Source organism: Oryx dammah, unplaced genomic scaffold (genome assembly GCF_014754425.2).
Source record: "Oryx dammah isolate SB20612 unplaced genomic scaffold, SCBI_Odam_1.1 HiC_scaffold_12, whole genome shotgun sequence".
Lineage (NCBI taxonomy): Eukaryota > Metazoa > Chordata > Mammalia > Artiodactyla > Bovidae > Oryx > Oryx dammah.
The window spans coordinates 55,177,082-55,462,249 of NW_024070196.1; the positions used below are offsets into that span (position 1 = coordinate 55,177,082).

At 45.0% G+C, this 285,168-nt stretch overlaps 1 protein-coding gene across 4 annotated transcripts; it reads right to left on the reverse strand.

The window, feature by feature from the left end:
- Positions 1 to 22,722: 22,722 nt before the first annotated feature.
- On the reverse strand, positions 22,723 to 196,579 carry CCDC60 (coiled-coil domain containing 60). Of its 4 annotated transcripts, none has more exons than XM_040250794.1 (14): positions 196,047 to 196,579; positions 111,670 to 111,749; positions 73,844 to 74,014; positions 64,450 to 64,557; positions 56,615 to 56,722; positions 47,775 to 47,865; positions 41,487 to 41,721; positions 35,623 to 35,707; positions 32,416 to 32,487; positions 29,685 to 29,747; positions 28,540 to 28,662; positions 27,263 to 27,394; positions 25,127 to 25,316; positions 22,723 to 23,164 (listed from the first exon to the last, which is right to left on the reverse strand). In XM_040250794.1, exons 1-14 carry the CDS (start codon positions 196,134 to 196,136, stop codon positions 23,063 to 23,065), a joined length of 1,650 nt encoding a protein of 549 aa, XP_040106728.1. In that variant the 5' UTR covers positions 196,137 to 196,579; the 3' UTR covers positions 22,723 to 23,062. The 4 variants fall into 4 exon arrangements, 2 of the variants coding, with proteins under 2 accessions (XP_040106728.1, XP_040106727.1); XM_040250793.1 differs by having other exon boundaries at positions 29,676 to 29,747; XR_005722957.1 differs by having other exon boundaries at positions 23,089 to 23,164; positions 24,806 to 25,316; positions 196,047 to 196,573.
- Between the last annotated feature and the right edge of the window lie 88,589 nt (positions 196,580 to 285,168).

The following is a 285,168-nucleotide window of genomic DNA, read 5'->3' on the forward strand; positions in this document are numbered from 1 at the left end:
TTTAATTGGTATATTCAGACCATTTAACATTTAAGACAGTAAGTCTCCCATTTACTATGTGGTTTGTTTGCTTCCCTGTTTCTCATTTCTTGCTTTCCTATATGTTATTTGAATACTTTTAAAGATTCCATCTTGATTTCTAGTGCTTTTAGATGTATCTCTTCATACAGCTTTTGTAGTGACTGCTCTGGAAAACTCCATTTATCTATCTACACACATATAAGTTATATGTGTTTATTATAAATTTTAGTATATAAAGGATATGTAACATTCAGTTTACAAATAATTAAAAACACAGTATTCTTTATTGTAAACTCCAAATACCCAATTAATTCTCACAGAATCCTTTTGTTGATTTTCATCAAACTCTTGTACTCTTAAGTCTACAACTGCACTGATGAATGAGTGTAGCTTTGACAATAATGTTAACTGACATTTTTGCTTAGGTTAATGAGAAAGGCAAAAACGAAAGGATCAAGACTTGTGAGAATTTCACTTTTTGTCAATGATATGAGCAACTTTTCGAACTGGAGAAGAGTTTCAAATATTGGAAAAATATTTCCTCTTTTTGTTATTCATAATGTGATGACTACTTTTAATTTTATTATTGCTTTTTTCCCAACTCTGTTGAGATATTGTTGACATGCTATGTTGCATCAGTTTAAGGTGTACAATGTGATGATTTAATATAAATATATATTGAGAAGTGGTTGCCATGATAAGGTTATTAACACATCCTTCACCTTGTAGAATTATATCATTTTTTGTTGTTATGGTGAGAACATTTAAGATTTATTTTCTCAGCAACTTCCAGGTGTTCAACACTGCTAACTACTGTCACCATGCTGTACATTAGATCCCCAGAACTTATACCTGGAAGTCCGTATTCTTTGACCATTATCTCATTTCCCCCACCCCCAGATCCTGCAATTATCAATATACTCTCTATTTCTGTGAGTTCAGTTCTTTGAGATTCCAAATAGAGGTGAGACTATACACAATTTGTCTTGCTTATTTCACACAGCATAATGTGCTCCAGCTTCATTCATATTGTCAAAAAATTCAAGTGGCAGGACTGCCATTTTTATGGCTGAGTTATATTCATACACACACTTATCTACACACACATACACACACATATATATATGAAAAATATATAAATGAAAAATATGCAAAGTTTGCATGTAATTTTAGAGTGGGTCTTCCATATCTGCAGTTCATCTGAGGATTCAACAAGCAGCAGATTGTGCTGTACTGTAGTATGTATTGAAAAAAAATCTGTCTGTAAATGAACCCGTACAGTTCAAAACCATGCTGTTCAAGGGTCAATGGAATATATATATGTGTATATATACCCTCATTTGTAAAGCCTTGGAAAGTGCTCACATTCCCATGACAATATTTTAAGTCTATTTTTATACCCCACAAGTATTACTATTATGTTCATTTTTATAGATATTTGTTTATATTTACCTATTTACCAATGTCTTTGGTATTATACCTTCTTATATTTCAGATTTTCCTTATGGGATTACTTTTCTGCTTTATGAAATATATTTTCAGGATCTTTATTAGTGGGATCTATTGGGAATAATGGCATAGGAAATGGCAACCTACTCCAGTACTCTTGCCTGGAGAACTCTGTGGAAAGAGCTCAGTGGGCTGTAGTCCATGGGGTCACAAAGGGCTGGACACGACTGAGTGAGCATTGGGAATAAACTATGACAGTTTTTGATTTTTGGAAAATGTCTGTATATAGTCCACATTCTTGGAAGACAGCTTTTTCAGAGAGCACAATACTAGTTTGACAGTTATTTCTGCTTTGTATTTTAAAGCTGTTATTTCACTCACAGCTGGCTTTCATTGTTACCGGTAAGATGCTTGCTGTCTGTTTACTTGCCTTTCCTTTACAAATGACCTTCTTTCCTTCTGGCTGCTTTTAAGGTTTTTGTTTTGCTATTTGTAATTGTACCATGATGTATAACATATAGTAAGTAAGACCTTTATCTGCTCTGGTTGGGATTTGCTGGGCTTCTTAATCTCTAGATCCACATTTTTTATTAATTTTGAAAAAGCACAACCATCCTATCTTCAAATGTCATGTTTTCTATTCTTTACATAAACTTTAATTAGATATTTGTTTGGCCCTCTTATCTATCTTCTATGTCACTTGATATTTATTTCATATATTTTATCTGTCTCCATGTGGCTTTCTGGGTAATTTCTTTAGAATTTTTTAGTTAGATCAATTTTCTACTTAGCTATGTTTAAACTGCCTTTTCGCCCATCCTCTGGGTTTTAAATTACCAGATTATAATAAAAAATTTCTAATAGTTCCATTTTCTTACTTTACAGAATTTCCTGATTATATAAGCAGGTTAGTATTTTTTGTCCACTCTTTTTCCCCCATTTTGTTAAAAAATTTTATTTTTTTTTAAATTAATACACAGAAAAATTGGCTTTGGGGACTGTTCTGCTGCTGCTGCTGCTGCTAAGTCGCTTCAGTCGTGTCCGACTCTGTGTGACCCCATAGACGGCAGCCCGCCAGGCTCCCCCATCCCTGGTATTCTCCAGGCAAGAACACTGGAGTGGATTGCCATTTCCTTCTCCATCTGGGGACTGTTCAGCTCTAGGAATTTTAACATATGCATAGATCTGTGTAATCACCATGACCATGAGTCTTATCACTCTGAAAAAATCCCTTGTGTTATCCATTTGTAGTCACATTCTTCCCCACTCTTTCCACTTACTCCCACACTCCCTGGAGTGCAAGATGAGCCTGAGAGGATTTCTTGGCTCATGTGACCAAAAACATCCCCAAACAGGTGCTATTTCTTTTGACAGCTGTCATCCTAATGGGTGTGAAGTGGTAACTCATTGTGTGGTCAATGTTTTTATCATGTGTCTGGCACTTTGCCTGGAGAAGGAAATGGCAATCCACTCCAGTATTCTTGCCTGGAGAATCCCATGGACTGGAGGCGGTCAGGCTCCTCTGTCCATGGGGTCGCAAAACTTGGACACAACTTAGCAACTAAACCACCACCTGGCACTTTGCTAGTATAGCACAGCGAACAGGTTTGGGCCTTGTGGGTATAAAACACATACAAGTGACTAACTACAGTTGTGCAAATTGCTCCAAAGAAGTTGAAGGGCCAGGTTGGAGTGCCTGACTAATTCCTGGAGAAGGAACATCTCTTAAAGACATGGTAGCTCCCTCCCATGCATTCTCTTTGGGAGTGGAACGTGTCACGTTGCTCCATTAACAGGCTTCTGGGGAGGTAGCCTTTTGGCTGCTCAGTTTTTAGAGGCCCACAGATTTTTTTCTCAGCACAATCAGAGTTCGGGACTGCGTTTTGCCAAACATCTTCAAAGGTCCCCAAAGAGCTCTTAATCTGGCAAACAGTTTTCCATCAATAAACAGGGCAGTGTTTCCTGCCTAGATACCTATTAAACTTGTATCTCCCCACCCAGAAAGAGTCACTCTTAGCCAGATGTTCCCTGGTTGGGTCAAGCTGCTCTGCTGACACAAGGCCACCTGGTTTTCTGTGATTCCCACTTGTCAACTTGTGACCAGAACCTGGGTGACCATTGAGGGGAAGGCAGTAGTAAATGGGGCCAGGAGACATGGGGCAGGACTGCTGTGTTTAGGTGCCTTTTCTGTAAGTCCCTCTAAGATTAAGATATTCTTTAATAAAGTGGAAGAATTGGACTTTATGATCCCTTCTTATGTGGCATTTGATGAGTTTTGAGAGGAGGTGATTAGGTCAGCTGTTTCAACACTTTCTCTAAAAAGAGATAGATGAAATGGATGATGTTCATAGGCTGACATCATCCATAGCCATGCTCAATTCTTGGAGAAGTAGCTGCAATGCCACTCTCTCCTTTACCACACAAAAAGTCCACTGGAAAGTTTAATTACTGGGTTGGCCAAAAAGTTTGTTCTGGTTTTCCTGTAATAGCTTATAGGGGGGAAAAAACCCAAATGAACTTTTAGTCCAACCCAATATAAGTATAATACTATTATAGTGAAACATATTTAACATAGCACCTGATACTCAGCAAATTCTCAAAACTAATTCTAAAATAACTTAAAGTAATATTTTAAATTATTATTACTTATATTTAAGATTAACTGACAACTTACAATAGCCAAGGGCTTCCCTGGTGACTCAGATGGTAAAGAGTCCACCTGTAATGCAGAAGACCCAAGTTTGATCCCTGGGTCAGGAAGATCCCTGAAGAAGAAAATGGTTACCCATTCCAGTATTCTTGCCTGGTGAATCTCATGGACAGAGGAACCCTGGTGTAAGACAGGAATGAGGAACTAACACATACAGGATAGTCACACTACATTCCAGAAGCCAAATCCAGCCTGGCACTTGCTCTTAGATAACCTGTGAGCTAAGAATAATTTCTGAAATTAGTTTAAAAGATAACATTCTGTGATACATGAAAACTGTATGCAATTCAAATTTCGGTGTCCGTAAATAAAGCTTTCCTGGAATTCAACAATGCCTAGTTTTGCTTATGCTTTGGCTGTGACTGCTTTCACACTACAATGGCAGAGTAGAGTACTTGTGACATACCATAGGACCCAAGACCTAAAATATGTACCATCTGGTCATTTATAGAAAAAAAGTTTGTTGACACTTTCTCAGATTCTTATCTCTATTGGAATCAACTTCATATTTGTATCCAGTTGTTGTATCTACACTTTGCACCATTTAGCCAATTAAGGATAGAAAAAGGCTCAAATACCACAAACTAGGGACATGACTTCACTTTCACTTTCCACGTTCATGCATTGGAGAAGGAAATGGCAACCCACTCCAGTGTTCTTGCCTGGAGAATCCCAGGGACGGGGGAACCTAGTGGGCTGCCGCCTATGGGGTCGCACAGAGTCAGACACGACTGAAGCGACTTAGCAGCAGCAGCAGGGTGAGCTACCTAGGGTTCCTTCTCACATCGGGTACATGACTACTGGAAAAATCACAGCTTTGACTATCTGGACCTTTGTTGGCAAAATGATGTCTCTCCTTTTTAATACACTGTCTAGGTTTGTCATACTTTGCTTCCAAGGAGCAAGTGTCTTAATTTCATGGCTGCATTCACTGTCTGCTGTGATCTTGGAGCCCAAGAAAATAAAATCTGTCACTGTTTCCTTTTTCCCTTTCTATTTGCCAGAAAATAATGGGCCTGGATGCCCCTGCTTAATTCTCTAAACAATTAGATCAAATCTGTAAGAGGTGGCCTGCCTCTGGGCAGTGGTAGCTGCTACAACCCTTCAAAAGGAGGTTGAACAGTTAACCCGTGATCAACCAATCGCTGTTTGACTCGACACCAGGTTCAGACTTTGGCAAGTTCTAAGGGAAGAGAATGGGTTTCCTACAGAAGGTCGATTTGAGCTCAGGTTATACATTCAGATGATGCAGCGGTTACCATAAAAATCTAAATACACTAAATCCTGCCCCCCACCACAGAAATGGGGGCCCTGGAGCATGATTATATGGAAACCACAGATATGATCTATTCCTGTCACTGTGACCCAGGAAGGGGAATGTCAAGGTGGAATGGTTCACAGACAGAAGAGGTTTTATGGGAAAAGGAAAAAGGCTGCTGGGATACACAGTGACCTCCTAAACCCAAGTCATGGAGGCATAAACCTATCTCCAGGGACTTCTGCCCCAAAAGCCAGGCTGAGAGCCTGCAACCCAAGACTTAGGGCTTGGAAGAGGGAAGATATTAAGTTTTCACACATTCCTGGTATGCATATACCATTCTACATGCGCATAGGGCTTTTGGGAAGAAACAGATACACTTACTGTGGAGAATAAACAGGAAAGTGTGGCTTCAGCATATGGAAGCTCTTAGAAGCCATGCAGATTCCAAAAGAAGCGGCAACGATTCACCATCGGGGTCACCAAGAGTGGGTGCAGAGGCGATAAAGGGAAACAAGATGGTTGCAACTGCCAAAACAGCAGGCCTAGAACCGGTAACTTGGCAACTAACCTCTCATACCTAAAAGTCCAGATCCATCCAATTATTCCCCAATCTATACAAAGGAAGAATGAGAAAAAGCCCTAGAATGCGCCTTCAACAGAGGTCTGGGAGGTCTTGGGTGGCCAGTTAATTAAAATGAGCAGTACTTCTTTCCCCCAAGTGCAGCTTGTCAAGCCATCGGGGAGGCTCATCCCGGAACTCAGTAGGTAAGCAAAGCCCCTCATAACTGGTTAGTTGAGATCAGGGTAACATCTGACATGAAACATACAATCAGTCTGGAGAGTTCAGACCAGCTCCATCTGCACACAAACAACCCAATACCAGACCCCACATAAGGAGGCCCCTATATAAGGCCCATTCAGACCAGAGAAACATGTTCTGGGGAAGACTAACGGATTTCACTGTCATGCCCAGAATACCTGGCAATTTCAGGCACCTCTTGGTGCTGGCAGACGCATTATCTGGGTGGGACAGGAAAGTGTATCCTGCTAGAAGTGAAACAGCAGCTCAAGTAGCTAAAGGCATTACCAAAAGAAATAATCCCACCCCCACCACCAACCCTGGTCTGGGGTTCCAGGATCCCTGGAAAGTGATAGTGGTCCAGCATTTATTTGTGTCTCAAGTGACTAAGTAAATGAGTGCCCTGGGCATAAAGTGGACCTTGCACTCAGCTTGGAGACTCCAATCTTTCGACAAAGTAGAGGGAGCCAATCAGACCTGAAAACGAACCTCAGCTGAGCTGTGCCAGGAGACTCGGGAAAATTAGATGCAGCTGCTTCCAACTGCCTGGCTCGAAAGCAGCCAGCCCCAAATGGTAAGGTAAAGTTCAGTGTGTTAGAGCTCACAGATAGTAAACCCATTCCTCAAGCTTGAGACAGGGACACCTGAGCCTGCCGAAATGGAACAAATCAAACGTGCCCTCCAGGCGGGACAAACTCCAAAAGCTTTCATGGAATGTGGAGACAAGGTGCTTCCCTGTATTGGGGCCTGGGTGTACCTAAAACCCTGGAAAACCAGGAGCCCAGCTCACTCCCAAGTGGACTGACCCCACTTTACATCCTACCCATCTGCCCTGAAGTTGCAGGGGTCACTCTGGGGGTGCAACACATTCGAGGGAAAAGGCCCCGAAACCCCAACCTCTAGCCAGGCAACCTGAGATCACAGCTCCCTCGACTACCTAGGCGAACCTCTGACTTCAAGCTTCTCAAAAAAAAAAAAAAAAAAAAACAACCAAAGCTTGACCAGGAAGATTCCACCCCGGCAGCAAGCTTCCACACCAGAGCAGACTTGCCTGCAGACCAAAGACCGAGAGAGCTTCACTTGCAGGAAAAACCTGAGACCATGTGCTGCTGCTAATCTTTGGGCCACTCACCATCAATTGTCAGGCGTCCTTTGTCTCCCAGCAGTTAGACAAACTGAGGCTGCTCAGGGGATAAACGGTCAGGGCCGAGGCCTACTGACCACCCTACAGGCCTGAAGGCAGCTAGGGCAATTCTAGGGGTGTTCAGGGAGAGCTCTGCGCCTCCACAGAAGACGCCCTAAGCCTTGAGGACCCCCTGACAGTGAGGAGCAGGACAACGAAAGACAAGCGGAGGCCTTTGTCACCAGCAAAGCCCGTGAATAATTCCAGGGAAATAAGTCTAACCTTTTTTCCTTAGACTTGGTCTGGTTTCACTTCCTCCAGGGAGGGAGCTGCAGGCGCCCGGCAGAGGCCTTACTCCAAGCACTTCAGGCCAGACCTCCTAGTGCAAAATGGCGGTGCGACTTGCAGAGATGTTGCCCACAAGGCACTGCGCGGGGGGAGCTGTGAACTGCGCATGTGCCTGACCTGCACGAGCTCCGCCCCTTCTGCTGACCTGGGCCCTATAAAGTGGCTCCCAACCACAGCCTGTCCTGAGTGCCTATCCTCTGGAGCTGGGGTTTACATGTCTTCATTCTGTGGACTAAAAAAGATGCACAACGTGAAAGTTGTAAGTTAAATTCTATTTGGGACAAAATGAGGATTGCAGCCAAGGAGACAGCACCTCAGATAGCTTTGAGAAACTGCTCCAAACAGTGAGAGAAGATCGATATGTATGATTTTGGCTAAGGGGGAGTTTGGTGCAATCAAGCACTTGTCTTACAAAAGGTTTTCTACTACTCACGAGGAGCTGATGTCACCATGAGATTGATTCTTTTCTAGATATGAGGAGATGCAAGGATTGGGATCAATTCCTGAAAATATCTATCTAAAGACATATTCCACTAGTTTCCTGGAGCATAAAGTATCTCATTCTCCACCCTGAACTCCCTCAGGGTGTATTGAAGGTCAACAGCTGCAGCAGCACAGGATTCAACTCCTACAGAGGCAAATGGCAAATGAATTGGTAGTTGACAATTCTTTGATCAAACAATTAAAGCTTTCATTTGTTTCTGAACCAAACTGGGCCTGCTTCTGTTGGCTGGAACAATACCGGGGAGTCAATCAGTTCAGTTCAGTTGCTCAGTCATGTTCGACTCTTTGCGACCCCATGAATCGCAGCACACCAGGCCTCCCTGTCATCACCATCTCCCGGAGTTCATTCAGACTCACGTCCAGCGAGTCCGTGATGCCATCCAGCCATCTCATCCTCAGTCTGTCCCCTTCTTCTCCTGCCCCCAATCTCTCCCAGGATCAGAGTCTTTTCCAATGAGTCAACTCTTCTCATGAGGTGTCCAAAGTACTGGAGCTTGAGCTTTAGCATCATTCCTTCCAAAGAAATCCCAGGGTTGATCTCCTTCAGAATGGACTGGTTGGATCTCCTTGCAGTCCAAGGGACTCCCAAGAGTCTTCTCCAACACCACAGTTCAAACGCATCAATTCTTCGGTGCTCAGCCCTCTTCACAGTCCAACTCTCACATCCATACATGACCACTGGAAAAACCATAGCCTTGACTAGACGGACCTTAGTCGGCAAAGTAATGTCTCTGCTTTTGAATATACTATCTAGGTTGGTCATAACTTTTCTTCCAAGGAGTAAGTACCTGACTTGAAAAGGACAGAACGAGTCATCTACTTTCCTTCATTCTTCCTTTTCCATGCCCACAGCCTGGGTTCCTTCCCCGACTCCAGCTCGCTCTGCTGTTTAATAATGATCTCCATTGTCCTCAGGATTGGGGGCAAAGGAGGTGAGGGGATGAGGACAGGACAGACGTGGGTACAGTTTGGTGACTTCCCCTTCCTGGAAATATTCTGAGTGCCTGCCTTAGTGATGGCAGGTTATTCTGGGCTCCTGAGTCTATGGGGGTGTAATGATGTTAATAATATCCTCTGTGCTAAGTGGGCACAGATGGACAAAGCAGGTACCCAGGAAGCAGGAAAGGGAGGCACTGCTGGGTTCACAGGCTGAGCAAAGCACTCTGATGTTGTGCTACTGGTGTCTGGAGTTAGCCTCTGACTATGAGGTCCTTCTGGGGACCACGGCCATGATCAAAGAACCAGTGGAGTTGGCAGCGGGTGGTGGTGATGGGTATTGCTGGTGGTGAGAATGGTGCCTTTTAATGTCTCGCTTCTTTGCCATTTTTTCTTATGGCAAAAGTCATAAAACCACTGCATATTTTTAAAAAAATAAGAAAAAAAAAGTTGGATCACATCATCGAGCAATTTCACTAAACAGTATCTATAGAGATTCTCCTATGATTTTTTCTAGATTCTAGGAATAGAGGGAGAATGAAGGACTCCTTCTTTCCTGGAATTTAAAAACAGATGAACAAATGGATAAGGCATTTTCAGAAAGCATTAAGGGCAGTGAAGAAAATAAAATAGAGCACAGAGAGTAACTTCTTGGGAGTTTAGAAGAGATGACCATTAATCACATTTTCATGTGTGTGCTTTTTCAGGGTCTCTTTCCCCTCAGTATCTGCCCTCCTGAGCTAACTATATATCATCTACCTGAGAATGGGATCATGATGTACATTCTGTATTGTAACCTTATTTTTTTCACTTGATATATTGTGAACATCTTTTGGTTTCATTACGTATTCATCTGCATCTTTCACTTTTTTTATGGATGTGGAGCAATTATTCAGAGAGGCTGTACCACACTTACATGACCCTGATGACTGTACATGGGTTGCTTCCAGTGTGCTGAAGGGAGGATGTCTCTGGGGTCTGTCTTTTCCTACCATCATCACTGTCAGCTCCCTGGCTCAGGCTCACACTGACCCTCACTTGGACCATTGAAATAGCCTTCTAACTGGTGCTCTGTCTCCACTGTACACTCTTCTGAGCAGACTTTATATTTCTGATAATGACACTTTTCTGCCTCCAAACTATCATTGGCTCCCTTTGTGTACACAAGACGCTTACTCCTTGGAAGAAAATTTATGACCAACCTAGATAGTATATTCAAAAGTAGAGACATTACTTTGCCGACTAAGGTCCGTCTAGTCAAGGCTATGGTTTTTCCAGTGGTCATGTATGGATGTGAGAGTTGGACTGTGAAGAAGGCTGAGCACCGAAGAATTGATGCTTTTGAACTGTGGTGATGGAGAAGACTCTTGAGAGTCCCTTGGACTGCAAGGAGATCCAACCAGTCCATTCTGAAGGAGATCAACCCTGGGATTTCTTTGGAAGGAATGATGCTAAAGCTGAAACTCCAATACTTTGGCCACCTCATGAGAAGAGTTGACTCATTGGAAAAGACTCTGATGCTGGGAGGGATTGGGGGCAGGAGGAGAAGGGGACGACTGAGGATGAGATGGCTGGATGGCATCACTGACTCCATGGACGTGAATCTGAGTGAACTCTGGGAGATGGTGATGAACAGGGAGGCCTGGCGTGCTGCATGCAATTCATGGGGTCGCAAAGAGTCGGACACGACTGAGCGACTGAACTGAACTGACCATAACTTTATCTCTCTTGGGTTGTGCACCAGTAAAACCAGATGGCTTGAGTAAACACATGAAAAGATGCATATGCATAGGGAAATGCAAACCAAACCACAATGAGGTACTACTTCACACTTACTAGGATGGATATAAATACGTGCTCCAGTATATGGGGCGATGTGTTGAAATGTAACAAGTATTGATAAGGATGCAGAGAAACTTGAACCCTTCTAACATTGTTGGTGGAAATATAAAGTCTTTGTGGGAAACATTTTTGCCATTCCTCAGACAGCTAAACGTAGAATTGCTGTGGTTCCTAGCAATTCCTCTTTTAGGTACATACCCCAAAGAACTTAAAACAGAGACTTGAACAGATACTTGTATGTTGGTGTTCACTGTAACACTATTCACACTAGATAAAAGGTGGAAATCCCTTCATGGATCACAGCCTTGTCATGGCAAATGGGCTTGTGTAACTCAATGAAGTTATGAGCCATGCCCTCCATGGCCAGCCAAGATGAACGGGTCAGAGTGGAGAGTTCTGACAAAACATGGACCACTGGAGGAAGAAATGGCAAACCACTCCAGTATTCTTGCTGTGAGAATCCAATGAATAGTATGAAAAGGCAAAAAGATATAACACTGAAAGATAAGCCCCCCAGGTCAGAAGGTATGACACTGGAAGATGAGCCCCCCAGGTTAGAAGGTATACAATATGCTAATAGGGAAGAGCAGAGGGCAATTACTAATAGCTCCAGAAAGAATAAAGTGGTTGGGTCAAAGCAGAAATGACACTCAGTTATGGATGTGTCTGGTGGTGAAAGTAAAGTCCGATGCTGTAAAGAACAATATTACATAAGAACTTGGAATGTTAGGTCCATGAATCAAAGCAAAGTGGACATGGTCAAAGAGGAGATGAAAATAGTGAACATCTTAGGAATCAATGAACTAAAATGGATTGGAATGGGTGAACTTAATTCAGATGAGCATTATATCAACTACTGTGGGCAATATTCCCTTAGAAGAAATGGAGTAGCCCTCAAAGTCAACAAAGTAGTCTGAAATGCAGTACCTGGGTACAATCTCAAAAATGACAGAATGATCTCAGTTGGTCTCCAAGGCAAACCATTCAACAACAGAGTAATCCAGATCTATGCCCCAACCACTGATGTCAAAGAAGCTGAAACTGAATGGTTCTATGAGGACCTACAAGAACTAGAGCCAGAAATAACACACACAGGCACAAAAGATGTCCTTTTCATCATAGGGGATTGGAATGCAAAACTAGGAAATCAAGAGATACCTGGAGCAACAGGCAAGTTTGGCCTTGGAGTACAGAATGAAGTAGGGCAAAGGCTAACAGAGTTTTGTCAAGAGAACATGCTAGTTATAGTAAACGCAACTTTTCAACAACCCAAGAGACGACTCTACACATGGACATCACCAGATGGTCAGTGTCAAAATCAGATTGATTATATTCTTTGCAGCCAAAGATGGAGAAGCTCTATACAGTCAGCAAGAACAAGACCTGGAAATGACTATGGCTCAGATCATCAGCTCCTTACTGCACAATTCAGGCTCAAATTGAAGAAAGTAGGGAAAAACACTAGGCCATTAAGGTATGACCTAAATCAAATCCCTTATGATTAGACAGTGGAGGTGATGAATAGATTCAGGAGGTTAGATCTGGTAAACAGAATGCCTTAAGAACTATGGATAGGAATTTGTTAACACTGCATGGGAAGCAGTGACCAAAACCATCCCCAAGAAAAGAAATGCAAGAATGCAAAGTGACTGTCTGCGGAGGCTTTACAAATAGCTGAGGAAAGAAGAGAAGCAAAAAGCAAGAAAAAAAGGGAAAGATATGCCCAACTGAATGCAGAGTTCCAGAGAATAGCAGAGAGATAAGAAGACCTTCTTAAGTGAACAATGTAAAGAAGTTGAGGAAAACAACAATGGGAAAGAATAGAGATTTCTTCAAGAAAACTGGACATATCAAGGGAACATTTCATGCAAGGATGGGCAGGATAAAGGACAGCAATGGTAAGGTCCTAAGAGAAGCAGAAGATATTAAGGAGAGGTAGCAAGAATACACAGAAGAACTATGCAAAATAGGTCTTAATGCCTTGCATAACCACAATGGTGTGGTCACTCACCTAGAGTCAGACATCCTGGAGTGTGAAGTCAAATGGGCCTTAGGAAGCCTTACTACAAACAAAACTAGTAGAGATGATGGAATTCCAGTTGAGCTATTTCAAGTCCTAAAAGTTGATGCTGTTAAAGTACTGCACTCAATATGCCAGCAAATTTGGAAAACTCAGCAGTGTCCTCAGAACTGGAACAAGTCACTTTTCATTCCAAACCAAAGAAGGACAATGCCAAAGAATGTTCAAACTACCACGCAATTGCACTCATCTCACATGCTAGCAAAGTAATGCTCAAAATTCTCCAAGCGAGGCTTCAACCGTACATGAGCTGAGAACTTCCAGATGTACAAACTGGGTTTAGAAAAGGCAGAGGAATAAGATATCAAATTGCCAAAATTCATTGGATCATAGAAAAAAACAAGAGAATTCCAGAAAAACATCTGCTTCATTGACTGTATGGATCACAACAAATGTGGAATTCTTAAAGAGATGGGAATACCAGACCACCTTGCCTGTCTCCTGAGAAACTTGTACTCTCAGTCAAGTCAGGAAGTAACAGAACATTACATGGAACAAGGGACTGGTTCAAAATTGGGATAGGAGTATGAGAAGGGTGTATATTGTCACCTTGCTTATTTAACTTATATGCACAGTACATCATGTGAGATGCTGGGCTGGATGAGCACAAGCTGGAATCAAGATTCCCAGGAGAAATACCAGCAAGCTCAGATATGCAGATGACACCTCTCTAATGGCAGAAAGTGAAGAGGAACTAAAGAGCCTCTTGATGAGGGTGAAAGAGGAGAGTGGAAAAACTGGCTTAAAATTTAACATTCAAAAAACAAAGATCATGGCATGTGGTCCCATCACTTCATGGCAAATAGATGGGGAAAAAGTGGAAGCACTGACAGATTTTATTTTCTTGGGTTCCAAAATCACTGGGGATGGTGACTGCAGCCATGAAATTAAAAGATGCTTGCTCCTTGGAAGGAAAGCTATGACAAACCTAGACAGCATATTAAAAAGCAGAGACATCACTTTGCCAACAAAGCTTTATATAGTCAAAGCTATGATTTTTCCAGTAGTCATGTATGGATGTGAGAGCTGGACCATAAAGAAGGCTGAACACCAAAGAACTGATGTCTTCGAGTTGTGATGCTGGAGAATACTCTTGAGAGTCTCTTGAACTGCAAAGAGATCAAACCAGTCAATTCTAAAGGAAATCAACCTGAACATTCTTCAGAAGGACTGATGCTGAAGCTGGAGCTCCAATACTTTGGCCACCTGATGTGAAGAACCGACTCATTGGAAAAGACCCTGATGCTCGGAAAGACTGAAGGCAAAAGGAAAAGAGGGCAACGGAGAAAGATGGTTAGATAGCATCACTGTCTCAATGGACATGAATTTGAGCAAACTCCAGGAGACAGTGAAAGCCAGGGAAGCCTGGTGTACCGTAGTCCATGGATCACAGAGAGTTGGACATGACTTAGTAACTGAACAACAAAAAAGGTGGGGAAAAACACAAGTGTTCCTAACAGATAAACAAAAAGTGATATATACACACAATGGAATATTATTCAGCCATACTTAAGAATATAGTTCAGGTTCATGCTACCACATGGATTAACCACGAAAAAATTGAGTATATAAATCACACACAAAAGGATGTTATATCATTTCACTTACGTGAAATATATAAAATAAGCAATTCATAGAAATGGAAGGTAGACTAGAAGTGACCATGTTCCAGAGATTGGAGAGTTGTTGTTTAATGGGTACAGAGTTTCCGTTGGGAGGATGAGAAGGTTTTCATGGTGGTGATGGCTGCACAGCAGTGTGGATGTGATTAATGTGAATGAATTATGTGCCTAAAAAGGGTAAGGTGGCCAATTTTATGCCATGTATACTTTGCCACACAGACATGCACACAACACTGGATGGCTTGTCCACCCCTGCCTCTGTGCTTTTAGTCACAAAGTTGGTTCTTCTTGGTGTACATTTTGTTTTCCCTAACATTTCTGCCTGTTGAAATCCCATTTCATTTTCAAGTCCTACCTTAAATGCTACCTCCTTCCTTGATGACTGTCCTAACTTATTGTCCCTCCAATCAAATCAATGTGATCTTTAGTTTGTTTGGGCTTTGGGAATTCTCTATACATTTCTTTTGGGCTGTTTTCTTAGGTACCTGTTAGACTATAATTGGGGCTTCTACCAATTGTTTATTTTATATATTTCATATAAGTGAAATGATATAACATTTATCCTTTTGTGTCTGATCTATAATGTTTTTGTGGTTAATCCATGTGGTAGCATGAGCTGGAACTACATTTGTATGTATGGCTAAATAATATTCCATTGTATGTATATATTACACTTTATTTATCTGTTAGGGACACGTGGGTTTTTCCTAACTTTTCTGTTGGTCACAGGGACCCCCCTGTTCATCTTTGCATAATTCATTCAACAAATATTTATTGAGCCCATACTGTGCACCAGCTTGGTACATAATGCCAATATATGGTAAAAGTTAAAATATTGGACTGAGTTGAAATGTCATAAGTGGTCTGAACCCCAAATCCTCAGAGGAATTTCATAGTGGTGTAACTTTAAGGAGGAGTCACTTTCCTCCATACTTAAAAGACTTGTGGCTTTCATTTCTGGAGGTAGTCAGCTATGAGCTTCCCTGGGGACTCAGATGGTAAAGAATCCACCTGCAATGTGGGAGACTTGGATTTGATCCCTGGGTCAGGAAGATCCCCTGGAGAAGGGCATGGCAACCCACTCCAGTATTATTGCCTGGAGAATCCCATGGACTGAGGAGCCTGGCAGGCTGTAGTCCACGAGGTTGCAAAGAGTCAGACATGACTGAGCACGCACACATATGGAAAACCCATTATGCCTTGCTGTTACCTCCATCATTCATCATTCAGCTATGACAGGCTGTTTTTCCTTTCTTCCAGGAAAATATATTACCCATCTTTGGGGAAATTGTTTTCCTTTTCCCGTCCTCCAACTCCAACCCATGTACTTGAGTGAGAGGCCATGTTCTTGTGCGATTTCACTCTCTTGGTCACTGTTGATTGGTCCAAGGTGGAGACTTAACCCAAGCTGGGCCAATTAAAGTTTTCCCTGGAATTTAAAAAACCAGAACAGAGGAGGAGAGCCTGGGGGAGACTAGAAGCCATACTGCCATCTATGTAAGAGGAAGGCTTGTAGCAGGACAGCGTATGGCTGAGGCACAGACAGAAAGGGCCCTGGCACCAGCTGAATCCAAAGATCCAGGCGTGTTTTTGTCCATCCTATTGCTGTTTCAATCCTTCATTGTATTCCAACAAATTTCTAAATTAGTCTAAAGTGGAATTCTGTTCCTTGTAACCTATTTGCTGCAAACTCTCTGAGCCTTGGTTTTCTCATTAAAAGGGATGGTAATCCCTTTTTCATAGAATTGTTATGAATATTTTAAAAAGATATTGCATATAAAGTGTTCAAGATAGCACCTGGCATATAATAAGTGACCAGTAATTGTTAACAATGATTATCATTTAAATCTGCCTGCAGACAATGTGGGTGCTCCCTCTAAGCCTACTGAATCAGAAGAGTTTTGATTCTTCTTTCAGCTCTGTCCATGAGAGAAGGGTCATTCTTTGTGACTTTAGTGCCTTCTGTCCTCATTTGGCCCAGCCACGCCTCCTTCTCTGATGACAACCTGAGTTCTGAAGGGCTCTCACCATTTTCAGCCAGTTCTGGCGGAAGTGTCTCCCACCATGGGAGCCTGAGACAGATGGGTTTATCCCACACTCCAAATGGAGCCTCACCTCATTCCATTTCCATTTGGCTCCAGCTGGTAGACACCTACTGCACAGCTCCAAGGCTTAATTGCATTCTGCTTGTATGTTGCCAGACACTAAAACCTTGTTGTTGGGAGTTAAGTGTTTTGGGAAATGGGCTGTATTTTTTTGCCAACCGAGGCTCTGGAAAGTTGGAACTGCTGAATGAGCCGCCAGACCTGACCTTGGTCTCCGACTGGTGCACCTGTACTCGCCAGGGAAGACATGTTGAATCGCTTGCTATGAGCTCTGTGAATCGACTTGGAAGATGCCCTGCTCCTGCAGGGACATTTAGTGGCACATAGTAGGCTCTCAATTGTTCTCATAATATAAATATATTGTGAATTACTCTGGCTGTTAAAGGTAAACCAACAGCAAATAACTAAATCATGGTTGGTGCCAGACAGGGTTTTAAGCCCTCTATGTGTACTAACTCGGTGGTTCACAAACTCTGCTGCACACTAGAATCACCTGGGTCATTTCTAAAGGTCCTGCTACTCAGGCCACACCCTGTGCCAATGACATCAGAATCGCTGGGTGGCAAGAGTTTTAAGAACTCCCTGGGTGATTCAAATGTGCAGTCAAGGATGAGATTCAGTGAAGGTCCTCATATAATCCTCCCAGCTAGCTAGTCTATGAAGTGGGTACTGTTACTCACACTGTATTATTGAGGAAAATGGCGCACAACAGACAGGTTAAGTGACTTTCCCAAGGTCACACAGCTGGGGTCAGAGTCAGGTTTGGGAGCAGGCTACCAGGTCCCAGAGCCCAGGCTTTTAATTCTAGAGTAAAACATTGCAACTCCATCACTATGCTACATCCTGCAACAGAAGCCTGAGTTTCTTCCCTTTTATACTCTCTCCCCACCCCACAGCCTGAGGATGCCTCACCCTCTCCCAATTTCTCCTCACTGGTCTTCTCATCTTCAGTCTCAAGCCCTCTAATTCAGTAGGATCATAATGCATGAAACACATGCAATTTTAAGTTTCCTATGAGTCACATTAAAAAGGTAAGACAAGTGAAATTAATACAACATTTTATTTAACCCAATATACTCCAGATATTATCGTTTTGACATGCAATCAATGTTAAAAAATGTTAATGAGATATCCCAAAGTGTTCAAAATCCCATGTATATTTTCAGTTATAGCACAGCTTGGTTTGCACCTGCCACATATCATGTGCTCAGTAGCTACAAGCAAGTAATGGCTACCATATTGGACAAAGTGACTAAGAATGTAGACCTTAGAAATTCTCATCACAAGAAAAAAAAGTAATTGTGTGAGTTGATGATGGATAACATCTAGCCTTGGTAATCCTTTTGCAATTTACATATATATATATATATATATATGTCATTATGCTGTATACCTAAAACCAATACAATGTTATATGTTAACTAAACATATATGTCAATTAAAAAAATTAAAAATAGAAAAAAAAGAAGTATCATAGTTTATTGGAAGACTGAGGGTGAGAAGACAATGATACCATGATTAACCATTTTATATTGTGGAACTCTCTCCTCTCCTCTTGGGTTTCCTGGCTTGACTGATACCAGACGCATGGGACCATTCTTAGTATAGACTAAGTGAAGGTTCCGGAGTTAAGCCACATCTAAATTACTGGTTTAGTTAAGATAACTCTAAATTCCAATATCATCTTTTCCCTAATGGATCCGTTTTGACAGGGCCACCCCTTCTACCTCCTCACCTCCCACTTTGGAGACCATGGAGCTGGAACGTCACCTATCCAGCACGTTCTGTCACATACAGGAAGGTTGGCTCTGATAATGACCCCCACCTTACACATATTTTATGCTCTTTTAAAGCAAAACGGACATTTTCAAAGCTACTGCAAAGCTGAGTGATAAAACATCTGTGTTCCTAGTCTTTCCTCTGTCTCGATTGATGCTTTGGCTTTAACTCTGATTTTTCTCTTTGCTTTACCTGCACAATGTATCTGAAGACAGTCTCTCCCACTACTGTGCCACTAGCCCTGTGAAAGGAAGGACATTTCCTCGGGGCTGTCTGGAATTTAGCCACACTTACACATGGATCCCTCTTCTCTAATTAGGAATCCTTTTGTTGCAAGTGAAGGAGACCAAACCAAATCTGGCTTATTGAGCAGGCTTTGTCCACATAACCAGTTCAAAGGTCCGACTTGATCCAGATATCCTCATGGTGTAACCGAGATTTGAGACTTCTCTTACTCCATTTCTCGACTTCATTTTCCTCTCCTGGTTGGCAGTGTCTGTGTGGTGGCTCTTGGAAGCTGTACTACTAAGTCGCTTCAGTCGTGTCCGACTCTGTGCGACCCCATAGACGGCAGCCCACCAGGCTCCCCCGTCCCTGGGATTCTCCAGGCAAGAACACTGGAGTGGGTTGCCATTTCCTTGGAAGCTGTAGACTTATTTTATCCTTATTGTCATTAATTCCAGCAGAAAGTTCCTTGCTCTCACCAGTTCCAACACAAGATCAGAGGTTGACTTTTATCGGATTACCTTACATGTCCATCCCTCTGTTCCACTCTGGTCCGTGCTCCAACTATGACCTGTGGTCTATTTTTATATGACCTGCAATCTCAGGTTTTTACATTTTTAAATGGCCATGTATATAAAAAGAATATGCAACAGATATTTGCTATACCTGCTCCTGCTCCTTCACAGAAAAAGCCTGTCCAGTGCACATGGGGTTTTAAATACTCTCATGATAACCATGCAGGTGGCTCAGTCAGAGCAGTGGGACAGGGCACCGCCTGACACGGGCTTAGCATGCAGTAGGCGCTCAATACTTCTCCTCGAGGTGCTTCTTTGAGCTTGGGAGCTGCGGGGTGACGTATTGCCTCCTTCTAGTCCCTAGTCTATTTTAGTCGTAAAAGATCTTCCTTTGAGTAAATACTCCTCGCCTAAGCTGTTAATGCCTGCCCAGTTCCTTTTTGGCAGGCTTTGAATATTTTACTGGAGAGCAAGATGGAAGGATGATACTAACAGACACCACTAGATGGAGCTACAGCTCTGAGAAATAGGCTGGGAAAGTGATGAGTAAGTCTCGCATCTCCCCTGCCCAAGATAGACAGACAGACACGTTCTAGACTTGGCTCTGCCACTTACCGGCTACGTGACTGTTGGCAAATGACCTCAAGTGCTGGCATCCTTACTTGTGAAATGGGGATTATAACAATGGTCACATCAGAGATATGCCGTGAGCATCAAGTAGGATGCAAACTGTGGAACAGAGTAAGTTAACGGGATGCTAGGAAGTCCCATCACTAGAGCTACTCCTGGGGGCATGGTTCCAAAAGCAAGGTAACTTTAGTGACCTCCTTGTCTCATATGATCAGGGCTGAGGGGCAGGGTCAGAGGGCAGCAGCAAAAGGGAGTGAAATGAAATGAATTCGCTCAGTCATGTCTGACTCTTTGCGACCCCATGGACTGTAGCCTACCAGGCTTCTCTGTCCACGGGATTCTCCAGGCAAGAATACTGGAGTGGGTTACCATTTCCTTCTCCAGGGGATCTTCCCGACCCAGGGATCAAACCCGGGTCTCCTGCATTGGAGGCAGATGCTTTAACCTCTGAGCCACCAGCAAAAGGGAGGAAATGCAGAGTTAGCTGAACATGGGTACAAAACACCTTTTGGAGGCTCCATTTCATCATCTGTAAGGCAGGGGAGCCCTGCCTTGCAGGATGATGATGAAGAAATGAGATAACACATAGCATTTTGCAGTGTCTGGAAGGAAGCAGTCCCTCCGTCAGTGCGAGGTTGTGAGTGGCTGCTTGACGCTTTTTGCAAACCCAGTCCTCAAGACCCTCTTTCCCCTCTCCTCTTCTGCCCTCTCCTCCCACTTCCTGCTTTAACTGTCATGACCCATAGGATGCTGAGGTCCTATGTCTGTCTCTACTGCCACCCACTCTCCTGAGTTTTAAATCCCTCCACTTGACTGCCCCACAAGCATCTCCCACTCAGTATGCTCAAAATAGAACTCCTTACCTTCTCATTCTGAATGTTCTTTTCTTCCTTTCCTTCTGCTACATTAAAGGTATCAACTTCCACCCAGTGGTCTGAGCTGGAAAATTGGACATGATTCCCGATGTTCTTGTCTTCTGTCCATTTGTCATACACCAAACCGACTTCTGCTGATTCCACCTTTTAAATATCCTTTTAATGGATCTCCCTGGCCCCACTGGCATGTGCTCCCTATAATCACTGCTACGGCAGCCGTATCTTAGCACCCTGTTCCCTGCCTTGCACTCACACAGTGGTTATTTGTTTTTCTTGAATGGAAATATGATTATTCCCCTGCTGAAAATCCTTCCCTGGCTCCCAATGGCCAGTAAGTTGGCCTAAACTTCCTAACATGGCCTGAAAGAAAGAAAACAGTTAGTCACTCAGCCACGTCTGACTCTTTGCGACTCTGTGGCTTGTAGCCTGTTTCTGTTCTTGAGATTCTCCAGGCAAGAATACTGGAGTGGGTTGCCATTCCCTTCCCCAGGGGATCTTCCTGACCTGGTGATCGAACCTGGGTCTCCTGCGCTGCAGGTAGATTCTTGATTGTCTGAGCCACCAGAGAAAATTAACATGGCCTAGAAGGCATCTAAAACTCTGGTTTCTACCTCCCTCCCCAGCCTCCGTCTCCTCTCCTTCCCTGTGATCACTACCAACCTGACCTTACAGTCCAGCCAGACATATGTTATTTCAGTTCCTCAGGTGACATTGAGTTTCTTTTTTGCCTCTAGGCCTTTGTCCTCCTTCTTTCTTCTCTACTCCCCCTCACCCCAATCCTGATTTAATACAGAAAAGTTTAGGGGCTTTCCTGGTGGCTCAGATGGTAAAGAATCTGCCTGCAATGCAGGAGACCCAGGTTCAGCCCCTGGGTCAGGAAGATCCCCTAGAGAAGGGAATGGCTACCCACTCCAGTATTTCTTGCCTGGAGAATCCTAAGGACAGAGGAGCCTGGCGGGCTCCAGTCCACAGGGCCGCAAAGAGTCGGACATGACTGAGTGACTGAACACACCCAGAGACGTTTAGAATCTCTTAACTGAGCAGCCTCCTTATAGACTGCATCTCACCTCTACACCCCAGTGGCTTGTCACGACATCACACTAAACAGAGAGTACTGCCGTGGATATCACGCAGTCTCTCTGCTTTCTCCACCGCCCTTTGCTGACCTGTGCCTCTAGGTAAATTATCTACGATCAGGGACCTTGTCTGCTTTGGTCATTGCTCTACCCTTGGAACCTAGAACTTGGTTGGTTGATGCATATTCAGTTCTTGATAAATATTCATTGACTAAAAAGAGCAAATAACTGAATAGGTGAGATGCTGCATAGACAGAAAAATAGTTTGACTCTCTTCTTTCCACGCCTTCTGGATCATGGGGAGATGCTGGGGTCCAGCCTATACGAGCATTCCGATAATCAAGTCCAGATGTTTAAATGTTAATTCAGTTTGGCTGTCAGTGAGAGAGTTAAAATGACTACAGGTCCTGTAACTTAGTAAGATGTATGGGGGAAGACCAAGATGGGAAAAGAAGACGAAGATGAGAGAAGAGGTTAAATGGCAATAAACCCACACAATTTTGAGATGACTGGAAGTTAAGCTTCCTTGTACAACCAAACCCAACACAAGATATTACAAGGACTCTTAAGGATGAGATTTTCTGGCACATCACTTGCCTTGTTGGGAAGTGCTCCATCCATTCAGCCACCAACCCACCTACTCATCTCTATCTAGGACAGTATACATAAAGTTGAGAACTACACTTTCACTCTAATGGTATGAAATGGGTATAACATCAGCACCTACTTAACTGTAGTTGTGAGATTATTAGGCAAGAACATCACTCAGCACTGGGCCTGCTGCATATCAATAAATGATAACTGTATGTTACTATTAGGATTTCAATACCACGCCCAGATCCCACAGCTCCAACTTTTCCCCAGTCAGACAGCAAACATTCAACTCAATTTTATTATCCAGAATTTGAGGAGAAGGCTAAGAGGGAAGGATCCTGGAGAGGGAGTAGGTAGAGTCAGGCTGGACCAAGGAGCACCGGAGGCCGGGAGCCTGAGGCTGGTATGTGAGGGAGAAGGGGGCTTCCACCTGGGAGCAGCTCCCCCTAGAATGTTTTCAGAATCTGGTCTCCAGATGACCCTACCAGATCATAATGAGTCTCCATGAGAGCAGGCACACGGTGTAGACAGCCCTCCTCCACTGGGGTCACTGGTTGACCCAGGCCCACTACGTCTGGGCACTCTGGGACCGGATGGGAATGTTGATTCGGCTCTGCAGCCAGCTGATGTAATCCTCTTGAGGCATATGGATGATGTGTTCTCGCACAAACTAAGGGGGCAGACACATGACAGCCTCAGATTTGGTCTGAAAGCTAGACTCTGTGCCCCTTACCCTTCCCAAGAAGATCCCAGATGATTTGTGATTGAGGCTGGTGGCCCCAGGATACCTCCAACCCCTCAGGCATTCATAATCAAGAAAAGGGCCTCTTTCCAGTTTCCCAGCTCAGCAGGCTAATTTTAAGTCCCTTTTTGTCACTATTGACCCAAAGAAATCTGGGGAGAGCAGAAAAACCCAGCTGTCTGCATCTTTTTCTCTTTTCTACTGCAGAATATCTTTTTAAAAAGTCATTTGTCCATAAACATTTTTGGGTTCACAGACTCCCTTGAGAATTGAGGACAGCCACAGGTTTGCTTCCAGGAAAGGGTTAAGATACAAAGCACAGAGTTTCACATAAATTTCAGGTTAAGAGACCCCCCACATCCAGGTTAACAGAAGTTCTGTGATGTTCTACTGGGAGAAGAGCATGCTAACTTTTATGAGCCAGGGCTAATAAAACTCAGCCCAGAGAAAGGGGAACATCCATATCCATAGTCCCCACCTTTCACCCACTCAGAAACGGCCTTTTCCATGAGCTGTCACTGAGTCGTGTCCCACTCTTTGCAACCCCATGGACTGCAGCAGGTCAGGCTTCCCTGTCCTTTACCGTCTCCTAGTGTTTGCTCAAACTCAGGTCCATTGAGTCGGTGATGCCATCCAACCATCTTGTCCTCTGTTGTCGCCTTCTCCTGCCTTCAATCTTTCTCTAAGTGGCAGGTGGAATGCACACCCCACAACTGGAAAGATGACCTAGAGACTTAGTTTCAGGCTAGCCTGCCAGATTCTCCCATGAAAGAGCTTCACGAGATGTGGGAAGTGGAATCTGACATTTGAGCTTGTCCACAAGGTATTTCTCCCTCCCCCAACTCCTGACTGTGTGCCCACATACACAAGCCAGGTCAGCCTGTGGAAGGGCCAGACCATCATGAAAACACTGAGAGGCCCAAGAAAGCCACCATTTGAGTCACTTCTTTGTCTTGAGACACTGAAAACCCTATTAAAATGTACATTTGCCATCACATAAAATTAAGGAAGTGACTCCACAGATATCTGTTAATACCTTAGTTGGAGGGCCCTTCCTCCTCCCCCCATCTACTGACACCTTTTGATGCCCTAAGGGAATAGGGCACCAGGAATTTCTAGGGGAGGTGGGGAAGGTAGGCTGCTACTGCAGACCCTTGTGAGGCTCCTCAGCACCATTCAGATAAAGACCTAAATCCTTAACTTGACCTTCAGAGATCTGCACATGCTGACCTTTCTGGTCCCCTGGGAACCATGCACCTTCCTGCTCTCTTCCTTCCAGAGCCACTGACTGCCGCTGAATCCCTCTAGCAGCTCAAGCTCTGTCCTGCTCTGGGGCCTGGGCACCTGCTCATTCCCTTTCTCTTCAGCTTGCTGCCTTTTCAGATCTCAGCTTAGAAGTCATCCTCCTCAGGGGGCTCTCGTTCAGAGAAGCCTCTTCTACATTTACGTTAAGTCAGGGCTGCTCAAACTGTATTGTGCTTTTCAGTCACCTGGCATCTCACTGAAACACAGACGCTGAGCTGGTCAGATACAGTTCAGAGCCTGGGATGCCGCATTTCTAACACGCACCCATGTGAGGTCCACAGGCCACGATTTTAGTTGCAAGCTTCACAGTGCTGCTCACTCTGTCAGTTATCGCACTCACACGTCCATTCATTTATGTTTCTCCAAAGACTCCAAGTTTCCCGGGGGCATCATTTACACAGAATATAATGTCCCCTGGAGTTGAACAACCAAGGTCACAGACAATGCCTCTTCTATTGGATGATGAGTTCCATGAAGGCTTTTATGCCTTTTAAAAAACCTTAAAAACTTCAACAGTGCTTGGATGTTGAGAGGCCAGAATGAGTGTGTCTGGGGTGTTATGAGGGGAAAGGAAATGCTCGTCACCTCGATGGCGACTGCGATGTCCGGGGAGCACAGTTCCCAGGCTCTCAGCTCCTGGAGCACCTTTAGGAGGACGTGCGGTCGGATCCTCAGGTCCAGATTTTCCCCAAACTTCTGCAGTTTTGCCAGGATCTTCCTCGCAGGGCGGAAATTCTTCAGATCCTCAGGGAGTTTGGACAGCAGATCAAAGTACCTTCAATTCCAAGAGGAGAGGATCGGTTAGGAAACTGCTGGCAGACAGTCTGGGCACCCAAAGGACCTCATCTCCACTCCTGGGATGTCTCTAGGGTAGCAACAGTCTTTATCTGGGGGACTTTCCTCCCTCCTCAATGTAAAGTATCCACAGATCAAGCAAGTCTTTGTTTTTAGGGATAGTAAAAACTGAGAGTCATGATTAGCACAGTGGCTCAGCAGTAAAGAACCCGCCTGTAATGCAGGAGACACAGATTTGATCCCTGGGTTGGGAAGATCCCCTGGAGAAGGGAATGCAACCCACTGCAGTGTTCTTGCCTGGGAAATCCCATGGACAGAGGAGCCCAGTGGGTTACAGTCCATGGGGTTGCAAACAGTCAGATATGTCTTAGAAACTAAACAACAACAAAAACAACGAAAATTAAGGGCATGCTTTAAAGACAGGCATTGATGATTTTTTCTGCCAAGCAGACAATGTGAAAAGTTATAAGGAAGGAAAAATACTGGTATTCTGAAGCTACTTTTGGAGAGTTAATCGAGCCAAGGAGGACATGGACACACTTGTGGGATACCTTCTAGGATGCAAGAGATTCTCACACACCAGCTGCTGAGGACGTGTGTCTGTGTGTGTGTGTATTTTCCATGTTCCTGAAAATGAACAATCAGGGGCCATGATTTTGGTGTTTCAGTGGGTTTTAAGAACCTACTTTGACCACTGGATACAAACAGCCTTTTCACTGGAAAAGACCCTGATGCTGGGAAAGATTGAAGGCAAGAGGAGAAGGGAGGGACAGAGGATGAGATGGTTGGATGGCATCATTGACTCAATGGACATGAGTTTGAGCAAACTCTGGGAGATGGTGAAGGACAGGGAAGCCTGGCATGCCTCAGTTCATGGGGTTGCAAAGGGTTGGACATGACTGACTGAACAAAAAAAATTAACATTATGACAGCATGTGAAGGTAGTTTGGGAATGCATCCTTGAGACAGCAGGAAAAAGGTAGGTTCTAACCTAGGGGTTCAGGTGTGGGTGAAGGTAGGGGTGTTATCTCATGGAAAACGGTTTTTTTCCCCGATTGTAGAAAAAGTTGAAGAAAAACTTGATCATCCATCATACATTTTGGCTGCTCATACTGCTTTATATTTGTTATGTCTGTTTATATATTTATTCTTTTTGTAAGCTCCCATTCTGCATTATTAAAATTGTTGAAGGGATTCTTGGTACATTTTTAGGCTTTCCTACCTTACTCTAAGATCTTGATTTACTCACCCTGACAGGATGGAGGTTTTGGAAATCAGACTCCAATTTTATATTGCAGATAAGCGTAGAGACAGGTCAGACAGGGGTTTAAATCCTAAAGTTTCCTGATTTGTAAAGTGGGGGGTAATATGTACCCTTCAGGATTTTTATGGGGAATAAAATAGATAATTCATGAAAAGTGCTTAGGAGGGGAGTGTCTACCGTCCAGTAATCACTCAATTTGCATTATTTTGTCTTGTATTTATTATCACCCCTGTGCTGGGGGCACAGTGTTCTTGAGGTATGCCTGTCTGGCGTTGTATCATTAAGAGTTAAATTATTTGGGGAATATAGTTCTTCCCCCACAGACCTCAGGATCTGTTGGTATTTTCAGATTGGTTTGCCTCTTCTGCTTCTCTTATAAGGGTTGGCAAGTGAGTCTATATTTGCAAGCTGAAGCAAACAGAAGGTAAATATGGAGAGTGCAGCTAGGTAGATTATCTGTGGCTCAGGAACTGTGGGGTTTCTTGCCTGATTATACTCTGGATATAGCCTGTTTTGGGAGAGGGGCCCTCCTGATGGCTGAGGACAGTTTTGGAGTGATGCCTCTCTGTCTTGAGGATAATGGGATTGAATGTAACTTTGTAACACCAGTAACCCATTCACCACTTCCAAGGACTGCCTTATCTGGCTCTCAGGATCTTTACCAGTGGTCTGCAATTTCTTCCGCATCGGCTTTTACCGTGGAGACTTGGTGTCTCATTTTGGCTATATCCTTTTGGAAATTTGAGACAAGGTTGAAAGAGTGGAACTTCTGGATACCTCTTTCTTCTTGGCGCCTGCATCACAGATGGTATGAGAAAGAGGAAGATGAATCAGATACTCTTTTTCTTTCACCTTCCTAGCTGCCCTCAGAGATCTGAGTTAAATACCTTTTCCTTCTTGAGGTCCTTCTTAACCCTCTCAGCTACCCTGTAAGATACCAGCGGGCTTTGGGCATAAGAGGCTACGGCTCTCTCCAAGGTCCTGAAATGCTCATTGTCTTACTAAACCCAGTCACTTTTTAATCAGCCCTCATTCTCTCTCTACTTTTGATTGTCTTTCCAGTTTTCTCATCGGTAAGATGGAGGATAGTCATTATTCCTAGATCCTAGTGGTGAGGAGTAAATGATAGTGTGTGTATAGTGCTGAGGTCAGTGCTGACTCACAACAGCAGGTGTTTAACTCATGTTGGTTCCTCTCCTCCTCATGCCCTTCATCATCTTGTGCATATATCTTCTCTCTCCAAAGAGACTATATTACAAATATAACCATGCCATCAACCATACACACATTTCGATGGCTTTTCCTTTACTCAGAATAAAATCCTTTGAGTGACTTACCCCCTAAGGCTCTGGATTACTCAGCCCCTACAACAACTTCCAGCCTTATCTCTACCCTTTCTACCCCTTTTCTCCCAGCATTTTAGGGATGGGTTCATGAGCTGGGTCAGGAAGATCCCCTGCAGAAGGGAATGGCACTCTACTCCAGTATTCTTGCCTGGAGAATTCCACAGGCAGAGGAAGAGGAAGCTAGTGGGCTACAGTCCAAAGGGCCACAAAGAGTCGAACATGACTCAGTTGACTGAGCACAAGTGAACAAAGTCTCTGAGATAAATCTCAGCTTGTCAGGGCTCAGCCTTAATGCCACCTCCTTAGAGAGGTCTTGCTGGATTACCAGTCTGCATTAGGTCCTCATGGTTTCACTCCTTCTCCTAGAACCCTTTTCCCTTACTGTGGAGCAGTGACTATAAATTGTACCCATAAATCTATCAGTTCAGTTGTTTTGTCTCTGCCCATATTTTCCAGGAGACCATAAGCTCCCTGAGAGCAGGGAACATGTCCTTCTCAATCCCTGTTATCGTCCCAATACCAAGCATCTGGTGGTTATATACTAAGTGCCAGATGAATAGCCTTTGAGTGAATGGATACACGTGTGCTCTTACTTCATGAGGATTTCCATCTTATCCTGTAGACAGAAGCCAGCCTCCTGGGCCACGCTGTAAAACTTGGCCCTCATGGTATTACACACCCCACTCTTGTACTGGATGATGTCACGGTTGGCGCGGCTGTGGACATAGATAAGATGGGCTTAGGGGACCAAGCCCAAGGGACAGACGCATCCCTGGGGCCCAAGGTGTTTTGCAATAATACACAGCCAGGTTCTCCATCCTCACCTGGGACCTCCCTCAACATTCCCCTGGATGTAGGGAATAACAGACCTTCCCAACAATGTTGGACTGGTGACTCAGGCCTTATTACACGAGCCCATGATGAGACATCTGGTCACTTTAGCCCAGCAAGTGCTAAGGACAGTGAGATGAAAATAGAACCTGGAGCTGGGAGGTAGGAGATTCAGGTTCAAACTCCCTACCACCACGTTTTAGCCATGTGGCCTCTGGTGAGACATTTCATCTGGCCAGGTTTCAGACTGTTTCCTTGTAGAATGGGACAGTACCCCTGCCTCACAGAATTAGTTTTGAGGAATAAGCAATAATGAATATAGCAGTTTTGAACTGTAGTGCTGGAGAAGACTCTTGAGAGTCCCTTGAACAGCAAGGGGATCAAACAAGTCAATCCTAAGGGAAATCAACCCTGAATATTCTTTGCAAGGACTGATGCTGAAGCTGAAGCTCTAACACTTTGGCCACCTGATGTGAAGAACTGACACATTGGAAAAGACCCTGATGATGGGAAAGGTTGAGGGCAGGGGGAGAAGAGGGGGCGACAGAGGATGAGATGGTTGGATGGTATCATTGACTCAATGGACATGAGTTTGAGCAAACTCTGGGAGACAGTGAAGGACAGGGCAGCCTGGCGTGCTGCAGTCCATGGGGTTGCAAAGAGTCAGACACGACTGAGTGACTGAACAACAATAGCACGGAGGAAGGCTCTGTTGCCACTGTCTGCACGGGTTGCTCCACATCTTGGCTATAAGGCCCTTGCCCTGGGAGTCCTTTGTCCTTCAGTTGTATCTATGGCTTCAGGGAGTCTGGTTGGCACTGGGTTATTTCTACATCCCTGGGAAGATGGAGGCTGCAGTTGCCACAGTCCCTTTTGCCTGGCACCTTCCGTTGCCCACCTGGCGTACCTTTTAAGCTTCTTCTGGAGCACCTGGGAGTGGCTGTCTCCGCTTGTACTGCTGGATCTGTCACTGAGACACAGAGAAATGGTTTCACGTTGCCTGGAGTCTGATTTCCCCCCAAAAGGTGACTTCAGGGCCCCCATGACATCCGCCAGCCTCAGGTGAGTGTGGCGGTTGTAATCAAGGCATTTGATAGAACTGCGTGTTTTCCCCGCACTTTGATCTTTGCTCCCACTGGACACTCTGCTTGCAGAGTCTTCCTTGTTTCTTCCCCAGCAGCTCAAATCCTGCCGGATCTCATGGCCTAGAGCAAGTGCTGCTCTGACTCTCCTAGTCCAGTGGTGGCCTACTGCCTCTGCATGTTGTTGGGATGACAAGTTTTCAGGAACCCAGCTTCTTCTGTATAAAATCGGTCTCCCCACCTGGAGGGTAGGTTCACTGTGGACACTCCCATCCTCCTCTCTGTCTGTACTTCTCCTGGGGTTGAGTGCAGATCTGGGGAGGGGCAAGTCCTCCTGGTCATGCTGTCTGGGGTGGTCCCAGCCCCAGGCTGCCTCTTCATTCAAGGATTCTCTTATCTTAACTGGACCCTGGTGCTGAACACCCAATTCACTCAATTTGGGAGACAGGCAGAGCTGGGTTCAGAGCCCAGCCCTGGCACTGTCTACTCCTGGGCTGTGGAGAAGCGCCTCTGCTCTGGAGTGTCAGTTTCCTCATCTGTGATCAGGTAACTCCTGGTACCATTTGACCCTTTCTAGGTTGGGAGGTGACTGAATTCCTTAAGTGGCTGCTCCCTCCTGTGACTGCCCGGCCGGGGTCCCTAGATGGGGTGAAGCTCTTTGCTCATCCCCGTCCCCCCATACGTTCTGCTAGGTCCTCCTCCAGTGACCTGGGCCTTCGGCACCCGTGTCCAGCATCTTCTCTCACACCCTGCCCCGCTTTGTTTCTTCCCAGCATTTGAGACACTCACTTGACTGCTTTATCTGTGTGATTCTAGAGAGTGAGACTATTTTCCTTATCCCTGTGATGTGTGGCAAATCCTCCCCTTCCTGCTCTGTGACATGTTGGACTTCTTCAGGGAGGCCAGCCATTTCTCAGACTCCTCCCCATAGGAAAGGGCCTGGCCTTTGCTGCTTTTCCCAGAGGCTCATGGGACTGGACCCAGAGGTCTCAGGTTTGGCAGGTGATGGAGCAAACCCTTATCCCATCTTGCTAGGGAGCAGAGCCCCGGTAATAATGCCCAGAAGGCATTGCATTTGGATTCCAACCAGCTGCCCCTGCCTCTGCTGATGAATTCTTTAGGGGAGCAAGTGGGCTTTGACCTTCCTCCTATAGATGGCTCTCTTCTAGAGCTGATAGTGTGACTCAGGGGGAGGCAGGAGGTGAAAGAAGTAGTGTTATTAGCTGTGATTTAAAACAAACAAACAACAAAGGACCCTTCTGCCTGTCTCAGTCAATCCTTTCCTTGACCCTCCTTGAATTTCAGCCCTACTGGTCTTTGCTCAGTGCCGCTAAGCTTCCTCCTACCTCAGACTCTCTGCGCATCTGTTCCCTCTGTTTGGAATGCTATTCCTTCTATTCCCTCCACAGCACGGATCCTAGGTTCTATGGGAAGGTACAGGAATCACCTGGAGAAACTGCTCAGAATGAATGCAGATTTCAGATCCTACTGTTTCCAGCCACAGGCTAGCTAATTCTTCTTTTTCCCTCAGGTCCTAGCTTAAATGTCAGACTCAGCCTTGGTTAGACTCCTGGTGCTCAACATTCACCTAATCCTCCATAATTCTCCTTCAGAATGCTATCTATGGTCATGATTACACAACTATCTCTGTGGGATTATTTGATAAATGCATGACTCTCCCATTAGAACAGTAGCTCTTAACCACTGGCAGGATTCAAGGAGTCCAAGAATGCAGATGGAAAACAAACAAACAAACAAAAAAAACCAACAGGTTGCATCTTTAGCCTTTCGCAGAAATGGAAATCACAGGTTTTTACACATCACGTTAAAATTATGGGAGATACTTTGAAAGATCATTTACATTTGACACTAATCCAAAATTATAGTAGTTATCAGAGCTGCTGCTATGTCTTGTTGTATAAGGCATTGCTGACGAAGCTCACAGATGACTATGTATCCCATATTTGGTTGTAATTTTATAATCAATATTACTAGATTTCTTTGTAAACTTCTGTAGTTTATAGTCTGCATTTGGAAGCATTTTGCTGAAAGGCATCCATAAGCTTTCTTGGATGGCCAAAGAGTCTATGACACAGGAGTTATGATGCCGGACCAGACAGTGAGCTCTACCCACAGGGCAGACTGCATCTGTCTTGTTTGCTGCTGAATCTCAAAAGAGCCGGGCACAGCTCCTGGGACATAGTGGGGACTGAGAAGTATTCTCTAGATGAACAAATAAACTGGGGGCAGACCTGCCCCTGCCCCATTACAAGTCACCTGAGTAAAGAGGGAAGGGGTAGTTCCAAAACACACCCTCTCCCCTTCATCTCTCCACTACCAGAGAGGACTAACTTTATGGCTCACGATCGTTGGGAAGTAACAGCTAAATACGCACCACCAAGCCCTGGGAGTCAAGTAACTTATTTCCAGTGAAGAAGGAAGACGATCCCCCTCCTTGCCCCGCTTCCCACAGTCTGGTGAGGGTGTCTCTGCAATGCCCCCTGCAACTGTGTGTTGCCTCCTTGACTTACCCGCTAGGGCCCCGGGCCTTCCTACCTTGATTTGCGGGTGGTCTGCATGTCCTTATACGCAGAATTGCTCTTGTTTTGTCTGAGCACTGACAAGATGCTGCAAAGCAAGATGAGTCACTTAATAAGGCTCTGAACATACGATGCTCTGAGGCAGTAAACATCCATGGGAGAACGAACGAAGGGTGCTCATCTACAGCGGGGATCCTAGGTTCTATAGGAGGGCACACGAGTCACCTGGAGGAACCACTCAGAATGCACGTGTAGACTCCTGAGCCACATTCCTAGAGATCTGGAAACATCAGCCCTGGAGTGGGACCCCAAAGCTGCATTTAAAACCACACACACACACACACACACACACACACACACACGCACACAGTCTTCTGACTCGGGTTCGCAGAGAACATACTTTGAAAACCTTAGAATTTCCTGACACACCACGAAACTATGCCTGCTCAGAGTGCTTGTTAAAGAATATGGTTTCCTCTAGGGATTTTGGTTCGGTGTGTCTGGGATGAAGACCATAGATCTGCAGTTTTCACAAGTGCCCCAGCTGATTCTGATCTTCAGGGATGCTTGGGAAAGACTGTTAGAGGATTTTAAGAAAAGGTCATCTTCCTGGACAATGTTATGATCTGAATGTTTATGGTCTACTACTACTGCCCCCCACCCGCCCGCCAAATTCATATGTTGAATCCTAACCTTTTAGAGGATGCTGTTGGGAGGTGGCGGCCTCTGGGAGCTGATTAGATCATGATGGGGGAGCCCTAATGATTGACACTGATGCCCGTGTAAAAGAGACCCTGGAGAACTAGCTTGTTCTTTCTACCACGTGAGGACGCGGTGAGGAGGGCAGCTGTCTATGAAGAAGAGCATCCCTGCTGGACACTGAATCTGCTGGCATCTGGATCCGGGACTTCCCAGCCTCCAGAACTGTGCAAAATAAATGCTGTTCACAAGCCACTCCGTTTATGGTATTTTTTGTTATATCAGCCTGAACACATGAAGACATGGGACCAGAGGGCAGTCTGGCCCTTGAGGCTAGGGGCTGGAAAGGCAGGCTTTCAGGGGTTTCTAAAAAGCCCAGAACTCTATGTCTGTCTTGATGGGAGCAGATTTGGTGTCTAAAGTGAAATAGGAATCTACATTTTTAAAGTGAGGCAGGCAAAAGAAAACCTGCAGCTTTCCCTAACTGTCTCTGTGAAGCTCTGCAGAGAAGCCTCCAATATTTGCTGTCTTTGTGAGAGATAGGGAGACTTTTCTCCTAGAGGAATGGAAGCAGATGGGAAATTTCAACAGGTTTTTGCACTGAAACCATGGTTATTTTATCATGAAAGTGAATGCAGGGGCCAGGTGAAGAGTTTTGTGAGAACCAGGTTCTCGTGTGGTTTAGTCTTTGAGTGCCTGAAGCGAGTCATCCTTCTCCATCTATGAGATAGGACAAAGGAATTGGGTACTGGTTAATCAATCTGTCTCAGCAAAGGGCTGCAAAGGTTCCACAGGACACTGCACATGAAATAAAAGTAACCACCGCCTCCACTGTCACCAATTTTTACATGCTTACAATATGCCAGGCACAGGCTAATATGTTAAATGCATCATCTCACTAAATGCTTAATGTGACTTGGTGACGTAGACATTATTTCCGTAATAATGAAAACATTTTACCAGGAAATTATCATTTAATTCTCATTGCAGCCCTTTGGGATAGGTTATTAATGAGCCTCATTTAACAGAACTGGAATCAGGCTCAGAGAGGTGAAGCAACTTGCTCAACAGCACACAGCCATTAACTCATGGAAATGGAGCTCAACCCTCCTCTGCTTGGTACCACTGCCAATACCTGGATGATACACAATCTCATTCTACAGATGAGAAAACTAAGGTTTAGAGACAGGCTGAGGGACTTGTTCAAAGGCACTAGGTCTTGAACCCACATCATTCTGATTCCAAAGCCAGTGTTCATGATGTGAATGCTCACACAGGAAAGGAGCTTCTTGGAGTTGATGCTTCATCACTGTCATCTGTCTTTAATGCTGATAAGCCAGGCAAAGAGGCTGGGGCCGTAAGGGCCAACACTGTCGCCGCATGCCTTCAGAGCCGCCCTTCAGGGCCCCGAAGCAAGTTGAAGCAGCAGCAGCTGCCAATTCATCATGAACAAGCAGAGGCGGGTGTGATGCATGTGAGCGTGCTTGGTGAACTGTAATTACGGTAATAACAATAACCAATAAGTCATAGCCAGCATCCTAGGAGGCTGAAGGCGGTGATGAACCTCTCTCGTGCCTCATTCATTCTCAGGAAGTAATTTGCTTACTTAGAGGGATCCACGCTTGGGAAGGGAGCTTCAGCTCTAGCCTGCATGGTCTCCGAGGCTTTTAGAGGGTCAGATGTCCAGTGCCTGGGGCTTTCCGCCGGAAGGAGGACACCTTGGGTTCAAGTTCTGACTCTCTGAGCCAATTACATTGGGTGCCTGTCAGCTCGAAACTGCAGAGGGATTCTTTTTGCTCCATGGATAGAAATCAGAATCCCAGAGGTGGCTTCCAAGGTCCCAGCAGACTTATTCCTCTCCCCACCCATCCCATTCTGGCAGCATTTTGGTCCGTTCTGAGCATGTTTGCACATACATGCCTGTAATGTTCACTCCCCTTGCCTGCTCTCCCTGCTTCTCTTGTAACTTTGGTTAGCTAGCTCTTCTTCATGCTTCATCCAAAATCTCAGCTTGAAGTTTCCTCCTTGGACAGAGCTTCTCTGATCCCCATCCCAGACGAGATCAGATGCTCCTATTACTTCCTCTTACAGGTCCGAGATTTCTTTCATAACACTTCCTGCAATAATGAGTACAGTTGGTCCATCCATATTCATAAATACTCACTAAAAGAATGAACGAATAACCTTTGGGTTCCTGGGAAGAAGGGCAGTGGAGTAGTTAAAGGAATAGTTTTTGAAATAAGAAAGTTACAGATTTGAGTTGTCACCTTACCATTCATTAGCTGGGCAACCTGAAACAAGTTCCTTACCCTCTCTGAACCTCATTTCCTTATTTGTAAAATATAGACAACAGTACCTACCTTGTGGGGTTGTTGGAAGGACTCAGGGAGGTGATATATGTGAACAAAGTACGTGGTTCAGCACTTGTCACAGAGAAAATGCTCAACCATGGGGCACTGCTGGCCTGAACGATATCACTCTGATGCTGACATCCTTTATTTGACCAGGTATCAAGAGAATATACCTGGGTGCCTGTCTTTGCGTCTCATTTTCCAGGGTGATTGTTCTCCGAGCATCTTCCCGAACCATCTCTAGGAGCTTCTGCAGACCTGATGGGAACACAAGAAGTCACTGCCTGCAGGGTGCCTGTGAGACAGGACTGTGCAGGTCAGGGCCCAGCCCCCATCCTGATATCATCTTTGCTTTGGAGCACTGTCTCCTGGTACCTCAGTTGGTAAAGAATCCACCTGCAATGCAGGAGACCCTGGTTTGATTCCTGGGTCTGGAAGATTCACTGGAGAAGGGATAGGCTACCCACTCCAGTATTCTTGGGCTTCCCTTGTGGCTCAGCTGGTAAAGAATCTGCCTGCAATCAGGGGACCTGGGTTCGATGCCTGGGTTGGGAAGATCCCCTGGAGAATGGAAAGGCTACCCACTCCAGTATTCTGGCCTGGAGAATTCCATGGACTGTATAGTCCATGGGGTTGCAAAGAGTTGGACACAAATGAACAACTTTCACTTCACTTAACTTTGGAGCACTTGGGGGCTGGAGAAGGATAAGACCAGGGTCTAGAAGTCTGACAGGTTGTAAATATGACTCCTCTGCCTCCTACCAGTGACCAGCCATCTCCTTTGGAATGCCATCTAGAGTCCTCCCTGTGGCCTGTGAGGCCTTATGGGTCTTAGCTGCTCTTTGTCCCTCCTGCCTCATGCCATTCTCTGCATCCTCTCCCCACTGGAACTCTACTGCAGCCTGAGAGCACTGCTTCTACTTCCAAGAAGAAATCAAGAAGTCACCTTGTGGGGGAAAACCTTCTCTTACTGCATAGGCCTGAGGTTCCCAAATGGTGACCCATACGCTGATTGGATCAGATTGGACTGGGGTGTCCAAACTTGTTAAAACTGGTGGATTTCTCATAAAAACACCCAGGCCTCCAGCTTCCCGGTAAAGACTCTGAGGTGCGGCTCATCACTGTTGTGTGCTGATGGGGCCTTCAGGCTTTCAGGGCATTCTCCAGCTCACCACTGCTCTCCCCACTCGTCATCACACTAGTTGACTTGTATTTCCATACTTGGTACTGTTGCTTTTTATACAATGTAGAGATATTTCTCTGTGTCTGACTATTGTGTGTTGACTTGAGTTCTCTCAAAAGATAATGTTCAAGCCCTAATCCTCAGTACCTCAGAATATAAATTATTCATGTTTTCATTTGGAAATATGGTGGCTGCAGGTGTAGTAACGATGAGGACACACTGGAATGGTATGTGTGCGTGCTAAGTCTCTTCAGTCGTGTCCGACTCTTTGCAACCCCATGGGCTATAGCTAGGCAGCTTCCTGTGTCCATGGGATTCTTCAGGCAAGAATACTGGAGTGGGTTGCCATGCTCTCCTCCAGGGGATCTTCCTGACCCAGAGATCAAACCCGTGTCTCTTACATCTCCTGCATGGGCAGGTGGGTTCGTCACCACTAGAACCACCTGGGAAGCTCCACATTGGGGTAGAGTGGGCCCTTAATCCAATATGGCTGGTGTCTTTGTAATAAGTGAAGAAGATGACCACGTGAGGACAGAGGCAGATTGGACTGTTGCTGCATCTACAAGCCAAACTGTCAAGGGTGCCAACAACCGCGAAAAGCTAAAAAAGGCAGGGAAGGGTTCTTCCACACAGATTTCAGAAGAAACAAAGCCCTGCTGACACCTTGCAGTCTAACCTCCAGAACTGTGAAACAATAAATTAATGCTGTTTTCACCCAGGACATGGTGTTTTGTTAAGGCAGCTCCAGGAATCTAGTACATGGACACTCTTAAAAGCTGGAAAATAACATATATCTGGAGTAAGCTACATGCTTCAGGGTGAGTAGGAGAGCAGAAGCTCTAAGTGCTTTATATGGATACAGATGGGTAAGGTAAGTAGCTGGCACTGTGCTTGTCATCCAGGCACTGTCAATATTTGCAGAATAAATAAGTAAATGACTAAGGAGAAAAAAAAAACAGGAAGGGTTTGGAAAGCTCTGAGCTAGATCTGGAATATTAATGAAGGAACACAATGCCAATGTAGACACTTTCCTTCAGTAGGTGTCTGTAGTCACCTCAGGGTTAAGTCCAAAAAGCCATACCTGGACAGGTGAGGCCAGTGCTTCCCACATCTGTTCATGTCCAGCCTGGTTTGTGAACGCAGTCACTGGTTGCTGGGAAGAGGGTGTTCCCCTCAGCGACCTCCCCTCAGCCATCCAGGCTGTGATAATCATCAACGTTTAGCCATTTTCTACCCCACCTTCCTCATTCTCAAGCAGTTCACCTTCCTAGTAACCTGTGGGCAGGGTTCCATTTGACCTGACTCTGACCTTCATTTTTGTCTTATCATGTCCACCTCCCCTCCTGCTATGCATCCCAGCATCCTTGTGGTGTGTCCAGAAGCCTGTTTGTGAGGGAGCTCTGGCTTTCTCCCCTTCTCTGCTCCCCCATTTCTGCCCCTACTTGTAAGCAAATCAGCCTAGTGGGTGGATCCCAGAGAATGCCCAAAGCGACCTGGCGCACTGGGCAGCTCTCCCAGAGAATCCCCTCTACGGCTCCATATGCCACTTAAGGCACTGAAGTTTGTTTGTTTTTTCCTGCTAGCCAGTAATGCCTCTGGGCAGGAATGGTGCCTGCCAACACTGAGGTCCATCCATCCCATAGCTGAGGCTGGATATGTATGAACTGGCACATAAGCCTTGGGCTGTGAGGCCCGCATTTACCCACAGAGGCTAACTGAAAGGAGAGACTTGTTTGCAAAAGGTACAGACGCCATGAGATAGAGTTTCCCTGAGGAAGACAGCCCTGTGATGCATGCCCACACTTGGAGGAACCTGCCTAGTTCTTAGTCCCCAGGGCTATGGACATGCCATTACCCAATGCTCAGAGACAACAGCATCCTCTGGTTCTGGATAACAAGCTACACCCCTAAAGAAAAAATTCTAGTTCCCTCCTCCATCGCCCACCCCCAGCCAGTCTAAGAACCTTACTTGAGAGCAACTATACCCTCTCTTTGGAGGAAAAGAGAGGGAGTCCTTTTGTTGTATGCGGTTGGTTCAAGGGCTTGGGGGGACAGTAGAAGCCACAGGACTCTTCTTTTTGAGTTACTACTTAAGTGAGTTTTTCCTCTAACAGTTCCAAGACCAGCAGCTTTAAGACTGGCAAGAGAAACTAAAGCCCGGGCTTTAGTTTCTCTGGGATCCCCTGATCACTGACTTGGGAGGAGACCAGTCCACACAGAGGCCACAGCCCACTGTCCCCAGTGATTTGTGTCTACAAAGACTTCATTATGCAGCCAGCCCTGGAAATTAAACCTTGGTCAGATGGTGTATCTCTCAGAATAGGATTCATGAATTCAGAATCAATTTGAGGAGGTTTTAGAAGGCAATGAAAGTCTGGGAAATTAATCTACTTTAGTGAAGGCTCTGACAAACGCAGTAGAGGTTAAGGGATGAATAGAGGAGAAGGGTGAGGAGCTGGAGGGAGAAGAACTCTCTCTCTGGATGTCAGTCTCTGGTGGGAATGCATCTCCCAGCCATTGCTGTGCACCTGCCGTGTGCCAGGCTGAAGGTAAGACATTGTTCCACGCCTGAAGGGAGCTCACACTCCTTTCCCCTTTCTTCCTTAGTAACAGAAATATATATATATGCATATGTACTCTGCGTGTGGTGGGGGGAGGGTGGGCATGGGAGGAAGCATTTATTACCCCAATTTCCCAACATCCTTTGCAGCTAAAGGACTAAATGCTGTGACTAAGTCCTGTGGCTAAATTCTGGGCCATGAGATTTTAGGAGAAATGTTGTATGAAGCTTCTGAGAAAACTGCTTAAACTCGGCTGGAAGTGAACACTTTTCTACTTCACCTACTTCCTTCTGCTTCCGTCCAAGGATGTGACTCTGATGACTGGCATTCCAGCAGCCACTTTGGACCATGAAGTGATCCATGGTGAAGAGGAAAGACAGAAGGAAGTAGGATCTCTAATGATATTTTGGAACCACCCTATCTCTAATCTGGGCCTCCCTGGTGGCTCAGCTAGTAAAGAATCTGCCTGCAGTACAGGAGACCTGGGTTTAATCCCTGGGCTGAAAAGATCCCCTGGAGAAGGAATGGCTCAGTATTCTGGCCTGGAGAATTCCGGGGACTGTATAGTCCATGGGTTGCAGAGAGTCACACACAACTGAGCAACTTTCACTATCTCTAACCTGCAAAAAAAAAAAAAAGTTAATAAATTTTTATCTTTTTTAAACGAGTATTTTTCAGGTCTCCACACCTAGCCAAAAGAAGTTCCTACCTGAAACAGGGAGACGTCATTGTATTAAATGAAAAGTAAGTACCTAATGGGACTTCCCAGGTGGCTCAGTGGTAAAGAATCCACCTGCCAATGTAGAAGACGCAGGAGAGTTGGGGGTTCAATCCCCAGGTCGGGAAGATGCCTTGAAGAAGAGAATGGCTACCCACTCCAGTATTCTTGCCTGGAGAGTCCCGTGGACAAAGGAGCCTGGGGGGTTGCAGTCCATGGGGTTGTACAGAGTCAGACACCACTGAGCATGCATGCACTTAACGACTTAATACAAGCAAGTAAAAATACGAAGAATTGAGAGGAAAGTCAGGGAAAACTTTGCAGTGAAGAGCATACGTCCCACTTAAGAAGGGCAGCTCCAGTTGAATATTTTCATACAGGTTGCTGGCCAACTGTTGCCACAAACAGTAACGTTTTTTAAAGCCAGGATTTTGATGTCCAAACTCCCAAGCTTAAAGTCACTCCTACTTTAAAAAAAAAAAAAAACTTCTGTGCTAAATAACACACAGATGGCAGGAACTAGCCTATATGCCCTAGCTTTCTATCTCTAAACTAAGACAAAAGATAGGAGTAAAGAGGGCAGGGTCCAAAAGAGTTTGGGGAGGCGCCACTGGCTGCAGTTAGACTTGCAGGAGGGAAGCCATGGGAAAGGGCAGAGGTGTCTTAGAAAGGGGGTCAAAGTGTGACACAACTTCCTATATCAAATATCCAGAAAAGGCACATTTCCAGAGACAGGAAGTAAGTTTGTGGTGGGAAAGGAGAAGGGCTGTCAACGGACATGAGCTTTCCTTTGGGGTTGATTGACATGTTCTACAATTAGATGGTGGCAATGGTTACACAACACTATAAATTTACAAAGAATCATTGAATTGTACACTTAAAACAAGTGAATTTTATGGTATGCAAGTTATATCTCATTAAAGTTTAAAAATTTTCAAAAATATAGTATGAAAACATAAAATACCTTATCAATATTTTTATATGATTATATGTTAAAATGACAATATTTTATAAATTGGGCTAAGTAAAATACAGTATTAAAATTTTTTAAAAAGAGCAATTGATGACCATGGGCTGCCTCCCAAGTGGAAATGGTCCAGAGTAACCCAGGTTAGAGTTTATTTCTGATTTCCACTGGGGGAAAGCAAAGGGGTCCTTGGAAATTGACCAGGGCTAGAGGACCTGTGTGGAGAAGGCAATGGCACCCCACTCCAGTGCTCTTGCCTGGAAAATTCCATGGACGGAGGAGCCTGGTAGGCTGCAGTCCACGGGGTCGCTAACAGTCAGACAGGACTGAGCGACTTCACTTTCACTTTTCACTTTCATGCACTGGAGAAGGAAATGGCAACCCACTCCAGTATTCTTGTCTAGAGAATCCCAGGGATCGGGGAGCCCGGTGGGCTGCCGTCTACGGGGTCGCACAGAGTCGGACACGACTGAAGCAACTTAGCAGCAGCAGAGGACCTGTGTGTCTTCTTTAACTGAGTGGGGGTCAAGGTGAAGCATGAGGGGCTCTTGATGCCTGGCTTCAAGGCAGAGTCAGCGCAGACTGGTCAGATCTAAGGCAGGACTTACTGATATGGAGAGGCTCTTCTTCAGGCTTGGTCGAAGACGATTCATTGTCCTCGATGTCCTTGCTGCCTGTCGCCTGGGTGATCACACTTGGAGGTTCATCCGAGCCCGGGTTCACGGAGATCATGCTGCTCTGGGGGGATGACCCTCCACTCGTCCGAGACAGACTGAGGGTGGAGCCTCGCCGGCTTGGTTTGCGGGTGGTGGGGCGTGCTACAGGGATTTTGAATTTCTTGGTCTGAAGAAAAGAAATAAGAAAGGAGAATTTTAGAAAGAATGAAGGAAGGAGGGGAGGGGGGAGGGAAGGAAGAAAAAAAGCAAAACCCTGGCTCTGAATGTAAATTCTTTTTGACTCTTTCCAAACACCATGAGATATATTTTGGCTCTGGGGAAACCTGCCACACAGTGATGTCATTTATACGTGTGTATTACCACAAGCAAATTTGATGGGACTTACTCTATTCAGTGAGTGCCATGATTGCCCAGTAGTCACCACAGGAAGCTGAACATGTAATCCAATGACGCTGCCATGAACCAGAACACATTTTGACTTTCCTTTTGTAACAACCATCAGAGTTGATTTTTAAACTAGGGGAGGATGGGTCTAATTTCTTTTAGCTGCATCTTGTTTTTCCTCCCCCAATTCTAGGAATCAACTTTGTGTTCACCAGATGACACCTGGGCCTCAAAGAATAAAGATTTATATTCGCTGGGGTTTTCTGAAGAATACAAAATGGAGAAAGCTCTAGCCTTTACATTCAGGAGGCGGAGTTGGGGAGGCAGATTTGACTGATGAGGAGAAGGGGAGGAGCCATGACGGAGGTGGGCAGGAAGACCGAGATGACAAGTCTTAGGAGGTAAAAGGCGGAAGGTGGGCAAAGTCCTGTGAGAAGAATGTGAATTTTTGAAAGGAGAGTGGGCAGGTTGCAGGTATGTGTGCGGGTGCGTGTGCATGTGTGTGTGTGCATGCACACCCTCTTGCATGACTGGCTGTCACTTTAGAATGTACTTTGTGTGGTTATGTCCTCATTTAATTCATGATTCAAGTCTTAGGTTTCCTAACCTGTCCCAATTTACTCAGCTGCTCCGGGTAAGAGCTCAATTGCAGGTCTGGGCTACAGTTTACACTCCATTAAAATAGAAACAATTTCACCTGAGAACATTTGAAATGAAAGCCCTTGGAGGGCAGTCTGAGATCTTCTTTGGCTGAAACTCATAGCTGAGATGCCCTAGGCAAGAAGATAAGGAGAGGCACATCTGAAGACACACAATGTCTGATCAACGTCTAACAGGGTGGCTGCTGCTGCTGCTGCTGCTAAGTTGCTTCAGTCGTGTCCGACTCTGTGCAACCCCATAGATGGCAGCCCATCAGGCTCCCCGTCCCTGGGATTCTCCAGGCCAAGAATACTGGAGTGGGTTGCCATTTCCTTCTCCAATGTATGAAAATGAAAAGTGAAAGTGAAGTCGCTCAGTCGTGCCCGACTCTTATCGACCCCTTGGACTGCAGCCCACCAGGCTCCTCCGTCCATGGGATTTTCCAGGCAAGAGTACTGGAGCGGGGTGCCATTGCCTTCTCCCCAACAGGGTGGAGAGGGTGGCTTTCAGCAGGCCTCATCTCAGGGAGTCCACAGTGTGTAATCAGAAGTTATTTTTTGACTGGCTACTAAGAGAGTCAAGTTGGCTTAAAGCTCAACATTCAGAAAAGATCATGGCATCTGGTCCCATCACTTCATGGGAAATAGATGGGGGAAGAGTAGAAACAGTGTCAGACTTTATTTCTTGGACTCCAAAATTACTGCAGATGGTGACTGCAGCCATGAAATTAAAAGATGCTTACTCCTTGGAAGGAAAGTTATGACCAACTTAGATAGCATATTCAAAAGCAGAGACATTACTTTTCCTACAAAGGTCCGTCTAGTCAAGGCTATGGTTTTTCCAGTGGTCATGTATGGATGTGAGAGTTGGACTGTGAAGAAAGCTGAGCGCCAAAGAATTGATGCTTTTGAACTGTGGTGTTGGAGAAGACTCTTGAGAGTCCCTTGGACTGCAAGGAGATCCAACCAGTCCATTCTGAAGGAGATCAGTCCTCGGTGTTCTTTGGAAGGAATGATGCTAAAGCTGAAACTCCGGTACTTTAGCCACCTCATGCGAAGAGTTGACTCATTGGAAAAGACTCTGATGCTGGGAGGGATTGGGGGCAGGAGGAGAAGGGAACAACAGAGGATGAAATGGCTGGATGGCATCACCAACTAGATGGATGTGAGTCTGCGTGAACTCCGGGAGTTGGTGATGGACAGGGAGGCCTGGCGTGCTGAAATTCATGGGGTTGCAAAGAGTCGGACACGACTGAGCAACTGAACTGAACTGAACTGGAGTCAATTTCTAGGGAGGTTGATAAGAAGTCTGGGGTCCCCAAGGAGGAGAATGGGGTCTGGGACTCTCAAAGCAAAGATAGGGGTCTGGAATTCTCAAGGAGGAGGAAAGGACAAACATCTTTTTTTTTTTTTCCCCCTCTACATTCCCTTAGTCTGTCACATAAAATGTTTTTTTCTTTAAGCCCAGAACTGATGATTACATAACAACTCAGTTTAAACTCTGTACTAAGGATTATATAACAACAATGTATCCTGCTTGAGGACAGTTTTTCCTTCCTGAAAACCTTCTGGCTAATCCTGTTATCTTAAAATGTAAATTATGGGAATGGGTCTAGTAAGATCTTCACAACCTTGAGACATTCTTTTGATTTATTGTAATAACTAATTTAAAAAGTATATAACTCCCTTGCTTAGATTAGCAAGGGGGGCACTCTCTGTTCCCCTTCTGATGTCTATATCAGAAGCTTTCTCTGTTCCTTTTTGTACTTTAATAAAACTCTGCTATACCAAATCTCTTGAGTGATCAATCCTGGTCCCTGGGCCTGAAGCTAAATCTTCTTCTTCACTGTTCACAGTAAGCTATCACTACTTCAGGGGCCCTGAGTGTAGGTGGAACTGTTAGGGGAAGCACACTGATTGAAAACGCCCACCTGGCCAGGCACCATAGTAACCATTTGCATGAGTTGTTTTATGACAGGAGATCCTGATAAGGAATATGGAACTAATAAGCCACCACCAACCGGAACAGTTCGGGAAAGGTTGAAAGGAGACACCCGTGTCCGTCCATTTCCTAGAATCCCTCTCGCTAGCATCCATCTTGGCTGAGCGATGCGTGCGCCCCCAGGAAAGACTCTGAATTGGAATGATTGTCCAAAGACCACCCGGAAACTAATCCCATCACCATAAAACCCAAGACTGCGAGCCACGCGGCAGAGCAGTTCTCCTGGGTTCCCTTACCCTACTGCTCTCCACCTGGGTGCCCTTTCCCAATAAAATCTCTTGCTTTGTCAGCACATGTGTCTCTTTGGACAATTCATTTCTGAGTGTTAGACAAGAGCCCAGTTTCTGGCCCTGGAAGGGGTCCCCCTTCCTGCAATAGAACCTCCCTGCTCCGGAAGAGGGAAGGGATTTCTCCATTACACAAGGCAAGGAGAAGGTCAGGGAAGAGAGACAGGAGGAGGCTGTGGGTCTTAAGATGTGATGTCTCCCTGTGAACACAACCTCCCCCAACAAACCTTCAGGGAAAAGCCACACAAGTGATGGAATGTTTCACAAAGTGATAGCCTGGGGACCTAGAGTTCGAACTGGGTTTAACCAGATCTCCAAGGGAGTAGATGAAGCTACAAAATGACTGAGATAAAGAAAAAGCAAATGTCCAAAGCTGACATGCTCTCCCCTTTGATAAATTAGCAGCCTGATGCAGCGTCCCCTTCGTCGTGGACAAGAGCTTGCCAGACCGTCAGAGGGCTCCTTCGCTCCCTGCCCCAGCTAGGGAGAGAGAATATCAGAGCTTTGTGATAATACCTGTAGAGGTCAGCTCTTCCTGACTCACCTGGCACAACATGAATTCTTGATTCGGGAAACCAGACTCTTTTACATCAATGTCATTTTTGAAGTCTGGACAGATTGTGTCACCAGGGCAGCCTGGAGTCTTGCAATGAGCATTGGACCCAGAGCTCGGGGACTTGCCTGGAGCAGGTCACTCCCCTACTTCTACTCCCTCATCTGTACAACAGAGAGGATGGGTTGGGATGATCACAGGAGAGCTTTCCACGCAGAGTTCTGTGCACATCTTCCTTGCATTAGGATTTCATTCTGTGCTCCTAAAGTTGCCATTAATTAAAATTCAATTAACAGTCACAGCCAGGAAATCCAAAGTGAAGGGCTGACACTTCTGATTAATTGAGAGTGGCAGAAGAATAAAATGTGTGTGGAGGGAGGTGTGATAGGCAGATTCGGCATCCTGCTTGCCCTTTATTGAACTGACTCTCCCTGAATTGACTTAAATCCCCAAATGCTTCTTCTCTGTGTCTGGTATTTCACTCAAGGAGTGGTGTTAATTGGCTGCTGTGCTTCCAACCAGGAAGGATGCTTTTTTTGCAAAACAAGGAAAAGGTTTCCTTATACTTTCTTAGAAGCAGGGGTTTCAAACTGGTGGCCCATGGGGAGACATGTTTAACTGCTCAGAATTCTACAAACTGGGGATATGTTCATATGAAGTACTGAGGTTACTGGTCTCTCTTGAAAATGATAAGCTCTGGATCCCATTTTCACATGGTGAAATGAGTAGAGCTAGGCAGAGGTTGTTTCCTTTAGCTGTGTAGGAGAATTCTTGTTTGCCATAGACCTCCCCACTCCCTACTATATTACCCAGCCTAATCTTTTCACTTAGGCAATTTCCCCAGCTTTTGAGGATCACTGCCCTGGCACTGATGAGCTCTACACATAAAGAAGAATATTGATTGCTGTAGAAGTTGACTGGAGCCTCTCTTTCAAAGTCCTTATTCTGCAGGTGGAGAAACTGAGGTCAATAGAGAGGAAAGGACTTCTTCAACGCCACACAGGGAACTGGGTCACAGTGGCTAAACTGGGTCTCATGACTCCCTGATTCAGTGCTTCCCCACCCTCAGGACAGACCACACTGCAGCCTAGAGTGTGACCCACAAACTGGCCCAGGAGGAATTTCAACTCGGAGTTCGAGGGCAGTGATTCACTCACCCCTCCTCCAACTATAGTTGTCGATAGTCCTGAAGGACTTTTTTTTTTAAAGGTTCGTGGCTTCTGCCTCTTTTTTCTGTGCATCTCTGGAGACAGATGCACATGGTATCTCCATAGCAACTTTCAGTGATAAAAACAAAGGCTCTACTTCTCAGATGTAGAGTGCTCTGATGAAAAAGCAAGAAAACGGTGAAACTTCCTGAGGGGCGAAGATAATCATGATGCCAGAGAAAACATGCTTTTGAAGAGCTTGGTGTTTAATAAATAGGGTTTAATAAATAGACCCAGGATTAGTTAACTCTTGGCTCTGCATGGCTTCATGCAAATTACTTAACCTCTCTGAGCCCCAACTTTATGATCTCCTACCTGGAAATAAGTATAGTGTTTATGGAGTAATCAGGAGGACAGGACTGGCTAATATACCTAAAGAGCTTCTTTAGCACAGAACCTGGCCCATTGTAATTCCGTTTATAGAGTGGCTTCTAAAAATGATATAACCACAATAATGCACAGCATTTTAACATTTTCAAAATGAGACTGTGTATTTTTTCCTGGGGTTCTTTGCTAATGTTGAGAAATGAGCAGAAACCAACATTATTTCCATTCTGTGGGCTGGGGCATGGGTTCGACAAAAATCTCATTGTGTGTTCTCTCAACAGCCTTAAGCGCTCTACTCCTGCCATTATTATTATTATGGGGCTTGTTTGCTAAGTGGATGAGTTTGGGAGTTAGGAATACTCTTGAGTGAAAAGAACAGAACTCTGGATTTTCTCTTAATAATAGACCCACGTTCTAGTTTGTAGCAAGCCCTGCCTGTTCAATCACTCATTTCTTGTTTTCTGAGTTAAAAGAGAGAGAGAGAAAGACAAATGACTGTTATTGATTAAAAATATAGAGCTAAAGAGCGAGGTGAATCCATTTCCTCCTGGTGACATCTTATTAGGCAGCTCCTCTGCTACTCCTCCCCTCCTCTGTGAAGTGGTATCTAGCCAAATGGCATTTCTTCTACAATCCCCAGATAACCATTTTAATTAAATTCACAAAAGCCATCCAACAGCATGAGGTTCTGATTTCCCTTCACTCAGAGCACCAACTAGAAAAAAAAAAAAATCCCATCAGAGAAAAGACTGGCAAAAAATGCCTCCCCCTCCAAGTTGGGGTTGGTAACCAGACGAGAGAGTGGTGAGCAAACGGTTACCTTCGGTGCTGTGACGAAGTGCTCCCATCTCTGTCCCATGGACTTGTCCTTATTGATTTTTTTTATTGTGCTTTTGCTTCCACCTGGGTCCCTGAGTGAGAAACAGCTTAATGAGTTTTCCGTTTCTAGAGCCTCAGTTTATTACAAGTACTTTTAAGAAAAGCAATAAATCGGTGATGGATGGTGGCACTTCTCTGCTGTGCTTTTCCCCACTCCTGTACTCTGGAAACAGTGGGAGGGGCAGTTCTCCATGGCCGGGGTCTTGTGAGTGGGAATCGAGGTTAGGAGAGACCGCAGCCTGCGGGGTAGGGCCTGAGGGAGGTGCAGCGTATTTGTCCACATTCTGCATCTATCTGCATCTTGGACTCGAGTCCTCTAGCAGACTCCAGAGCAGGTCTGTGGTTCCTCTTGGGGGTGAATCGAAAAGCATGTTTGTTTCTGAATCTCTGCCTACTCTAGTGCCTAAGGGTGTCACATCAGGGACAATTCTGAGTGACACAGAGAGAATTTCTGGGTGTGTTTGCTGTGGGGAGGGGTGCTAGGGGAAGCTTGTGGGATGAGTTGCACAATGAAAATCACAGGTTTGGAGTTTACTGAGTAAAAGCTCTATACAATCCTACACCCAAGACGCTTCTGTGCATTCTCGCTGAATCACCTCAATACCACCTTGTTTTGCAGATATTTATCATCTCATTTTACAGATGAGAAAACAAACTTAGGGTCTTCAGTCACTTGCCCAGATGCATATTTACAATGGATCTAATGACCATCCCTTGCGTGGGTCCCTCCAGGGCCCTGTACCTAATTTTTGTATTTTAACTTTGTATTCTTTTTCTTAAAGTGCCCCTCTCCCCAGCTGAATAAACTTCAGGTCCCACAAAACCTGGATCTTCCCTCGTGGGTTGTAACTTTCTGAGAAGGAGACTGAAGCCCCAGTAGGTCTGGAAAGTGACCTACCTAGAACCCTTTATCTGAAACCCATGGGACCAGATGTGCTGCCAAATTCAGAATGTTGGCATTTTGCAACGGAAATACGCTGTATGTATATAACATATTGGGGGCAGGAGGAGAACGGGACGAGGATGAGATGGCTAGATGGCATCACCGACTCGATGGACATGAGTTTGAGTAAACTCTGGGAGTTGGTGATGGACAGGGAGGCCTGGTGTGCTGCAATTCATGGGGTCGCAAAGAGTCGGACATAACTGAGTGTCTGAACTGAACTGAATACTACATATTAACATAATCTTGCCAGCGGGCTTTGAGGCACCATCTTTTAATCCAACATGTTAATATTTCTGCAGCAGTATATATGAATATTTACACTAGGTGGGATAATGACTACAAATAGCTTCAAGTTTTGCCACCAGATGAGTTTGGTTCATGTCAGACTTTGCTGCCAAACTGAGTTATGGAAAAAAACTGAATTTTCAGAGCCTTTTGGATTTTGGACTTGTGGCTACAGGGTGGTGGAGCCCTGCTGACAAGCAAGCTGGAAGACTCAGTAACGACCTCTACCTTTGTAACAACTGATTGACTGATCTCTTGATCTCTCCATCCATCCATCCATGCGTTTATCTCCTTTTTCCCTGCAGAAAGGCTTTTTAGATGTCTAGGAGCCTTTAAATCAGTTGGCTGGCTGTCACTCAGCATAGAGGAGGAGCTAGAAGGAACAGACAGCCAGACCAGTTTGACTGTGGGGAGGCACCAATAGGAATCTAGGCTCCTCAGGGGCTGCTGGTCAGGGGAGGTGCTCAGATAGGAGCCAGAGGTGACCCTTACTTACTGACTGGTTTCTGTGGCATGGGGGTCTGAGTAGCAGAATCAAAGGCTTTTACCAGCTCCAGTGGAGAGGGGGATGTGTGTGCTTTTTGTTGGCAGAGCCTTGCTGGGCATCTCCTAGCTCACAGCCTCGATGCTGGAGGAATGCATACAGGGTCAAAGTCGGGCTTCGGAGGGCGAGGTGAGAATGTGCCTTCAAGCTTTTTGTAAGACTCTATGTTTGATTACACAATAAAAAGCCCTCTGAATAATTAACAGTGAAGCTCATTTAACGTTGATTCTGCCTACCTCTCCCCTGAGTAATCAAATTAGGGAATATTCAAAATCCAGCCAGAGAAAGGAGCGATACTTCAGTCCAGTAAACAATATTTAAACTAGCGGCGCTTTTGAAGTCTGATTTAAGGCTCACCAACTGGAAGCTTTAGCGTTTCTGCTTTGGAGCATTTTCTTTCAAGACCACAGGGCTTTTCTCGCCTTTTCCCTTTGCTAACTCAGCCCCTGCTGTGCCTCCAGCCTTCTTCTTGAAGTTCAAAAGCAGCCCCTCTTTTCCCTTTAAAATTAAATCTGGTCCCGGCCAAGCTTTCAAAATCTTAAATATTCAGACCCAATTGGGAAAGATGGAGGTTTATCGTTCACGCAGACTTCCAAGACGACCCGAAATCTATTGCAACTTCAGGCAGCAGGTTAAATGAGCTAAAAATGCAGCAGGCTTCCCAGGGATCTTAAAAAGCCCTGAGCATCGCTCTTGCAAAGCCATTGATAAAGACAGGACCTGGTTAGACAGGATTGGTCTCTCTGATGTTTCATTTTCAGTAGCAAATAAACCAAACAGGAGGATCAATAGGGAGAGAAAAGGAAATAACCTGAGCATTGTTGTCCACAGTGGGCTGACTGCACACACCTCAAGCAAGGAGGGCAGGCAGGCTGGTGTTCCTTCCCAAGGCCTGGAGGCACAGTCAGAGCCCTTCACCCACTGGGGTCTCAGGTTTTCCTGGCTCTCTGAAGTCGGGTATAGCTCTGTGACTTGCTTTGTTAAAAACAAAACAAAACAAAACAAAACACATGAGTGCAAGTGACCAGTAGCTTGCAGGGAGGATGCTTTAAGGGCCAGTGCTCAAGTCAGACTCCCTTTTCTGCTGTGCTGATGGGGAAGCTTATGCTGAGATGGAATTCCTATCATCCTGGGCCCCCAGGTGACTGAGGTGAGGAGACTCCTGTGTGGATTACATGTACAGGGTGAGCAAGATGTGAGCTTGGGCTATGCTAAATGGCTGAAATTGGGGGGTTGATCGTCCCGGCAGCTTAATTTACCTGACCTAATTGATAGCTCTGATTTATTGTCTGTGTGATCTCAGGCCAGTCTCTCTGAGCATCAGAACCAGGAAAAGGGGTATATCTGGGTACTTAACTGTGGGTTTAAGAATCTGGTGGACCAGCTGTCTGAGTCTCTGCCTGCCCTGCTGCTTCTGAGATGTGCAACTTTTTTTATAATATTGACCGTCTCTGAGCCTCAGTGTCTTCAATTGTCAAATGGGGAAATAGTAGCTGAGTCAGAGGATGATTAGAGTGAAGATGCAAAGAAATGGGCTTGTTAGGAGCTTGGCAGGATGCCTTGTATGGAGAACTGAATACAGCTGAACTATGAACTACATGCGCTTTTTTTGACAGACATCTCAGTGTGGTATGGAGGAGGTGCTGTTGGTGGGTAGGAGACACTCAGGCACATCCGTGGGGGAGAAGCCGCTGCGATCTTCAGACCACAATCTCTCCCTGCTAAAGCTTTCCGGGGGATTCTATCGGCTAGACATCAAGGGAAGGGGTCGTTGAGCACTGTTGCGTCTCTTCTAACTCTGGCTGCTGCCACTTAAAGACATCTAACCACAGTGCAATCTGGGTCATTTTCTCAAACGCTTCACTTGCTCTTTCTGAATCCGCATTTGCTTCTGAGGGTAGAGGGTCTGCTGGCAGGTTTAGGACATGTTCACAAGTCCACGACTGGAGATGGAGGACGGAGGTACCTGCTGACTTTGCAGCAGAGAGAGGCCGGAAATCAGAGCTCCTGTGGCCATGGTGCCTGCCCCACCTCTGGAGTAATAGGCTCTCTGGCTGCCCAGCCATGTTCTCCCACTCCCGCAGAGATGTCTGCTTGAGTACAGGAGTGGGAGGATCAGTACAGGGGAAATCAGAAACTTCACTCAGACGTCACCTTCTGTGTGTCTTCCCCTGACGACTCAGCTTAAAAGTCACCCCACTACCCTGTCACTATCACATCACCCTGCCAATTTCTTCATGACTCCCACTGCTATCTCAAAGTATCTTGATGATTACGTGTTTATTATCTGCTGCTCCCCACCACCTCCCTTGGAATAGAAGCTCCAGAGGGCAGGGACAATGTCTGTTTTTCCCATGGGTGTATCCCCAAGAGTGCCTGAAAAAAGTAGGTTTGAGGAAAATGAGACTTTCCGGAGTAGGGGTGGTGGGGATGCATGATAAGGGAAAAACAACTTAGTTTAATAATTACTATTATGTGTGTTGTTCACAACAATGCTGCATTTTTTTTTTAAAGCGACAATCTGGCAAACACTTAAGATCTTGAGAGAATTGGTTAAGTATGTTGATAAACCCCAAAGGTATTAAAATAAGTTTTGACATGGAGAGATAATCCCCGTGTATTAAGGTAAACAACAAAAATTTAGTTGCAGAACAATAAATGTAGACTAGCTTTTTTTTCCTAAAGGAAAGTATATATTTGCATGTCATATGATCTTAGTAAGTTATAGTCCCTTTTTATATCCTGGCAAATAATACTTCGTAATGAGTTATCCTTTATTTTTTTGATACTGGATTATTTCCTAAATTAATTGAAGATTTTGGGGCTTTAGCTAGAAACAGAGGAAACAATCATTTAGTGGTTAAGTGCAGATGCCTTGCACCTGGGCTTTGTTGTTCTTTAGTCACTCAGTCGTGTCGAACTTTTTGCGACCCCATGGACAGCAGCACACCAGGCTTCCCTGTCCTTCACCACCTCCTGGAGCTTGCTCAAATGCATGTCCATTGAGTTAGTGATGCCATCTAACCATCTTGTCCTCTGTTGTCCCCTTCTCCTCCTGCCTTCAATCTTTCCAAGCATCAGGGTCTTTCCTAATAAGTCAGCTCTTCACATCAGGTGGCCTAAGTATTGGAGCTTCAGCATCAGTCTTTCTAATGTATATTCAGGATTGATTTCCTTTAGGATGGACTGGTTGGATCTCCTTACAGTCCAAGGGACTCTTTTTTTTTTTTTTTGACTAGTCAAGTGCAGTAGTGAGAAGCAAGGGACTCTTAAGAGTCTTCTCCAACACCACAGTTCAAAAGCATCAATTCTTTGGCACTCAGCTTTCTTTCTTGTCCAACTCAGACATCCATACATGACTAATGGGAAGACTATAGCTTTGACTAGATGGACCTTTGCAGTAGGCAAAGTAAAGTCTCTGCTTTTTAATATGCCGTCTAGGTTTGTTACAGCTTTTCTTCCAAGGAGCAAGTGTCTTTTAATTTCATGGCTGCAGTCACCATCTGTAGCGATTTTGGAGCTCAAGAAAACAAAGTCTGTGACGGTTTTCATTGTTTCCCCATCTATTTGCCATGAAGTGATGGGACCAGATGCCATGATCTTAATTTTTTGAATGTTGAGTTTTAAGCCAGCTTTTTCACTCTCTTCTTTCACCTTTATCAAGAGGCTCTTTATTTCCTCTTCACTTTCTGGGCTACCTGGGTTCAAATCCTGAATTTTACTAGCTGTGTAACTTATAGCAAGTTACTTAAATTCTCTTTGCTTCAGTTTCCTTATTTTTAAGTCAGAATGAGGCTCAAATGAGGTCACATCTCCTGACCAGTGCCTGACATAGAAACCACTCACATGACAGCTAGTTTCCTTATAACACAGTGGCTAGATTTAGGTACCTGTGTCATATTTGAAATGTTTTTTATGTAGAAATGCATCTCTCTTTTTCTAAAGGAGGTGGTGGGTTCTTTGGGCCTAGAAGCCCAGCCCTTGAGTGTTTGGACTCTCTTAATCAAAGTCAAAATTATTTGGAAGTCTCCAGTTGAGAGTGAGTCTAGGGCTTCCCTGGTGGTCCATGGTTTAGAATCCGCCTTGCAAGGCAAGGAACATGGGTTCGATCCCTGGTCTGGGAAGATCCCACATGCCATGGAGCAGCTAAGCCCATGAGCCACAACTACTGAGCCCGTGCTCTAGAGCCCTTGAGCCACAACTACTGTAGCCTGTGTGCCTAGAGCCTATATTCTACAGCAAGAGAAGGCACTGCAATGAGCAGCCCATGCACAGCAATGAAGAGTAGCCTCTGTCCACCACAACTAGAGAAAGCCTGCCTGCAGCAACGAAGAACTAAAGCCAAAAATGAAATAAGTAAATAAATCCTAAAAAAAAAAAAAAGAGTGGGTCCAGGAATTCCTTGGTGGCCTACTGGTCAGGATTCCAGGTTTTCACTGCTATAGCTGCATAATGCAGTCAAAAAAGGAAAAAGAAAAAAAAAGAGTAGCTTCAGTGGTGTCTCTGGGACAGCTGAGGCAATAAGACACACCCGACTGCGCTTTCTACGTAGCTCCAGGGCAGAGCACTGATTACCTGACTATGGAGGCTCAGGGAGGTTGGAGCAGCTCCTTCCCTCTGCCTGAAAGGTAAATCGGTAACTTCTCACTCCCCTCTTTGACCTGGGGTCTGCCCTGTTCTTTCTCACTGAGTGGGACTAAGAAGAGGTATCACTAAGGCTTGAAGTGCTTGCTTACACTGGGTCTTGTCTGCTTCTCTGTAAAGGTCCATTCGTTTCTAGTCAGTCCTTGGAAAGTGAGTCTCTAATAAGAATAAAACTGATATGAGTTCACAACCCTTTATTCAATTCCAAAATCCAAAGGGTCTTGAAAACAAACAAAACAAAAACTCATAATTTACTTGGCAGCAAAACATGATCTGAACTGATGGAAGACTATTGATGACCTTTGCTTACCTTGAGTATCCATTTAGTGTAAACATTCATTTTTTTTTCTGCAGAAATATGTTTGACAATAGGGTGCTGTCCTAGTTCCCTCTGGGAGTAAAATGCTCTATTGTCTCATATTTCCATTCTAAAATGCCGAAAAAGAAAAAAAAAAGCCACAATTTTGAAATGCAGCTGGCCCCAAAGGTTTGAATAAAAATCTGTGGCCCTTCATGTATAAAACAAGTCTTACTTTGCCTAAACAGAAGCTTCCATCTCTCAGAGGAGGGTAATTAGCACATTCATTATTGAAGGCTTTGTTTCTGCTCTCTTTGGAGCTGATCATCTTGTCAATTGAAATAAACTCTTGCTAGAAGTAGAATTAATGAGGATACTAGAAAATGATAAAGTGTTTCTATTTCCACGTGATGAAATCAGGAAGATCTTTTTGTTTTTTTTTTCCTTTCTAAATAAAGTGGAGACTCAGACACAACTCAGAAGGACATCCTAAAATCTGTCAGCTCTCCAATTTCCCGACCATCCACCCATCTACCCAAATATGGGATCTTCCTGCGATGAACAAAGATCATGTTTGTAGCACGCCTGCTGCCAGTTAGTAAAATTTTGCTGCCTGTAGAAAGCCCACTTTGAGGTACTTTGCAATGGGCTCCTGAGCTATGTTTTGGGCCCGTTTTTACAGGTGAGGGATCTGAGGCTCAGAGGTGAGGAGCTTGTGCAGGTCACTGGGCCAAGTGGCAGAACCATGATCAGACATGAGATCACCCCACTTTCTTTCTATAAAATCCATAAGGGGGCAGGGACTAGACCTACAGCCATCATTACGTCTAACAGCAATGAAACCTCTAGGAACCTATAGGTCCCAGAGGATGGATATTTCCTTTTGGAAAATGCATGGTGGGTGTCAGGACTCAGGGTTTATGTTTCAAGCACTTCAGTAACAGGAGATGCTTGCTGCTTGATAGTGGAAACTCAGAAAATCTCAGTCAGGAGAATTGAAGACTTGGTATTTTCCTCATGGGGTCATTCCCTGGATTGCCCATCTTCGCAACCAGTTTTGGGTTGAACTCATGTAGCTTCTCCACCCCTCCCTCCATCTCTTTGTATGTTTTTCCATTCACTCAGTGAACATAGCTCTCAGCCATTGGTAAAATTCTGCTCAGAGGTGTATTTCTTCCCTCACCCTAAGTCTCAGTGGTATTGACAGTCACATCCCTAACGGCTCTTTAAAATCAGGATTTTGATCTTGAATAGCTATCATTTAATGAGCACTCACTGTGTCCTCAGACATCATGCTGAATGTTCTACATACTTGATCTTGCTTAATCCTTACAAGAACTCTTCTGGTTCTGTTCTTGCAGACAACTTGACTCTCCTTAAAGAAACAACAGCTTACATGCCTGCCTGTTCCTCGCTCTGCCTTGTATGTGCCACGCAGTTCCTGCGACAGTGGCCTCAAGGCTGCTTAGGAGCCCTGCTCTCTGGTGGAGACGCATCTACCACTTTTCATGGCTTAGCTAACAGGTGCTGGAGCTTCTGCCTGAGCAAAGTCAGCTGCTCCTGGGACCTGAACACAGAATATTCCCTTGGGTCCAAGTGGAGAAACACTTTTCAATATATACTTAAAAAAAAGAGAGAGAAAACAATACTTTAAGAGAAAGGGGAAAAACATGGAGAATGGGAGGAGTAGATGGGAAGGGGACAGGAGGAAAATAGGAAGAGGATCAGATGATGAACAGTGTGGGGAGACAGGATCCAGGAAGAGGGCTGGAGAGAACCTAGCTGTGCTGAGTTGGGCTGGGATGGCTGGCCAGCCAGTTTTTGTGAATACTCTTGCCCTGGCTGACTGATTTTGAGCTTCTCATGTGATGTTACTGCATGTGGAATTGGGGAAGAGATGCTGGGAGGGCATGCACACGAGGGTTCTCACTGCTACAGTTTGGACCCAATAGGATAGAACTCCTATAAGCAATCTACCACCCCCCAAAAAAACAGGAGAACGACGGGGAAACCCACAGGAGCTTCTGCCCCACCAATCACCCAGGTAGAAGGGTTGAGACCTACTTGGGATTCCAGCAGGTGATCACAGGCTTCATGGTATGGTGGCTGTGGTCGATAGTTAGGGCCTCCAGCAGCCAGTGGAGGACGCAGAGCTGGCGGAAGATGGGCTCGCTGCAAAGACAGAGGGCAGGAGCCCAGGGGGATCCTGTTAGAGCAACATTCTTCACAATGGTAGCGACAGAGACAGGACTTGTGCTGGCTCCTGGCTGGAGAGCTGTTGCCAGGCTCTGGGTGTGTGGCACTATCTCTTGTGCACAGCGGTAAAGCTTTGCAGTGGGCTCCTGAGCTATGTTTTGGGCCCATTTTTATAGCTGAGGGATCTGAGGCTCAGAGGTGAGGAGCTTGTGCAGGTCACTGGGCCAGGTGGCAGAACCATGATCAGACATGAGATGACCCCACGCCAGTTGCTGGGAGTCGGCATGCATAGCAGGAAGGAACAAAGGAGGGGCCCGAAAGGCAGAGGTCTTGACTCAGGCAAACAAGAGGATTGAACAAAATGGACATCCAACTATTCATCCAATAAAAATACAATATCCTAGCATTGTCTAAAACGTCTGGAAACACAGGGAAATTAGTGTATTTATCGTACGTCTTCCCTTCCCCCTACTCCAATTAACAACTGGACTCATTGCTTTAAATTTATAAATCCTTTGCCCCCAGATGTAGCTGGATGTTGAGGAAAACCACACTGAATGCATTATTTGAAAGTGTAACTAAGACACTGTTTAAAAATAGGTTTAACCTATATTTTGTGACTTGGGGGCAATTTGTATTATGATGAGCCAGATACTGAGAAGGACACTTGACAGACAGTGTTTGTTGTTGTTCAGCTGCTCAGTTGTGTCCGACTCTTTGTGACGCCATGGACTGCAGCACGCCAGGCTTCCCTGTCCTTCACTACCTCCCAGAGTTTGCTCAGATTCATGACCATTGGGTTGGTGATGCTACCTAACCATCTAACACGGTATTTAATTCTCCCTAAACCCTGCTGGGTATAAATCATATATGAATATTAGAGAAGAGGAAACGGAGGCTTAGAGAGGGGCAATCAGTGTGCTCTGGGTCACACAGCTTGCTGCTGACAGACATGGGATGAATATCCTATTTAACGCCACCAACAGTCCTATAAAAGGGCACTTCTACACCATCCTTTCTGCAGAGAAGGGACTTGGGGAAGGAAAGTGAGCCACCGGAGGTCACACTAGGATTGGTGAGGGTTTGAACTTACATCTGTTTAATCCCAGAGACTGTTCTTTTGTGGACCTGAGCTCTGTTTGCGGTGCTGGTTTGGGCCCAGTGCAGTGGCCACCCTGAGCAAGGTTGGCACAGGGTTAACTCACTGCCTGCATTCTTCCTGGAAATGAGGGGGAGGCCTAACTAGCCGCCCCTCCTTGCCTGGTTCCTCCTCTTACACTAATGCGCCAGATGCCTCCATTAGAACCTGTGTAAGTGCTCTTCTCTGAAACTGCTCCTGGCTTGATCGATGCTCCCCAGGGTTCCTGAGCCTCATGCTCAGAGGGGCATGCAGGCATCCACCCTCTAGCTTCCAGGAAGGCCTGGCTCCCAAGGTGGAACCTGAGCCCTGGGGCTCAAGTGTGGAGCTGGCCCAGGGGTATCCCAGAGAGTCCCTCAGCTTGCAGGGGAGCTGCTTCCAGGCACCCCACTCACAGCCCCCATGTTCTGGGGTGGACGTGTCCACTAGGTATTAGGAAAACTAGAGTCAGCAACTCTCTCTCTCTCTCTTTTTCTGCTAAGCCCCTTCCTTCCTTTGTTTCTCTTCTGCTTTAAAGAAACTACAAGTCCACGGTCCTCCTCCCCTTCCTCTTCCTCCCTATACCATCTTGATCCACACAGGGAAAGTGCATGTTGGCAGCTCTGGGTGCCAACAGTAGCAGTGGCTATGCCATGTGCCTGACCCTGTGCAGACACCCCCTTTCTGTTGCATCACAGGGGGACAAGGGACAGGTGAGCCTCGGATTCATTTCTGCAAGGGACAGGAACAGGCACAAACCTGGCCCTTTCCTTTCCCTGCTGAAAGTCTTCAAACTCCCTAAACCATCTGAATGAATGATGTTCCTCTCCAGTCACAAGCTGAAGTCCTAATCCCTAGCATCTTGGACTGTGACTGTACCTTTAAAGAGGTGACGAAGTTAAAATGAGGCTGTTAAGGTGGGTCCTAATCCAATCTGCCTGGTGTCCTTATGAGAAGAGGAAGTGTGACACACAAATACTAGAGCACATGCTCACAGAGGAAAGACTGTGTGAGGCCAAGGAGAAAGGACCCAGGAGAAACCAATATGTGGGCACCTTGATCTTGAGCTTCCAGCCTCCAGAACTGGGAAAGCGTATATTTCTGTTTGGGAATGTCTGGGCCACCTGGTCTGTGGTGTTTTGTTATGATGGCCCTGGCAAACCAACACCCCTTCACATGGGAGAGACTGTCCCCCTCCTCAGCCCCGAGTCTCCCTGCCCCACTGTGCTGCCATCTGCAGCCTGATGCAGTTCTGCTCAGAGGCACAAGCTTGCCGTACTCTCTCTGCACTGTGTTGAAACCCTAGCTGTGCCATCTGCTAGCTATGTGGTCTTGGCCAAAGTACTTAATTTTCCTGAGTCTCAGTTTTCTCATCTGTATGATGGTGGTAATCATTCCAGTGAAGGTGAGGTGAGGCGTTCAGCACTGCTCTGTGCTCCTGATACACACTCCCTTTCCTCCTCCTCCTCTGCCTCTCAGTGACTGGGTCTCAGGTCAGATGCCACCTCCAGCAGGAAGCCTTCCTTGATTTCTCTAGCCTCCTCTCTCTGAGGAGGTTCTGAAGCCTCCCTACTCTTACAATGTGTCCCTTTGTCCATACACATTGTGTCCCTGCTGTCTTGTTACCTGTCTCCCCAGCCCACAAGCCAGGGAGCTTCAGCGTATTGTCTGCCACAGGCAATTCTGTGCCAGGCACAGAGTAGGCTCAGTACATTTCTGGTTACTAATTGGGATATGGTGGGAATAAACTGGTTTGGATCTGACATTTTCTGGAGCTGAAAATCTGGGCACAATTCTTATATGTACAACCATAGAGGTAACAAAGGAGAGTGGCAACAACAGCAAAATGACAATAATAGTAAACACGCCCCAGAGAGCACTTACGCGGTGCCAGACACTGTTTTAACTGCTCTACATCCATTAATTAAAGTCATTCTTGTAACAACACTTTGAGGAAGGTACTATCAGTATCCCCATTTTTCAGATGAAGAAACTGAGGTCCTGGAAATTACCCAAGGTCAAAAAGGCAGCAAATGGCAAAGCTGGAACCTGAGCCCAGAGAGCTTGGTTACTGAATCTGTGTTCTAACCATCAACACAAAGTTGATGTCTCTTGTTACAGGATAGAGCCCTCCTTCCCTTTTCAGCAGAACAGGGTTTCATCCAATGGGTCTGGACCTTTTTTTTCCATTTATAAAAAGTGCCTTAAAAAATGTGTGCACAAATGTTTACAGCAGTTTTGTTCATAATTGCTCAAAATTGGAAGTAACCTTTAGAGACGTATGGATAAATAAACTGTGGTACATCCAGACAATGGACTGTTATTCGGTGTTAAAAAGAAATGGGCTATTAAGCCATGAAAAGCCAAGGAGAAATCTCAAAAGCGTATCACTAAGTGAAAGAAGTCAATCTGAAAAGGCTACATACTGCATGGTTCCCACAATATGACGTCTGGAAAGCACAAAACTATGGACAAAGTAAAAGGATCAGTGGTTGCCAGGGGCTGGGGATGGGGAGAGGGAAGAATAGGCAGAGTAAACAGAGGATTTTTAGGGCAGCGAAAATACTCTGAATAATAATGAACGGATGGATACATGTTGTTATACATTTGTCTAAACCCATAGGATGTATACCACCAAGAGCAAACCCTAATGTAAACCAGGGGCTGTGGGTGATTGTGAGGTGTCACTGCCGGTTCATCGATTCTACCACATAGCCCACTCTGGTGGGGAATGGACGCACTGGGGAGGCTGGGCAGAGGGAGGAGGTAAGTGGGAAACCTCTACACTTTCCACTCAGTTTTACTCTAAACCTGAAACTGTTCTAAAAAGAATAAGGTCTTACTGAAAAAATAAAGTGTCTCAAACCCAAAGATCTCTCATCTCACATGCAGCAAAATAGAGAGACAGAAAGAAAGGGTCCCCAGAAACATCCTTGATAGAAATTGTTCCTTTTTCATAGTGACTGTCTGTCAGGTCAAAGCACAATATCTTGACTGTTATCAAATTAAAAGAGAAAGCATTTATTTTCTTAAATATGGGGCATAATAGATGGAAACACTAACCAGGGTGCACAAATCCTGCTTCTAAAATCCTAGTGGTCAGAACTCTGGGAGAGCTCCCAGGGGTCCGTGTACCTGAATAAGCAGCCCACTCTGTTGAAACAGCCACACCAACCAGAATACAAGTGGGCATCTACATCCCTGACAAGAAAACAATGTTTTGTCCTTTTACTAAGAGAAATCAGAAAATGCATATAAGGTACCCCATGCTGACTGTCGAGGGCAAGCCAGGATAGTAGCTGTAGGCACAGTTGCTTAGGAAGGGTTGTAAGGACAGTCCAGTCAGCTCTGAGAGGAAAGGACAGGCTGCCCTCTTTCCTGCAGACAGCACCTCACCTCTCTCTCTCTCTCTATCTCTCTCCCTATATATATATATATATATATATATATGTATCCAGTCTTCCTTGGCATCATTGAACTGATCTCCATATAGTCATTTGAGGATTTTCAGCCGGTTCTAGGATCACTCCTATTGGGACTGAAATCCACCTCGGCTGGTGTGAAGACTCGGAATTTGAGAACTGACCCGGCAGGCTCTGCCCGGTGCTTTGTGGTAGAATGATGATAAAACTGCCTGGATTCTCCACCTCTCCCTGCAAACATGTACTTTGCAGTGTGATCTGCCATCTCTTGCATCAGGAGGTGGAATTTTCATTTCCCCCATCCCTTGTATCTCGGCATGCCTGATATCTTGTTTGGCCAGTCGGACACAGTAGAAAGGTCCTTGGGTCCATTCTGAGCCTAAGCCTTAAGAGGCTTTGAGTGCTCAGGCTCTTGTCCTTGGAGCCCTTCCTGAGAGCCATGGAACAAGTCCAGCTAGCATGCTGCATGATGACAGTGATGGTCCCTCTTGTCACCCTATCCACCAACCAACCAACCAACAGACCTGGGTGTAAGGTCCTGCCCTGGACGGGCCTGCCGCCAGCTTCCCACACACATGCAAGCCCAGCCTGGACCAGCGGAACTGATCCGGACAAGCAGACCCACCCAGCTGACCTGCAGACTTTGAACAATAAACGGTTGCTCTTTCAAGCTACTCTACTTTGAGATGCTCTGTCATACAGCAACATATTACTGTTACAGTCTTCAAATGCAGCCAGAGCCTTTTAATAGCCAAGGAAGAGAAGGGTCAGCCTTCAATCTACTGCAGGAGTGTGTGCCTGTGTTTGCAAATAAAACTTTATTGGAACACAGCCACATCATCCATTCACTGTTACTTTCACGCTGCAACGACAGAGTACAGCTGATGCAGAGGGCTGACTATACTACTCCCATTTATATGTATAAAAGACATGAGCATCACAGATTTTGGTATCTGCGGAAGGTCCTGGAACAAATCCCCCACAGATACCTGTCTGCAGGTGCCAGAGAGATCATCTGGTCTACAAAGCCTGAAATATTTACTGCCTGTCCCTTTTCCCTCTAGGAAAGAGGTTGCTGATCCCTGTTCTAGGCCATAACAAATAACAGACACCACTGTGATCATCACCACTACCATCCTCATCATGCAACAAACTTGACACAAAGGTCTGATTTTAAAGTCAGGAGAATTTTGTGAGAATGTTGTGAGAATTTTGGCAGGTTCTGCCTTCTCTCTGGGCTTCAGTTTCCCCAGCTAGCACTGATGGAAGATGAGCAAAAAACTCCAGTCACTTCTGCAATTGATGTAAACCTCTATTTGCTCAGATCAAAGGAAATGGGTTTTGGGACCTAGGAATATGTGTTTTTCCAGGCATTTCCTTACCTTGCCATTCCCCTCACCCAAGTCCTGATCCCCAAATGATTCAGATCCAAGTAAAAGCCTAAGAACCACTTGTTTACACCATTTGGGTTCAGAAGGCTTGTCCATGGAGAGACATATGGAAGTGTAAGTGTTTCCAAGGGTCATTATGAGAAACTGCAAAACTTACTTTTGTAAAGAGATGTTTTAAGAACATCCAATTGAGGCAGCCAGTTGGAATGTCCCTAAACAAATAAGTCTGTGATGAAACCAGTCATAATATCCGTCAAAGGGAGATAGGAGAAAAGTGGGGAGTGGGGCTCATGAAAAGTGGAAATACTAGTAAGGGAGAGGAATGTGTCCAAATACATGGTGTTGATGGTGATAATGATGGTGATGAGGAAGACGGTGATATGGTCAATGGTGCTGCTGATGATGATGGTGATGATGCTGTCAACAGTGTTGATAATGGTGGCATTATCCACCCACAAAATAAGTGCTCTTATTAATGACTTGACATATTGTCCTAGGATTTCAGTCCATTACTTTACGCTTTAAGTACGTGAGACCTGGTAGTCCAAATACATCATGAGCTCCTCAGAGGTAAAACCTTGGGATATACCTTCTGTGTAGTATGTGGTGGTGATAGATCAGGCTTCTGAAGTTAGACACACTTGGCTTAACACCCCAGTGCAGTGACATGCTGAGCTCTGTGATCTTAGGCAGGCTACTATACCTCTCCGAGCTTCTGTTCTCTCATCTGCAGAGACAGGCTAATAAGACACCTGTACAAAAGCGCTGCTGAGAGGACTGAGTGAAACAGGGCCCACCAGAGCAGTCAGTAGTGTCATTTTTACTGTGCATGCCTTTGGGACCTAACAAATATTTGACAAATGAGCAGAAAGAGAAGTCTAGAATCCACTGCCCCATGCCCATTGCCCTAAAGCTGTGGTTCTTACAGGAGGGGGCTGGGGTACCTGTGTGTGTGTGTGTGTGTGTGTGTGTCTGTGTGTGTGTGTGTGTGTGTGTGATTGTGCCCCCAGGGGATTTGGCAATGCCTGGGGACATTCTAGTTGTCAGAGCTGGGGAGGGGATTGGCTACTAGCATCTGGTGGGTGCGGGCCATGGATGCTGCCCAGTATCCTACATCCTACAGCGCACAGGACAGTCTTTCTCAAAGAAGAATTATTTGTCCTTGAATGTCAATAGCGCTGAGGTTGAGCAGTCTTGCCTTAATCTCTGTCCCTGAAATCTCCCAGTTGAAAAGGGCTAACTAGTGAGAAAGGAAAAGCTGGGCTGAGAATTCTCTGGAATAGATAGGAGGGGAATGAGATGTCAAGGTTCCGGAAAGCCTGAGTATTCCTTGGAGGGTTGCTGAGCCCCTGTTACACCATGCATTGATGAGTTTGTACCTGGGGTTGGCTCAGAAGGCAGTGGGGGCTTCTCTGGGAAATAACTCCCTGAGTCTTGGGGAAAACGTGCCCCTAGAGGCTCAGGTGAGACATCTGCCAGGCTTGTGTTGCAGATAGATTTTATCAGGCTTTGCAAACTATTTGATATTAGAGCGTCTGGCTTGGTAAGGAATGGAATGACTCGGTCCCAGCTGGATTGCCGTTTAGCTCTAAGGCACCATGTCTGCTTTCTGTTATTTTTATACGCCACACAGTTTTGCTGGCCCCAGGCTCCCTGTCCCTTTCAAGAGGACAAAGGAATAGCTCCCAATGACCGTTAGCTGGTTGAGTCATTTGACCTTGGCTGCGAATGATAAAGCAGTGAAGCAAACAAGCCCGAGGTGGGACTACTTACACGTGGGCCTCGGGGAGCGAGGGCGAAATAATGCAGCTGTGCATGGGGGTGAACGGTCGCAGGATGACTTCAGCCACTGCCTTCTTTGTCTTCTCATCCCCGTATGTGCTGAAGCAGAAGCAGAAGCAGAGCGATTGACGAGGAGCAGTTTTAACTGCCCACATCTCTAGCGAGGGGTTATCTGGCAAATATCACTAGGCACCGACTATGGACCAGCCAGTAATTTCAGCTGGAAAGGTGAAGGTCCCAGAAGCAGCCAGTAATCAGAGCATGTAAGACCCCCTTCTCTCATGGAGCATCTATTCTTGTGAACGAGCAGAGAGAACACATAAGATCAGTCAGGCAGCTGTGTGGTGCACTGATATACTAGATGAGGGGTTGGATAGGTTTTCTTATCCCACTAGACAAACAGTTATGCTATTGTGGGACATTCAGTCCACATCTTGACTACCTAGTAGCATGAAAGCCATTGATGATGTAAACAGTAAGTTAATGGCAGGGTTTAAATAAAACTTTATTTACCAAACCATTACCACACCTTTACCAAGCTTGGGGGCCCAGGGGCTGGAGTTTGCTGACCCGTTCCCCACCCCCTCACTCCTACTAGTAAGTGATACATGCTATGGGGAGAATAAAAGAGAAGAGAGTTCAGTAGGGCTGGGAGAGCTAGGGGCTGCAATCTTAAACAGAATGATTGGGGCAGGCATGACTGAGAAGGTGACATTTGATAAGAATTTGCAGTGGAAGGGAGTGAACCATTCATCCGTCTGGGGGCAGAGCCTTCTGGAGAGAGGCAGTGACAGGTGCAAATGTCCTGAGGTGGGAGTATGTTTTAGAGACGGCAAGGAGGCACGTTTGTCTGGAGTGGAGTGAGCAACAGAAAGAGGAGAGAGGGAGGGATACAGAGAGAACAGGAGCTTTGCAGACCAGTGCGAGGACCCTGGCCTTTTCTGTGAATGACAGTAAAGGATTCTGAACTGAAACAAGACACGATGTGACCTCTTACAAAGGAGCCCTCTGGTTGCTGTTTTGAGAATGGCCGATGGCAGGGGAAGAGGGCCAGGAGACAGATGAGAAGTGCTGTGATAATTTCAGCTGGAGACAGCATGCTAGCTTGTGCCGGGGTTCTAGCAATGCGGATGGTGAGAAGTGAAAACAACAGGATGGACACAGGGAAGGAGCTGCCTGGAGTCAGTGGTTCTCAGTTGCAGTCCTTCCCTTAAAGAGACTTCTCCCAACCCTCCAGACTGCTGACTCACCAGCTGGATGAATCGGCCCTGAGATCCCCGCATCTCGAACTTCAGAAGTGGGCACAAGTGTGCCCCCAAAGATCAGCCACGACCAGGCATACCTCTTCCAAAGCCCATTCCCTGCCCCACAGGGAACACAGGGGCTTCCTCTGAAGCCAAAACCATCACAGGAAGGGAGGGGACATGATGCTTACAGAGATGTGAATCAGCCCAGACAGACACTTGTCTGAAAAAGACTGCTTCAAAAAGTGAAAAATACTAAGCTACGTTTAATAACATAGGTAAGTTTTTTGTTTTTTCAGCACCATCATGGAGCAAGTCATTTCAGTCAGAGAAAACAGTCCTTTTCCCCCCTTAATTTTGGCATGCCTGAGTCGTAGGGCAAATATTTTTTGCCCATGACCAAATCGAGCCCACAGACACATCTGAATAAGCCTACTGTGTGCATAATGGAATAAGTTGTCTGTATTTTAAAACTGGGAGATGTCACACAAAGATGGAGACTGTAAAGTTCTTGCCACTCTGGGTAAGAGGTGGGCGGGGTCCAAGATCAAGACCATTGCCCACCTGTGCAGGAGGTGGGTGCCCCTTGGGTTGCTTGAGACTTAAGAGCCCCTGGCATCTCACTCCCAGCCTGCCCTGTGTATTCAGGCTACCTGCGTGCTCCTTTAAAGCCGTGTAGTTTTCTCAGCCTGAGCACTTAAACATTGACTGAATCATTGACAGGTTCCCTGATTCATTCATGTCTACCCACATTTATCAAACATCTCTGTGCTGGGGGCTGTGGGTGCAGTGATGCAGGAGACAGAACCAGCCCTGCCCTCTGGAGCTTAGAGCCTCATGGGGGAGATGAGCTTCACACAAACACAGTTGTGACAAGACTCAGTGGGAGCATGAATGGTGCTCGGACAGCCCCAAAGTGAGAAGTTGGCTGAAATTGAGTCTGGGAATACTGTCCGGAGGGAGCTGTATCAATTTAGAAATATATGCCCCAAGTCTCTTTCAGTGGGAAGGTGGCTTTATAATATATAGTCCCATTTCCCTGAAATCTTGGCTCTGTGAATGGCTGGGCCGACAGGACATGTCAGAAGCAGCATGATGCCCATTTCTGGGCCCGGCCTCCAGGAACTGGCAGCTTTTCTGTTCTATGTCTTGGGAGGCTCATTGTTAATTCCTAGCCACCAGCATGCTGGCGGCGGGGGTGGGGGTGGGGGTGCGGGGATGTGGGAAGGCTGTGAAGAGCCTCCTGGGAGCAGAGAACCCAGGCTGCTGGGCTCAATCCTGGCCGAGCTCAGAGCGACAGCAGCCCCAAGGTGCCACTCACATGGATGAGCCCTCTCGGAAACAGACACTCACTCCGAGCCACCCCAGCTGGTTCTGTAGATGATCCTTCTGCCCTGAACCCCACTCAAATGGCAGATGTGTGAGTGAAATAGATGTTTGTTGTCTTGAGTTAATGGGTTTTGGAGTGGTTGCTCACAGCAACAGTAACTGGAACAAAAGTAAATATTGAGCGGAGATCTGCAGGTTGAATGGGAATTAAGTAGGCAGAGGGTGGGGCAAGAAGCTCTGTGAAAGAGGGAAGGTGGGGAAAAGTGTGGCTGGAGGGGAAGACAAGGGCCAGGCTGTCCAGAGCCTCGCAACCCCGGCTCAGACTTTTCCAGTCCTCATCTTATAAAGAATGGTGGCCGTTGAGGATTTTAAACCGGCAGCAGTTTACGTTTGGAAAGATCACTCTGGCTTAGCATAGGGAAAGGAGACGGAGGGAGGCAGAAGAGGTGAAGTGGGGGCACCCACTAGGAATTTACCTTCCTCCTGGGACTTTGAGGACAATCCTTGGGTCATAGAGTTAACTAAAAAGTCGGACCAGAATATGGGGACTTTCCCAGTGGTCCAGTGGTTAAAGCTCTTCACTCCAAATGCAGGGGGCAGGAGTTCAATCCCTTGGCAGGGAACTAAGATCTTGCAAGCCGCAAGGCATGCCAAAAAAATAAATAGGAGCAGAATCTAGGTCCCCAGATTTCCATTTCCATAGGCTCTTAATTCAGCCCTAGAGCTGAGGAAACCACAAGCCAATATGTTGGTGCTCGCAGTCTTACTGGCTCCACCAAGTCCCCCAGTAGTTTGGAATATGTGGAAATTAACCCAGCTTTTACACTCCTTAATTTCTTGTTTTAGGTTTCCTCTCAACTGCAATAATAAGACAAATTCTACCCGTTTTTTTTTTTTTTCACCTTTTTCAGCTGAATTTGCAGCTGAGAAATGAGGTCACTGAACACAGTGAGAAAGACTGCTTGCAGGCAGGAATCTTTGGGGACATACTTGATTTTCTTTCTTCCCTACATAGCTTGTCAGATTTAAAACTTTGGTCTGAAAGAACTTACCCTATGGTCTTAGATCGGGGGGTGGGGTGGTGGGGAGGGGGGGGATAATTCCTTTTAATCCCTTTTACTTTTATAATGCACAGGATCAAACACTGTGTTAAAAAAGCAGTTCTAAATGAACACTTGTATTTTTGATAATTCTGTGATTGGAATTATATTTATAGAACATAGCTCTTAGATGTGAGATACTTTCTAGCCTGCCTGGAAATTGAGATTTTTAGCCATAGATCTGAGGGTTGTAGGTAATTGAGGCCCAGGGAGATCAAATTCATTTCACTGTGTAATGACAGCTAGCAATTACTAGGCATGTCTCATATGTCAGGCTCTATATTAAGCATTATTTTATTTAATCCTCACAACAAATTTGAGAGCTTGGTGAGGTTCATAAGGGTGTAGAGAGAGGAGCCTCAGAGTGGCACAGTGACTTGCCCAAAGTTAAACAGCTGTTATGTGCAAAGTTGGGACTTGAACCTCAGTCCTGTGCTCTTACCCACTACTTCGTACTGGTATGGATCATCTCCCAGTGCTATTTTATAACACCTGCCTCCCCACCTGCATCTGATGGCTATGTGCAATAATGGCCTCCAGTTTTATTTTAATAACCAGCATTGCACAGCTTATAGAATCCACTGGGTAAGACATAACCAGACCAATGTCTATGAGAGGCATGATCTCATGCATATTTAAACTTATTAAACTTTAAATAAACCATGTCATGCACACTGAAACATGGATTGGAGAGGGAAGGATTGTGTTCTGCAATCATGGATTAATGACCATGTGCAAACGTTATAACTGAACTATTGAAATGGTCACAGAAGGGTCCTTAACAGAGGCTATCTTCCCCAGCACCTGTCTGTGTGCTTGTTAATCCGAGAAAAAAGCTCTTCCAGAAGAGAGCCACGAGTTCAGTCCTTCTCTTTATTCTAGAGAAAGGCTGCCAGCTGGCTAGTGTCACTGGAAGTACTAGACTCAAAGAGTGTCACTGGGCTCTTAGGTGACACTGTGAGCAAGATTTGCTCTGAGCTCTTGGGACCTTTACAGAAAGGGTGAGACTCCTTCAATTCATTGAGTGGCTTTGTCTATCCTGTGCCCCTTCAAGGTCCTGGAAGGACACTTTACTAGGGTCCCCTAAGTGGCTGGATGGTGGTGGCTCAGGCCATGGATTGCTTGCTTTTCTTTTTTCACTCTGAAAATCACATTTCTGATTTTTGGCAAAAGATAAACACCATCACAGCTTCCTCCTCCAGCCCTGGCCTTTCTAAGCAGGCATGCTGGCTGTAGGATTTCTGGTGGACTGAAACAGCAGGGTGTAACCACACCTCTTTTGTGTCACCCAACAAACTCCCACTGAGCACTGAAGGTCTGCTCAAAAGCCACATTTTGGGGAATTCTTTCCAGATTTCCTTTCCACCTCCAAAACTGAAGGGGCTGGACACTGTGAAATAATGGAAATCCATCTATCTATATCTATATATCAGTCTCTGCCCCCAGTTCCTGGCACAGAGCTCCTAAAACTCTTGGAATTTCCTAAGTGATACAAGAGCACCAGGAGCAGCTCTTGTTCTAATGTTTGGTGTTATACCCTGGATCATGTCACAGAGTTCCCAAATCTCTTGGGATTTCCTGGGTGACCAGGGTGTCTTTTTATTCAAATGTGGTGACTCTTAGTGGGCTCCTGGATAGCTTCAGGATAGGGACTTGTTACCAGAAAGACTGAGCCATTAGAAGCTGGGAACTCCCTGGGAAGGGGAGAGGGGCTAGAGGCTGAATTAACGACAGTTCGTGCCCGTGTGATGAAGCCTCCATAAAAATCCCAGAAGTACGGGGTTTGGAGAGCTTCTGGGTTGATAACCACATCCAGGTAACAGGAGGATGGCAAGCCCTCCAACTCCACGGAGACAGAAGCTCCTGTGCTTGGGACCCTCCCAGATCTCACCCTATGTACTTTATCTTGGTGCTCATCTGTACTCTTTATTATATAATAAATGGGCCTGGCATGCTGCAGGTCATGGGGTCGCAAAGAGTCGGAGAAGACTGAGCCACTGAACTGAACTGAACTAGGAAAATGTAAGTCGGTGTATCCCTGAGTTCTGTGAGCCACTCTAGAAAATGATCAGACTCAAAGAGGAGGTCATGAGAACCCTGATTTATAGCTGGCTGATCAGCAGTACAGCTGACAACCTGGGACTAGTGATTGGCGTCTGATGTGGGGGGATCACCTTGTGGGAGTGAACCCTTAACCTGTGGGCTCTGATGCTAACTCCATGTGGAAAGCATCAGAACTGAATAGGATGGTAGGAGACCCCACTGGTGTTGCAGACATTTGCTTGGTGTGGGGGAAACCCCCACACACCTGGTGTCAGAAGTGTGAGTGTGATCGTGGCATGAGAGCCAAGGAGAAACACACGGGAGGAGTGTCCTTCTTTCGCAGGCACACTTCTGGGAACTTTGGGTGCACGCCATGGTGCCGTGTTGTGGCTTCACGTGTGGTAGGAGCTGTTCCTCCACCCTTTTCACATCTTCGTGCCGTCAGAAGGCCGGCTTGCAGTAGGCCTTCAGTACATGAATGGTTGGCTATACAATGAGACTGGGCCAGGGTCGAGACTGTCCCCCTTTCTCATCCCTACACTCACTGGGAAGCCAAGATAAAGGTCTAAGACCATAATGCACTAAGGGGCCATGAATATTTCCGTGAAGATCTTGTGGGGAAACCAAGAAATAGCTTTACATTTCTCATGCACGTGTGCTCAGTCATTTCAGTCGTGTCCAGCTGTTTGTGATCCTATGGACTGTAGCCCACTGGGCTCCTCTGTCTATGGGCTTCTCCAGGCAAGAAGACTGGAGTGAATGGTCATGCTCACCTCCAGGAGATCTTCCTGACTCAGGGATTGAACCCATATCTCCTGAATCTCCTGCAGTGCAGGTGGATTCTTTACCGCTGAGCCACCAGGGAAGGCCTTACATCTCACACTCTGAGGCAAAACCGTATAAAAACCCTTATTAGATGTCTCTGTTCTCACCCAGTGATAGCTGCCCTTTCGCTCTTCTCTCTTCCAAAGGGTCCCTTCTCCTCACACCCTTAGCCTGTCTGTTGAATGTCCCCATTCTATCTATCCGGGAAGCCTTTGTGCTCTTCCTCTGTATCTGCTTGTTCACCTGAATACCTTTTGCTCGCCAAAGGCAGCTTCTCCTTGGGAAGCTCACTCCCTGGAAGGTATGGGGGCGGGGGCTGCAAGTCACAGAGTTTTCTCTCCTCTTAAATAAATGCACAAATGGTGGGCTAGTTTATTTAGACCAACCCTTTAGACATAAATAACCAAAAATGTTGGACAAAATATTCTTTTTAAAAAAGTGTCAAAGAGCCGACAACAAAGTGGGATTCTCTTAGCCAAAACTGGAGTGAGACTGGAGACCACTAGAAAGGTGAGGCAGCCTGAGTGCTGCTTTGGTCCTAAGGACGTCTGTCAAGCTATAAAAGGTTAACTTTCCCTCTGACAGCTTCACAGGGCAAGGGGGGTGGAAAACAAAGTCTGCACAAATGAGGAATCAAAGAGGAGAGAGGCCTTCCTTACAATAAGTGTGGTTGCCAAGGGCCACACCTTGGGGGGAGATGACTACAACTATGCCTGTCCCTCGTGGTCCTCACTCAGGGTTCCCAACAGTCCCAGGGGACCTTGAGCTTTAAGAGGACTTGGCGACCACTAGTGTCCAGCCTGACCTCCACCCCACTCCAGGGCCTCCCAGAGGAGAATTCCCTTCATTCCCTCTTCAGCTGAAATTTACATAACATAAAATTAACTGTTTCAAAGGTTGTAATTCAATGGCATTTGAACCAATGGTTGTACAACCATCACCTGACTCTTGTGCCAAAATGTTTTCGTCAGCCCCAAAGGAGACACTGCGCCCATTAAGCAGTCACTCTCTTATCTGCCCCACTTCCTCAGCCCTTGGTAACCTCCAGTCTACTTTCTGTTTGGGATGAACCTCAAAACGTTATGGTAAGTGAAAGAAGCCAGACACAGAAAGGTCCCATACTGTGCGATTCCACTGACAGGACTATTGCTTTTAAGATGCACACATTCCTACTTCTTTTGTTAACAAGAGGGCTTTCCGGTGGAGTGGTAAAGAATCCATGTGCCAGTGCAGGAGACATAAGAGATGCAGGTTCGATCTTTGCGTTGGAAGGATTGTGAGGAACAGAATTTGGGAAGCGGTGCAGAAGAGAGGGACTGTCTGCTGGGGATCCCACTTCCTCCTTAGGCACCAACATGGCAACTTGGGTTCCTAAAGTCAACTCTAGCACAGTAGCTCTCAACCTTGGCTCCACATGGGAATTCTCGAGGGGAGCTTTGAAAAAGGCTATGTCCAGGTAACATCCCCAGAAAGTCCGATGTTGTAATGGGTCTGAGAAGCACCCAGGTGACTCTGATGTGGAGCCAGGGCTGAGCCCATTGCTTTAATAGGACAGTGGCTATGGTGGCAGGCCATTTCTACCACATATATTGGGTTAGTCAAAAGTTCATTCAGGTTTTTCCCATAACATCTTATGGAAAACTGGGGCCAACCCAACACTTCCTCTCTTCCTGCTGTAGCATTTCCTTCCCATCTCTGATTTATGCCTTGTTCGCTCTGCCCAAGAGAAGTATCCCCAGAGCTTGTTTCTGCAGAATGGCACAATCCATGAAAGTTGGTGTCACTCAGTTTGGGACTTAGGGGACGCTTTCCATAATTCAATAATGGGAATTATGTGAGGATCTCTAAGCCTCATTCCTAATCTCTAAAAGTGAAAAGAAAGTGAAGTCGCTCAGTTGTGTCTGACTTTTTGCGATCCCATGGGCTGTAACCTACCAGGCTCCTCTGTCCATGGGATTTTCCAGACAACAGTACTGGAGTGGGTTGCCATTTCCTAATCTCTAAAATGGGGCTAATCATAGCATCTATCTCATAGGAACATTTTGAAAATTTGACAGAAAGATGTGCACAAAGCACATGGTAGACAGACACCCATTATCAATTGTGATTATTAGCATGATTGTTATTGTTATATGATTGGGTATTTCATAATGTTCCAGTCTGTTGATGGTCCTTTCCTAACCAGAGGAGAGACCTTTATAAAAAGAGGGAGGCTACTGTATTCAACAAACCACAACAATTTTTTTTTTTTTTGGTTCACTTGCTTTGGGTGGACACTGAACTAGGATCTCAGGTTTCAGGAGAAGGTCTAGAACAGGGATATTGATCTGTAATGAAACAAAGTAGCACACAAACACCATATGGGAACTCAAAAGAGTCCAGAATGGATTTTGGAGGTGGTGGGCTGAATTCCAGGAAGCTGCAAGAGAGGGTGGCATTTAAGCTGAGCTTGTAAGGATAAGGGATAAGTAGCACTTTAGTTGGGAGAGGATGTAGTAGTAGGGAACAGCATTTAAGGCCCAGGGAACAGCACAAGAAAATACCTAGAGGTAGGGATAAACCTTGGAAGAAGAGGGAAAGAAGCACATCTGGGGACCTGCAAGATTTCCTGGTTAGCTCTTGGCTCTGGATATGAGAACGGACACGTGTAGTAGAAGATCACTGAATATCTGAAGGTGAGGCTGGCGAAGTAGGTTGAGTCAGATTGAAAGAAGTCATCAGACATCAGCCTAAGAAGGGGCTTCCCATGCGAGACAGCTGCCACCCCTCAACCCAACCAGCCAGTGTTCCTTCTCAATGGTCCTTCCCAAGGCTACGGGGCTGCAGCGACAGAGCTCTACTTACGGCAGAACCAAATCCCCATACTGGATATCTGACAGCATTTTGGCTGGTTGGAATTTATTTCTTTCTTCCTCTTTTAGTTTCTCCAGTTGTTGCTGCTTCTTTTTCAAGGCACTCTCCTCCTTCAGGATGGTGAAGTATCCACGGCCAATCTTCACCCACTGAATTAAGGTGCTGAAGAAAAGAAAGAGGGAGAAAGATGGCTGGCTATCAAGGCAATGTCTTACTATCTTGGGACCGACAAATAAATGAAGGACACTCTCAGCCCCAGTAGCAGGAGACTTCCTGTCTTTAGAATTCCAAAGTCAGAGCTACTTACCCTAAGCTTGAATTCTACCAAAGACCACCTCCTACCAAAGACCTTGAACAAATTATCTAACCTCTCCAGGTTTTGGTTCCACCACTCAACAAATACTTATTGAGTGCCTGCTGTGTGCTAGGCACTCTGCTAGGTACTATGAAATGAGAATAACAATTCACATCCTGGAGGACTGATTTAATTGGCAGTATTTTTATTTGTTTTGTTTGTCATGGTTTGTCTTAGATTCCACGACATGTGGTATTTGAGTTCCATACACATATGTCACTGGAAGGTCACTGGCAATCTTTTCCTAAGTGTAGACCTTGCTTCTCAGCTCGTAAACTTTTCTGAATTTCTACACTACATGCCACATTCTTAATCTCTAAAATAGGGTTAATCACAGCTTCTATCTCATAGGAACAATTTGAAATTTTCACAAAAATTTGGCAGGCAAGGATCAGGTGTCACCTGTCCGGCCATGTTCTTGTCACAGCAAAATAATCTCTCAGGTTCCTCACGCATAAAACTGGGCAAAATCAAATGACTGTGTACCGGGTGGAACACAGTGAAGCCAGATTATACATAACTGGCCCTGAATTGTCCATTTGGGCTTTTAAGTTTAGGGATGCAAGCAGTTGATGTGAGGTGGAATTTGTATTTGAAACAAAAATGCTCCTCTGTTTCACTTTCAAGCTTCTGAACCCACTCATCAAAGAACACCCTGAGACTGCCAGATAAGCTGATAGAAAAACCGGAACCATGTGCAACCCTTCAATTCCACAAAAGAGGATTTTCTTGATGTGGCGCAAACAAAGCAAATGCAGAGCTAATCTGGGAGCTGGGGCTGGCCTGACAGCAAACGCTAGTTCATGATTATGTTACTTCATGGAGCCTCTTTGCTCAGAGTTTGGTTCAGAGGTCAAGACTGTCATCATATACACAGCACAAAGGTATAAAATGACACAACTCACATTGTGAGGCTTTCTGGGCAGAGCAGGGGTGGCTTAGGGTTTTGTGGGAGTAGGGCTGGGGCGAGGGGTCCTTTGTTTGTGTGGGGACTGAGCTCTGCAGCAACAAACAAGGAGCACCTTGGATTTCTTCTTATAACGCTCCCCCTGATGTGGGCAGAGGGAAGGCGGGTTGGGCAGCTCAGAAGCGTCAACGGTCACACAATGAAGTCAGAAGGATGGAAGAAGACGGGGAAGAGTAAGATGGGGAGATCACCTGCCTTCCCACAAACTCATCAGAATATGGAACAACTCCTACAGCACCACTTCTAAATGACAGCTGAAGACCCCAGACCTCCAAAAAGGCAAGCCAATCTCCTTAGCACGAGAAAGCAAAGCAATATTGTAAAGCAATTATCCTTCAACTGGAAATAAATTTTAAAACAGACTGGTCATAGCATTGATTCACAGCCAGTTCCAAACGTGAGTGTTTGCCTAAACAGCTGCATCTTTATTAACCAGTCAACAAAGACATTCTGAATACCCACTGTGTGCCAGGAGCTGCTCTAGGTGCTGAGATTCAGCAGTAAACAAAACAGCTCACAGCATCCTGGTCCTCACGAAGCTCCTGTTCCAGGGGGTGGAGACAGACATGGAACAAAGCAGTGAACTGTAGGTGACACGCTAAGTACTGGGAGGAGCATGAAGCAGGGACACGGGAGAGTGAGAGACAGGGCTGGCGGAAGGGTTAGTGCCATTTCGAACTCATGGTCAGTGAAGGCCTGGATGCTTCTGCAGGCCAAGGAGTGCCAAAGATGGCCAGCAAGCCACCAGAAGCTAGGAGAGCAGCATGGTACAGAGTTTCTCCCTCAGGAGTCAGAAGAAACCCACCCTGCTGATACCTTGATCTTGTACTTCTAGCCTCCAGAACTGAGACAACACATTTCTGCTGTGTAAGCCACCCAGTTTGTAGTACTTTGTTACTGTAGCCCTAGAAAACTAAGTATAGTATGATCACATCTTTAAACCTACACGTAGAACAGCCCAACTCTTTGTTTTCTTTGACTGTGAAGGTTAACAAAATTCTTATGAATTTTATAATAAGTGACAGGCTGATGGTCCACGCCACAGCAAATAAAAGGGGCTTGAGTATTATGTGCCAAGCCCTGAGCTGACACCTATTTTGCCTCAGAGTCTGTGCTAGGCAGTTACAATATGTCAAGTTCTGTTCAAGCACTGTCATTACAAGGAAGGACGTATCTTCAAAGAATTCACAGACTCCACCTCTACATCTAAGTCACCTTATTTCTACAAAAGTAGAGATTAAGAGTTTGGCAAGAAATTTACTTGACTTGGTTATGCCCTTATTCCAAAAAGGATTCAGTTCAGTTCAGTTCAGTTGCTCAGTCGTGTCTGACTCTTTGCAACCCCATGAATCGCAGCACGCCAGGCCTCCTGTCTGTCCATCACCATCTCCTGGAGTTCACTCAAACTCACGTCCATTGAATCAGTGATGCCATCCAGCCATCTCTTCCTCTGTTGTCCCCTTCTCCTCCTGCCCCCAATCCCTCCCAGCATCAGAGTCTTTTCCAATGAGTCAGCTCTTCGCATGAGGTGGCCAAAGTATTGCAGTTTCAGCTTTAGCATCATTCCTTCCAAAGAACACCCAGGGCTGATCTCCTTTAGAATGGACTGGTTGGATCTCCTTGCAGTCCAAGGGACTCTCAAGAGCCTTCTCCAACACCACAGTTCAAAAGCATCTATTCTTCGGCGCTCAGCTTTCTTCACAGTCCAACTCTCACATCCATACATGACCACTGGAAAAACCATAGCCTTGACTAAATGGACCTTTGTTGGCAAAGTAATGTCTCTGCTTAGGGGCAGACAATTTAAAAAGTGAGAAAGGCAGGAGACGAGACAAATAAGAAAACAAGATCAGGTAAGACAAGTATCAAATCTCATGACACACGAGCTAATACACAGATTTGGCCCTGAGCATCCTAGAAGCCAATGCAAAGAGGGAAACATAATCCCTCATGTGATTTCCAATGACCAAGAGACATCGAAAAGCTGTTTGGGTAATGGCTAGCCAATCCAGGTGGAAGAGGAAGAGATTTCTTTCAAGGATCTGAATAAGGAGGACACGGTGAAAAGCCAAGTCTGCAACACACCTCTGGATGTGGGTATTGATGAATGCCTGTCTTACTGGTGAACTCACAGAAGAGACTAGGGGAGACGGTGGTTGCTAGTTTGAGGAATCTAGCAAGTTTTCTGGTAGAATTGCAGCTTCTGTCAAGCAAGGCAGCCAGACTCCCAGCTGTTAGATCCTCTGGAAAGAACTGGTTGAGAGATGAACAGAGGTGGCCAGGGGCTGTGTGTGTGTGTGTGTGTGTGTGTGTGTGTGTGTGTGTGTGTGTCTGTGTGTGTGTCTGTGGTGGTGGGGGTGGGGGGTGGGTGGTAAATGTCCAGGCCCTCAGGTCAGACCCACCAGCCTATTCTGGGAACTTCAGGACTGCGGGGTGTTCATTCCACGTACTGTGAAGCGCACCCCTGCTACTGCAGAAGTCCATTTAAAACTGCTTAATATTTTATCAAATTCTTGTTTAATTCCCTTGCATGTTCCCTCTATTTTCTTCATCATTATTGCTGTTACCAGGCTATCTGCGGGAAGGGAGGTATTTGCAGGGAAGAGCAGTTTCCGCCTTTAAGTCCACTCACCCAGCGCCTCCTGCTCACTGCTTCCCACAATGTAAAACTCCCCTCCTGCTCACTGCTTCCCACAATGTAAAACTCCCCCAGCTAACATTGCAAGAGGAGCGATGGGGAGGCAAATAATTAACTGCATCAGGCAAGCAGAGGAAGAAGCAGATTATAGAATGGAAAGTTTCCTCCACCCAAAGCCACTTCCTCTTCACTGATGCAGTGGAGAAGGTTTTTACATTTAAGGGACAAACGTTCTCTCTACGGGAGTCTGTGTGAGCTGATGAATGAAAACTGTGCAGTATGACATTACAAATAGTCTCCTGGGGCTCAGTTGAGTCAGACTGAAGGGGTGGGTTTCCCTCCAAGCACCTCCTGATCTGAGAGCCAGTGGATGTGGTGCTGAGGCTTGGAGGGGCAGCCTCTGGATGGGGTAGGTCTCTGCTACCTGCTTAGGCAGATTTTAAAGTTCTCTGAACCATAGTCTCTCCACCCCAAAATGAGGAAAAAAGTCATTCCTGCCTCCAAGGGCTGCTGGGAGGGTTAAATGAGACAGCGGATGTAAAGAGCTTAGCGTAGTATCTCAATGATTGGGTACTATGATTACTACTGTCAACTCATTGAGCAGTTGTGATCTGCAGTTAAGAAAACAGAAGGAAGAGGTTAAGTGAATGACGAAGGTCATAGTGGCTGCAAAGTAGCAAGCAAGGGTTGGGAGCCCCCAGGGCTGATTCTGGGATTTCTCTCTCTGCCTGCATATGCTGCAAACACCAGACTATTCAGTAGAGAGCTTTAAAGCTTCAAGTTTATGTATCTCTGGGCTGTTCTTATTGCACAGGGTTCACCTCTAGGCCCTCAGAAGAGAAACTGGTGGTGTACATGTTCCTTCTTTAGGCCATGTTTAATCCAATCCAAGTCACCACCTGCGGCAGATTAGGTCATCGTTCACCGGATACTCCCTCCATCCCCCCTTCCCCGCTTCCCTACATTCAGGGGTGGAATGTACACCCAGCATCTTGATTTTGAGCTTCACCATGTGACTTCTTTGGCCAATGGGATGTTAGCAGGTATGACCTGAACAGAAGCTTGAAATAAGCTTGCTCAGTTGGGTCCATGACAAGAACCAAACCCACTATTTTGTTGACCCCAGAAGAATAAAAAAGTCAGGGAACAGATCTGAACCAGCTGATCTCAACCTAAGTCAGCCAAATTCGTTACCCCACAGATGTATAAGCAAGGAAGAAATACTTACTGAAAATCACTGAGTTTCAGGGTAGCTTGTTACACAGCATTGTGGTGAAAATAGCTGACAGATACATCATTTGTTATAAGACATGACATTATTTTACTAACCACAAAGAAGGAAAAACCCATGAAAAGTCAATTAAGACATGACTGTATGTTGTATTTCCAGTACAGAGATGCCAAAATGTGAAAAATGTGCCTATTAGATATGACAAAATATGGCACTGAGAAAATAATGCCTCAGACCTGAGAAGAGATGATATGGCACAGAACTTGGGGCATAAGGTAATTAAGAGGCCCCTCAGAGAAGTAGCTATTGACAGCATATCTGATAAGCTGCGTAATTTTCTGGTATTCTCTGTGAGATCAAGAGTCCTTTCTGATTGTGAGATTTACCCACACATCTACTGTTAATCTTTACCAAGCCATTCCACCCTTGAGTGATGCTATCTAGCTTCTTGCTACTCAAAGTATGGTCCCTGAACCATCAGCATCAGCAACACCCAGGAGCTTGTTAAAAAGGCAGAATCTTGGGTGTCCCCCTCAGACCTCTTGAATGAGGGTCTGCATTTTCATAGGACCCCTGGATGACTCATATACACATAGAAGTTTAAGGCGCACTGGTTTAGCTATTCTATTCCTTTTATTAAAAAAAAAACAACAAAACTCTTGCAGAAAGAAATCTTCAAACTGGCTTTATTAGAAGCCTGATTCCCTTGGTGAAGTGAAGTGAAGTGAAGTGAAGTTGCTCAGTCGTGTCCGACTCTTTGCGATCCCATGGACTGTAGCCCACCAGGCTCCTCCATCCATGGGATTCTCCAGGCAAGAATACTGGAGTGGGTAGCCATTTCCTTCTCCAGGGGATCTTCCCAACCCAGGGATCGAACCCAGGTCTCCCTCATCGTAGGCAGATGCTTTAACCTCTGAGCCACCAGGGAAGCCAAGTTTGAAATAAAACTTTGACCCACACTAGCAGTCGATTCATCTCAGTAAGTTCTTCGAGCATAGCTGTGGCAGCCATTTCTCACTCTTGGAGGGCACTCTGCTCTTCTGAGTCTCCCATTACCTGAATCAGCCTCCATCCCCAGAGCCTTGAAGAAACTGATGGTCATCTAAAACAGACAGCCTCTGTTCTTTTCATAGGGGCCTGGCAGGAAGCTGTGGAGTACTGGAGAGTTAGGAGGCAGGGAGAGAAACTCACGTTCAACCTTTCTATTATGGGGAGCATGGGATTAACCACTGCAAATTGTTTTGTTAAAAATCAGCAGGCCAGATGTACTTAAAAAAAACAACAACCACAACTTTTAATGGTATTATGGCTCTGCATCCAGCTGGTTTTCACTCACATTTTCTGTCTCTGCCTGCAAGAAATATGGGGCTATAAAGCCAGGAGAGCTTTGACGGGGAAGGTGGAATGACATTAAGATGAACAAACACTCTTGGCAATCTGATTTCAGGAATGTCCTGCTCTCCCAGAAGGGAATTGCCTACGTGGGAAATTTTCACTTAACAAATTTTACTGTTTTCAAATAATAGCAAATAAATCAGTTTCTTCCCAGCTTGTGGAGGCTGAAAGCTTAGAGAGCCCACTTCATCTGGCTGGCTCACATCTCGCTTTGTCAGCCCACCCAGACAGATCGATTTCAGAGGAGGACAGGGCAAACGTGATGGAACGGAGGGACGTGAAACACGGTCCTTAAAGTTTTGAATTTTGAGGCAACCCCTGCAGACGAATTAATAAAGCAGCCCCAGTTCAAATGTGGCCGAGCAAATATTTTGCATTTAAATTCCCGCATTAGAATGCCCTGTTTATACAATAACTTAATAAATCTAGCCTGGCTGCCAAATTGACAAGAAGGTGAGAATCATTCATTAAAATGCAAATGCAATTGAGATGAAATTTGGAATACATTTATTACAGTAATTGAACTTCAGTCAACTGTAGTCACAACACAGATTTTGAACTACCTTTCAGACAAAAGGACGTGTTGTATTATCAACACCCACCCCCCTCAAGTTAATATCTTTTTCAGCATGCAAATTAGAGCCAATTCCTGAGTGCCAGTGATTTGCAATGGAGGATTTCACTCTTCTTTACAGGACAAGATTGCCAGAAAAAAGGTCAACTGCATACACAAAAGATTGCTCTGGTAGCATATTGTGTATACAGCAAATTGATTGCAAACATATTCTGAGTGCTTACTGCAACCACGCTCTTATTAAATCACATCTGAACATCTCTTTACCGGCCCTGGGTCATTTGCTAATTGCAATGCCTAACAATGGGAGATTTGCCAAGTTAGGATTTCATCTCTGAGATCAGAAGTTTCAGATGGATTTCTCTCCTTTCTGAATGACTCAGCCCAAAAAGGAGAGCTGGTTCAAGGGTTCCTTTTAATCAGATGGCAGAAAGATGCTACTGAGGCTGTGATAAAGACATAGAATAACTGACTCATAATTAGAGAAGTAGCTTTATCTGCTTCAGGTTTTGTTCTCTCTGGCTCCTTTGTGAAATTTACGTGGCATTTCTGAGGTCTGGGCAAAGAGCTCACACGCACCTAGCAGATGTTTGAGCTGGAAGAAGACACAGCCTAGAGTTTTTCTTTGGACACAGATAAGTATGCTATTCAGGAGTCCTCAGTGTGGCAAAATACAATTCATTTCACCTGTGAAATGGAGTGACTGCTTTTGTCTGCTTCGCCCCCTTCATCATTAACTGATCACAAAGTGATATCAAGTACTTTCTAAATGTCACTAGACTGACTTCCTGTTGCTACCACCCTAGCCAGAAGCCATCATTCATTGCCTCTGTTCCTCTGAGTAGCTTCCTATCTTTCTCCTCTTCAATCCATTGTCCACCTTGCTGTCACAGGGCTCTTCTGAAAGGCAGATTCATTCCCATCAGAGTCTTCCAAACCCACCGCGCTCAGGGTGAAGTCCAGACTCTTCCCCATGGCAATCAGGTCCTCTAAGATCAGGGTTTTATCTCTGACCACTCACCCAGTCATTCATTTGTATCTCTCCGTCCCTCAGAATTTATGATTTTGCCCCTTCTTGCAGCATGTCCTCCCTTTCTTCACTTGCTGATTCTAAGGTCTGGGAGAAACTGCCAGCTGCTGACCATTCAACACTGCTGCTTCCTCCCTGCTTCAAGTCCAGGCTAGGCCAAGTGCCTCCTCTGTGCCCCACAGCTCCCCATGCCTATGTGCTCCCCACTGTTGCACGTGTCATGCTATATGTTCAGTTGCCTATTTCCTTGTCTGCTTTTCTTATTAGACTGCAGACTCCTTGAGGATAGTGCCTGACAAAGAGCAGGCGGTCAGCATTTGCTAGTTTTATTTCCCTACCTCTTGTCCTTTCTCCCAAAGGCAGGAAGTGCCAATATCCATTTCCTGAGCTTCCTTGGAAACAGACCAAGTTATCTTGAACATCAAATACCTAGACAAAAAGTCATCAAAACAACAACAAACAAAACTACCTCTCCCAGCTCTTCTGGAGATAGGACTAGCCAATGACGTACAAGAGGAGATCACTGGAAGGAACTTCTAGGAAAACCTGACAAAGGAAGTTAACACAGCAGGGTGGCATTTGTCCTTCAGGCCCTTTTTCCTCTCTTCCTTCCTGCTGCCTGGAACTTAGTTACAATGGTTGCAGTGCCAGTAGCCATTGTGTGAGCATGAGGAAACCCTGCAGACACAAGCAAACACTAAGGATAGGGGATTAAAAGACAGAAGGGATCTGGGTCCTGGACGACCAGTACATCTTCCACAGAGTAAACCTCTCAGGACTTCCCTGGGGGTCCAGTGGCTAAGACTCTGCCCTCCCAATGCAAGGGGCCCAGGTTCTACCCCTGGTCAGGGAATTCAGTTCAGTTCAGTCGCTCAGTCGTGTCCGACTCTTTGCGACCCCATGAATTGCAGCACGCCAGGTCTCCCTGTCCATCACCAACTCCCGGAGTTCACTCAGACTCACGTCCATCGAGTCCGTGATGCCATCCAGCCATTTCATCCTCGGTCGCCCCCTTCTCCTCCTGCCCCCAATCCCTCCCAGCATCAGAGTTTTTTCCAATGAGTCAACTCTTCTCATGAGGTGGCCAAAATACTGGAGTTTCAGGGAATTAGCTCCCAAGTAAAGGTGCCAGAACTGAAAGATCCTGAGTGCTGTAACAAAGACTGAAGATCCCTCGTGCCACAATTAAGACCCAGCACAGACAAATAAATAAAACAAAATAAAAAATAAAACCAAGCCAAACCAAAAAACCTCTTTTATGTGAGGGAGGTAAGACTTTGTCTTACTTAATCGTGGTAATTTCAGGGCTCTGTTTGCTCTGCAGTTGAATACAGTCTGCAAATGACAATCTCTGTCTCTTTTTCTCACTTTTTTTCTTTGACTAAACTGTCATGATTATCACATTTAAAATGCTGTCATCTTGGCTAAATCACTGGCCATAAACTAGAGAGTGATATTAGGATGGATTAGTCTGGATCATGGGAAAGAGGCAAAGAAACTTAGAAGCACGAAACTGCCAAGAGAGGTAGGTCTGGGATTGTCTCCACCGAGTGTGTCTGAACAGCTGGGAAATATTCAACAGGAGGGTCTGAGCCTGGAAGGAATGAGGGCTGGGGCCCCAGCGGATGCAGCAGTTGGAGAGTAGCGGGTACTGCCTGGGGCACTGGGAGGCAGTGCACAAGGATGGCTTGAGGGGCACTGAGCTGAGCTCTCATGGGCAATTCTCTCCTTGCACCCACACAGCATCCCTAGGAAGGAAGTACTCTTGTCTCCATCTTGCTCATGAGGAAACCGTGGCTCAGAGAGGTTAAGTAGTAGTTTGACCAGAGATTAGTTTCTGGTAGAGGTGGAATTTAAACCCAGGTAGCCTGATTTCAAAATGCTGCACGAGGAAAATGCACTGGTTTTTAGAAAAAGTCTCTGGGTTTAATTGGTCATCGCTTCCTTGTCACTCAATGTCTGTGACTCTGGGTGAGTCAGTTTTTCCTCGGATTCACTGTGCTCACCTCTAACATGGGGATAAATGGATACCCTCTTAGGATATTGCTGAAACGAGAGGCACTTAGCATATTGCCTGGCGCACAGGAGATCTTCAATGAATGTACATGGGTGCTAAGTCACTTCAATCGTGTCCAACTCTTTGCAACTCTCTGGACTGTACATGCCAGACTCCTCTGTCCGTGGGATTCTCCAGGCAAGAACATGGAAGTCGGCTTCCATGCCCTCCTCCAGGGGATCTTCCCCACTCAGGGATCAAACCTGTATCTCCTGTGGCTCCTGCATTGCAGACAGATTCTTTACTGCTGCGCCACCGGGGAAGCTCCTCAATAAATGGTAACAACCATCATTTTCAACATCATCATTATCATTATCTCCATGAAGCTATAAATGACTGGTGTTATAACTCTTTCGCTTTTGCACACAGCCAGGTTGGCGGTTTGGCTCCAAGTTCCCATGGGCTTCTGAAAAGTGGCACTTGCTTCAAGTGTCAAGCTTAGAGGTTTCTCTTCTCTAAGAGTAGAAGCGAGAACAGTCTAATTAGACCACAATTATTAATATTTTGAGATTTGGTCAGCTGCATCATGCAGTAATTTATAAAGGTCTGTGAATCTACCGTATGTGGTAGTGGTAGAATCAACGCTCAGTTATCATATTAAGTGATGAAATTTATTAAGCTAAAGGGCCAGGAAGTTAACCCCTGCTCTACTGAATAAGAAATGATATGCAGAGACCTAATTGCTTCAAGTGTTTTTTTTTTTTTTTTTCTGGGTTCTTTCTTTACGTAATCTCTGTCTCAGACCTTCACTAAAGAAAATGAAGAAAGCAGGAAAGGAGGACGAGGAGGAAAACAAGGATGAACAAGAGATGGAAAGAAGAATATAAGGAACCCACAACCAGCCCCGTGGATGTTTTAGAGGGAAATGATGCTGAAGGCAGTGGATTATAATCAGGCTGATAGGTGTAGCTGAAATGCTGCTCTAGTGGCTCAGATGGTAAAGACTCTGCCTACAATGCTGGAGACCTGGGTTCAATCCCTGGGTCAGGAAGATCCCCTGGAGAAGGGAATGGCAACATACTCCAGTATTCTTGCCTGGAGAATCCCAAGGACAGAGGAGCCTGGTGGGTTACAGTCCATGGGGTCGCAAAGAGTTGGACAAGACTGAATGACTAACACTTTTGACACTTTCAGGAAGCCAGGTCCTAATTCTACTGACAACTGGCTGTGTGATTTAGGCAGAACAATTAACCACTCTGTTCAATTACTATAATTTAGGGATAACCATCACCACCATTGCCTCTATCACCACCACCGTCACCACTAGAACATGAATAATTACCACGTGCCAATAACTATGAAAAATGCTTTACAATTACTAATCTAGCTATTATCAACCCCACCTCACAGTGAGGAACTGAAATACAGAGAGGTTCCCTGACTTATGCAAGGTCACCCAGGTGGGGTGCAGTGGAGTCTGTACTAGTATCTAGGCCTGAACCTGTCTTCCTCATCTGTTTTTAAAGATAACATTATTTTTATCTGACCTGTGAAAGACGGAAATTGAGGAAGTAGATGTGAAAGCATTAAAAAAAGTCAGAGTACAATTTGTACAATGAAGTACAGTTGTAAATTAGATACTCAAAACCGCCTTATAAAGAGGAGGATTGGTCCTCACCTTCCCATCACACTATGGCTAATTGCCGAGGCCACAGTCAAAAAAATCAAGTCTTCTCATGGATGCAGGGCACACACACAGGTGAGCTGGTGATGAGTAAACTAAGATGCAAAAAAAAAGCGATATCTCTGTGAATCTCCCTCTTCTCAACCCTCTGCACCTTTCTCAGGAACTGAAAAAAGCACCTTAGGCACCACTCAAGGAACCAAAAAAGGCATGACATGTTTAGCTGGGGGCCTGGAGTCCAAAAGTCTTGGCCATGTAACGACCATAGCATTTCTGCTTCTTAGCCCCGCACCCCTGATGTTCTGGTCCTCCACCAGGTACCAGACTCAGGTTCCTCAATGTGAAGATGCACATCCTGAGAAGAGAGCATCCCCCTCCACCCCCCTCCACTGTTCTCACAGCTCCCCTCCATCTGGGCTGGCTCCACCCTGCTTTGTTTCAGGGCTGGACCCCCTCCTTGGGGCTAAGTACCAAAAGATTTCCACCCTCACTGCCATGCCCTCAAATCATTATCTTTCCCTGCCATTCCCTCCTCACTGGCCGCCTTACTTTGGATCACTCCCCACTCCCCCCACCCCCAACCCCGCAATGCTTTCCAATGTTGCACATTGTCTCTGGGCTTCCCAGTCCAGCCTCCAGGGCTCTGCATGAGCTGGATTTGTCCCACCCTCTGAGCCTCTTTCCCTGATAGCTCAGCTGGTGAAGAATCCACCAATGCAGGAGACCCCGGTTTGATTGCTGCCTGGGGAAGATCCACTGGAGATGGGATAGGCTCCCCACTCTAGTGTTCTTGGGCTTCCCTTGTGGCTCAGCTGGTAAAGAATCCGCCCACAATACAGGAGACCAGGCTTTGATCCCTGGGTTGGGAAGATCCCCTGGAAAAGGGAACAGCTATCCACTCTAGTATTCCGGCCTGGAGAATTCCATGGACTGTATAGTTCACAGGGTCGCAAAGAGTCAGACATGACTGAGTGGCTTTCACTGAGCCTCTTCCTTGCCGCCTGATGCTCTAGCAACCTTTGTCCCTCTGCTTGCGATGCCCTTTCTTCTTCCTCACCTGGTTAACTTCTACTCAACCTTTACAACTTACTTAGGTATAAACCCCACCCTGTGCCAAAGTTGCTTCCACTTTTCCCAGGCATCTCTGGTGAGTGCAGCCCTCAACAGCCTGTTGACTTGTTTCTGGTTGTATACACCCTCCTTCCACCCCCACCACCAGATGGAGTGCCTGCAAGGTAGGGACAATTTCCAAGTCTTTTCTGTGTCCCTAGAACCAGCACATGGGGAGTCCTCAGTAAAATGCTTGTTGCCTAAATAGCTAAGAGCTTGAAATTCTTGCATCTCAAATCTGAATTAAACACATGCCTCCTTTTGGGTACAATGGCACCACCCTATCTGAAGTGGGGCGTTCACATTTCTTTCTGGATGGAGCAGGTGTGCAGAACCGTCTGTGTAGAAGCTGATTCATCCAAACAGGATAGAGATAAATGGATGCCTTTGAGTTTTTTTTTTTTTTTTTTCCCCACTGGGAACTAGAATATAGAAAGTGGTGTTCTGGAAGAAGTGATCAAATGAAATATCCATCCGTGTGCCTCTCAGGAAAGTGATTTCTTTAACTTGCAATGTGGTCCCTGACCTACCTTGTGCCCAATGACTACAAGAGGTGCTGAATCCCCCCCAAAGGAACACAGATCCAGCCCTTAATACCAGCTTACACAGTAGGCACACATTGTGCTTTGGTTGATGGCACAAGTTAATGGACTTTGAAAGCTTTTGTGAGCTCACAGTTCACACACACACACACCCTTGTTCACACACCATCCTCTCCCCAAATCCATTTCAGACTTTATAAACATCTTGAAGTGCAAACACAGTGACAGCAACCTAATGGCCATTTTGTCTGAGGATGCTGAACAAGGCTGCCATCCCTCTGACTCCTTTATGGTTAAAAGGTGCCTGGCCCCAGGGCTCCTCTTCCGTTAACGTGAGTCAGCATTTGTATGAGAGATGTATGCAACACTTCTGGAAGAAGAATAAAAACCCACCAAGGGGCGTCAAACTGTTCCACATGCACCCCAATTAGGGCGATTTCTGGAAGGAAGCAGGAGCCCCCTGGGTCCGGTTTCTAGGCAACTGCTATCAGGAGTCCTGAACCTCACAGGGAAGGGCAGGCCCTGTGAAGGGGTGTAGTGTGCTCTTCATGATGCCTTCACTTCCCTGACCCCCGTTTTGTCTATTTACCCCAGAAGCAAATTAGAGCTTGGAGGGGGTGTGGAAGAAGCTAACTATCCTTGAGTACAGAAACTCTGGGGAGGACTTAGACTGGGAAAATTACCCTCATGATAGCCATTACCTACAGAGCACCTTTTGAGTGTCAGGCAGAGCCCCAAGGCCTCACATGTAGTATCTCATTTAATCCCTACAAGAGCCCCGCAAGGCAGGTACTATGGTTTCAAAGTTGGAGAAACTGAGGTTCACAGAATTGAAGCTGCCTGCCTAAAGTCACACACAATGAGAAGGTAACAAAGCCAGGATTTTCACTCTGGTCTGTCTGAATCCAGGAGCCACCATCTTTTTTTTTTTTTTTTTTTTTTTTTAGTATAGTTAATCTACAATTTTATATTAGTCTCAGGTGTCAACACAGTGACTCAAAAGTTTTATAGCTTATACCTCATTTAAAATTATTATATGGAGAAGGAAAGGGCAACTCACCCCAGTATTCTTGCCTGGGAAATCCCATGGACAGAGGAGCCTGGCAGGCTACAGACACGACTCAGTGAATAAACAATAACAAAATCTAAAATATGTTGACAAGTTATGAAAATGGCTAAATATAGGTCTAGACTATTGGAATAACAGCTAATGTTCTTTTTCAGTATATTGTGATGGCTAAATCTCTACTTTGTTACCATCTCCATTAAGTTGCTGCTCACCAATGTCTGAATGTAGTGAAATCGCTGAACTCCTTGAGCTTAAGTCTTCTTCCTATAGAATAAATATAGTAGTAGTATCCACCTCCAAGATTTCTGCAGAATGAAGATGTTACTGAGCTTCTTAGCAGTGATTCTTACATATAAAGGTTTTCCCCAGTTACATATTCAACACTTAGGCACATGCATGCTAAGTTGCTTCAGTCATGTATGACTCTTTGCGACCCTGTGGACTGTAGCCCTTTAGGCTCCTCTGTCCATGGGATTCTCCAGGCAAGAACACTGGAGTGGGTTGCCGTGCCCTCCTCCAGGGGATCTTCCCGACCCAGGGATTGAACTTGTGTCTCCCCTGTCTCCCCCATCAGCAGGCAGGTTCTTTACCACTAGTGCCAGCTAGGAAACCCATCCAGTTTTTTAGAAGGCTCTTAATAAAAGTAAAACTTCTAAGTAAATCTCTCTCAGGGGGAACTGACGGTAAGTGGACAATGTTGAATTTCAGGTGAGATCGTAAATGCAATCAGTGCTTCAGGTTCTCACGCAGCCTCCCCCAAGAAAAAAATGCGAGTCACTGGAAACTAGCGGATTCTTCATGTTTCTGGCCACAGAAATCAGAGATTATGATTAGAAGCCTGGAGAGTTTCTCTCTTCATCACCATTACATCTTGCTTTCCTTTTCTAGGTCTTCACCTAGAAGGTCCATGGTTTAGATGCTCAAGCACTTGGTTATAGCCAGCTCCTTAGTCTTCATCTTTACAGGCATCTCCAGGGCAGCAACAGCTTTTTGGGTAGAAACATTTTCTCAGCAGTTTTGGTTGCCAGTTTGCTTACTGTGGTCACAGAGTGACACTGTACTGTATTCACGTAAGATGCAACTGCTGGAGGAAACCAGCCTCTGCTGCCTTTATACCTTCCTGTGCCTCTGTGACTATTGAAAAGTGAAAAGTTACAGGGAAAAATGAAATCATAAAATATTGGCTACGTTTCCCTATGCTGTACAATATATCTTGCAGCTTATTTATTTTATATATAGTAGTTTTCCTAACCACTGCCCTCTTGTGCCATCTGTCAGGACACAGAAATTTATCCCACCTGAGGAAAAAAAGCACAGCATTTGGAGGTGGTTCAGCAGTCAGTTTTTGGTTCTGAGATAAGTGAGTATTTTTTTTGTTGTTGTTGCTTTTTAAAGAATGCAAGCCCCACCCTGCAGCACCCATTATTACCTATTGTGCTTAATGACTAAATGGGATGGAAGAATTATTCTTCATGGACCAGCCAGTGTGGACAGAAAATATGCATCAGCAGGGAGGCAGGTTTTTTTTTAGAGTGTACTGACTATCTCCAAAGAATCCCTGGCTTATAATTTAGAACAGACAATGAAATAAGGCACAAGACCATTGGCCTGTGAGCTTCTGATCCATGTTCTTCTGTTTGATTGATGGTGGGGATTACTTGCTAGAGACCAAGAACCACTCAGGAATTCACAATGGCTTTTTCCACTGAGTTCAGTACAAGGGGAAATTGCAGGGGTCTGAGGTGCGGGGGTGGGCTTACCTGGTGGCTCAGATGGTAAAGAATCTGCCTGCAATGCAGGAGACCCAGGTTCGACCCCTGGGTCAGGAAGATACCCTGGAGAATTGAATGGCTACCAGCACCAGTATTCTTGCCTGGAGAATTCCATGGTCAGAGGAACTTGGCAGGCTACAGACCATGGGGTTGCAAAGAGTCAGACATGACTGAGAGACTAACACACACACACACACACACACACACACACTCACGAGGTATGGAGCAGTTGGTGGCGGGGAGTGTGTAGTCAAAGATTCTCTTCTGAATTCACAACTTGGGTCTTGCCCATCACCATCAGAAGCAGCTTCCGATGGCTTCCTAGACAAGAAGTGTTTGTCCGTCACAGCTTGTCCTTGTCATGAAACATTCAGAAGGATCCCAGGAGATGCAAAATCTCTGCTCAGGACTGACCATGGCCAGCTCCCCCACTCCCATTCACCTAGGGTCTGCTGAGCTGCATAGATTTGAAAGCTGTTCTGTTAACTATCTGATTGATCCCCAGGATTAAGCTCTCATCTTCTTCTCACATTAGAGGTGACCTTACATCAGTCCCTAGCCCAGTCAGTGCCCGAGACAGAGCAGAAACTTAGCAAACAGTGTCTACAGTCACCCAACTTTCCAGCTCGTGTCCTGACTGCAATCCTGTGTACATTGTTTTCTCTGCCAGGGAACACTCCCTCAACTCTGCATCCTTTTTACCTGGTCATTTCTTATTCACTTTTCTAGATCAAACACTTCCAAAGGGTGTAAACTCAAAGAACCACACAGGTATTTCAGGGAAAAGGTAAATGAGTCCAAACACACTTTTAAAGGCTTGCATCTAGTCTATAAATCGCCATAGGCACTCATACCAATAATTTGGCCTGTGATCCCTTCTCTAACACCACCCTGCTCCCAGGCCCCAGGCCCTGAGAGCTCTTTTAGCTCTTATTTTTACCTATGTGTAACTACCACTAAAGGGTTGCTTAATTGTACAACCTCGGAGCCATTATTAACATTGTAGCCTACAAACTGAGTTGGGATGGTGGGATGCCATTCACGGTGAAACACACATTGTGGATGGTAGTCCCTGTAAGTGTGCAAAGGGGCAGCCCTGTTCTGAACACGCACCGCTGCCTCCCCACCCCAGTCCTCGCATGGGTAATAGACCTCAGAGGAAGTTCACTGGATCTAAAGGTCGCTTTTCAGCTAATGTGTATTTGGGGCTGTTTCAGGGCAGGGGTGGAGATTCAGGTTCCTGCCTTCACTAGTCGTTTGGATCTGCTTTTATTTAATGGATTACTAAGAGATTCAAACCAGTCAATCCTAAAGGAAATCAATCCTGAATATTCACTGGAAGGACTGATGCTGAAGCTGAAGCTGCAATACTTTGGCCACCTGACACGAGGAGCCGACTCACTGGAAAAGACCCTGATGCTGGGAAAGATGAAGGGCAAGAGGAGAAGGGGGCGAAAGAGGATGAGATGGTTGGATGGTATCACTGACTCAATGGACATGAGTTTGAGCAAACTCTGGGAGATGGTGAAGAACAGGGAAACCTGGCATGCTGCAGTTTATGGGGTCGCAAAGAGTTGGACACGATCTAGTGACTGAACAACAGGTTACTGAATAAGCTCTTCTGATTTAAAGATTATCTTGCAAGGAGATATTTTAATTTCTTTCTTTAACTCTGCACCCACATTCTGGCAAGAAACTCTTGTCTGGTGTTAATCTGACCCAGAATGACTCCTAAAGCTAAACACATACGTGTGCTGAAGGGCCAGGCTGTGTGTTTTCTATAAATGGTGCCTATGGGCCTGCCAGAGCAGCATCAAAACACATGCAATTTCCTGAGCCCCAAAACTCTATCTGCCTCAGCTATAACCTAAGGAAACTTGCTGAAACATCATTCTCGGCACTTCTCAGGCTGTTTGACTGTCCTGCTTTTTTTTTTTTACCTGAAGCTCAGGGAAGAAAAGTGCCTCTGCAAGCATTCTTGCTGACTTTGTTCTCATTTTCATGGAAAATTTGGGGAAGATAAAGTCCAGGCAAGTAAGTTTATAAGGAAGCCTTCTAACCGCAGGGGGGATGGCAAGGTTTGGCTCTGGGGGGGTTTGATTTTGGAAAAATGTCTCACTCCATATCACCATCTGTCTCTCAGAATGATTTAAGTAATGTACCTGGGTTCCTCAATAGAAAAAAAACAACGCAAAACTGCTCTCTCTACAAGTTTCTCCATGAGAAAAAGCTCCAAAATCTCTATGGTTAGACACTACGGCAGGGCAGCTTCCCTCGGATTGAGTGGGAAAAGGGCATCCTGGAACCCCTAAGGATAAACTCTCATAGGCAAGTAGCCTGACTGTCTGGGGGAAGGCTTCTAATCAAACCCGATGGGATTTGAGAACTATAACGGTGTGCATTAGTGAGATGTCAGGAAGAACGGCCAGCATGGTCTGTAAGATCATGGAGGACCTGTTCTCGATACCGACACCTTGTGGCTGTGAGCAGCAATGGTGGTGGAGGACAGCATCAACTTTTCTCCCTCCACCTCTGAGGTTTGGAAGGTAACCAAGAAAGTTATTTATTAGACAATTCAAGCTGCGGGTGGCCGGGGTGCTGGCGGGGAGGAGGGGTGGGGGTCGGGTGCGGGGTGAAGCTCCCAGAGGCAGACACTAGAAAACTTCATGTGATGGTTCATATGGCTAACTGGAAAAATAAAGGAAGTGTGCCTTAAATTTGTAACCTCTTTAAGTTATAAAAGAGATGGTCTTTATGAAATAGCTGCTCATATTCTAAATGCTTTCTTTGTACTAATTTTACCTTAAAAACAATGTCTGCAAAGTATCTAGCTCTTCGTCTCTCAAGGCACAGAACAAACTATGGCGCTCTAAGCTTCTTCATTATATGCTCTCCAGCATTTGACTTTCCTTACAGTCAAGATAGGAAACAGAAAATGCTTGGTTCCCACACAGATGATAAGAAAATATCTGCTGAAGAGTGGACAGAATCCCAGTGGCATGGTCAAGCAGTCAGCGTGATGTATAAACACCAGCCACCAGGAGTACTGACTGACTGTGTTAGTTGTATGTTTAACACATGCAATCCAAGTGCCAGATATATGCATCTTAACACATTTAACTATCACAACCAGGTTTATTATTATTCTCATTTTACAGATGAGGGCAATGAGATTCGGAAAGATTAGGTAGTTTATCCATATTCAAACAGTTTGTCAGTGGTGGAGCCAGGATTCAAGCTGGGTCCAAAAGCCATGATATATTCTGGGCTTCCCTGGTGGCTCCGACAGTAAAGAGTGCATCTGAAATGTGGGAAACCCAGGTTCTGATCCCTGGGTGGGGAAGATCCCATGGAGAAGGAAATGGCAACCCACTCCAGTATTCTATTGCCTATCAATACATTACATCAAAGGTGGGGTATGTGGCTGGGAAACTGGTTTCAAAAATGATTCTTATGCACTTTTGGAGCAGAGCCCTGAGGAAATTAATACCTGTTGAAATATATTTACAAGCACTGATTTTGGACTAACAGGGCTTGAACTGCCTATTTGATTATTATTGCTTTGTACTCCTGTGGGTCGTGGGTTGGACAAATGACAGTGTCACTTTTCTCACAGGGGGCTGCAAGATGCTCAGAGATAAGCTTGGTGAACTTGTGAGGCTTCTGACTTTTTAATATAATTTTATTTTACTTTCAAGTGAAATCATGACTGCAAAATGTCAACTGATATTACAGAGATGATCCAGACAAAGATGTGGTCAAAAGCTAGAGGTAGTGTGTTCAGGACAGATGGAAGTTTTCCCTTGCACTGAAAAAGGTGAATGGATTACAGTCTTGGGCAACAGGCTCATGTGAGTGAAAACTATCAGAACAACCACTTTATGAAGGCGCTTATTAAAGGGAGTGCTGAGTAGGGCAAGAATTTTATGAGAAGAACTCTGAGGAAGAGAAATGGTCTCATAGATGCACGTTGGGTCTGCCTAGCGCTCAGCTGGACAGTAAATTTAGTGGGTGGTTACATCATGACTACTTTATGTTTTAATTTCCCTTTCCATAAACTGCTCATTTGCTTGCAATGACTATCCTAAGGTGAAAAGGGCAAAAATCAAGACTGAGGTATCATCAATCTCTCACACCCTATTTTTCTTTTTTTGGTTGTTCTGCTCTCATTTCTTATGAGAAAAGCTCATTTGTTCCAAGCATTTATGAACTAGCTACTTTTCAGCAACCCAGTGTGAATCTAGAGGACTTTAGTTAAGGGTAAAGAATCTAAAAGTTGCATGTCCTAGGAATTCATCTTAAGGAACTAGAGTATATAATGATGTAACTCTGAAGATGTCCCTCTAAGCATTGTTTATATAAGAGGAGAATAAATCAAAGGAGAACAACCAACAGGTACAATGACAGGAAATGGTTAGCCACATTCTTAGAGTACAGATAAATTATTAGCTATATTCTTAGAGTGAAATAATTCTACAACCATCCAGATGGTTGTACTTGAGTGAATATTTGATAGGAAACAGATTGCTATTTGTTTTAGATGTGATATTATTGCTGTGGTTATGGTTTTAAAGAGAGTCCTTCCCTAGACAGTTGTTTAAATTTTTACAGATAAAATTATAAATGCTTCAAAATAATAGGGGAGGATGATGTGTAAACGAAATAAGACTGACTGCAAGTTGATAATCATTGATGTAAGTAATGCATGCATAGAAGTTCATTATAATATTTTTGTTCAAATCTGTATGGTTCAAATACAGATATTTTAAAATTTTCATACTAAAAAGTTTAAAAAATGAAATTGTGGATGTGCAATTATTGACATGGAAGATGTTCACAATCTATTGCTAAATAAAAAAATCAGTTTACCAAGTGGAATATGCCGAATGGTTCTATTATTCTTGATTAAAAAAAATACACATGTACATATAAAAATATTGATAAAAGTTGACATACCAAAATACAAATAGAGATGATTCCTAGGTGATGTAATTGAATGTGGTTCAATGACTCATTTATACTATTTATACTTCTCCATATTTTCCAGTTTTTCTAAATCATCTTGTTGGTGTATTTTTAAAAGTTCTTTAAAATACAGGGCTCAGGAAACTGTTTAGCAGTATCAACCACAGCTGAGCCTGTGCAAGTCTACTCTTAGGTATGTTCCCAGCAGAAATGCATACAGATGTTCAGCAAAAAACATGCGTAAGAACATCCGTAGCAGCTCTCTTCATAACAGCCCCAGCGTGGAAACAACCCAAATACCCATCAATATCAACGGGATGCTGCGTCACATGATGGGAACTGCCCAGAAACTGGAAGATTACAAACCCCGACTCTGTAAGGCAATGAGAATAAATCTCAGAAATAATGTTGAGTAGAAAAAAAATATGGTAATAGTGCCAACTGTACAATTTCACTTACACAGTGTTCCAGACAGGAGACACTAATGTAAGTCTAAGCAGGCAGGAGAGTGATTTTCTTTGGGGTAGGGCAGTGACTGCAAGGGGGATGAGAAGGTTTTCTTGTGGGGATGGGGACCGGTAATGTCCTTTTCTTGATGTGGGTGTGGGTTCCATGGGTGTGTTCATTTTGTGAAATTTTATTGAGCTGTAGGCTTAGTGATTTGTGTGCTTTCCTGTATTATGTTATATTTCAATAAAAAGTTCAAAAAAATTACAGGGCTTAATGCAGGCAGCATTTACGCTAAGTGGTGGATTAGAGCTTTATTGTACAGCCTGTGGTTACATCCATTAGAATAATGGCTTGTTGAACAATCCCAATAGGAAGAGATTTCAAATTAATATGGAAATCCAGCACTAACAGCTGCATTTGCACAGCCTCCACTTACAAACTATCTGTCCTGATGTCTCCCTCCTTTCCGCATCAGGTTTGCTTCTGTGGTCCCTTAAACATGGACCTTTGAGGTTCAGTGCCTGGGATCAGCTATGACAGGCTGGATCTTATGCTGGGGCTCTGCCTGTAGCCATGTGCCTGGGAGCAGGGAGAAATCCATGAGACCATGGCCGTACTGTACACCAGCTACAGTCACACAGGGAACACGAAGGATGGAACACAGGCAGCCACCATTTATCAAGCACTTACTACGTGTCAGGCACTGCTCTTAGTGCTTTACCTGTATTAACTCATTTAGTCCTCACGAGATCCCTGAGAGAGGAAGAAAGTACTTTTGCAATCTCTGCTCTGGGGAAATAGAGACACTAGGAAGACTGCTGATCACTGCGTGGCTTGTAAGCCACAGAACTGAGATTTAAACCCAAGCTGTCTGGCTCAGAGCCTGCACGGTCTGACACAACAGCCTGTCTGTGCCTGTTACTCTGAGCTGGGTTCCCTCATGGCTCAGCCTGGCCACCTGATCTTTTCAGGGGTGTATCTTAGTCACCTTCCATCTCCCCACCTCCCCTCAGCCTGATGCCTTAAAAAAAAAAATACAGAAAACGGAGGAATTCTGAAACATGCATTCAACAATACTTCTAATCACCAAGTACATTTCAGACACTGTGCTGGACACTGGCAATAAATTAGTGAGCAGAAAGAGATACGGCCCCTGTTGTCAGGGGAAATGGCCATTATTTCTAGTGGGAAATGGCCATTATTCAAATAACTAAACAAAACAGTGAAATTACACACATTAAGCAAAAGTGGGATGTGGAACAAAGGCCCCAGAGTGGATGTGAGTGCCAGCCCTGCAACTAACACACCCTGTGACCTTGGACAAAGCAGTTCTCTCTGGCCTGTGGGTTCCTCATCTGGCACAAGAAGGCCTTAGACTAGATGATCAATTCCCAAACTGACTTCCAGTGACCACCCCTTCTGTGTGATGTTAATTTAGGATGGTTGTGCCTGAGGATAAAACATTCCATTGTCAGTTTGGTTGTTTTTTTTTATAACCTCTTTCTCCTTGTTATTCAAGCTTCGATTTCTGGACACATATGCTAGGAGTTGCCAGGGTGTGCCACCCAGAATCCTCCTTCTAGATGGAGGCCCCCATTTCTCTAGGTGCTGGGGGCTCATAGCTGAGTTCTTTCCCAGGAATTGCCCTCAAATAAAAGGAGCTGCTTCCATAAATGGTATACCCCTCCTTGGAGGAAACCTGCATTCAGTGACCGGTTCCTGTAAGAGTACAAAGGTCTGGTCCTCTTGCCTCAAAAGTTGGGGTATCTCTGAATGACCCTCCCAGCTTCAGAGCTCCCTGTGGGCTGATCTGAAGCTGGTGCTGTGACTGCTTCTTGGCTCAGCTTCTTCTCTGCCCATCCTGCTGCCCTTACTTGCTTCAGGTGTTGCTCCCAAGAGCACCTCTCAATGAAGAATCTGCATGCAAATCTCCATCTTGAGTCTGTCCCTTGGAAACCGACCTACAGAAGTTAGGTGCAGCAGTGGTCCTCAGAAGTAGACTCTAAAATGAGATTTTGGGTCAGTCTCCCGAGGCAAAATAAATAAAAGCAAAAACAAACAAATGGGATCCAATCAAACTTATAAACTTCTGCACAGCCAAGAAAACCATCAACAAAAGGACAATTTACAAAATGGGAGAAAATATCTGCCGACAGTACCACTGACAAGAGGTTAATCTCCAAAACATACAAACAGCTTATACAACTCAACATCTAAACGGCAAATAACCCAATCAAAGATGGGAAGAAGCCCCAAATAGACATGTCTTCATAAAGATGTCCAGATGGTTAACAGGTACACAAGAAAACACTCAACATCACTAATTATTAATATTAAAGAAATGCAAATCAAAACCAGAATGAGGTTTTGCCTCACACTGGCCAGAATGGCCATCATCAAAAGTTTATAAATAATAAATGCTGGAGATGGTGTGTTGAAAAGGAAACCCTCCTCCACTGTGGTGGGAATGTAAATTGGTGCAGCCACTATGGAGAACAGTACTGTTTAGTTGCTAAGTTGTGTCTAACTCTTATGCGACTCCATGGACTGTGGCCCGCCAGGCTCCTCTACTGGAGTGGACTGCCATTTCCTTTCTCCAGGGGATCTTCCTGGCCCAGGGATCAAAGCCAGATCTCCTGCATTGCAGGTGAATTCTTTATCACTGAGCCACCTGGGAAGCCCAGAGAACTGAGAACTTTCAGATGTTCAAGCTGGATTTAAAAATCAGAGGAACCAGAGATCAAATTGCCAACATCTGTTGGATCATTGAAAAAGCAAGAGAATTCCAGAAAAACATCTTCTTCTGCCTCACTGACTACGCTAAAGCCTTTGACAGCATGGATCACAACCAACTGTGGAAAATTCTTAAAGAGATGGGAATACCAGACCACCTTACCTGCCTCCTGAGAAACCTATATGCAGGTCAAGAAGCAACAGTTAGAACTGGACATGGAACAACAGACTGATTCCAAACTGGGAAAGGATTATGTCAAGGCTGTATATTGTTACCATGCTTGGCCCCAGGTAGCCACTGAGACTCCTTCATGGATGACAGCCTTGTCATGGCAAAGGGGCTTGCATAACTCAATGAAGCTATGAGCCATGGCACGCAGGGCCACCCAAGATGGATGGGTCATAGTGAAGAGTTCTGACAAAATGTGGTCCACTGGAGAAGGAAATGGAAAACCACTCTAATATTCTTGCTTGGAGAACCCCATGGAGAGTATGAAAAGGCAAAAAGATAAGACACTGGAAGATGAGCCCCGCAGGTCAGAAGGTGTCCAATATGCTACTGGGTAAGAGCAGAGGGCAATTACAAATAGCTCCAGAAAGAATGAATTGGCTGGACCAAAGTGGAAACTTTAAGGAAGGCTGAGCTCAGAAGAATTGATGCTGTCAAATTGTCATGCTGGAGAAGACTCTTGAGAGTCCCTTGGACTGCAAAGAGATCAAACCAGTCAATCTTAAAGGAAATCAACCTTGAGTATTCACTGGAAGGACAGATACTGAAGCTCAAGCTCCAATACTTTGGCCACCTGATGCCAAGAGCTGACTCATTGGAAAAGACCCTGATGCTGGGAAAGATTGAGGGCAGGAAGAGAAGGGGTCAACAGCAGATGAGATGGTTGGATGGCATCAGTGACTCAATGGACATGAATTTGAGCAAACTCTGGGATATACTGGAGGACAGAGGAGCCTGATGCGCTAAAATCCATGGGGTCACAAAGAGTCGGACATGACTCAGTGACTAAACAACAACAAAGCCACTGGGGCACTCGTGCATTCCCCTGACCAATTCTGGCCAGCCATGAACAAGAGCAGCAGCCATGGTTTGGGAAAGGCACAATGACCAGGGCAATATCCCAGACCAGCCAAAGTGCTGGGCAAAAGTGAGGAGGCCCTAGATAAGATGATGAGAGAGGTGATGAGCACCACTGGTGGCCCAAAGACCCAGTTAGTGGTGAAGGACACAGTGTTACCCACTAATCTTTGACTTGAACTCTGGGAAGCTAAATATAGTGTGAGATCTTTATTTTAGATCACAGACCATCTCTTTTTCTTTCTTTTGAACACAAAGCCACACATACACATTTAATCAACAGGATAAATTCACGTTTTAGGACCTATTTACCTAAAAGTTTTACAGGGTAGCACAAGACTGAGTTAAATCTTTTTTTTTTCACACACAAGAGAGAAGCACATATTGTCTGTACTATGCAGGCTTCCCCTACAATGGCGGGGAGCATGTGTTTGCATGGTCTAGGACCACTGAGGTCTAGAAAATGGGAGAAGCCTGAGGTCTTCTAGCTCAAGACAGGTGGGAGGAACTGTGAAGTCCCCTGGTCCTAACCAAAATGTCCCTGAAAGAAGGCACTGATTCCATACTACAGATGAAAAACTGAGGTTTGGAGAATTAAAATGATCAGGCTCGGGTCACTTGGCTGATGAGGGGGAGGATGGGGTTTCTTTGTCTGCAAAGCTCTTTGTTGCTGCTCTTGAGTAACTCTAGAATAACATTAGAGCAGAAGCTCTAACGACAACCAGCTCAAAGATGACGACTGCCTTTTCTTGAGCTGTTCCTCTGTTCCTCACCTGTATCTGGCTCCACAAATCTCAACCACCGTGTGCAGCAGACGTCTTGCCCGTGCATCCCATCCCACAGAAAAAGAAACCAGTTCCACAGAAGTGAACTGATTCATGCATGGCCACCCAGATAGTAACTGGTGGAATCAGGATTTGAATCCACAGCTGACTCCAAAGTCAGCACACTTTCAACTGTACTGTCTGAACCACCTCACTTCCCCTACCTTGACCCTCAAGCCTGGCTATCAGCCTGAGAACACTGCCTGTCATCTGGGAAAGGATTTCACAAAACAGAGTTTTCTGTGCAAACCTTTCTGTAACAAAGGTTCAAGGTTCAAGAAATTTTGATGCTTAAATTTGAAAACATGTAAGTTCTTTTTTAAGGTGGGATCCTCTGAGGCAGCCTTAGCCATAAGGAAAGAAATTAAACAAAGATACCCACCCTCAGTGGAAAGTGGTGCAAGAAAAACAGAGAGGAAAACTTGCCCTGGAACTGTAGTTAACTAGAGGTATCAAAGACACACCAAGACACCAGTGGAAATGGGAAGGGCCTCTAGGTCACATTCAAGATGATAAAAATGCAATTAACTTGAGCCTAGTTCCTCCAGCCCGCAGCAGTGACCTACCCTTTGGATATGCGGCTGTGCTGATGAGTTCTGGGTGTGCGGCTGTGCTGATCAGTTCTGGGCTAAGGACACAGGGCCAAGTACTTTCCTTTATGGAACATGCTGGGGACTCATTAATGCCCGCCCACTGGCTGCAGGGTATGGGTGTGTGTGGGGGGATGATGTAATGTAGGGGGGACTGAGGTCTTCTCTGAATGATTCATAAGGTACAATTCAGAAGCCTTAACCTTGTCTGCATTCCAAGGTATCGACCAGCATATAAATCCATGATCTTGAACAATGCTAGGGCTTTGAGGCAAGTCTCAAGTCTGAGGAGAAGGCAGTGGGAAGAATCAGGCTTGAATTTCTAAGTGAAGACGTTCCGGGCTACAGGCTGTATATGTGGAGATCCTGGGTTTTGACTGATGGGATGCAAAAGTTATTGAGAACCGTCAGTGAATGTCAGAGGTCAACTACAGTTTTTCAACATATTTAAATTCACTGATTGAATCATTTATGAAGGGATTTGGGTAAGGTTTGCTCTCCTGCTGCTCTCTTACTCTCCATCCCTCAGTTTGGATTAATCGTTGTTACAGATACCAACGTTTCCTTCTGAGTCTTCTAATTTAGAGATGACAAATAAATTACATTCTGTGTAACAACTCTAATCAATGGTGGTGGCTATCTGCAGTTCTAGTCTGAGAGGACTTTCAAGACCAAGTCTGGGCTCAGGTGGAAAGAGTACTGGGATCCATCAATGATGTCTATCTTGGGCACAAGAGAAAGAAGTGGTGGTGGGGGAGTATCTGGGCCACTCATCTAGATTTAACTTTTAGTTAAATTATTAGTTTCATCTCTTTTTGTTTCAGAAAGAGAAGTTCACCTACCAGCTTAGACACAAACCATAACTCAAAGTGAATTTCCCTTATTAAACATCACTAACTCATAAGGCAGCCCAGAAACAGGGTGGGATGATACAAGTGTCACTGTTAGGACCAAACGGGACAGACTCAGGGGGCGGCTAGGCCAGAGAAAAGCTGAGGCTCTGGGAACTCCCGCAGGCAGTGTAGCTCGACCAATCAGAAAAAATCCCCATAGCCCCCGCCTGCGCCAGACCCGAGCCAATCTAGATAGGGATGCGAGGTTTAAAAGTCCCGCGCGCGCCTACGGTTTAACCAATCAGTTATGCTGTTACAGAAACAAAGAACCATCTGTATAAAAGTATATGTGATTCAGAGCTCAGGGCCTTTGTCAGATTCCACTGTGCTGGATGAAACCTAGGCCCGGGCTCGAGCTTGTAATAAACCCCTTTATGCTTTTGCATTGCTGTGGACGTCTTATTCTCTCAGTTTTGGGGACTTGGACTCTGGGCACAACATCACGTTCCCTCTGGATTTATCTGTCTTTATAGACTAAGAAGCCATTTCAGTCATCAGGGTCCTTGATTGCCAAGCTGTTCCACTCAAGAGGGGTTTATGTGAGAGTATATATTGGGTGATAAAGGGTTTGAAAAATCTTGTGGGAATCCAAGATTGGGAACTCATAGATAGGCACTGGAGATTTTCTCCAGAAAGAGAGTTTCAGGGTCCTCAGAGCAGGATCTGAAAGTCTTCAGGCTGAGCCAGGACGTGACCCTCTTCTCCTCCAGTGCCGTCTTCTCCTCTCACTTCCTGCTCGGGTCCTCCACCCTTCCTCTCTTCGAAGCATCTGCTCACACACAGTCATTGCCCCCCATGGCCTGGCTCCCCACAGCTCTCCATGGCCTCCCTGGCCTCCCTTTCTCCTAACTTTGTAGCTTCTTCCCCCGCTGTCACCTGCTTGATTCTTAATGTGGTTTCCACTTTACACTCCCAAGAGGGAGACTCTGATTTGTACAAATTAATTTCGGGAAAACTAGCTCACGAGTCAAGGGCCAGCTTGGAACTGGCTACCTGACTGTGGTCGACTTAAAAAATGACCTGAAATCTCTGCCCTTGTGCAAGGAAACTTGACAGTTCTTCCCATCAAGAAGCAGAATCTATTCCCGCACCTTTAGTCTGAGCTGGATATGTGACTTGCTTTGGCCACAAGGTGATGTTTTGCCTAGCTTAAAGCTTCAGAGGCCTCACACACTTTCATTCTCCCTTAGAATCCTATTCTCACCCAGCTGATCCACTTGAGAATGGGACACTGTGCTGTTAGGGCCAAGGTCATCCTAGACCCACCTATGGTATTTGTCCTCCAAGCCTAGAAGCGAGCCCAGCCAAGATCAGGAAAGTCACCTACACAACACTTTGCTGATGACAGACGCTCAAGAGAGCCCAGCGGAGACCAGAGAATCTCCCAATTGAATTATAGACTCACAGTCATTAATAAATGTGATTATTTTAAAGTTATTGTTTTTTTGAGGCGATTTTTTATGTGGTGATAGCTAACTGTCACAATGACTGCAAGGACATATCTGAGCTTCTCTGAGTCTTAGTTTTCTCATCTGAGAAATGGAGCAAAAGGAACTTTCCTGCTTGCCTCAGGGAAGATTCTTAAGACATGATGCAAATATAAACTTTAGCAAATATTTATTGAGGGACTTCTCTATGCTAACAACTGAGCTAGACCCTGGGGATTTGTGATTATGTTGCAGGACAACATTAATACCTTCTCTTCCCAATCACAGGCCATTCCCTAAAAAGGCAAAGTGAGCACTTCAGTTTGAAGGCACTGGATGAGAGAGACTGGCCTGATGGAGACAGCAATTGACTTGCCATCTCATCAACTGATTTATCCCACAGATTTATAGATAAGCTGTCTCCTTCGCTCACTTCCCCTAAATTAACATACGGGTTTTCCCCTTTATTTTTACCTGCTAAGTTCCAGGGATGGACAACAGAATTAATATCCCATCACTAAACACTCAGGATCCATGATGGTGGACATGATATATTCTAGGTTAGGACACATCTTACATCCCAGTGAGGGAGGAAGAGATTGTACCTTCTTCATTTCCCACATCTGATCCAGTCCTGTGCCTCCAAAATAGAAAAAATAAAATCCCAAATCTACCCACTTCCCTCCAAGGCACTGCTATTTGCATGATCCAAGCCACTGACATCTCTTACCATAGCCTTCCCACTGACCTCTATGCAGCTAATGAAATGTTCTTTTTAAAAATCAGTTGATATTCTTCTCTTGTTCAGAACCCTCCAGAGGGTTCTCACTGGACTTAGACTAAAACCCAAGCCTTTCCCCATGGCCTATGTGGCTGAAGGCCCTGTAGGCTCCAGCTTGTACCCGTTTCCCTCATCTGCTCCAGTCATGCTGGTTTTTTTTTCTGCTTCTCCAATACCGTTGGTTTGTTCTGGCTTTGGGACCCAACCATCTATTGTCCCATAAAATACTCCACTCAAGTGGCACCATTCAGATGTCAGCCCATGGCCCCCTTTACAAAACTGTTTCCTCTGACCCCTCTCACTAAAGCAGCACTTGTTCCCCATCAGCACCACTGCAGTATACAGGCAGACATTGGGAATATTGTGAACTGGGTTGCAGGCCATTGTAATAAAGTGAGGACCGCAAGAAAGCAAGTCACACTTTTTTTTTTTTGGTTTCCCAGTGCATATAAAAGCTACGTTTATACTGTACTGGTAAAGAATCTGCCTGCCAATGCAGGAAACATAAGAGAGTTGAGTTGGGAAGATCCCCTGGAGGAGGAAATGGCTACCCACTCCAGTTTGCCTGGAGAATCCCCACAGACAAAGGAGCCTCGCGGGCTGCAGTCCATAGGATCGCAAAGAGTTGGACATGACTGAAGCAACTTAGCATGCACACTGTACTGTAGTCTAAGCATGCACTAGCATTATATCTTAAAAAAATGTACATAGCTTCATTAAAGAAAATGGCAACCCATTCCAGTATTCTTGCCTGGAGAATCCCATGGACGGAGGAGCCTGGTGGGCTACAGTCCATGGGGTCGCAAAGAGTCGGACACGACTGAGCGACTTCACTTCACTTCAGTGCTAGAGAAGACTATCCTCTGAAAATTCAGTGAATTTTAATATTTTTGCAACAGTCACATCATAGATCACTGATCACAGATCACCATCACAGATATTGTAATGGGAAAGTCTGAAATATTGGGAGTATTGCCAAAATGTGACACAGAGACACAGAGTGAGCAAATACTATTGGAAAAATGGAGCCTATAACAGACTTGTGGGGTTGCCACAAATTTTGAGTTTATAAAAAATGCAGTGCCTGTGAAGCACGGTAAAATGAGTTATGCCTGTACATCACCTTCTTTTATGTTCTTCACAGGATATGGTCAATGTCCCCATCTCAGTCCTGTACATTTACTCGCTAACTTGTTTGTCTTTTTGCTCAACACACATCATTGATTGTTATTCATTGAGGACAGGAATTTTGTCTATTTCACTGCCCTGTCTCCGGTATACACAATGATGCCTGGTGTATACCTGGTGATTCCTGGTACTCAATAAATATTTGTTGAAGAAAATGAATGATCACAGAAAACTAAGGAGGGACCAAGAAGAAGTGTCTAACTTCATACAAAAGATAAAGCTTCTTCCTGTGCCCAAATCCCACCTCTGTCATTTCTCATTGCCCTGCTTTGGCTGTCTCCCAAAATGCAGCTGGAAAGCAAAGCCTCAGACCTTGGAAGCACCTGCATAGCTTGTACCCTGCTGGGATCTGCTGGGGGAGAGGGCTAACTCGTCACTGCTTATTTGCAATTGCTGGTACCTAACTAAACTTTGTGTGGGTAAATCATAGCTTCAGTTTCGACATGTCTGTTGTTTTAGTTGCAGAGATGTCTGTTTCCCTTAAAACATGTGCAATAAAAAGCATCAACAGCTTTGGAGGAAGACATGCCACTGTCTTCAAGAGTCGACCTAGAACTGCACACACACAGAAGCCCTGGGTGTCAGCTTCTGCTAGGGAAGAGAAATCGGCAAGTGAGCGTACGGTGGCTGCTTAGTGCCACCGAACATCTGGTGGAACAGGCGAGGAGGAAAGCAGTTAGATTTTTATTCTTTTTAGCATCATGTTAAATTGGCCATGAAACCAGGGATGGTGCAATTGAATTATAAGAGGGCTGAAGTATTAAATAAAAATCGAGGAGACAGTGAAGGTGTTTGACACAAGGTGGGCTGGATTCTAACAGGAGGTGAAACGGATATTAAAAACAGTAAGTGGAAAAGACATTATCTTCTCCGCTAATCATTCACCTCATTTAATACTGTGTGATGAGGCCAAGGGGTGTGCATCTCTTAGAGGGGTGATTTTCCCTGGAAAACAAGGTGTTTGCTTCTGAAGGGGGATCTCTGGCTCCTTAAATGTCAGTGGGATCCAGGAGCATGGCCAGGTGGAAGGTTTTACTGTTGTTTCTTGTTTTCTTGCTTTGTGGCTTTTCTGTCTGGCTCTTTCCACACTGTCCTTCACATCCAGCACTTGGCTAAGGATGTTAAAGCCTGTCTGATGAGGATGTTAAATTCTAGCCATGGTAGATGCGTCTGGCAAAAAGGACAGACTCAGCCTGCCAAACCAAGGATGGCAGAAAAGCCACTGTCTTTATCACCTTTCCTTCACGCCTCTGCTCTACAGGCTTAGAGGAAAGCTCTACCTTGGTTATCTGGGGGCATGTCCACAGAGGGTGCTGGTCCTCTCTGGAAGGACAATGAGCCTGATTTGTAGCTTCTGATGATTTCTGTGCACAAGTATTCCCACTGTGGCTGATGCTGAGCTACTGATATGAAGTCAGTGAATGTGGAGCCCCCATTTTACAGTAATGTCTACCACACAGATACTATAAACAGAAGTAATCTCAAGAGCACAGCCATCAGTAAAAATATATGAAATCATTAAGGAATGATGAGTTATGAGTATTTATCACGTTTGTTTTAATATCATGTACTGGGTTGGCCAAAAACGTTCGTTTGGGGTTTTCCTGTTATATCTTGTGGACAAACCCAGATGAACTTATTGGCCAACCCAATATTTAAGTTTATATGATTTAGAAACTTACAACCCAACGTGTAAGTTTATATAATTTAATTCTTAACAGTAGCTGTGCTTAATAACTGGCTTGCAGATTTCTTGGAAATTTAGCAAGTCAGTTCTGGTTACAGGCTGACTCACTACTGCTCGTTGCCCTCCTTGGACTGGGTCGAGTCCTGCTATCTGGAACTTTCATGGATCAAGGCACAGTTATCAGCCTTTAGTCTACAGTATAGATTACTGTGGCACTCTCATTTCCAGGCTCCAGAGACTCTGGTGTGTCTTTGCATGTTGAGTTAGAATCGTCTACCTCAAGGCTGCTAACATTCAGCTGGTGAGAACGGACATGGTCATAATGGTTCTGTATGGCCAGTGTCTATTCTGACCGATTAGTGCCATGACATACATGATGGTCCCGTAGTTTGAATCTCACCTCTGATCCAGCTTCCCGGCTGTACCATTTCCTCTGAAGCCTGGAACATTCCCTCTGAAACCTGGAACATCCTCCAGGCATGACTGCAGAGCAGAGGACAAATCCCCGCTGGGAGGTGTGCCCTCGGTTGTGCACAACCCTCTTTCTTTGCCACCTGCCTGGATGTCCCCACACAGGTAACTCCTGGCCTCTTAACTCTACCTCTTGTGGGTTCCTGGGGCTCCTGGGTTCCCAAAGCATCAACCTCTAAAGCCTTCTATGCTCACTCACTCAGATGTGTCCAATTTTCTGTGACCCTCTGGATGGCAGCCCGTGGGATTTGTCCTGGAAACAATACTGGAATGGTTTGCCATTTCCTCCTCCAGGGGATCTTCCTGACCCAGGGATTAAATCCTCATCTCCCACATCTCCTGCAGGGCAGGTAGATTTTTTACTGCTGAGCCACGGGGGAAGTCAAAGCCCTCTAACCTGGGTTCACACACTGTACAGGGCAATGTGTCCACAACTAACAGAGGGGTCCTTGTGAATCTCATCCCTTGATTCTGAGGGCCAAGTACACAGGCCATCTCTAAGCTTCGCTCTGCTTCAAACTGTGAGACTGCGTGCCATCATCCCCCTTGCGTTGGGACATTCTCTGCAGGGTAATTACAACAGCGACAATTACATGAGTCTGATGGGGCTGTCAGAACAGAACACGTGGTCTAAACAACGGATGTTTATTTTCTGTTAGTTCTGGAGGCCAGAAGTCCATGATCAAGGTGCACCTCCTACAGTTCAGAAGACATCTACTAGCTAAGGCCTTGCCTGGCCTTTTCTCTGTGTGTGCATGTTCCTGGCATCCTCTCCTCCTCTTATGAGGACACCAATCCTATTGGACTAGGGCCCCATCTTTCTGACCTCATTTGACTTTAATTACATTTTCAATAGAATGGGAAAAACTAGAGATCTCTTCAAGAAAATTAGAGATACCAAGGGAATATTTCATGCTATGATGGGTACAATAAAGGACAGAAATGGTATGGACCTAAAAGAAGCAGAAGATATTAAGAAGAGGTAGCAAGAATACACAGAAGAACCATACAAAAAAGAGCTTCATGACCCAGATAACCACGATGGTGTGATCACTCACCTAGAGCCAGACATTCTGGGATGCAAAGTCAAGTGAGCCTTAGGAAGCATCACTACAAACAAAGCTAGTGGAGGTGATGGAATTCCAGTTGAGCTATTTCAAATCATAAGAGATGATGCTGTTAAAGTGCTGCACTCAATGTGCCACCAGCTTTGGAAAACTCAGCGGAAGCCACAGGACTGAAAAAGGTCAGTTTTCATTCCAATCCCAAAGAAAGGTAATGCCAAAGAATGTTCAAACTACTGCACAATTGCACTCATCTCACATGCTAGCAAAGTATGCTCAAAATCCTCCAATCCAGGCTTCTACAGTACGTGAACTGTGAACTTCCAAATGTTCAAGCTGGATTTAGAAAAGGCAAAGGATCTGGCCTGAGCAACAATGGGGGGGGGTCACTCTGATGCAGATAACTCCCTGCAAAGTCCAGCCAAGAAATGGGCCTGTCCCCAGTCCTCCCAGGGCTGCCCTCCTGCCAATCTCCAGCTTATGGTTAAGGCTGAGGGGCACTGAGACTGGGCAAAGACCCACACGCATCACCCCGAAGCCTATCGGCTCGTCCCTATCAGCTTGTCTGCGGGTCGTTTGGTGTAGGGCTCGCTCACAGGCTTCATTTAAGATCAAACTGCCAACATCCACCGGATCATCAAAAAAGCAAGAGAGTTCAAGAAAAACATCTACTTCTGCTTTAATGACTACGCCAAAGCCTTTGACTGTGTGGATCACAACAAACTGTGGAAAATTCTTTAAGGATGGGAATACCAGACTACTTTACCTGTTTCCTGAGAAACATGTATGCAGGTCAAGAAGCAACAATTAGAACTGGATATGGAACAACAGACTGGTTCCAAATTGGGAAAGGAGTATGTCAAGGCTGTGTATTGTCACCCTGCTTATTTAACTTCTATGCAGAGTACATCATGAGAAATGCCGGCTGGATGAAGCACAAGCTGGAATCAAGATTGCTGGGAGAAATATCAATAACCTCAGATATGCAGACGACGCCACCCTTACGGCAGAAAGCAAAGAACTAAAGAGCTTCTTGATGAAAGTGAAAGAGGAGAGTGAAAAAGTTGGTTTAAAACTCAACATTCAGAAACTAAGATCATGGCATTCGGTCCCATCACTTCATGGCAAATAGATGGGGAAACAGTGGAAACAGTGACAGACTTTATTTTGGGGGGCTTCAAAATCACTGCAGATGGTGACTGCAGCCATGAAATTAAAAGACGCTTAGTCCTTGGAAGAAAAGCTATGACCAATCTAGACAGCATATTAAAAAGCAGAGACATTACTTTGCCAGCAAAGGTCCATCTGGTCAAAGCTATGGTTTTTCCAGTAGTCATGTATGTGAGAGGATGTGAGAGCTGGACTATAAAGAAAGCTGAGCACCAAAGAATTGATGATTTTGAACTATGGTGTTGGAGAAGACTCTTGAGAGTCCCTTGGACTGCAAGGAGATCAAACCAGTCAATCCTAATGGAAATCAGTACTGAATATTCATTGGAAGGACTGATGCTGAAGCTGAAACTCCAATACTTTGGCCACCTGAGGCGAGGAACTGACTCACTGGAAAAGACCGTGATGCTGGGAAAGCCTGAAGGCAGGAAGAGAAGGGAACAACAGAAGTTGAGAGGGTTGGATGGCATCACCGACTCAATGGACATGGGTTTGAGCAAGCTCCCGGAGTTGGTGATGGATAGGAAAGCCTGGCATGCTGCAGTCCATGGGGTCACAAAGAGTCAGACATGACTGAGAGACTGAATTGACTTTTTCAAGGGCCCTTTCTCCAAATGCAATTATGTAGAGGGTTGGGGTTTCAACATACAGATTTTGAGCGGACACAATTCAGTCCATAATAACTACTGATCCCTTGAAATGTGGTGGGTCTAATTTAATATATGTTCTAAGTGTAACTACACTGTGGATTTTCATCATTCACCTGTTTTCATCACATGTTCAAAAGAGTATACAAATTTCTCATTAATACCCCCTTTTAAAAAATACCTTTTTATATTGATTACATGTTGAATGATAATATTTTAGATATATTTGGCTAAATATAAGAATGACTTTCACCTGTTTTTCCCCCCACTTTTAAATTTTTTTTCAATGTGGGCCACTGAAAAATTTTAATTTACATGAACAGATCACATTATATTTCTGCTGGACAGTGGGTGTCCAGAGACCTTTTCAGAGCTGATACAGCCACCCCTCTGGTGGTTGGTGGGGAATTGTTCTCTGGGGCCCTGTCTTGATGCCTCCCTTCATCCCTTCCTTCTCCCCAGTTTCTAAAGCCCATAGCTTCCTGCCTCTTCTTGGGTTGAGTCATCCCATTCAGTCAAAGCTGTGCTTACACAGGGTAGAGACTTGGGTGGGCAGCGCAGGGACTCCCTGACCACAGCAGTGAGGAAGGAAACGTGTCCCTGTGACTCTTACTGGGGTCTGGCTCAGAGCGGGAGACGTGCATGAAAAGCAGACCTCCAACCCCCCAGGCTGCCTGTAGCACCCCCTGCTGAGCATGTCTCCTGAGTGTTTTCTATTAAAAGAATCTCCATTTCTTACCCTGCCTTGAGTTGCTCTGCCAAAAGCCCCATGTACAGCCCCACCTTGGAACGTTATAGGTCCCAGGAAGGAGTTAAGGGGTGAGGAGAGGGAAATCCCACCTCACCCCACAGCAATGAATAAAATAGGGTCCCAGATCTCAGTTTGCTCTTGCTCCCATGCAGGAAGGGATTGGTGGGGTGGAGAAAGCTGAGTGCCACTGCCTACAAGGCTCTGGCATTTCAATGTATTATTTCACCGTGTCTTTCCAACAGCCCCATATTATTTTATCCACTCTACAGTTAAGGAAACAGAGCCTCAGGGAGGTTAAGCAGCTCCTCCAGTGTCACCAGCTGGCAGCTAGCTGGGCCCATATTTGAGACCAAGTCCATCTGACTCTTGGCTACCATGCTGTGGCTGTGCTGTAAAAAGGGAAGAGTTTTCTGGAGCACATGAAGACTCTCTTGAGTTGGATTCAGTCCCAGGAAGGAAAGCAGAGGGAATTCTAGGCACGGGACTGACCTGAGAAAGAATGGGGAGGTCACTCTGGTGCAGGTCACACTGGTACCCCCTGCAAAGTCCAGCTAAGAAATGGGTCTCTCCCCAGTTCTCAGAGGGCTGCCCTCCTGCCAATCTCTGGCTTATGGCTCAGGCTGAGGGGCACTGAGACTGGGCAAAGTCCCACACGCATCACCCCAAAGCCTATCGGCTCGTCCCTGTCAGCTTGTCTGCGGGTCATTCAGCGCAGGGCTCACTCACCGGCTTCGCTTAAGGTCTTTCTTGAGGTTTATTATTTCCTTCTCCATATACCTGATGCTTCTCATTGGCTTTTCTGGGACCTAAGGGAAGTCAAGAAGTGAGAAGAAAAGCATTAGTACAACTGTTAGCAGCAGAGTTGGGCTGCAGGAGGCCCGTGTGCTCACGTGAGACGTCTGATCAGGTTGGAGGGGCCCTTGGGGGTCACAGCATCCTTGTCTCCACCAAAGAGAGATCCCGGGGCATGCTGGAAACAGCAAGAGCTTTGGAGATGGACGAATCTGAGCTCTGATCCTCATTCTGTCTGGTGACTGCCTGTGTGACCTTGGAAAAATTACTCATCCTCTCTGAGTCCTAGTTTCTTCAGCAGAAGAATGGGGGACTATTTCCTACCTTGTTGTGATGATCAAATTAGTTGCTAAATTTCTGACTCACAGCAAGCTTTGGAAAAACAGTAGCTTCTATTATGAGCATTATACTCAGACAAAAAGTTGAATATTGATAATCATTGTTGTAGGTGGCAGAGGTAGTAGATTTAGACAGCTGAATTTTGTCAATATAAAGATGCAAATGTACCCTTCCCACTGCTCCCCTAGCAGGATTTTATGAGTGACTTATCCAAGTAATTGTTTATGGGTTTTTCTTTCCCTTTTTGCTATTCATTTGCCTTTCTTAGCCACTGGCGAAACCTCACAAGACAGATTTATTACTCAAAGGTGGATACTGGGTCAATATAAAGAAGAGAGTTCAATTAACTATATTTTAATATAAAAGTCACTTTTCTTAGCCACCAATTTGGTGAACAATAACAAGACTATTAACTTGATTATCTTGTCTTAAAATTAATTCCTATAATATTAGGTTTTTTTAATTAAAGGAAATGCCAAGAAATTATGAGAAAATGGATGCTTTCAGAAGAAACTGGTGGGAGAATACATTGTAATGCCTTTTCTGAAGGGCAATTCATCAGTGCATACTAAATGCTATAAAAGCAGGCATGCCCTTGGGTCTAACGATTCTTCTGCTGTCAGGCATCCTGTGGGACTATCCTTGCACAGGTACAGAGGTTCACCCACAAAACCGCTAGGATGCTGCCTGTGACAGCAAACTCATGGAAATCACAACTTCACAAGAGAAGACAGGTTCAGCAATCACAGTGCCTTGTAAGGACAGAATGCTATGCAGCAATTAAATGTAATGACAGTATAACAATGTAAAGTGTGGAGATGCTCTGAGGAGTTCTCTGAGAAAGACTCATTACAAAGTAATAGGTATTGCATGATTCTTTGTTTTTGGAAAAATGACCTGTTTGGATGTACACATATCAAAAGATATTAAAAAAAAAAACCTCCCTTGTCATGTGGTAATTCTCTCTGGGGTGGGATTACGGCAGATTTTATTACTTTCTCTTAGCTTACGTGATTTCCCCATTGCTCTGCAGTAAATGTTAATCAGTTATATAATAAACAAAGAGAAAAGATTTAAAGAAAAAATAAACGGCAAGTGAAATTTGACCACGGTGGATGGGTGGAACTGTACTGAGAGTAGTTTCTGTAGGCACAGCGAGGACGGGTCAGCTACTCATTAACAGAAATCATAGTAATGTGGACACGTGGGAGGAGGCATGGTGCTTTCTCAGCAGCCATCATCACCCACTTTCTCCAAAAATAAAATTGGGCTGTGGTGCCTGCTGCTCAGGGCCTTTTGAGTGGAATGAAGAAGGCAGGGAACGAATCAATATCAAAATTGAATGAATTTGGATGGTCCCAGAGATTGTCATACTGAGAGGAGTAAGTCAGAGAAAGACAGATATCGTACGCTACTGATTACATGTGGAATTTAAAAAAATGGTACAAATGAAGTTATCCACAAAACAGAAACAGCATCACAGATTCAGCAAATGAATTTATGGTTATCATAGGATGGAGAAGGTTAGGATTGGAGGTTAGATTTGGAGGTTAGGACTGACATATACACACAGCTACATATAAAATAGATAGCTAATAACGACCTACTGTGTAGTACAGGAAACTCTACTCAATACTCTGTTATGACCTATATGGAAAAGGAATCTATAAAAGAGTAGATATAGACATATTGTGTAACTGATTCACTTTGCTGTACAGCAGAAACTAATACAACATTGTAAAACAATTATATTCCAATAAAATATTTTTTCACTGGGACGACCCAGAGGGATGGTACGGGGAGGGAGAAGGGAGGGGGGGTTCAGGATGGGGAACATGTGTATACCTGTGGCAGATTCATGTTGATGTATGGCAAAACCAATACAATATTGTAAAGTAATTAACCTCCAATTAAAACAAATAAATTTATATTAAAAATATATATATAAAGTGAATTGTTGGCCCCATGCACATCTAGACTATAAGGAAAATAAACTGTTAATCTAGTGTTGAAAAAACAAAAAGAAATTGAATGACATTTCTGGTGGGATGGAGGAGATGGAGAGTGGGGTCTGGAGTAGAGGGAAGATACAGACATATTGTGTAACTGATATGTAGAGGGAAGGGACTGTCACTGGCCTGCCTGATTCTGAACCACTTTTTTCCTGGGTCACTTAGTATGTGTCCTGTGCCAGGCAGCTCAGATTAGAGGTGGAGAATCTACTGCAAGTCCCCAGGGTACTCCTTCTTATTCACTAAATATAGCATGCGTGCATGCTCAGTCGTGTCCGACTCTTTGAGACCCCATGGACTGTAGCCTGCCAGACTCCTTTGTTCATCCAATTTTCCAGGCAAGAATACTGGAGTGGGTAGCCATTTCCTTCTCCAGGGGATCTTCTGACCCAGGGATGGAACCTGGGTCTCTTGCATTGGCAGAACGACTCTTCACCATCTGAGCCACCAGGGAAGCCCAAGGAAGTACATATAACATATTGTTAAAAAGGACTGAACTCATGTCTCTTGTGTCTCCTGCATTGGCAGGAAGATTCTTTACCACTGGCACCACCTGCCCAAATTAAACATAGAGGATACAAAAAAGTATCTGAGACAGCCTTGAATAAGTTCTGCTAGACATGAAACTGGAGAAGGCAATGGCACCCCACTCCAGGACTCTTGGGTGGAAAATCCCATGGACGGAGGAGCCTGGTAGGCTGCAGTCCATGAGGTCGCTAAGAGTCAGACACGACTGAGCGACTTCACTTTCACTTTTCACTTTCATGTATTGGAGAAGGAAATGGCACCCCACTCCAGTGTTCTTGCCTGGAGAATCCCAGGGATGGAGGAGCTTGGTGGGCTGTAGTCTATGGGGTCGCACAGAGTCAGACACGACTGAAGCAACTTAGCAGCAGCAGCAGCAGCAGACATGAAACAATGAAGTCATTTAGAAACTTTATCTCTCTAGCTATCATTAGCAATAACTTACAGGTAATATATCAAGCTTATACCAATACACAACGGTGTTTCTATCCCTTGGCTGAAAATTGATGGCAAATCTATCACTTTACATCTTGAGGGATGATGAAGAGGGTGGAGAGGTAGATTTCCAAGGAGGCCTGTAAGAATTTCCAGGATTTCTTCTTAAAACTTCTAAATAATGGACATTGGCTTTTTTCACACTCCTGGTATCCCTTCTCTCCTCTTGATATGGGTTTGCCTGCTAAGACTTCCTGCCCCTCTCCCATGGAGCACTTGTGCCTTGGAAAAAACTCCTGGTATCAGCAACAGGGGTGGTCCTAACTGAAGCCAGACAGCACAGAGCCCATCTCACATCACAGTGACTGGCTGAGGGATGGTCATGTGACCCTGTTTGGACTAATGAGTTACAAGTTTCTAAGAAACATGATTCTTAAGTCTAAGGAACCACAGGCAGAGAAGTTCTATTTCCTCAGAGACTGTGGACAGAGAAGCAGATACCTGTCGGGGTTGTTGGCAGCCATTCTGTGCCCATGAGGAAGCCACCCTCCAGCTGAAGAAGATGTGGGGAAGAACAGACAGGAGAGTCAAAGAAAAACCTGCTCCATGGTACCTTGTTGAACTGATCAACCTTCACCAGAACCTGACCTTTTCACAAACATTTCCTTTACTATTTCAGCCAGTTGACTTGGCTTTTCTTTCCCTCAATATTTCTTTCCCTCAACCACAATATTTCTGAAACAGCTTCCTCCCTTAGATGTGTCAGGGCAGCAACAGTTTCAACCAGTTCTCTTTCTCCTCTAGAAAATTAAGATCAGATGATCCCTATTCTGGTGCATTTTTTTTTTTTTTTCAGTGAAAGCAATGATATTGGCCCTATTTTGAGATCAAACATTTGAAATCAGGGTTGCCTTTTTCTAATCCCCCTCCCCTTTTTTGAGCACCCAATTAATTCCTTCTTTCAGAACCAAAGCAACGTTCATCACAGATGTTATGATTAGAACACATTTATGAACAAAGACAAAATGAACACATTCAGATTTGCTTGCCATAATCTGAAAATCTATGACTGAAATGCCTCCTGGTGTCAGTTGTGTGCCCTTTACTCTCCTAAACATCCCAGGTTTCACCCCCTTCATGAAGGAACTATGATAACTGTCCAAACTTCAAGGATTTTCCCTGAAATCTCACCTAATGACAGTTGCCTGTGCACCAGGAATTCGCACTACTGTAAAAGACTGAGTTTATATAGACTGGGATTGGTGCTGAACAACTTACAGCCACAAAACCCAACTGTGTCCTTGGCTTGACACAAGGCTTTAGCGGGAGAAGATGCGCTCCACAAGTGCTGAAATTATTGCAGTATTTCCGTGGATTCTTAGGAGACCATTTTTATTGTGACAACTGTTTAATTACAAGTGAAATAAGCCACTGGTAATAACAGGCATTGAATGAGGGAGTGCTAGCTGTCAGGATATTTATAAACACACTTCGATATGAGCACAATGAGAAGTTCACAAAGCATCCAAGAACTGCCATCTCTACAACCTTTCTAGAGGGCAATTTCACCATACGTAATGACAAGTCTTAAAAATACATGTTCTCTTGCTCCAGCAAATCTGCTTCTAGCCAAGAAAATTATGCAGCAAGGATGAAAAAAGATTTATCCACAAGGATGTCTACCACAGTAGTGTGAGTAATAGTGAAAAACATCTAAATGTCCAGCAACAGGCACTGGGTGAATAAATTGTGGTCGAGCCAGACAATGGTGTATGATGATCTGAATTTGGTGCTCCTGTTTAATGTTGCTGAGATGCATACTCAACTGATGTGGAAGGAAGTATATTTTCAAAGGAAAAATGAATGTTACAAATACAAAGCATTTAAGAGCTTAGATCATAGAGAATTTTAAGGTCCACATTCATAAAAATCTATAGAAATTCCTAAAAATATATATAAACTGATATAAACTATGATTTAAAATATTGATACATGGCAAGGTATAAGCAGGTAGTGTTAGTCGCTCAGTCGTGTCCGACTCTTTGTGACCCCATGGGCTGTAGCCCGCCACGCTCCTCTGTCCATGGGAATTCTCCAGGTAAGAACACTGGAGTGGGTTGCCATTCCTTTCTCCAGGGCATCTTCCGACCCAGGGATGGAACCTACGTCTCTTGCATTAGCAGAACGACCCTTCACCATCTGAGCTACCAGTGAAGCCCATGGAAGTAAACATAACATATTGTTAAAAGGAATGTTATCTTAGACTGCTTGAATTGTAGATAAATAATCATTTTTATTTGGGCTACATTGTTTTCCTGGTTCCAAAATAGTTTACTTATATCAACTATCTAATAACAAAATGATAAATAATAAAATAGATCTTCCTGGTGGCTCAGATGGTAAAGTGTCTGCCTGCAATGTGGGAGACCCCGGTTCAACTCCTGGGTCGGGAAGATCCCCTGGAGAAGGAAATGGCAACCCACTCCAGCACTCTCGCCTGGAAAATCCCATGGACGGAGGAGCCTGATAGGCTACAGTCCATGGGGTCGCAAAGAGTCGGGCACGACTGAGCAACTTCACTTTCACTTTCACTAATGATAAGATAATAGCATTGTCCTTATTTGTAAAGCAATTCTAACTATCAAAATAAGCAAAATGTAAGTTTTTTAATGTTGTTTTAAATGAGTAATCTAAAAGCCTGGAATGATGTAATTTAAAAGTCGATTTTGGGCACAAATGAACTTATCTGAAAAACAGAAATCGAGTTACAGATGTATTAACAGAAAACAAACTTATGGTTACTGGTTGGGGGGGATAAACTAGAAGATTGAGATTGACATATACACACTGCTATATATAAAACAGACAATAAGGGCCTATTGTACAGCACAGGGAACTCTACTCAGTGCTCTGAAATGACCACTATGGAAAGGAAGCTAAAAAATAGTGTGTGTCTATGTATGTATATATCTATATCTATATATAGATATATAAATAAATATATAACTGATTCACTTTGCTGTAGAGCAGAAACTAACACAACACTGTAAATGAACTGTGTTCAGTGCGTTCATTTACTAAGTGGTGTCTGACTCTGTGAGACCCCAGGGACTGTAGCCTGCCAGGCTCCTCTGCCCATGGGATTTTCCTGGCAAGAATACTGAATACTCCTTCCTCCATGGGATCTTCCTGACCCAGGGATCAAACCTGTGTCTCCCTTATCTCCTACACTGCAGACAGATTGTTCACTGCTGAGCCACCAGGGAAGCCTCTATGTAAATAAACTATACTCTAGTTTAAAAAAAAAAAAATTAAAGTATATTTTAACACACAGTATCAGGCAGGGCTACAGGTAGGAAATCATGCTAGATAGTTCAAGACTGTAATATAGGGGAGCAGTTACAAGGGTGTCAGAAGAGCTGAAAAGCCAAATTAGGGAAGATAAGTCATGCTAGAGATTAGCAAAATGAAACTTCTACCACTTCCAGTGCTAGGAGGACTAAGGGAAAAGGTAGCCTTCAGAAGCTCTAGAATTGGGCCACTTGGCAGAAGCTGGACTCGTGGAAGAGATGTATTTTCAGCTGAAGGTGTCACCGGAAGCTGAGTGAGAGATGGGGAGAAAAACAGTAGCCTGCCTCCTTCTCTCTCTCCCTCTTTCTCCGTCCCTCCAGTTTCCTGCTCCACCTCCTACTGGCTAAACCTACAGGGAAGCCAGCTGGCAAGGGTGCCTGGGAAATGTAGTTTGCAAGGATCAGTCTTCCACGGGGACTAGGAAATGAAAATAACTCCCCCCACCCCCCACCAATGGTTATGTTATAGCTTATACAAATGCCTTGGCTCCAGGTCCTGATCAGTTATTTTTAGACTATAAAGCTGGTTTTCCCTTTAACCGAGGACCCCTTTGCAGATAATAACTTTGTACCTCCCTTATCTTTTGATTCTAAGCCTGAAACCCCCAGAATTTCCTGTGGCTAAGATGCATATCCAGAATTAGGATCATTCTAGATTTGTCAAGATTATCAAAACCCACCTTTCGAGAAAATGCAGAACTCTCCAACTTTTCCCAGTTTCTTTCCCCAGGAAGTACTGTATATTCCAGACCTCGGAGACCAGCTCTGCTTGCATCAAAACTCCTGTGTTCTGTGTACCCCACCCTTTAGATCCTTCCTGCTGAAAAGCAAGCTAATGCTAAGTATTTCCTCCCTACAGATATTGATTAGGGTGTCTCCTTACTGAGGTAACAGGTTTGCAATACAACTCTACGTTTTAGATGATCATTTGGTTAAGAAATGAACTAACAGATACCAGGGAAAGATTAAAAAAAAAAAAAAAGGAGAAAATAAAAGCCAAGTACAATCCTATCACCATGTCTTTGGATGTCCTTTGTTTAATTTCTGTGACTATCCCTAGCTGACTTTCATAAAAGCTATCCTGGGAGACTTGCTTTTGTCTTTGCTTCCCTTGAGTGTGCCCCTGGTCTTAAGATCCTTCAGGTCTTCCATTGCTCTGCAGAGTGTGGGTGGCGCCTCCATTCTCTGCTGCCTGGAAAGCCAAGGCGAATCTCTGCCCTGTGCCCTTCTGTATCACGTGTCCTGCCTCTCATCTACATATGGGTCTCTGAGGGCAGGGCTGTGAGAAATGCAACGTGACATCCTGTAGCGTGTCAGGTTGAAAGATGATGCATTTGTATAGACCCGTAGTGGAGCCTGAGGTAGGCCTGGTTTGGGGGCAGGTACCTTCACGTTTAGGGGCTTATCACCCTGTGGCTCAGTGGTAAAGAATCTGCCTGCAATGCAGGAGATGCGGGAGACACGGGTTTGATCCCTGGGTTAGAAAGATCCCCTGGAGGAGGAAACGGCAACCCACTCTAGTATTTTTGCCTGGAGAATCCCATGGACAGAGAAGCCTAGCGGGCTATAGTCCATAGGGTTGCAGAGTTTGGACATGGCTAAAGTGACTTAGGGCATGCACACACACTTACATTTAATATTCACGTGCTGGGACTGTTTTAAACAGTAGCACTTGGAAAAGATTAACTTGATAGCTGACAAGCGGAGGTGGTAGGAATGGATGGAAAGATCTTTGTTGTCCTAAAGGCCCAGGTTGGGGTCCTGATTTTGTCACTTCACTGTTGGGTAATCGGGCAAGTCACACACCTGCCCTGAGTCTGTTCCTCATCTGTGAAGAGGACCTAATGCTGTCTACCAACGACATGATCATTCACCTACATGCCATACACGAGCCTAAGTGTGTTCTTCTTTGAAATACATGATTCCACTCAGTCCTCGCCTCATTACTATTCTTCCCATTTTACAGAGGAGCAAATTGAGGCTTCGAAAGGAGAAGACAACATGCTATTAAATGGCAAAGTCAGGCACTGAGATCAGTTCACGTGCATCAAAGCACGTGCCTTGTTTTAGGTTTCTGTTGTCTTAGTGCATACGTTTCAGGTGCACAGCAGTATAATTTGACATCTGCTCACACTACCAAGTGCTACCACCACAAGCCTAGAGCCATCCATCACCAAACGGGTGACCTCCTTCACCTCTGTCGCTCACCTCCCACCCACCTTCCCTTCTGGTAACCACTGATCTCTCTTTATCTATATATTTGTTTTTGTTTCATTTATTGATTTTTGATTCCACATATGAGTGAAATCATACAGTATTTGTCTTTCTCTGTCCGTTTTATTTGACTTAGCATAGTACCTTTAAGGCTCATCCATGTTGTGACAAATGGCTGGATTTCATTCTTTTTATGGCTGAGAAGTACTGCACACACACACACCACACATCTTTTTTATTTATTCACCCACAGATGGCCACTTGGATTGTTTCCATATCTTGGCTATTGAAGTGGAACGTTCAGGTCTCATATGGCAGTTCTCTTCTTAATTTTTCGAGGAATCTCCATACTGTTTTCCGGAGTGGCTGCACCAATTTGCAGTCCCATCAACAGTATACAAGGTCTCCCTTTCCTCCACATTCTCCCATTCTTGCCTTTTCGATAGTGACCAGTCTAACAGGTGTGAAGTGATATCTCATTGTGGCTTTGATTTGCATTTCCCTGATGATTATAGAGATGCCGAATGTCTTTTCATGTATCTGTTGACCATCGGGATACATCTTCCTTAAAAAATGTCTGTTCAGATCCTCTGTCTAGTTTTCAATCGGGTTTTGTTGTTGCTGTTTGTTGTTGAAAAGCATGTGTTCTTAACCACTACTTTACCCTGCTCCCAGTTTTGCATGGCAGGGGCTAGACAAGGGATAGCAGTGACAGCTATTAATTTATGGATGCTGCCTCCAAAGCTGGCCCATTGCGCTTTGTTAGATTTTGTCCTAAGAATTTTTATACGGCAGAAGATCAGAATGACTGGTTGAAGGTCAAGGCCAGAGAGGCAATCTTTGAAATGTCTGTTCTCTTGTCTTTTATGAAAGGATGTTCTAAACCCATCTTCGTTAGTTCTTAAAATATGATCCACTTCCTTGAAACAGATTAAGATGGAAATGAATTCCTGCTAAACGTACTTGGGTTGATACAGACGTCAGGGGAACAGCTGGGGATGCTCTGTCAAGTGGTGAGGCGGAAAGGGAAAGGGAGACGGTTGGAAAAGAGAACACTGAGGAATAGGCAAGATGTTTAGCAAACTGCAGACTCATTATGGACAAGGTAAAAACAACAAAGCAAGCAGAGAGTGGGTAGGGTCCATGGGAAGGGTGTACACATGAGTCCAGTGTACACATGAGTCTCAGCTTGCATACTGATATTTTTTTATGATGGTGATCGATGCTTTCCTTCGGGGAGAGTAAACTCTGCCATTACGGTATAAGGCAGGTACCCACTTACAATGTATGGATAACCCTGAACTAATGACCTCATCCAGATGCAGACCTTGCAACTGAAATATGAAATGAGCTCCTGACTTCTTTAGAGACTCTCTTCACTAAAGGCAGGGTGCCTCCTTTAGACAGCATTTGTTATTTTTGAGGTATCATTGACATATAACATTGTTTCAGGTGTACAACATAATGATTTGATATTTGTATAGTGCACCACAAAAAATCTACCACAAGATAAATCCACCGCAATAAATCTAGTTGACATCTGTCACCTTACATGGTTACAGAATTTTTTTTGTGTGATGAGGACTTTTGAGATGGACTCCCTTACAACTTTCAAATATGGAATACAGTATTACTAACTATAATCACCTTACGGTATAGTCGTTCTGCAGAGTAGATGACCTGAACTCCTTAAGAATGTTAACATCTACATCAGCTGGGCCCTCTGGGAAGTGGGCACTGAGACAGGGGCACAAGAGTCTTATTGAGGGTGAGAAAGAAAAGGACTGAGCCAGATTGGGCAGAGAGAGCCTCAGACCACGATGGGGACCTGCTGAAGTCTCAGCCGGTACAATGCGAGCTCCAGAGCAAAGCTGGCCCCTGGCAGGAGTCCAAGCGTAGGGCAGAAACGACTGGGGACTGATGGATTGACCTGGTCTTGGTGTGAAAGCTGTGGTGGATCCTGAAAGTGCCACCCACTGTACAGAAAGAGAAACAGAAGCAGAGAGGCAATCATCCACACTCACACAGCTTGTCAGCTGGCAGAGGCATGATCAGACGCCTGGTGCTATGATTCATTTTGTGTGTCAACTTGGCAGGGCCATGGGCTGCTCAGACATTTGGACAAACGTTATTCTGGGTTTTTCTGTGAGGATGCTGTTGGACGAGTTTAAGATTTAATCTGACAGAGCAGACTGCCCTCCCTAATGAGGATGAGCCTCACCTAATCATTTGGAAGGACTGCACAGAATAAAAGGTAGACCATCCCCAATAAGAGGAAATTCCTTTAGTCTGACTGCCTTCCAGGTGGGACATCAGTTTTTTTCTGCCTTTGGACTCAAACTGAAATGTTGGCCCTCCCTGGGTCTTGAGTCTGGAAGCTTTTGACCCAGAACTTACACCATCAGCTCTCTTGGTTCTTAGGCCTTTGGTGCTCCACCAACAGCTCTCCTGGGTCCCCAGTTTGCCAAATGCAGGTCTTGGGACTTATCAGCCCCCATAAATCCACAAACTAATTCCTTATAATAACTCTCTGTAGGAAGACAGAAGGCAGGAGGAGAAGAGGGCAACAAAGGATGAGATGGCTGGACAGCATCACCATTTCAGTGGACGTGAACTTCGGCAAACAGCGGGAGATGGTGAGGGACAGGGAAGCCTGGCATGCTGCAGTCCGTGTGGTCTCAGAGAGTCGGACGTGACTTGGCAACTGAACAACGACGACGAATCCGCATCTATACCTAAATGTGCCCCATTAGCTCTCTTTCTCTGAAGAACTCTGACTAGTCCATCCAGTCTCCTTGAGGAGGAGGACGAGTGTGAAGATGGGTTCTGGAGAAGCACACAGAGGGGACGAACGTTCCAGTTAATGAAGGCAGAGTGATGTGTTACAGAGGGTGAGGAGGGAGCCTTGGGGTAGGGGTGGGCACAACTGACCTTCAGAAGAAAGCACAAAAGTATGAAGAACTGTTTCACTGGCTTTTCTTCCATGGGGCGCAATACAGCCTTCCCCTTCCTCTCTTTTGTGAATCAGCCAGCAGGATCCACTATGAGAATGCAAACTGTGCTTTGAGGGGCCTGGCAAGGTGTTGAGCTAGGTGGTTCCAAGATGGCCCTGGGGGGAGCAGAGAGGCGGAGGAGTGACAGACACAGAGGGAGAATAATAGCATGTGAATTCAGAGCCCCGAGTCCTTGCCCCTCAGCTGTGTGACCCCAGGCAAGTCACTCCCTCCAGTTACCAGGGCTCTCAGCTGGCAAGCACCTGCCGGGTCTTTATTCAAAAGACATGAGAGGACTAAAAGACACACTTGGTATGTAGGTCTTTGGAACCAAACACGCCAAGGAAATGTTACTATCATTGCCACAACATCATGAGGATGTGGCATTTTTACAAAATTAAGTTATAAATGAAAAAATGTAATTTGAGTGAGATTATGAAAATATTCCCATTTACTCACTAAGGAAGAGTAAGGCTATCAACTTCAACGCAGTTGGCAATGGTAGCAATGCAGGGATATAACAGTAGGTGGCGCTAGATGCCATAGCTTGCAATCAAGTCCTGGTTCCTCCTTAGTCTGTCTTTGCCTCCCTGCTCTTGCTTGATAGAAACGGAAACTGGAGGCCACCGTCAGTGAGCCCTCATCAGCCCCGGGAATGAGCTGGCCTGCTAGCAGCATATGTGCTATCCACCCAGTTTAAAAAAAAAATTCTTTAAAAAGTAAATACATTAATTTCATAAGCTCTTTTGAAAGACTAAATAAGAGGGGCCAGCAGGCTAGCTGCTGAGCATTAGTAGCCAATGGGAATGTATATGACAGTCTGCCACTCAACCTCCTGAAGGAGATTCAGGGAAGGGGCCCCAGGATGTAACAGCCACCTTGCCAAAGGTGCTTCTGTTTAATAATGATAACAGTGCCTGAATTTTCAGCACCTCCCAAATGTCTGGAAAGATACTAGGCTAGAGATGGCAAATGGGCTCCAAGCTGAATGCTAGCTTCAATCTACCCATTAGAAGCAGTGGCCGCCTGCAGCCCCCTGCAGTTGGATCTCTTCAGAAAGGAGTTCTGTGGTTGATCATCAATGTCCGCCATGGTCCCAGGAAGGAAAATCAGCGTCATGACACGTGTCTGCCATTCCTTTACCAGGCGCTTTATATATGTTTTCACATTAAATCTTCACAACCACTCCAAAAGTTAAGGGCTGTGACTATTATTATCCCCATGTCAAGGGTGAGGAAACAGAAACCAGATTAATTAAATAACCTGTATGAGGTCACCCAGCTGGTAGGAGTGAAACCGAGCAAGACCCTGTGGGGCTTCTGGACACAAAAGTCTTTTTGTGTCCCTGGTTTCTTTTTTTTTTTTTCCCCTGGTTTCTTGATTAGGGGAAATAGGTTTCATTTGCCTCCAGACCTTCCCTGAATGACAGTGGCCAGTTCAAACAGCGGCTAATCAGGGAGGAGAGAGAGACAATCAGGAAACAATAGTGTGGCCTTGGGGCAGGGTCCTGGTCCCCCCTCAAGGGATACATGTAACAATAGCTTTGAGCTGTTTTGCAGATACAGAAACCTCACCAGGTGGAAGAAGTTAACTGCATACTGCCCACAAGCATGCAGACCTCAGACCTGGTGGAACCAAAAGGCTGATGATGCTGACTCCTAGAAACCTCATCACCAACCAATCAGAAGAATGTCCACGAACGCATCACACTGTCCTCTTTGAACCATTACCATAAAACTACTCACTACGCTCTCTGGGTTGGGACACAGTTTTGAAGGCATTAGCCTGCTGTGGCCCCCTCTGCCTGGCAAAGCAATAAAGCTACTCTTTTCTATTTCATCCTAAACTGTTTCCGAGACTCAATTCAGTACAGGGGTACAAAGACTGGATTTTGGCTACAGGAGTGAGAATTTGACATCTAGTTGATCACGGGGCTCTCTGTATTGCTGATCACATCACAACTTACTCCCTCTTTAGAAAACGAAACAAATTCCTTGGGAATTCATTTTGGAGAAAAGAAACAAGTAGTGACCCAAGAAAATCTCCCTCATGTTGTCAATAGCCAGGGGGGCATATGGGTTGGGTGGGGGGAGGGGATTAAGTCCCCATGTAGCTTCAGTTCTTTTTCTTAACTTGGAAGATGACATCAACATTTTTTGCAAAATCTGGGCAAAGTCCCTGAAGGTCCAAGGAAACCCAGCCTTCCATTGGTTAATATCTGCTCACCTTCCATTTAAGAAGCACAAGCAGAGTATCTAAGCCAGTGCTGAAAGAGAAAACAGCCAAGATGCAGAAGAGCTTGGGTGGAGCCTCTCCCCTTGGGATGAGGCTTTGTCTGACTCCAGGGCTGCTATGGTATGAATCCTATAGTGCTGTCCACAGGGTGCTATTCAATTCTAAGGTACATGAAACCACATTAAGGAGGCTGGGTGAGGGGCAAGAGTAGCCCAGCTATTTCTTAAATACCTACTGGGAGTCAGAAACCAGCTGGGGACATGACTCAGAATGAGACACCATCTCTGCCCGCAAGGAGTTCATGGTCTAGTGGGGAGACTTGTATCAAACAGGCAATTCAACTACAATGTGACAAATGAAGGTACGAAACACAGCTTGGGGGTGGTGAGGGAGATTGTTACCCCAGTTTCAGACTGAACTGAACACAGAGAGTGGAAGAAGCAGGTGCTCAAACAGCAGGAACTGTGAGAAACTGAAATGTGGAGTGTGATGCTGATGCGGGTTCTCTTGACATCCCCAAGCTGGAGGAAAGATGCCTAAAGCTTTAATGCTGCCGAGGAACCATGAGAAGCCACTTCAGCGAGGTAAGCTTAGAGATGAGGGTCCTCACTATGAACTGACAATGAAGCCTTGAGTTTTACTTCATTTCACTTCATTTTTTTAGTTTTTTTTTTTGAATAGGTAATATTTTCAAATGATTTTAAAACATACAAGAGGATATGTAGTTAAAAAGTTATTATTTCCACTTTGTCCTCCAGACATTCATTTCCCTCTCTGGAGATGACTAATGTTATCAAGTTCTTCTGCATCCTTCCAGACAGATTTTATACTTCAGTAAGGAAACACACACACACACACACACCTGGATGGGACCCTCATGTCAAAGGCAGTTAGACTATTCCCCTCCACGTGTTAGGACCAAACTGGAGCCAGGACAGGCTCTAAGGGGCAGGCTAGGCCTGAGGTTTAGTCTCTAGGAAGGCTGAGGCAATGGAAACTTCCGCAGGCAGTGTAGCTCGACCAATCAGAAAAATCCCTGTAGCCCCCCGCCCATGCCAGACCCGAGCCAATCCAGATAGGGTTGCGAGGTTAAAAGTCCCGCGCGTGCGTATGGTTTAGCCAATCAGCTATGCTGTCACAGGAACAAAGAACCGTCTGTATAAAAGTAGATGTGATTCAGAGCTCGGGGCTCTTGTCGGATTCCACTGTGCTGGATGAGACCTGGGCCCTAGCTCGAGCTAGCAATAAACCCTTTATGCTTTTGCATTGCTGTGGACGTCTTATTCTCTGTTTTGGGGACTCAGACTTCGGGCACAACATTTGGGGGCTCGTCCGGGATCCCTTTAACTGGGAAGAATAACACTCTCCTGGTAGAAGGGGTTTCCTCACTTGGAGGAAAGCTATCTGAACACCAGTGTTAAGTTTGGTTAGCCAGTGTAAGACTGAGGCCCAGCATACGCACTGGAAGGCAGCTGGCTCTGGTGAGAAGAGAGCTCTTGTCAGGCTTAATCAGGGGTGAATTAGTCGTCTTAGCCGGCGTAAGGCCGAGGCCCGGCATCGTGCTGGGAAGGCGGCTGGCTCTGTGAACGCCTTGTTGGTAAGATAACCTAGAGGGATAGGAGAGTTCAGGGGGCCCAGGAAGACCTAGTACTGTTCTCGGCCGAGGTTTGTCTCTCCTCTGTTCGTCACATCTTTGTGTGTGCCGGCATTGTCACTGCTCTCTGTGTGTTCGTCTCGTCTCCTGTGTTCTCTCCTGTAATCACGGGGCAAGAGACTTCCACTCTGCTGTCCCTTGTGACTGACCATTTTTCTGATTTTAAGTCTAGAGCACAGAATCTATCGGTGCTGGTGAAGAAGAACAAATTAATACCTTTTTGCAGCACAGAATGGCCGACCTTCCATGTAGGCTGGCCCTCAGAAGGCACCTTTGACTTGGGAACTGTACACCAAGTCCGAGATATCGTCTTCCGACTGCAGATCGGACACCCTGACCAAGCCCCCCTCCTTGGGTAAAACCTTTTTTGCCTCAACAGGGATTTTCTACCCCTTAGGTGTTGGTGACACATGTAAGAAAGAACCCAAAGAATCTCAAGGAGCCTGAACCAACGGCGCCGCTATATACCTCATCTTGCAGGGGGAATTGTTAGGAGAAGCACACTGATTGAAACCGCCCCACCCTGGCCAGGCACCATAGTAACCATTTGCATGAGTTGTTTTATGACAGGAGATCCTGATAAAGAATACGGAACTAATAAGCCTCCACCAACCAGAAGAGTTCGGGAAAGGTTTAAAGGAGACACCGAGTGTCCGTCCACTTCCCAGAACCACCATAAAACCCGACATTGTGAGCCACGTGGCAGAGCAGTTCTCCTGGGTTTCCTTACCCTGCTGCTCTCCACCCGGGTGCCCTTTCCCAATAAAATCTCTTGCTTTGTCAGCATATATGTCTCCTCGGACAATTCATTTCCAAGTGTTAGACAAGAGCCCAGTTTCGGGCCCTGGAAGGGGTCCCTCTTCCTGCAACAAGTGGTGACTCTGGTGGGATTCTTCTTCACCGAGACTGACATCCTGACCACTTGGGGTACTCAGGGGCCAGCTTGCCTGCCAATGGACCAGACCCAGCGGCCGCAACTGGGACCCTTTTGTCCCTGGTCTCCTCCTGACGTGGACAACTGGCCAGAGTGCCCCGGCTGGGCTTCCCTAGTGGAGCCGAGGTTAAAGCGTCTGCCTGCAATATGGGAGACCTGAGTTCGATCCCTGGGTCGAGAAGATCCCCTGGAGAATGAAATGGCAACCCACTCCAGTGTTCTTGCCTGGAGAATCCCATGGACGGAAAGGCTTGGTGGGCTACAGTCCACAAGTTGCAAACAGTCTGATACGACTGAGTGACTTCACTTTCACTTTCACTTTGATGAGGACTGCCGGGTTTATATGTGAGTGTTTTAACTCTGTGATCTGTGTTGTGATTTTTGATGGCCATTTTGCTTTGTCTGGCCACCATGTGGTTTAGACCTGCCGCCATTTGTTAGAACTTGATTTTCTTTCCGTGTGCCTTGAGACCAGGGCTCTCAGAAACACTTATCTAGACCATCTCTAACTCCTGACACTGAAGAAAAAAAAAAAGAACTTAAAGCTAGATCTTGCACTGTGTCTGTCTAAATATGTCTTGGTATGTCTCTGTCTCTGGGTAATATTTTTGAGGTTAATTTGTATATGAGATCTATTTATTTGGCTTAAAAAAGGTAGGCGCTTACAAATCAAGTAATTCTAAATTAAACAATAAATTCCAGGTTCATGTAAACTGGGAAATATTCAATGTTAAATACCTGATATTAATGTTTGTTTGTTGACCTATCTAATATAGACATGTCTTAGAGTAATTAACATTAAGTAAAATATTTTCATTGTACCTAGGTTTAAACCCTTTTAATTGATCTTTTTGATAAAACTTCTTAAATAGAACTCTTTTGAAGTTCTTTTGATCTCTAGCTAACTTTGGGGTGCTTCAGAGGGCCCCTGGAATATCCCAAAGAGAGATATTAAACTGTGTTTATTTGGTTGGTTAAATTACACAGAAAAGGTTATCAAATGAGTAATAAATCTGCTCATATTATAATGTATGGTAAAATAACTAATACAGATATCCTAGAAATTATATGGAGTTTTTAACATTCTGATATGTCCTGGTATTTTAATGGAAAACCTGATGACTTCACAAAAAGTTAGCAAAAGGACTGAATGAACCAGTGAATATGCTTATAACTTTATGGTTTCTCTCTGAAAAATTATGGGTTTGAATCTTATGTTTTCAGGGAGTAGGGAAAATCTTCCTCTCAAACTAATTATGGCAATACTTCGGTAAAATTAAACGTTATAAACAAAACAGTTATATTTTCTGATTCCTCTAAAAATTGGAAGTTCTTAGGTTTCCAGTAAGTTTATCAAATGAGTTAGGAAGGTTATCTCACGGATACAAAAATCTCAAGAAATTTTTGAGACCTTAAAAAGGGAAGAATTCACCTAGATTTGTTAGGCAAAATCTGTGATAAGACTTTGGTGTGAGATTCCCAGCCCTGTTTTATTTTAAAAGTTCAGTCTGAGACTCTATAAATGTTTCAGCAAAATAAAAAACCTATGATCAATTATGGTTATAAAAATCATCAGACCAAAATTAGTGAGAATAGACCTATTTTGCAAACAAACTAGCCTTAATTTGGTTATATTTAATAAAAATAAGGGTAACTTTAGGGGAAAAAAGATATTTCAAAATGTTAAATACCAGTTTGTTAATGGAGGTCTGCATCTAGTAAGACTCATCTCTTAGTTCTTTGCTGTTATGTGATGTTAATGTAAAATTTAATTGCATTCTTAAAGAACACCCTAAGTTTGTTTCTGAAGCTTATCTCAGTAATCTATCTTTGGATGAAGATCAGATGCCTCATGACCTGCAACCAGTACTGGAAAAAGACATTATTTAAGGGACTGTCTCCAACATGAATGGAAGGACTTTTTTGTCAGGAGAAACTACAGTACACCAGGATGAGAAGATGATGACATCAGAGGGAGACAGCTTCCCCAAAATGCTGGACCTGATTTGTATGATCATTTATGTTTTCTTGACTTCTTAGACCTTTGCATATAAGTCAAATGCTTTTCTATCATAGGCCTGATCCTATGCTAGTTTTAAAAATCAATCCAATTGTTGGGTTTGTGGCCAATTACCTGTGTCTAGTTCTGGGTTACCTTGATAAATTTCTCTACTACCAGACTCTAACTGGTTGGCCCTGAGAAAATTTACTTAAAAAAAAATTAAATCATACTAAAGATAATCAGTCTAGTAACACTAGAAAACTGGGCTATGTGCCTTATAAATGGTGCCAACATGTAATTTCCCTGAAAGATAAAGATTCTACAGGGCAGACTAAGTCAGATGACCTGAAGATATACTGGGCTACATCTAATGGAAGTTCTTAACTTAAGTCTTACTTGTGACTTTACTAATATTGCTGGCTATGTTATTTGTATTTCACCTGTTTTACAAACTTGCTGTTTCTTACACTGTCAAATGTGTGTGTGAGGCCTCTAATAGAATAATATATAGTCCCATATGAGATCGATGGTGGTAACAGTGTAACTCTAGATATGGCAAGAAGCAACAAGAGGAAATATTTTCCTGGACCAAAAAGCTAGTAAGACAGGTGGTCCAGAGAATTTTAGATACTGTTTTATGGCCTGGTCCAGTAGCAGCACACTGAGTGGCCTGTTTACCTGAGAATGGACACTCTCAGCACCATGGGATAAAATGGTCATGAAGTGCCCCCCCTCATAATCATGGTCAAGTTTATGAGCAAAAAGGGGCTCTGCCAACTGAAGACTGACACTCGCCATCTACATCTACAAAGATTAAATCATGGCCGCTGCAACTGCTGACTTTCAATGCCCCTGAAAGGAGTTCAGGGTGAAAATCAGGAATGAGGCACTCTGTGCTCTGGGAAAAACTGGCAGAACAGGCCTTCAGATAGTTAGATCTTTTCAAGAGAAGATTTTATGAGTCCCAATTCTTGCATCTTCTCATACCTAGAGAAACACTGACACCATTAACAGTAAAATCTGCTTTGGCTATTAAGGAAAAGTTTACAATTAAAAGTCAAAATAGAGTAGCTATCATTCAGATATCCTGGAAAATAACTAGGTGATGCTATGGGTGTACTTTCAGATTAGACCTTGTATTGCTAAACACTTGAGTTTTCTGAGTCGTGTCAGGCTTAAATGCCACCATTTTCAAAACAATGTCTGCTGGAAGTTAGTAAATTCCAGTTATCACTCCTCCAACTACTTCTAATTGGGTCTGTTACACCAAAATGGCAGACCAAGGGATTAGGATTTCAATCATACAAGACTCATATCTAGAACTTGAAACTCAGAAATGCTTCCAATTCAGTGTCTATACTCCGAGCTGGGGCAGTCCTATGCCCCATGTTGACAGGAAGTTATCACAGTCATAGTTGCCTCAGGTAGAGAGACTTCTGCTCTGCTAGGCAAGCCTATGCCCATGCACAGTAGAATGAAGTTACAGAAGAAAGAGACCTCCGCCCCAATTCCCAAAAAGTATCTTGAGTATGAAGTCTCTCAGGGGGCTTATGTACTGCGTTAGGGGAAGAATGTTGTTTTTATGTGAATCACTCAGGGGTAGTAAAAAAATCTATGGCCAAAGTAAAGGAAGGGCTAGCCCAAAGGAAAAGAGAGTGAGAGGGCCAACAGGGATGGTTTGAGTCCTGGTTCCAACAGTCCCCATGGTTAACAACGCTGATTTCCACCCTGGTGGGCCCTCTCATAGTGCTACTACTGATTCTCACTCTTGGCCCCTGTATCCTAAATAGACTTATCACATTTTTTAAGGAGCACATCAATACAGTCCAGGTACTAGTACTGAGGCAACAGTATCAGGCCCTGCCCCAAAATAAAGAGGAAGATTCCTCTATGTAGCTGAAGACAGGGGGGAATGTTAGGACCAAACTGGAGCCAGGACAGGCTCTAAGGGGCAGGCTAGGCCTGAGGTTTAGTCTCTAGGAAGGCTGAGGCAATGGAAACTTCCACAGGCAGTGTAGCTCGACCAATCAGAAAAATCCCTGTAGCCCCCCGCCCATGCCAGACCCGAGCCAATCCAGATAGGGTTGCGAGGTTAAAAGTCCCGCGCGTGCGTATGGTTTAGCCAATCAGCTATGCTGTCACAGGAACAAAGAACCGTCTGTATAAAAGTAGATGTGATTCAGAGCTCGGGGCTCTTGTCTGATCCCACTGTGCTGGATGAGACCTGGGCCCTAGCTCGAGCTAGCAATAAACCCCTTTATGCTTTTGCATTGCTGTGGATGTCTTATTCTCTCAGTTTTGGGGACTCGGACTTCGGGCACAACGCCACGGTCCCAGAGGAACCCCCCTCCCCAGGTGCCCTGGGCTGGGCCACAGGTATCGTCAAGACAGGTCTGGCACCTCTCACGATGAGCAGATGTTTGTCCCCAGCTGTCCTCTGAGTGCTATTTCGCAGCAGTGTGTCCTGGACAAGTGCATCCGATGCTGCACAGGTTCCCTGGTGGGGGCTTTACAACCGTGAAACAGAACTGCAGCTGCGACGCCTCTCACCACCTCTCAGTCCTTGGTGTGCAGAATGTTCTAGAGCTGTGGCTTCAGCCTGAGGATCAGTGGAGGGGGCGGATGGGCCGAGATTCTGCCTATGCTCACAAAGACAGCCAAGCGGCTCCTAGTTAAGATATTAGCTATATATTCAGCTTACCTCTTTGTTAGGTTTCATATTTGTGTTTTGAACATAAAGTTAAAAACCACTGATTTAAGCGGTTATTATGCTTACACTGTAAATTGTATGTTTCCTCTCTCCTCCTCTAAATTCCAGCCTTGCAGTTTGTGCAGGGAGTGTGTGTGACCTTGTCACGTGGATCTTTGGTCTCTGGCACCGTGACAAGGACAGAGAGGTTTCTTGGTTGAGCGAGTGGGTGAATGGGTGAAAACGCACCTGTAACGTTTGTTGAGTTTCAACTTTTAGACTCAGCTCACAGACAAAGCCTGGAAAATGGAATTACCAGTCCTGAAGAGAATGCAGGTGTTATCAATCTCGACAACGGAAGAACAGTAGTAAGACATGAGCAGTCCCAGTGAGGAGTTAGTCTTTTCTTCTTCTATTCTTCAGGGTCAATAGAGGTATGCTACAAGTGTAACAGTTGCTTTTAAAGGTAATTTTTTAAAGAACAGTTTTAAGTTCACAGCAAAACTGAGCAAAAGGTGTAGAGAGCTCCCTTACCACCTCCCTACCTCTCACCACCACCTCCCCACTCCAGGCCCACACGTCCACATTCTCCCCCACTAACAACGTCCCCACCAGAGCGGTGCACGCCTTCCCAGTGATGAACCTACAGTGATACATCATCACCCACAGCCCAATGTGCTCCTGCTGTGTAGTCCATGGGCTTGCACAGATGTCTGAAGTCATGTGTCTATCATGATCGCACCATATGGAATAGATTCATTGACCTGATAACATACTTTTAAAAGATATAAAATTAACCAGTACCAGAACTATTAAAGTAGCACTGTCCTTCAGGGGATGGGATTTGGAGGTGGGCAGTGAGAGCACGGGGCTAGAAAGAAACTAGATCCTCATCTTTCATAGAAAAGCATCACAGCCTTAAATGTATTAACTGAGAAATAGAGATAAAACTTGAATAACTTGGAGGTGCGGGTCACTAGAAACAAGTGTTAGACGAGGCTGTCTGGGGGATGGCATCAAGAGTGAGATGTGGGCCAGGAGGACGGGTTCCTCTTCGGTAAAAGCCTTTCCGTGCTATTTTTTCTTTTTAACTTGTGCATATTAGCTTAAAAAAATTACATAAGGGGACTTTCCTGGTGGTCCAGTGGTTAAGACTCTGTGCTCTCGATGCAAGGGACTCGGGTTCAATCCCTGGTTAGGGAACTAAGATCCCATATGCCACTCAGCATGGCCTAAAAAAAAAATCAAGAATTTCAAAAAATCTAACTTAAAAGAATGTGGGAGCCCTAGTTGGAATTAAAATACAGAGCCCCGCTTTGTTCTCATGAAAATCAACACAACAAGCCCGTCATATCCGTTCTCATTTCAGAGTCAAGACAAAATTAATTTGGAAAAGAAAATACAGACAGGGAACAGAGCTAGCAACCTCAGGAAATTCAGGGAAATGTAATTGAGTAAGAATTATCTCCTTAATTACTTCTGACCAAATCAATAACAACGCTAGATGAGAAACCACGGTCGCCGCCAATGAGTATAAAGTTACTGAGAAAATAATTGGGGTTCAGGCTTGTTTAAAAAAGCAAAACATCCTCCTTCTCAGAGTTAGCAAACATGGGCAGGGGGTGGGGATGAGCAGAGAAGGGCGAAGACTGTGGCTGACAGCCTGGGGTGGAGAAAATCAGACGCTGAACCTGCGTGTGCTTCTCAAATGTGAAAGCCTGAACAAAGAGCGCTTCTCCAAAAAGGCGGCAGCATGGATGCCCTTGATGGTGTCAAATGTTCATTTTCACACTTTCCTGGGCCTAAACAGAAAAGAGGCAGGTTGCCGGGCAAATGAGAGGGAAGTGAACCAAACACCACAGAGGTGGGTGAGAGATTATTTTTGTTTTCACAAGATCCTATGCAGGACCTGCAAATAAAACCACCTCGGATGTACCTTTTGGGGAGAAGTAGTCCAGGTTTTTCTGGGACATAGTGTTCGGGCTAGGGTAAGAACCTAGCCAGAGGCGAGATTCAAGAGTGCCCATTGGCCTAACCTCGTGCAGACCTACACTGTTCCCGCCAGCTTTGGGGTCTCCTGACAGTTGTCTAGGGCTTTCTAATTCCCTTGCCCACTCTGGGCTTTTCTCCTGGCACTCTAGTCTTTGGAATTATCAATGAATCGTCCCCATTGTGTAGGACATATTGGATATTCTTTCATTCAAAAAAGGCTTACTGAGCTCCTCTGAGGGTGCCAGCCCGGGACTAGGATAGACACACCCTTTCGGAGTCCCAAGGGGGCAGGTAGACAACTAAGCAAACTATAACGCTGCGCTATGCAGGCTGTGGCCAGAGTGGGCCTGGGGGCTTCGGGCATGTCTGACTCATCGAGGACAGAGGGGTAGCCAGGGCACGGAGGTGACTTCTTAGTCTAAGCGGGTCTTGAAGTCTAGGAGGGTGTAAAAGAGGAAGGAGGAGGATGGAGTTCCAGGCAGACATAACAGTACATGAAAAAACCTAGAGGCGACCGAGAACTTGATACAGAAGATGGTTCAGTCCAAGTGGAGCACGGAAGTGGGGTAGGGGGTGCAGAGTAGTGAGGAAGGAGAGGCAGGTATAATAAGCAGATGCTACATTTACCTGTGGACTCTTGCTTACCTGAGGCAATTTTCTCTTTTGCTTAGGCCACTGTGAATTGGGTTTTCCTCTCATTTGCAATGAAAAGGATCTTGACCATGATTTTTGTTAGCACACGGCAAGTATTTTGTCTAGATGACCCCAAACAACGCCCAAGGAGAGCTGTATATACTATTTCCCTGTGGCTAAATCACATCCCATGGGAGGTCATTAATTTCAGGATCATCAGAGAGTGTCAGCGCTAAGAGACCACCCAGCACAATCTTTTCACCACATGACAGATAAACTTAAAATGGCCAATAGGGAAAAACTGAGAGAGAAGCATCGAAACATATACATTACCATGTGTAAAACAGATAGCTAGTGGGAAGCTGCCATATAACACAGGGAGCTCAGCTTGGTGCTCTGTGATGGCCTAGAGGGGTGGGATTGGGGGTGGAGTGCAAGGGAGGTTCAAGAGGGAGGGGACATATGTATCCTTATGTCTGATTACTTTGTTGAATGGGAGAAACACAGCACTGTAAAGAAATTATCCTCCAATTAAAAAATAAATTTTTAAGGAAATGGCTGACATTTATCGAGTGCTTACTAAATACCAGGCACTGTTGCAAACATTTTTGTGCATTAACTCATCTCACCCTTGCGACACAATTTGTGGGATAGGGCTGTCAATCACCTCCCTTATATATATGTAGAAAATGGAGTTACAGAGAGGTCAAGGGCGCTTCCAGAGTTGCATGACAAGCAGGGGGCAGAGGTGGGGTTCAGATCCAACACGCAGTTTAGTTCCAAAGTCTGTACTCTCCCTGCTCCACTAACAGATGAGCAACCCAAGATCTGGAAAGGCGAGAATTTTCTGAAGGTCACACAGCAAAGTAGTAGACTCAGGACAAGTATACACAAGTTCTCACTTCTCAACGTGACAGACAAGAGTCGTTGGCAAATACGATCCCTCTCTGAGCTTTGGGTTCCTCGTGCACAGAGCCTACCTCAGGGTGGTGACAGAGATTCAGGGCTAATGTGTGTCAAGTTCTCAGGACGGGGCCGGGTTTCTGGGGTCTTCTCAGTAAATGCTAGTTGTTCATGTAACTGTTATAATTAATAAGCTGTGCTGCTAATGAAGGTGCAAAATCCAGGTGATCTGCCATAGGACCACGGGCAAGTTGCTGGATTACAGTGGCTGCTGGTCCCCTCAGTAAAATAAGGTTATTATCCACCCTTTGCTCATGACACCAGAGCATTACGAGCATTAATTAGAAGTTTAATAATGTGCTGTGCTCTTTGATGCTCTATAAACATAGAAATGTGACGCTGGATATGTATATAATCCCCATTACTGCAGATCTTGAATTGCTTTACTGTCGTTAAACAAACGAACAAAAAAAAATCCAACTTTCCAAAGGCGTATAAATCTGAGTTAAATAAAAGAAGACTGGGTTTTTATGATCGGCTGACAGGTTAGAAACCCAACAGGACTGGGCATCTGGCCTCCTCAAAGTCTTGGGAATGTAGCAGAGATGCAGATATTGTGGGGCTCTCTCTTCCTCTGATTTGAGCTCCTTCAGGGCTAAGATGGAAACTTGTCATCCGGGATCACAAGCATTGAGCACAGAGTTTGATGTGCATCAAGCACACGATAATCACTAGATGAAGGGAAGGCTGACTTGATGACTGGGTGGAAGCTGGATGGACAGATGGGTGGATGGAATCCTGAACCTCTTGGTGATGGGAGATTCAGTGGGTCTGGCCCCAAATACTTGGGCCAGATGGGGAGTCACATCAGGTACTGGAGAGAAAGTATAAGAAAGTGTACACCAGAAAGTATAACAAATTGGCATCACACGGACCTGGGTTCCCGGCTGAGTGACCTTGGGCTTGGACCGAATCTACCTCTCTTCATCTGAGAATGACAATGATATGACCTAATATCTGTTAGGATGCTCTGAGCTCAAAGCAACAGGCAACTCCATCCACCCTTGCATAAGCAATAAGGAAATTTCCTACTTCACGTAAGAGGGACTCCAGAGTAGAATCCAGGGCTGGCCTTGAAGTTCTGCTGTTTCACTGAGCTTCCCATGGAGTCGGCTGTCCATAGAATCAGCTTCACCCTTAGACATCCTCCTCATGTGCCTGTAAAATGACTGCTGGTAGCCAGCGGGGTCAAGGCTTTTTTCCAGAAGCCCCTGGCAAATCTACTTTCCTGTCTCACTGGTCCAAATGGGCTCAGGCTGGCCCATCATTCAGACCCATCATTGGCTAGGTAAAACTGCCGTGACTAGACCTGTGCTGCTCAAGCGGCGGCCCATGGACCAACACTATTAGCATCACTTGCAAATTCATGGGCCGCATACAAGTGAATCAGGACCTGGGGGTGGGGTGGGGCCCAGGAATCCCCAGGAGGCACTCTTAGGGATTCTTACACCCAAGTTGGAGAACCACTGGGTTAGACCACTCAGCTGGGATGGTCACTGGTGAGTCAACTACAAAATGTAGGTGATAATGAACAACCTTAGGGTTGTCATGAAAATATAAATAATATATATGGAAAGGGCCAGTATACAGTAGGCACATAATAACTTTGGGTTTCCTTTTCTTTCTTTCTCTACTGATGTATAAATGCTCCTCTTCCCTTTAATTCTTCCTTTCCCTCCACCTCAAGGTACCAAACATTCTTGTGCTGCTCTGACCTATGGAAACCAACTTGTAGACTATTTTATACTAAAGTGGGAATGGCTAACATATGAGAGCACCTAGCAGCATTTCCCCCTGAAAACTGAGGCCAGGGAGCAGGCAGATCCATTGGGATGCTTGGTCAGTGGTGTAATTTGAGGTATGTACCAGATTTAGGGTGTTGGGGAATGTTTTAGGGTGAGACCAAGCTGTTCCATCCTCAGATTCCACCCCCAAGCCAGGTAACCTCCTCCTCTGGCCACAACACAAAGGGTGAGTCAGGATGCCCAGAGGCAGCCAGCCTGGGTGAAGGCAGATGAGCACAGGAAGCTGTGGGAAAAGGGAGGGCTGAGGTCGGTCAGGCTGACGGCATCAACCTCCACCCTATCTTCGGTCCTGTGTCTTTAGAGTCTTGTTTATGTCTTTAGGGAGGAACACGGCCTCTCTTGAGGCTTTGATCTCTAGATCTGCCAGTTCCAGGTTCCCTGGGAAGAATAATAATAATTAAGTGGAAAAAACCCTACAAGAATTTTTTTAAAAAGGTGGGGAGGAGCAAAAATCCACCCAAGCGGATACCAGATGAGATCTGGGCATGGCAGGCTCTCTTGGCAGAGTTTCCTGATTCAACAGCTGGCTCTGCATGTCAGGCTCAAAGGAAAAAAAAGAAACTGGGCACTTCTTCCAAGGAACTTTATTCGGAATAAGCTGGAACCGAAAAGGTCCCTTAATCTCCAGAGAGGAAACGGCTTCCTTCGAACAGATGGGAGGGCAAAAGAAATGTTGGCAGGGAGAAGGGCATTAATTAAGTTGGAGCCCCGGCCCCTCACTTGACAGATGGATGCCCTTCTGGGTCTTGTGTGCATCTCGTTTAAGTCCCCTGCAGGTTGGGGGATGACCCTAGTTTGTCATCCGGCCAGAGCTGGTTCTTTATCCCATGCTAGGGACATGGAGACTTTCTCTGGGAGTGGGATAAATCAGGGTTACTTGAATTGATGAAATTTCCATACCCCATTCCAGCAATCCCATATATATAGGATTATATATATATATATATATATATATACTTTTTAATGGAGGCATTTAAAAATTATCATTTTTAAGACTTTTTTTTTTAATGTGGACCATTTTTAAAGTCTTTATTGAAGTTGTTACAATATTCCTTCTGTGTTATGTTTTGGCTTTTTGGCCATAATGCATGATCTTAGGTCCCTGACCAGGGATTGAACCTGCACCTTCTGCATTGCAAGGCAAAGTCTTCACCACCGGACCACCAGGCAAGTCTCTAAAATTATTACTATTATTTGCTTAAAAACTGCCTTTGGCATCACTTGGCCCTGGATTCCAATTCATTGCTGTGTGACCCTGGGCAAGTTATAACCTCTTGGAGAATCAGTGTCCTCATGTGTAAAAGGAGGACATCCATAATATGGCTTTTCTTTCTAGGGATGTTGTGAGAATCACAGCTAATGAATTCAAGGCATTTCACATGGCACCTGGCATTTAACGCGTGCTCTGTAAATGCTGGTTATTAACACGATTATGAGCTCTGCCAATAAGCTTCTCAGCTCAAGGCCCTGTCTAAATGAGACCTTACTAGGAAGAGCGAGTGTGCATTAAAACAATCTTAAGAATAGAGATGGATCCTTGAGACAAACTGTCTGGCTTTAAGATGCTGGTTCCACCAAGTAATGGCATCCGTGACCACGCCTCTCAGTAAACAGAGGAAAGCAGATGATTTGGCCTCTAAGGTCCTTCCATGGGGCTTGCTGTGTCATTACGTGTCCCTTCCCCGTGGCCACAGACCCACGTGAGCAAGTCCCCAGGGTGGCGGTGGGTCCTTCTGCTGCTGCCACATCCAGGTCCCATGCTCTCTTTGCAGGACTGGCTTCCTAGCTAGTCCTGCAGGCTCCCACTGACATTCCTGCCTCTTTATGATCTACATACAGTGGGTTTAACAGCATCATCTCCAAGATTTACACCCATGTGAAACTTCACAATGAGACCTTATTCAGAAAGAGGGTCTTTGCAGATGCAATTAGTTAAGATAAAGTCTTACTGGATGAGGGCTTCCCAGGTGCCACTAGTGGTGAAGACCCTGCCTGCCAATGCAGGTTAGATATAAGAGATGCGGGTTCGATCCCTGAGTAGGGAAGATCCCCTGGAGGAGGGCAAAGCAACCTACTCCAGTATTCTTGCCTGGAGAATCCCATGAACAGAGGAGCCTGGCAGGCTATAGTTCACTGGGTGGCCAAGAGTTGGACATGACTAAAGTTACTTAGCATGTGTGCACGTACACACACATGCGTGCATACTGGATGTGTGTGAGCCCTACACCCAATGACTGATGTTCTTCTAAGAGGAGGAGAGGACAGCAGAGGAGGCCATATGGAGATGGAGGTCGGGCTGAAGGGAACCATCTATGACCCAGGGGGCACTGAGGACTGCCAGAGGTCAGCAGGGGCTGGTAGCGAGGAGCCAGGAGTGAGCCTCCACAAGGAGCCAAGCTTGCCCAGCGGACCTAGATTTTGAGCTTCTGAATTCCTGAACTGTGAGAGGACCAACTTCTATCATTTGAAGTCACCCGGTTTGCGATAATTTGTTACAGTGGCTCTAGGAAACTACCCGCCATCTTTCCATAAAACAAATGTCTCTGCCACTCTCCTCAGTGGCCTCAAAGCACAGTCCCAATTCTTTGGGGTTACTCCATCAAGTCTCTCATGGTTGCATCTGCTGGTACACACACCCCGTACTCCCATCTAAACACCTCGGAAACGTGCGTACTCCTGGGACAGGTCATGTCTCCTGCAGGAGAGGCCCTTCCTCTCCTCTCCCACTTGGAACACTCCTGCTCATCCTTCCAGGCCCAATTTAAATATCACCACCACCATGAAGCCTTCCCCAGCACACCCTCTTCTTCTATTCTCCTTCCACTGGCCAAGCTAGTTCCCACAGCATAAAGCCTCCCTCCCTTGAACATTGAGTTCACACATTAATGCCCTTTGTTTGATGCAGCCACGCTTATACTAGTTGTGAGCTCTGAGATCAGATGGTCTTCTCTTTGTAAGGGATTGATACATGTTTGTTGACTGACTAAATAACTCTTTGGAATGGATAATGAAAGATGGAGGGAACTGATACCATTGAATAGGAGATGCGACAGCGAGAGGTGGCAGAATACATGCAGAGATGAGCAGGACATGAGGAGTCAAGGTGATAACTTTTCCTAATCAGTCTTGGGGAGGCCAGTTGCCCACGTTGCCATGTGCGCCCTGACGGGGTCACCCAAGAGAAGTACTGTTTTCTGTAGAGCCAGAAGCCTTCCCATTCTGGGTGCCTTTGGAAAGTGCCTTTGTCAGGGGCCGGGACTGTCTGGAGGCAAGCAGCAAGGAGTGTGGTCCTCACATGGACTACAACATGGTGGGTGGATGCTAAGTGCCTGGACCCCTCTCATCATGAGTCATCCCCTGCTTCATGACAGACAGACTGAACCAGAGGAGATGCACTTATGAAGCCAAAGGGGACACTTAAGAAGCGGAGGGAACAAGTGGCCAGAGTGTGGACATCAGCAAGAGACTGACATCGGCTTCTAATCCCCGGTCTTCTACTGCTGGGTGGAGTGCGCCTGGACAAGTCTTCTATCCTCTCTGTTCTCACCTCTGACATGGTGAAGAAGCTCATAGCAAGGCCTGCCTTGCAGTGTAGTTGTGGCCATGAGACACTGTACGTGAAGTGCCTGGCCTGTGGCACTGCTGGTAAATGGTATCCCTCTTTTTTCGGTCTGGAAGGAGTATTATTAATTTAACAAATATTTTCTGAGGCCCTATAAAGGGTCTGTCATCCTTCTAGGATCTTGGTGGCTAAAAAAATGTTTCAACTCGAGATATTCAGGGCTGTTAAACAGTGTTTTTTGAGATCAAAGAAGGTGTGCGAACACTCTCTTCCTGAAGGTACTTGATGTCTGACGGCTTCATTGTGGTCTGACTGGACCAGAAAGGCCATCTGCCCCTCTGTTGTCCTGTCTGCACCTCTGAGGGGAGTTCCATGAAATGAACCCTTATTTCCTTGCTGGATCCCTTTGCTGAAGATGCCACACAGGAGCAGGGAGCTACCCAACTCAGGTTTCTCTCCCACTGAAATCTGCCCAGGTGGGAACCCAGGCACCACTTTGAAGGCTCTTTTCTAAACAACTGGGAGAAAATCCCATTTGCAAAACTTTCCTTATGACTTGCCTCTCTGAAGGTGAGTTGGTTTACCATGTTTGTGTTTGTTCAAGGTACATTTCCAAAGTCGCTTACTGCAGCTACGTTTTAAAAATATAAACATTCTCCTGATTTCAATGCAGGTACAAATCTCCAGGATGTACATTTTTGAGCCCGTGGTGTAGGTGGAGACTCAGACAAAATAAATGCTATTTGGGAGTAGGGGAAGCAGAGCAAGGAATCATTTGGCGGAGACAGAGAACGGCGGCAGGAACTATAAAATGAGGAATGTGCTGTGGAGTGTGCAACACTATTGCGGAGCGTGTTTCCCCGCCTCTGTGTCAAGGGAAACAAAACCCATATTTCCTGCACTAGGAGCCTAATCTTTGAAAGGGCCCAAATCGCATTTCAATGAACACACATGATTGAGTTTGTCTAACTAGAGGTTTAATGACCCGTAAAATGTATCATTGGCACCTGGCAACCCTCAAAACTCTTTTACATAGCACCTGCATCTCACACCATGAGGTCTGGGGTAGTGGGGTGTTCAGCTTGGCTTTCTTTAGGAGACAAAGTCAAGTATCTGGGAGAGAGAAATTCTGCACAAACGTGCAGTCTGTGTGTTATAACTGAGCATCATTAAAGAGCATGGGTGGCTGTGGCTGTGGCATTCTCTTGTTGACTGACTGACTGATTCACCCATTCATCCAAAAATATTTACTGAGCACCATTATGTTCCAGGCTGTGTGCTACAGAGCTTGGTTTTAGGGATGACAAGGATAATATCAGTCATACTTTACTGAGTGCTTGCTATGTGCTTTGTGTTGAGCTGAACTTGGCCTGGATTTCCCTATTCAGTTCTACCACCATCCCATAAGGTAAGGAGAACCACTATGATCACCATTCTGCCAAGACTAATCAGCCTCGATTCCAAATTCCCAAGGAAGAATCTGATTGGCCCGGCTGGGGTCATGTGTCCACCCCTGCTCACAGCTGGACAAAGAGGGTGGAGCTGTGTCACGGCAAGCTGGATGCAGTCCAGCAGAAAGTAGTTCTCAGAAAAGTGAGGTCTCTGGGAGCAGCTACCTTCCTCCATGTATACTCGTCTGCAGACACTGGATGTGGCGAGAGGCCTTCAAAGGGCTGGGAGGAGACTTAGGTCCTGGGACCACTCTTAAGATGCCCCACTGTACCTTCTGCCACTGAACTACAGGGCATCTCTATTCTAGGATAAATTCCCCATTTTGATCAAGTTTCTCTGGAAGTACTTGTGTCATGGATGACCAAGAGGGCTTGGGTTAGCTGTCCCTGAAGTCACAGATTTCTCAGTATTTCCAGGGCGCTGTCCTGAGCTTTGGCCTCTGCCTTTTGCAATGCTGTGCCCTGCAGTGGGCAGAAGTAGGAGAGCACACAGGTTTTGAGCCACCCACTGGCACACTGTTGTGGGGCCCCACGGTCAAAGGCTTCCAGGGGTGGCAACCCCAGGCTGAGCAATTTCCCAGGGTTCAGGAGGAAGAAAAGGACACCAGACCGTCACTTATTCTAATGCAGAAAAGCCCCTTCAACCTACATGTCAACATTCTCTTAGCTTTCTCCAAGGGTGTCAACCACAGCAATAGAAACAAAGATGACGCCTCTCGCATGCTGACTCGTGCTGCGCGCTGGAGCCCACGCCACATGCTTTATACTCACTCTCCAACAGGACATTCACAACAGCCTTTTGGGTCAGGATTCTTATTGCTGTCATTGTACAGAAGCAGAAACCAGGGCTCCGAATGGTTAAGTAACTTGCCCAAAGTCACACAGCTATGAAGTCTGGGATTTGATACTCCAATCTCAGATCAGTCTGAGACTAGATTCCAAGCTCCAGTACTTTCATCCAAGCCTGAAGCACTGATCTGTTGTCTGGCATTCCAACAATTTGATGGTTACTATCCAAGAACTCAGGTTTATAGCTCAGAGTATCTATAAATCCTGAAAGTACCTCGACAGAACACACATTGGAACAGCTGCTGTGGAAAACATACGATGGCTCCCTAAAAAAAATTAAATCCAGAATTACCACATGATCCTGCAATTCCGCTTCTGGGTAGATACTCAAAAGAAGCTTATATACCCATGAAGCTTATAGTCTTGTTAGGAGACAAAGATATTACACAAACATTGATTTAGTTACTATGGTAAGTAAGTACCACAATGGAAAAGCCTAGTAAGCACAGCAAACAGTGTTACTGAGGGGCATTTGGAGGGAGAATTAGGGAAGGTTCCTTGGGGGAGATGGTGTTTAAACTGAGATCCAAGCAGTGATAAAAGTGTCTTTAGTGAGGGAGTGTTCTGGTAGCAGAAGCAGCTTGTGCAGGTGTTTGGAGGTAGGAGGATGTTGAACTGTTTAAGACACTATAGCCTGTCCCTTGAATAGAGACTGGCATTATCGCAACCGTGTAACAGTGAGACATCAACAGCCCCCTTCCCTTAGATCAGACGTGTTTGATGACTCATTTTTCTTACACTTATGAAAATAAGTATAGTCACAGACTAAACAGAGGCGTTTGTATATGGAGAGTCTAATTCATGCATGTGGCCACTTACCAGGCAGGGATTGGGATGTTCTCCTTGGTACAGAGAAGAGAAAAGCATCTTCACATTTTTATTCGCATTTTCCATTTAGTTTGCAAGCCCCCAGCCCCTAACACGAATGGGAGCAACACCACTGTCCCAAACAAGTGGCAAGCTCACTGTATGTGTGTGCCTGCTTGTGTGTGTGTGTGTGTGCCTGTGTGTGTGTGTGTGTAACAGAAAGAGAGAGAGAGAGATTTATGGAAATGATGAGAGGTGGAAGACTCCACTCCCCCAAGATGCACTGGCCCTGGATCTCAGACCCACTCTTGTCTGTAATGCCCTTCCTTTCTCCATTCTAATCTACTTGTTTTCCAAGTCTGCCTAGGTCACTGCCACTTTATGAGCACAAGTTGCATATTTGGGAGGAGACCCCAGAACGCACAGTGAGGGATGAGACCAGGAGAGGAGAGCCTGTAATGAGAAAGCAGGTTACCACTGTGGCCACCCAGGGCTCATCCCACTGGGACCAATGGGGGACAGGACAGAGTAGGGCTCAGCAAACTTGTCTGGAAAGGACCACACAGTAGCTCCTTTAGGTTTTGCGGGGTATGCAGTCTATCGCACAGCGTGACATAGGACAGCAGTCACAGGCAATATGCATCCTGTGTCAGCTAGTGGGTGTCACTGTTTTCCAATGAAACTGTATTCATAACAACAGGTGATGGGCTGGGTTCAGCTGCAGAGATGTTGTCTGTCAATTCCGGACACAGAATGGGCCTCGGAGTTGTTGTATCTCAGGGCAGTGCAACCAGGGGCTTATCCACAGACATTGGTCTGCCACTAGAGGGAGGCTGCTCTAGAGGGCATCACCTTCCTGCCCCTTCTGGACTGCCCCAGACCCAAGACAGAGAGCCAGAGATGCTGCTGTAGGAAGTCGTGGATGTGTGTGAGCCTGGGAAGAGTCAAGGGGAGACGGAGAACACTAATGTGCCTCCCGACTGGCCATGTGAGGCCTTCTGACCATAAGTAAAACAAGGCTCAGAGAGGTGAAGCGATGGGCCTCAGGTCACATAGCTCAGAAGCAGTCATAGTCAAAACAGAGCTGGTCCCTATGCCAACTGTGAATTGTGAGACTCTGAACGTGGATTTTTTTTTTTTAATGTAGTGTTTAAAAATCACATTTTAACATCTGTCAAGGCACTTCTGTTCTGAAGCAGAGTTTGGAAAGCATGTCATCATAACCTTTTCCTTGAAATGGGATTTCTTCCTTTGTTTTGTGAACTGTTATAGAAACCCTTGAGAATCCAAGGAAGAACAGAGATAGATGATCTAAGTGTTCTTCACTCTTAACAACCTTTTAAAATTGCTTGATTGTGTGTGTTCAGAATCTATATGTCGTACTGCTGCAAATCAAGAAAAACACAGCACGCTATCCGGTAGAAAATAAGTGATTCAAAAGGTAATCCTCAGAAAAGAAAACACAAATGGATCACAGGTATACAGACATCTGACCATCACTTAGGAATCAGGTAAATGCAGGAAGACCATGATGAGATACTCTCTTTGACCATCATACTGGCAAAAGTTTAAACATCTTATTTAGAGTAGGTGACTATGTAGGGAAATTATACTCAGTACCACTGGCAGGCTGCAAGCTGGAACATGTTTTCTGGAGAGTGAAAGTGAAAGCTGCTCAGTCGTGTCCAACTCTTTGCGACCCCATGGACTGTAGTTCATGGAATTCTCCAGGCCAGAATACCGGAGTGGGTAGCCTTTCCCTTCTCCAGGGGATCTTCTCAACCCAGGGATTGAACCCAGGTCTCCCGCATTGCAGTTGGATTCTCTACCAGCTAAGCCACAAGGGAAGTAAGTGGGTAGCCTATCCCTTCACCAATGGATCTTCCTGACCAAGGAATTGAACCGGGGTCTCCTGTATTGCAGGCGGATTCTTTACCAACTGAGCTATCAGGGAATTGATTAATAAAATCCATTTTCTCTCCCTTCTTATTCCAAGCCCCTGAGGAACAGTTGTAATGGTCCAGACCAGTCATGGTGGCTCCATTTCCCTCACCAGTAACTGGTGTATGTGGGACCAGAGGGAGCTGAAGATATGGCTGCACATGTCACGGAGGCCATCTCCAGCCATCCTGTGACTAAGAGGGAGGCATTCCCAACTCACTAAGGGTGGCAGAGAAAGCACCTGGGTCCACGATGATGGCTTCATACCCCTGAATTAACCATCTTTGGAACTGACCCTCATCTGACTTCTCATCAACATGAGAAAATAAAGCCCTTGTTGTTTGGCCATTTGAGTCTTCTTTTCCTTGAAGCCCAGAGTATCTTAATTGATATAATTGCCTCTTCCATAGAGAAATAGTGGCTCATATGTCCAGACAGACAATGCACCAGCATTTTATTGTTAGCACCATGTACCATGATGACATATTAGGAGTAACCAGAGCGTGCATCGGCAGGGACCTAGGGAAATAAATTATGGGTCGGTAACACTACCGAATTCCAGGCAGCCAATAAAAACAACAAAGTTAGTCTTTATGCTCTGGATTCACCATGCAAAGATCTCCAAGATACATTGTTAAGTTTTAAAAAGTTCTGAAACTATACATATGGGAGAACCCCATTTATGACAGGCAAAATAATCCTCAAAACAAAATCTGTGTAAAGATTCATAAATATTTACAGTCATACCTATAGAGAAAGTGGATGGAGGCAGCCACACCACATACATAAAAATATTGATCTCCAGCTGGAGACAAACAGAAGGTGATACTTAAAGGAGACTTCTACTTTTTTAATGCTTTTTCCAGCAATACTAGTGAATTTTATTTATGACCTCTGCCATTAAAATTAAAGTGCAGAAAACATCCCACATGCTCATTATAGAAAAATGTGGCAGAATGTAAGTTTTGTTCAGACCATGCAAGCCAGAAGTCTTTTTTTTTTTCTTAAACCATGATTTCAGGCTTCCTGGGAACAAAGAGGAACTTCTCTTCAGGCCCTCAAATGTTTACCTTGTATGCAGCACAATTACTTGGGCAGAGTTCAGTGTTTTTAATCAAAAGCTGCTTGTCCAGTGGGTAATGCCAGTATAAACAAAGCTCTGTGGGACTGGGTTTGGGAGGTGGAAGGACTTCATCATTTGTACGCAGGCTTTTTTTTTTTGCGGGGGGAGGGGGGGTTTGCTGTGTGGTATGTGAGATCTTAGTTCCCTGACCAGGGATGGAACCCGGGGTCCCTGGAAGCATGCAGTCTTAACCCTTGGATGACCAGGGAAGTCCCCAGGGCTGCACCATTTGTGTTGCGGTGTTGGGGTGTGTGGGTGTGTGTGTGTGTAAGAGACACAGAAAGAGAGAGAAGAGCAGAGGGAGAGAAAGGGCAGTAGGTGGGCTGCTGTCCACATGATTCTGGAGAATTCTCTACACAAAGATCCAGCCTGTGTCGCCCTGCACCAGCCCTCCTCCGGCAGCCACTTAGCACCATGTAAATTTGACTTTCCACAGGCGAGAGGACTCCTGGGATGCTCAGATGGTCATGACAGTGTTGTGGGCCTGGACTGTGTGATGACTGCCTTTTGTGGTGGCCTGTGTTGGTCAGGCCCCGTTTTCTGGGTTGGGCACCATTTGTCTCAAGGTTGCTCTCATCCTGCTAGGAAGGTACTGTCTTCTCTGACAGTGTCACTCCTACCAAATGCTGCAGGGAGGATCCTGCATGGTCTCCAGGGTGGAATGCTGCCACCCAGTCATCACGGCCAACAGCCCATGAATGGCGGTTCCGGAGGATTCGTGCCTCTGCTGCCACTGCACTAAGTCTCCCTAGGCTGACTCGCTTTGTTGCTCCTGCGACCGCCCCACGCTTTCCAGGCCAAGTAGCACCCACTAGTGCTAACTTAGGAGACGAGGTCTGGCCGACGGGTGTCAAAGGAAAGAATGGTGGAGGGAATATTTGATTTTCTGGAAATCAAAAAGGATGCTTCTCTAAGTGTTTCACTTATTTCCTACCCCACCCCATTCCCAGCGAGAGAGAAAAGCAAAACTTTTCAGAGTCTTAACTGTTGTCTCTGAAATAAAGGGTTGGCAATGGGGGTGATGGGGGTTCTGCTCAGCAGGAAAGGATGAGGTAGGAGGGACAGTCCTGGTGACCAGTTTCCAACAACTGTGCTATAACTGAATAAAGAAGATACCAGTGAGCCTTTGACAAAGCACCAGGAAAAACCAAGAGCCTGTCCCCACTTTGGGGCTCCAGAATTCATACATTCATGTTCACCTGAAACTATCACAACACTGTTAATCAGCTATCAGTTCAGTTCAGTTCAGTTCAGTTCAGTTGCTCACTCGTGTCCGATTCTTTGCGACCCCATGAATCGCAGCACACCAGGTCTCCCTGTCCATCACCAACTCCCGGAGTTCACTCAGACTCACGTCCATCAAGTCAGTGATGCCATCCAGCCATCTCATCCTCTGTCGTCCCCTTCTCCTCCTGCCCCCAATCCCTCCCAGCATCAAAGTCTTTTTCAATGAGTCAACTCTTCGCATGAGGTGGCCAAAGTACTGGAATTTCAGCTTTAGCATCATTCCTTCCAAAGAAATCCCAGGGCTGATCTCCTCCAGAATGGACTGGTTGGATCTCCTTGCAGTCCAAGGGACTCTCAAGAGTCTTCTCCAACACCACAGTTCAAAAGCATCAATTCTTTGGCGCTCAGCCTTCTTCACAGTCCAACTCTCACATCCATACACGACCAATGGAAAAACCATAGCCTTGACTAGATGGACCTTAGTCGGCAAAGTAATGTCTCTGTTTTTAAATATGCTACCTAGGTTGGTCATAACTTTTCTTCCAGGGAGTAAGCGTCTTTTAATTTTATGGCTGCAGTCACCATCTGCAGTGATTTTGGAGCCCAAGAAAATAAAGTCTGACACTGTTTCCACTGTTTCCCCATCTATTTCCCATGAAGTGATGGGACCAGATGCCATGATCTTCGTTTTCTGAATGTTGAGCTTTAAGCCAACTTTCTCACTCTCCTATTTCACTTTCATCAAGAGGCTTTTTAGTTCCTCTTCACTTTCTGCCATAAGGGTGGTGTCATCTGCATATCTGAGGTGATTGATATTTCTCCCGGCAATCTTGATTCCAGCTTGTGTTTCTTCCAGTCCAGCGTTTCTCATGATGTACTCTGCATATGAGTTAAATAAGCAGGGTGACAATATTCAGCCTTGATGTACTCCTTTTCCTACTTGAAACCAGTCTGTTGTTCCATGTCCAGTTCTAACTGTTGCTTCCTAATCAGCTATACTTCAGTACAAAATAAAAAGTTAAAACAAATTCCCATAAAAAAGAAATAAAACTCACATATACTACCAAAAAAAAAAAAGCATTCTTTCATTCAATAAGTATTAACAGTTGCTCTGCACAAGGCACTAGTGGGGCCACCAAGCAACAAACCAATCAAAGTTGCAAATCCTAACGGGGCTCCCAGTAGGAGAGATGGTGCACTCATATTGGAATTTGAGGAATGGTGAATAAACGGACTGTTTACAAAGGTATGGGCAGGAGACAAAGACACCTACCAGGGCAGGAGCAGCAGGGAGCCTCTCTGAGATGTGAGCAGGGGCAGAGCAAGGGAACAGTGACCAGAACCCAAGCGCAAGGCTGTACGATGATTCATGACCCACCACATCAGCAGGACAGGAAGGAGACCAAGAATAGTACTCTGGCCAGTCCCTTCCCCTGCCCTTTGAGCTCCTAATGGTGCCTCCTGTTGGTTGAATCCAACCAAGGCTGCTCATTGATGCCAACGGTGCATCACCCACCCTGGGGCACATAGTAGGCAGGGAGGAGGTGGGTGGCCAGTGAACCTGGAGAGGCAAGTGGAGTCTTTCCAGCACAGTCCCTCCTCTCGTGGAGCTTATCATATTCTACCTGGGGAGACAGTCAATAGCTCTCAAACATAATGTCTCCAGGACCTTCATATGTTCAAGCAGCAGCTCCTTTGTGCAAATTAGACAGAGACACCCTCTCTCTGAACAGATGCAGCCCCTTGCCAGGGGATGTGGTAAGTACATGCAGCGCTGTCTGGGTATCAGCTTTCCTTTTGGGTCTGGGCTTGTGTGGGGCTCAGTGAACAAAACATGATACCCCTGAATGTCAAGCAGTTACAGCTTCATAAATTAATAAAATCAGAGGAGAGTGTTAGAGCATGTGAGGTGAGGGAGACAGTGGGGACTGTGTCTATGTTTGATGTCTCACTGCTCCCAGGTCTCTCTGCCTTCCACCGCAATGGCCCAGGACAGGCAGCTTTTCTAGAGCTCTGGCTTGTGTCACGCTGGTGACATGATACAAACAGAGCTGATGAGGGGCCCCCAGGGAAGTCCTAACAGGCTGCTTGCCCAGAGTCAACCCCCTGCAACCCCCTGCACAAACCTCACAAGGCAGGCAGAAGCCAGGGCGAGTCCCGGGCTGGAGTCAGTCACTGGTGGGAGCCACCTGGAGCTGGCAGGGGACGGCTCAGCTGTCTCCTCCCAGCTCTGGCTCCCTGAACTGTAATGAGCAATTTGTCTTTCAGCCTTGATCTGCTGTCGGCAGGGCTGACACCGACTCTGAGTATTAATTTCTTCTCGAATTGTCTTACACTGCAGCCAACAGAGGGACGAAAAACCAAGTGGGATTTGCCGGATGTAGAAACCCATCGCCAGCTGCTTTTATTAGTGGTAAAGCAGGAGTTGGAGAGGAGGCCTGAGCTGTGGTCCTTTATGTAAGAAACAGATGCTGGACCCCCAGTGAAGCGTCGTTCATCCTGCAGCCATGTGTTTGACACCTCTCTCCCATTTCTCTCGCTTGTCTGAACACCATCTTTGCTTTGTCTCTTTAAAGAGGCCAGACAAAGATATGATGCAAAAACCTATGGACACTCATCATCTTCTCATCTGCCCATAGCATACTCACGCATCTCACAAACATGCCCTCTTGATAGTGCTTGTCATTTTTAGATTGCATTTTATTGGGGGAATCTGTGGTTGGAAGAAGCAGAAACACATTCATCCAACGACAGTGGTGGGGGGGAAATGGAATCCAATGAGCGGGAAGGCTCAGCTACTTGCTCTGTCTCTTGAGCTCGTCAAAAAAGACGTGGGCCCTCATACGCGCTATTTCTCGGCATGTCTGCTGCTTTATTCTTTCTCTCTGCATCCCGGCTCCCTCTGCTCCCTTTTAACAGAGCCCATAATAGCGGTGCCAAACTGGTGCTTCCAGCCCCAACGTTTCTCATCTCACGGAGTAAGGACTCTGTGGCCACCTGGATCAGTATCCAAAGTCCAAATTCCAACCAAACCTGATTGGTGCAGCTTGTATCAGATGCTGTCCTTTGGTTCAATCATCTGTGCCATGGAGGGAGGGGCTACGTGGTATGTGGAAACAGGGAATGTGGCTGGAGCCAGAATGACTTCTCTAGAACTGCCATAAAGAGATGCTGTGCTGGCAAAAGCAGATTTGGATTTAAACTGAAACCACCTCCAGACCTGTGGCCTTCAGCAAGTTACGTAATTTCTCTAAGCCTCATGTCTTCATCTGGCAAATGGGAGTCGTAAGATGTCCCTCGTGGTAGTTTTGGGTGGGCTGAATGAGTCCAGGGATGTCTGAACGTGGTTAACGTAGGTCGCACGTGGGAAATGCCTGCTAAGTGTTACTTGGTGGGACACACTCCATACCCTGGGCCCTCCTCCACGTCAGCTGCTGCGGTGGGGACAGGTCCCCTGCACAGTGACACTGCCCCACTTCCAGCACCTGCCTGTCCTCAGTTCTGCTTCAGGTCCTCTCTCCACAGCCCCAGGAGCCAGCTGAGCCCACAGTGCAGAGTCACACCAAATTCAGACCAGATTCAACACAGTCAGAGTTAACACCTGTGGGACAACCCCCAACCCACGGTGGAAGAGGCAAGTGGATGAAGGCTCCAGCCATTCCTCTGCACTGGTTGCCCTGAGGGATCCCCAAAGTGGGCCCCTGCATGGGTCTGTCATCATCTTCTCACTGCCCCCCACTCCTCAATTCCTTCCTCCAGGAATCACCTTCCAAATAATCTCCCTGCCCCCAAGTCCTTGTCTTAGGCTCTGCTTTTGCAGAAAACAAAATCAAAGCACATACACAGTGTGCTAGCTGGTTCACCAACCCAGGAGTAGGGTCTAGTGCCATCCCCACCCGGAGCCATGCCCGCAAGAAGAGCTTCGACAACACGGCTAACAGGCTGGCTCGGAGCAGTTCCTCCATGCGCAGACCTCGACCGTCAGAGGGATGGCCCGTGGGAGAGGAGAGACAATTCCCATGGGGCTGTGTCATTTTCACCTGCCTCATGGCCCAGGGGAGAAAGAAAGTTTCCTATTGGAATTGGAGGGTGAGAGGCGAGCCAGTCACAGCTTGGTGGCCCAGCATTTCTGGAGAAGCACAAATATGATCAGAGTGTTGTTATTCAGAATGCTTCTAAGGCCTCCCCTTGCTGTCAAAGTCAAGGCCAAAATTTTTGTAACAGAGACCTCGTAGCCCACCGGAGTGCACCTCTCCATGCCCAGCTGCCACTGCTCCCCCTCACCCTCTCTGGTCATGCATTCATTCACCTATTCACACTTTACTGAATACACAGGATGGGCCAGTCCTCCCGTGCAGGCCCTCCTGGACCTCTTGGAGTCCCTCCTCCTTTCTCAGGCCTCAGAGCCTTCACAGACTCTATTCTGCCCGCAGAGAACACTTTCCCTCTACCCCCTCAGCGGCTAGGTGTTTCCACAGCACTCTGCACCTTCTGTCACCCTCCTCTGTCACACCCTCCACAGTGGTGAGCACTCGATGGGAGGCACACAGAGGGCAGAGATGGCGCCGTCCTGCTTCCCACCGACCCACGATGACCGCCATCTCTGTGCTTCCGGGTATGCAGCAGGGCAGTGGGCAATGTCTGATCCGTGGGTAGATGCTGAAAAGGGGGCTGGAAGATACACATCCCTGTCTCGTGGTCAAACACAACAGACTGCTCCTGAGCTTGTTCACTGATGTATTTCTTAATGACTGAATATTGGCAAGAGAAAAAGAACTGGGCTGAAGTACCAGAAAACCGGCTGTAAGTTTGCTGAGGAGGACGAAGGGCGTGCGTTTGTCTAGATGAGGTTTAAGCAGGCTCTCTGCCTCTCTCTGTCTCTCACGCACACTCTTGGCCGCTAACGATAAGGAATGAAGATCGTGAGGCAGTGCCAGCTGCCTGCAGTCAGCCTGCCTGCTCTGTGCTCCCTGGCACATTCTTCCGACGATTTCTCGGCCTTTTCTCAGAGGGTCTCTGGTTACAGCGCGGACAGCCCTCCTTGTCACCTGCTTCAACCTACTGCAGGTCTGTGGGTTTGAGAGGGGCACTCCTTGCCAGGGACTAAGAGTGCGGCTCACAGATCTGCTCAGAGGTCTGGGCTCTGGTGCTCACTGGCTGGGTGACTCTGAGAGAGTGACTTAACCTCTCTGAGCTGCAGCTAACTGTGTGGAGAACGGGGTGGGAATAGGCAGTGCCCATAGGACTGCTGTGAGGTGCGGGTGAGAGGATGCACGCAGAGCTCTCAGCCTGGTGCCCGGTTCCTGGTACCGAGCAGGGCCATGGCCTACAGCAGCTCGTGTCAGCTACCACGGGGTCTGAATGTCAGGGCATCACACAGAGAAGCTGGCTTCTGAAGGGCATAGAGCGGGAGCTGCAGGACATAACTCCGGGCACCATATGCATAGAAACCCATTATCCTGCCACTTTCACTGCGTACCTGCAACCTCAGTTCGTCCTGTATAAGCGGAACAGCTTTAACAGGAGAAATGTTCACACATCAAGGGCAGAATTAGACCTTCAGCGATATTACAGCTCAATTCACCACCAAGGCTCAAAAGTCCCTGATAATTATTGAAAGTTGAGCCAAAGATAGGGCAAGAGTAGAAACAGGAAATTTTGAGGATAGGGAGGGAGAAGATGGCATTTGGGCCAATGGGAAAGCAGTATAGAAAATACATTTAATTTTAAAATGGTGCTGGTAAGGAGGAAGACAAAACAATCCTGTTTTATTTGAACGGGGCATCTCACTGATGACAGTTAACAGAAGTGATGCCTTGTGACGCGGTGACTTCCCTGACGGGATGTATTCAAGTAAAGTCTGCCTGATCCAGGGTACCTCTGGGTTCCTCATACTTTGGTCATTCGCAAACCACCTTCAGGGTATTTGTCATCTCTCTGCACCACCTGCATTCTTAATTACTGAATAATTAAATGGGCTCATTTAAATACACAGTAAAAAAAAAAATTTGATACCAGCCCTGTAAGTGGAAAGTCACTACTGCCCGTCTCAAACAGAAGGTAACCATAAAAGTAAATATGATGAAACAAAATAACATTATTCAATCAGAGCTTGCAAGGTTGTCTGCGCAAGGCTCTGAGTTTGGGGGGCCTGCCCTCTTCTGGTTAAAAGGGAGAGTTACAAGGGTTAGAGAGGGGTTACAGACTCAACGAGCACTAAACTGAGACTTTCTCTTCTGCATAATACAAAAGGACAGAGGAGAATTGAATAAAGACGACCTTTTCCACTATGTCATTTCATGTTGTAGTCTGTGCAACACGGAAAACTCATCTCACTGTTAGTGGCACCTGTCTTACCCTCAGGGAAACCTCCAGGAGAAGCATTCCAGCACCAGATCTGAGGCTGGGTAAGAAGATCTAAAATCCATTCTGACTCTGAGATTTTATGAGCTCATCATATCATTATCCCTCCTTGATATGAGTTTCCTACCCACTATGCTGATAAATATTAAACAATCTGTTCTCCAGGGAGACAACAAAACAAAACCTTGACTTGAAGCCTTTGCCCATTCCTATGGTGTAAATACTTCCCCCGTGACTGATTTCAAGCTACTTTCAAGATGTCACTGAATGCAGATTTCTGGGAGAAGACGAGGACAATAGGCTCTGGGAACCTGAATGAGCTGGAGCCAGCACACGACATTTCCACCCACTGTGGTTGTCCCCTTAAGGATATAAAATAAACAGTATCCAAAATATTCAGTTCCAATAGAGGGCACCTCAGAGATATTGTAGGTTCCATTCCAGACCACTGCAATAAAGCAAGTCACATGATTTCTTGGTTTCCCAGTGCATGTGAAAGTAGTGTTTATACTATAAGTGTGCAACAGCAATGTCTTAAAAAAAGCAATGTACATATCTTAACTAAAAATTACTTTACTGCTAAGAAAAAATGCTAACCATTATCTAAACCTTCAGTGATTTGCAATCTTTTTGCAACAGTAACACCAGAGGTCACTGATCACAGATCACCATCACAAATACAGTAAGGATGAAAAAGTTTGACATATTGCCAAAATGTGACAGAGACACAAAGTGAGCGAATGCAATGGTGCCGGCAGACTTGTCTTAAAGCAGGGTGGCCAAAAACACTCAATTTGTAAAAAACTACAATGCCTGTCAAGTACTATAAAGCAAAGAGCAATAAAGTGAGGTGTGCCTGTACTTAGAAATCTAAGTGCTTCTGAGACACCTGGCCCTCTCCTAGGACCTGTGTGTATGGGAGGGGTGGACTAGACTTCCTGCAGTTCCATTCCACGATCAGATTCCATTTACGAGCACTTCAGAAGTACCCTCCTGCCTGCATCCCCAGACAGCTCAGGGACCACCAGGGTTGGGCTTGACTTTCAACTTGTCTGCTTTCGGCACATCTATATTTAATTCACATCTGCATTCTACCTGCTGTATATTCTCAACTGTAGCTTTGCTTCATATCGAAGCAAAGTGTTCAGACTCCTGCCTGCTTAACTTTTAAGTCACGGGATGAGGATCATTACCCTCTTCAGTGGCCTCCCTGGGTCAGTTCACACCTGCCATCACCTTTCAAGGTCTAGCATCTCCCACATGTCAATTACCATCTGCATCTATATGCAGGTGAATTCCTGTGCATTGCTGTGGTGATTAAATCTTCATCTGATCTGTTTGCACATTTCGCCACAGATACTTTCAAGGAAGAACTGGGTATAAATAACATTTCACTGAGGGTTCACTATGCACCAAGCATTATATGATTATTTGTCGTTGTTCAGTTGTGTCCAACTCTTTGTGATCCTGCAGACTACAGCATGCCAGACTTCCCTGTCCTTCACTATTTCCTGGAGTTTGCTCAAACTCATGTCCATGGAGTTGGTGTCTGTTTCACAAAATTGTAACACAAGATGTTAACCCACCTTTGGCATGCTATGCCATGCTTTCTCTTTATTCCTGTGCCCCCATGAAGCCCAGAACAGTGCTGTGGGTCCTGGGGGTCCCCAGGCAACAATCAGCAAAGGTGGTGGGACTGCCAACGGCTCCAGATGCTAGCCCTGGCTCTTCTTCAGTTCAGCCTGGCCTTCCCAACACTTTCTGAGTGCTCAGGCCACAAAGCATTTGAGTGTTCTCCACCTGAAAAACGACGTCCTATATATCACCACTTAAGCTTAATTGTGAGTGGCTTGGAGGAAGCCCCACATGGGGTGATTTTACAAAAGGCTATTATGTTGGCATATGGGTTTCACGATCTGTGGCCATCACAGCAACGGCTATTTTTAGCTTCCCAGAAAAGGTTTGGCAGGAGCTATTTTTTTTTCTTTCCCCCTTCAATGCTGGAATTGGCCACTGTCTGGTATAACCTGGCCAGGCTGAGCTGGGAATTTCCAGAATGAATAGAGAACTGTTAAACAAAACTGGTCATCTAATGACCATGTGCGCTGGTCCCAGATCCACCCAGAATGTGCTGGCTGTGAGCTGAGCATCAGTTGGTACTGACATTAATGTACCAACTAATTAGTGGCTCACCACCACGTACTTGGAGGGAGGATTCCATCAGTGGGCCTGGATCTCCACACACATCCAGCAGGGCCACTGTCTGCTGTCTTGACAAGCCCGTGTCAAGCTTGACCTGTGCACAGGGCTCTGCCTGTGATCTTTTCTAGGCTTGTGCCTAGATAAGTTTGGCAAAAGAAATCAATTTCAGCAATGCACTTGCCACTTGCTGGAGGGAGGTTAAATTTCAGCCATGTCCTGGGAGGGTGAAGTGAAATTTGCTCAGTCGTGTCCAACTCTTTGCGACCTCATGGACTATACAGTCCATGGAATTCTCCAGGCCAGAATGCTGGAGTGGGCAGCCTTTCCTTTCTCCATGGGATCTTCCCAACCCAGGGATCGAACTCAGGTCTCCGGTATTGCAGGCGGATTCTTTACCAGCTGAGCCAGGAGGGAAGCCCAAGAATACTGGAGTGGGTAGCCTATCCCTTCTCCAGCGGATCTTTCCAACCCAGGAATCGAACTGGGGTCTCCTGCACTGCAGGTGGATTCTTTACTAATTGAGCTATCAGGGAAGCCCTCCTGGGAGGAAGGTGTCATATTTGTCAAGAGCACAGACAGACCTAGGTTCAAATCCTATCTCTGACACTCTTTAGCTCTATGGCCACTTACTTAATCTTTTTGAGCCTCAGTCTGTGTCTGTAAAATGGGACCAACAGCACTGCCCCCTTTCAGGGCTATTGCAAAGGTTAATTGAGGTACTCAGCACAGAGTCTGGTATGCAGTAAGTACTTCTTTATGTTCCTTGGCAAAGCATTTAAGAGCCTGGGTTCACAGAGTAGTGACATGTGGTGGAGGAGAAAATGTACAGAGGTAAAATGAAAAGACTTTGAAACCAAACTGCCCTGGGTTTGATTCCAAGTTTCCCCATTGCTCAGTTCAGTTCAGTCGCTCACTCATGTCTGACTCTCTGCGACCCCATGAATCGCAGCACACCAGGCCTCCCTGTCCATCACCAACTCCCGGAGTTCACTCAGACTCACGTCCATCAAGTCAGTGATGCCATCCAGCCATCTCATCCTCTGTCGTCCCCTTCTCCTCCTGTCCCCAATCCCTCCCAGCATCAGAGTCTTTTCCAATGACTCAGCTCTTCGCATGACGTGTCCAAAGTACTGGAGCTTCAGCTTTAGCATCATTCCTTCCAAAGAAATCCCAGGGCTGATCTCTTTTAGAATGGACTGGTTGGATCTCCTTGCAGTCCAAGGGACTCTCAAGAGTCTTCTCCAACACCACAGTTCAAAAGCATCAATTCTTCAGCACTCAGCCTTCTTCACAGTCACTCTCACATCCATACATGACCACTGGAAAAACCATAGCCTTGACTAGATGGACCTTAGTCGGCAAAGTAATGTCTCTGTTTTTGAATATGCTATCTAGGTTGGTCATAACTTTTCTTCCAAGGAGTAAGCGTCTTTTAATTTCATGGCTGCAGTCACCATCTGCAGTGATTTTGGAGCCCAAGAAAATAAAGTCTGACACTGTTTCCACTGTTTCCCCATCTATTTCCCATGAAGTGATGGGAACAGATGCCATGATCTTCGTTTTCTGAATGTTGAGCTTTAAGCCAACTTTCTCACTCTCCTATTTCACTTTCATCAAGAGGCTTTTTAGTTCCTCTTCACTTTCTGCCATAAGGGTGGTGTCATCTGCATATCTGAGGTGATTGATATTTCTCCCGGCAATCTTGATTCCAGCTTGTGCTTCTTCCAATCCAGCGTTTCTCATGATGTACTCTGTATATAAATAAGCAGGGTGACAATATACAGCCTTGACGTCCTCCTTTTCCTATTTGGAACCAGTCTGTTGTTCCATGTCCAGTTCTAACTGTTGCTTCCTGACCTGCATACAGATTTCTCAAGAGGCAGGTCAGGTGGTCTGGTATTCCCATCTCTTTCAGAATTTTCCACAGTTTATTGTGAACTGGCGTACTAACGCGACTGAGAGGAGCTACCCCACGTCTGAGGTTAGGGGCAGAAGCCGGGAGGACCCCATGCCCGAAGGGCAGTGGCCAAGAGGAGTTACCCCACGTCTGAGGTCAGGGGCAGCAGCCGAGACCCGCTGCTGGGAATACAGGGTAAACTGCTTAAAGGAATGGAGGGGAGGACTGAGGCTGGACCGGACAAAGCCAGCATCCTGAGGTGACTTCAGGCTTGCACTTGGGGCAAGCCCCTGAGAGATTTAAGAGCAAAGCACTGGAGCTGTGGACACTCATTGCCAGGACAGCCCCGTGGTGACAGAGCACCAAGAGGGTCCTGGGCTGGCCGTTTCTGCCTGACTCCTCCCACAGGTAGGCTGCATTGAAGCTCTGCATTGGGCTGGCTGAGATGCTCAGAGCTGCATGGAAGCCTCACGTGTTCCCTCCTCAATCCGTTTTCTTCCCCTTTCTCCCCAGTGCCAGACATCACAGTCTGAGGCTCGCCCTGCTCAATCCTGCTTCCTCTCCTGTTGAACGATCACAGGCATGACCAGCAACAATCCCCTCGTCCTTCCAACTCTGTCTTGGTACCTGCTTCCCAAAGGACCCCAATGGAAATGACCACCTATGTTCCTCCTGCCAGAATGAGCCAGAGTCTTCACTCTGGTTAATTGGATCCCTGCACGTGCTCGTGGGAGGGCAGGAAGGGAGGCAGCAAGGTGGTTGAGCAAGAGCCTCTGCTGTGTAAGGCAGTTGGGAAAACCCCACCCTTCAGCTAGGAGAGGGGTCCCTCCACTAAGCTTCCCTGGGGCAGTAGCAAGTGGGTTTCTTTGAAGGCGACTTTGCTTTCTTGGTTATTGAGATGCAGACAGGAAACACATTCAAGACATGCATCTGGGCAGTGGGGTGGGGGTGGGGGGCCCTCGTCCAACACAGTCCCATTTCTTGGTATAATGTGACCTTTTCGTCTGATTACCACTCTGCTCTTTTCGCCAAAGGAAATCCAGGAGAAGAGGTATTTTTAGGAGACAATAGGCAAGTTAATTAGGTGGCTCTACATTTGTCAGACTTTACATTAAGAGCTCCGAGGGAGGGGGTGGCTGTGGCAGGAAGGAGCCGAGGACTTGATTCATTTTGAAAACTGGCTCCGCGGCTGGTGGGTCTCTCCCCCAACCCCACTGCATTTTGCGTGCAGCGGGAGTACATGAAATTCTAACGACATCCGAGCCCCTTCTCTCCACGGCTCCACTGCTGTCCATTTGGCTGAAAACTGTCTTTGCTGTGTGCAGGGGCCACTGAGCTCAAGGAAGGACATCGCTCCGTGATCCCACACCCCATCACTTTGACTGGTCTGATCACAATCAGAAGCTTGCCTCTGGGGAGGTAAGGTGGGGCCCCACAGATACACATCATTCGCACCAGCACATTCTGTGAGGGTTCGTAGCACAGGTGGAGGGACGTGGCCTGGAAGAGATAGCAGAAGGGTGGTTTCAAGAGAGATGATCAGAAGTCAGGTGGGGACAAAAGAGAGGAGAGAGCGACGGTGTTGGGGCTGAGGGCGTAGGTCTCCTTCCTCGCTCTGTGCTTGGCGAAGTCGTGTCAGTAGCTTGAAACTGGCCACAGTGGGAACGGTGTTTACACCGCAGAAACTGGTGAACACTACAAACCTGGATGGTTTGTTTGGTTTTGTTTTCCCTGCAGAGCTGTTAGACATTTATCAGCGTGTCACCGGGACAAAAACTTTTGTCGGACCGGACCCATTCCTAAGGGGCATTGCCCCCAAGCCCCAGATCCCTTCGTGGCATTTCTTCTCACACCCTTTCCTGTGCAATTGTAATGATCCACATGTTTATCATTCCGTGCTTCCTTTCCTGGTTCTACCGCTTACTACCTCTGAAGTTGGGCAAGTTGGTAACCTCTATGTCTCAGGTTTCTCATCAATAAAATGGGTATAAGAATAGCACCAAACCTCCTAGGGCAGTTTCTTTACAGTTGCCACGGAGGACTGGCACAATACATTATATTTACTATTTTAATTTATCCAGGCTTGATAATAATCCAGTGGCCGGCATTATTATCCATTCAAGGAGGCCCCTAAGATTTTAACTCTCACCGTGGTTTAGTGGCAGAGGCAAGACTAGAACGCATGGCTTTTGGAATTCCAGAGCCTGCGTGTCCAACCGACACCTTAACCTCCCTCTGAAGCATCTACCTTCTTCCTCTGGCAAATTAGCTTCTCACCATGCAGGCTTGGGCCAGCCCTGGAGTTCTGCTGGGAGCAGGAAAAAAAGGATGAAATTCTCCGCATCTCCTTCAAAGAAAACTTTCTTGCCTCAAACAGAGAACGAGAAAGGAATAGGTTGAAGTTCATTTGGAATTCTGAGTTCATTATCCATGTACTTAAAACCTGTCTAGATGACAAATGAAATGTGAAAAATGTAGATAATCACCCACATGTTTGGTCTCCGTGGTGTCAGAACTGCTGTATTTTAGAAACATCTGGATGGCAGCAAAGGGGCCAACCCAAGCTTTGCTTAATGAGAATGCACAGGATTGAAGGACACCCCCTCCATTTTACAGATCAGGGAACCAAGACTCCTAGAAGGAAGTACCTTGCTAAGGTTACCTGGATTTTTTGGCAGCAGAGCTGGGGTATAAACTCTCAGCCATGTGGTTTTAAGCCCCACCTCGCTGTCTGACTTTGGCAGAAATTGCTCAGCATGGTGCCAGGCCCAGAGTCCCGCCTGAATAGGCAGGTCATAAGTGATTTGGGAGCAAGCTTCTCATGGAAATGACTTGCCTCTGATAAACAGGACTGGTCTGGGGAAAACCTCCATTCACAGTTCAGGGAACTGAGGCTCAGAGAGGTTAAGTAACTTGCTTAGGGTTACACAGCTGCTGGTGGGGTTGACAGGAATCTGAACCCATTAGGTCAAGTGGCCACAATCACCGCCTCTTAAGCACCATCATAAGAACACAACTGCTTTTCGGTGTGTGCGACATGCCAGGCAAATCATGGCAGAAAAGGAACTAGAGGACTACCCAGAGCGCCCCATTTAACACTGGGGAGTTAAAGCTGCTCTGGGGTTGGGTCAAGGTCAGCCATCTCACCTGCACTCCAGGACTTTGTAAAGACACCACCACCTGCTTTGCCACTTAAACCTGACATTTGCGCACCTCTGCCTGATTCCAAGTTTTCTGAAACAGAGTGACTTACACACAATCATCATGACCTACTGTGGCATCCACATACCACTTCTTTTATTATTAACATTTTTCTTTACATTAATATTAAACAAAAAACCTCAATTTACTTTTCTTCCTACTTTTCTTCTGGATTTCAATAATACCCATGACACTATGCCTTTGGAGTGCTTGAGTTTTCCTAATGCACCATCAAAATTAACATGTAATTATCAAGATTAAAAGTGGCTGTACATATAAAACTCATCCTTTGTACCACTGATGGCTTGTAGTAGCCTCCAGGCATCATGGCCAAAGTGTGGTATGAAATCTGTCCCATCTCCTGACAAGGAGGCCTGCCCAAGCACCACAATGTCTCTGAGAGTGGGGATTCTCCCGTGGACTCTAGAGACGTGGCACTTTCAAGAAGTCAGTTAGGACCAATGCCGGGACCCTGGAGGCCGGGCTAATGGAGGGTGGATGGCTCGCATTCACCATACTCCTTATGCGTCAGCTCCAGACCTCAAGCCTTGTGAAAGGTTTACATTAAACCCCAACCTGACAGATGAGAACTCAGAGACGCAAAGTGGCACAGCTGACCAGAGGAGGAGCCCAGCTCCGAGCCCAGGTTAGCCTAGCTCCAAAACCTAGGCCGTGAGAAATGATGCCTGGCCGCCACCCTGGTCTCTGACCTGCTGTCATCTGCCATCTCGGATCACCGGATTTGAAAGGGCCCCTGGGGGGCGTGATCATCACAGGAAATCCGCACAGGCGCCTTTTAATAGTGGATGTAGGCTTAAGATGTTGGGGTCTCCCCAGGGATGGAAAGGCGGGGGTAGGCACCCAGCCAGCTTGTGCAGGAGGGAGAAGAGAGAATTCCAAGGCAATATTTTTTTTTTTTCGGTCTGGAGAAAAGCCTACTCCTGATGAAATGAACAAGCTTGGGGTTAGAAAGCATAGCTGTTGCTTAGAGAAACGGGTGAATGCTGCGGTTTGTTCCACAAAATCTACATAGCAGCTTTAGGAGAGTTTCTGAGATTCTCACGGGGGAGAATATGGAGGCTCAGAAAACAAAGTGTCTTGACCAAGATCTGCTAGCCTCTAAGTGACAGACCTGGGGTTCTAACCCAGTTCTGACTGTAAAGGTAGCTGTTTATCCTGACACACAGGTCACTGGGTCATTCATTCATTCACTCACTCACTCACTCACTCACTCATTCCACGCTATTAGGCCATGGGAATAAGTTAGGAATGATGTTTGAGATTTGGGCTCTGGAGACAAATCCCTGGAATTTTCTGGATTTCAGCCCCACTACCCCCTACCCCCAGTGGACATAGGCATCACCTGGGGGTCTTGCATTTCTTGTTAATTATCTTAAATATCTATTCTGCTGATGTAGACACAATCTCATGATCTTGTTCTCCTACAGAAGGAATCATTTCCCCAGCATCGGGCACTTAATGAAGAAATATGAGAACGTTCCAAGGAATGGAATCATGTAGAGAGAGCCAAAGCGCCCAATGGCTGAGGCATGTAGGTTCCAGGTGTCAGGCTGATTAAAAAGCTGCTCACAGCTTTTAAACCAAATGGTTGGAATGCAAGTGTTTTGACAAATGCCCCCACGTCTAAACCACCACCAATACCCATGTCGTTATTACTGAGCATCTGCGTTTCAGCCTCTGAGTCCTAGGCTAGACGTCAGAAACACTGCTGAGATGGGCAGGGAGAAGCGCAATGCTCCACCCGTGTGGCCCCTTCATACAAACTTGAGACCCTCAGGTACAGTTTTAAAGAGCTGTGTTGAAAAGACTCTTCTCTCACGCATCCCATGGTGATGTGTGTTTGGGGTTGCTGCCTTGGGAACAAGGTACAGGGTGTGTGCTTCCTGGTGACGCATTTCTTTTTTCAACCCTACATGGTATCCTGGATCCACTCCCAAGCCTAAGTGAGCAGGGCAATTCATTATTATGACAACTGAAGTCTTGCATCCAGATTCAGAGCGCACCAAGGGTGCACCCGCTGCCTGACATTTGGCAACTTTGCCAAGAAGTTAACAACAATGCGTGATTATGTATGATATGCTTTCCTTAATTCATTATGGATACTGTGGGCTGGAGAGAAACTGAACTTTAAAGGTGGACTGCGTTTCGTTCTGCATCATCTCAGTGCAGCGATGGGGTGTGGGGCTGAGCCAGGCGGGTTTCCACAGGTCCCCGCAGGTCTGGGCAGGTTGAGTGACTCCTGATTCTGACCAGGTCTCAAGGCTGGGTCTGGCTGGATTCCCCCAGTGTCAGAGAGGTGTGTGTCCACATCTCCAAGCCTACTTTATGCATTTGTATTTTCTGAATGACCCTTGAAGGCATTTATTTAAATTTGAAATCCCTGCTCTTAGGAAATGAGTTAAGAAACACAGGTCTGGGTAACACAGATACTTACTGCTGCCCTCGGTAGTGCTCTGGCCTCCTATTTCATCACATTCATTTATTCAACAATCATTCACTGGCACCTGCTCTTTGCCAGGCCCTGAGCAGGAGTGCTGGGGAGGCAGTGGACAGTAGGAACTAAGGCTCACTGATGATTTACCACTTGCCAGATGTTGCTTCAACTCATTTATGCTCACAACAGCCCCCTGAGTAAGTACAATTATTATCTTCAATTTGTGGATGGGGACACTGAGGCTCAGAGAGGTGAAGTAACTTGCTTGTGGTTGCACAGCTGGCAAGTCCATATCCTTAACTATCATACACCACTGTTTCTCTAGTAAGGCTGATTCCCATGGAGCTTACATTAACTTTCAGAGATTCATCTGGCTTTAAACTCCTGCTGCCCTCTGAAGCTCACCCGCTCTGCAGATCTGGGAAATGCAATTTCATGCAAGTGTTTTTTAACCCAATAAAACTAGAAAGCGTCTCCCTCTCCCTGAGGAATGCCATTTGTCAGCCCTCTGCTTGCAATTTTCACCCCTTTCTGGGCTTCAAGGGAGACTGTTGGAAGATAAGCCTGGGAGCTTTGTGCACTGTATATCTTTTTGAAATCTACATGGCAAGGGTCTTTCTCTCCAAATATGGCGACTTCTCAGGCCTGGACTCAGCGTCTGTTACTCAGGCAGAGGCGAGGAAGGCCCCATATAAGGTCATGCTTGTATAGTCTTCATCTCCTTGTACAAACCTGCCTGCCTGGTTTTTATCTCCCATGTCCCTAGTTCTGCAGCCATGAGTTCTATCAGCCGAGATGTGTGATAGGATGTTGGTCCTTTACCCTCCCAGGGTTCTTCCTCTGTTGTCAAAGAGAACAGGTTTTATTTATCACCCCCACCCCCATCCTACCCCTTTTATCCTCCTCTAGCGGTATGATTTAGGAAAAGTAAGAAAGAGGAAGAAAAAGGAAAAAAAGAGCTGCCAAGTGATGAGGTGAACACCAGCAGAGGAGAAATAATTAGCACCGATTAAATGTGGGGTATTATTAAAAAATAAAATGGCAAGCGAGTGGAGGTTAGCCTGAACAGGAACAGCAACGCAACCCTGGCCACGTTAATTAAGCGCAGGGAGTCTCCATGGAAACCCAAGTTGGGCACACTGATGAACTCATGTTAATTACATGGAAATCTCCGCACTGGAAAACCACGCTTGGGAAAACGCAGGAGGAAACAGGCTCCGTACGCCTTGATGCATTCACGCAAGTCAAGGCTTCTGTCGCCACTGATGACAAATCGAATTTCAAGTGGCTTCTTTCATGTTAGCACACTCTGAGTTTAGAACTGAAGGCATAATTCTTTACTGGTTGGCAAAGCCTGGTGCCCCCTGGTCACTCCAGTCCACCTGCACGCCCCTTGCAGCACTATGCGATCCGGCAACAAAAAGGTTAACAGCTGATCTGTGTCCTTGCCATTACTGCCTGCCCAACATTTTGATAGTGTTTGCTCTCATCTTCAGCTATTACTGGACAGGAAAAGCAAGGCTACTACCTCGAGGCTGCACAGCTATAAAGTGAGAGATATGGAGTTGGAATCCAGGCTCTAAAATGCCCTCCTAAGGGGCTTCCCCGGTGGTCCAGTGGCTTAGACTCCAGGCTTCCACTGCAGGGGGCATAGGTTTGATCCCTAGTTGGAGAACTAAGATCCCACACACCACACAGTGCAGTCAAAAAAAAAATAAAAAACCAGTAATAAAACACCCTCTCCTCCTCCCCCTCTTCTCTCCAATTTCCTCCCTGTCTTCCCTTCTCTTCTTTTTTTCTTCTTAGCTTTATTGGGATATATTTCACATACTATACAATTCACCCATTTAAAGTGTACAATTCAATGATTTTTAGTACATTCACAGATAGGTGAACATCACAGTCAGTGTAAAGCATTTTCACTAGCTCAAAAAGACACTCCTTAGGTATCACCGCATTACCCTACAGTCTCCTCAGCCCCTGGAAACCGCTAACCAATCTGATTTCTGTCTTTACAGATTTGCCCACAATGAACATCTCACATGAATGGATCCTGCAGTATGTGGCCTGTTGTGTCTGGCTCCTTCCACTGAGTGTCATGTTTTGAAACTTCATCCACATTGTTATATGCATCAGCCCTTCATTCCTTTTTATGGTCAAATAAATTTCTACTGTAGGCTTCCCAGGTGACACAGTGGTAAAGCATCCATATGCCAAGCAGGAGAAATGGGTTTGATCCTTGAGTTGGGAAGAGCCCCTGAAACAGGAAATGGCAACCCACTCCAGTATTCTTGCCTGGGAAATCCCATGGACAGAGGAGCCTGGTGGGCTACAGTCCATGGGGTTGCAAAGAGTCGGACACGACTTAGTGACTAAACAATAAGATTCTTCTGTGTGGACGTGCCACTTCGTTCTTAACCATTCCTCAGCTGATGGACTCTTGGGGAGAGCTCACATGTCAATCTCCACATCATATAAGCTTATTGAAGGTCACAGTTAAGACCCAGGCTGGTTTCCTTGGCTCCTGCACACAAATGCTAAAACAGAGATCTCGTTCCCTGTTACTGAGGAGCGATGTGAAGCACCTGTAAGTCGAGTGCACAACTTGGGGGAACTTGGGGGATTATCATGAAGGGAGGGAAAGCTCCGAGTGATCGTGAAGGAACAAGGGGAAGAATGAGACTTGGTGGCTCTGTCTAGGGGGGTGTACGGCTCTTGTGCGAAAAGTGAGGGGTGGACACACTCCAGAGAGTGGGAAGATGGGCCTAAGTCACCCCCAAGAAGCCTATTAGACTCTCTGTGCCTCAGTTTCCTCATCTGTAAAACAGGGAGACGGTAACCATGCCTACCCTTTAGGAGTAAACAGAGGCTAAGTAGCTCATCTTTGCAAAAGTGAACAGTGCCTGGCATACAGCGAGTACAAGCGTTTGCTATTAATTCTCTTACTACCTCGGTGAGGTCTTCTGGGGCTGCTCACCTTGACCCCACGGGTATACCCTGAAGGCCATATTTGATGGAAGAAACATTCACAGACCCACTGGCCCTGCTCAGGACCCATTTTCCTAGCCATCAAATTAGGAGAATGGGTGCATGTATTCTAGGAACGTTAAGATTCCAACTACTTGGATTTCCTCTGGGATCATCACCCCGCTCTCCAGAGTACAGTGTCTTGGTCTGTGTGGGAGTGGGATCTCTCAGGCCTTCCAGCAGGGGCAGGCTCTCATCCCACACCCCACTGCTGCTCCCTGTCCCCTACAAGGTGTGGACGCAGGATAGAGCAAAGGGTAAAATCAAGGGCTTCAGTAAAAGGAAGAAGGAGCTCCTGGCTCCATAGGTTGACCCAGTCTTTGAGCCTCTTTACCCTCAGTTTTCTTTTCTCTAAAGTGGGGACAATTGGATCATCTCCCTCCTGTTTACTTGAGGATGAAATGGATGAGTTTGTGGACAGCACCTGAGTGCAGGCAGCACATAGGAACAGGTAGACTTGTGGCGCTTCTCAGCCTATTACTGTTACTGTGAGGCCAGGACCCCACTGGGAGGCTTGGGTCTCTGAACATTGCAGTCTCGGCCCCAGTGCTCTTCACTCATTAGGCAGACTGTGGGCCCCGCAATTTGTGAGTTTACTGGAGAGAGACCGTCTCTGATCTCCAGTGGCTGTTAGGCGCCTGCCTGTGTGTTTCCCATCAAAGTGAGCCTCCGCCTGTATTCTAATCACATCCCCCAGTTAATACCATATATTTCTATGTAAAAGGGAACAAATTACACGGAGACAACACGGAATATGAAAGCTCCCAGCAATGCTTTCATTGTTCGAGACGTGAGCTCTGCTCCCTGCTTCTGAGAATACGAAGTTAATTGGCAGTTCCATTTATCTCACTTTGCTTAACTGATAGATCCCGCTGCCCTTTAGTTTGTAAACACTTCTTGGTATTTCTCTGATCCCACTTTCTTCTAGTGCCTGCCTCTGACCACAAAACACACACACCCACCCACACACATACCCAAAATCTACATTTGTATAATGTGACATTGTGAGGGAAGAATGGATAGGATTTGATATATTTGATACATCTGTCTCTATTTTTCTTTTTAAGAAATTAGATAAATACAAGTAAATACAAACATATGCTAGAGTGTTTCCTTTTCTTGGATATTTATTCATTTAATAGATATGTGTATTTATTCATTTAATAGATATGTGTATATTTTGTTGTCTAGTGCAAGCCAAAGGCGATGGCACCCCACTCCAGTACCCTTGTCTGGAAAATTCCATGGACGGAGGAGCCTGGTAGGCTGCAGTCCATGGGGTCGCTAAGAGTTGGACACGACTGAGCAACTTCCCTTTCACTTTTCACTTTCATGCACTGGAGAAGGAAATGGCAACCCACTCCAGTGTTCTTGCCTGGAGAATCCCAGGGACGGGGGAGCCTTGTAGGCTGCCGTCTATGGGGTCGCACAGAGTCGGACACGACTGATGTGACTTAGCAGCAGCAGCAGCAGTGCATGCCAAGGACGTGCATGTGGACGCTTCTCTAACCTGTTTCTTTTCTTTCATCTCTACTGCAGTCAGTCTAACCAGTGTTGGCTTCAGGCTGGGGGGAAGCATGAGCTTTGGAGCCAGACAGAACTGGGTTCAAATCCTGCTCTACCACGACTGGTGTCACCCGGGACAAGTCCTCATCTTTCTGGATATTAGGCTGTTCACTGGTAAAAATGGACCTTACTGTATGCTCACACTTAAAATAGTACATTAAGTGAAATATTAAATGAAAAAATATTTTTTAAATGTTCATTATTCACAACAGTCAAGATATGACAACAGTGTGAATGTTCATTAATGGATGAATGGGTACAGAAAATGTGGTAGATATACACAATGAAATATTATTCAGCCATGAAAAAGAAAGAAATCTTGCCTTCTGTGACAACATGGATGGATCTTGAGGGCATTAAGCTAAGTGAAATAAATCAGACAAAGACAAACATTGTATGGTCTCACTTATATGTGGACTTTTAAAAAAACAGCCCCAAACTCAACTTACAGAGTCAGAGAACAGATTGGTGGTTGCTGGAGGTGGGTGAAATGAAACAAAAGGTACAAACTACCAGCTATAAAATAACATCATAGGGGTGTAATGTACAGCACAGCAATTATAGTTAATAATATAGTACTGCATATTTGAAAGTTGCTAAGAAAGTAGATTTTAACTTTTCATCACAAAAAAAAATATCCTGTAATTATGTATGGTGACGGATGTTAACTAGACTATTTGTATTGGTCACTTCACACTACATATGAACATCGGACCATTACACTGTATACCCCAGATCAGTATAATATGGTATTGTTAATTACACCTCAGTTGAAACAAATAAAGATTTTTTAAAGATATCTGTCACAGTGTCTCTCACTTATGTTCAGTGATGTATTACTTTTCACCTGCTTTCCACCTCCACTGGGTTTTCTGTTATGCCCCAGGGCCTGCCTCAATCTTTCCTCATTTACTCCTGGTCATCCTAGAGTCTTTCCTTGAATGCCTTTCAAAGGAGCTTTTCCTGAAGCCCTTGAGTAAACTAGGTGTTCTTGCTGTTTGCTCCTAGGACAGCCTGTGTTTGCCTTTCTGCCATACTCATTATGCTTGAAATTACTTGTCCAACACTCACCTCCTCCTCTGGTCTGAAGTTTACACAAGGGTAGGGACTGAGCTCTGTGCATCAGTTATAAAACACACCACAAATGACGCATAGCATTTCAGATTTGAGAAAGGAAGAAAAACTGGAACCAATCCAGGTATCCATCAACAAATGAATGGATAAACTCTGACATACTTATCTAAGGGAAAACAATTCAATGATAAGAGGAGCAAACTACTGGTATACCCAACAACACGGAGGAATCTGAAACACTGAATGAAAGAAACCAGAGACGGAAGAGTATATACTGTATGGTTTAATTCACAGGAAATTTGAAGGCAGGCAAAACTTATCTACAGTGATAGAAAGTAGACCAGTGGTTGCCTGGGGCTGAGGGTGGGAGGGAGGCACTGAATTCAAAGGCCAGGAGAGAACTCTGGGAGATGACTGAACTAGTCTTAGTCTACTGGGGTCTTGATTATGGGGGTATGTACACGTGTCAAATCTCGTATAGACTTAAAATGTTTGCATTTTGTTGCGTATAAATTATACCCCAAAAGTTGATTAAAAACTAACTAAACTTAAAAGAAAGCAAAAACAATTAAATAAGGAAGGAAATAATGAATGAGCAAACAAAACAAAACAAGAAAGAAAGAAAGAAGGGAAGCAAGTTTCCTAGCTTGAATTCTCCACAAGCTGGAGCTAGACTTCTAAGTAGGATGTGGCAGTAGTGAAAACTCATTGTTCTCATTGGGTTTAGAAAGATAAATTACAAAAATAATATTTCAAAGACACTGAAATGCTATGGAAATAAAAGTCTAGGTGAAAAATCCAGAGAAAGAAATGTGCTTCATAGAAATTATGAAAGCTGTTAAGACCACGAAGTGACATTTTTAAAGTGCTAAAAACAAAAAAAACCATCTAATAAACTTGTTTATAAAACAGAAACAGACTCACCCTGCCCACTCATAGTTCTATACAATAAATAATCCCACCTATACAATAAAAATCATCCTTCAAAAATGATAGCAAAATGCAGACATTACAGACACACAGAAGCTGAGGGAGTTTGCCAGCAGCAGTCATGCATTGTCAGAAACACTAAAGCAAGTGTGTGGTCAGGCTATAGGAATATGATCCCAGATGGAAATAGGGACCCACAGAAAGAATAAAGAGATCCGAAAGAATAAAGATGCATTCACATTGGCAGAAAACTGACTGCTTAAAGCAACATTAATAACTGTTTTGTGGCCTTAAAATAAATATAGAAAAAAGCAACAACTATAATAAAAAGCATTCATAAGTTTGGTTTTGTTAAATTTAAGAACTTATGCTAGCACAGTTTACAACAGCCAAGATATGGAAGCAACCTAAATGTCCATCAACAGATGAATGGATAAAGAAGGTGTGGTACGTATACACAAACACACAATGGAATACTGTGCTGTGCTGAGCCACTCAGTCATGTCCGACTTTTTGCAACCCCATGGACTGTAGCCCTCATCTGTCCATGAGGATTCTCCAGGCATTAAGACTGGCGCAGGTTGCCATGCCCTCCTCCAGGGAATCTTCCCAACCCAGGGATCAAACCCAGGTTTCGTAAACTGCAGGCAGATTCTTTACCAGCTGAGTTACCAGGGAAGCCCCCAGTGGAATACTACTCAGTATGAAAAAGAATAAAATAATGCCATGTGCAGCAACATGGACTAGAGATTATTATACCAAGTGAAAAAAGTCAGAAAGAGAAAGACAAACACCATATGATATCACCTAATATGTGCAATCGAAAATATGATACAAATAAACTTATTTACAAAATAGAAACAGACTCAGACATAAAAAGCAAACTTATGGTTACCAAAGGGGAAAAAGAAAGGAGGGAGGGATAAAATCAGGAATTTGGGATTAGCAGATACAAACTACTTTTTATAAAAGAGATAAACAACAAGGTCTCACTGCATAGCACAGGAAACTATATTCAATATCCTGCAACAAACCTTAATGGAAATGAATATGACAAAGAACTTATATATATATATATATATATATATATTTATAAAACTGAATCAGTTTACTGTATACCAAAACCACATTGTAAATCAACTATACCTCAACTTAAAAAATAACTGAAAAATAACAGCAACAAAAAAGAACTTCTGCTCATCAAAAAGCACCATTAAAGGAGTCAAAGGGGCTTCACAGGTGGTGCAGTGATAAAGAATCTGTCTGCCAATGCAGGAGGTAAGAAACTCGTGTTCAATCTCTAGGTTGAGAAGATCCCCTGGAGCAGGAAATGGCAACACACTCCAGGATTCTTGACTGGAGAATCCCATGAACAGAGGAGCCTGGCAGGCTACAGTCCATGGAGTCGAAGAGAGTTGGACGCAATTGAGTGACTGACCACACGCACAGAGGAGTCAAAAGAGCCTGGATGGATAATACTCATGTGACAAAGGACTCATATACAGAATATAGAGAGAGTTCTTACAAGTCGACAATAAAAAGGCAAATAAATCAGTTTAAAAAAAGACAGGAGACTGAAACAGATACTTCACAAAGGAAGAAATCAAATGACCAGTCAACATTTGAAAAGATGCCCAAGAGTATTTTTCATCAGAGAACTAGAAATTAAAGCCACAGTGAGTCATCACTGTGCATCCACTAGAACGGCTGCAACTGAAAAGACTAAGTTTTCATGAGGATGTGGAGCAACCGGAACTTCCATCCGTAGCCAACAATGTGGAATGCTGGCAGCTTCTGATACAACAAAACATACTGCTATTTTATGACCCAGCAACTCTTAAGAGAATTTAGTGTACATGTATAGTCTCACAAAAGATATAAAAGAATGTCTAAATAGCTTTAATAGACTTTAATAGACTATCATGATAGTCCCAAGCTGGAAACACTGTATGTCCATCAAAGGGTAATGCATGTATCAGTAGATTATATATTCAAACAGTGAAATACTACCCACTAATTAAAAAGAATAAGAAAGTGAAAGTGGAGAGTGAAAAAGTTGGCTTAAAGCTCAACATTCAGAAAACGAAGATCATGGCATCTGTTCCCATCACTTCATGGGAAATAGATGGGGGAACACTGGAAACAGTGTCAGACTTTATTTTTTGGGGTTCCAAAATCACTGCAGATGGTGACTGCAGCCATGAAATTAAAAGACGCTTACTCCTTGGAAGAAAAGTTATGACCAACCTAGATAGCATATTGAAAAGCAGAGACATTACTTTGCCAACAAAGGTCCGTCTAGTCAAGGCTATGGTTTTTCCAGTGGTCACGTATGTTTGTGAGAGTTGGACTGTGAAGAAAGCTGAGCACCGAAAAATTGATGCTTTTGAACTGTGGTGTTGGAGAAGACTCTTGAGAGTCCCTTGGACTGCAAGGAGAACCAACCAGTCCATTTTAAAGGAGATCAGTGCTAGGTGTTCAATGGAAGGACTGATGCTAAACCTGAAACTCCAATACTTTGGCCACCTCATGCAAAGAATTGACTCATTGGAAAAGATCCTGATGCTGGGAGGGATTGAGGGCAGGAGGAGAAGGGGACGACAGAGGATGAGATGGCTGGATGGCATCATCAACTCGATGGACATGAGTTTGAGTGAACTCTGGGAGCTGGTGATGGACAGGGAGGCCTGGTGTGCTGTGATTCATGGGATTGCTAAGAGTTGGACATGACTGAGCAACTGAACTAAACTGAACTGAAGTTGCACAGGTGTGAAAGTGAAAGTTGCTCAGTCGTGTTCAGCTCTTTGTGACCCCATGGACTATACAGTCCATGGAATTCTCCAGGCCAGAATGCTGGAGAGGGTAGCCTTTCCCTTCTCCAGGGGATCTTCCTGACCCAGGAATCAAACCAGGGTCTCCTGCATTGCAGGCAGAAGCCCTGTACAGGTGTAATGGTGAGCAAAAGACATCACAGAACAGTACATACTCAATGACTTCACTATATGAAGTTCAAGAATGGGCAGACTAGTGAAGTGAAGTGAAAGTTGCTCAGTCATGTCCGACTCTGCAACCTCATGGATTACAGAGGACATGGAATTCTCCAGGCCAGAACACTGGAGTGGGTAACCTTTCCCTTCTCCAGGGGATGAAAAAAGTTATAACAGTGGTTATCTCTGGCCTGAGGGCACGCAGTATTGATTAGGAAGAAACTTTAGAGAATCTTGTTCGAGGAAGAGGATGTCCTGCATATCGACTAAGGGGTGATTATACAGATTATATCTATATATAAAATTTAATTGAGCTATAATTTAAGATTTAAACAGTTTGTGTGCGCAGTTCTACAGCAACTAAAAAACAAAACAAAACACTAAGAAAAAAGACCCCTTTTGCTCTTTCTCATACTTCCTAGGGTCAACCTCAATGCCTTTCTTAAAACAAACATAGATAAACAGGCAGACAGACAGACAGACACAGATATATAGACATTTAAATAATTATAATTCTGGTCATTGTTCATATATGTTTGGCCAGGACCATCTCGATTCATACATGTTGTGCCAGTGTAAATAATTACAGTAACCCCTTTCACCCTGATAAGTATCCATTGTGGACAATAAATTACATGACCACACTCATTATACTGTACATAAAACAATCGTTTAACCCTTCCCCCAAACTATACATAACAGTCAAGTTTCTGTGTCTATACATATGGATTTACCTTATTTTTTGTGGTACATAATATTCTATAGGATGCATGTATCACGTTGGCCAAAAAGTTCATTCAAGTCTTTCTGTAACATCTTATGGTTGGCCAACCCAGTGCATGACGTTATTTGACTCTGCTGCTGATGAAGATTTTAGGTTGTCTAGTTTTAAAAATTACAGGATTAATGCTGTTCCTCAGGGTGTGTGGTTCAGGTATGGGTGACTCTGGTTCTCTGGGTTCCAGGGGTGGGCAATACCCAAGTGGATAACTCAGGATGGTTCATTTGAAAAAGAAAAGCTTTTTTTCCTGCTATTATGAAACCAGAGGAACTTCAGCCTGGAGCTGCTAATGGCCATTCTGACCCTCAGTGGAGACTTCCTGCCTTAGGATGGAACCACCACAGATGTAAACAGGAACAATGACCACAGTCAGGCAGATTGCCAGTGACTTTATCTAAGCTCTTGAATACTGCCATAACTAAAGCCACATCCCCCAGAGTCTTCTATAATGTGACCCACTAATTCCTTTTTTTGTCTTTTTCTTTTTCTCTTGTATGACTTTGTGAAATTCAAATTGAAAGTTTATGAAATTGAAAGATTTCTAACAAATTATAACTGTGATAAGCATCTGTCTATCTATCTACCTCCCCTTCGTGGATTACAGCTTTGCTGTGCCAAAGGGGCTTGGGTAATTCAATGAAGCTATGAGCCAAGCTGTACAGGGCCACCTAAGACTGATGGGCCTAGTGAAGAGTTCTGACAAAATGTGGTCCACTAGGGGAGGAAATGGGAAACCACTCCAGTATTATTGCCTGGAAAACCCAATGGGCAGTATGAAAAGACAAAAAATGTGACACTGGAAGATGAGTCCCCTAGGTTGTAAAATGTCCAATATGCTACTGGGGAAAAGTGGAGGGCAATTAGTAATAGCTCCAGAAAGAATGAAGCAGCTGAGCCAAAGTGGAAATGACGCTCAGTTGTAGATGTGTCTGGTGGTGAAAGCAAAGTCCAGTGCTGTAAAGAAATTGCATAGGAACCCAGAATGTTACGTTTACGAACCAAGGTAAGTTGAGTGTGGTCAAGCACGAGGTAGCAAGAGTGAACATTAACATTTTAGGGATCAGTGAACTAAAATGCATGGGAATGGGCAAATTTAATTCAGATAACCATTATATCTACTACTGTGGGCAAGAATCTCTTAGAAGAAATGGAGTAGCCTTCATAGTCAACAAAAGAGTATACAATGCAGTACTTGTGTGCAATCTCAAAAATGACAGAATGATCTCAGTTCATTTCCAAGGCAAATCATTCAACATCACAGTAATCCAAGTCTATGTCCCAACCACTGATGCTGAAGAATCTGAAGTTGATTCATTCTATGAAAACCTACAAGACCTTCTGGAACTAACACCAAAAAGAAAAAAAAAAAAACATATCCTTTTCATCATAGGGGACTGGAATGCAAAAGTGGGAAGTCAAGAGATACGTGGAGAAATAGGCAAGTTGGTCTTGGAGTACAAAATGAAGCAGGGCAAAGGCTAACAGAGTTTTGTCAAGAGAACACACTGGTCATAGCAAACACCTTGTCCCAACACCACAAGAGATGACTCTCCACATGGACATCACCAGATGGTCAATACTGAAATCAGATTATTATGTTCTTTGCAGCTAGAGATGGAGAAGTTCTATACAGTCAGCAAAAACAAGATCTGGAGCTAACTGTGGCTCACATTATCAGCTCCTTATTGCAAAATTCAGGCTTAAATTGAATAAAGTAGGGAAAACCACCAGGCCATTCGGGTATGACCAAAATCAAATCCCTTATGATTATACAGTGGAGGTGATAAATAGATTCAAGGGATTAGATCTAGAAGATGGAGTGCCTAAATAACTATGGAAAGAGGTTTGTAACACTGAACAGGAGACAGTGACCAAAACCACTCCAAAGAAAAAGAAATGCAAGCCGGCAAAGTGGTGATCTAAGCAGGTTTTACAAATAGCTGAGGAAAGAAGCATGTTAAAAAGACAGCATATTAAAAAGCAGAGACATTACTTTGTCAAAAAAGGTCCATCTAGTCAAAGCTATGGTTTTTCCAGTAGTCATGTATGGATATGAGTTCAGTTCAGGTGCTCAGTCATGTCCGACTCTTTATGGCCCCATAAACTGCAGTTCGCCAGGCCTCCCTGTCCATCACCAACTCCCAAAGTTTACTCAAACACATGTCCATTGAGTCGGTGATGCCATCCAACCATCTCATCCTCTGTTGTTACCCTCTCCTCCTGCCTTCAATCTTTCCCAGCATCAGGGCCTTTACCAATGTCGGTTCTTCGCATCAGGTAGCCAAAGTATTGGAGTTTCAGCTTCAGCATCAGTCCTTCCAATGAATATTTAGGACTGATTTCCTTTAGGATGGACTGGTTCGATCTCCTTGCAGTCCAAGGGACTCTCAAGAGTCTTCTCCAACACCACAGTTCAAAAGCATCAATTCTTCAGCACTCAGCTTTCTTCATAGTCCAGCTCTCACATCCATACATGACCACAGGAAAAACCATAGCTTTGACTAGATGGACTTTGTTGGCAAAGTAATGTCTCTGCTTTTTAATATGCTGCCTAGGTTGGTCATAACTTTCCTTCTAAGGAGTAAGCATCTTTTAATTTCATGGCTGCAGTCACCATCTGCAGTGATTTTGGAGCCCCCCAAAATAAAGTCTGTCACTGTTTCCATTGTCTCCCCATCTATTTGCCATGAAGTGATGGGACTCGATGCCATGATCTTAGTTTTCTGAATGTTGAGTTTTAAGCCAACTTTTTAACTCTCCTCTTTCACTTTCATCAAGAGGCTCTTTAGTTCTTCTTCACTTTCTGCTGTAAGTGTGGTGCTATCTGCATATCTGAGGATGGATGTGAGAGCTGGACTGTAAAGAAAGCTGAGCACCTAAGAACTGATGTTTTCGAACTGTGGTGTTGGGGAAGACTCTTGAGAGCCCCTTGGACTTCAGGGAGATCCAACCAGTCAATCCTAAAGGAAATCAGTCCTGAATATTCATTGGAAGGACTGATGTTTAAGCTGAAACTCCAATACTTTGGTTACCTGATGCGAAGAACTGACTCATTGGAAAAGACCCTGATGCTGGGAAAGAATGAAGGCAGGAGGAGAGGATAACAGAAGATGAAATGGTTGAATGGCATCACCGACTTGATGGACATGAGTTTGAGCAAGCTCCAGGAGTTGGTGAAGGACAGGGAAGCCTGGCATGCTGCAATCCATGGGGTCGCAAAGAGTCAGACACAACTCAGTGACTGAACTGAACTGAGGAAAGAAGAGAAGCAAAAGGCAAGGGAGAAAGGGAAAAATATACCCAACTGAATACAGAGTTCCAGAGAATAGCAGGGAGACATATGAAGGTCTTCTTAAATGAACAATGCAAAGAAGTAGAATAATAGAATGGGAAAGACTAGAGATGTCTTCAAGAAAACTGGACCTATCAAGGGAACATTTCATGCAGGATGGGCTCAATAAAGGACAGAAACAGTATGGGCCTAACAGAAGCAGAAAGGATTTTAAAAAGGTGACAAGAATACACAGAACTGTACAAAAATGGTCTTAATGACTCAGATAACCACGATGGTGTGGTCATTCATGTACAGCCAGACATCCTGGAGTGTGAGGTCAAGTGGGGCTTAGGAAGCATAAAGTTAGTGGAGGTGATAGAATTCCAGCTGAGCTATTTCAAATCCTAAAAGATGATGCTGTTAAAGTGATGCACTCACTATGCCAGCAAATTTGGAAAACTCAGCAGTGGCCACAGGACTGGAAATCAATTTTCATTCCAATCCCAAAGAATGTTCAAACTACCATTAAGATTGCACTTATCTCACATGTTAGCAAAGTTATGTTCAAAATTCTTCAAGCTAGGCCTCAGCAACATGTGAACAGAGAAATTCCCTATGTAAAAGCTGAGTTTGGAAAAGGCAGAGGAGCCAGACATCAAATTGTCAACATTCACTGGATCATGGAGAAAGCAAGGGAATTCCAGAAAAAACATTTACTTCTGCTTCATTGACTCCACTAAAGCTTTTGACTATGTGGATCATGACAAACTGGAAAATTCTCAAAGAGATGGGAATACCAGACCACCTTACTTGTCTCCTGAGAAACAAACCTGTATGTGGGTCAAGAAGCAACAGTTAGAACAGAACATGGAGCAACTGACTGGTTCAAAATTGGGATAGGAGTATGACAAGGCTGTATATCATCACCTGCTTATTTAACTTCTATGCAGAGTACATCATGTCAAATGCTGGGCTGGAAGACTCACAAGCTGGGTTCAAGATTGCCAGGGAGAAATATCAACAACCTCAGATATGCAGATGATATCACTCTAATAGTACCACCTCATGAAGAGGAACTAGAGCCTTTTGATGAGGTGAAAGAAGAGAGTGAAAAAGCTAGCTTGAAACTCAACATTCACAAAACTAAGATCACAGTGTCTGGTCCCATCACGTCACAGCAAATAGAAGGGGTAAAAAGTGGAAATAGTGATCAGTTTTATTTTTGTGGGCTTCAAAATCACTGTAGACAGTGCCTGCAGCCATGAAATTAAAAGATGCTTGCTCCCTGGAAAGAACGTTATGACAAACCTAGACAGCATATTAAAAAGCAGAGACATCACTTTGCTGACAAAGGTTCATGTAGTCAAAGCTATGGTTTTTCCAGTAGCCATGTACAGATGTGAGAGTTGGACTGTAAAGAAGGATGAATGCCTAAGAATTGATGCTGTTGAATTGTGGTGCTGGAGAAGACTCTTGAAAGTCCCTTGGACAGCAAGATCAAACCAGTCAATTCTAAAGAAAATCAGTCCTGAATATTCATTGGAAGGACTAATGCTGAAGCTCTAATACTTTGGCCACTTGATGTGAAGAGCAGACTCATGGAAAAGACCCTGATGCTGAAAAAATTGAAGGCAAAAGGAGAGGGAGGAGGCAGAGGATGAGATGGTTAGATAGCATCACCAACTCAATGGACAGTAATTTGAGCGAACTCCAAGAGACAGTAGAGGACAGGGGAGCCTGGTGTGCTGTAGTCCATGGAGTCACAAGAGTTGGGTACAACTTAGTGATTCATCAACGACAACATCTACCCACCTACTTTTCTCTCTTCAAGAATATGTGTGTGTGTATTCAAGAACATTTGTTCCCCAAAGACGTACAAAAAACATTCATAAGAGCATTTTTGTAATAATTCCATCCCCTTCTCCCTCCAAAACTACAGAACCCAAAAGTCCTTCAGTGGGTAAATGGACAAATAAATTGTAGTACATTTACACATAAGAACACGATACAGCAGCAGTGAGAATGAGCAAATGACAATTACACATGAAAACATAAATGAATCTCATAATAGACAAATGAAGCCAGATCCCAAAATGTATGTACTGTATGACTCCATTTATATATACTGAAAACCAGGCAAAACATACTGATGGTGATAGACGTCAGGAAGCTGATTAGCACTGCAGGGGTCGGGGAGCTTGAGGGAGCTTGGGGGATTCTGGTAATGCTTTACATCTTGATTTTGGTGAAGGAGATTGGATCTTTTCACCATGTAAAAACTCAGCAAACTGTACACATATCTATATACATTTCTATGTATACTTCAAGAAAAAAATTTTAAAGCATTTGAGAATAAAATGATTTAGAAAAAAAAAATCTAATAGAGTAAAAGGCTTCAGAACACACAGGTGAATGTGAGAAATTGCAAAACTGGTCCTGATGCAAGGTATTTCAGTGGTGAGAGGCCAGTTTTCAGGCCTCTGCTATAAACCCAAAGTGTATTTCTCATTTGCATTTCCAAAAATCTAACCTCTGTACAGATACAGGAGTCCAGTGAAAAACAGACAAGGAACTAACAGAGGAGGAAACCCTGAAGGGAACTTTGGGGAAAGGTGACCACAGTGTATGTACCTGAAAGGTGGTACTGTATTGGGAAGGAAGAGAATTCTCATCACCTTCCTCACTAGACTTTAAACAGAAATGTTCTAAAGATTTGGTGAAAGAGTGATATGCCCTCATGGCCAAGGGTCTCTAGAAAGGAACATGGCACTAGAAGGGTGGGCAAGGCTAGAAAATGAAATTTTGAAGGAAATGAAGGAAATGGATATGAATGAACTAAATGGCAATGAATGAACAACTATGAATGAAATAAAAATGGATAAGCATGCATAGTTCAAGTAATAAAGCAATGGGTGCAGTACCGAAGGGAAGCGGGACGTCCACAGAGCTTCAGTGTGCTCAGGTATTCAAAAGGGTGTCACCAAAGATGGCAAGGAGGCCATATCCCCAGAGGCAGACTTCTAGAATTAACGGAAAACCTATAGGCAAGGAGTGGAAATTTTAAAAAATACCACAGGCAACAATTTTTTTTTTTTTTTTTTTGCTGTTTTGGCCATGTCGAATAGCTTGTAGGATCTTAGTTCCCTGACCAGGGATCAAACCCACGCTCTCTGCAGTGAAAGTGTGGAGTCCTAACCACTGGACTGCCAGGGAATTCCAGCGACACATTTTAAATAGGATTTGTGTTGTTCAGAGCAAGTAGATGTACAAGGAGATAACAGGTCCTCTCTTTGCAGAAGATGCTGGATGAATTCAGTCAACACACATTTATCACTTGTCTTCCAGGAGGCTGGCACATAACAGGTGTGCTGCAAACAGTGGCTGTATATACTGAATACAAAGATTAATGATGGTCCCTTGTCGGTGGCCCTCTCTCGGTGGTGGTGCAGACTTGTGAGCAGGTGTGTGATGAGGGCTATGACCGTGGCACCCCACACAACTGAGGAGAAAAGCGACAAGGGAGGGAGTCAGAGGAAGCTTGCTGCGTGGAAGAACTGCCCGACAGCAACTAGGGAGAGAGTGTAGGGATCAGACCACGTCCGAGTTCGGCACCTACACCTGGCCGGCCCTCTCCAGAGGGAGGCTCCTGGGGACTATCTTTATCCCCATTTTGCACTTGAGAAAACTGAGGCTTGGAATGGAAGGTGGTGACGTGCCTCGGGTCATACAGCTGAGCAACTGCAGAACCAGGGCTCATCCGACAGAAACGTTACCATCACGTTCTCCGGGTGCGGGCAGAAGGCTGCCAAACCGCCCTTCAAGGTTTCTCAAAGACTCTGATTCTGGGTGACGAGTCCCCGGCTTCAGAGTTTCTGGGAAATGCGTTGGTCTGGGTTATACTGCCTCCTGAACACAGGAGAGGAATGCTTTGGCTCTGGTTCCAATGCTGTGACATCTACCTCTCCTTGAATACAAAGCCCAAGTCTCAGTCCTCGCGACCCTGGCGGAATCGGAAGCAGCAGCCGCTGGCGCATTCACGTTCTGCACACAGCTGTGCCATTTCCGCCTTGAACCTGCTGAGCCTTTGTGGCATCTACTCTTTTTTTTAAAAAAAAAATTCATTTGGGGCCAATAATATGCTTTGTTGAGAACCAGGCTTTGTAAAATGAAGAAATTAGCTGCAATAACATTGTGTGGTCTATATTAATGAGTTGTAACTTGATATCAAGTTCATTATCAAAACAAACCCTTCATTTGCCTGAAGGCTTGTCTCTCTGTGTCTAGCTGAAAAAGCAAGCCTCCCTTTGTGAGGGCAGGAAAAACAAACCTTCAGAAAGTGGCCATTTGTGCTGAAAATGCCCCTGACACACCCTTCACCGAAACTGCATGAATTGTGGTCCTGTCATTTACGGCTGGAGACACCCTTGTGCTCTTTTGCTCTGGACTTAAAACATTACCTGGACTGCACTGCTCTGCTATGCTATCAATCTTACCTAACGATCTATTTACCTAAAGTACACAATCACAGGCCAGCCTCCCATTACAATCTAGGGCAGATGAAAGAACATTAACGAAACCAAGAGCCTGCAGGACTGGATGGCTTGGCAGTTGGTCTGAACCGCTCCCTGCCCTCGGTGTCCAAGTGGCCAGGCTGTCCTGGGGTTTTTTTCCTTTTTCTCTTTTTCAACAGATGAAATTCTATAATAATTAAAGAAGCTAAAAGGAAGCATAGGAGGTGCTAGCAAAGGCTGCAGGATGCAAAGGGGAGAGGGGTAGGGAGAGAGAGCAGAGAGGAAGGAGGGAGGAGGTAGCGAGAGGAGACAAGACACTTCACGCACAGCCTCCAAACCTGTGGTGAAGCGAAAACTGCTCTCTGTGGAGTGTGACATTTTTTGATTCTCCCTGAATCAGGGCTGGGTGCTTAGAGGGTTTCTGACCTCTGACCAACCTCCTCACCCACTTCATTAAGGGCCCTACCACAGGCTAAATTCAGGTCCTTTAGGTGCCAGAAGGGGCTCTCTTCCTTCAGAGGCAGGTGAGGTCTAGTTTCAAATCTATTTGCAGTAGGACCAGGTTCTAACAATAAAAAGGAAGAAAAGGGGCCCCTTTGTTTTGAGGAACTGAGAGACGGCTGCATTTGAAGTGACTTCTGTGGACACCGTGACATCCCCCCCACCCCCCGACCCCCGGCAGGATGCTCCCGTAATGTCTGATGAGCCCAGAAGGGCTTCTGCAATGGGGAGGGTGCGGGCTGGGGGAGCACAATTCAGACCTAAATTTGGGGGCTTGAAAGTGAAGCCAAGTCTCCATCTCAGCAAATAAAAGAGTAGCAGCTCTGGGCCACATGCAGAGAGGGGAAAACAAAATGGGACTTTGGAGCCAGACTGGTCTGGTTTTGAATCTCAGCTTCTCCATCACACAAGTCCCTTTCTGTGTCTGAGCCTCAGTTTTCTCAGCTATAAAATGGACGGGACAACACCTTCATCATGGGGTTGTCATAAAGTCTCAAGTAAGACAAATTTACAAATATAAATCACCTGGTACATTCTGAATCCTCAATAAACGGTAGGATAACAAGTAAAATAGGTTGTAGGACAGTACAAACTGTCCTTCTATGGATCCAAGATGCCATAGACATCAGACTCCAAAAGAAGGTCAGAAAGACCACCTGGAAGGCATTTTCGAGGTAGCGGTAGGAGCACACAGGACTCCCCATTTGTATCCCCACGCTGAGAATAAAAAAACAGTGGAGAGGGAAAGAGATTTGTGCAGTGACTGGACAGCAGCTGCTGGGACGCTTTGAATCGTGAACCCAAAGGGAGGCGGCGGCTGCATCCTTCAGCTCAAATCAAATGAGACACCAGCTGCCATGATGGTCAAGAGCATAAAATGTGACCCCTGCAGGTGGGGGCTGGCAAGCTGGTCTTTGATACCCTCAGGGAAAACCCAGAAGACAGAAGCAGGCTGGGTCGTGCTTCTGGGGCAGAGCGGCAAGGTGGAGGGTAGCTCTCTTAGCCTGTTTCCTCACCTGCAAAGTGCGGTAAATATTGCCTACCTCTCAGTGTTGTGGAGTGAATGGAATTGGTCAGTTCATCAGAGAGGAGAAGCAGATAACCTAAGGTCACAGAGCAGGTGAGCAACAGGACTCAGACCCTGGAATGATCTGTGGCCCAGGTGCTAAGTCAGTCAACCCTGACAAGGGTTTGTCTGGCCAGACTGGGAAGCTCAAGAATTAATCCTTTTACTGAGACAATTTAAATCCCAAGCCCTGGAGCTGCACAAAAAAGGGAACAGGCAGGGTTATTTGTTGGTTCGAGGCAGGGAGGGAAAAGGTGAGAAGAAGTCGGTCAGGGTTAAAGAATCATCAGGCTGCCCATGCCAGCTCCCATGGACCCGTGGAACGCTCCTCCACATCCACCAAGTTCATTTCCTACGAGAATGCCAGATTCATGTTCTCAGATTCCTTGGTATCCGTCTGCTTCCTGAGTTTTGAGAGAACTTTTTAAGAAGGTCTAAAAATACCAGAGAAGCAGTTTGATTAGCAGACGATGGGATCAGCCAATAAGCAAGAGCAACACAGGCGACAACCATGTGCTAATTGCCGCTTGGGCATTTGCTTCAAGGGCCCTTGGAAACAATACATTTCAGTCATGTTACCCTTTTGGCTGCCATTTCCTGAATGTATGACAAAATAATCGGCATGAGAGTCATCATCTCTGGAAATGTCAATATTTAAATGTTTTAATGCTTGATATTTTGGGGAGCCAATGGCTTCAACCCCTAAGTGGAAATACAAAGAGAGAGCATTCAGTGAGCACCTATTATTTGCCAGGGGCTTTCCTTTGTATTATCCCATTGACCCTCCCAACAACACTCCAAAGCCAGAGTTGTTATTATTTCTGTATGTGAGATAAAGTTACTGAGACACAGAGAGCAACTTGCCCCCAGTCATACACATAGCAAATGTTAGAATGTCATCTCTCCTTATGGGGCACCCCGTATGTGCTGGGGATGTACCGGTGCATAAAACACCTACAGCCTTTGTCTAAGTGAAATTTAGTTACCCTGGGGGATCTGATGCCTCACTTGCCAGGCAGAGCTATCCTTGGTCCTGAGAATACAGACTATTCTCATACTGAACTTAAATCCTGCACCAGGCACTGTGCTAGGCTCTGGGGATAGACTTGTGAGCAAGGCAGGGTCCTTTCCCTTCAGTGAGCTCCAAGTCTACTGGTGGGACCAGACAAATTAACAGGCAATTATGATGTAGGGTTATTTTTCCCTTTTGGTAGAAAATAAAAAATTCAGCAGGTCAGAGCTTGGATTTAGACTAAATCCATTTAACTAGATATTTATCCACATTATTCAAACCAATTAAACTGTTTACAGTGATCAACATCTCAGCCACACACACCCCAGAACCTCATTCCTCATTAGCTGGGCCTGTCTTCCTTGCCGTTTTATCTAGCAGGTCTTGACAGTATACTGACCCAGCATTAAAATACGCCTTTCTTAGAAATGCGACTCTAATTAGAAATGGCTGATAAACCTTCATTGAAATGAGCATTATTTAGAAAGATGCATCTAAGCCACAAACAGGGCTTCTCCCCACCCTTGTCCCTCCTTGTCCCCAGCTGTGCTTCTCTTCCAGAAAAGCTCACTGGCATATATTAGCAAGAGCTCAAGAAAATGCAAATATCCTTGTCTGTGGTCACAGGGTACAGTCACATTCTTGTTTACATCACCTACAGCTAAAATTGGCACTTTCCTTTTTCTGCTGGAGACTTCCTGAATATACTCTTTAAAAATGCGGCTGACAGATACTCCTTTTAGAGAGATACTTGTCTATTGTTCCTTCTTACTGCAGGTAACCAGACTGATCTTAAGAGCATAGAATCTCTCTAGTTAGTTGGTCCTGGATTCAAATCCTATCACCTACATGTCTGGGTATCTCTGGGCAAGTCACAAAATCTCTCCAAGCCTCAATTTTATCATCTCTACAAACAGGGGTAATGATAGCATTTGCCGCATGGGACTGAGACGCTAACTTTAATAAAATATGCAGAACACAGTAGTGGCATAATAGATGCTTAATAAGTGGCAGCCATTATTTGCTCTCTGGAGTCATATAGCAAGGAGGATACCCCCAGACTGTGAGGTTAGGGTTCTCGGTTCTGCATATGAATATGAAGAAACTACAGAGGTGAAGTGATTTGTCCAAGGTCATACAGCTATGTAGCAAGAGAGCTCATACTCCAAACTGACCTCCTAATTCCCAGCAAGGGCCACCCCCATTCCACCACTGTTCAGAACCCTGGAAACATCTTGCCGTAGAAAACTACAGTTTCTTATGGGGAGGAGAGGAAGGGGAGAAAGTTCTACAAGGAGGAAGAAGATGGAAGGTACAGCACCTTCGAAACCCAGTGTGACTTCCAAGTAGACCAAGTAATCAAAGATAGAGCTGGAAAAGCCGGCAGGGACTAGATCATGCAGAGCCTTTTAAACCTTATTAAAGATCATCATCTTCATTTTGAGGGCCATTAATTGTTTTAACCAGGGAAATGACAATATCACACTTTTAATGAAAGAGAATGGGTTGGAAGAAGGTCAGATTGAAGATAAAGGGGGCAGTTGGGAGGCTGGTGGAATAGTCCAGGCTAGAGATGGAGATGAGGGCATCCTGGATCAGGTAGTGACCTTGGGGAAGGAGGCAGTGTCCACAGAGTGCCTGCCCTGAGGCAGCTGATTGAACATAAGAGATGATGAAGAGGAAGAAAGCAAAGATGAAGCTCAGGTTTCTGCCTGAACAACTGGGTACACAACGGCATCATTTATTTAAAGGGGAACGTCTCACCATTCAGCTGGGGAAAGATACTTAGGACTTGGGTGGTCCTGTACTGCCATGGTTCTCAACCCAAGATGACTTTGGTCCCCAGAGGACATTTGGTAATATCAACACATTTGTGGTTGTCACAATTGGCATCTAATGGCTAGAGACCAGGGGTGCTGCTCAGCATCCTGCAATGCACATGGCAGCCCATCGGCCCCAAATGTCAATGGAGTCAAGGTTGAGAAACCCTGTTCTGCTGAAATTCATAGTCTTAAAGGAAGTAAAACATTAGAACTTTTCAGTTATTGAAAGATTTAATGGGAACTCATGGTGCTAAATCCTCCCTAATTTGAAAACCCCCCAGGATAGAAACTTGGGTAACTTCGTGTGTGGAGGAGAAGAGCATGGAAAGATTTACCTGCTGGAGCTCTGTGGAACAGCCTTTTGTCCAACAGGAACTCAAGAAAGAACCTGTTCTTTGGGGGTGAATGGCAACAAACTCTGCCTCACCCTGATGCATTAGAAAATAAGAAAATCCAGCCACGATTCAGTCTCTGTATCACCCCAAGTCCACATCCAGCCAACACTGAAGATGCAGGTCAGATGGCTTCATTGCACCTTTCTTCCCATGATAGAACTTGCTTCTATCTCCAACTCTAATATATTTTTTACCTTTATTTTTGACTTATTAGCCATTTTGATTCATGGTTATTTATGCATTTTCTCTCCAACAGAATTATGGATTTCTTGAGAGAAGCCCCCAAGTCTGATTCATATTAATGCATCCAAAACACCTGTCATATATTTAACAGACATCTCAGAGGGTCATATTGGCCCTGTACTAGGTGGCGGCTGCTGCTGCTGCTGCTGCTGCTAAGTCACGTCAGTCGTGTCCGACTCTGTGCAACCCCATAGACGGCAGCCCACCAGGCTCCCCCATCCCTGGGGTTCTCCAGGCAAGAACACCGGAGTGGGTTGACATTTCCTTCTCCAAGGCGTGAAAGTGAAAAGTGAAAGTAAAGTCGCTCAGTTGTGTCTGACTCTTGGCGACCCCATGGACTGTACCCCACCAGGCTCCTCCGTCCATGGGATCTCCCACGCAAGAGTACTGGAGTGGGGTGCCATTGCCTTCTCTGCTGTACCAGGCTACAATGGGGCATTACTTTCCATTCTTTCTGCCACTGAGTTGCAGCCAGCCATGGACCCCTTGAAGCCCCTGACAACACTGAACCCATTTCAGAAATCATCCCAACTGTATAATCTTCCCACTTAGTGAAATCCAGAAATCCCAAAGCACTTCCACACTTACAGGCAGATCTCCAAACAGAGCTAACTTTTGAGTTATTAAATATAACTTCCGATTGCATAAATTCCAACTTAGAAATATATCAGATCAAAATTGAACCTGCAAGAAACTTTTTCAGCAGAGTTTGAAAACAGGAATTCAGAAGGGAAAATGCCACCATCTCATGATAGAAGGTATCCCATTACTGGTGATTATGATTTTGAATTTAACTGTCAGAAAGATCTCTGAGAAAAATATGTTGATTTGTTCAGTCCAAGAAAGGTTTAATTGGCTTCTGTCAGATTTTATGTAAGTGCTACTTGCCACTGAACCCCACGTGGATTCTGCAGCTTTTGAACTGAGCAGATGACAGCTGAGTCTTTAGAGGCTGCAGGAATGCTGAAAAGGGGTCAAGGATAGGTCTCTTTCTACGGTTGTGCAAAGGCTTATCTAACCAGAGATTGATTCTTTAAGCCCCCCTATCCTCCACTCTCCAAATGATGAAAACAGAAGGGAGTCAAAGGAATAAAGATAGTCCACTATCTTGGATCTCTTTTCATCTGACTCCCTATATTTTTCAGTTTCTGGAAGGCTGTCCCATGTCTTTTTTCACTTCTAGGTATCCTCAACACCTAGAATTACACTTAGCACATATCTGGAGCTCAGTAAATAGTAGCTGAATGAATGTTTCACTTGGTGACTTCCCCCTTATCCTGACCCCCTCAGCCCTTCAGAGGATTCTGTGCAGTTTTTAAAAGTACCACTATGGAAAAGGCCCTTGATATCCCTAAAACAGTTGTGGTACAGGCTAAGAACTGTCTCTCTCTCTTTTAGGTTACTGTATTGCTTGGGACCCCCCCAATATCTGATTTTTTGTGAAGTCATTTGTGCTAGTTATTGCTGATCAGTCAACCTGACCCTCATCTCCAATACTTTCACCTCTCTCTTGCTCCTGCTTTTCCACACTCAGGGTAGGTACACACTTGCCCAGCCATTGTTGTTGTTTGTTTCCCCCCCCACACACCCATTCTTGCAATTAATAAAAGACAGGTGACAGTACCCTAGCAGATGAGACATAAGAGGAAACATGCTGGGAATTTTCCTGGAAAGCCTTTGTTTGCCTCATTAAAAAGACAAAAATAGTTCTTACCCTCCATTTTATCCTCTTTCTACTGGAATATGAATGTAATGGGTAGAGATGAGGTAGCCATTCTATGACCATGAGGGAAAAGGACCTGCCAGTCTTAATATTAACTAGTTCCTCCTTGAACTAATGCCAGTGGGCATATGCCTCCAGACTTTTCACATAATAAAAATAAATCCACATTTGTTTCAGTTCAGTTGCTCAGTCATGTCCGACTCTTTGCGACCCTGCTTTTGAGTTTTTTTCTCTTACTTGCAACCAAGAATGATCCTAATTGATACATAAGGCTTTTTTTTTTTTTAAACCACTTCTGTCTCTCTATAGGATTCAAACATGACTAATGAGACTAGGCTGAAAGTTAAAACCAAGGGATTTAAATCATGCTTAAGGGCACTCCCTTTCCTACAACTAGGATTTTTGAACTGGTCATGCATTTCTGCCATCAGGATGAACTCTCTCCTGCAAGGCATCTCATCTTTCACAAAATTATGCTGATGGTATTGCTGTTCAGTCACTAAGTTGTGTCCAACTCTTTGTGACCCCATGGACTGCAGCATATCAGGCTTCCCCATCCTCCACTATCTCCCAGAGCTTGCTCAAGTTCATGCCCATTGAGTCGGTGATGCCATCTAACAATTTCATCCTCTGCTGCCCTCTTCTCTCTTTGCCTTCAATCATTCCCAGCATCAGGGTCTTTTCCAATGAGTTGGCTCCCCACATCAGATGGCCAAAGTGTTGAAGCTTTAGCCTTAGTCCTTTCAATGAATATTCAGGGCTGATTTCCTTTAGGACTGGCTTGATCTCCATAAAAATATACTCTCACACAAGTTCTTAAAAATATGCCTAGGCCTGCTTCTTCCCTTCTACCCTTAAACTGGGACTTGGCATCACTAATGATGGATCCCAGTCTGCGACTTTACAGTTAATGCTCAGCTTCCTTCAGGCTTCACATCTGGGTTATCTTCAAAACAGTGATGGAGGCACACGTGTCCAGCCAGAGAAGACAAAGGAGCATGAGTCATAATAACAACTGTCATCACCTACTAAGGAGTTCACTGTGTACTGAGTGCCACGCTCAGTATTTCAGAGGCATTATTTAATCCTTTCAAAAGATCTACATGGTAGACCCTATTATTATTCAGGCCATTTCACAGAACCTCACATTAGGGTCAAAGAGCACATTCGAGCCCACCTTGTCTGATTTCAAAGGCAGAGAACTTACCCTGTCACTAAGCTTGCATCATATCAACTAGACTCATGTGTTTCTTCTACTGCTCCCCTCCGATCCCCACCCTCACCTCTCCATGCTCAGCAGCTGCTGCTTCGCAGATGAGACAAAGAACTCACTTCATTTCGTCCAGCATAAAGAAAGTGCCTATCATTCTTCCCATGTCAGAAGGTAATGAACACATGCCTTCCTGGCACCCTGATTTATCATGGAGGGAGCCGCCTGTCACATGGGTCTGCGATTAGACACAGCCATATTCACTGAGGCAAACATCACCAGTCCAGAGCTTCAGGGCAGAAAGGAAACAAAACAAAGCAACAACTCGAATTCTGCAACTGTCTCCATGCAGTAACAATGGAGCCAAAGAATCCCTTGGGGAGAAAAAAGGACTCGTTGCTATCTTCCTGGCCTAAAAGTCATGAGGGATGATAAAAATGAAGGTGCAGCTGGCTGGGATTTTTTAGAACTGAATCTCAAGTGGTCTTCAGATCTCTCTTTTATTTTTCAGGGTAATCACTGATTCAGGGCAGGGGGCGTAGTCTCCGTGATTAGAGACTAGAGAAATTACCCAGTGCTGAGCCCACTTTGAACAAAGACCAGTGACTCACCACGTTACCACTTCAGGCCACAATTTCTCTTATCTGAACAAAGAGGAAAATCGCTTCATGTTGGTGGTGGAAATGTATTATGTTGGAGTCAAGGTTTCTCTTGTTGGAGGAAACCCGTGCTTGTTTGATTCCAGATAGCCCGACTGGATGGTGAGCTGAACTGAGAGCTGCCCTGGGCAACTCCATTCTCACCATTGGGGTGGATGGTAGTGGGTGCGGGACAGTGATGCTTAGGCCAAGGTCTTCTCCTTAAGATGGGACTGTATATAGCTTGCCTCCATCTCCCTGAATCTGCCAACTTACCTCTCAGCAGAGAACTAGACCCTGGGGCTCTTCAAGCCTCAGTCTATTCAGGTGCAAAGTGGGGGTGGAGGCTGGGGGGGGGGGTTGTAATAACTACACTCTATCACAGAGTCAATTAAAAGATTAAGCAACAGTGTCATAATGGCTAACATTTCCTAATATTTACTCTGCGCTAGGCCCTGTTTTAAGAGCTTTACCCATATTAATTCATCTAATCCCCACAAAACCCTATGAGACCAGAACATTTTAAGCTGGATTTCCTCTATTCTAAGATGTGCATTTTCTTTACTCATTTCAGCATCTCTGAAACTAGGGTACTTCTTATAATTGAAAATAGGGCATAGTTTAGTCAGTAGAGTTTTGTTTCTTGTTGGCACACACAGAAAATGGTGATGCCTCTTGAAATGGAAGACGCCTTAGCTCAAATACAAGGTGCCCATTTCACAGAGGAGGAAACTGAGGCACAGAGAGGCACTGATTTGTTCAAAGACCCACAACATAGCTGAGTATCAGAGTTGGGGTCCAAACCCATATCGTTTGCTGAAGAATCTGCTCTTTTAATCACAAAGCTAGGATTCACTGAAGCACCCAGTCTAGCTCCTGCCTGTTTCAGTGTCTGCCCAAACTAAGGATGCTTCTTACCCCTCTGCCACCCAGACACAGAGCTTCTATAAAGGATTCCATGCCTTTATATAGTTTTTGCCAAATGCATCCCTACATTTCCATTCTAGAACATGGAGAGGGTGTCTGAAGTGCCCTTCTCTGTTCCAGTCTCTTCCAAAGAAGAAAATGTGGACCCGTGGTAATCTACATATGCTCTGCTCCCTCTCTTCCCCACGGCTAATCCCATTAAACTTCTCTTTTGCTTCCTTGAGAAACCAAGGGACAAGGAACTCCTTAAACAGATTAGGGCTTCTGACTTAGGGCAGGCTAGACGGTTTCCTCAACAAGACATTCAAGCAGAGGATTTGCACACATTATTTACACTCCCTCCCTCCGCCGAAAAATCTACATGAAGATGCTGTGCAGAGAAAGGTTCCGTTGTAACATTAGTTATGATAAAGCAACTTTCAACCCCGGGAGAAGAAAAACGGCCAGAGGGCTTCAGGACACTTTTGGGAGTCGCCGCCAGGTGTCACCCACTACACCAACACACAGCAGGAAGTGGCATTCCCATTAAGCCCAGCTGGTCTCACCTTCCTCCCCTGAGAAGCCAGATTCTTCCTCAAATCACACCTCACTGGACACCTGGCTGCCTGGCATTTGTTGTGGTTTAGTGGTCTAGTCGCTAGGTCGTGTCTGACTCTTTGCAACCCCATGGACTACAGTCTGCCACGCTCCTCTGTCCATGGGATTTTCCAGGCAAGAATACTGGAGTGGGTTGCCATTTCCTTCTCTAGGGGATCTTCCCTACCCAGGGATTGAACCTGTGTCTCCTATATTGGCAGGGTGATTCTTTACCACTGAGCCACCAGGGAAGCAATCAATGCTTTACAGTAGCTCTAAAAAGTTGAAATTTCTAAAGGTATTTCATGATATTTCAAATGTCAGCCAGGGACACCCTAGGGTCTTCATTATTTCCTAGACAGTGGGGTGTGGGCAGCAGGATTTCCGTGGTTTTGTGCCTGAGGTCTTGTTTATCCAACAGATGCCTAGAAGCCTGCTTCCCTGCTCTTGACCTTCCAGAGTCCTATCTACGCTCCTCTCAAGACAGAGATGGTCTTTTCTACCTCTGCGTCCTCCTCCACTTTCCCCAATGTCTCTAACCCAAGATGGAAAACTTCATTACATGACCTCTCTCTCTCTTTCTCTCTCACACACACACGAGTCTGAATTACCTGTCCTCTGCATTCCCACTACACCCAATGATACACCTCTCCCATACCATTTATCACATTGCATTACAGTGAACTGTTTATTTCTTTTACTTCCTGCCCCAACACACACACTACAGATTGTGAATATTTTTTAGGCAAGTTTTAAATTTTACAAGAGCAGGTATTCAGCACACAAGAGAAATCCAACATGTTCACTAAATGAATGAAACAACCATGTAACAAAAATCTAGGAAGTGCTAAGGACCTAAGATGCTGTTCTTCAACTTTGGACATATCAGAACATGCTCACAGCAATCCCAAGAGGAAGTCCTATGATATCCCCATCTTACACACAGGAAACACTGGAGCAGAGAAGTTCTGTAACTTGCTCAAGGTCACAGGGCTGCAAAGAGGCAGATCAAGGGTTCAAGCCAGGCTATTTGGGTCCACTGGCCATGTGCTCACACTCACCGCTGATTCTGAAATATCTACTTCCTTCCCTTCTCTCATTGCTATGCTGGGAAGTTCATTCCCAGAGTGGGGGGGTCTCTGCATAAAACCCATTTCCGTGTAGCATCTTAAAACCAGAGGAGACACTGGTGAAGACTGCATATTTCAGAAGGAACTCAGTAAGAGGGCTGAGCAATGAAGGCTGCACAGAGCTGTGTCAATCCTTGGAAAGTAGGAGCTCAGGAACGCTTTGGATCACCACATTAGCATGGGTGAGTTTTAAACTCTTTTCTGTACCTTGACTTTTCTCAAAGCCCTCCTTCCTGGGGCAGGACCTTGAGCCACAAGATATACCAGTGTGGGTGGACCACAGAGGGCCAGCAATAGGCTTTGTTCCCCTCCCACTGTTCACCTACCTTGGCCAAGGTAGGGGTAAACATGGGGGTTTGCAGATACAATAACAAAGACACGTTTAACACAGACAGACAAAACTGGCCTGCCCAGTTCTGATCATTAAAAACCAGAAACAGTTTGATGCCCAGCACTAAACACATACTCATTTTTGATTTGTCTTTCAAACCAACAACAGTATTTCTTGTCCCATACATACATGATCAAGTGTTAGCATCACCCTAAACAATTTCCATATCTTACTGAGTCCTCACACCGTTCTGCCTACTTGATGTTCCTGTTCTCATTTCATAGACAGGAGCAAATAAAGCCTCAGAGATGCTAAGCAACTCATCTCAATAGTTGGTGAGACCCCAAGTCAGGCTTCAAACCCCGAAGTTTGACACTGTAGTCTCTATGAAGAGAGAGGATGTGCACGTACCCCGAGCACAGTGGATCTCTGAAAATAATTTCTGCGATGGCAAACCTACAATTCATCTTAATTTTTTCCTGATGTTCTACAGTGTCACTCCCGATTTATTCCATCATTTTGGAATTACTAGCTAATAGGATGGCCCAGCTCCCCGTTCTGGCTGGCATTTTCATTCTTCACGAGTAACCAACCACTGAGAGCATCAGGGGTGTGTCACAATTTAATTACACCCTGACTCTTCTTTCTCCCGATGTCCCTGGTTGGTCTGAGGCTAATTTCTATTTTTCGTCTTGAAAACACGACTGCTTTCGCAAAGAGACAAGAGACTCACCTGTGTTAGGAGAGCTGAGGCAAAAAAGGGAAATAGGGCCCCGGAGGCAGGGGCACTCTGCATCTTCTTGGTGACTGGTACCTTGGTCATCTTGGAACTGCTTCAGGCTAAACTGTGTCCAGCAGGGAAGGTTTGGTTTGGTTTTGTTTTCCCCCCAGAATCTTCTACATCAGCAGTCACTGGTGTCAAGAGCTTTCCAGCAATTTCCCCCTGGCTCACAAGTCCTAATGAGACTCCAGACAGGTTTCTGACTGGGGAGGAATTAATTGGAAAAGCAAGTCTTCCTGGGTTTCCTACCAACAAGATAAGGAAGCCGCCGCGGGGTGAAATCAGGCAAGCCCCGGACTTTTTAGAAAGTCACAAACTTTTATGTTTTTCCCCGTTTCGGAATGGGACAGCTTTGTCTTCTAGAAACAAAAATAAAATATGAAACTAAAAAAATAAAACTCCGTTGAAAAAGTCTAAGGGGGGCCCATCGAGGGGCCCCCGGAAATACATCCTAGGATTGCAGCGGCCGGCCGAGTGGAAGGGAAAGCCACCGCCGCTAACGGGTAGGCCCGGGCCCACGCGGTCGCCTGGCAACGGCGCGCCCCGAGGAGGGCTTCCTATTGGCTGGGATCAATAGGGGCGTGGTCGCGAACTCGCCCGGGCCGCTGGGCCCCTGGCTGGGAGCTGGCGGCTAGCCAGGGAACCACGTTCTTCAAACTTTGGTTTTACCTTTCAGGCCTGAAGACCTTGACCCTTTCTCTTCGTATAATTACAAGCGTCTCTTTCCTTCCAAACTCTGCCCTATCCTGCCATAATTCTCTAGTGCCTTGAGTTGGGTAGATCCATGTGGGCCTTGAGCCCCTCAATTATTTGACCATGAGGTTTCTCTGTTTTATTCACCTAACAACCATTCCTACTCATCCTTCAAATCCCTCATAGACACAACACATATACATACACACACTTAAATGTATACATGTATATGTTATGTGTGCATAACATTCAGTTCAGTCGCTCAGTCATGTCTGACTCTTTGCGACCTCAGGCCTCCCTGTCCATCACTAACTCCCAGAGCTTGCTCACACTCACAGTCCATTGAGTTGGGATTACATCCAACTATCTTATCCTCTGTCGTCCCCTTCTCCTCTTGACTTCAATCTTTCCCAGCATCAAGGTCTTTTCCAATGAGTCGGTTCTTCGCATCAGGTGGTCAAAGTATTGGAGTTTCAGCTTCAGCATCAGGCATTCCAACAAATATTCAGGACTGATTTCCTTTAGGATGGACTGGTTCGATCTCCTTGCAGTCCAAGGGACTCTCAAGAGTCTTCTCCAACACCACAGTTCAAAAGCATCAATTCTTTGGCGCTCAGCTTTCTTTATAGTCCAGCTCTCACATCCATACATGACTGCTCAAAAAACCATAGCTTTGACGAGCTTTGTTGTTGGACCTTTGTTGGCAAAGTAATGTCTCTGCTTTTTAATATGCTGTCTAGGTTGGTCATAGCTTTTCTTCTAAGGAGCAAGCTCTTTTAATTTCATGGCTGCAGTCACCATCTACAGTGATTTTGGAGCCCCCCAAATAAAGTCTGTCACTGTTTCCATTGTTTCCCCATCTAGTTGCCATGAAGTGAATGAAATTAAGTGCTTGGAATGTGCTAGATGTTGTGCTGTCTTATTAATTATATTAACTCAGTCCTCACAGCACATCTTTAAGGAAGGTATTTCCTTATCCTGTTTTACAGACTGGAAAACTGAAGTTCAGAGAGATTGATATGCTTAAGGACCCACAGAAAGTGTGTGAACTAGAATTCAAAGCCAGACCTGTTTGATTCTAAAATCCAACCTCTTAGCCACATGAGCCTGGATAAGACACCTGACTTGGATGAGGCTTAGCTTCCATCGCTTTCACATGGGGAAAGTAGCTGTGCTACAGGTATCAAGGATTAAAGCAGATCATTATGTAAAGGCTGAGCACATGAGGAGGCCTAGTTAAGTGGCAACTAGTATTATGTCCTGACACCCCATTCCCAGGAAGAATTAGTCATTTTTGCAGTACAGTGTTCATTTCACAGCAGATATTAATACTAATATTTATTGATCACAGGCTCTGTGCCAGGCCTTCTACTGAGCACTTTACATACATTAATTCATTTAATCCTTCCAGTAGCCCTATAGGATAGGTTCCAGCTTGCAGATTGATTGTACATGTTCTGATTTATGTGCTTTGTCCTTGGCATTATTTCACACTGGATCAATCTGACTCCTTTTATCTCTAACCCCAGAGTGGCTAAGGATTATGACATCATCACAGCCACACAATGACCTCACCTTCTCTTTAGAAGGCATGGCTGCAAGATGACTCTCCATAAAATTCAAAACACCCAGCCACGTAGTTCCAGATGCTGATGCTTGGAAGTAATTATTTTCCTGCCATCATCTAAAGACTGAGTCTGACCTTCCTTTTTATAGGAAGTTTTGGTCCTCCTGCCTTCTTTGCAAGCAGCATTAAGCCATCAGCAAACACTTTCAGAAGGATGAGGATAAACTGAATTGTGTTCAGAATATGGGGTGGGGATGAGAAAAATAAGATAGAATGAGAAATATGTTCAGCCTTGAGCAGAACAAAGGGCTGTCTTCATATGGCTTTGAGGGACAGGCTTGGCAAAGAAGAATTCAACTAGTTTTGTATGAGCCCAAAGAATAGGAAGGTTTAGGCTCAATATGTGAAAATACACAGCAAAATATTGTTTTAAAAGGCATGAGTTCTACTACCATATGACCCAGCAATCCCACTCCATGGAATACACCTGGAGAAAACCATAATTCACAGAGACACATGCACCCCAATGTTCACTGCAACACTATTTACAATAGCCAGGACATGGAAGCAATCTAAATGTCCATCAACAGGGGAATCGACAAAGAAGATGTGATATATATACAATGGAATAGTACTCAGCCATAAAGGGGAGCAAAATAGTGTCATTTGCCGAGACATAGGTAGACCTAGAGATGATCATACAGAGTTAAGTAAGTCAGAAAGAGAAAAACAAATATTGTATAATATCACTTGTATGTGGAATGTAGAAAAATGGTACAGCTGAACTTAACTGCAAAGCATAGAGACAAAGATGTAGAGAACAAACTTACAGATATCACGGTGGGGAGTAGAGGTGGGATGAACTGGGAGATTGGGATCGACATATATACCCTGCTTTGTATAAAATAAATAACTAATGAGAACCTACTGTATAGCACAGGGAACTCTACTCAGTGCTCTGTGGTGACCTGAATGGAAGAAGATCTAAAAAAAGAGAGGATATACATATACATATAATTGATTCATTTTGCTGTACAGCAGAAACTAACACAACATTGTAAAGCAACTAGACTCCAATAAAAATTAAAAAAAATAAAAGGCATGAGTTCTGGGGTCAGATTGACTCAGTCACTAAGCACCCTCAGTGACCATCTCAGAGGACAATGATGAAGCAAAATGGGTAAATCAGGTAAAGCCCAGTGCCTAGCAGAAAGAAAGTGCTCAATAAATGTTAGCTCATTTCTTTTTTTATGAACGACCACCTGTCAGAGCCATATTAGAACTGGATGTAGAAAGGGCCTTGGAATAAAGAACTGTGTTCAAATCCTGGCTCCATCTGTCATTTACTGGTAATGAGATCTTGGTCAAGCTACTTCACCTCTGCAAACCTCAATTTCATCATGTATCATATATACATAGTAATGGTAATGCCCAGTTTGTACAGTTGGAAGGACTAAGTGAAACGATGACTGTATAGAGTCTAGTACCCAGCAAGGGCTCAGTACATGCTAGTTCCCTTTTCTATTCATGAAGGGGTATGGTCCACTGAGAGAGAATGAGCTCCCCAGCACTAGAGGTATTCAACCCAATAAGGTCACATTCTAAAGTCCTGGGGTTAAGACTTCAACATAGGAATCTGCGGGAAGACACAAATCAAACTATAACAGTGAGCTGCCTCAGACTAAAAGCTCACAGAGGGTTAGATAGATGTTGTTGTGTTTCCCTCAAAAAAGTAAAGTCTCCTTATCTTCTCCTGTGAATTTTCTGTGGCACCTCTGTGTGCCTCGGCTCACAGTTTTGGAACCTCAGGGCAGGCCTGTTTACTGTCTTTGAGCTGAGTAGCCTGTTTATGCAAGAGGTTAACAACCATGTGAGTAGACATGAAAGTAACATCTAATGGGAGTTCACGGCTAATCCCTCGCCTCCTGGCCCCTCAGGTAGGACATCTCTGGAGCGTGTTCTGTGATCCCCCAGAGGTCCCCTTCAGGACTGCCCTGGGGCAACCCCATCTCCTGCAGCACTTGCCTGCTCACCGAGGACCAGCACTGGCTTCTACCCTTTCCTGTTTCATTTCCCCACTCCCCTTCTGGGACTGCCTGGACAGCCTCCCAATTATTTCCAAACTCTTGTTCTGCGTCTGTTTCTGCAGAACCCAAGCTAAGTCAGTGTTGACTGAAATAACCAGGAAGTCAGACTTAGTCAGGTCTGGAACTCTTCCCTCTTTCTCATCTCACAATCTGGACTTGCAACCTTCTTGGGTCATCTTGCCCCATCGTCAGCTTCTTCATCTCTGCCCACATGGATAGATCTCTAGGCGTTTCTGGGTATTCTCTACATCCCTTAAACACTGAGAGGCCAACGTGTTTTCATATATGCAAATACATCCCCCAACAATGAAATATTTGACAACTCAGATATGAAGTGATTGTTTAATTCTTAATTCCTGCTTGATTTATGCAAAATGGAAACTGAAAGACGTGAAGCGACAGGTATTTTATCCTCCCAATTTGCCCCAAAGAAAAGCATTTGAAGGGATTAAAAACAGATGTATCAAGTAGAAGAAAAATTTGAGAATGTGTCTGATGCCAGCTGGGGTAGCCCAAGTGAAATCTCCAAATCTGCTAAACACTTGCATTTCAGTCAGTACTACATATGTCTAGCATTAAAAACCTATTGGAAAAGTCATCATTTTCTGAATATCTTTAATATACTTGTCTGTGTTGCATCTAGCACCCAGAGAATTCCTTCTGGGTGTTTTTACTGAAATGTCAGCACTGGATTTACAAATTATGGGGCCCAGGGCAAAAGTAAAGCTTGGGGCTCCCATGACACCTGGTAACAGGCAAAATCTATTGATGACTTGCTGCCAGGATGAAATATCACTGGATTATGTGTATTAGCACTAACTCTACTGATTCCTGTATTTCATTAGATTAAAGAAGAATGACTACCTGCTGCATGGCCCCTTGGGGGCTCTTTGGCCCATTCTGGCCTGACTCCATTCTCTAAATTACACCCCAGGGGGAGAGCAGTGAATTTGAATCTTTGTAAACAAAGAGGAGAAAATGTAAAGTTAACCTCTCTCCCTTCCTCTTTCTGTTTATTCTGATTCACCAGACCGAGCAGCAGGGGATGTGGTATGGGCTATAGGAATATTCTTCGTGAATTTCCCCCACTGGGGAGCTAGGATATGGTGGAAGCTACTTCCACAGATAAAGCTTTCCATTCTTTCACGCTTCAGGGTGCCATGTGTGAGGCTGCAGGACAGATTGGAATAGGGAATTGTGAATCCCATCTTACCAAGATAGAAACTGAAGTTCCTGGGATCTAGCACTTTGTTAGTGGTGTAGGTAGCTTGAGAATCTAGGTTTTATGGTTCTGAATTTAGTGGCTTCTTTCAGCACCCTGCTGCACTGGCTACATGCTTCAAGGTGTGTGTGTGTGCCGTTGCGTGTATGTTCACACGGCATAATAACCTAGGGTTACCTCTGCAAGGTCTGCCAAAACAAGGGATTTCAGAGCCACCAGGGGCGGAGGGGCATGGGAGTGATTAGCTTCCCTAGTCTACTGGGAGATTTCCTTTAACATCCACATACATCTCCATGGGGAGGATGGATAAATTAGGAATTTTTGGAGTAGAATATACACACTACTGTATGTAAAATAGACAATAAAGATCTGTATAGCACAGGGAACTATAGTCAATATTTTGTAATAACCTATAAGGGAAAAAGAATCTGAAAATATCTATATTTATGGGCTTCCCTGGTGGCTCAGCCAGTAAAGAATCTGCCTGCAATGCAGGAGACTGGGATTCAATCCCTGGGCTGGGAAGATCCCTTGGAGAAGAAAATGGAGCCCACTCCAGTATTCTTGCCTAGGAAATCCCATGGACAGAGGAGCCTGGGGAGCTACAGTCCATGGGGTTGCAAAAGTCAGACATGATTTAGTGACTAAACCACCACCATATATATGTGTATACATATGAATATGGGTGCACGTTAAGTTGCTTCAGTCATGTCTGACTCTTTGTGACCCTATGGACTAGGGCCTGCCAGGCTCCTCTGTCCATGGGATTCTCCTGGCAAGGATACTGGAGTAGGTTGCCATGCCCCACCCAGGGGATCTTCCCGACTCAGGGACTGAACTCACATCTCATATATGTATACATATGTCATATATATACATACATATATATGAATCACATATATATATCTGAATGTGTGTATATATATATGTGTGTGTGTGTGTGTATATGAATCACTTTGCTATACACCTGAAACTAACTCAACATTGCAAGTCAACTATACTTCAACTAAAAAAAAGACACATATACAAAAAAGACACCTTCATCAACATCGTCCCACCCTCATCCCTGGTAGGAGAACATTCCCCTGCCACGTATTCCCATGATTTCCAAGTAGCTCACAATTTCCTATTCAGTACACTCTATCCTACTTCTTACCTGTACGAGTAGAATTCCATGTCCCCTACCCCTGTAAGATACATTCAAGTCCTAAACCCTGGGGTGCCTATGAATGTGACCTTATTTGGAATAAGATTATTTGCAATTATGATCATGTTATGATGAGGTCGTACTAGATTAGGGTGGGCCCTAAATCATGACCAGTGTCTTTATAAGAAGAATAACGTTTGGACATAGAGACAGAGGCCACGCAAGGAGAACTATAGTAGGAATAACAAACCTGACTCCATATTAGATCTGTTTCTTTTACTTTAATCTTTGTATTTTGTTGTTTTTGCTTCAAGTTCTTGCCTGAAGAATCCCAGGGACAGGGGAGCCTGGTGGGCTGCCGTCTATGGGGTCACAGAGTCGGACGCGACTGAAGTGACTTAGCAGCAGCAGCAGCAGCAATCACTAAAGGGATGTTGCCTTAAGGTAACATAATAGTCCATCTCCGAGAACCTGCCCCCTACTTTCAACAACTTACCACTTTGTACTTTACCTCTTCACCTCCCTTCTCTTTGTTCCATCAAAGAAACTAGCATCCAGAGCCCAGTAAGGTAATTCTCTAGGACATTAGTCTGCCATCTTCTCAGACTCGTGGCTTGCCAAATAAAGTCGCTATTCCTTGCCCCAACACTTCATCTTCTGATTCACTGGCCTGTCATGTGGCAAGCAGAACAAGTTTGGACTCAGTAACAGAAGGGCAGGTGACAACAGACGCAGAGGATGGAGTGATGTGTCTGCAAGCTGAGGAATGCTGTGGATTGCCGGCTGTAAGCTGCCTTTTCCTAAACACACGCTGCTACTTTCCCTGATCTCCTGCCTGTGTCTCCCATTGGATCAACCCACCAAGTGGATCTGGAGCAGCAAGCAGAAGATGACTAGCATAAAGCACAACTTACTTTACACTGGATAGCCTTTTTCACTGTTGGAATTTTTGCCTGACCTATGCGCAAGCATTACTTTACAAAGGCACAAATAAAAGTAAATGCCAGTTCCCTTCCCCATTGTGCACACAGAAGCAAAGAGAAAAGTATAATCCTCCAAAAAAAGAGAGAACAAATGGCTTCCTGTTCCAGGTACAGACCTTGGGCACAAGTTTCTTCCCTAGAGGGCGCAGTGTGCTAGGCAAGGCTGCTAGACTGATCATTACGAAGATGAAATTGAAATGTCCATCTGTTTGTTTATCTGATCCCCAAAGCATCTCTTCCCCCTTGCTGCATGCCCCCCATACCCTGCTTTTCTGAAAAGTGACAGCTAAGAATTTAGTTTACTATGCTGTTTCCTCTATCTCTTTCCCTCGTTCTTTTCCTACCTCTCTCCCCATGTTTTCACTATAATTTCTTTTCATAACTTATAATTTTGAACTCACAATTCAACTACCCATTCAGAGGCAATTTTCCTGCTTTTACCTTCTTCTAGGCATCATTGTTTAGACAGTCGGGATGGGGTGGCCCAACTTTCAACTTCCTGACATCTACCTTCAAGAGACTTTCTCTGCCTTCTCTCTCTGGCTTTGTCCTCTGCCGCTGTCTGCGTCCTGTTCAAGGACAGCCTCAGAAGTACACAACTATTTCTTGTCTGGCAGTCACCTGACTTCTGGCACTTTGGTAGAAACTGTCTTTCTCTTAGCTTCAGTGACACTTCTTTCTCAATAAAATATGCTCTTTCAAACAGGTGTTGAGGCATATGACATTTGGAATACATAATAGCTGTATTCTAACATATACCTTCATCAGACAGTAGCTAAAAGAAGAAAAGGAACTCATTGAAGTGGAAAATCCATTCAAAGGATTTGCATATCTGCCACCCCCTAGCCACCCCCACACTGTCCTACCCCTAAATATGTTTTCCAAGTTTCTGATTTTTGTTTGCAAACTTCTTTCTCCCACTGAACAATTATAAAATCAAAATGAACTTTTTTCTTACTTCATAATAACATTTGTTGGTTGTAGGAAAATTACAAAGAATTAACCAAAAATAAAAGTGCAGTTATTACCTGGGTATATTTCTTCCAGATATTCTTTTCAGAAGGTTTCTAAAAGTATATTTATGTTTCAAAATAAAAATAGGCTTTAAGAAATTTTTGACTGTAGAAGTAACATATGTATCTTTAAAATTAGATTTTAGAAAGCATACGTACCTTATATATAGATTCTTTTTTTTTAGATTCCACATATGACATCACATAGTATTTATCTTTCTCTGACTTACTTCACTAAGTATAATATTCTCTAGGATCTATGCATTAAAAAAGAAAAAAACTGAGAATGAATTTTGTTTCATAAGATAAAAGTATACAGGTGGGGAAAAACTACCACCCCCCTATCCAGCGATTATTATTTAGTCTTTTGGCATATACAAGTCCATATTTTTCCAGATACATCTATATCTATATCTTATCTATGTCTATATCTTATCTCTTATTTTGACAAAAATTAGACTGTATTAAATATACTAATTTTTTAAAACCTACTGAAGTCTTTCCCTGTCAGCAAATACTGAGTTACACCATTATCTTTCATACATTTGGTACCACAATGAGAAATACATTTCAGATGTGTGCATATAGTACATACATATTTATAACTGGGATAAAACTTTCCTGAACCACTATTCACCACTATTATGTATGGTGTTTTCTGTTATTTTCTGTTTTATTCTCTTTCATTAAAAATATACAGGTTATGACCCAGTAGTTGATTTTGAGACCACTAATGGGCTGTGACCTGGAGGAGGGCATGGCACCAACTCCAGTATTCTTGCCTGAAGAATCCCCATGGACAGAGGTGCCTGGTGGGCTGCAGCCCTTGGGGTCACAAAGAGTTGGACATGACTGAGCGACTAAGTACAGCACAACACAGCAATGGGTTGTGACTTGCATTTTGAAAAATATTCTCCTAGGTCACAATTTCAATAGCTTTATTGTATTTTGAACTCCACAGTTTTTAAGCTGCATGGAGTTATAGAGGAGGTTTTGTCCAGTCTCTTATTTTTATTCGCAGAGGAGTGAAAATTTTATTTTCTTGATAGCTGGTACAAGAATTCCCCTCAGGGAGGAAATTTTCTTTGTTTACAGAAATATCTTTATAACTGCCTGGAGTCGGGAGGCCGCTGTAGAAGGAGTGGCTGAACCACTTCGTGCCAGGAATAAACAAATCTGGGATGGAGAACACCGAGCCACACGGCAGAGAGGGGTAGAACCTGAGTGAACAAAACAAAGGACTTGCAGAAACAAGAATATCAAATATCAAATTTCTGTTATTTGCATTGCTGTGCTGTACACTCATCTACTCTCTCAGGTGTTCAGTAAGGCTTAGTATTACTCAGATTTCTTTCCAACAAGTGATGGAAATACAATTCAAATTGGATTAATAAAAAATAAGCTGCTGCTGCTGCTGCTGCTGCTGCTGCTAAGTCACTTCAGCCGTGTCTGACTCTGTAAGACCCCATAGATGGCAGCCCACCAGGCTCCCCCATCCCTGGGATTCTCTAGGCAAGAATACTGGAGTGGGTTGCCATTTCCTTCTTCAATGCATAAAAGTGAAAAGTCAAAGTGAAGTCGCTCAGTAGTGTCCGACTCTTAGGAGTGGTTATTCACTTACAAAATTGAATACACCAGACATTCAGGGTCTCGAATAATGTCACTGACATTTGGTATCTTTTTTATATCTTTCCCTTTTTCTTGGTTCCTTCTAAGGTATTGATTCCCAATGTGTGCTGTGCTGTGCTAAGTCGCTTCAGTTGTGTCCGGCTCTTTGCGACCCCATGGACTGTAGCCCACCAGGCTCCTCTGTCCATGGAATTCTCCAGGAGAGAATACTGGAGTGGGTTGTCGTTCCCTTCTTCACGGTATCTTCCCAACACAGGGATCAAACTGGGGTCACCTGCATTGCAGGCGGATTCTTAACCAGCTGAGCTACCAGGGAAGCCCTAATCCCCAATAGTTTTCTCTAAAAAGACCTCAGGCTAATTCTTATTTGATGGACTGGGATCATGTGACCATCTTTGAACCAATCATTGTGGCCAGGGGGATGGAAAGCTCTGATTGGCCACGGCTGGGTCACATGTTCATGCTTGGCTCTAGAGATAGTGTCACATTCAATCTTCTTGGCTTGAGGTGGGTGAGGAGTGGTTTGCAGAAAACTGGGTTCACCATGGGAGAACCAATGGTGGGAGGCAAACACAACATACATGCCTGTTGACACAACACCTCGCGGGAGGCGTGAACTTAGTAGAGAGTGAGTGGGGCTCTGAATTGCTTTGTTTGCCCCAGTGTAGAAATGGACTCCCTGAGAGGCACATCCAAATGATCCCTCAATAGAACTAAGAACAAAAGGAAAGTATTCCTGGGATTTCACAGAAATCTCGGAGAGCGGGTGTCATTTTTCTACAATTTTACAAAGGATATCCATATCAACCTTGTCTAGCTCTTAAAGGAAAGAAGATCCCTGAGGACATCTGAGTTGCATATATGGGGAAACCAAGGCCCAAAGAAGTTTCCAGACCTGTCCAAACAGCTAATATTTGCTAGAGCCTGGATTGAGCACAGTCTCTTGCCATGGCTTAGCATTGTTCCCTCCACATGACTCAGGTAGACTTCCCTCTGTTGTGCTGCTTACATCAAAGCTAGACATGTCTCAAAGACTCATTTCCCTGGACGCTCTTACTCTTATAAGCCCCTTGCTTGTCCTTGGGGCTGCCTGGGGCCTCTGCATAGACCTAGAAGGAGGAGCTTATGTAGGAACAGACAGTCAGCCTCCAACTCTTTAGGAGACTGGGAACCTAGGTGTCTGAAAGAGAGGCATAAGATGCAGGGCCCAACAAGAAAAACAAATCAACAGGGCAGGGTCAGTGGAATAAGCAGGAGTGACCAAGAAAGGACAAATGGCTAAAGAAAGTGGATTGATATTTATAATGTACTTCCTATTACCAAGTATTTTGCATATATTATTTTACTCAGTCTTCATAAAATTTTTAATTTCAGGGAATGAAAGGGAAGAGGAGGAAAAGAAGTGTCCATCAGCAGGAGCCATGTTTTGAAGGGCTTTGAATTTGGCTACATGAATGAGTGAATGAATGAATAGAGTTTATACCTGTATTACTTTGTTGCTGTAACAAACCATGAACTGAGGCCCTTCAGCAGCAGAAATTTCTTGTTTTACAGTTCTGGAGGCTAGAAGTCCTAGATCAAGGTGTCAGCAGGGTCCATTCCTTCTGAAGGCTGTAAGAATTTGTTCCATGCCTCTCTCTCCTAGCATCTGGTGGTTTTCAGGCCAATCTTAATATTCCCTGACTTATAAATGCATAACCCCAACCTCTGCCTTTAGCTTCTAGTGGCATTCTCTCCATGTGTGAGTTTGTGTCTGTGCCCCAAATTCACCTTTTTATAAGGACACAATTATACTGGATTAGGGCCCACCCTACCCCAGTATGACCTCATCTTTAAGTACATTTGCTCTGACCTTGTTTTCAAGTAGGGTCACATTCTGAGATACTGGAGGTTAAGACTTCAACATCTGAATTGGGGCGGGGGGACACAGTTCAACCCGTAACAGCTGCTAAGTGGAACCCTGAGAAAAGCTGGGTTCAGCAAAATTAAACAGATTAATTTAGGGCCTCTGTGGCGCTTTTACAACCTTACTGAAAAACCTCTTTCACTCCCCCCATTGAGAGCTGCGGCCTCTGTCCCATCCCCTGAGACAGATAGAGGATGGTGGAAATGAAGCAATGTGACATCCAAGGTGGACCATAAAAGGCCATACCGCTTCCATCTCTTTCACTGGAATGCTGGACTGCATCTAAGAAGTGTGAACACCCTGGGGCCAGCCCTCTGAGAAGCACATAGATCCTCTCTGGCTGAGTTCCCAGCAGAGCCCAGCCTTCAAGTTATCTTGCTGAGGTGCCAGACAGGTTAAGTGAAAAAGCTCTCTGGCAGCAGTACCCTCCAGCTGCAGCTGAGAGAGGCTTCTGAGTTAAAGTCCCAGACATTGTGGAGGAAGGACAGGCAGTCCTGGCTGTGCCCTGCCTAGATCCCAAGCCACAGAATTAGTGAGCATAAAAAAATGGTTCTTGTTTTAAGCCACTAAGTTTAGGGTTTGTATTAATCAGCATCCTCAAGATAAACAAAACCAATATCAAAGTCTATCTCTCAAGTCCAAAGGCAGCAGTAGGCAGAATTCCCTCTTCCTTACAGGACGTCTGGGGCTTCCTTGGTGGCTCAGATAGTAAAGAATCTGCCTGCAGTGCAGGAGACCCAGATTCAATCCCTGGGTCAGGAAGATCCCCTGGAGGAAAGAATGGCTACCCACTCCAGTATTCTTGCCTGGAGAATCCCATGGACTGAGGAGCTGTGGGTTACAGTCCATGAGGTCACAAAGAGTTGGACATGACTGAGCAACTAACACTTTCCCTGACCTCCCTAGAGGACATCACACTTTTTTTCTTTCCAGGCCTTCAACTGATTAGGTGAGGCCCACCCACATTCTACAGGGAAATCTGCTTCACTGAAAGCCTACTGATATAAATGTTAATCTCATCTGGGAAAAAAACAAAAACCTTCACAACATCACCTGGATTAGTAGGCTAGGCTATGGTCTAGCCCAGCTGGTACATAAATTAACTATCATTTGCTGGTTTGTTACCTAGCAATAGCTAACCATAATAGCCCCTCACAGCCTCTCAGCCTGCTGCTGCATTGTGTGACTTTCCAAGTGAGTGATAATATGTTACATTTTCCAATTTTATTTGGGCAAATTTCCTGCCCTCCCTCCCTCTCCCTTCCTCTTTTAAACAGAGATCTTTGAGTATGTTGTTCTGCAGATCATGTCCTTAAGAAGCTTGAGTGTAGCAGTTAAGAGTCCCTGATTTGGAGTCTGAGCGAATTAGATTCAGTTCTTGGCTGTATTAGTTCTGAGCTGTGTGACCTTGAGAAATCTATTAAACCTCTCCGAGTTTCAATATCCTCATCTACAAAGTAAGGCAGGCATACTGACCTTGGTGCCATTGTAAGGAATAAATTGAATGAGCCTTGGAAAGGGCTCAGTTCAGCACCAGGGCACATAGTTTTTAAAATTCATTCATTCATTCACCAATAGGTCCAAGATTTTACCAGTCTGCGGTGCTGTGCTTCCTTTTAAAAGGCCTTAATTATGAGGCTCAAGCTAACCCTCTCAATTTCAAGAAGCTTCTCTCCCTCCCCCTTCCCCTTTGTTCCTGTCTTTCTGGGTGTGTGTGTTTTTCCCTTCTGCTTTTTATTTTCCCTTTAAAGTCAGATTTCCTCCACTGGGGACCACATGCCTGTTCCACAAGTTCATCCTGCTTGTCACTGCAGCCAGCCATGGTCCTCTGGCCACTGCTTCATGTTTCCCGTGAGGCACTGCTCCTTTCACTTCAGCTCCCCTCCTTCTGCCTCCAGCTGCCACTCTGCTCTGCACACCTTCCCTCAAGCACAGCACAGACCTTGCCACCCACGGGGGCATGAGCAAAGAACAGGTTGCAACTTTTATGCTGACTTGCCTGAATGTTCCAGGGCAGTGGGAAAGGAGTGGAAGTGAAGTGTTGGCTTCTAACTGTTACTGGAGAGAACACGGTCAGAGATCACGGACACGACTCTCCAGACATTTACAGACGCCCCCCCCCCCCTTCACTGTGTCACTGCCCGTGGTGCTCAGGACCCTGCCTTGCCTTGGTGTTCGCACCTACTGCCCAGCCCAAGACCTGCTTCTCCACATCCTCATTGTCTGACCTCATGCCTGGATGGTGGGCAATGGGAATTTCCACTGCCTGCAGGAGAAACCCAGCCCCATTATCGGGGAGATGTTGCCCTGCGGTCCTCTGTATTAGTCAGAGTCCTCCAGAGAAACAGAACCTATACGATATGTATAGTTGAGCCTTGAACAACGTGGGTTTAAAAACTGCCAGTGTCCGTTGATATGCAGATTTTTTTTTCAATAAATACATATAGGTGGTGCTAGTGGTAAAGAGGAGAAGGAAATGGCAACCCACTCCAGTGTTCTTGCCTAGAGAATCCCAGGGACGGGAGAGCCTGGTGGGCTGCCATCTATGGGATCACATGGAGTCAGACACGACTGAAGTGACTTAGCAGTAGCAGTGGTAAAGAACCTGCCTGCCAGGTTCGGGAAGATCCCCTGGAGGAGGGCATGGCAACCCACTCCAGTATTCTTGCCTGGAGAATCCCATGGACAGAGGAGCCTGACGGGCTGCAATCCATGGGGTTACAAAGAGTCGGACGCGACTGAGCGACTGAGCACGCATGCACTATATAATCATGATTGGCTGAATCTGTAGATGTGAGATGTGGATACAAAAGCTGACAATGGGACTTGAGGATCTACAGATTCTTGTGTCTGTGGAAGTCCTAGAACCAATCCCCCGTGGATGCTGAGGATGGCTACATGTGTGTATATATGTATATATGTGCTGCTGCTGCTGCTGCTAAGTCACTTCAGTCGTGTCCGACTCTGTGAGACTCCATAGACAGCAGCCCACCAGGCCCCGCTGTCCCTGGGATTCTCCAGGCAAGAACACTGGAGTGGGTTGCCATTTCCTTCTCCAATGCATGAAAGTGAAAAGTGAAAAGGAAGTCGCTCAGTCATGTCCGACTCTTCGCAACCCCATGGACCACAGCCTACCAGGCTCCTCCATCCATGGGATTTTCCAGGCAAGAGTACTGGAGTGGGGTGCCATATATATGTGCAGAGATTTATTATAGAGAATTGCCTCACACGACATGGAGGCTGAGTAGAACACACCCAGAAGAGCCATGGTATAATTGCCGTCCCAGCCCATAGGCCTCAGATCCAGGTGAGCCAATGAGGCTCCAGTCTGAGCCTGAAGGCAGAAGGCTGATGTCCCAACTCCAAGAGAGTTAAGGAGAGACAGAGAGAATAGTCAGGAGAGATGGGCAGAGAGAATCCTTTCTTTCTACTCAGCCTTTTCTACTCTTGAAGTCACTAACAGATGATAGGCTGAGGCCCACCCACACTGGGGAGGTAGGACCTCTTGACTCACTGATTCAAATGCTAAGCTCATCCAGAAACACCCTCACAGACACACCCAGAAATAATGTTTCCCTAAGTATCTGGGTCCCTCCCCATGGCCCAGCCAAGTTGACACATACAATTCACCATCACGCTTCATACTCCTGGACCAAGTTGCCCACCATCAGCACATTCTGGTTTTGCAGGGCATCCAGGGTTTGCAGGCCAGTCCTTTGCCCCACCTCCTCTCCATGCGCGGGCAAGTGAGGTCTGAGCGTCTTCCATCCTCAGAGTTCATCTTCACACGCAGTACCTCATCACCTACAAACAGCTGCTCAAACAAGAAACTCACAAACATTCCCAAGAACTTGCACTAATTTAAAGCCTTACAATGTCTAAATCCACAGAAAGAAAGGACAAGTTGCTGGGGAGAAAGCAGATTTATTTAACTCTCATGGAAAGAGAAGGGGCTTCCCAAACGGTGTTAGTGGGAAAGAACCCACCTGCCAGTGCAGAAGACAGCAGAGATGTGGATTCGAGCCCTGGATCAGGAAGATCCCCAGGAGGAGGGCACGGCAACCCATTCCAGTATTCTTGCCTGGAGAATCCCATGGACAGAGAAGCCTGGTGGGCTGCCGTCCAGTAGGTCGCAGGGAGTTGGACATGACTGAAGCGACTTAGCACACAAGCATGCATGGAAAGAGAAGAGGCATTGGAATTAGCTGAACCTGGATTCAAATCCAAGTCTTGCCCCAACCTGTGCAGTTTTCGCTTCTACGAGATGAAGCTTCTGCTTTAGAGAGCAGCTGTGAGGATGAAATGACAAATACCTGAAAAGGTGCCTGACGCATAGCACATCCTCAGCAAATGATGGCTACTGCCTCGGCTGTTGGTTGTTATGATTGTACTAGTACCTTTACTATTAAGATGGTTATTTGAAACTGAGATGTTGATGCCTTCAGATCAACATGGGTGACAATATTCTTGACTGGAAGTCAGTGGAGGAGAGGTCACTTATCCCTGTGGTAAAGTCTGGAGTTGAATTGGAAATATTCTGAAGTCTGTCCTAGTAGCCTTTCATTTTAAGGAAAGAAGCCTGGACTTTGGGTTCTAATCGGTGACACAAGTTTGAATCATAGCTTTGACTTATTAGCCATGTGACCTTGACCAGTTGATTAATCCCCCAAAGCCTCCGACTTCACCTCTATAAAGTGGGGATAATGATATGGGTTGAGGACTGAAATGGCAACAATATAAGGGGCTTTTACACTGTAGGCACTCATCATTTGGAAACTTTTAATATTGTCATTGTACCTTTTTTCCTAGACACCATTCAACAACCTGTGATACTAAACTGACCATTTTTAAATTGCCCCAGGAAGACTGCGGTGTGCTGTGCAACCCTTAATCCCAGAGGAGTACTCAGATGGATATTCATTGTTTTTATCAGCCCTGCATCCATCTCCCTTCTTCTGGGAACAGCATCCCAGATTTTTGGCGGGGGAGAAGGGTAGGGGGACTCACCACTCTGACACCCTCAGTCCATATGGTTCAGATAGGATTGGCCTCATATTCCAGATACAAGATTGGGCATGTGACCCCGATCTAGCCAATGGGTATATTTTGTCCTCCAGGGGGCACAGTGATTGGCTCAGGTGATCCAGTGAAACTATTCTAGGAGCTGACAGTTTGGAAGCTTGGAGTAACAGGGACCATCTTTCCTATGAGAGAGTTGCCAACAAAAAGAAGGACAGGTGGGAGATATAGAGATTGAGCCTGATGACATGCAGTCTCCAGTCGTGTCTGACTCTTCGCAATCCACGGATTGTAGCCCACCAGGCTCCTCTTCCATGGTATTCTTCAGGCAAGAATACTGGAGTGGGTTGCCATGCTCTCCTCCAGGGGATATTCCCGACTCAGGGATTGAACCCGTGTCTCCTGCATCCCCTGCGCTGCAGGCGGATTCTTTACCCACTGAGCCACCAGGGATGCCCGATGACATGCTTAAAGCCACTGAATTGAGCTGAGCTTGAAAATTTCTTCAATAGTGGATGCTTCCGTTACAGGAGCCAACAGATTCCCTTTTGGGCTTAATGACATTTTGATGTGAGGTTAAATGATTTGTAACCAAACATATACTAACCAATGTAATTTTGCCCCCTCCCTGCTCCTGTTAATATACCTCATCACTCCTGGTGGCCTACAGTAGGAACATTTCACCAGGAAAAGAAAATTTCTATCAGGCTTCCTGCATTGTCTCATAAGAGCCTGGTTTACAGCCCCAACAGAGATGTTCATAATTGGCCAGTGAGAGCAAGGAGCCAGGGTGGTGAATGTGTGCCAACAAATAATTCAAGCCGGCAGAACTCTTGGGGTTTTATAATTATGTGGAAAGACCTGAGATTTCTGTAAGGCAGGGGTCAACAAATTAAAATTCTCCCAGGGGCTCAGGGCTTCTGAATGCTGGTTTCTGATAATCTTGTTTATGTCCTGGGGTAAATAAATCCGTCTTTTGTTCTGTGTTATTCAACTCTCAGCACTGTTTGTAATTAAAGGGGTGGAGGGTGGAGAAATGAATGAGTTCTTTAATTGGCTCTGTTCTGGGTGACATAGAGTAAGACAAAAAGGCCCTCATGGGCGGGAGAGGGAGTTGGGGGTGGCCTGCTCTGCCCTGGGAAACGGTGATAAAACCCGGGGCAGCTGGTGATCAAGTGGCAAAGGGGCGGAAATCTATCGTCATTAGTGTGATCAATGAGCACAGGCTGCGCCTCTGCTGGTCTGTGCCAGGGCCCTCCTGAGACAGAGAGAACCTGAGCAAATGTGGCTGGTTTCAGAAGTCACCCCACCCCCACTCCTCTAATCAAGGATACCCTGGCGGTGGTATTGCTCACCCCACACTCCATTTCCTACAAGCATGATTCTAGGGGAGAGAGGATGACAAATAAAGCAGATAGAATCTTACTAGATGGTCAGATAAAGATAAACACCACTTACAACATAATTATGATAGAAAGAGGACACAAGTAATAACAGATGGGTCGGTTCGGTAGCTTGAGTGCTGTCTACGAGCTGGATGCTGGGTTGGGAGCAGTACATACACGGCTTCTGTAATGCTCTCAAGAACTCCACGCTACTGGCCACCACTGTCTGCATTTTTTGGAGGAAGAAATGGAGGTAGAAAGAGAGATGAAGTGACTTGCCGGAGGTCCCTTATTGGTGGGTGATGAAGCTGGCGTTCATCTCCAAGTCAATCAGACAACAAAGCAATGCTTGTGCTGGCTGCATGATGCCTCTCCAGCGCATTTCTGGAACTCTGCTTTGCCCCTCTAGAGCTTTTCAAATTTTTAAAACCAAGTCTTCGACTTCCCTGGTGGTCCAGGGGTTAAGAATTCACTGGCCAAGGCAGGGGACATGGGTTCGATCCCTGGTCTGGCAAGACTGCACATGCTGCAGAGGCCAGTGCACCACAGCTGCTGAACCTGAGTGCCTAGAGCCTGTGCCCCCCAACAAGAGACGCCACCGCAATGAGAAACCCGCACACCACAATGAAGAGCAGCCCCACTGTCCGCAACCAGGGAGGGAATGCAGCAATGAAGACCCAGTGCAGCCAAAATAAGGAAGTAAATAATTAAATTTAAAAAACCAAATAAAAAGTTAAATAAAATCAAGCCCTGCACTCTAAGTCTCAGGGTTTCATCTGTGAGATGGGGTTTAACAACAATTTTATGTAGCAGAGTGTGTGGATGCAAATAACAAAAACAGACATTGGGTAGTTTAAGGAAAAAGGCAATGTCCAGGAAGGATACTGGGGAGCTCTTGGAGTTCTGGTCTCTGCTGGTTCTGTGGAGTGAGAGGGGCCCCATGCCCACCAAGAATCTCCCAGTGGGTGATTTTCCCCCAACAGGAAGGGTGTTCCGATGCTGAGTAGCTAAAATATACCCTCCACCCTGACTTTCTCATAGGGCTGTGTGGTGACGGATGGCTCATGGACCAGGCATGACATGTGGTAAATGCCCAGTGAATGGTAATTATTATTATTACTAATAACAACCAGAAAGAGGCAGCTCAGCCTGTCTCCACACTCGCCGTATAAATCCTGGGCCGCTTTTCCTGCTGGATGATTTAGATTTCCTTTATGAACAGAGACATAAACCAAGCTAACATATCCTCGAGACAGAAGGATGCTGGCATGTCTTCAGATTGGTCACTAAAGCGTGTCCTAAATTGGGAAGAAATCAAAACAGATTGCATCTAATTTCTCACTGTTCCAAGCAAGAAATTACCTCTTTAAGGGAAACGCCATGACTTTCAAAGCTGTTTGCAAATACAGTGTATGTGAAGTGTCTTGTCTTGGGTTTGGCTTGGATTTATTGGTTAGATTGTCTGCTCCCGTGGGGTTATCTGGGTTTTCAAAGAGAAGAGGCACAAAGAATCAACTTTTCTCACTTCTTCCTTGTGCTGTTAGGAGACTGGTGAGCGCTACTCTTCCCACAATTGGCTGCATGGGTTCTTATGGTAAAAGCATGGGCTTTGGAGACAGACAAACCTGGATTCAAATCCTGATTATACTGTACCCTGCAGTTTTATTTTCTTGGGCTCCAAAATCACTGTGGATGGTGACTGTAGCCATGAAATTAAAACATGATTGCTCCTTGGAAGAAAAGCTATGACAAATGTAGACAGCATATTAAAAAGCAGAGACATCACTTTGACAAAAAGGTACCTATAGTCAAAGCTATGGTTTTTCCAGTAGTCATGCACAGAGGTAAGAATTCAGGGCATAAAGAAGGCCTGAGCATGGAAGAATTGATGTTCAAAAACTGTGGTACTGGAGAAGACTCTTGAGAGTCCTTTGGACAGCAAAGAGATCAAACTAGTCAGTCCTAAAAGAAATCAACCCTAAATATTCATTGGAAGGTCTGGTGCTGAAGCTGAGCTCCAATACTCTGGCCACCTGATGTGAAGAGCTGACTCACTGGAAAAGACCCTGATGCTGGGAAAGATTGAAAGCAGGTGGAGAAGGGGACAACAGAGGATAAAATGGCTGGATGGCATTACCAACTCAATAGACGTGAGTTTGAGCAAACTCTGGGAGACAGTGAAAGACAAGGAAGCCTAGTGTGCTGCAGTCGGTGAGGCTGCAGAGTCGGACAAGAATGAGTAACTGAACAACAAAATATCCTGCAGTATACACTTGGGGAAGTCACTTTATCTGTATGGATCTCTGCTTCCTCATCGTATAAATGAGATCCTTATTATTTACTTCCTAGAGTTTGCAGTGGCCAGCAGCAACTGTTGGTCTTGCTCAGGGCTGTTGCTGGCTCATTTGAAAGCTTTCCGTAAATCAGAAAAAGGCACTCCTTCTAGCAGATGTTTCTGGGGCCAGAGTTCGTGGCTTACTGAGCAGAGCACAGGGCAGGCTTCTATTTCCTTTTTAGCCCCTCTACTGGTGCCCTTGGGCAACGTGTGACCTGCACAACTATTCACAGTGGCCTTGTTATATCAGCCTATTTGATTTGACTTTTTAACCTTTCTTCTCTTCCATCCTAAAGGATGGGAACATAACCCAATTCTGCTTAAAGCCTCTGGCAATAGCGATTGGGTCACAGATTGGTCATGTGACCCAAACAGTCCAAAAAGAACTTTTCCCTGGGATTGACATACCCATGTTGGAAGGAAGTAACACTTTATATTCATTGAGGAAATGGCAACCATGTTCCTCTTCACATGGAACAAGCCTACTTACAGTAGGGGGAAATGTGATGAACAGGCAAAGACAAAAAGAGATAAGTAAAAATGAGAGCTATAGAGAGGAAGTTTCTGAAGCCAGTTGTGGAGGATGGTTCCTGTGATTCTAAGCATGCATTCAGTTCTCTTAGTTCCATGAATTCAAATAATTCCCTTTGCATGACTCCCTTTATTCTTAAACTAATGTGAGTTGGTTATCTGACACTTGCAGCTAAAATTGTCCTGATAATTGGGTACTTTCTATAAGATGTATTGTGTATGGAAAACCCCTAGCTCAGAGTGTCATTCCATAAACAATAACTTATTATTGCCATACTATACCACATGGAATTTCCACCAGTTTGCTTCTTTGGAGTCAAAGAGAAAGTTTTTTTACATTTGTGGTATCAGATCTGCCATCAGCCCTTGATTTCATGCCCAAGGCAGACATCCATAACTCATTAACAAAAGATATTAATTAAATAAGGCCATGGTGTTTTTTCAGTATTGTTCTTTGTTTTATTTTTGTTTCTCCTGGGAATGGTCTGAGTCCTTCCTAGCAGGTGCTACAGGCAGCTGCTGTTCATCATTTGGAAATGAAAGAGGAGATGAAACCAAACATTTTGATTTTAAGCCATTTGTGACAAAATCCATTGCAATTCGTTTTTTTAAGCCTCTAACTCATGGCAGCATGCCTACACAGAGGTGAGAAAACGTTGCTTTAAATTAATGCCAGAAAATAAGGGGCTCAGAATAGCACTGCAGAAGTCTAAATGGCTAATGAAGTTTGGCAGAGGGTTTTTGTGAGCATGTGTAGGGCAGCGAGGTCAACAGGCAAGCGAATTCCCAAAGACAGAAGCAAAGATTAGCTCAGCTTCACCACCGTATCTGGGGCAAAGCTCACTTCCTCCTCATCTTATGGGGATGAGGGTGGGTGGGAGGGAGATCTTGGTGAATTTTCCAGCCAGAGGAAGGCTCTGTGGTGCAATACAAAAAGAAAGTAAATGTAAACAAAACAAGACACTCCAGATTTTTCTGCTCAGCTTGAAGAAGTCCAAGATCTGTCACTGACTGCTGAATCTAAGGTAGCATAAGGAAAAAAAAAGTGAAAGTGAAAGTAGTTCCGTCATGTCTGACTCTTTGCCACCCCATGGACTATACAGTTCTTGGGATTCTCCAGACCAGAATACTGGAGTGGGTAGCCTTTCCCTTCTGCCGGGCATCTTCCCAACCCAGGGATTGAACCCAGGTCTTCTGCATTGCAGGTGGATTCTTTACCAGCTGAGCCACAAGGGAAGTCCCAGAATACTGGAATGGGTAGCCTATCCCTTTTCCAGGGGATCTTCCTGACCCAGGGGTCAAACTGGGGTTTGCTGCATTGCAGGCAGATTCTTTACCAACTGAGCTATGAGGGAAGCCATGGGAGCAAAAGGGGTCAAGTTCAATGTAGTTGTTGTTCAGCTGTTAAGTTGTGTTCCACTCTGCAACCCCATGGATTGCAGCAGGCCAGCCTTCCCTATCTTTCGCTATCTCCCAGAGTTTGCTCAAATTCATGTCCACTGAGTTGATGAAGCTATCTAATCATCTCAAGTTCAATACTAGAAAATATAAGCAGATAAACTATTTCACATGCACTTTTATGTTCTCTAATGTTGGAGAAGACTCTTGAGAGTCCCTTGGACTGCAAGGAGATCCAACCAGTCCATTCTGAAGGAGATCAGCCCTGGGATTCCTTTGGAGGGAATGATGCTGAAGCTGAAACTCCAGTACTTTGGCCACTTCATGTGAAGAGTTGACTCATTGGAAAAGACTCTGATGCTGGGAGGGATTGGGGGCGGGAGGAGAAGGGGGCAACAGAGGATGAGATGGCTAGATGGCATCAGGGACTCGATGGATGTGAGTCTGAGTGAACTCCGGGAGTTGGTGATGGACAGGGAGGCCTGGCGTGCTGCGATTCATGGAGTCGCATAGAGTCCAACGCGACTGAGCGACTGAACTGAACTGAACTGAATATGTTTTCACTGTGGTGAGATGTAGAATTTTAGGCATCTGATAAAGATGTATTTTTCATCATATAGATTCCTAGAGAAGCACCTGGTTGTGTAGAATAGCCACAGAAAAATAACTGCCAAACAAGTCCTCTGTAACTGTTTTAAATTACTAATCACTTACTATATGCTCAGTTACTTTTTAACACGTTATCTTTAATCTTTACAATGAACTCTACAAAATAACAATTTTACCTCCATTTTGCAGAGGAAGAAACTGAGACAGGTTACTGAGTAGATGAGCCCAGATTTAAAGGCAAGTTTTGTCACACTATTTCTGCCCTCATGTGCTTATATTTTTCTTTATAACAAATTACAAAAATAATTTGAAAAGTAAAAATGCAAATATAGGGTGAAAAAGTCTTCCTAATTAGTCCTTCTCATCCAATTTCCTAGAGGTAACAAATAGTACAAATGGGACATGACATCTTTCAAGATCTTAGATAATGCCACACATAATATGTGTGCTTTCTAGGAAAGTCAGAAAATGGAGATAAGCGAAAAGAAAGATAAAGTGTCACAATTCAGAGATATCTGGGGAGAATGTGCTGATCTATTTCCTTCCTGTGCTATGTGTGAGTTAGTGTGTGAGTTTGTGTATGTGTATATGTGAATGCGTGTGCTTTTAGAAGACACATTTATTGACTTCGTGTCATGTGACCAGCCCTGTGGGGAAAAAAGAGGAATGAGACCCAGCCCCAGCCTCTAGGTCTGATGGTCTAGCAGTAGTGAGGAATTGCAGGCTTTGCTTCGCCTTTCCAGGGACTCCTGGTCTTTGTTTTTCCCATGAAGCAGTAAGGATGGTATGAGAGCCCCTCAGAGGGAAGGAGCGTGGACAGTGAGCACATCTCCTGAGTATGAAGTCCTGTATGATTCCATATGTGCCCATTCTACAGATGAGGGGACTGAGGCTCCGAGAGGCTGAGATCGGCTGACCTGAGATCACACAGTTCTTAGGTGGCAGGGCTACTGTGCTACTCTTCCTACTGTGTAGCCCTCACCTGCCAGGAGTGGGTCAACCCTTGTCCACAGGGAAGTGGGGTAAGCTCAGGACTGCTGGGTTCTGGGAGGGATGGTGTAACATGCAGGATTCAGAACACAGACTCCAGAGTTGGGTGCATCTGAGTTTGAATCTCAGTTCTGCTACTTCTGTGAATGAAAATTGTTGCCTGCCGTATCAGCAAACAAAGGATGCTATAGCCATCAAGCCATCAGTCATTACCAAACACGCTGCCCTTTGCCAGACTCTCAGCCACTGCAGCCACCCCCCAGATGGTGCACCCTGAGGGAACTCGGGATGGAAAAGAACAGAACACCAGCCCTAGATAGCTGAGGTGCAAATCAAAGGAATGATTTCAGTGAGCCCAGACTCCTGCATCTTCCCATGCACAGAAAAGCCCTAGATTCATTAACTTGAGATGTCTGGCTTTCTTTAATTAACAGTAATCTTTTGATGTTCCAACTACCTGTGTTTTTTTTGTTTTTTTTTTGTGTTTTTTTTTGGCAAAAACTCCTTTGTATCTTGGCTCCTCTCTTACCTCTTCAGAGCAGTCCATTTGAGTGACCTGAGAGGCTGTCTCCTGGGCTTGAGTCCTCAGAAAGTTGGCCAAATAAAACATAATTCTCAACTTTTAGGCTGCCTTTTTTTTTTTTTCCCTCAGTCAACACTTCCAAGCTGTGCAACACTTCCAATACTTCCTCTCTGAGCCTCAGTGAGCTCACCTGTTAAATGGGGACCATTATCCTACACGGTTTATAGGGTCATTGTGAGGGTTACAAGGGCTGGTTCACTGAAGCGAGCTCATAACCAGCTCAGCACAAAGTGAAGTGCTTACTAAGTGTTACTGTCATTTCTCTGCTTTCAGGAAGCCTATGATTCAGGGAGACAAGGTGAGGGGACGCCCCTCCTCCTGGGTCTGTGAGTCTATTTTATTTCTGATTGCCCTTGGGTACAGTTTGCTGTCACCATTATTCCAAGCACTTTGGGAGACAAAGGCAGGTTCTGGCTTCTGCAGACCTCTACTCTTCATCTGAAATCGTTTCTCTTCTCTGCCTACCTGATCTGACCTGACTAGTGCCTGACACTCAGTAAATAATTGCTGAAGATCAAATCATTTGGGGAATATTGAGAACTGTACTTCTCTGAGCTCGACAATCGTCTCTCTGTATAATGAGGATAGGAATACCCACCTCATCAGGTTACTGTGAGGATTAAGTAGATACTATATATAAGGTGCTATGCACAGCGTTACTCACTCTCACCTCTCCTTTTTCTTTCCTTGGGGACTTTTCCATGTGTGGTCACTTGGTTGAGTTGGGTGAGGGAAAGGCATTTCTCTCTCGATGTTTCTCCCCACTCCCTGATGCTCAAGGGAGAGGATTTGGATGCCTTTCCCTGGCAGGCAGCCTCCTCACCTTCCCTATCCTGTCCTGCTTCCTTTTAGCTCCATCCCTAACCACTCTCGCCCAGAGACCCTTGACCTGGCCCCTCTATTCCCCTAAAGAACTCTGCCTCCCTTTCATGCTCCTGTACTTACAGAGTTCTGAGATGGTTAAGTGGCAAAAACTAAATAGGATCTGGAAGTCACACCAGATCAGGTTTTCAATCAGAATTCACAAAAAGTATAGTTGATCAGTTTTGCTCAACAGAGCAAATTTGATCAAATCCAGCCTGGACCTGAAGCTGGCCAACAATGATGATGGACTAGCGCCTGATTTCCTCCACTGGTGCTGCAGACCTGAGTGGAATGCTGACACCAACAGTCTGAGGTCTCTGGTCACTCATCCGTCCTCAGAGCAATCCTTTGAGAGAGGAGGGTATCACTGGCTCCATTTTACAGATGGAACAACTGAGGCTCAGAGAGATGACTCAGTAGAAAACTGACTTGGAGGAAACTGGCTTGAAACAAAACATGTAGCTATTCTCTTGGGCATTTTGGAAGTGTGTGAATGTGTTGGGTTTGCCCTGTTAGGAACTGGGGTCCTAAATTTGATTTTAGCTTTAAAGCTAAAGCATCATGCAAGATTACTTTCCCTCAGGACCAAATGGGAACAGAATTAGAGCATGCAGACATTGTGGAAGGGAGCTTCTTATCTGATAATGAAAAAGTATATTTAGCTCTGACAACCTCTACAGTCTGTGTAACTAAGGATTTGTACCCAAAATGGAAAGTGTTGTCAGTAGATAACTGATCCGGCCACTCTCCCACTAAATTCTATAAAAGAACCAGAACTGTCTGAACATAAGTGTGATGAAAGGAGAAGATGTCAATGGCAAATGATGGAGATAATGATGATGCATTTCTATTTTGCTGGGGGCCAGTCACTGTAATCAGCATGTTAAATATAGTTATGCTTCCCTCAAACTGGGAGGCAGGTATTTTTATCTCCAGGTTTCACCGAGGAAACTAACCTCAGAGAGGTGAAGTGACCTGCCTGAGGGCACACAGCGAGTAAGTGGCAGAGCTAGAATTCAAACCCTGATCTGTGTGAATTTAAAACCCACTCTCCTTTAATTATATTAGCCCAGGCCCTGGGCTAGGTCCCAGGGATTCAGAGATGAACTGAGATAGCTGTGCCCTCACAGAGCTCCACGTCTTACAGAAAATAAGAACCAGCTCGGTTAGAGCTCTCCTCTGAATCTCGAAGCATGCCTACATACAAGAGCACATCACAGCGGTCCAGTGAGGAAAAAGGTGCTGAGGGCCCCCGTCGTGGGTTGGAACCCCTTCGTCTTAGTTCTGATTTTGTTGTCAGCACCTGCCTGAGATCTGAGCTGGGGGCCACATCCGCTGGCTGTGCTCCGATGCTGGTGCGGGCAGCATGGAGTCTTGGCTCCCACCCCTACTGCTTATCCCCAATCTATCCTGAGGTTTAGCTTCAGAAAGAATAACTAGCAAGTCTCCTTTTCTAACTGCTGTCTGATAGGAACAAACAAGATGCTCTTGCGCGAGCTGGCATCACGAACAAGGCAAATGCAACCTTTCTGGGGCTGTTGACTCACAGCAGTCATCCATGGGCCCCCACACTCTGCTCGGTGACACAGACGCTGCTGTCCATCATTCATTCCTCCCACGGGGGCAAGAGCAGATCCAGCCCGTGGCTCACCAGTGAATGCAAACACCCTGGGATTCACTCTAACCATCTGAAGATTGTGGTTGCACCTTCATCTGTACAACCAGCTGCCATTTATTCATGGCCTTCTACATATAACACCTATGGGAGGTTTTCTCTTCATAACCTGTTTGTTGAAAAAGCAGGGCTTGTGGGGTATGATCCTAATTCTTGAGCACTTCCAGGACTGGTCTTCCTTGTCTCTGAATGAAGGTCAGACAGGCCCTAGAGCTCATCTGCTTATTTGCAGGTAAGAAAAACATGACGTCTTGATCCCCAAAGCACTTCAGTTCAGTAATGGATATGTCCAGTCCAGTGCAAGGGTCAGACCTCTGGACTTCACTACCTCAGGTTCACTGCTGGCAGAAGCAGCTGGGAAAGGACCAGAGCAGCTTTTGGAGTTTACTGTAAGCGAGTGGGAACCCTGCCCTCCAACTCCTTCCCCAGCCAGCCACTCTGCCCACCTCCCAGGGTTGGCAAGGACACAGAGGGGAGGTGATGGGGAGGAAAAGGTCTCACTTGACCGGGACTGCTGTGAGCTGATTTCTGCTCGCTTCCACTCCCTCCTCGGCTGTTAGCAGGAACTTTGGACCTGTCTCCATTGGCTCCCAAACAGAACAAAACCTTTATAGGAAGAAGGCAAAAAAGACCTCCTCTGCCTTCAGACACAGCCTTAAGGGTGCTCAGCTTACTGTCTTTTGCAAGTTAGAAAAACGCTTCCCTGGTGGTCCTGTGGCTAAGACTGTCTTCCCAATGCAAGAGGCCTAGTTCGATCCCTGGTCAGGGAACTAGATTGCACATGCCGCAACTTAGCGACTGCATGCTGCAGCTAGATCACACATACCACAATGAAGATCAAAGATCCCACATGCCGCAACTTAGAATTCTCATGCTGCAACTAGAGGTCCTGCATGCTGCAGCAAAGACAGGAGATCCCACATGCCGAAACTAAGACCCAGCGTAGCCAGATAAATAAATATTTGTTTTTTAAAAAAGCCTTCTCCTTCCACATTTTTGCAAGCACATAGTGGTGTGCCCACCCTGAGAGCGGCATGTGGCTCTGCATTCTGCAAAATGCGCTCTCTTGAAACTTTGTCCGATGCACTGAATGTCTGCCTGTCTGTGGGGACCCTGTGTGTACAATCTCTCACCTGTGCTTCTCCGGCACCAGACTTGCCTAATTGTGCAGTGGTGATGTTCCCTCTGGCTTTGACTCAGTGTGGTTCACCTCCACAAACTGGGTCTCACCATCCCTCCAAGAAGCCTTCTTAGGCAAAGTGTCTTTCATATATCTCTAGGTCAGCACGTGCTCTCTCACTCTCCCCCCACCTTCTTCTCCTTCACCAAGGAAAACTCTGGACTTTTGTGGGGGTGCAGCTGCTTTTCAGACTGCAACCATCTTCAGTCAGCCTTCCACCCCTTACATTTCTCAGGCACAAGTCAGACTCTAGTCCACAGGAATTCCATTCTCCATGGGACACAGATCATGCTCGCAAGTATTCTCCTCAAAGCTCTTCCACTAGGCTTTAGATCAGGGAACACGGTCCTCTTACCCCCATGGAGTTGGGAGAATAAAATGTCATAGCCCTCCATCATCTCACTGTAGAGAAATCCTCCTCTCTTATTCCTACTTTCTTCATATGTTACCTTGAATCCTCTTGGACCCTCAAGTTAGGTGAGAGGCTAAGGGTCAATGAAACACGTATGTCTCCTTTGCCCATCTTGTCGGGGATCTTATCCCTCTCTTTGGAACACAGGAAGACCTGGCATTTACTATTTCATTCCTCTCTTGCTTAGGGGACCCAGCCCAAATTCGGACAACATGTCAGTCAGCAGTAGAAACTGTCAAGTGTCCCAGCAGAACTTATTGTGGCAGAGTGGAAAGGCCAATTTCCATCTGACAGTATTGGCATCATTGTGCCTGGGCACTTTCTTGGGAGGTGAGGAAGACCAGTCTGTCTCACTCCCAAGGCAAACCAGAAGTGCCAGGGAATGAAAAGTCCCTAGGAGCAGCCCTCAGCCAATGACCAGTGAGAATCTCTGTGCAAAATTCCCAGATCCGGGACTTCCCTGGTAGTCCAGTGGCTTAAACTCCGTGCTCCCCATTCAGGGGACCTGTGTCTCCTCCCTGATTAGGGAACTAGATCCCACAGGCTACAACTAAAGATCCTGAGTGCTGCAACTAACAACTGGTACAGCTGAATAAGTAATAAATAAATAAAAATAAGTATAAAAAATTCCTCATTCCCAAGTTGGATTAACTCAGAGGCATGTGATGGGTTCCCCATCAGATGATTTCTGATGCCCAGAGTGGTCACTGGCTTGAAAGCCAAACCCTCAATGGCTTTCTTGCCTCATCTCCTACTCCCTTTCCATCATCTCCTAAGTAAAACTACTACTTGCACTCAAATCCTTATCTTAACATCCCTTTCTGGTGCAACTCAAACTATGACACACGTAATACCTCCAATCCTTAGAACAACCCTGATACTCCACATTTTTCAAGAGATGTCTTCCTGTCTGTACTGATGAGGCAAAGAGCCTAGGGGTGAAGTTGTTTAACCAATCAATCATGGTAAGACTGGGATTCAATCTAAGATTCATATTTCTCCAAAGACCTGCTTTTTCTCCCATACGACTCTGCATTCCAGCAGCTGTCAACCCTTTCCCTACAGTCCATAAACAAAAATCCTTTCAGTGGCCAGTCCTATCTAGCCTCAGAGCGTGTTCAACCTTGCCATCTCCTGATGTTTTCAACCTTATTTCAAAGTCATTTGCCCAATGCCGTTCTTCAATCCCTACTTCATCCTGCTCTTAATCCTCTCAACTTCTAGCCTTAACTTATCCTCTAGACTCAACGCTGGGCGCTACCTTCCTAGCCCTTGACTTTGGCCCATTGTCAAGCCCCATTGCTTAGAGAAAGGCTCTTCCCAGTTGGGCTGAGGCCCAGGACTCCTCGTTGTGGCACTATCCATCACGGATGCTATTCTGCTTGGTTCATATTATGACTGTCCCTGTAAATCCTCTTTCCTCTACATCCTAACAGTCCATATCCTTAGCTAGAGCAAAATGATTGGATATCTATTACTCAAAATGTGAAAGCACGCCCACAAAATCACTAGCTGAGCAAACCTGAGAGTTGATCAGGGGAACTTGGGCACCACTGCCGGCAACCAGTGAAGTGGGAAGATTTTAATTGTTCCCAGGCTCGTGGCATCCACCTAATTTCCTCTAATGAGCGCACACAAAGCAATGAGGAGTCGTGCAGGATTGGATGGCAATTCAGTGCTTCATAATGTGGATGAATGGCAGTGCTCGTTGCACAGCGGTGCCTGTGCTGATGTCTGGGAGACGGTCTCCATGGATGCTAATTCAATTATGCTGAAACATAGAAGGGAATCAGCAGCCAAACCGCCGCCACGCTGCCAAGCTGTACCTTACCCAGGGCCCCGGCACTGTTTCCTGCTGATTCAGCAGCAGATGGCCCTTCTGGTCTGAGAATGACCAGGGGCTGTGTTCTACTTGGAACAGCTACTTGGTTCTTCAAACAAACTTCTCATCCTAGACCTCCAGGTAGAGAAAATATTTTTGTGTCAGTCTTTTCCCTGCATCCTTTCTCTCCAGAAATGCCTCTTGTTATTCATTGAACCACCACCCAAACATATCACAAGTTTGATATTAAATATATTATTCAACCAATAAATCTTGAGGGAATACTAACTACAAGTTAGGCACTCTCTAACCACTGAAAACACAGCAGGGAAGGAAACGGGCAAAGATCTACGTCTTCAGGAATTTATAACCCTGCCCCTGGAGAAATACGAGCACTGACTAGATAGTATCAGATGAAATTAAGGAAGTCTCGTTAACTCTGTGATGGTAAATACGATATGGGGAGATTCATGTTGAATTGCTGCAGATGACATAACATGGTGTATAAGACTGGCTTTTTAACAGCGGGCAGCTTGTGGGGAAAGAGCTGGGGCATTAAGTAAAACCAGAATGGCCAGGTTTATTTTGTTTTTATATCACTGAAGTTGGGAAAAGGAAAGAGGATTTTTTTGGACAAAGTATTCCAGTGGGAAGTGAGTCTCAGTCACTCTTGGGAAGGGGAGAAGCAATTATTTTTATAAATGGCTGAAAATTTCTAGAATAAAATGTTTGAAAAAGATGATAAAGCATCTCCTCAGACAACCACAGATGACTGGCAGGTTGTATGGCACAAGAGAGTCTTCCCAGGTGGCGCTAGTGGTCAAGAACCCGCCTGCCAATGCAGGAGACGCAAAAGATGCGGGTTTGATCCCTGGATCGGGAAGATCCCCTGGAGGAGGGCATGGCAACCCGCTCCAGTGTTCTTGCCTGGAGAATCCCCTGGACAGAGGAGACTGGCGGGCTACAGTCCTTAGGGTCGCACAGAGTCGGACAGGACTGAAGTGACTTAATACGTGCACACATGGCATAAGAGACTAGTAGGAACTGTTCATATTGTAGATATTGTAGGTCTGGGTCTTGCTTATAACCGATCTTTGGCCAATGGTACGCTGCTCTAATAAAATCAGCATATGTGGTAGACAAACTTCTATGATGACCACGGCCCCACTGCGCCCATCACCCATTCCAGCAGTTATGTCCTCCTCCTGGTATTTGTACCCTTTGTGATTCCCTACCCCTAAGGCTGGACCTAGTGACTTGCTTCTCATTAATAGACTCCAGTAAAAAGATGGAATGTGACTTTGGAGATGTGATTTTAAAAGACTGTCTTCAATTGGACTGGTGTTCTCTTCTTTGCTTGTGCTGAATCTTTACACATCTACTCAACTCACGGGAAACACATGCATCCTTGGCACCTGCTTCCACTGCAACCTTCTTCCCTCATCCTGTGATAGGCTGCAGCCACAAAATGATAATCCATATACTTTCCAGGTCTGAGTCAGATGCCCAACCACCAGGAGTCCAGGGAAGGCATAACAAGCTGTTAACAGTTGACTCCCTGAATTTTCTCTTACAACTTTGTGGCCAGGAGTAATTGCTTCTTCCCTTCCCAAGAGAGACTGAGACTCACTTCACTTTGGAATACTTCCTCCAAAAAAAAAATCTTCTGCCTATTTTCCAACTTCAACTTTTTTATACTCTGGAGGTGGGTGTTGGATCAACGTTTACAAAACTGCGTTTGCCTGAAAACTTTGTAAGGCTGGCATCCTGCTTTGAAATGTCAACTGTTTGAATATCACATCTTACTTTTGGTTCATGGGGGCCTCGGCTTAAACCAAGACCCAAAGCATTCCACTTTAACATCCTCTTTTTAAAAATAAATAAATAATTTTAATATCTATTTAATATTGGTTGAGCAAGGTCTTCACTGCTGTCTGTGGGATTTCTCTAGTTGCAGCAAGTGGGGGCTACTCATGGCAGTGGCTTGTTCAGTTGCAAAGCACAGGTGCTCAAGCTTCAGCAGTTGCTAAAGCCTGTGTGCCTAGTTGCTCATGGGCTTAATTGCTTCAGAGCATGTGGAATCTTCCCAGAGCAGGGATTGAACTCATGACCCCTGCATTGGCAGGCAGATTCTTAACCACTGGACCACTATGGAAGTCCTAACAACCTCTTGAATATATAAAACAGGTTGCAGAGTTTCTGTTCAGTAAAGGTGGTTGTTATTTTTATACTGTTGTGGACTCAAAGATCTTCCTGTATCCACACTCTTTGCCATGTGACTTTGGAGCCCCTCTCATCAGAGGATGGAGTCTATTTCCCAAACCTTGAATTTCTACTAACCTTGTAATTGTTTTTACCAAGGAAAGTGAAAGTGAGGTTGCTCAGTCATGTCTGACTCTTTGCCCGTGGACTGTAGCCTACCAGGCTCCTCCATTCATGGGATTCTTCAGGCAATAATACTGGAGTGGGTTGCCATTTCCTTCTCCAAGGGATCTTCCTGACCCAGGAATCAAACTCAGGTCTCCTGCATTGCAGGCAGACGCTTTATCCTCTGAGCCACTAGGGAAGGCTTTTACCAATAGGCTGCAGCATAAGTAGCAGTATACATTTCCTGAGCCTTTTCAAGTGATCCTTCAGGAATCTGGCTTTTCTTTTGGAACCCTTCTGCTGCCCTGTGAGCAAATCTGTGGCTAGGGTGAGAGATCACATAGAGAAGAGCTGAGTCAGCCCAGTTGTCCTGAGACATGTGAGACTACTCAACCAAGAGCAGCAAAGCCATCAAACTGTCCACAGAGACGTGTGTGAACCTCACTGGGCTCTGCTCCAATGATCAGAAATGCCCAGCTGATCCACTGACTTGTGGTTAAAAATAATTGCTATTATATGCCACTGACACTTTCTGATTGTTTGTTATGCAGTGTTATGCTGGCAGCAGGTAACTGATACAATTGCACTGGGATAACTAATGAGGCAGTTGTTTTTGAGCAGAGGTCCCTCTCCAGTACCAGGTGGCAAAGCTGATGGCCAGCTTGGCCTTGTCATCCATACATATCTCTCCTGGAGGAAGACTGTTTTCCTTCCTTACACATTCTCAGATTCCGCCCAGAGAGATTCCTCCTGGGCTTGTCAAAACTTTCCAGAATACAGTATCGCAAACAGGACTTCCTTTGGCAGCTTGTTAGGATAATTGAAATGTGGGTGGAAGCTCATTAAGCTCCCCTTCGTCAACATTCTTCCTTCCAGGCTTGGGAGAAGCTGTGAGTTCTGTCACATCCCATTAGCACCGTGTCTGGGTGGCTTCCACACCTTTCCAGGCAAATCAAACACACAGGGTCTGCATTTAAGGGAAAATACATTTATCTCCACAGAGAGGGGTATGTTTATGGAAATCTAAAGACATGCATGCATCTGGCTTGGGTGGATGATGAAAAAGAGAACAAGAAGACCTAAAAATGCTTTGAGAGTATAAGGAATCAGGCAGGTTGCTATTGCACATATTTTAAAAAATTAGCATTTGAAGTCACTGGGTATTAATGGCTGCCCTTCTACTTTTGTCTCATGCTGTCCCCCTACAAAAACCTATTTTATGGAAAGTATTCTGCCACAATAGTAATGGCAATCGTGATGTTAATTTTCATTGAGCATGTTTTATTTGTCAGGCTTTGTGCTAAGAGTTGTATTTAAATATCTCATTTAAGCCCAAAGAGGAGAGTCCTTGAATTCTGAAGTGGAGCCCATTTTGTTTTCTGGTATATATCCAGCCCATAGCACAGTTGGCATTAGACGCTCAATAAACTTTTAGTGAACAAATGAGCAAATGACAGTCTTGTGCAGTCGAGTTAATTATTCCTATCATTAAGATAAAGAAATGGGGCGGGGCCTCCCTGGTGGTCCAGTGGTTAAGAATCCACCTTGCAGTGCAGGGGATGCAAGTTTAATCCCTGGTTGGGGAACTAAGATCCCCCATGCCTTGGAGCAACTAAACCCAAGTGCCACAACTAGAGAGTCTGTGTGCAGCTACGAAAGATTCAGCGCCTCAGTAAGACCTGACACAGCCAAATAAAGAAAAAAAAAAAAAAGACAAAGAAATGGGACATGGACAACTGACCCGAGTTCCTATAGCTGGTGACCAGTGGGAAGGGCTTACATCAGGAAATTCATGTTCAGGGTTGCTGTTGTGACAATGATATAAGGCAGAGAAGATGAACACACAGGAGCATCATAGGTACCCAGATGAAGGCACCCAGCACCAAAGCAACCTGGGCTCAAATCCTCACTGCATCCCAACACAGCGGTCCCACGTAAAATACAGGATGCCATATCTCCCGCTGTAATGCTCTCGCAGTGCGGGGCTAGGACTCCCAGGAAAGAAAGTGTGGGCACGAACTAAACAAACTCATCATTAAATGCTTTATGTCAACAAACACCATATGCTGGTACAAATCAACCCTCAACAATTAGTTTCAAAAAAATTTAACGACACGAAACCTGCCTCATACGATTGTTTTCAAGACACGATTAAGATAATGCTCAATGATGCCTAGAACTTGATAAGTGCTTAATAATAACAGCTCATAATAAGTTAAGCTTGCTGAGCACATCCCGTGCACCAGGGCTCTGCCTGCACCATCTCACTTAATGTTTTCATCAAGTCTGTAAAGTGGACACTGTTCGGTGTCCCATTTGATAGTTGAAGAAACTGAGGGGCAGTGAAGTTCAGCAACCTGTCCAAGGTCAAACGTCTAGTAGAAAGGGTAGCTTCTCTTTGCACTGGACACACTCTCTGGAGGAGGGGTGTGAGGGAGAACAAGGACCACTTTGACTGAGCTGGGACTAAAACCCAGGCTGAGCGTGGGTGGTTCCTGGCTTAAGGAGTTTCTGGCGTTCCCTGGCAGTTGTAAGCAGCTACTCTATGGCTCCTTTACAAGGTCTGAACCCTCTTGAAAGGCTTGCTTTGACATCTCCAGTACAGAGGAAATGGCACTTCTCCAACATCATCTTTAAAGGGGCATTGTGTTCTAGCAACTGCAAGAAGAAAATCCTCCATGGAGGATTACTTAAAATACTTGTGCTCTGATCAATTTAATCCGAGGTTCGGTATGTTTCATCACACTAGTCAACCCTGTTCTCTTGGTTGTAGCTGGCTGGAACTCCTTCTTGAAGAGGATTTCAGCAAACATCAGCGTGCTTGATAGGCAATGTCTGCCAGGGGCAAGGGAAAGTGGACACAGGAGTGTGTGCCATGAGTTACCAAGGCCACATTATCCACATGCACTGAAGTGGTAGTCGAGGAGGACAATGATAGTGCCCTTTGTCAAAGGTTTTGGGGTGTTTCTCATAGGTGCCTCCACATACCATGCACGATTACATGTTTGCACAAACAGATGTTACTCTGTCATTTGAAAGGTCATTCTGTGAGTCTTACTCAGATTCAGATTGTCACTGAAACTCCACTATGTGACCAAGATTTTCTCTGGATATTTTCTTTTTATTCTCCTATTGGGTAGGAATTATGATTTCTAGTAGAGGAAACAAAGGTTCAGAGAGGTGAACTAACTTGACCAAGGCTGCACAGCGCCTAGTGCAGCGTCTGACACCTAGTAGGCAACTGACAAGTTGATCGGCTATTAAGTAGCAAAGCCGTTTAGGCTGTAGGTTTTAAGCTTTGAGACTAGTGCTTATTCCTTGTCACAGTAGACGGGAATCTGGAGCTACTAGATGCTGTGGAGGAAGAATGTCACCTCCATGTCAAGAAACAAAGGATGTTGGCAGCCATTAAGCCGGCAGCCACTGCCACCACTCAAATTGTGCACGCCGAAGCAATCCAGGATGGAAAAAACAAAACAAAACAAAACAAAACAAAACAGGATACTCCCTTAGAAAGCTAAGGTGCGTATCGAAGAAATAATTTCAGTGAGCCCAGACTCCTGCATCTTCCCATCTATAGAAAAGCACTAGATTCATTAACTTGAGATGTCTGGTTTTCTTTAATTAACAGTAATTTTTGATGTTCCAACTGCCTAGATTTCATTGCAAAAATTCCTATATATCCCTCTTTGTCTCTTTGTAGCAGTCCCTCTGAGCCATGTGAGAGGCTATCTCCTGGGCTTAAGTCCTCAGAAAATCCCACTGAATAAAACATAATTCTCAACTTTTAGATTGTGCATTTTTTTTATTTTTTGAAGTAGACAATGCCTTGGTGAATACAGAAACAAGTAGCTCAAGAAACCTGCAGCCTTCTTCCCTTTCTCCTCAGACTCCAATGCTCAGAGAGAATTCCAAATCTTCTGGTACGAGAAAGAAAGGGTCACTGCATTTTATCCAGCTAAGAAACACTAAATGGTAAATTGCCTTTACATTTTAAATTGCTAGAACCATCAGATTCAGTCTGCATACAAGTGCATCTTTTGGGGGTAATAGCCATTTTTATGCTGCTAATCTAGGAAAAGGAAAGACAACTCAGAGAGCAGACTGATGAAGGGTGGGGTGGCAGGCCTGAGGTTGATATGGTCTAGAGAAAAGCACAGGGTCTCTCTAGGCCTGTTTTCTCTGTAAGAAATTATATGCGATCTGTGTCCTGCTAACCACAGCAGGGGAGAGTTAAGAAAACCTAATAAGGAGTCTCCTGGCAAACAAAGTTCTGTGCAAAAACAAAATAATGAGAATGCTGCATGAGAAATACCCTTTGTGTTGGCAATAAGTCCCATCTGTTTGCTCAGGCCTCAAAGCTCTTTCAAATATTGCTTCCCATGTGATCACTGCAATAGGCTTGGATGTTGGTGAGGTGGCAGAAATGGGAGCCCAGGAAAGTGAAGCAATTTCTTCAAGGCCACGCAGCCAAAAGCTGAGTGGTCACTGCATTTCTAGTTAGGGCCCGGCTGCAACACTGCGCCACTGTGCCAAGAAGGAAGAGGGCAGGACTCCTGAGTCAGGGTTTGCTCAATGAATGCAAGTGACTGAGGAAGATGATAGTTGAAAAAACCCCTATAAACCTGTTCAGGGACAATTTTTCTGAGTGTGACAAAAGCCTGAAAAATATAAATTATAGGACTTCCCTGGTCTTCCAATGGTTAGGAATCCACCTTGCAATGCAGAGGACTCTGGTTCAATCCCTGGTTGGGGAACTAAGTTTCCACAGGCCACGGAGCAGTTAAGCCCATGTGCCACAACCGGAGAGCCCACAGGCCTCAGTGAAAGATCCCACATGATGCAATGAAAATGCCGGGTGCCACAACTAAGACCCGACACAGCCAAATAAATATTTTTTTAAAAATTCCTTCTGCCCCCCATTCATTCCCCTTCTTTAGAATTTATCCCAAGGAAATAGATAAGATATGAAGATGGGATATCCAGACATTCATATCAATATTATCTGTAGGAGTCAAAATGTTATATCTAACCTAAATATACAACAGGAGGATATTGGTTCAAATAAATATATAAATTAATTGTGGCATGTTTGTATTCTGGGCTTTAAAACTGTTGGATGAATAAAAGTAAGAATGTGTATGGTGGCTTAGCTACAGTGGTGTTTATGGCTGGTTTCTTTATAGGAGCAAAAGGAACGTAAATTTAAATATCTATCAAGGGTTTGGGTTTGTCAATGCACAGGAATTCTACATTGTTTTTCCAAGTTAAAGGAGCCAATGGATATTTGTGGACACAAAAAGAGATGTCTAGTATAGAAGTAAAGTGAACAAAGCAGAAAAATAGGTTGTATACAGTCTGGTTTCTCTCTTTTACTCTATCTGTAAGGATATATGTGAAAAAGTTAATAGAGGTTATCTTTGGGTGATAGGAGCATATTTTCAAACAATAATAATTTGAATGAATCTTCTCATAGGTGCTGACATATGATCATAATTCTTGTTATTGTGCTCTTATGGTGAGCCATGTGTGTGTCTGTGCTCAGCTCACACACCTGAGCCAATTCTGAACACAGCACAGCCTCACGGGACAGGTATTATTGCACAAAAGAGAGAGGGGCCTCAAGCCTGGGGTTCACCTGGGACAGGTAACAGAGAAGGGACAGGAAGGTGTCTAACTTTGATAAGCATACCCTCTGTGCTGAGTACTCATATTAACACACCATCAGAATGAATCCTGCATTGTCTATTTAATGTCCCCCTCCAAATCACTTAGGTGAAAACTGAAGCTCAGAGAGGTTGAGTAACTTCTCAAGGTCACTCAGTTTGAAAGTGGCTCCAAAATACACATGCTCTCTACCCAGGGTCTGTGGCTCAAAATATTTGCTTCTCCTCAGCCACAAGGTCATGGCCAAACCTGCTGCAGTTGCAGGAGTTTTGGAAGGGCCTGTTGATCACTGTGCTCAGCCTGGCTTTGGAGTAAAGGTGGAGGAAAAGTCTGGTTGGGACCTTAACATCTTTGTATCAAGCCCAGCTTCCATCCTTTGGGGGAAGCGGTGAATTTGTTGCCTCTCGCCCCCCGCCCAAATCCTGCCTTTGACTTTTTTTTTTTTTTTTTCTGCCTTTGACTTTTGAAACAAAACACAAGAGTCATACCAACTCTGCATAACTGTGAAAACAGACCCTATATCTCCATCTAGCTGGGTCATCTTAGAGAGATTGCTTTACCTCTTAAAGCCTCAATTTCCTTACCTATAAAGTAGAGTTTATATTGCCCATCTTTATGGGGTTTCCATGAGGTTAGAAATAATATATGCAAAACACCAGGCACCCTGATCACTTAAAGAAGTTTTTTTTTTTTTTAAACTCATTCTAAAAATGTAGAGGTACTAACACTTGCAGAACATATACCCTTAGTGAAGCTAGTGACGAGCTAGGCAGATATGTATGTATTTGGGAGCCTCGAGGAAAAGCACTTCAAGTCTTCTTTGCCAAATTAAAGTCAGTTCCACCTTAAAATTCCCCTCTGCAAATGCTTTGAAAGATGGCATTTAACTGATCATAACATCCTCAGACTCTCAGGCAGGCTCTTTCCTCTACTTGCTCATCACTGCTGATTACTCAAGATATTTTTATGTAAACAGAAAACAGCTCCCGCAAAATTAGACCCATCCACCTCCCCACTCCCTGCTTTTCCTCTGCTTCCAGCCTCTTGGAGCTGCCCCGCCACTATGCCTCTGCTGAGCTCCCAGGAGCCCACAACGGCTGAACTGGAGTGGCAGACTCTGGAGAGGCTGTTGTCTGGGGCCATGGAGGCTGCAGAGAAAGAGGCAAAACTCTGCACCTTCTGTCTTTCCCCCTTGGTTTCCTCCAGTGTAGCCACCATTCATGTGCCAAGTGCCACCCATTGCACCCATCAGGAGAGACTCTCTTTTAAAACATAGCAACCCTGTGTCCCACCCCTGACTTTGTTAGGTAGGTCCAGACGGAAAGAATTAATCCTAAAATAAATGCTGTGTTTGCAGATCGCATCCAGGTAATACGTTCCTTCCATGGTAGCTCTTGGGCACGCCCAGGGTTGGAATTCCTGGTTCCCATCTTGTCTTCCTGCTCCCTTCCACCCTGACTGTCCCACAGACCTCCACGATATCATTAAAGGCATGGAATATATGACATTGTCTTCTCCATTCTACTGCTTGGCACAGTCCTGGGAATTAATATATCTCTGCTTGGGGACTTTTTTCCCTGGGAAAAAATCTTGGTCTTAAAAAAAAGTGACCTTCGGTTACTCCAATTTCAGTGGCAAAGGAATGCTCCATATTCCAAGTCTATGGGGAAATTTTGGAGCCATGCAGAGGAACCCTAAGATTCTTGATCAAGGATGACTGTTTCCAGGGCACATGTGGCAATGTCTGGAGTATTTTTGTTGGCACAGGTAGAAGGAGAGTGTTACTGGCATCTAGTTCTACTAATGATAACACTAAATACTAGTTTAAACAAAAATTGTGATATTGTACAGAAGATATTTTATGAAATATATGGGGGGCAGAAAGAAAAACTGAGGGCAGGGTCACTAAGAGAACTAATTATCTTCCGCAATAGAAATAATAGATAATGCTTACAATTGACAACCCAATAAATAACAGCATTAGGGCTTCCCTAGTGGTGCAGTGGTTAAACAAAAACCCACCTGCCAGTGCAGGAGACACAGGTTCAATCCCTGATCTACGAAGATACCACATGCTGCAGAGTAACAAAGCCCGTGCAACCACAAATCCTAAGCCAGTGCTCTAGAGCCTGGGAGCTGCAGCTACTGAGCCCCTGAGCCACAACTCCTGAGGCCCACATACCCCAGAGCCCATACTCCGCAACCAGAGAACCCACTGCAACGAGACGCATGAGCACTGCAACTAGAGACAAAGCCCACTCAGCAATGGAGACCCCCAAATAAATAGAGTCATGAAAATAATAACAGTATTAGTACATTACTTAAAATATGGAGATAAATACCAGAAAAGACATCCCCCAAAAGTGAACGTATTTGCTTTGATGGAGCAGGAGTGGGGAGTGATGTTTTATGAGGAAATAGAGGGGACTGCTGAAATTTTGTTAAAACTTTTATAATAAAATTTGGCTTTTAACTATGTACACGTGTCGTTTTTGTCAAAATACAAAAAGTAATTTAATTTAAAACATCCCCTCCAGCTGCTGTTTGAACAAGAGACTGTGGAGGTTGGGGGGGCAGGGAACGGAAGGAAGGAACCAATATCATAATTCTAAGTATTTCACTTTGCCCATGCTGCTGCTAAGTTGCTTCAGTCGTGTCCGACTCTGTGCGACCCAACAGAGGGTCCCTGGGATTCTCCAGGCAAGAGTACTGGAGTGGGTTGCCATTTCCTTCTCCAGTGCATGAAAGTGAAAAGTGAAAGTGAAGTCGCTCAGTCGTGTCTTATTCTTCGCGACCCCATGGACTGCAGCCCACCAGGCTCCTCTGTCCATGGGATTTTCTAGGCAAGAGTACTGGAGTGGGGTGCCATTGCCTTCTCCGCACTTTGCCCATAAAAACGCATAATCACTTTGCCCATAAAAACGTATAATCTCTTGGGCTTTGTTGTTATTTTACTTTGTGGTTTTATTACTCAACCAGAAGATGGAAATAACAGAATTTATTAATCTGTTTTATTAACAGGCTGGATATTTTGCCACCTTGGTCAAATCTGGGATCCTGCCATTATTGACCTTTTTCCTCTGTTACACTTCTCTTCTACTCAGCAAAGATGCCTGCAATGGGAGCGGGAGGAATTGAAATTCCAATCGTGTCTCTCCTTAGTTCGGTCTGATTTTCAGAAATTGCAGTAAATGAGTGGCACCGAAAATTGCCCTATTTTTTCTGGGGGTGTTGGTTTGGCTTGATGAGAAGGCAAAAAACAAATGGAGTTTATAAATGTAACTAATCAGGAAGTTAAAGAGAGGTTAAACCTAATGGATTAATCAAGTTCCTCTGGGAAGTAGGAAGAAAAGGTGGGAGGGGAGTGATGGGGCAGGCTTTTGTCCAGACTGATTTAATAAGCCTTCCACTAGAGTCAGCGCTTAGAGTGTCTGGGGCTCTCCCACTCCTGCCCCCATCTCTCTGTCTGTGCTTTCTTGTTAAAGAGAGTTGAGAGCCACCCAAAAGTAGCTGTCTGGTGCGCTTACTGGAGAGAACAAGGTACCAGGTGCTTGTAAGATTTCGGCTCTGATTTCTGATTCTGCCACTTACTAGTTGTGTGACCTTAGACATAAGCGAATGACTACTCACTCCAGTATTCTTGCCTGGAAAATTCCATGGGCAGAGGAGCTGTCAAAGAATCAGACATGATTAAGAGACTAACACTTTTTTCTTTCCAGAAATATTCCTTCATCCTTTAAACCAATGTTATATTCATCTGTAAAATGGGGTAAGTATTCCAATCTCCCCAAGTTACCAGGCTTATAAAGGTCAACAGGAGTAATATAGTAGAGTAAAAGCCTGAGGTGGAGGTGGACAGGCGAGACTGACCAGCACCCACAAGGCCCTTGAAGAAAGACGTGCATGTCCTAGGCTGAGAGAGTAAAGGGGGAAGTGGCATTAGAGGAAACCGGTGGTCAGTGCAGAATATGAAAATCAGTGTAGATGACATTACGAATTTTCATCTTTGAAAGCTGTGAGAAGATCTTAAACGATTTCAAAGATGGTAAGGATGCTTGAGATGATCAGGTTTGTGTTTTGAGATGATTTATTCCACATGTCCCTCATATTGTAGTATCTCTCAAATCTTTAGCTGTGCCCTGAGCTTTTTCCTTGAGTTTTCCCAGCTGTATATTCAAATACCTGTTAAACAATTCTCATAGTTGTTCCTCCAGGCACTCACAGCCAGCATGTCCCAAAGTGAATTCATTACCACCATCCCTAAATCTGATTCTCCTCCTCCACCCCTTCGCCTTCTTTTGTCTCTTTATAAATGGGACCTGTGGCAGAAACTTCTAGCTGCCTCTGAACAGTCATTTGCCTTTCTTAGTAGTAGAATCTTGGGCAGAGAAGGCAATGGCACCCCACTCCAGTACTCTTGCCTGGAAAATCCCATGGACAGAGGAGCCTGGTGGGCCACAGTCCATGGGGTCGCTAAGAATCGGACACGACTGAGTGACTTCACTTTCACTTTTCACTTTCATGCATTGGAGAAGGAAATGGCAACCCACTTCAGTGTTCTTGCCTGGAGAATCCCAGGGACAGGGGAGCCTCCATGGGCTGCCATCTATGGGGTCGCACAGAGTCGGACACGACTGAAGAGACTTAGCAGCAGCAGTAGCAGCAGCAGCAGCAGAATCTTGGGCAATCTTCATAGAAAATCACTACATTGCTACATTTCCCAGCCTCACCACAGCTAGCTGTGGCTACATGACTGAGTTCCAGCTGAAGAGATATAAAGTGGAAGTTTTGTTACCAGGAAATCTCTTTAAGGGGGCTCCATTTTGTACTTCCACTTGTTCTCCTTCTTATACTCTGAAATGCAAGCATGATGGCTGGAATTCCTGCAGTCATTTGGAACCCTGAGGTTAGAACAAATGTGACGGGATGGTAGAACAGATAGAAAGAACCAGGTTTTCTAAGTATTGAAGAGCTTCCGAATAGCCCTGGACTGCCTATCTCCAGATGTCTTTCACCTGAGAGATATTCTTCTTTCTTGTATAAGTCACTGTAGTTTTGGATTTTCTGTTACTCACAGCTATGCCTTATTTTAAGTGACAGCCAGAATCCTGGAATTGCTTCCCTACATCTAATCTTATACCAAGCCCTGTTTCCCAGCAATCCTGGCTCTAATCCATCCCCTTTTATTATTCTCTTTTGAACCATGTCATTTCTTACCAGTATGACAGCAATAGCTTCTTCATTGACTCCTCACTTTTAACCTCTCCCCACTGATACCCATGATCAAAGAATTTCCATGTTTAAATTAAGTAATCTTTCTAAAACTCAAAATGGTCCTGATACTTCTGAGAAATCATAGAATCATGGACACTTAAAATACAGAGTTTAAGAGGCCCTCAGAGGACATTTAATCTGGATTTTTAAGGTTTATTTGGCTTGGTGAAAAAGGAAAAGCAAATGAAGTAGTTTTCCATGGTTTTTCCAGTAGTCATGTATGGATGTGAGAGTTGGACTATAAAGAAAGCTGAGTGCCAAAGAATTGATGCTTTTGAACTGTGGTGTTGGAGAAGACTCTTGAGAGTCCCTGGGACTGCAAGGAGATCCAATCAGTCCATCCTAAAGGAGATCAGTCGTGAATATTCACTGAAAGGACTGATGCGGAAGCCTGAAACTCCAATACTTTGGCCACCTGACGCAAAGAACTGACTCATTGAAAAAAAGACCCTGATGCTGGAAAAGATTGCAGGCAGGAGGAGAAGGGATGACAGAGGATGAGATGGTTGGATGGCATCACCGACTCAATGGACACGAGTTTGAGCAAGCTCCGGGAGTTGGTAAAGGAGAGGGAAGCCTGGCGTGCTGCCATCCATGGGGTCACAAAGAGACACGACTGCGTGACTGAACTGAACTGACGGGCCTTTTGCTATAAACAATAAACAATTCCATATATAAAATATAGAAATGCACTTGTCTGGAGAAGACCCACAGTTGTCAGCAGCTTCTTCACAGGTGTTCACCAAAAATTAAGCATCTCTAGTGAGTCTAACGACCTCACTTTATATATGGGGAAGCTGAGCGCAGAGAAGCTAAGTGACACATCCATGGTCACAGAGAGGTTCAATGGCAAAACTGGGACAGAGCCTCCTATATTCTCCAAACAAGGGCTACCAACTGGAAGCCAGTGAAGGTGCTGAGCCCTCCTACACATCTTCTTAAGGACTGTCTATTTTCACTCAGATTACTCAAATTGGACTCACACTGATGAGGGCTGGGGTGTAATGTGTACCTGTGAATACAAGGAATCTTAACATACTTATTAATTATATACATATCTGTTTACAGGAGAATAATACTATGAACCCATTAAGCACCATTATCAATGCATGATCTAATAATTTCAATGTAATGAAACTAATATATTTCAGAGGAATGGAAGGAAATATTCTAAAGTTGATGAAAACTGAATTATTCTGAGCTAGGACGTCCTTGAGGCAGTGATAATAGTTTTTCTGGGGAATTTCTTGGTGGTTAGGACTCCATGCTTTCACAGCCAAGGGTCCAGGTTCAATCCCTGGTCAGGGAACTAAGATCCCACAAGATATGAAGCACAGCTAAAAAGAAAAATTGTTCTGATTTCCACCACATCTATTTGGTATGGTGCTTTACACTTGACATATAATTTTCACTTACTTTTTAATTTTTTTTTTTACCTTGTTTCATTCTAGAAATGTGAGAAGGAGGAGGGCAGAGAAAATAGAGTGTACTAGTTGGGAATATTATGGTTGCAAGCGAGAGAGCACCCAACCTACACTAGCTTGAGGAAAAAAGAAAATTGCAGGGGGCAGGAGACGGTAAGGTTATTTTCTCACATGGCTGAATTGCCCTGGAATGTTCTGATTCAGGCATGATTTGGTCGGGGTCCGTGTTGTTGCTAAGACTCTGGCTTTCTTTCTGTATGACTCTCTCTGCTGTTTTGTTGGCTTCACTCATAGTGGCCTTCTATTCTCACATCTTCATATCACAAAGCCCAAAATGGGAACAGATGAGTTCCTGTGGCAGGCCTCATGGAGGACAGGGCATTTGTCTGTCCCAGAAATATCAGAAAAGCCTCTCTTAGTGTCTTACTGGTGTGAACTGGGTCAGGTGCCCGCCTCTCAACCAGTCACAATGGATGATGGATATAGGCACTTACTGGTTTGAGCCAACCAGAGCCCATTCTAGAACAGAGGGTGGGATCAATTCCACCAAAAACAACAGAGCAAAAGATGGTGGGGGTGGAGTTACCCACAGGGAAACGTGAGTGAGTGCTCTTAGTGGGAAAGCATGAGTGGTCTCCAGAAACAACTTACAGTGTTCATCATACCATGGACTGGAGAGGTTATGAGTCACACCCGTGTGACATACAGATGGGACACAGGGGACCCGACATAAACTCACGGCTTTCAAACTTTATACCATCAACACCTTGTCTAGAAACCTGAAGAATTTTCCTACCATTCATACATATCTACCAGCTCTGTTCTTGGCAAAAAAAGAAAACTCATGACAATTAAACTGAGCCAGGAACCTCCTGTCCATGCCCAGTTAAAACACAGAGCCCAAACTCCAGATAATAAAGGCATTGAGACGGAACTTGGCATTGTCCTGATAAATAGGAATTCCCTTCAGTGTTACCATAGGAAGTAGCTGGACAGAAGCAAGTTCTGGGTTTTTTTTCTGGCCCCACACCCTTGTAAGTCAAGTTAACTTCAGTTTAAAGTCAGCAAGTCAGTTCTTTATGTCACAAATCAAATCACTCTATCACCTCCCCAATCACATGGGTTTTTCTAGGATTTCAATTCATTTATATATGAATTGAAGTAAGTCCCCAGGTTACTACAACAGAGCCTGAAACTAACCTACAATGCGCCTAGCTCCCTGTATTCTTAGTATCAGAGGAGATATATTAGTATTTCTAATTTACAAAGGAAGGCGCTGTGACTCCAAGAGTTAACAGCAGTTTCTCGAAAGTCACTGTATTAGAACAACTCAGTCTTTCCCTCCTGGATGTAGTCTTAATTACTCACACAGTACACTTCACTTCCGACACTTCTAGTCACCAAAAGTGCGTGGGTTTTTCCTACCAAGCAATTTTCCAGGACATCCACTGGATGTTCTACAATTTCTCTCGATTCTAACACCATCCACCTGGAGTAGAGTTGATCCCGTGGGTTAAAGGCTCAGTCCCACCCACTGCTCCTACCCCAGGTGGTCAGTCCTCAGGGTACCCACAGCCTCTGTCAGATGTAGCTGCTAATTAAAGGTTCCCATGACCCTAATTTGTTAGAGGCAGCTCCTAGAAACACAGGGAAACACATTTACCAGCTTATTAAAGGATATGATAGGGACTTCCTTGGTGGTCCAGTGGTTAAGACTTTGTCCTCCCAATGCAGGGGGCCTGGGTGCAATCCCTGGTGAAGGAACTAGGTCCCACATACCACAACTAAGAGTTAACAGGCCAAAATTAAGACCCAGCATGCCACAGCTGAAGGTGAAAGAGGAGAGTGAAAAAGTTGGCTTAAAGCTCAACATTCAGAAAACTAAGATCATGGCATCTGGTCCCATCACTTCATGGCAAATAGATGGGGAAACAGTGGAAACAGTGTCAGACTTTATTTTGGGGGGCTCCAAAATCACTGCAGATGGTGATTGCAGCCATGAAATTAAAAGACACTTGCTCCTTGGAAGGAAAGTTATGACCAACCTAGACAGCATATTAAAAAGCCAGAGACATGACTTTGCCAACAAAGGTCCATCTAGTCAAGGCTATGGTTTTTCCAGTAGTCATGTATGGATGTGAGAGTTGGACTATAAAGAAGGCTGAGTGCTGAAGAATTGATGCTTTTGAACTGTGGTGTTGGAGAAGACTCTCGAGAGTCCCTTGGACTTCAAGGAGATCCAACCAGTCCATCCTAAAGGAGATCATTCCTGGGTGTTCAATGGAAGGACTGACATTGAAGCTGAAATTCCAATACTTTGGCCACCTGATGCGAAGAGCTGACTCATTTGAGAAGACCCTGATGCTGGGAGGGATTGAGGGCAGGAGGAGAAGGGGACGACAGAGGATGAGATGGCTGGATGGCATCACTGACTCGATGGACATGGGTTTGGGTGAACTCTGGGAGTTGGTGATGGACAGGGAGGCCTGTTGTGCTGCAGTTCATGGGGTCACAAAGAGTCAGACACAACTGAGTGACTGGACTGAACTGATGCTACAACTAAAACCTGGTGCAGCCAAACAAAAAATTATTTTAAAATAAAGGATATGATAAAGGATAGAAAATAACAGAGAGATGAAGAGATTCCTGGGTTGATGAGGTCTGGGAGGGCCCTGACCGAGGGGGCATCTGTCTCCATGGAGCTGGGAGCATCGCTCCACTGTGTGTGGATGTGCTCACGAACCTGGAAGCTCCCCCAGATTCCATACTATTGGGATTCTGTGGAGCTTCATCATGTAGGCATGATCAATCATTAACCACATTTCCAGCCCCTGTCCTCTCTGTGGAGAAGGTGGCAGGGCCTGAAAATTTCAAGCTTCTAATTAAAACTTGGTCTTTTGGGCGACCAGTGGCAACCTAAAATTGCCTCATTAGAACAGAAAATGCTCCTAGTGTTCCCATCACTTAGGACATTACGAGGGTTTTAGGAGCCAGGAACCTGGGGGGGCCAGAGACCAATATATCTGTTTTCCATCATCTCACAGTCACTGAACTAGTAAAGTGTTGAAGGTCTTTCCATGTGTGACTCTCATATGCCACACTTTTCACCAGGTGCCCGAAACAAGGACACATCTTTGTCTTGTTTGAAGGCATGTGGAAGATGCTAGGATGAGAAAGCCTCTCCTGCCAGGATTTGACACCAGAGTCCCCTCACCTGCCCACCTCATCCCTGCATCACTCATATCCAGGAATAAAAGCCTCATTGAAAGGTTTTAACAGGACCTCCTTCTCAGGACACAGAAAGCACCAACAGGAAACATCTGCTCTGCCAACACTGGTGCTTGTCTTGATTGAAATAGACAAATAGGAAAGCAGTCCCCAAGTCTGAGGACATTCTGAGTTGAGGGGGGTCTGGTGTTATTAGCCACACCCTGCAGAGCTAGAGATGGCAGGACCTGGGTGTTGAGAAGTGAGTCTCAGGCCAATTGGCATCCTCTTGGCTGAAATAACAATTAATCTCTGTTAAAATACTGTGCCGTGAAGAAGCTTGGGGGAGCTCCTAGGGTTACTGCTACTATAAAGAAAGGGTTTTAAATAGGAAAGAGTCTCTACCTCCCAAAGGGCACATGGTGCAATGTCTGCAGACGTTTTTGGTTGTCAGTACTGGGGCAAGAGGGGGCACTACCAGCATCTAGTGGGTGGAGGCCAGGGATGCTGCCCCATGTTCCAGAAAGCACAGGACAGCCCACAGCAAACAATTATCCAACCCAGAACGTCAATAGCACCGAGGATGAGAAATCAGACTTTTCATATGGAAGAAAGAATGAACTCACTGGGGTCAGTCCCAGCTCTGCCCGTCACTATCAGAAGACCTCAAGCAAGTCTGCTGACCAAGTCCCTTGGCCTCTTTGAGTCTCTGGGTCCCATCTGTCAGAGGGGATGAAAATACTTCCCTTTAGTAATGACTAGAGGGAGCCTGGGCATAAATCATGCCATTTAGTACCTGGCACAGAGCGGGTACCCAGGAAACAATAACCTCTTGGCTACTAGGGTCTGAAAGGTACCAGTGGGCCCTGGTGAAAGCCCAAACTCAGCATTTATCCCAAGGGGAAGCCAAAGGGACTGTCGTGTTCTTTTCCCTTCCTGGTATTGTTGCAACCTGTAGCTAGACACCGATTTGTACATTTAATGCTTCCATGCCCCCCTCTGTTGGTTTACCATTAGCTCCATCAAGGCATGCTCTGTGTTTCTGTTTGTTTGTAAATGGCAGCCCACTACAGTATTCTTGCCTGGAGAATCCCATGGACAGAGGAGCCTGGCAGACTCCATGGGGTTGCAAAAAGTCAGACACGACTGAGCAACTAACACACACAGACAACACCCAGCTGTGTCTGGCCAGATGCTATCTATTCAGTAATTGGAGCCAGACAACCTGAGTTGAAATCCTGGCTTCTCCACTCTTCAGCTGTGTGACCTTAGGCAAGTTACTTAACCTTTCTGTGCCTAATTTTCTTCCTCTATAACGTAGAGAAGTATCCACCACGAAGAGTTGTGGTGATGGTTCAATAAGCTATCATATCTGTCTAGGGCCTGGCACCCACTTAGTGCTTATAAAAATTTATTATTATTATTACCACCATTTCTTTCTTGTTTTTAATTTAGTGAATGTCACTCTGGCACTGGATGCCAGCTCACAGGAGTAGACCTGCCTCTGCCTTTGGGGAGAGTTGGTTTTTGCGAATCATTTGGAGAAATAACTTGAGTTTGCAGAGAAACTGGCAGCCCAGCTGAGCAGAAAAGTAGAAGCCGAAGTAATTTCTGGTGGGAGGTTCACAGGGCCCCCTGGGTCACCCAACTGCTTCTCTCTCTCTCACCTGGAAGAAATGAGAATTGATTGGAAGCTTGTCCCATCTGAAAAGGTCTGTCGGCAGCCGGAACCGGTGCGTGTTGTCAAGGATGCTTTTGATGTTTGGTCCAGGGAGGAAGTGGTTCCTGATGATTTGCTTTTCCAGGAAGTGAGACAGACTCAGTGGAGAGACAGAATGAGGTCCCAGATGCCTGCTGGATTTGACTGCTCCCCCGAGGAGCAGGAAGAGAGGACAATCCAAGCGGTGGATAGGGAAGGATAATGGAAGGGAAGAGACCTGGTGGGAACCAACCCTGGGGAACTATGGGGAGGCTGGGAATACGGGGCCAGAGATGGAGGAGAGAGGTTTTGAGCCGAGAAGTCTGAGAGCAACAACAGTAGCAACAATAACAATACTGCTGTGAACTGAGTGCCTACTGTATGCCAGGCATGTTATACACCCGGGCTCATGACGACTTAAACCCCTGTTAAAGTTTAACCCCTGGATGCCAGGCCTCATTCATCTGTGGATGATAAACTGGTCACACTTCTTGTATTCACTCATACCTTCACTTATTCATTCAACAAACATTCACTGCATATCTAGGGTATCACGGGCACTGTTCTAGGCACCGGGGATAGAGCAGAAAAGCAGACAGACCATCAGATCACACTCCCTGCCCTTATGGAGCTGGCATTCTCCCGGCTGAGAGTCGGCCAACAATGACAGGCATTAAAGGATGCAACTCAGGAGGTGCCAAGTGGAAGAGACACTCAGGACGAAGAGCGTCTACGGCCTCACCCTCCCAGCACCTCTGTGTGTTCTCTAGTCTGGAAGCTCTCAACTCCATCCTTTTGGGGTTTTTCTGGAGGCCTCATTACATAGGAATGACTGCAGGACTCACTGGCTGTTGGGGATTGATTCAACCTCCAGCTCCTCTCTCCCCGGAAGTTGATGGGTGGGACTGAAAGTTTTTAACCCTCTAATTACAAGACTGGCTCTCCCAGCAACCAGCTCCCATTGGTAGGTGGGGTTCAAAAGTTGCCTCATTAACATAACAAAAGACACCTTTGTTGATTTCATCACTTGAATTCAGAGAGGAGAGAAGACTCAAATCTGGATAAGGACACTCTGACCCCAAAAGAGTAGATGGAGCTCCTCAAACCTCCTGCTCCCTATATGTGTAAACACACACACACAGAGATTATTATTTTTATTCTGAACCATAGTACCACAAGCGACAAGTGAACCAAGTGGGTATTTTGGAGCAGTGTGTAATGGGAAAAGAGCGGCAAGTGCAAAGGCCCTGAGGCAGGAATGTGTCTGGTGTGTTGGGGAATAGAAAGGAAGCCAGTGTCCAGGAGCACAGTGAGTAGAGGGGGCGGCAGTGGGAGGTGGGGGCAGAACAGGCTCAGGTGTTGGATCAAGTGAACCTTGTGGCATCGTAAGGATTTTGGTTTTTAATCCGAGTGAGACCGTGACCTGTTGCAGAATCTCACACAGGGAAGCCATTTCATCTGACTTAGGTTTTAACAATTCCTCTGGCTGCTGTGTTGAGAATAGCCTCCAGAAGGCAGGAGAGGAAGCGGAGGGACCAGTTAGGAGGCTACTGCAAAGATCTGGGTGGCAGATGATGGTGGCTCAGACTAGGTAGTAACCGTGGGGCTGGTGAGAAGGGCTGGACATAAGGGGCCATCGTTTGACACAGGGAAAGTACTCCATAAATGATCCTTACTGTTGCTTGGTGGGCAAAGGAATCTGAGGACAGGAACAAACTGGAGAATTCTGCCCAATCCCCCTTGGCCTGCAGCATCAGTTTTAGGGGAGAGAAGACACTCAAATCTGGATAAGGGCACTCTGTCCCCAAAAGAGTAGATGGAGCTCCTCAAACTGCCTGCTCCTAAAGCCCTGCCAGAGAGCTTCTCCAAATGCAGGAAACTAAAACCTTCCATGGTGGCTAGAGACTCGGCAACCTCACTTTTTCAAACAAGGTCAAAACCTGCCCTTCAACTTCAGTGTCTACAGGTGAAGTCCAATACCCTTAATACTTTTCAAGGTGATTAAATGGATCATTTTTCTCAAGACAAAGAAGAAAAAATTGAGATTCATGAAGGGGGTATGGAAGGGGTGGGCATGTTTTGATCACATAATGGAATATTTGAAATCCTGGGAAACTAGGGGAAAGGTCACCAACCAACTGTCCCCACCTACTCACCCTCACCAGACTGGAACTGCCTACCAGTTTGGGTATCCTGATCTATTCTCTCTACAGGCTATAAACTCCCAGAGGGGGAACCACACCTTTGAAAACTTTCTCCATAGGACCTTGAAAATATTAACAGTTAGAAGCTTTATGGAGAGATGGGCAGGTTCCTGTTAATACCAACAGCTAAGGTTTACTGAGTACTTGCCATATTCCAGGGACCATGTTAAGAGCTTAACCTCTGTAAATCCTCAAAACATTTAAAAATGCAGGGGCTTCCCTGGCAGTCCAGTGGTTAAGACTCAGAGCTGCCAATGCGGCAGGTGCAGGTTCAATCCCTGGTGAGGGAACTAACGACATAGTCTTCATTTTTACTCCTTCAATTTATTTTCTTCTCTAGTATGCTTTTAAATGACTTCATAATATTGCTTTCTAAAGATATGTCATTAGTTTATGTAATTCCTTGTCATTGGACAATTAGATTTTCCAATTTTTTCCCCTATGCTTTTATAAGTGTTGCAAAGAACACAGCTGTAGTTAAATCTTTATACACATAAGTGATTATCCCCTTATCATAAATGATTAGAAGGCTGATTGCTAGGTGAATAGGCATGCATATCTGTTAAATGTTTTGATAGTTATTGTTAAATTATACTCCAGGCAGGTTGCAAAAATTTACATTTCCATGAGTAGTGTATGAATGTGTCTGATCCAAGGAGTTTGGGGATTTGACGGCGGGCGGGGGCAGGGGGGGAGGTTGTTTTGTTTTTTGCATTTTGGTTTTTTGTTTGCTTGCTGTTATTGTTCGTTTATTTTTTATTAAATCTCCAGTGTTTGGCATGGTATCTTGGTATACAACAGGCACAGTACACGTTTGACACAACCTGAAGTCACAAGGAGTGACTACAGCATTACTTCTCTTGACCCAACTTTAGGCGTCTTGTGTTCTTTGCAGCCACCACAGCTTCCTAACACACCTCATGGCATGCTCTTCTTTGGGAGAACTATTTCTAATTTCATCACGGAATGCAGAACCCCAGGGCAATAAATCCAAGTCAAGGACCCTCACATCTTTCAGCCCATGACCTCCCAAGAGTGGATCTGTCCTTCCCTCTCTCTGAAATCCATTCCTGAGTAGAGAAAGACAGAAGAAAATGAGACAGATGGAGAACTCATTAAAACAATCAATTATTTCAATGCATTTGGACATGACAAAAGTACGCCAGGGCACGTGGGTTTTTAATAAGGCCCGCGCCGGGCGGGCAGCCTCGGGACTGACTGGCAGAGAACGAGGCAACGCTTTCCAGAAGGCACCTACTGTGATAATGTTACCTGCCGTTTACGCCATGGCAGAAAATAGACATGGAATCAGAGAACGTTAAATCTGAGATAATGGGTTTTTTAATTGTTTTCAAATTTTGGATGAGCGTTTTAATTGAAGTGGTTGGGAGGTTAATATAACTTTTGTATTTGATTATCTGGCAAGGAGAGGGGGAAATGAAAAGTGGGGGAAATTGAGGTAGTCTTTTAAAGAAGAAAAAAACTCTCCTAACACATATCATGATAAATTCCATTTCTGTACAGTCGCTTTCATTAGACATGGCAGAGGCAAAATGATTTCTGTACGTAATTAGTGCCAAGATCAGAGAAGTGCTAACAGCCTGAGGTTCTAAGTTAACCCTCTGCATGCTGAGGAGGGGACATCTTCATTCTTTCAGTGAATTGTTATTAAGGGTTGGAGAGGCTCTAGCGTTTTTGGAGTGGCCACTGTTAACAGACACAAAGCCACTCTCTATATCTTTTGTCTCTCAACAACTCAGATGTTTTATTATACTTATTCCACAAGTGAGGGAACTAAGGCTCAGAGAAGTTAAGTAAGTTGCTGAAGGCCACACAGCTGGTGAGAGAAGGCTGGAACTCTGACCCAAACCCAGATGGCACTGTGGTCAGCGTAGTGTCAGAGTAACGGAGCAGAGTTACATGTGCCTGGACACAAATCACCCACCACCACCACCGCCGCCGCCCAAGAGCTCTGTGACACTGGGCTTATTTATCCAACCTCTTTGAGCCTCAATTTTATCTGCTATAAAATGGTAATAATAGTACCATCTGATTTTTTTTTTTTTAATTTTCTTTTGGCTATGCCACATAGCATATGGGATCTTAGTTCCCTCACCAGGGATTGAACCTGCACCCGCCGCATTGGCAGCTCTGAGTCTTAACCACTGGACTGCCAGGGAAGCCTCTGGGTTTTTTAATGTTTTGAGGATTTACGGAGGTTAAGCTCTTAACATGGTTCCTGGAATATGGCAAGTACTCAGTAAACCTTAGCTGTTGGTATTAATAGGAACCTGCCCATCTCTCCATAAAGCTTCTAATTGTTAATATTTTCAAGGTTCTTTGGGGAAAGTTTTCAAAGGTGTGGTTCCCCCTCTGGGAGTTTATAGCCTGTAGAGAGACTAGATCAGGATATCCAAACTGGCAGGCAGCTTAAGTTTGGTGGGGGGTGGGGACAGTAGGTTGGTGACCTTTCCCCTAGTTTCCCAGGATTTCAAATATTCCATTATGTGATCAAAACATGCCCACCCCTTCCATACCCCCATCACACTAAATGGTACAATATGTTTTATGGAAAGAAAGTATATGGCTATGACTGCATGGGGGAAAAAAAGACTGGAAGGATGTGTGTTCCTCTGAGAAAATGAGAGTTATTTCTATACTTGATGAGCTTTTTCTGTTCCAATTTTTTTCTTCTGTGATAATACATTACTTTTTCTGTTCAGAAAACAACAGTTGTTTCCGAAAAGAATATTCATGAATTGGAGGAGGAAATGGAGTGGGAATATTTGGGAATTAAAGCAGGCTTAAGACTTTTCCTTTTAGCCTTGGGTTCCTATTACTCGCCTGTAGTAGTAAGATTTGGTGCAGTAATAGATGATATATACGTAGTAACATAGAGGCTTAGAGGGTAAAGAATCTGCCTGCCATGCAGGACACCTAGGTTCTATCCCTAGGTGTTGGGACAATCCCCTGGAGAAGGAAATGGCAACCCACTCCTGTATTTTTGCCTGGGAAATCCCATGGACAGAGGAGCCTGGTGGGCTATAGTCCATTGGGTTGCAAACATTCAGACACAACTTAGCAACTAAACCACAACCACTACATAGTAATATATAATTAACAAGAATTACTACCATCTCTCACCATTCCCCAACTTTTTATGCACACCAAGATAAGCTGCTCTGGCTAAATTTTTCCTGGATCAGACAAGGTATTGACTAATAATTACAATGCTTTTTCTTAACAAATAATGCAATTCCAACAAAAACCTGGAATTAGTTCAATAACTGAACAGTCTTCAGCTGTTAGTGAAGATGGAGTAATATGAATGAGAATAACCTCCTGCCTGAAACAACCAAAAAATTGATGCAATATATGCCACAATGATTTCAAGCTATTGGAGCTCAGGAAACAAGGTCAGTGATCCCTGAGAGGCAAGAAACAAAAAGTCAGCCCAGCATTCCTCCATGAGAGAATTTCCAGGGTGCAGTGTAGGGAGCAGGCCTGGAGGACCCCCTGAAATGAGAAGCCATTGCTGAGAGTCTGGGGAACCCATGGTGGCTAAGTTCCCAGATCAGAAGAGCACTCATTCATATTACTCCATCCTCGCTAACAGCTGAAGAACTGGAGAAATGGTTGAGTCCCGGTAAGCCCATGCCTGTGAGTCCCCAAGGTTGGGGCCATTGGGGACTCTTCTACAAAAACTAGAGATAATGGAGGGGGGGTATCCCAATGGCCCAAGACAGTGACTCTTCCCACTAACCTGGACAGATAACCTCATGGACCCCAAGTGCTATAGAGAATGCAGAAGGGTCCTGCTTCATGGGTGAGGAATAGTTAGCTCCAGACTGAACAAGTTGTTTGTAAAAAGTCTATAAAGCAGGATTCCCCCAGACGGCTAACATAATGCTTAATAGTAACAGACTAGATTCTTTCCCCCAGTATCAGAAATAAGATGAGCATAGGACCAGAAACAGTAAACAACCATCACCTTTTCTATTTCACAGTATCCTACTGGTAAAATAAGGCAAGGTAGACTCTAGACATAGACATCACCAGATGATCAATACTGAAATCAGACTGATTATATTCTTTGCAGCTGAAGATGGAGAAGCTCTATACAGGCAGCAAAAAACAAGACCAGGAGCTGACTGTAACTCAGATCATTAACTCCATATTGCAAAATTCAGACTTAAATTGAATTAAGTAGGGAAAGCCACTAGACCATTTGGGTATGACCTAAATCAAATCCCCTATAATTAAACAGTAGAAGTGACAAATAGATTCAAGGGATTAGATCTAATAGACAGAGTGTCTGAAGAACTATGGACAGAGGTTTGTGACAGTGTACAGGAGGCAGGGAACAAGACCATCCCCCCAAAAAAAGAAATGCAAAAAGGAACAATGGTTGTCTGAGGCAGCCTTACAAATAGTTGTTAAAAGAAGATAAGTGAAAGACAAAGGAGAAAAGGAAAGATATACCTATTTGAAAGCAGATTTCCAAAGAACAGCAAGGAGAGATATATAAGCCTTCCGGAGTGAACAATGCAAAGAAACAGAGGAAAACAACAAAATGGGAAAGACTAGAGATCTCTTCAAGAAAATTAGAGATGCCAAGGGAACATTTCATGCAAAGATGGGCACAATAAAGGACAGAAATGGTATGGACCTAGCAGAAACTGAAGATATTAAGACGAGGTGGTGAGAATACACAAAAGAACTGTACAAAAAAGATCTTAATGACCCAGATAACCACAATGGTGTGATCACTCACCCAGAGACAGACATCTTGAAATGCAAAGTCAAGTGGGCCTTAGGAAGCATCGCTATGAACAAAGCTAGTGGAGGTGATGGAAATAGCTCCAGTTGAGCTATTTCAAATCCTAAAAGATGATGCTGTGATAGTACTGCACTCAATATGCCAGGAGATTTGGAAAACTCAGCAGTGGCCACAGGACTGGAAAAGGTCAGTTTTCGGTCCAATCTCAAAGAAGTGCAATGGTAAAGAATGTTCAAACTATGGTAAAGAATGTTCACAGCTGCACTAATTTCACATGCTAGCAAAGTAATGCTCAAAATTCTCCAAGCCAGGGTTCAACAGTACATGAACCAAGAACTTCCAGAGGTACAAGCTGGATTTAGAAAAGGCAGAGGAACCAGAGATCAAATTGCCAACATCTGTTGGATCATAGAAAAAGCAAGAGTTCCAGAAAAACATCTACTTCTGCTTCACTGACTATTCTAAAGTCTTTGTGTGGATCACAACAAACTGTGGAAAATTCTCAAAGAGATGGGTTTACCAGACCACCTGACCTCCCTCCTGTGAATCCTGTATGCAAGTCAAGAAGCAACAGTTAGAACTGGACATGGAAAAACGGACTGGTTCCAAATTGGGAAAGGAGTATGTCAAGGCTGTATATTGTCACCCTGCCTATTTAACTTATGTGCAGAACATATCATGTGAAATGCCAGGCTGGATGAAGCACAAGCTGGAATAAAGATTTCCGGGAGAAATATCAATAACCTCAGATATGCAGATGACACCATCCTTTTGGCAGAAAGCGAAGAGGAACTAAAGAGCCTTTTGATGAAAGTCAAAGAGGAGAGTGAAAAAGTTGGCTTAAAACTCAGCATTCAGAAAACTAAGATCATGGCATCCAGTCCCATCACTTCATGGCAAATAGATGGGGAAACAATGGAAACAGTGAGAGACTTTATTTTGAGGGGCTCTGAAATCACTGCAGATTGTGACTACAGCTATGAAATGAAAAGATGCCTGCTCCTTGGAAGAAAAGGTATGACCAACCTAGACAGCATATTAAAAAGCAGAGACATTACTTTGCCAACAAAGGTCTGTCTAGTCAAAGCTATGGTTTTTCCAGTAGTCATGTATGGATATGAGAGTTGGACCATGAAGAAGGCTGAATACCAAAGAATTGATGCTTTTGAACTGTGGTGTTGGAGAAGACTCTTGAGAATCCCTCAGACTGCAAGGAGATTCAACCCATCAATCCTAAAGGAAATCAATCCTGAATATTCTTTGGAAGGGCTGATGCTGAAGCTGAAGCTCCAATACTTTGGCCACCTGATGCAAAGAGCTCACTCATTAGGAAAGACCCTGATTCAGGGGAAAGACTGAAGGCAGGAGGAGAAGGGACAACAGAGAACGAGATGGTTGGATGGTATCACCAACTCAATGGACATGAGTTTGAGCAAGCTCCAGGAGATGGTGAAGGACAGGGAGGCCTGGTGTGCTGCAGTCCATGAGGTTGCAAAGAGTCAGACATGACTAAGCAACTGAACAACAACAACAAAAAAGAAATAATGATATTTGGGGCTTCCCAGGTGACTCAGTGGTAAAAAAAAAAAAAAGAAAGAAAGAAAGAAAGAAAAAATCCGCCTGCCAATGCAGGAGATTCAGGTTTGATCTCTAGGTCAGAAAGATGCCTTGGAGAAAATGGCATTCTACTCCAGTATTCTTGCCTGGAAACTCCCATGGACAGAGGAGCCTGGCAAACTACAGTCCATGGGGTTGTGAAAGAGTCAGACACAACTTATCAACTAAACAACAAGAGCAAAGAAGTAACAGGTATCCATACTGGAAAGGAAGAAGGAAAACAGCTTTATTTTCAATGTGAAGATTTCTGTAGAAAATCCTGTGGAATCCACAAAAGAGCTAATATATTTAATAAGTGAGTTTAGCACAGAATTATTAAGAATTGCCTGGCCCAACTTATTACTACAAAAGGTGGAGAAACTGTTCCAGAAGAAAACAGAAGAGAATGCTCACGTGACCCTGCTTTAAGCAAAGATTTCTTAGCTATGACACCAGGATTACAATCTATATAAAGACAAATGGACAAATCAGACTTCATCAAAATTAAGATCTTCTGCTTTTAGTTAAAGCAGCCCCAACCGACTAAGGACCACAGACTGAGTGGCTTATAAATCACAGACAGTTCTTACAGTTTTAGAGGCTGTTCATCCAAGATGAAGATGCCAACAGATTTACTGTCTGTTGAGGACAACTTCTCTGGTTCATAGCCCATGACTTCTCCCTGTATCCTCACAGGATGGAAGGGGTGGGGAGCTCTCTGGGGTGTTTTTCAAGGGCACTGATCCCACTTGTGAGGGCTCTGCTCTCATGACCCAATTACTCCTAGTGGCCCCACCTCCAAATACCATCACCTTCGGAGTTAGAATTTCAACATATGAACCTCAGGGTGTGGGGGCGGTGGGGGTGGGGTGGGGCAGCGGTGGTGAAAACACCCAGAAGAACACAAGTTCTTCCTAAGAATATTTTTTTCTCTCTCATTTTATTACAGTGAAGTTTACATGCTAAGTCGCTTCAGTCAGGTCTAACTCTGCAATGCTATGGACTAAAGCCCACCAGGCTCCTCTGTCCATAGGATTCTCCAGGCAAGGATAGTGAAGTGGGTTGCCATGCCCTCCTTCAGGGGATCTTCCTGACCCAGGGATCGAACCCATGTCTTTTACATCTTCTGTGCTGTTGGGCAGGTTCTTTACCACTAGCGCCACCTGGGAAATGCACAATGAAGTTTAACACTATGGAAAACTCACATCACCTTGGTGGGTTCAAAGACACTCTTCAGAGAATGAAAAGAGTTGCCACAAATTTCCAGAGAAAACTGTAATTCAAAAAGATACATGCACCTCAATGTTTGTTGCAGCACTGTTCTCAGTAACTAAGATATTAAAACAACCTAAATGTTCATTGACAGACGAATGGATAAAGAAGATGTGGTGCATATATACAATGGAGTAGTATTTAGCCATAAAAAGAATGAGATAATGCCACTTGCAACAACATGGATGGGCCTAGAAGTGATCATACTAAGTAAGTCAGATGATACCACTTATATGTGGAATCTAAACTATGATACAAGTGAACTTACCGACAAAACAGAAACAGACTCACAGACAGAGCATAGATTCATGGTTGCCAAAGGGGAGGAGGGTGAGGGATGGATGGATTGGGAGTTTGGGATTAGCAGAAGCAAGCTACTGCATAGAGAATGGATGAGCAAAGTTCTACTGCATAGCAGAGGAAACTATGGTCAATTTCCTATGATAAACCATAAAGGAAAAGAATATGGAAAAGAACATATTTATAGGTATAAATCACTTTTCTATACAGTAGAAATTAACACAACATTGTGTTACACATCTGAAACAGAAGGTCCTGGAGCAACACCCACCCTGTATAGCAGACAGGACCTGGAGCAATCTTTACCACTCAGGGGAGAAGGATGCTACCATTCATAGGGGGAACTGACATGACAGCAGGTTGGCTCATCGGTTACCAGGGAAGCCAGCAACTGGGGCAGGTGAGAAGCCTGTAGGTGGTTACTGATTATGCCTATCACACGAATGGAGGCTTCCCTGGTGGCTCAGATGGTAAAGAATCTGCCTGCAATGAGGGAAACTTGGGTGCAGTCCCTGGGTTGGGAAGACCCCCTGGAGGAGGGCATGGCAACCCATTCCAGTATTCTCTTCTGGAGAATCCCCATGGACAGAGGAGCCTGGCAGGCTCCATGGGGTTCATGGGGTCTCAAAGAGCTGGACAAGACTGAATGACTAAGCACAACAACAACAATCCCATGAGTGGACCAGGGGCTGGATGAGCAGGGAGTGTACAGATATCAAGAGAACAGCCATCTTGAATGGCCGGATCACACGCTCCACCCCACCTATCCTGCATGACCCTTACACCCCTGGTGCACCCCTCTTCTATGATGGCCCCGAGGTCAAGTGTACACAGGTGCCCTGCAATACCACAAATGTGATACAAGCAACAGCAGCTAAGGAGCATCAAGACTAAGACACCTGGTAAACTAGGGAGAGTGATTTACCTATAGGTGAGGAGACTTTGGAGCCAAGTCTTACTGGGTCAATTTTTCATGAAAATCCAGAGGATGATGACAACAGCATCTCTCTGCAGACCCAGCAACCAGATTCATTTCCTAGTGAGGCCACCAGTGTCTCCCGCTCTGCAAGCAGATTCTCTCCACTCAGACTCGGGAGGAAATATAAGATGCCTAACAGGCACAACACCGGGGAGATTATGACCATTAAGCAGAATACAAGCAGGAACAGCACTCTGAGATCATGCCAACCCCACCTGGCATTTTTGTCCTGGCCAGCAGTATCGTGTCACCTGTCCACCAGCAGTCTCCAGAGGTGGTGCCGAGTATTGGAGGGTTATAATATTAGAAATTTTACTGGAGGTATAATATAATGGTGCCTTTCTCTAGTAGGGGACAAGATTAATGACCTAAGCGGTCTTCAGTGGGGCTGGGTGGACAACAGGTGAGATCTGTAAGTCCCTTTCTAATCTTATTCCCCACGAGTTGGCAAACCCAGCCATGGGGACTTACCTGCCAGTACCAGGTCATTTATAATGTGTCCCTCTGGGGGAGATCCTATAGACAAAAGTGAGCTATTGTCTTGACTGATAGTTGGCAACCTTTGGCTCCTTTGGAGGTTAAGAGTTGAATTCAGATGGTGTTGACTCTGGGTGAACAAGGAGTAGACGATGGGTGGGACGATGCCCTGAGATGTTCAGTTACAGTTCTCAGGGATTGAATCAGCCTCCTGGCCACAGGTTGAGAACGTGGGTTTCCGGCTTCAGTCATTCAGTAGTCTGTTGATCTGTTCCATTAGCCCGGCAGCAGTGGGGTCGTAAGGCTGTGGAAATGCCGATGGATGTCATCTTTACCAGCCCACTTCTGGACTTTGTGGTCCTCGGCCAATGTTGATGTCCATGGTGGGTCTTTATTTTGCACACAGCTGTTATAGGCCCCCAGTAGCGGTTTTTCTGCAGTGCTTGGCAACCCAGGGTTGGCCTTCTGTAAGGTCTCGCACCTGTTGTAATGCAGTGTAGACGGTAGGTAGCTATGGTCACATCCCTCTGCTTCACTGTTCTGCCCTCTCCTGTAGCCAGGAACATGGCCTGGAACTGGGACCGGAAGCCCAAGGGTACTCTTGTCATTCACATTCTGGGTAAATGGGCATGTCCAATCCAAAAGCCTGTCCCTGAGTTAATATCCTTAAAGCCTGTGTCTCTCATTGTGTAGGGGTGCTGGGTTGGGGGTAGACTGGTCTTTCCTAACCAGATAACACCCAATTATGTAATAGACGATTCAGTCTGTTGCATTCTGTGTGTATTCACCAGCCATCACCAGGCAGTCAGATGAGCCATGAACACAGAGTTACTCCTTCTAAATCAGAAAGAAACTCTGAGCTTACCAGGATATCCTCAATATAATGGAAGAGAAAGACACCTCCCAGAGTGGTCAGCTGCCACAGGGCCCCACACATGTGCTAGTGGACGGCCACCTCAGGGTCACCCCCTGCAACTTTCCATTCCCCATCCTTATTTCCAGACATCTCAGCGCTCGTGGGGATTTCTTCGGCCTCCTGGCTGGCCAGTTGTTGGACTGCACCCCGCAGGCCTGCAAACCCAGCTTCAGGACCAAAGAGCCAGGTAGAGACAGTGACAGAGACATCAACACCCATTAGACAGGGGATCTTACACACCCAGAATGAAGGGTCCTGGAATGACACCCCCTTTGTGGATGTATGGCAGATGATAAGCACGACGTGGAGACAACGTGCGCTATGTGGGGGAGAAGGCTACTGTTTATAGGGGGAATTGGCATCAGGTTGGCTTATCAGTTACCGGGGAAACCAGCGGCTGGGGCAGGGAGCGAGCATGTAGGCAGTTCCTGACCAAGTGCTGTGATGAAGACGACTGGATAGATACATGAGTGGAGCAGGGGCTGGTCAAGCAGGGCACGTGCAGGGAGCAAGAGAACAGCCATCCTGAATGGCCTGGCCACCCAGAGGGCCACCCACATCGGGGAGGCAATCTGCTGAAACAGATTCAACTGATTCAGAGGTGAACCTTGTCCAGAACCACCCTCGCAGACACACCTGGAATAACGTTTGGCAGGATAGCTGGCCACCTGCAGCCCAGTCAAGTTGCACATAAAAATAACCATCACACGGAATAATAATCCAAGGTTGTGTGACAGTGTTGGTGGCTGGAGTTCAAGCTGTCCTCAAAGCTCCTGTTACACAGCCATGTTACTCCCCACGGATAGGGCACCCAGCCTTATTTAGGCAGGGTGATGACGCCTGCCTGATCCATGTGGAGTTTCTGCATTCCTAAGGACACACTAGGTACCAGGTTCTACATTATTTTAATATTATGTTAGTTGCTCAGTCATGTCTGACTCTTTGCAACTCCATGGACTGTAGCCTGCTAGACTCCTCTGTCCATGAGATTCTCTAGGCAAGAGCACCTGAGTGGGTTGCCATTCCCTTCTCCGAAGGATAGTCCTGATCCAGGGATCGAACCTGGGTCTCCTGCATTGCAGGCAGACTCTTTACCCTCTGAGCCACCAGGAAAGCAACCAGGCTCTATTCATTTTACCTATATGCCCATGACTTTGGATTATTCTGGTCTCCAGATGTATAGATATTTGTTGAGTGAATAAATCCCATTTGCCAGAAAGGATAACTCACTTATTAAGGGGTTCAAGCCTAGAATGGTCTGACTCCACAGTTACACCATCCTTCTTAAAAAGCCCCATTCCAAACCCCTGCTTTCTCACTCCCCCTCTGCCCCCACTCAGAAACATGACTTTGCCCCTCCAGGGACTGTGGAACTTAAAATCTCAGCTCTCTCAAGAACATGCCTGGCAAAGATGCATCTTCCCCTTGCCAGACAGATTTCCCCAGCCTTCCACGGGTAGGGGAATAGACTCTGGGTGCAGGACCCTAAGCACACACCTTGCAGGTCAGCTGGTATCTCATCTCGACTTTCCTTCTCCAGTTTCTCCAGATGTGCAGGGGTTTGCTAGGTCTGCAATGCCAAGCGGTGGCGTTGTTAGGGGGTTTGTAATTTTCTTTTTTGCCTTTCTCTCTGTAAATCTCAGCAGCAGCTGCTTCCCCCAGTTCATGGCAGCTTCTGCCTGTCTCAGACAGGCGTTAATATTGACAGAAGAGGCCCCACAGCCCAGCAGGGGATGTAGTTTCAGAAGAGGAGCTGAGCAAGCTCATTAGGATGGCTTCTCGGCACCCTTTGGCAGCCCCAATTACTTGGTTCTGAGCAGCATGAATATGGATCAGTGAGAGGAAGGGGCTTAACTGGATTAGCTTTTTTTTTTTTTAGCACGGAGATAGTATAGAGGAAGACTTTAAGATCACTAGTTTTGCAGTCAGACAGACCTGGCTTTCAATCCCATCTCTGCCCTTTGCTCCCCACATGACCCTGGAAAAGAACGTTCGGCACTCTGAACATCAGTTTCCTTATTTGTAAAATGGGCATCAGGGTAATACTTCAGAAGTGTACTGTTATGATACATGACTTAATGTATTTAGTCTAGCACAGGGCCTGGCCCATCATAAACATCCCACCAACACCGCAGTTCCTGGTGTTCTATTTAGAAATGGTCACATTCAGAGGAATTGGCCTTTTTCTAAGAGTAGGGGAAACTTGGCTCAAAGTCTCCGACAGATTTCCCCTCCTGGTTCATTGCTCAGCACTGATCCCTGCTAACTCCTAAGAGATTCTAATCCTATCTTTCCCAGCCTCCAAGTTCTGTAGTTCAAGAAACTAAGGCCCAGAGAGGCTGAGGGTATTGCCAGAGGTTGCACATAAGTCAGTGGCAGAATCAGGGCTAGAACCTGATGCCTAACCCAGAGCGTTTTGTATCCCCCTATAACCCTTCTCTATTGGTGTTAAGATTTCCAAGGCTTTTTTTTTTAATTAAAAATATATATACTTTTTGGCTGCACTATGCAATATGCAGGGTCTTAGTTCCCCAGGGATCGAACCTGTATCTCCTATAGTGGAAGCTTGAAATCTTAGCTGCTGGACCACCACGAAAGTCCCTTCAAGGCATTTTTCTCAAGGTATTTGTCAGCATCTGCAACCAATTTCCTGAGCACAGGCAGGAATCCCGGGCAAAGCCTCTTTCCTTTTCTCCTCTCTTTATCTTCTAGTCCAGGTGAGCAGCTCACTTAAGTCTTGTAGTCTCCAGTCAGCTCCCAAGAGCCCCGATGGAATAAGCCAGGCAAACATCTTACTCTCAGGGCTATTTGCATTCAAGCGACCTGCTGGAAGAGGGCAATGCTTAACCCAAAGTGATGAGTTCCTAGTGAGAGGATTTAAGGCAACTGTGCTGGAGATGTTTCAGGATGGGGGCTGATTTTCACTGGCACCCCTAATTCACAGTAATCATTTATTCTCTCTTGCTTTATTCATTCATTTATTTGATCAACTTGTTGAGAAATTCCAAGGGCCAGGCCAAGGACTTTGCTTAGTGATAACAATAGAAAAGTAAAGATGGGTCAGATATTGTCACTGCCTTTGGGAAAGTCAGAGAAGGGATCAGATGAGTACAACTGTGAGTCTGAGTGTCATGCCATGGCCTTGGAATGCATATCTCACTGCCTCAGCTTATCCAGGTAGGCTTCTTGGAGGAGGTGACATGATTGAGTTTTGAAGGACTGATACAAAGTCATCTCTTCCACTAGAAAGTAAGCTCCCCGAGAGTAGAGACTTTGAGTGTTTTTTTTTCATGGCTACCTCCCTAACAGTCAGAACAATGCCCAGCATTGCAGGCGCTCAATAAATATTGGTTAAATGAAGGCATATAAGGGGCTCCCCAGGCGGCACAGTGGTGAAGAATCCACCTGCCAAGGCAGGAGATGGAGGTTCGATTCTTGGGTCGGGAAGATCCCCTGGAGGAGGGCATGGCCGCTCCAGTATTCCTGCCTGGAGAATCCCAGGGACAGAGGAGCCTGGTGGACTAAAGTCCATAAGATTGCACAGAGTTGAACCCAACTGAAGCGACTTAGCATGCAGGCATAGAAAAGTAAAGATACAGGAAAGGAATTCTGGCAGAAGAAACTGTGAGGTCAAAGGCATGGGATGCAAAAGGGCCCAGCATCTGGAGACAGCAGGAAGCTCACTGCAGGTTTAGCACAGGATGTAGGGGAACAGAAGGACCCTGAATCACAGGCTGAGTTGGGACTGATCAGGGACCTGTCCCTGAAGGCAATGGGAGGTTAGGGATAGATTTTAAGCTGAGAGGTGGCAGAATCATCTCTGTGCTTTAGAAAGACCATCCTGTCTGTCGTGAGGAGAAGAAAACGAGGATGAGGGAGAGATGGCGGTGCTGGAAGCCCAGGGCACCGTCTGTTCAACTAGTTTGCCCAAAGACCCCTAGCAAGAATGCCAGGCTTGACTGACAGGGCATGTGAGGGGGTGGCTGTGGACGCTGGAGGGAAGTTCGGTCCCTGCTTCACCTTCCTCGGCCTCCTGCTGGAAGGCACATGATCATGCGGAAAGGCCATTACCATCCCACCAGAAGAAGCCTTCCCTTGTTAAAATTCTGGACCATGATGTCTTGTATTAAAGCTGATATTAAGCCATAAAATGTAATATGTTATGACACCATAAAATGCAGTGTAATTGCTATAGAACCATAAAATGTAATGTAACAGGCGCCGTGACCATTACACTGCTTCACAGCCTAAAATACTTAGCTTCCACTCTGCTTTTAGACAAACAAACAATTCCTATTCATTGCTACCTCTGGAGGAAGGTATAGGAAAATCAACTCAGATGAGCATGAATTGTAAGGCAAATGCCAAAGGAGGATGTAGTGGGGTGTGGAGGAAACCCCAGGCTTTGTAGTAAGACAGAACCTAGGTTTCAGTTTTTTTCAATAATGTCTAGATCAAGATCCCAAAAAAGCAGAGCCAGAGATGGGGGTTCAGACTAGATTTCTCCTAAAATCACATTTGCCTAACTCCTACAGGAGTACCACAAAGCTGCACCCAAACTGAGGCTAGGAGTTAGAGGAGGAAAAAGGGGAGCTCTGGTCTGTCATAGCTCTAGCCCACAAGCCCCCAGCAAGGGGAACCACCAGGCCCGTGACAGCAGGGTGAGTTGCCCCCAGGACTGAACTGACATCACTGACCTTCTGAAGCTTGCCCCAAATCCTCTCGTGGCCAATTGAAATGCAGAACCGTATAGGGAAGGCAGTTTGGGGCAAAGATTTTCATTTAACTAAGGTGACACAATGTAAGATGATTCTGAGAAGGGAAGGCAGAGGAAACAGTAGCATCGCAGTTGGGGAGCCAGCTATGGATGGGGACGAGGGGAGGCCTGTGGGTGTTCTCCCAGCAGGGGCCAGGGCTGTCTGGGAGCTCAAGCAGAACGAAGGGATCGCTGAGCTGAGGGCAAAGGAGAAGGAGGAGTTAGCTAGGTGAGATGGATGTGGAGGAAGACACTGGTGTATAGAGGAGGTAGTGGGGAGGGGGGAAGGAAGGGTGAGGGCAGGTGAGGAGGAGCAAAAGGAGGAGGAGGAGGGAAAAGGGAAGGGAGAAGGAAAAGAAAGAGAAGCAAGTTAAGATAGAAAGGGACAAACAGTAAGAGACAATGAAAGAAAGATGCAAAGAGAATATCTGAGAGAGGGATAGGCATTGGAGAGAATGAGGAATATACGAACAGCATGTATTTAGAACACGGACTGGAAGAAGAACAGTATGAGGTGGGCTGGAGAAATAAGCAGGAAGCAATAACATATAAATATACAGAGAGAGATCCTCACACTTATGTAGACCCACACACCTATGTTGGTTCAGTTCAGATCAGTTCAGTTGCTCAGTTGTGTCTGACTCTTTGTGACCCCATGGACTGCAGCACTCCAGGCTTCCCTGCCCATCACCAACTCCTGGAGCTTGCTCAGAATCATGGCCACTGAGTTGGTGATGCCATCCAACCATCTCATTCTCTGCTGTCCCCTTCTCCTCCTGCCTTCAATGTTTCCCAGCATCAGAGTCTTTTCCAGTGAGTCAGTTCTTCCTATCAGGCTGCCAAAGTATTGGAGTTTCAGCTTCAGCATCAGTCCTTTCGGTGAATATTCAGGACTGGTTTCCTTTAGGATTGACTGGTTTGATCTCCTTGAAGTCCAAGGGACTTCTCCAACACCACAGTTCAAAAACATCAGTTCTTTGGTACTCAGCTTTCTTTATAGTCCAACTCTCACATCCATACATGATTACTGGAAAAACTATAGCTTTGACTAGACGGACTTTTGTTGGTAAAGTAATGGCTCTGCTTTTTAATACGCTATCTAGGTTGGTCATAGCTTTTCTTCCAAAGAGCAAGCGCCTTTTACTTTCATGGCTGCAGTCACCATCTGCAGTGATTTTGGAGCTCAAAAAAATAAAGTCTGCCACTGTTTCCATTGTTTCCCCATCTATTTGTCATGAAGTGATGGGACCAGATGCCACGATCTTAGTTTTCTGAATGTTGAGTTTTAAGCCAACTTTTTCACTCCTCTTTGAATTTCATCAAAAGGCTCTTTAGTTCCTCTTTGCTTTCTGCCAGCATGCTGCGATTCATGGGGTCGCAAAGAGTCAGACACGACTGTGTGACTGAACTGAATTGACAAGGCTGGTGTCATCTGCATATCTGAGGGGATTGATATTTCTCCCGGCAATCTTGATTCCAGCTTGTGCTTCACCCAGCCCAGCATTTCTCACGATGTACTCTGCATATAAGTTAAGTAAGCAGGGTGACAATATACAGCCTTGATGAACTCCTTTTCCTATTTGGAACCATCTGTTGTTCCATGTCCAGTTCTAACTGTTGCTTCCTGACCTGCATATAGGTTTCTCAAGAGGCAGGTCAGGTGGCCTGGTAGTCCCATCTCTTTAAGAATTTTTCACAGTTTATTGTGATCCACACAGCCAAAGGCTTTGCCATAGTCAATAAGGCAGAAGTAGATGTTTTTCTGAAACACTCTTGCTTTTTCGATGATCCAACGGATGTTGGCAATTTGACCTCTGGTTCCTCTGCCTTATCTAAATCCAGCTTGAACATATGGAAGTTCACTGTTCACCTATGGTTGAGGCCTGGCTTGCAGAATTTTGAGCATTACTTTGCTAGTGTATGAGATGAGTGTAATTGTGTGGTAGTTTGAGCATTCTTTGGCATTGCCTTTCTTTGGGACTGGAATGAAAACTGACCTTTTCCAGTCCTGTGGCCACTGCTGAGTTTTCCAAATTTGCTGGCATATTGAGTGCAGCACTTTCATAACATCATCTTTTAAGATTTCAAATAGCTCCACTGGAATTCCATCACCTCCACTAGCTTTGTTTGTAGTGATGCTTCTTAAGGCCCACTTGACTCCATATTCCAGGATGTCTGGCTCTAGGTGAGTGATCACACCATTATAGTTGTCTGGGTCATAAAGATCTTTTTTGTACAGTTCTTCTGTGTATTCTTGCCACCTCTTCTTAATATCTTCTGCTTCTGTTAGGTCCATACTGTTTCTGTCCTTTATTGTGCCCATCTTTGCATGAAATGTTCCCTTGGTATCTCTAATTTTCTTGACGAGATCTGTAGTCTTTTCCATTCTATTGTTTTCCTTTATTTCTTTGCATTGATTATGGAGGAAGGCTTTCTTATCTCTTCTTGCTATTCTTTGGAACACTGCATTCAAATGGGTATATCTTTCCTTTTCTCCTTTGCCTTTCACTTCTCTTCTTTTCTCAGCTATTTGTAAGACCTCCTCAGACAGCCATTTTTCCCCTTTGCAATTATTTTTCTTGGGGATGGTCTTGATCACTGTCTTCTGTACAGTGTCAAGAACCTCTGTCCATAGTTCAGGCACTCCAGCAGATCTAATCCCTTGAATCTATTTGTCATTTCCACTGTATAATCGTAAAGGATTTGATTCAGGTCATACCTGAATGGTCTAGTGGTTTTCCCTACTTTCTTTAATTTCAGTCTGAATTTGGCAATAAGGAGCTCATGATCTGAGCCACAATCAGCTCCCAGTTTTGTTTTTGCTGACTGTATAGAGCTTCTCCACCTTTGGCTGGAAACAATATAATCAATCTGATTTCAGTATTGACCATCTGGTGATGTCCATGTGTAGAGTCTTCTCTTACGTTGTTGGAAGAGTGTGTTTGCTATGACCAGTGTGTTCTCTTGGCAAAAGCCTTTGCCTTTCTTCATTTTGTTCTCCACGGTCAAATTTGCCTGTTACTCCAGGTATCTCCTCACTTTCTATTTTTGCATTCCAGTCCCTTATAACAAAAAGCATCTTTTTTGGGTGTTATTTCTAAAAGTTCTTGTAGGTCTTCATAGAACCATTCAACTTCAACTTCTTCAGCATTACTGGTTGGGGCATAGACTTGGATCACTGTGAAATTGAATTGTTTGCCTTGGAAATGAACAGAGATCATTCTGTCATTTTTGAGGTCGCACCCAAGAACTGAATTTCGGACTTTTTTGTTGATTATGAGGGCTACTCCATTTCTTCTAAGGGATTCTTGCCAACAATAGTAGATACAAAGGTCATCTGAGTTAAATTCACCCATTCCAGTCCATTTTAGTTCACTGATTCCTAAAATGTCGGTGTTCACTCTTGCCATCTCCTGTTTGATTGCTTCCAATTTGCCTTGATTCATGGACCTAATATTCCAGGTTCGTATACAATATTGCTCTTTACAGCATCAGGCTTTACTTCTATCACCAGTCACATCCACAACTGGGTGTTGTTTTTGCTTTGGCTTCCTCTCTTCTTTCTGGAGTTATTTCTCCACTCTTCTCCAGTAGCATATTGGGCACCTATCGACCTGGGGAGTTCATCTTTCAGTGTCATATCGTTTTGACATTTGACGTTGGGGTTCTCAAGGCAAGAATACTGAAGTGGTTTGCCTATGTAGATAACCTATACTGTAAACACATAACAACACACGCGGTCAGCACACAACAGGCATCCACACCAGTCCACACAGAGACATGCACACAAACACATAATTCCCCGATTGATTCCTGTCCTTCCCTTCACACCCAAGGAGGCAACGGGGGTTACTTCTGCTCAGATCCTGGGCCAGAGTCTTGGAGTTCATTCTCCATGAGCCTGCGCGTCATGTTTGCCCCACACTGGCTGAGCAGGTGGTGGGTGGTGTGGGTGCCCAGCAGAGTAGACGTGTCCTGTGGTCAGTAGCCCTAGCCAGGGGTGGAAAAGACAGTCCTTTCTAATAGGACAGCAAAATCTTACTGTGCCAAGCATGGATTTGGCTTCTGGGGGATTTAGGAAGAGGCCTTGTTTCTGATGCATGTTACAACTGGCTTCACAGTGTTAGTAGTGAATGTAACAGACTAGAAAAGCAGGGAGGAAATGAGGCAGCAGAAAGTCCCCACCAAGAGTTCTGGTAAGGCACCCAAAGAATCAATGAGCGGAAAGGACACAGAGCTGGGGGCAGGGAAGTGTGCTCAGGAGCTGGCACTGGAAAGGCAAACAGAGCAGAGTGGCCAGCCAGGGACCTCCCTGAATGACTCAGCTCTCTGCAAGTCTGTGTGTGCCTGAGTGTCTGCCTGTGAGGAAGAGCCATGTGGATTAGGATCCAGGGCTGCCTCTTGTATAAATATTTGTACACAAGTAAATGGGAGAGAGGGTTTAAAACCCCAGAAGCAAATGCTAAAGTTTTCTCAGGCTAGAGGAAGATATATTTTCTCCTGCGCCACCATCCCCCCACTGCTATGTGCTTATTGAGGGTATTTTTTCAGGGAAGGGAGATCCACCAACAAATTTACTATGAGACAAGCAAAAGGTAAACCATGATTTCCACGTTTCTGCTAATTCTTAGTATTAGGATGGAGACTTGGGCTGGATGCCTCCATCTTTTGTGAGGAGGCACCACCAAGAATTTTGATTAATGCTGAGGAAGGCTCAGGAGCTTGTCTGTGTTAAGGACTGAGAAAATACTCATTTGTTTAAGAAAATAAAATCAAAGGTTTCAGATATCCTCTGGCACTGGGGAAGTTGGCAAAGAATGTAAATCGGGGGAGTGAGAATGCATAATGAGAAGAGGTTTCAGGCAAGGGACCTAAGAGGAAAGCCAGTCTGCAAGAAGTTCCCTGCAGGGTCTTAGTTAAGGAGCTTTAAGGACGGAGATCCTAAAGGAAATCAACCCTGAATATTCATCGGAAGGATTGATGCTGAAGCTGAAGCTCCAATACTTTAGCCACCTGATGCAAAGAGCTGACTCACTGGAAAAGACCCTGATGCTGGGAAAGACTGAAGGTGGGAGGAGAAGGTGACAACAGAGAATGAGATGGTTGGCATCACCGACTCAAAGGACATGAGTCTGAGCAAGCTCTGGGAGATGGTGAAGAACAGGGAAGCCTGGCGTGCTGCAGTCCATGGGGTTACGAAGAGCTGGACACGACTGAGCGACTGAACAACAACAAAGGATAGAGACGGTGAATATTGTATGTTAGGTTGTTTCCTATTTCACACTGTGCTGTAATTCACTCCTGATAGTCCCAAATCTTCCACAAAGTCTGTGCAGTAGTTGAGGTGAAGGTTAAGCTGCTGTAACAAAGAACCCCAAAATGCAGTGGATTAAGGAAGGCAGAAGCTCTTACTTGCGAAGAAGTCCTGGGATGAGTGGTCTGGAATACATCAGACCTTGCTCCACATCCTCTTTTGGGACTCAGATTCTTTCCCCAGAACTGTCCTCATCTGCATGGTTAGGCTGCATCCAAGCACATCCCTGTGCTTTGTATAAAGGGGAAGGGAGAAAAAGAATACCATGCACAATTTTCTTTTAAGCAAATGTGGCACTAGCTAACACATTGCTTGTGCTCACATTCCATTGGTTAATTCCATCTTGACCCAGGAAGTGAAGTGAAGTGAAGTCGCTCAGTCGTGTCCGACTCTGCGACCCCATGGACTGCAGCCTACCAGGCTCCTCTGTCCATGGGATTCTCCAGGCAAGAATACAGGAGTGGGTTGCCATTTCCTTCTCCAGGGGATCTTCCCGACCCAGGGATTGAACCCAGGTGTCCCACATTGCAGGCAGACGCTTTAACCTCTGAGCCACCAGGGAAGCCGGGAAATGTAGTCCCCAGCTAAGCAGCCATGTGCTCATCTATCTCTATGGAAGAAGGCGAGGATGAATTGTTAGAAAATACATTGTTATCTATTGCAGTCTTGAGTCTGGGCTAAGCCACCATAGTTCCTTACTAGATTATTGTAATAGTCTCCCAACTGCATCCTCAGTCCCTTTATTCTATTCTATTCTCCCCTCCCCTAAAGATTTCTTAATCTATTAAACACACTTTTTGCACTATTATGCTCAGCCAGCTTTGAATTTATTCTATCACAAAAAAAATTGTATCTTAAGGAATTTCCTGCTGGCCCAGAAGTTAGGACTCCATACTTCCACTGCGGGGACATGGGTTTGATCCCTGGTTAGGGAACTAAGATCCTGTCTGCCAGGCAGCATGGCCAATAAATAAATAAAAATTTAAAATTGCAACTTAGTTGTTGACTTCCATTCTATTTTGAAAGCAACGCCTGGAAGTGCTGCAAAAGCTTGTTACTCTCTGCTCAGAATGCACCAGGGGCCTCCCATATGCTCTGAGTAAAAGCCTGAGTCTTTCAAATTGCTTACCAAACCCTGTATAATTTCCAGCCTCCACCCACTTCTGGCCTTAGCTCCTCTCACAGCCCTCCTTGTTCACTCTGTCCAGCAACACTAGCCTCTGTCTCCCTTAGAATGTCAGATGTGCTCCTACCTCAGGGTCTTTGCACTTGCCGAATCTTCTGCCTGGAACACTGTTTCACGAGACATCCATGTGGCTCATTCCGCCACTTTCTCAACCAGGCCTTCTGGATCCCACTTCATTTAGAATAGCAATTCCACCCCCTGATATATATGAGTGAATTGTGTGTGCACATGCCTAAGTGTATGGTTTATCTGACTGTCTTTTTACCCATTACATTTAAGCTCCAGGAGCAGGGATTTCATATGAGTAGGTGTTCACATGTGTGTGACATATATGCATATCTGCAAAAACTGTTAACCTCCTTCCTACTAATGACAGGCTTTCCTGGGCCCAGGCAAGCAGGTAACAATGAATAAAACAGCTCCAAATCTCTAGCCTCCTAGAGCTTATCTTTTGGTGGAGGAAGACAGATAACAAACTGCATGAACAAATATTAAATATGATCCTTTCAGAAGGTGATAGGTATTGTGGAAAATAACCTGGGATGAGTTATTGTTGAGTGGTGGTGGAAGAGGGAAACTTCTGTAGATAAAATCATCAGAAAAGTTCATCTGAGGAGATGACATTTGAGTTGATACCTGAGTGATAAGAAGCAGCCAGCTGTGCAAAGGGCTGGAAACTGTATTGCAGGCAGAGGAAACAGCAGGTGCAAAGTCCCTGAGGCATGAATGGGATCAGCGTATTCAAGGAATGAAAAGAAAAGCAGAGAGGTTTGAGCACAGGTAGCACCAGGGATTACAGTAGTGATGAGGTTGGGAGGGAGGCAGAGAGGGACCAGATCATTCAGAGTGTCCCTGTCCACTTTCCTAGCCATTAGCCAAGATGAGAAACTTCCCTCAGTTCAGTTCAGTTCAGTCTCTCAGTCGTGTCCAAATCTGCGATCCCATGAATCGCAGCACGCCAGGCCTCCCTGTCCATCACCAACTCCCGGAGTTCACTCAGACTCACGTCCATCGAGTCAGTGATGCCATCCAGCCATCTCATCCTCTGTCGTCCCCTTCTCCTCCTGCCCCCAACCCCTCCCAGCATCAGAGTCTTTTCCAATAAGTCAACTCTTCGAATGAGGTGGCCAAAAACTTCCCTGGTCCCCCCTAAACCCTGACTTCAGGATTGGCTCTTGAAGATCCAAAGGAGAAACCAAAGGACTGAAAGCATCCTGGGCAACCAGGGGCCTCCCAGCCAGTCCCCAGCTCTCTGACAAGCTTGTTACGATGTTGATGGAGTGGTTAAATTCATGCTGAACAGGCTTGAGCCCTAAAGAATGTTCTGAATAGAGAGCTACTGTCTGAGATCCTGCCTGCACCTGCCCCATATTTCATCAGGGCCTCCAGAGGCAAAACAGAGCCAAGGAACCTGGAAAAGGCCAGGATCTGAACACTCTGCAACTTCCAAGAAAGGCCACTGGGGTCCAGCCACAAGAGCACTGGGCTGGAGCTTCAAAAGCCAAACTTCTAGCCAGGGTCAGAAACTCACTGTGTGACTCTGGGCAAGATGTTTCCTTCTCTGGGCCTCAGTCACCTAATCTGTAAACCAATGGGGAAGGGGTGACATTCACAGGTCCCTAATGGCTCTTGAATATTTATAACAGCTTTTTAAATGGAGGGTTTATGGTGGACTAACACTTAACATCAATCATCTCATTCACTTCCCACAAGAATCCTATCAAGTGAGCACTATTACGATATTTTACAAATGAGGAAACTGAGGCTCAGAGAGGTTAACTTGTTCCAGGAGGCACAGCTAAGTGTTGGGTCGGGATTTGAAGGTCAGCAGTGGGGCGTACCCTCTTATCCATTCTGTTTTAGGTTTCTTACCAACACTCTTAAGGGTTTGGGCTGTTTTCAACCTTATAGTTTGGAGGAAGATTATTTATCCAGGGTCACTTACCATTAGCTCTGTACTTTGAAATGTCTGTCTGATGGCCGGCTTGCTGTCCCCGCTCCTGGGCTGTCTTGCCCTAGGACTGGAATCATGCGTGGGACTCTTGTCGAATTGACTTTGATTGGTCTAGTTTCAGGAGGGCCAGGGTTTGGGGCAGACGTGGAGAGGCCATGGGACTTGATCCTGACGAGACTTTGCAGGAGCTTTATTGACGACTGTTAATCCTGGCGAAAAGCCAGAACTCAACTGCCTTGAGCGCCTCTCGGCCTCCATTCCAATTCTCCCCAGCTGAGGTCTGAAGAGACAGCCAGGCCTGGGGCTCAGAGGCTGAAGCCAAGGTGAACTCTGTCCCCTGATCCCTCTCTACACAGCCAGGTACAGCAGGCAGCCAGCCAGACGTCCCTCAGCACCTGCCACTTGCTGCAAGAATAAAAGGAATAAAACAAACATAAGAGGCCCGTGGTTCCCTGTGAGCCTGGGGGGAGTTCCAGTGTTGCTCAGGGTGCAGGGTTCCCCCTGCACTCATGTTTCCTGGGGTTTGCCCTTCTATATTGAAACTCTTAAAAATGGGCATGCCTTTGCTGAGCAAAGGCTCATTGCATACATAAATATATTTGCATGGAAATGAGAATGAAAGTTTAATCACTGAAAAGTGGTTGTTTTTGCATGGTGGGTTTTCAAGGATATATGCTTTAAAATTAATATACAATTTTGGAGCCGTTTTAGATTTACTGAAAAAATTAAGTGGAAAGTACAGAATTCCCACAAGCCTCTAAGTTTGGGGTAATTTGTGATGCAGCAATAAGTAAGACATGATACAAACAGGTATCCTGTCTCCTCATCCCATTCATGTCTCCTCCTCACTTGACTTCCTCTCTATTTCCCAACTTGTGGTCTTAGGCTAGTTTCTTGGTCTCCCAAAATCTCAGTTTCTTCATCTATACCATGGAAATCAGTAATTCCTAATTCATAAGGTTGCCATGGGGAATGGATGAAGAAGTCAGCAAAGCTCTTATCACAGTGCTTTGATCTTGATAAGGTCTGGTGGCCATTCAAGAAAAGTTTTCTTGCTATTGAATGTCATAGCATCTGGAAGGGCACATAGATATCAAAATAATAATGATAACAATCATACAGGTGGCTAGTCTCAAACAAATGGGAAGTCTGAAGATTGAGGCAAAAATGACTTTTCCTTTAAATTCCTTTCAGTTACTCTAGAATTCCACTCAGATGTGGCCCAATGGGGTACAGTCTTTTCTCCCCAGTTTTTTTCCATCTTCTCTCCCTGTGCCCATGTTCTTTTGCCCCTTTTTTCCTCCTTTCCTCCTATGTCCTAGCTCTATCCCGAATTAACAACAAAAAGTGACAATCGCAAAATTCAAAATTGCCCATGAAAATCTCTTAAGAGGCGTTATACTGGAGAGCTACACATTGTCTCTCACTAAGTTTTCCTTCAAAATTGGAGAAGGCTGTTTCCTGGGTTTCTGCTTAGGTTTCATGTTGATCTATGTCTATACCCATCTCCCTACAAAATATCAATAGATACTTGTATCTGTGTATCTTTAAACTCTACAGCCACCCTCAGTGTGGCAAAGCTAATCTCATCCTGAGAAAAGTGAGAAATGACCCCCACAGGAGATTCAGCAGGTCTACATTTCCCATCTCAGGGCTATTCTGGGGCATACTGAGTGGAAAGGGGAGCAAAAGTACGAGCACACTTGTGTTAATATTTATCTCTTTTAACTTTGTGAGGCTCCCACTAATGCTATTGCATCCATTCTAAGATGCACGCTTTTTCTGATTTTAATACCCCTGAAACTGAGATGCATTTCGGTGTGATCTCATTTCACTCCCTGTGCCCAAGCCAACTTGGTCCTAGCTGTTCAGATGGTCCTGACTTCAACTGAGTTATGTACACCGCCCAGCCTCCACATGTTGATTTCTGCCGGGGTCCAGCCCTGGTGGATCCAGGGTAATTCGAAGGGGAGGCAGAATCAGCGTCCTAGGAAAAAACTTATTTAATTACAGATATAAAGGGAGATTAGAAAAGAATAGTGTAGTAGGAAAATTAGTGGAGAAAAAGAGGCTGAATAACTTGGTTTACGTGGAATACCAATAAAGCTTCAAGACAAGAAGCTTGCACCACCTACGTAGGCCACAGGCATCTTTCCATTCTCCCGAAGGAGAGGAGGCACTGAGGCCTCCCCGGTCCGATCTTAGAAGCCCAGGCAAAATTAGCAGGCTTGGTGAGTACCCACGCTTCAGATGGGAATTCAGCCAGAAGGGGAAAGAAAGAACGACATGGGGGAATGTCTTTCCAGAAACGGATCCAATTTCTTTATTTTCAGGTTTGTTTATATACTTTTTGTTATACATAGAGATGAATACAGAGTCACGCGGGGTCAGCAGACCTGACCCTTGTCACAGCAGGTGCTTCATATAAAATTATAATACAAAGGTCTCAGGGGTTTTACATCATTTTCTGGCCATGAGGCCTGCTGACATTTTATGGCCCTTTCTGATAACGGTCAGTCAACCAGAAAACTTATTTTTTTCCAGGGGTGATTTTTTCTTAAACCAGGAGCCACCCTCCAAATAAAGTTGCATTCCTATAGGGTGAGGGTGTAGTGGGTTACAATCAAGAAAAGGAATTTACTTAGCCTAAGGTTTAACATGATTAATCTTAAAGGTTAATACTTATTTTTCCTATATGCTAGTTATATTCATTATAAGGGCAGGGAATATGGAGATTTAGCAGCAAATATTGGCTCAACAAATGAAAAACCCTTCACCAATATAATTTCTAATCAACCCACTAATACTATACTAATAATTTTGTAACCTCTCAAAAGAGTCTGTATTTAGAAAGTTTTAAAGCATCTCATGCCTCTCACGGTTGGGAGGCTGTAAACAATCACATGTGGCCGGACGAGCCTGCTCAGGCAGGCTAGAGAAACTTCAGAGGAGTTTGTAAGTTGAAACACTCTTGTCATGCCCAGGAATTTTTATTAACTGGAACTGCAAGTTAACTCCTTCTCTGACAGAGGTGGTGGGGGAACAGCCCCCTGTAAAGTCAGAGGTATAGGTGAGAGCATAAAACAGACTCTGGTTTTGGGGGTAGATGCTCGGGAACAGGGGGTGTCCTGAGGCTCGATCCTGCCTTTGCATATGCCTAAGCCTCCTTCCTCATGACCTTTGCCATGGGTGGAGTTCCTCACGCTGGCTTCTGGCAGATTTCAATCACCATTAACGTGTTTTCAGAAAGATGATGCCATGATAAGAGTTGGCATTGAATGGGAAGTTTCTGTGTGCACAGAAAGACACCCAAGCACAGCAGGGGGGTGGAGATCTGGTCATTATGAAGCAAATTCTTGTCTGAGGGAACAACTCTAGTTTCATATTTTCTTGCAAAGTAACAACTAGATCTTGACAGAACCCCTAAAAAGGAAGAAACCATGATAGATGAAGCTGTATTACATTTTGTCACTTAGATACATGCTAAAGGGTTTCTTGTCACATCAAGCCAAGCAACAAGAGGTAAAAGAAGTTGCCAAATCCCTGGGAACAGATGAAGGGACTTTCAAAGGATGGTGTGATCAATCAAGGTATTTAAAAGGACTATGAAGGCATTGCACAGTGACTTAATTGGAAGAGATGTTAAAAACTTATTTCTTAATTTTACATAAAATAATGATGCATCTCAAACTTGATGTTTTACACTTAATGAAAGCCAGCTGAATTCAAGGTACTAAATATATGGGACGTGATGCCAATTTAATGATCAATGAAATCTCCCAGTATTACACTGATATATTAATATATTTTACTTTTTTGGTAGCTTATTATTTTTTTTGTTTGGCTGTGTGGCATGTGGGATCTTAGTTCCCTGACCAGAGGGAATATTTCAATATTTAATATACGGACATATTTTATTATTATTATCATCTTACAAAAAGGCTCTCAAACCTGACTTGTATACTCCTTTTTTGTTATTATATGAGTATAATATCCTTCAGAAACCCATGTACATTGGGAATGTGGAGTCTTAACCACTGGACCACTAAGGAAGTCTGCATCATTATATTTTAAAAACCTCTGGCTGCTCCCTCTGTCTTTCCAAAGATCTCTCCCAACAAAGGGTAAGGAAAGGAAGAAAAGAAACCCTTTCATTTTGATAGTGAAATAGTGCATATATTTTAGGAACATGCAACAATACGAGCTAAAGAGTGCTGAAAAATACTGGTTCTAGGGATTTACCCCAGAGAAAGCAATGGCACCCCACTCCAGTACTCTTGCCTAGAAAATCCCATGGATGGAGGAGCCTTGTAGACTGCAGTCCATGGGGTAGCTAAGAGTCAGACATGACTGAGTGACTTTACTTTCACTTTTCACTTTCATGCACTGGAGAAGGAAATGGCAACCCACTCCAGGGTTCTTGCCTGGAGAATCCCAGGGACAGGGGAGCCTGGTGAGCTGCCATCTATGGGGTCACATGGAGTCAGACACAACTAAAGTGACTTAGCAGCAGCAAGAATTTACCTTCAGAATGAAAGAGTGATTGAGTACAAATATTTAGTTACCAGATGGTTATATCAGCTTCATTTATAAGCATAAAAGACTGGAAACAATTTAGATGAGCCTCAACAGAACTGTGCTTAAATTAATGATTCAATTCAGTTCAGTTCAGTCCCTCAGTCATGTCCAACTCTTTGCGACCCCATGAATCACAGCACGCCAGGCCTCCCTGTCCATCACCAACTCCCAGAGTTCACTCAAACTCATGTCCATCAAGTTGGTGATGCCATCCAGCCATCTCATCCTCTGTCGTCCCCTTCTCCTCCTGCCCCCAATTCCTTCCAGTATCAGAGTCTTTTCCAATGAGTCAACTCTTCACATGAGGTGGCCAAAGTATTGGAGTTTCAGCTTTAGCATCAGTCCTTCCAATGAACATCCAGGACTGATCTCCTTTAGGATAGACTGGTTGGATCTCCTTGAAGTCCAAGGGACTCTCAAGAGTCTTCTCCAACACCACAGTTCAAAAGCATCAATTCTTCAGTGCTCAGCTTTCTTCACAGTCCAACTCTCACATCCATACATCACCATTGGAAAAACCATAGCCTTGACTAGACGGATCTTTGTTGGCAAAGTAATGTCTCTGCTTTTGAATATGCTACCTAGGTTGGTCATAACTTTTCTTCCAAGGAGTAAGCATCTTTTCATTTCATGGCTGCAGTCACCATCTGCAGTGATTTTGGAGCCCCCAAAAATAAAGTCTGACACTGTTTCCACTGTTTCCCCATCTATTTCTCATGAAGTGATGGGACTAGATGGCATGATCTTAGTTTTCTGAATATTGAGCTTCAAGCCAACTTTTTCACTCTCCTCTTCACTTTCATCAAGAGGCTTTTTAGTTCCTCTTCACTTTCTGCCATAAGGGTGGTGTCATCTGCATATCTGAGGTGATTGATATTTCTCCCGGCAATCTTGATTCCAGCTTGTGCTTCTTCCAGCCTGGCATTTCACATGATGTACTCTGCGTATAAGTTAAATAAGCAGGGTGACAATATACAGCCTCAATGTACTCCTTTTCCTATTTGGAACCAGTCTGTTGTTCCATGTCCAGTTCTAACTGTTGCTTCCTGACCTGCATATAGGTTTCTCAAGAGGCAGGTCAGGTGGTCTGGTATTCCCATCTCTTTTAGAATTGTCCACAGTTTATTGTGATCCACACAGTGAAAGGCTTTGGCATAGTCAATAAAGCAGAAGTAGATGTTTTTCTGGAACTCTCTTCCTTTTTCGATGATCCAGCGGATGTTAGCACTTTGATCTCTGGTTCCTCTACTTTTTCTAAAACCAGCTTGAACATCTGGAAATTCACGGTTCACGTATTGCTGAAGCCTGGCTTAGAGAATTTTGAGCATGACTTTCTAGTGTGTGAGATGAGTGCAATTGTGTGGTAGTTTGAGCATTCTTTGACATTGCCTTTCTTTGAGATTGGAATGAAAACTGACCTTTTCCAGTCCTGTGGCCACTGGTGAGTTTTCCAAATTTGCTGGCATGTTGAGTGCAGCACTTTCACAGCATCATCTTTCAGGATTTGAAATAGCTCCACTGGAATTCCATCACCTCCACTAGCTTTGTTTGTAGTGATGCTTTCTAAGGCCCACTTGACTTCACATTCCTGGATGTCTGGCTCTAGGTGAGTGATCACACCATTGTGATTATCTGGGTTGTGAAGATCTTTTGTGTACAGTTCTTCTGTGTATTCTTGCCACCTCTTAATATCTTCTGCTTCTGTTAAGTCCATACCATTTCTGTCCTTTATCGAGCCCATCTTTGCATGAAATGTTCCCTTGGTATCTCTAATTTTCTTGAAGAGATCTCTAGTCTTTCCCATTCTGTTCTTTTCCTCTATTTCTTTGCATTGATCGCTGAGGAAGGCTTTCTTATATCTCCTTGCTATTCTTTGGAATTCTGCATTCGGATGCTTATATCTTTCCTTTTCTCCTTTGTTTTTTGCTTCTCTTCTTTTCACAACTATTTGAAACCATAACCACAGAAAACTAGTCAATCTGATCACACAGACCACAGCCTTTTCTAACTCAATGAAACAGCCATGATGCTGTGTGGGGCCACCCAAATGGGTGGGTCATGGTGGAGAGGTCTGACAGAATGTGGTCCACTGGAGAAGGGAATGGCACATCACTTCAGTATTCTTGCCTTGAGAACCCCATGAACAGTATGAAAAGGCAAAATGATAGGATACTGAAAGAGGAACTCCCCAGGTCGGTAGGTACCCAATATGCTACTGGAGATCAGTGGAGAAATAACTCCAGAAAAAATGAAGAGATGGAGCCAAAGCAAAAACAATACCCAGTTGTGGATGTGACTGGTGATAGAAGCAAGGTCCAATGCTGTAAAGAGCAATATTGCGTAGGAATTTGGAATGTTAGGTCCATGAATCAAGGCAAATTGGAAGTGGTCAAACAGGAGAGGGCAAGAGAGAACGTCAACATTCTAGGAATCAGTGAACTAAAATGGACTGGAATGGGTGAATTTAACTCAGATGACCATTATATCTACTACTGTGGGCAGCAATCCCTTAGAAGAAATGGAGTAGCCATCATGGTCAACAAAAGAGTCTGAAATGAAGTACTTGGATGCAATCTCCAAAGCGACAGAATGATCTCTGTTCGTTTCCAAGGCAAACCATTCAATATCACAGTAATCCAAGCCTATGCCCCAACCAGTAATGCTGAAGAAGCTGAAGTTGAACAGTTCTATGAAGACCTACAAGACCTTTTAGAACTAACACCCAAAAAAGATGTCCTTTTCATTATAGGGGACTAGAATGCAAAAGTAGGAAGTCAAGAAACACCTGGGGTAACAGGCAGATTTGGCCTTGGAATACGGAATGAAGCAGGGCAAAGACTAATAGAGTTTTGTGAAGAGAACGCACTGGTCATAGCAAACACCCTCTTGCAACAACACAAGAGAAAACACATGGACATCACCAGATGGTCAACACCGAAACCAGACTGATTATATTCTTTGCAGCCAAAGATGGAGAAGCTCTATACAGTCAACAAAAACAAGACCAGGAGCTGACTGTGGCTCAGATCATGAACTCTTTATTGCCAAATTCAGACTTAAATTGAAGAAAGTAGGGAAAACCACTAGACCATTCAGGTATGACCTAAATCAAATCCTTTATGATTATACAGTGGAAGTGAGAAATAGATTTAAGGGACTAGATCAGATAGATAGAGTGCCTGATGAACTATGGAATGAGGTTCGTGACATTGTACAGGAGACAGGGATCAAGACCATCCCCATGGAAAAGAAATGCAAAAAAGTAAAATGGCTGTCTGGGGAGGCCTTACAAATAGCTGTGAAAATAAATGATTACACATCCATATAATGGAATAGTAGAGTAGGCGGAAATCAGAAATGGAATCAGTGTTTGTCAGTAGGGAAGGAAACTCATATAATAACAAAATAGGAAGATACAAGTCAAGTTTGGGAGGCTTTTTGTAAAATAATAATAATAATAAAATAATAAATGTCTACATATTTAATATAGGAATGTTGACTAGAAAGAAACAAATGAAATAAAAATAGCAGTTATCTCCTCTTCTGAAGAGAGGAAATGTGGGTGGTTTTCATTGTCTTCTGAGTTTTCTGATTCTCTTTTCATAAAATATTTTTATGTAGTGAAAAAATAATAAAACAAAGAGGGTGGGAAAAAAAGAATTGATAATAGCTCCTGTGAGAAAAATGAGGAAAAGCTGCCTGCTTAGGCTTCCTCTATGGTGTTTCTTTAGATGTCCACAGGTTTATGTTCCAGGAATGACTGTCTGCTAAAGAAAAAAATAAATCCTAATCACACCACTAGTAAAAGCATCTTGGTGGCAAATATCTTTAATCCGGTAAACTAAGAAAAGATGACAGGTGTGGAAGCCTCCAGTGTCTGTTTGCATTTGTGTGGGAAGTCTGGGAGGGCTCAGGCAGGTTTCTCAATATTTGCTGCTGGGGTGAATTTTTTTCTTTTTTTTCTCTGTCTCTTCTTGGGGTGAGGACGCTTATGTTTTCACCACCAGCAGTTCCTTTCTCAGTAGGGGTGTGGATCACAGGATTCAGAACAGAGAGGTGGTGATGCCTGGAAATGGCTCTGGTACAGACTGAAGGTCTGTGGTTCCCAAAATCCATCAGTTGGAGTGCCACTAACACCTGGGGTGGCTGCATTTAGAGATGGGGTTTTGAAGGAAGTAATGAAGGTTAAATGAGATCATAAGGGCAGGGGACTGATGCTTTTGAACTGTGATGCTTTTGAACTGTGCTGTTGGAGAAGACTCTTGAGGGGCCCTTGGACTGCAAGAACCAACCAGTCCATCCTAAAGGAGATCAGTCCTGAATATTCATTGGAAGGGCTGATGTTGAAGCTGAAACTCCAATACTTTGGCCACCTGATGTGAAGAGCTGACTCATTTGAAAAGACCCTGATGCTGGGAAAGATTGAGGGCAGGAGGAGAAGGGGACGATAGAGGATGAGATGGTTGGATGACATCACTGACTCGATGGACATGAGTTTGAGCAAGCTCTGGGAGTTGGTGATGGACAGGGAAGCCTGGCATGCTGCAGTCAGTGGGGTCGCAAAAAGCTGGACAGGACTGAGCAACTGAACTGAACTGAAGGGCTGGGCCCTAATCTGATAGGATTAGTGTCCTTACAAGCTCCTTCCCTGGCCACTCCCCAGTGCATGCACCAAGGAAAGGTCAGGTGAGGCTGAAGTCAGAAGATAGCCCTCTGCAAGCCAGGAAGAGTCACACCAGAAACCAAGTCTGGGGCACCATGATCCTGGAATTTTAGCCTCCAGAATTGTAAGGAATAAATGCTTGTTGTTTAAACCATCCAGTCTGCACTGTTTTGTTACAGCCACCTAAACCTACTAGAAGAAGGCAATGGCACCCCACTCCAGTACTCTTGCCTGGAAAATCTCATGGATGGAAGAGCCTGGTGGGCTGCAGTCCATGGGGTTGCAAAGAGTTGGTCACGACTGAGCAACTTCACTTTCACTTTTCACTTTCATGCATTGGAGGAGGAAATGGCAGCCCACTCCAATGTTCTTGCCTGGAGAATCCCAGGGATGGGGGAGCCTGGTGGGCTGCCGTCTATGGGGTTGCACAGAGTCAGACACGACTGAAGTGACTTAGCAGAAAGCCTACTAATATAGGCTTTCTTCATGGTAAGAGGGAGCAGAGTGCTGGCGGGTGAGGAGAGTCAGGCAGATGAAGATGAAATGAAGGTGGGTCAGTATGTTTTAGCTGGGAGGAGGAACACATTTGAAGATCTGGAGAGAGAGCCTGAGATGTCTTCTAGGTGACCCCACATCCATTCTGGCTGCCTCTGTCTGAGGCACTGATCTAGGCAAAGAGTCTCACTTTTTTTTTTAATTAAAATTTTGTTTTAGGGGGCCAGAGGTTAAGAATCTGCCTGCCAAGGCAGGGAACACAGGTTCGATCCCTGGTTGGGGAAGATCCCACGTGCCTTGGAGCAACTAAGCCTGTGTTCCACAATGGCTGAAGCCCAGGAGTCTAGAGCCCGAGCTCCACAATAAGGGAAGCCACCACGGTGAGGAGCCGACGCACAGCAACTAGAGAGTAGCCCCTGCTTTCCACAATGAGAGCAAAGCCTGCACAGCAGTGGAGACCCAGTGCCGTCAAAAATAAATAAATAACTTTAAAAAAATTGTTTCAGTTTCCTGACCAGGGATGGAACCCACGTCCCTGGCACTGGAAGGTAGATGCTTTTTTTTTTTTTTTAATTGGAGGATAATTGCTTTACAATATTGTGTTGGCTTCTGCCGCACAGCAACGTGGATCAGCCATGAGTATACATATGTCCCTACCCTCGACTCTCCCCCGACCCCCACATCATCCCACCCCTCCAGGTTGTCACAGAGTACTGTACTGAGCTCCCTGTGTTACACAGCAAATTTCCATTATCTACCTGTTTTACATATGGTAATGTGTATGTTTCAAGTCTACTCTCTGTCACACCCTCCCCTTCCCCTGCTGTATCCAAAATCTGTTCTCTATGTCTGCATCTCTATTACTGCCCTGCAAATAGGTTCATCAGTACCATTTTTATAGATTCCATATATATGTGTTAATATACGATATTTGTTTTTCTCTTTCTGACTTACCTCACTCCATGTAACAGGCTTCTAGGTGCACCTGCCTCATTAGAACTGACTCAAATGTGTGGAAAGTGAATTCTTAACCACTGGACTGCCAGGGAAGTCCCAAGATCCTCATTCTTGAATCACTACCCAACATACTTGGTCCTTCATCCCCTGTGCACCCCCAAACTCCCTCGTCTTAATTCTTGGCTTGAGTCTCTCTTAGCACGCAGCCTGCTCTGGCAAACCAAACTGAGCAGCCTCAGTGCCTTGCTTCACTGATGCTGGCTTCCTTGCCTGGGATGTCTTCCTCTTTCTGCTCCTAGCCCACACAAGTCTCCCTCCTCTTGTCTATAAGGACCATCCTAAGATCTGCCTGTTTCACCCAAAGAACACTCCCATTGGCCTCTTCCCTACCAGGAACTAGACGTTGTTCCACATCACAGCTCCAGTGTCTAGCAAAGTGCCTGGCACATAGGAAGCACTCATTAAATACATGCTCCAGAATGAATAAATGAATGCAGATGGATGGGCACCACGTAACTGCCTGCCATATAACAGCCCCAGATTCTTGGGCCTTCTGAAACAATCTAATCCAGCTCTTCTCAAATTTATTAGTCTCTGGACTTCTGCACACTCTGAAATGAGGAAGCAGTTTGTATGGTTACATCTATTGTTGTTTACCATATTAGAAGTTAAAACTGACAACTTTTAAAAAATATGTATTTATAAATCCATTATAAAAATAAAATTAGGCCTATGAAACATTAACATATTTTTATAAAATTTATACATATGATAATAACTATATTATCCCCCTCTAAAAAAGTGAGAAGAGAGACATTGCTTTACATTTTTGCAAAACTCTTTACCATCTCATAACTGAAGATGACTGGATTCTCATGGCTACTTCTGAGTTTATTGTGATATCATAGGTCTTATAGACTCTGGACAATTCCCCTTTTTACCCATGAGAGCATGAAGGTGAAAAATAGCAAACAACACTTTAGCGTTGTTATAAAAAGGGCTTCCCAGGTGGCTCAAGCACTAAAGAATCTGCCTGCAGTGTGGGAGACCTGGGTTGGATCCCTGGGTCGAAAAGATCCCCTGAAGAAGGGCATGGCAACTAGCTTTCATCTCATGGATGCCTGGAAAGTGTTGTGAATTCCTGACATCCATGGACCTTACTCTGAGGACTTTGGATCTAATCCAACTCTACCATTTTATGTTTTGCTGATGAGGTCAGTAAGGGCTGGAAACATGAGTAGACATGTTCAAGACCACAAGCGAGTTTTTCAGAGAAACAATAAAAGCTGTCCTGTATTAATCTCTTTCCGCGTGCCTAAGCTCTGTACTTTGACAGACTTCTTTCATGGAATCATCCATGTGACTCTCTAGAGTTGGACTGAGTTTGACCCTGTTCACACAAGAGAAAACCAAAGCTCAGGGAGGTTTGTTAGTTGCCCAAGGCCACACAGCTGGCCAGGGGCAGAATTGAGATTCAAGACTAGTGTTATATATATGAGTTTGGCTCTCAGTCCCTTGTCCATATTCCTGGAACATAAATAGCTAAAAAGAATGAAAATGACATGCTCCTCTCAAAATACTGGCTGCCCTCAGAGCCCAGAGGATGGGGGCACCCCAGAGGTCAAGTGCAGAGCTGGAAGATCAGGGCTCCAGCCAAAGGGTTGGAGGCAAATCTGAGTGGACTTACTCAGGCCTCCAGGAGGTGCTCTGGACATCTTCCGCAGTGGTCTCTGAGGGATTCAGACCAATTCACCAAAAGTCAGTTCTGTGATACGAACATCTCTGAAAAATCAAATAGCTGATGACCAACTGCTCAAATTAGTCAGCACTGGCAATTTCCCAAAACCTTATTTAAGGAAAATTCTTATAAAATATAGTTAATGAATGTGAATACACCCCCCCTTAAAGACAGTCAGTGACTTACACTCTTATACTTGTGCTAGTTTAAGATGCTCAATG

What these genes read in the sequence shown, in the direction of transcription:
- CCDC60 (XM_040250793.1), bottom strand. Translation starts at nt 196,136, where the DNA reads ATGACCAAGGTACCAGTCACCAAGAAGATGCAGAGTGCCCCTGCCTCC. An exon ending in TATGGGGATTTGGTTCTGCC is followed by an intron (nt 64,558 to 73,843) that starts GTAAGTAGAGCT and finishes CTTCTGCTTCAG; the next exon opens with CACATACGGGGATGAGAAGA. An exon ending in CAGACCACCCGCAAATCAAG is followed by an intron (nt 29,748 to 32,415) that starts GTAGGAAGGCCC and finishes TCTGTGTCTCAG; the next exon opens with TGACAGATCCAGCAGTACAA.